This window comes from Podarcis filfolensis (genome assembly GCF_964270895.1).
Source record: "Podarcis filfolensis genome assembly, chromosome: 5".
Taxonomy (NCBI): Eukaryota; Metazoa; Chordata; class Lepidosauria; order Squamata; family Lacertidae; genus Podarcis; species Podarcis filfolensis.
In genome coordinates, this window is record NC_139608.1 from 69,132,702 (window position 1) to 69,391,454 (window position 258,753).

Below are 258,753 nucleotides of genomic sequence, written 5' to 3' on the forward strand. Positions count from 1 at the left end.
AAAATTCATGTTTCCCTGAACTATATATATGTCATGACAAACTCTTGATTTTGGAGAGGAATCAGGAAAAAAGCCAGTGTGTGTGTGTTTCTTTCTATTGGTCATAACTGAATGTAAACAGAGGTACATGAAAACTGAGAACTATGGCTCTACAGCTACCCTGAGCCAATACCTTTTGATATCAATGTATCAGACCCTAGAGATAAGATATGAAATTTGGATAATATTGGGTATTGGATCAGTTAGTTACTCTACGTATTTCAAGCTTGCAACATTTATCAGATCCTTTGGTTGATAATGGTGATCATCATGGAAGAAATGTAATTGACAAGGAACTACCATTGTTCACATCCCAGTTTGGCTTTGATCATCCCAGAGGAATATGGACAAGCTAAATTTGCATTCATTCTTTAATTCTTCATTCACTCACTCAATTCCAATTCAGTTGGTACTTGATTTTCCTGATACTTCCAGTTTTTTTTAAAAAAAAAGTCGCACTCCTCCACTTTTTATTTTGGATCCGCCCCCGCCCCCCCATTTCCCAGAAACTGCCCTAATTTGCTCACACTCAGGATCCGAGAGCTGCTCCCAATGGGAAGCTGTATCCATGGCACAACTCTTTCGTGTGGGATGGTATCACCTCTGAACAAACATGGAAGAATATTATACACCCAGGGAAAGAAGCCATGTCTCTGATGAGTTAGCTTTCAATTTGCCAGGAGATTTCGACTTGGAGGTAGTTTCAAACCATCATTCTCTCCATGCATTGTAGTCTTTGGAAAGACTATGATGTGTCAGACGTTGCTTGTAGTGGCTTGTTGAGACTAGCAAGAGTTTACCTTCCACTGTTTTAACACATGGCTCAGTTATCTTGCTTGAGTCTTCTTTGTTCAGTAGGTACCCCTCATTTGATAGCCTTGTTTTTTTGGCTGGTGAAATTCTGTAATCTAGATCAGTGACATCCAACTCCCAAGAGACTGTGATCTACTCCCAGAATAAAAAACTGGCAGTGATCTACGCGTTTTTTTGGGGGGGGACCCAAAGTGGTTGAGCTTTGGGGGGGCAAGTCAAAGTTGTTGAGCTTTGGGGGGGCAGATTGAAGTTTTAAAGCTTTTTTTTAGAGGACCTGGTGAGAGTTGTGGAGCTTTTTATATGGGGCCAGGGGAAAGTCGGTCACCGATCCATCGCTCAGGAAACAAGAAACCTCGCAGCGATAACTCCGTCTTCTGTTTTTCTGATTATGTACGAATGAAGGACAAAGTGAGGGGCAGGGCCAGAAGTTCCTTTTCCCCCCCACGAAGGGAGAAGCGTCCACGATCGACCACTAGCTCTTGGGGATCAAGTGGTCGATCGTGGTCGGCCGGTTGGACATCCCTGATCTAGATTGTGCAGGTTGAATGACTGGTGAATAGTTCTGCCTCATAGTCCCGAGTTGGGCTAACTAGCCTTTTTGGTCTGACCCACCTCTGTAATTCATTTCCGAAATAAAGCAAGGAACCAGAGGGGAAGTGGCAGAGAGGCCAGGCTGATGTATCTGTGCCTAATGCTCTTCAGTGACATTTAGAGATAGCCCAAGGTTGCCTTCTGGATTGTCTGCTCTGCATGTTTTGATTGTTTATTTGAGAAATCTGCATTGCTTGAACTTTATTTTGAATGCAACTTTTGAAAAGCTCTTCCCTCAAATGGATTCCTTCTGGAACAGAGGGACCGATTCTTATTTATAATAACGTTCATAGGGAAAAAGGCTTTATCTGCCCAGGGAATTTCACACAGCTCCGTCAAGTGACATCTTTGTAGCCGTGATTTATTATGACATGAGAATGCCGGTTTGGCATTAGAGCCCAGTAACTTTAAATGCTTTCTTTTTTTAGCCCCTCAAATCTAATTAATAGGTTTGTGTCAATGCAAAAACAGGATGAGCTCTAGAGAGACAGGAGAGAAAAAGTCCAGGGGGGGAAAGAACATCTATGAACTCCACATACACTCTCTCCTCTGCGCACAAAGGGAAATACCTGCTCATTCTGGAATTGTTGCCAATTATCATCCTGTCACTAATCCCAACTCCCTTTAGGAAAATCAGTCTGGAAGGGTGCTGGGGAACTGATGCAGCAGCTGTCCTCGCATTTCCTCAGAAAACCTCCTCCCCATCTGTCTTTAAACAATAAAACAGAACAGAACTGGTGTAGATTGAATCCTACTCTGTGGTCATGTCCACACCACAGTTTTAAAGCACACAACTTTTCCCAAAGAATCCTGGGAACTATAAGGATGCTGGGAATGGTAGCTCTGTGAGGGGAAAACTACCCTTCTGAGGAATCTATGGGGATGCCATGTATTTTAAATGTATTGTGTCGGTGTGGTTGGCTGGTCCTGGACATCCTGAATAAAAAGGTAAAGGTGAAGGACCCCTGGACGGTTAAGTCCAGTCAAAGGTGACTATGGGGTTGCAGTGCTCATCTTGCTTTCAGGGAGCTGGCGTTTGTCCACAGACAGCTTTCTGGGTCATGTGGCCAGATGACTAAACAGCTTCTAGTGAAACGGAACACCATGATGTAAGCCAGAGCACACAGAAATGCCATTTACCTTCCCGCCACAGGGGTACCTATTTATCTACTTGCACTGGCGTGCTTTCAAACTGCTAGGTTGGCAGGAGCTGGAACCGAGCAACGGGAGCTCACTCCATTGCGGGGATTCGAACCACCAACTTTCCAATCAGCAAGCCCAAGAGGCTCAGTGATTTAGACCACAGCACCACCCACATCCACTACCACTTCCAGCGATTCATCTCCTGACTGCTCTCTTGCTCTGTGCTTCGGTGGCAGAGCAGCTAAGAGTGTGAGCAAAGAGTGTGGTGCAAATATTGCCTAAGACATCAACTCACTTGGTAGCTTTCGGCAAGCTGCTATGCTCTCAGCTCCTTATGTGCAATATGGGGGCAATAATTACAGCAATATGAGGGCAGGTGGTAGGTACTCTGCAGGGAGGGTGCAACAAAATAATTTATGTGATAACTGATCGTTCTATATTGAAGTGGGATAGAAAATTTGATGGTAAAGAAGGAATAACTTAGATCAGGGATGGGTGGACTGGGTTTCCACCATGCTTAACCATTGACCATGCTTGTTCAGGTTTAAGGGAATTGAAGTCCAACAACATTTGGAGGACCCCAGGTTTCCCCACCCCTGAACTGGATGTATCTAGCTTGAGGACATGGGAATGGTGGGATGTGGCATGTTCTCCAGCTCCATTGTCAGAAGCTGTAAGAGGGAATGTGGACATCCCTATGGTGATACTTACTATCTGATACCTACTATACTGGATGCTAATAGGGTTAGTGGAGGTGGCACAATTCAGAGAGTATCGTGAAGTTTTGTCCCTCTTTTTGTTGTTGTTGATCTGGCTTCCCATCTCTGTGGTTTTGTGCTAAAGGTACAAACCAGCAGCGTAACACGATACCACCTGGACGTGCCTTTCATTGTTGTTTCCATTTTCCTAACTGCTTGAGCCCTCCCTTGCTCCTTCATATATTTCCCAGAACTTGCCAACTCCCACCTGAACCATCTGTCATACATCCTGCACTCCTGTAAAGTTTGCCATTAGATGGGCCACATAATATCTCTTCCTGATGAAGAACTCCTGCTGTGCGCCATGCATAGGACCTATCTCAGCTGCACACAATCAGTGCTGATTTACACCCAGCTGTGTGATGTATTTCATATCTGCAGACATCCTGTGCTGACATACTAGCCATCACGGTTGGCAGATGGGCTTTGCACCCGCAAAACCTCCTGGCTGCCTATCAGTGATGTCACACCTGTGGTCAAATGCGCTCCCTAGTCTGTCTGTTTTGGAAATGATCAAAAGCTGTTCGGCCGTGATTGAGTGATGATGCCCTGAACTGCAGTTCAGTGATTCTTCAAGCTGCTTGGGCCGGGGGGGGGGGGAGCGGAAAGAGAGAGGGCAATTTCTGAAATAGCAAAGGGATGCCTTGTCGCAGAGTCCAAGCGCACAGGCTGAATCAAAACCTGAGCCGAGAGTGCTTGATCCGCTGAACAAAGGCAGGGCAAGATCTGGAGGACAGAAGTCTAAGCTCGATCAGTTTAGAACGGAATCCAAACAAAGATTCAGCACACAAAGATTCGCGAGGTATGAAGGTATGGAGAATGTGAACAGAGACAGATAGCCTCAGTAGGGGGTTGCACATGTTGCCCAGTCAAGATTGTTAATCACCAAAATATGACAGAGAAAGCCAACTAAGTGATTGCAGGATACCTTTTGTACACGGACTAGTTAATATGTGTAGCTTCCAAGTCAATTTTGTACGCTACTTGGGCAATTTGCATTGCCCCTCAGTGGAGGATATGTATATTGACTGGCAACTGTATATCTCTTAATCCTGGCCTTTCATACCTGACATGTATATTTTCAGGAACCATCCTATTTTTTGTGATTGTATTTGTTAATTGTAAGATTTCCCATTGCTTTTCATGTTGTATTTTGAATTGCTGTGGTAACTCACCCAGGGACCTTAGGGTGAACAGAGAAGAAGAAGAAGAAGAAGAAGAAGAAGAAGAAGAAGAAGAAGAAGAAGAAGAAGAAGAAGAAGAATCTACTACAGAGATAAATGAATGTACCTTTTCATGCAGTGCATAGTATTTTAAATTGCTTTTGTAACCCAGGGACCTTAGGGTGAAGAGAGGAGGAGAAGGAGAAGGAGAATCTACTACACAGATAAAAGAATGTACCTTTTCATGCAGTGAAGTTAAACTATGGAACTTTCTTTCACAAGAGGTAGTGATGGCCATCAACTTGGACGGCTTTAAAAGAGGATTGGACAGAGTTATGGAGGATAAGGCTACCAATGGCTACCTGCCATCATAACTAAGCTCTGCCTCCAAAGTCGGAGGCAGTAAATACTTCTGAATACCAGCTGCTGGAAACTACAGAGAGGCGGGGTTGCCCTTGTGCTTGGATCCTGCTCATGAGTTTCCTGCAGGCATCTGGTGGGCCACTGTGAGAACAGGCTGGTAGACAAGATGGGCCATTGGTCTGATCCAGCAGGCTCTTCTTGAGTACCCAACTGCCATTGACCATTTGCACACTTCCTTCAACATCTCTTGGAGACCGTGCATGTGCCCCAGACCATGTAGAAAAACCCTGTTTATGCTGTTCCTGCCTGCGCGCCCTCCATCCCTGTTTCTAGATGGGAAGTGGTAGGTTTTAAGTCTTTCAATGTCTTTAATTCAAGGTAGAGCATTTCTGAGTTGGATGTTAGCATTGATTTAAGAATAAAGTGAGGCTGTCGGCTAACTGGAGATGTATACAGTGTCACCCTATGCATGGCTGCTCAGAAGTAAGTCCCACTATATTCAATGGGACTTGTTCCTAGTTGTGTATAGGACTGCCGCCTTAGCTAATTAATCAAATGGTTAACTGAAAAAAATAAATCTGCAGATATTACCAAAACCTTAAAACAAATAGCTTTACAGATACTAAAAGAGGTGTGCTAACTTACAAATAAACAAAACCTACCAGTTTTGTGTCTTACTAAAAGAAAAGGCTTTTTTATTCCCACTTGATAATAAAGCCCCAGAAGCAAAATTCAAGTGTGCCCTTAACGCACAGATCCACCAATTAAAATTTGTCCTCCCCAATTAGCATTGGCTCTCGGTGATTAATCAACCGCTGATTTATTTCGCTGCTCTAGAATAAAGGGATGTGCCAATGTGGAAAACGGCAAAAATGATTTAAGTGTTGGTTGTGCGAACAGCCACACAGAAAGAATGCAATGAATTTGTAAAGGGCATTTCCTGCAAAAAAACTGTAGGCACAGGCAGATTTGCCTTACTGTAGTCACACAGAGTGCTGGGCTCGGATTGTTGCCTTTCCATCTTTGGCTACAGCAGCCTTTGCCAACCTGGTGCCCTCTAGATGCTTTGGGCCACAACTCCCATCAGCCCCAGCCCACAGCTGGCATTGGCTGATGAGAGTTGTAGTCCAAAGTCTCCAGAGGGCACCAGGCTGGCAAAGGCTGGTCTGCATTGCTTCTCCTAATCCTGATGTGCCATTCTTCTCACCCAATCTTCATCTCTCTCTCTCTCTCTCTCTCTCTCTCTCTCTCTCTCACACACACACACACACACACACAAATGCATGTAGCATCTCCCTTCCACTCCACAAAGCGTGCACCCTTTTCAGGCATTTGGCATGGGCACATGAGGGGGGGCAAACATGTGTTGAAGGATAAGGACACATGCATCAAGCACCCCCCCCAGTGTATCTATTCAGTCCCTAGCCTTTGAGCATTTAGCACAAAGGTCTGGTAGGAGTTTCTGAGGTTAGCTTGAATGCATTTACAAGTTTGGATTTGGATTTGATATCCCGCCTTTCACTCCCTTTAAGGAGTCTCAAAGCGGCTAATATTCTCCTTTCCCTTCCTCCCCCACAACAAACACTCTGTGAGGTGAGTGGGGCTGAGAGACTTCAAAGAAGTGTGACTGGCCCAAGGTCACCCAGCAGCTGCATGTGGAGGAACGGGGAATCAAACCCGGTTCACCAGATTACGAGTCCACCGCTCTTAACCACTACACCACACTGGCTCTCAAGTCCACAAGTCTCCTTGTGGTCGAGAATCCTGGTAAAGCAAGGTTCCTGGTGGGGGAGAAATTTGATTCAGCTCACACTGAAAGGGGCACCTGCCAAACTCACATTGCCTGAAACCATCCACAGCCATCCCACAAAATTTGCACTTCTCTGAATTTTGCAGTGCATATTTCTAGCTACATAACGTGTGCAAAAGTGTGTCTTGGAGGGGAAATTGTGCATAAAATATATAGGGGAAAATAATCAAAAAGTGTATTGCATTAACGAAAGTGTCTTTACAAAAATCCGTATATTGCCATACAAAGTGTCTTTATTAAGAGAAATGCTCACTAAAAGGCTGGGAAGTTTTGATGAGGATGCGCTACACGCACACACACACACACCCAAAAAATCACTGCAGAAATGCAGAGAACTAGATTTAACACTGGGAAATGGGAACTTGAGAGAACCGAAATTGACAGTTCCACCCATCCTTAGCATGTGATCACAAAGATGCTTATAAGAACATTTGTTTACAAGGCCCCTTTCAGACCTATGTACTAAACATGCAAGGCTTGCAAGTAGAGGAGCTGAAACCCCACAATATTGAGCATGAGGCTAATGCCTGCACCTCTTTCCCTCTGCACATTTTACCTTTTCATGTCCACAATGAATATCTGAAGAAGGCATTGGTCTATAGCTAAAGCAGACTGAGGCAGCAGAGATAACAATAATAATTTATTATTGGTACCCCACCCATCTGACTTGATTGCCTCAGCCACTCTGGGCAGCTTCCAGCATATATAAAAACATAGTAAAACATTAAACCTTCAAAAGCTTCCCTATAGAAGGCTGCCTTCAGATGTTTCCTAAATGTTATATAATTAAAGATAAAGGGACCTCTGACCATTAGGTCCAGTCGTGGCCCACTCTGGGGTTGCGGCGCTCATCTCACTTTATTGGCCGAGGGAGCCGGCGTACAGCTTCCAGGTCATGTGGCCAGCATGACTAAGCCGCTTCTGGTGAACCAGAGCAGCGCACGGAAACGCTGTTTACCTTCCCACCAGAGCAGTACCTATTTATCTACTTGCACTTTGACGTGCTTTCGAACTGCTAGGTTGACAGGAGCAGGGACCGAGCAACGGGAGCTCACCCTGTCACGGGGATTTGAACCGCTGACCTTCTGATTGGCAAGTCCTAGGCTCTGTGGTTTAACCCACAGTGCCACCCGCGTCCCTCACCACCCGCGTCCCTACTCATCTCCTTAACATTTGATGGGAGGGCATTCCACAGGGTGGGCGCCACTACCGAAAAGGCCCTCTGCCTGGGTGGAGTGTACATGCCATGTCATGTTCATTCTACACTTGCAAGGAATCAATCCTTCAGTTTGGTATCACCTACACTTTGGAAATCCCTGCCCACTAATATTAGACAGGGCCCTAGAAACTGCATTGTTTTTGATGCCTGGGGGGGGGAGGGAGGGAGGGAGAGAGAGAATTGTTTGGCAAAGCCTACCCAGACATGTACTTTTCCACATGTACTTTTAGGACATATGCTTGTTTTAAAACTGCTTACATTTTGATCAACTTGTTTCCCAGGTTTGATTTTTATTTGTAATCTTATTGAATATTTCTTATTGCTTTACGTAAAACCATTTAGAGAGGTTCTGCTGATTTAATCAGCACGACAGTCTCATTAAACAAATAAACATAAGTAGAGGGGATCTTCTTTTTAATGTCCTTCTGCATTAAACGGAAAAGAAAGCCTACAAATTGGAAACTTCCACATTATGGGGGAAAGCTCCAGTTCAGTCCTTTATCTGCTGTGTTGTTGAGTTGTTGTCGTTTTTAATGAAGGGAGGTGTTTATTTTTTTAAGCGTCTTCTCACCCATACTCTGAAGTGCTGCAGTCGATTTTGCCACTCAGTCCTCCATTCATGAGGCCAGCCCATGAAGTGTTTGCAAAATGGCGTTGATTGTCAGATTACGTGTTAAATCTTAATGGCTCTGGAGGAGCTGCATATGTGAAGAGAGAAGACCCAGAGTGATCTTCCTTTAACTGAAGGACGGAGATAAAAACCCAATGTGCAACGAAGGTGAGGCATGGAGCATTTTCTCATTAGGGTGCTCCCTCAACTGGAGTGTGCCTCATCCGTTTGCCTGCATGTGTGCACACTGCATTTCAGGTCAAAGCTGGACATCTTTGCAGTGTTTACTGAAGTTCTAAAATTTCGGCAGACCCGGTGAAATACAATAAGGCGTCATTGTTAGAACCTTAGCCTTAGGGCACTTCCAGACTGCCACTGTTTGGGGGGCAGGATTCAGTCTCCTACTACCAAACTCAGGTTTACAATCATAGCTGATTGGGAAGCTCTTGAGCAACAAACCCACCTCCACAAAAGACGGGACTTTTGTGTTAAGGGAAGTGACGGGGGGAAATGTTCTGGAAATCCTGTTGGTAATGCCTGCTTTGACATAACGTCATCTAACATCCTTGCAAACAGGTCAGAATTAAAGACAGCCTCTCATCTTCCTGCAGAGGAGGAATGCCAAATAAAGAGGTCACATGGGAATACCGCAAGTCAGGAGGGCAGTAAATAAATGAATCGCTCCCTTCCAAGCAGTAGTTTGGTGTCACGTTTCCTACACAAAAGCAGGGCCTCAAGTCTCCATGTCGTCCTGCTTATGCCTTGTGTGTGTTTTTTGTGAAGCAAACTTTTGAGATCTGACACCCCAGGAAGGCTGCACACACTCAAAATAGCAGAACTGTCAGTTTGAGGTTGTAGAACATTATTGCCGATGAATTTTTGATAGTTATTGTACCCTCTGGACAATAAATAATTTAGGTAACATACTGACAGGGATTTGTGGCCTCTGTTTACAGCTTGCAGATCCGGGTTGTTGTTTTCTCCTCCCCACCTCCCCAGGACATGAGACTCCATTCCCAGGTCAAATGTAGATGCAGATAGGCTGCAATGATAAGTGCACTTACCTGTGTGAGTAAGCCCCACTGAGCTTGGTTCAGAGCTGGCACCTATAGGGCTGTGTTGATAGTGCCTAAAACATCACCTTTGATCGCAGTGCCTTGGTTTATGCCATTGTCCCAGGCAACCAGCTTTGAGTCTAGACAGCGTCCAACAGAATTCCAGTTCAGGGATCTGGTTATTTGTGTTATTAGTGGAAGAAGAAGGGCAAAACAACAGCCAGGAAGTGGAGAAGCTTGAGATTTTCTCCAATGCTCACAACCACGGAACGAGGCACAAAGGCTTGGATCCAAAGTAGTGCTAAGGTCACATCCACACCGTGCAAGGCTTTCCTCCCAAAGCATCCTGGGAACTGCACTCTGGCCCTCAGAGTGATACAATTCCCAGCACCCTTAACAACCTACAGTTCCCACGATTCTTTGGAGGAAGCCATGTGCCTTAAATGTGTGGTGTGGATGCAACCTTCACACTACTTAGCACTCCTTGTGCTAACTGGCAGACTACTATGTCATTCAGTTAGAGTAAGGGTTTGATTCCAGCAATGTGCTCTCCGTGGGACTGCCCTTGAAGATGAGTCAGAAACTTTTATTGGTCCAAAGCACAGCAGCCAGGTTACTGGCTGGGGTTCCAATCAGATCACACAGATCTCCTTTTCAAAACAGCTGTAGTGGCTGCCAGTTCAGTTCCAGACAAATTCACAATAGTGTTTAAAGCCTAAGCAACTCAGGCCCCAAATAAATCCATGTGGACCATTGGTCTGACTTGATTCTTATGTTCCTTAGTTCCCTTATAAATTGGCATATTCCCCTCTTTTTTAAATGACATTTCTTAAAGCCTTTTTTATTATTTCCCAGTCTTCCTCTTCTCAGTAGGGATGTCTGCATCCTGCAGTCGGCAAGAGCTTACCTTTGTTCTATGTATTTTCATTATACCTTTCCCCTCTCATGAAGCAGGGTAGGTTTTTTTTTATTCAGGATGAGTTAATCCAAAATAGTGCTTGACCAAGGCTTTGTCCATCATTGGCTGCCAGCATGTGGCCCACAACATAAAATGGTTGCCTATCCCTGGTATAAGATACCTCTTCTCAAAACAGTGGCAAGGATATTGGTCTCAATCTAGCTCAAGACATGTTTCATTGCATGTCACCAGTGACTCCAAATGGAGGTGCCAACCTCATCCTCATCAGACTCATCCATTAAATCCAGCAGGGACCATTATGAGCATTCAGTGCAGAAGGATGTTCGAATGCTCATCAGCTGTGCATGGGGACTCCCCTTGCCAGATCTGGGCCACAAGGTTCTTCAACTGCAATCAAAGCACAATCTTATTTCTATGCGGTTTTGTTCCAGCCCATTTCTTCACATCAGATTCAAAAGGGAACAGGTAACTAGTGCTGATTGCTTATTGCCCAAAGCATGGAGTTCAGCTCTCTACCCACAGTTATATAAGTCACTTTATAGTCTCTGTACTATTGTCCCTTTATGACAATGCATACAGTTTTCCACTGTCCTATGCCTCTGTTCACCTGGTCCTATACAAAAGAGGATGTTTTCCCCCACATTCTTCATTTTCTCCAAATTCTGCTTTTTTCTTTGGAGTGTGTATGTGTGTGTAATGAAATGGCTACTTAGATCTGCTGGCTCTGAAGTGAATAGTCAGCATTAAACCCTTCCCCCTGACATGTTGTTTTTGTAGGGCATTTGGGGTTTATTTGCTCTTTGCAAGGAAGCATTTAAACCTTCCATCTTGTACCTGCAGCCCGAAGTGTTACCCTGCAGCAGCAGCAGCAGCTACAGCACATCAAGCTACTGATAGGATGGCACGTCTCCCTGGACGTCAAGCCTGGATCCTTGTCATCTTAAGAGACATTTTCTGTGAAGGAGAATGCCGTTTGGCTGGGTTTCAGAAGGTTTTGCCCCAAAGGGGATCAACTGAAGGAGTCCGAGACATTGCCTTCCTGAACCCAGGCCATCTATGTCTTTCTTGGCCTACTTCCTCAGCTTCTCTCTTCAAGGCATCTGTTTTCCAAAGAAGCCCACTGAATCGGTCGACAAATTACAAGGGGGTGGGATACTATTTGTTGACAGCCCCCTTAGCTGCTGTTTTCAGAAGCCCACGGTTTCACCAAAATGGGGGGTGGCTGAGTGGGATGTCAAAGGGTGGGGAGAACAGATTTGAGCATAATAATTTGAGCATTGTGTTGAATGATCTCAGGGGTGGAGTCAAGAAGACAATCAGGCCATTACAATGACTACCATTAGGCAGAGTGAAACAGCCACTGCAGGCACTATGAAAAGGGGCAGCCATTCAAAGAAAATATATTCTCCTTCACTGTGTAGCAGTATAATTCCTGAAGTTGGTAGAGAGGACCATTTGGATTTTCCATCTCAGGTACCAATATATTTCAGGCCTGGCCTACATAGGAGAGCTGCAACTCTTCTTCTTTTTTGTGTGACTTTATCTCATTCCAGTCCTCTCCGACACACGTACCTGCGTAGAACTGCAAGTATCACAACAGAAGGATGCCTCTCCTGCCCTTATGGATGCTGAGTTACGGCTCTTCTTGTGATGCTGGGGGATCCCAGTGCCCTCTGATGTATGTTTCCCTGTCAACCGGTCACCCTTCCACGGGGTCAGCTATCTTAGGAAAGCAAAGTGCACAGATCTTGGATTTACAGGAATGATCTAGGGAGGAAGAGGCTCTGCTTCTCGCCGGCTGTTGAACTGGATTTATATCATCATCTCAAATGAAAGCCAAATAGATTTTTGGAATCAGTAGAAAGTGAAGTGCTTTCCCTAATCGAATCACACGCTAGTGTCACTTGTGAAGCTCTGCAAAGCAGAAAGAACTCTGAAGTTACTGAACCGCAAACCACTCCCTCCTACCCTTTCCTGGGTTCTTTAAAAATATATATAATTTCCCCCTTTCTTTTCTGATTTTGTTTCCCACCATGAACAAGCTTTGAGAGAAGGAAAAGCAGCCAGTCATACGCATTTGCTGCTCATTCTCTGCCTTACGTTACCCTCGCCTTGATCTCTGCAGCTCAGCTTCTTGCAATTTGGCAGCCAAATCTCATGGTAAATAGAAATCTGGAAATGTTGCACTAGCCAAAGGAATGGGGTCTCAAATCCCCAGGACAAACACACTGGGAGAATCTGGTGCGTTGACAGCCAGGAGGCAATTATAGGTGCTGCTCCTGGGAGGACTGTGGGGGCGAGGAGTCTATTCTGTTCAAAATGTTTGGGGCCACAGAACTGACACCCAGGATAGCATAGCAACCTAAGGAGAAAAGAAGGAAAACAAGAGCGTAAAGGAAATATTTGATATTTTATTTTTCTGCACAAGTTTCAATATGTTGGCATCATGGCCCCAGACTACGAATCTGTCAGTGCAAAGTCTTACAAATGAGAAGCTGGTCAACTCCCTGGCCATACCCATGTGAATCCACAGGCATCAGAGCTTGCAACTTGTCCCCTGAACCCTGAGGGATGCTTCTGAAAGCCTCTTGAAAACTGGACCACGGGTTCCTAGGAGGATCATAAAAGCCTTGAGCAGCTTTCTCTCCACAGCTTAAAACCCCACTTAAAACCCGGTGGCTGCAGAAAAAGGCTCCAAACTTTTCACTAGTCAGTCTGGGCACAGGGCTTCCATTTTTACTACCTAGTTGAAATGATAAACCTGGCTTGTCCTTCTTCCTTCAGCTGCTCAGCTACAAACCATGGTTCTGAACCAGCATTTCCACATTGGTTTGCAGTTTATTTTTTAAAAGGTTCTCATGAAAATTCACCAGCATTTCGGTTCAAATTTCTTCTAGTCTACACAGTTGTGCCTAAAATACACATTTTTGCAAAGCATTTTTGCACAACACAATGAGTTTTTAAAATATTTACCCGACTGATATATGCAAGTATGTACACACTCTAACATAATATATGCATTCTTGTCCACAAAACTCGGCTGAAGAACTGTATTGCAAAATTCGTAGAAATGCGAACTTTGAAGGATGACTGTGTTTCAGTTGGCATGTTGTGTGTGTGCAAGTTCTCAACCCTGCCTCTGAGACCAGCTCAGGGAGGAAGACTGCTGGGTAGTGAAGTGGGCAATATACCTGCAGAATCCATCCTGTGTCCCAATGCCAGGACCATTTAAGAAACATTGAAAACACATGGATTGCCCCAAAGAAACCTGAGAATGGTACCTGCCCCTACCATGGAGCTGCAATTCTCAGCATCCTTAACAAACTACAATTCCCAGGATTCTTTGGGGGAATCCGTGTGCTTTCAATGTGCACTGAATGTGCTTTAAGCAAGCACACAGATGACATTAGATGAAGGGGAAAGGAAGAATGAGGGACTTAATAAATTTACAGCCATGTTTGCAGAAGGTGAAGAATGGTTGGATGAAAGGGGAGAGATTACAGAAAGGGGTGGGGTGTCGATTTTCAAACTTTTTTTTTTTAACTCTAGTGCTCTTGCTGTCTACACAATGATAGTCTCAAGGAAGGAGAAAGTTTAGAAATTCCATTAATTCCCATGATGCTTTACTGTGCTTTTATAAACCAGTCATTTGGGTTTAACATTCTGGGGTCTCGATCTGCCAGTCAGGGGGAACCTGAAATATTAATACCCAGGTTTGCATTTAGCTGAAGATGATATAATTCATTTGAAGGAACGAACAGAGAAAAGGAAGCCAAAGTGAGTGAATAAAAACAGTGGATCGGGATGGTGAAAGACAATGACTGCACAGGTGAATGAGATAAGGAGTTTTATCTCGGAAGCATCACATTTTCTTCCAAATTAAAACTTGGGTAATTGCGTCAAATTAAATTTTGTAATGCAGAGAAGAGGAAGTCATAATGTCAGATACTGGGACGGTGGGTCTGATTTTTTCAAGAGAGTGTTTTCAAATGCGCACAAAGTATCTGTTGCTGAATCTGGTCATAGAATTTCAGCTGTGCTGAAGCTTATAAGCTCTAGATTCTCATCAAATATTGTGCCATTACAAAAAGAGAGGGGGGCTGGAAGAGATGCCTTTAGGCACAAGGCATTTGAAGGTTCCCAGAGTACTTTGGAGCGCCTCAATGGTTGAACAAAGGGAGAGTTTGACTCCGAGAATTTTCCTCCGGGTCAAGTTATGAGCCCCAGAATTTATGGTCATGCCCTTTTCCAAGGAGAAGTGTGTTAAATGCAGTCTCTACTGCATTCAGCTGGCTAAGCCACTGGCTTTTATGTCATCCAACGACAGATAAAACACAGTGAAAATTATTTCCTTGATGTTTTGTTCCTTTGGAGAGGGTTTGCCTTAGAGTTAGAATGTGATGGAACTTTGCAGATCTAATGACTTGCTTTGTGTCTGGCGGTAATCATTTACAGATGTTAAAAGTTTTTTTCCCCCTCCATCTCCTTGTAAATTTGTGGATGCAATAAAGTGAAAACTGCTAGGCTTGCAGCCTGAACCTGTGCGTGTTTACTTGGATGAAAGTCCACTGTGTTCACTAGGGCTTCATTACTAGTAATTGTGCATTGATCTGCAGTGCCTTCTGTTAAGTGGTCATGTATCCTTATCACAAAAGTTTAAAGGACTATGTTTGCCTATAAGCAACCCATGTGTTGTGATTCTCAGATAAGACCTTGCTCAGCGTCACACCGCCATCTGAAGTGCATTGGGTGGGTACATATGAAGAGTCTTTCTTGGTAGCGGCACAAAATTTTGGAACTGGTTTCTCCATAAGACACACCTGACTCCCTCCTTTCCTGTTTTTAGGCACCAGGTCAAGCCACTGTTACTTGGGTGAACATTTCCCCTGGACAGTGGTTGACTGTCCTGGGTCATTTCCCAATGGGGCATTCTGTTATTCTGTTGCAGCAAAGCCAATAAAGAGGCTTGTGGCACCTTAAAGGCTTTATTGTGACAAGTTTTCACGGACTAGAATCCATCAGTTGGCTGAAGTGTAATCCACAGTTACAGGGGATTTGGTAGATAAATAGATAGATAGATGATAGATAGATAGGTAGGTAGATAGATAGATAGATACACACACACACACACACCTTGGGAGAGGTCCAAAGGAACGGAAATGCAACAAAATGCAGATAGTGACAATTCAATTAGCACCAGAATGCTTTACAACCACAGGGATAAGGGGGGGGGGGGCGACGACAACCCGCTATGAAATGCTGAGTTAAACGTAGCTAGGTCATTACAATATTCTATTTAATTTTAGAGAATCTGCTTGTTTTATTGATATAATTTTTAATGCATATTATTTGTATTTTAAAATGTATCATGAACCCCTTGAACATCCTTGATGAAGAATGGGATAGAAATGTCTCGACCATACAAAAAGTTCCTTGGAACAACAGTCCCACACTGCAGACATGAAGTGCAGAATTCAGAACTACAGGAAATCTATGGTGGAGATGTGCACGCCCTCCCTTTTCATCCCAGTAGGTGGCACCCTCTGGCAAGAGTACAGCGTCAGCTTAGGGTTTCCTATGACTCCGAAACATTTGCATTTGCAAAGTCTGTCTTCTGACACTCACCCTGCTGGTCGCATACCTATTCTAGCAATCATGGTGTGTGCCAAGGCCTTATATGACTCCACCTCTTTCTCCTCCTCCCAGGAAGATGTGGGTTGTCCATGTGGGTTTTATGACACAGAGACAGTTTGGATGATCATCTTTCGCAGGGCAACTGCATGAAGTCATCACAAGCTGACGTTATGGGGGAGGAGTGGAATTGGGATGACTGGTGAGAATGTTCCTTAGTGATGGCTTTAGCTACACTCTGTTACCCTTTTCCTTGGGAGTGAACTACACTTGTCAACCTGCGCAGGATTGCACTGTTGGTGACCCTCTGGCCCAAACTATGCTTTGAAGCAGAGATGAGGAAACGATGGTCCTCTAGATGTGGCTGGACCACAAGTCTGTGGCTGGGTCTGTTGGGAGCTGAAGTCTGTCTGGAGAGTCACATGTCCCCGTCCACCCCATTCATGTTTTAAAGATTTCCCAAAGCTGAGGTATGATCTTGACTGGTGTCAGAACCTTCACAAGACTGCTCTCAGTTCTGTGTGATTCAACCCTTGTTTGAAGGCCCCAGCAACAGAGATGGTGGGACTGACAGACCAGCTGGTTGAACAGGACTCAATGTGACTCAAATAAGTACTTGGTAGGCTGAAGAACGGTCACGTCTGGGATTGGTATCTCTGAGGTTAACTCTACTAAGCGGTATAACAAGAACACAGGAAGCTGCGTTATACTGACTCAGACCATTGGTCCACCCAGATCAGTATTGTCTAAGCAGCATCTCTCCAGGATTTCAGGCAAGAGAAATTCTGAGTCCTACCAAGAGATGCTGGAGATCAAACCAAGGACCCCCTGCATGCAAAGCAGATGCTCTACCATTGAGCTACCGCCCTATTGGTATTCCAGTCTCCATTTATGTGAGCAGAAGGCTTTTTTAGGTTGGTAGGTCTGCCCATAAGTCAATGCCATACCTCAGTACTGATCTGGTGGGGAAGGGACAGTGAACCAAGCGACTGCTTTGTAACCAGAGTCTGTGGAGGACGTTGCTCTGGTTACAAGAGTTATGGAATTGGCTTCTTTCATTTGTATCACACCTTTCCCCTACACATACACAACCCAAGGACCTCAAAGCGATGGTCTAGCCTCACACAGCAAACTTGAGAGAGGCAGCGTGACTCGCCCTAGGCTTCAAAGCTAAGGGAGGTTTTGAAGCCAGTTTGCCTATGCCTACGTTGTACCACTTTTACACACTCTTGGGGAGTCATTTTCTTTATCCAATCCATTCCAAATGTAGCTGCCATAGAACGTATCAATATCTTTACTTAGCCTTTCCATTTTACTCTCTCAGCGCATGTTCCTTTTCTTCCTTCACCTCGCAAATTCCTAATTAGGTTGGAGTGACTGTCAGACACGATAGTGTAGTTATGCGTAATTTATGCAGATTGCCTTGAAGACCAAAGCAGCCTCGGAATAGAATGGACAAGGGCCTCTAGCTAACCTAGTGTGTCCCTACCGAAGGCTCCTTCCATGTTGACCAGGGCTGAAAATAACAGTCCAAAGTGTGCTAATCTCCCTGAGAACCATCAGTCGCATCTTGAAGTGATAAAGTGGATTAAGACAGAGGCTGCCAGGGGGGGAAAAAGCAGTGGTTGTTTGAAGAAGCAGAAAACACAGTATCAGGCTTTTAAAACGCTTTAGTCTAGTGCAACCTTCATCATTTTCAAGCAGCAGGACTCAGCTTCTCTCTTGCAACCTACCGGCCAGACTAGTTTAGCCAGGGCACTTGGTGCAATTTAGGCTGCTGTTGATTCTTGTAATTTATACTGTATTTTGATTTGCAAAGCGCTCTGCGATCTTCATTGTGCTTGCCCTGCGAGGCAGGGTCTCTATGATGTGTAGGAAACAACACCATGATCCTTTCCCCAGCCAAGATTTAGGCAGGTGAGGCTGGATTCGTTCTAACTGTCCTTGCATATAATAGGCTGGTGTGCTATATGACTATTAAATCCAACTCCAGCTCTCTCTTGTACTGCAGTTTTCAGTTGCACTACTGCTCCACTGGTCCTGGTGATGCCCATTAGTACTGTATCATTGCATTCCATGACCCCGTTGAATCAAAGGAAAACTCTGATCCGTAAGAACCGCCGATGACGAATCAAACCAACTTAGTCTGCTGAGTCCACTTCTTTCAGTCTAACAGCAGCCGGCCGCATACATTATTATAATATATATTTATTTATTTATACCCCACCTTTATACACTTGGGAAGCCCACAAACAGAGGAGTATGGCCTAGAGGTTATAGAGTTCTGGGCTAGGACCTGAGAGACCAGGGTTCAAATCGCTGCTTGGCTAAGAAACTCACTGGGTTTCACAGTCACAGTCTCTCAGCCTAACCTACTTCACAGGGTTGTTGTGAAGATAAAATGTAGAGGAAGAGAACGTGTACACACCGTCTTGAGCTCCCTGAAGGAGAGGTGGAAATATAAATTAGATAGATAGATAACTTGACCTCAGTTTCTGGTAGTCAGAAATATATTGCATGTCGTAGATTAATGCTCCATAATGTTGTCTAATTCTTTTTTAAGACATCTAAGGACCGAACCAACCGTAATAATGAAAACTAGGGGATTACGACTGAACAACCCTAAAATGACAGCCACATGTCCATTCCACAGCATTACAATACTGTCCAGTACCAGCAGCAGTAATGTCTAGTGGAACTGACTCTGTGCCCCTTCGTCCCACATTTCTGTCCCATTCACACAGCCAAAGATATGGAGCAGACAAATGCAGAATGTGGTTTTGAGACATGGGTAATTTTGGCAAGATCTTACATGGCGGGAAGGGGATCCGGGTGCATCGTTGCTGAAAACGGTAGACAGCCAACATCTACTTTGCTTTTTTAAAAGCTTTAAGTGAATTCATAAAGAATAGATCCATGCACGGTTCTGCATACTCCTGAAATGGTAGCACAAAGCTATTGCAGAGCAATGTATTTGAGGTATGGTACAGTAGACCTCAGCCTGTAGGGACTGGAAGTGGAGAAGACAGAGAAACCAAGAGGTGAAGTCAGTGACAGGTATAGTCATCCCTTTGCTCATCATAAGTAAGAAGACAGGCAGCCAGCCAAGAGCTGGTTGAGGCTGTGAGGGCCATTTGTCTCATTTGCACCCATGGACCAGCCTCTGTTGCTTAGAAAGAGGAGCGCGTTTCAGCCTCGAGCAATGCTGATCTGATGGAACTACCTTGGTGCTTACTGGAATGCAGGGAATAATGGCCAACACTGAGACAACAAGGTTGTCATTCAGCACAGTTTGGGTGGAACGTGCTGGACCAACCACACCATTCAGTTCGGAATGTTACACAGGGAGGGCTGAACTTGCCATTGCAAGTTGACAAATGGGTCACTGCACCCGAAAGTGGCTACGTGAATGGCCCTAAATTCAATGGAATTGCTTAATGAAACTGTCAGTCATAGCCTTGCGAGTCACCACGCTCACCCTAGCCTACCAGCAAAGCAGTACTGCAGCAGTGGTATCACGGCACAAGAAAACAGACTTGTCATGGACAGATTAAAATGTGCTGTGGTGCTATCATGCATGCAGATTTCAAAAAAAACACACCCCTTTTTCTGCTGCACCATTGAGAGAGGATTAGATAGGATGGGTGATTCTTCATGGCCAATGGGATTGCAGCTCTCTGACCCCCAAATGCTGCGTTTAGCTACTTGTTATAGCTTCGTTGGGAAGATGTTTTCCTCACGATTCTCTTTCGGTTAATCTCTTTGGTCACCATTCTTATTTTCAAGGATCTGAAGGGCAAAAGGTTTCATGGTTAGAAGCTGGGTGGGAGCTCTGTGCAGCCGGAGCAAGTCTGAGAGTCTTGTTGTCATATATTCGGTTGTTTCACAGACCTCCTTGCCTTGTTTACGCTTTCTAACCCTCGACATGAAACATTGCATTGCAGGCACCTTTGGCGTGGTGCCGTGTGGTGTTGCTTGTGACACAAGATATGGGTAATATGATTCAGCAGTTGAAATGTGAAGGATCGCTCTTTCCTGCTGGGGGCTGGTTTTGATATGTCTCACTCAAGCAGCCTATGATTCTACACAACTATAGCTGAAGACGATTGCTCTCCCCCCTTCCTTCACAGAGCTGGGTTGAAAGAGGAATCATTGCCAGTGGTGTCCATACTCATCCTGCTTTTGCTTCATGGGAAGCGTTTCTCTCAGAAACTATCTTCTGTCTCCAGGCTAAGTATACTTTACTTAATTCCAAAGAAGCCAAGTATTCCATTCAACAGTGATGAAGAACTCATTGCTCCAGCTTTGAATCAAACAATGGATGTCCTTGAAACCTTGCAGCTGCTTTTTACTCTCTCTTTTTTTAAAAAAAATGGATTTATTCTGGTCTGATTTTGTTGTGGATTTCAGAGCATTGTTGGTTTATGCAGCATTGCATAAAGTGGGGGGAGAGACATAAAAAGACTCATGCAGAGAATGAGCAGGCTAAGGGACGTCTAGTACAGCATGGGCTTGCACAGAAAGCAAGATGCATCTCTTGCAGAAAGAGAAATAGGCATAGTGCCATTTTCTTTTTTTTTGTAATGCTCTTAGATGCAGTGTTTCTCAGACTTGGTTCTCCAGCTGTTGCTGGACTGCAACTCTGATAATCCCTGACTACTGGTCCTGCTAGCTAGGGATGATGAGAGTTTTGGTCAATCACCTGCTAGAGACCCAAGTTTGAGAAACACTGTCTTAGGGCATCAGAAAGCAGACCAAGCAGGTGCACTAAATTGAGTTTATCACAGAAAATGAGGAAACAGCCATTTTTTAAAAGATAACCCATCGATTTAAAAGCTTCATAATGAGAAGAAGAAGAGGAGGAGTTTGGATTTGATATCCCGCCTTTCACTCCCTTTAAGGAAGCTTGGGTGAACCAAAGCATGTTACAGAAGGACCACAAGGTGCTGTGCATACCCAGTCTTGAAATAGACAATAGATTGTTGTTGTTTTCCAGAGAGTAGGTATCATTGTTTCTTAAGTGTCTGTGCACTCATTTCATTGGTCCAACTTTCATCTCTGAACTAAGATTTTGAAGCACATAAAATCCCTGAAAACTTGGGGTGGGGGGCGGAAATGGCCAAGGATCGTTTGGATGAACTGAATAGAACTGTGAACTGAACATGAATTGAACTCATTCATTTTGTAAAGGGATGAATGTGAATTGGAATTGCTTGCTGTTGAGACGTGTTGAACTTGAACTAGTTCCTTTTTTAAACTGAACTTTTCAAGTTCTGAAACATGCCAACAATAGAGATTTCTCCTGATCTGCCTTCCTATTCAGATTCACTTTAAAAAAATGAGGAGTGGAACATACCATTCCACTTAAAAGGAAAGCAATGAAACGTGACAAAATTCTTGGTTGGTGGTTTTTGGTTTTTTTAAGAAACTGGTTGAAGGTTGCTACACATGCCAAAGTATTGAGATTTACCAATGTTATATAAAGGCAATCTATGATTGCACTATGGATATTTTTGTCTGGAGTGTCCATTATTTCTCTCCCCTCCCCTCCACTTGAATGCTTATAATATCAGCTGAAACAGGCAATTGCAGAGACTTCCTGTTGAGGTGGATTTCATCACAGTTGGACTTCAGTCTCACAGCAGATTTTTAAGCTGAGTATTATTGTCAGTCATAAATTGTTCAGACTGAAGGTCATCACAACAGGAACACGGAAAGGAACAAAGCTAAAATATATCTAGACAAATACCCTGGCCGGTATCAAAGCGAATGGATCTTTTTTACTTATTGCATGTTATATGGGAGAATAACCATTACAGTTGATGATATCAGAGAATCGCCATTACAGTTTATTGCATTTAGTTTAGCAAAGCCCATCTAATTTCAAGGCAACTACAGCCTTAAAGGCCACTTTATTGACAACAAATTTATTATAGCTAAGGACATTATAACTGGGTAATTTGGGTATCATTTTATTAATTGCATTGTACTTCATCTTCGCTATTCATTATTGTAGTGTTTTATATGCATGAAACTACTTCGCTTCTTGCAATATTTTATACCAGGGCTGAGGAGCCTTCAGCCCTTCATAAGTTGTTAGACTACAACTCCCATCATTCCCAATGATAATATGAATCCTCTCAAGGTGCCTCAGGTTTCTTTAAACAGGTAACTGCTGACCAACCCCACTGCACATACAGACCAAATATTCAGTATGGGAATGAAATATAATAATATAATATAATATAATATAATATAATATAATATAATATAATATAATATAATATAATACAGTAACAAGGGAATGGCTGTGCTAATCTGTTTTATTTATCCTCTGATAGACATGTTGGGGGATCCAATCTGCATCCAACACATACAAAACGATGGAGGGGCATTAGCACAGCCATTCCCATCTTACAAAAGACAAGAAAGGACGTGTGTGTGTGTGTGTGTGTGTGTGTGAGAGAGAGAGAGAGAGAGAGAGAGAGAGAGAGAGAGAGAGAGAATTAGCCTTGAAGAAGCACTTGGAAAACTATTTCTCCCTTCCTTTTTAACACATGGCTGTTCCTGGATTGGGTTAGCTTCACCACAGTTGTCCATGCCCTGGTAATCTCAAGCTTGGATCATTACAATGCACTCTATCTAGGGCTACCCTTGAGGGTGGTTCAGAGGCTGCAGAATGCAACTGCTAGGTTGCATATAACACCTTTTTTGCAGCATTCGCCGAGGCTGCCAATCCGCTACTAGGCCAAGTTCAAGGTTTTTCTCACTAACATTTAAGGCCCTATACAGCTCAAGGTCAGGTTGCTTGGGGGACCACCTTATCCTTCACATTCCACATGAACCACTGCATTCTGCAAGTGGTTTATTCAGCAAGCACCCAAAATATCAGAAGCCCATTCCACAGTCACTCGGAACAGGGCTTTCAGTGGGGTTCTATGGAACAGCAGGTTCCCGCTATCTCTACTTTCCAGAAATAAGAGCAGCTGGAAGAAAATATCTCTGCCTTAGCTTTAAAAAAACAATACAGAATGAACATAAAGTTATTTCTGTACTGTTTTTAGAACTACTTTAGCTGTGTTTCTGATATGCTTGTAAGTTGCCTTGGCAGACATGTAAAAGGTGATGCAGAAATTACCTATAATTCATAATAGCATAATAATAGATCATTATCATCTATATATCTAATAGCATATATTATTCTATAACAAGTTGTGTGTGCGTGTGTGTGTGTGGTAAATATTCTTGCTAAATCAATAAACAAAAATATACTCCCCCTCCATTCATGATGGCTAAAGAACAAAGCCAGTCCAAGTCCTTTTGCTGCCCAAGATGAAGGACAAGATCGCATTCCCCCATCCATTTCACATATAGAAGCTGGTGACAGGGCAGCATCTCAAGGCTCACCTGAACCTGGGTGACGCAGAGCAGACCCAATGGCACACACAGCTCTGACCTTCAACACCTGTTGACACTTCCCACCCTCAACACCTGCTGCGTGAGGCAGCTGCCTTCCTCTGCCTAATAACAGGGCTGGTGTTGCTAGAGAGCAATTAAAGAACTGGCTTTTTTTCTTCAGTCTTTCAGAGAGCCATTAAAAAGAGTCTAATTCTCTGTTGGGCTTTTATGAACGCGAACAATTAATATGCTCAGAACAAATGACACAGAGCATAACTGGATTGTGAAGCCTCTCCCCATTTATATATTCATCGGGAGAGTGCAAAACTCTCGTCTTTACCAAAGGACAAGTGCATGGTTCAAGTGTGTTGAGGGTCACTAACTTCTGGAGAGTGGGCTTGAAAGCAGAATACAGATTGTGTTTATTATCCGTCGCACGTGGTTGTGAGAACGGGAGCAACCAGAGACGTTTATTCCTGGTGGCCTAAAAGGAAACCTTGAAAGAAATATTCTCTATACAGTGGTACCTCGGGTTACATATGCTTCAGGTTACATACGCTTCAGGTTACAGACTCCGCTAACCCAGAAATATTGCTTCAGGTTAAGAACTTTGCTTCAAGATGAGAACAGAAATTGTGCTCCGGCGGTGCAGCAGGAGCAGGAGGCCCCATTAGCTAAAGTGGTGCTTCAGGTTAAAACAGTTTCGGACCTCCGGAACGAATTAAGTACTTAACCCGAGGTACCACTGCGTTTATTGCATTAGAAAAAGGAGCCAGCCAGGTCTGAAGGGACTTCTCCTCTGGTGCAGGAAAAAAAGGAGCAGTAATTTGGCAGCCCTGCCCTACATTCTGTGCTACCTGGTCTCTTGGCATGAGAGATCTGTCTCAGAAAAGGCCTTGGGGTAACTGTGGAAGAGTTGCATTTGGGTGCTGTGATCGCACCCAAAAATACAAATTGTAGTCCTAGCAAACCAACTGGAGAGTTGAGTCCCAGTGAACTTGGAAGGGCTTCCTTCTGAGCAAACAGACAAACAGACTGGGCTTGCTTACATCCTCGTGCATGTGATTTGGCTCCTCTGTTTGCTTAACTGCCAGGATGTTCAAAACTTGGGAGAATTAATGGCCCGTTCCCTAATCCATTGGTGCTAACATCAACTAATGATAGGAAAGGAGGGGGAGAGAGAGAGAGAGAGAGACGGATGTGGTCTAATGTGTTAAAAAAACAAAAAACAAAACCACACCACCAGTCGCGTTTCCCCTTCATAAGCACTTTGCAAGGCATACATGAGGATGAAACAATAAATTAATGTTCTGTAGTGGGGGGAGCACCATCATTCTGCCATCTCCCCAGGGCATGTCCTAGCCAAACCGAGGCTCTTAAAAGAGGAACTTGAAGCAAACCTGTAGGGTGTTAGGAGTGCTTTTCCATGTCTCCTGCTGATGGGCCGATTCCCCGTTGCCCAAGTCCCAGGCTCTCATTCACACCCTTTGCTTCCGGGCTGCTGGTGTTCCTCGCACGTCCTAGGAGCTTGACAGCATGAGCCGCTGCTTGACCGCAGCCTCATCCCAAGCCTTGGCCTTGCTGCTGATTAAGACTTTCGTTGCTGGGCATCTGAGGGTTACGCGGCCAAGCCACCCCCTGACTTTCCTCCGAGGTCACCAGGAAGCAAGTGTGCGTTTTGTAACAAGAGATCTTAATTAGACGGTGGTCGTGGGTGCTGCTGCAGCTGCTGCTGTGTCCCTAGCCTGGCTGAGGCTAAGGTTGCACAGCGCCCCCTTGTGCTCACTTGTTGTACTGCCGCAGGACAGTTTGGGAGAAACTGGAGCTTTAAAGCGGCGTTTATTTCCTCTGTCGAATTCCCCACCCCATCCCCTTTATTTTTAACTGAGCAGTAAATTCCGTTGTTCCTGCAGTTGAGGCCGGCCTAAACTGAAGTAGCACAGTACAGAAAGCACGGTGTGTGTGTGTGTGTGTGTGTGTGTGTAACGGGGCGGGGGGGGGCGCTGGCCCTGCACGCTCCATTGATCATTCAGGTCCATCATTGTTTTCTGTGTTTCGTTAATAACTGTGTCAGGAAAGAACCCGGAGGAAAGCAAGAAGCTTAAAAGGGAGCTGGAATTCCGCCCCACCCACCCCCGTTGCAACACAGCAATGAATGAGAAACGGCGATGCCAAACTAGCCATCGACGCCGGGAGTTTCTAGGCAGTTAACTAATCTAACGACTTCCACCCCATATGCAGTCAGAACAAAACGTTATGGAGCTAGGATTTAAACAGGAGGGAAGATGTTTATTTCTAAAGCACTGGAAAATCTGTACGTTGCATAACGTTGCAGCAGCATGAAATACTGGGCAGAGGATAGAAAGAGGGTTTTGCTGTTAAGAATGCAGAAAAGGGATTTTAACAAGAAAGCAGAATCTGCAACAACATGTTGCTCTGTAGTTCCAGGAAATCTGCCATGTCTCTCCCCCCACTCCAATACTCCATTCCATTCCATCCCTCCCAGTGTTCTTCCTTGGCCTCATCACGCAACATTCTATGGCCAATGAGCATCCTCAGTCCTCGCTGGCATGTTTTGAGGTCTTCCCCTCCCCACAGGTTTTCTGAGGATCGTCCAATCCCCTGCAATGCAGGAATATGCAGGTGTCCCATACAGGGATCAAACCTGCAACCTTGCCATTATCAACATCACACTCTAACCAACTGAGCTGGTTTATTTTATTTTATTTTTACTTCTGCAAACCTTGGCATTGCACCTCCTGATACCTCCTTCTTATACATAAGTGGTGCTGTTTGGGCTACATAAAGATCCACACTTGTAGAATGAGACTGTTAATAGTATATAGGATTCAAAAAAAAAAAAAGAATCTGAGCAAGATTTGGGGAGAATCATGGGCACTCATGGGGGGGCAGGAAGCTTTTTTTTAAAAAAGGGTTTATTTCTGTCGTTTGTAGAACCTGAGATATGAGACAAAACGTACAGGCACTATTCTCATTCCCCCCCCCCCCGAGAGATTAGCCTACTCCCTATTTTCAGTGTTTTACTCCCCCCCACCCCCTAGAAAAACTCCTGTGGGTTCCCATGGCAGTAGTATCTTTCAATCTGTAAAGTGGCCAAGGGTTTTGTTTAAAAATGGGAATCGTAGAATCTTCAGCATTTGTTTCTAGCATTATGATAGCTTTCGGCATTGCAGAGTGATGTTTGTCCAGTCAGCCGCTGTCACAGAGATCAGTTACATTTTCCTGTAAAGCAGGGGCAAGAAACAGAAGTTGTTGGTTTCTAACACTCCTCAGCCCCAGTGAGAATAGCCTAGCAGTCAGGAATGTAGTCCAGCAGTGAAGTTCCTGCTTTTTAAGTCATCAGAGTTTCCCAAACTTGGGTGTCCAGCTGTTTTGGGACTACAATTCCCATCATCCCTGATCCTGCTAGCTAGGGATGATGGGAGTTGTAGTCTGACAAAAGCTAGCAACCCAAGGTTGGGAAACCCTGCTCCAGATGAACTTTCAGGAAGACCAAGATATAGGGATGAGAGGCTTCTAATTATGAAGGCCTTCTATTAAGTAGTGGCTACAACTGAACTGACCTTTTCAGTGCTGGCCCCTGAACTTCTCTATTTGCTTCTTAGCTGTGTGACAGAACCAGAAACAAGTCCATCCACCTTGCCATTCCATTCGGACAGGCTTTTGGTGGCTAATGCTTGGTCATCTTTGGTGCCAGGCTCATCATGTTGGCCTCATGTTGTCTTTCTGCTTGGAATTCTATTTGCATTATTAAAGTATTTTAGGTGAACTCCACTTTGGGAACCATGACATGATTGAAAAAGAGGGCTGAAATAATACGTACATTTAGTTTTAAAGCCTGGTCTGTTGCTCACAACAGCCTTGATCTCAGACATTAAGCAAAGAAACAAATCTGGCATACGAAGGAGATTTTGAATAAATTTGATTAAGAGGATGCTCCATTTCAGGATGATGGTGGGTGTGCTTTTTTATAGAAGCAATTTAGGTTTAGACATCACAATTATTTTTTTAAAATGGCACTTTTCATTTCATGAAAAAAAAAGCTGTGGGCCCCTGCTCCAGAATGTGCTCCTGATCTAGAATGGAGAAACTCACACCAGTTTCCTGGTGCAAATTGCCCCCTGCCTGGCTGCTACTTGCACCTCAATGTGCTGTTTGCAATAACCAGCACATTTGGGGACACGCAGAGGACTTTCTGCAGGAAACTAGTGCTGTATCAGGAGCATATTCCTGCTATGGAGCCCATGGCTGCATTTCCCCACACATAAAAGAATAAAGGTGGTCAGATTAGGTATGTACATACCATAACGTATAGTTGTTACTTCAGAGCCTGAACTATACCAGTCTCCCTCAAGCTTCAGAATGTGCTCTGCTGCCATTCTTCATATACAGTATGTGAAGGATCGGTGCTGGAGTCAAGTGGAAAGCCTTGGGGCAGTGAAAGGTGCCTTCTTTTCTCTTCCCTAGGGTATAGCTCAGAAGTTCGAGAAACAGCACCTGAGAAAAATGCAATCTGAGCCTTAGATGCTAATGTTGCTCTTTTCCTTGTATGGGCAAACATGAAGACAGTTTACATCTTTTCCAGGTGTTGTGGAAAGTTGTGGAAAGATTTAACTGGAAATTTAAAATGTTTGGGGTGTTAGGGGAGGGGTAGAACCTCTGGTGGGGAACACATCATGCTCCTCTGGGGTAGCTGGGCCACCTTTGGTCCCCGCCCTGCACTCAGCTCTCACCTGTGGCTCCTACAAGCTGTCAGCATGTAACAGCAGCCACACCATCTTGTATCTGTGAAGCGGAGTCTAGTTCATTAAAGCTTAAGCCATAATAAAATTAGTTAGTGTTTAAGGTGCCATGGGACTCTTTTGTCAGATGTTTTCTGCAGCAAACAAACATGGTTTTCCAAGTGAAAATATACCTTACAGGCTTGTTGTAAGGCTGGGTTGAGGAATCCTTCAAATGTTGCTGGACTCCAACTCCCATCAGCCCCAGCCAGCATGACCAATGGTCAGGGACACTGTAGTCCATCAACCTCTGAAGGGCCACAGGTTCCCCATCCCAGCTGTAACTTGCTATGACATTTGCGCACATAAAGGTATACAAATAATGCTAGTGATGGTGATTCAATTTCACACGGTCAGTGCAGGGTGTTGTTTTCCTGAGCAACACAATGACAGGTGTTCCCCATCCACAAAGACTGCACAGAGGAGTGGGCAGTGGAAGCGCTCTACGAATGGGACTGTCAACAAGCAACATCACCAAGTGACTGCCTGCCTGCTTCCCTTTCCACTTGCCCCATTGGCGCCAGCTCAAAAGCAGCCATAGTCAAGCCTGAAGGGATATCAAGGAAAGGCTTCAGATTGCACGTAACAAAAGAGCTGGCTGGTTGTGATCCCCTTGCCAGTTACTAAAGTCATACAGCCACCCAGGAAGAAAGGTGCCTCAGTGCAATCTTTGGTGCCCGGAGGAGGAGACCTAGGCGGTAGAGATCTGATAACTCTGCTCTCCTGGCCTGAAGCATTCCACAGCCTCTTTAATCGTCACGGGGCTATTAAAACAGAGACGTCTGGCAGGTGTGGTTGCTGCACCTGCCAGGTGATTATTATATGGTTATCTTCACTCATATGGTTGCATAGACCTTCAATGTTGCGCAGTGCTACGGTTGCCTTATTGCAGGGGTGAGAAACCTAGAGACTGAATGCAGACCTCCGGGCCTCTCTGTCTGCCCCTTAGGGCTCTCCCAGCCCATGTGCTTCCAGACTGCACCTGCTCATCTTCCTCTGCTCTTGGACTGTGTATTCTTGAACTGTGATAGTGCTTTGTTGGCTTTGGAGGAGGGTAGGGAGATGGAGGCTGGGGGCAGCAACCTCTGCCCTTTTGCATGGCTGGAATGTCCAACATGGCTCATCCAGGGCTCCGCCCATTTTTGCTTCTGACCCCGCCCACCACGTCATGTGGCTGAAGTTTGCCCTTGAAGTGTCCCTTGGGCTGAGATTCCCACCCCTGATTGGTCAACTGAAAAAAAACCCTGTGAAGTTACTCATTAGTGACTCCCTCTTTTTGGTGGGGAGGACAGACTTCTAGCTACTGCTGTTCATGGCTGAATACTAGTCCAAAACTCATTGGGCAACAAGGACTCAGCCACTGAATAACTTCTCATTGATCACATGAGAGAAATGTGCTTGTGGTGGAGTTGAGAACTTTATGGTGGAACTCATATCTGAAGACCCCCTTGCCTCCCAACGAGGTGCAAGCCTCTAGTCTAGTTGGTCACTACTAAATCTCAGGGTAGGGCAGTAAAAGAGAGTTGGTAGCTTGCATACTATATGCTGATAGGGTTGTGTGTTTCTCTCCCCCCTGCCTCCCTCCCTCCTTGGAAGTGAATTTCTGGCTAAACATTTCATTGTCAGCTATAGTCAAGCAGGGATAGGCAACACAGTGCCCCCCAGATGTTATTGGACTCAAGTTCCCATCAGCCTCAGCCAGCATGGTCAGTAGCCAGGGGTAATGGCAGCTAGATATTTCTCTGCCACAAACTCTCCCAGATCACTAAGCTCTGTTACCTCTTCAGCTTCCAACACCACCTCCTTCCAGTCTTCTCCCTCTGACCTCTCACTGTTGTCCCACCCCCAATCCCTGGGCTCTGAGCCTTCTTCCCTTGGGGGTTCCCCAGCTAGTTCCTCCCACCATTCCTCTGCATCCAACCAATCCATGCAAGGTGCATAAAGCTAATTTAAGCCTCTGGACTTGATGGTCTGAAGGACTCCACTTGTTTAGTTAGGAATATATATTGTTTCACTCTTTGCAATGGTAAGCTGTGTTTGGGGGTCCTCCTGTTCATTCTACTGCATAGGGCCACAGACTCTTGCCCCAAATGCCAACCCAGAATGCACTGGTGCATGCTGTTCTTAAGCAAATGGTGGCCATGGTCATTGCCCGAGTGAGAGACCATGGGAGCCTTGTGTGAGCCAAAGTAAGCTTCATGCAGTAAATCCATGATTGGACCTCTCAGTCTATCTTACTGAAATGCAGCTGCGAGGGCTGCCAATGTGACTGAGGTAATATGTGACCTGCAGCCCTCCCATGCAGCCTACAGAGCCAGTGTGGTGTAGTGGTTAAAGTGTCAGACTAAGACCTGGGAGACCAGGGTTCCAATCTCCAGATGGCCATGAAGCCTTGGCCTAGTCACTGCTACTCGGCCTACTTTACTTCACAAGGTTTTTGCGGAGATTAAATGAGGAGAACCATGTATACCACCATGAGCTCCTTGGAGAAAAAGGTGGACTAGAAAAGCAACAAACAAACAAACAAATAAACAGCAAGCTAACTGCAGCTTGAGGGCTGGGGAGGAGGTGTTTGAGAACGTGCCATAGGGGAAGGATAAAATCACACACACACAAACACCACTGCCATGACTATGGCCAAAATTGCTGGCACTCTCTTCCTCACATAGCTGCATTTCAAGACAGGCCATTCTTGCGGATCTTCCACATAGATTGGCCCTGAGCTTCCTGGAGGCAGAGTGGGTTATATATAGGTGAAACAAATGGACATTATGGAGCAGGCTGTATGCTTTTCTGACCCACCCACCATCAGAAGTAGGTGGGAAAAGTGTGCGCAGAGCTGTGGAGAGTGGAGTTGCCTCTTCCACTGTCCAAATCCCATTTTGTAAAAATGCAATAATTCCTTTTTTTCTAGACAGGAGGAAAGACGCATTAAAAACCGTCAGCAGAGTGCAAACAGTCCATCTTTTCTCCTTATCGCTTTGAGATTATCAGGTGCTGCTGTTTTTTTGGGGGGGGTTAACAGTGCTGTGGAGAGGTAGGAAGGGGGTTATTTCTTTATTCACCCCTCTAAGGCTAATCTTGCCTGCTTTCATCTGTCACAGACAAAACAAAAATCAGAACGACCAGCGATGCTTCCTGGACATTTGAGACCTCTGTGGTCTCTGCATCCCCCCTTAACACGCACAGTTGCTTGGGATGGAGGGGGAGGGGTGCCCAGGATCCAGGAAAGGAGCAGGGAATGGGGAGCAGCCAGCGAAGTGTACACTTTCAGCCCTGTACTCAAAATTCATCTTTGAGAAAGGAAGGGGAAGGAGGGGAATGTTTATTTAGGGATATTGAACATTAATGGGTTGAGATAGTCCTCTTGTCTCCTTTTCCACATATGACAAACAAAGAACATTTTCTGGTGCTTTTCTGCATGCAGCCGTTAAGATTACTGAAGGAAATGTGCCCTGTGTGAGGCAGCCCTGTTAGCAGTCCCCTGCAGGCAGTTAATTTTGTAGGCCTGCCCTTCTTTAATAAAAACCAGTCCTTTCATACAGAAGAGGTAGAATGGTACATCCACTTCTGCCGCTAGGAAAACCATGCAGGCTCCCAGGTTACACAGAGTTCTGTTCTGACCCTATCAGTTTCCATCAGCAAAAGGCACAAAAAAACTGCCCTTCTAAGCACAGCTAGGTCTGTTGGTGTGACTTCCTTCTTAACTTGCTTAAGATTACAACTTCATTTAAAAACAAGTCTCACTGATTTAAGGATTGTGTCATTATCACAGGGCGGATCTACATAGTACCTGATCTGTGCAGCAGCTATTTTCCCTGTGGTTCAACAGCATTCCTCACATGGCAACAACTCCCGATGACCCAGAGAAGTTTCCACACCAGTGACATACTCTTCTCGGTACACCCAGCAGTGACGTAGAAACTTCTTGCACTGTTTGTTTGTTTTTAAATGTAGGTAGTAGTTCCTATTACATGTTATAGAGATAGTCGAAAATTGCCACATGTGGAAGCAGTTGCTCAGGTTATGTATAGATCAGCCCTCAAGAAGACTGGTACAGTGAAGCCAAAGAACAATGACTAGTATTTCATGTTTATTTTAGCATCTACATACTAGATCAGGGGTGGAGGGCTGTGGTCCTCTGTTGCTGTTACAGTCCAGCTCCTATCTGCTCCAGTCAGCATGGCCAAGGGGCAGGTTCCCCATCCAGGGGCATCTTACCCCTAGAGGCTAGTGGAGCGGGGCACCAGGGCACCAAGTTCTGGAGGGCGCCAGGGAAGAGGCGGAGGCTGGACGCGGTGCTTCCCAGCATCAACTCGCTGCCCTCGCCATGCCGCATCAAAGCAGCGCCACGCCCGGAGCCTCCGTCTGCCGTGGCCACCGTGGCACGAAGTGGCCAGCTGAGCCGGGAGGTGCTGCGTCCAGCCTCTGCCTCTTCCCCGCTGGAGGAGCCGCCCTCCAGCTGCTGCCTGCCTCCTCCAGCCCTGCTGGCAGCGCCGTCCTCCCTAAAAAAACTCTGGGAAACAGGGGGCTGGGCGCCGGAGGGAGCTTTGCACCATGGTGCCGAATATACTTAAGACGGCCCTGTCCCCATCCTTGTGTTAGGTGCTGTACATAGAGCAGAAGTGACAGCAGCTGGGATAGCTCAACTGGAAGAGCACAATACTCTTAATCTCAGGGTTGTGGGTTTGAGCCTCAAGTTAGGCAAAATATTCCTGCATTGCAGAGGGTTGGACTAGAAGACCCTTGTGGTCCCTTCCCAGTGGCGTAGCATGGGTTGTCAGCACCCGGGGCAAGGCAAGTAATTTGCGCCCCCTAACCCGTGGATTTGCACCCCCTAACCCTAACCCCCAGATGTTGCGCCTGGTGCGGCCGGCCCCCCCTGCACCCCCCACACTACGCCACTGTCCCTTCCAACCCTACAATTCTATGATTCTACGACCCACCCGCTCATAAAGTGTGCAACAAATGACAATAGCACCCGTGTGCAATGAAATCCTATGTTTGCTTAGAAATAAGGATTGCTGACATCAGGGAGAGTTTTCAGTGCGTTTACCATCACAGGGTTATTGAGTTGCATCAATGAAGTTTAAGGCTGCACAGTCACTTGCACAGCTGAAGAGACAAACCACTCTATAAAGTTGGAACTGGAAAGTGGCTTGTCTCTTTAGCATGTGGTGGAAAATTCAAAGAAACATTTGTTTGCAGCATAGTTTCAAGGTCCCATTGAAACTGTACCAGACACTTGTATATCATTGAATTCATAGAATTGTAGAGTTGGAAGGGATCATGAGGGTCATCTAGTCCAACCCTCTGCAATGCAGCAATCTTTTGCCCAGTATGGGGCTCCAACCCATGATCTTTAGATTAAGAGTCCCATGCTCTACCAACTGAGCTATTTGGCCCAGGGATCACATTTTTTGGAAACCATTGCCTCATATTACACAGGACGGGCATAGCTCTGAATTATCGGCACTGCTTCCTTAATGTTTTTTTTAAAAAAATCAGTGATTTCAGTCAGGGAGGAGGAATGCAAAGGTAAAAATCATAATTCCATCTCCATGTTGTCACCTTCACAGCCCACATCTTAAATTTACCTGGGAATAAGTTCTCTTTTACCTTAGCACCAGAGCTGATAATAGGAAAAGTTAGTCAAGTGAAGGTGCAGAGGGATAGTGGCCAAACTAACAGTACCAAAATCCTCAACCTATGCTTGGAAGTGAAATTGACTTTCAATGGGATCTCTTACCTGTGAGGAGGCCACATTCAATCAAGTTAGGAAGCAGAGCATCACGCACGGAACACGGGCACGTAGGGTGAAGGGGAAGAGCCTGGCACACGGAGCCATTCCTTAGGTACCAACGGGACCTATTGCTTCCCATGCGTAGTGGAGAGGCTCGCCAATCGCCACCCTTCGGAGAACCTCTTTTGACGCGCCAAATCCAAACATTACCCGTGTCCCGAGTGACTCTGAACCGGTGGTTAAGAGCGCACGTTTATGGTCCACGGCGCCGGAGCTTTGCTGCAGAAATAACTTAAAAGTGGGGATTGCAAGAATGTCGTGCGTTAAGGTAAATGCTCTTCAACCAAGGCAGCGCGTATCCGTCCATTTCATAACATTTATGCACCTTAAAAACCCCACAGCGCTTTACAAAGAGAGAAAAAAGCAGCCTGAAACTTCTGGGTACACACATGCACGACATCGGGCTGCTGCTCTTCCGGGCTTCCGCCAACTTGTCTGGAGAGGCTCCAGCTCCGTGATTGGGGAGTCGATCCCCGCCGCCGCCGCCGTGTTTTCTGCGCGGCCTGTGGGCCGTCGCTCCTTCCCTGGCGCCCCCCTTCCTTCGCCCGGCTCCGGCTGTCGCTGCGGCTGTCGCCCGCTCCCTCCCGCGGAGCCCTCCTCCTCTCCCTCCTCCTCCCGCCAGCCCGTCCCTTTCTCGCGGCTGGGCTCCCCTGCGCGCGGGACACCTTGGCACTGTCGGAGGAGGCTGGACGCGGGGAGGATGCGAGGAGCAGCGCCGCGGCGGCAGCAGCAGCAGCAGCAGCGACGAGAGCCTCCGGCGATGAGAGCCCCGCAGCAGCAGCAGCAGCCGTGGCTGCCCCTCTGAGCGCCGCTCCTACCAACTTGGAGAGCGGGGAGGAGCTGCCCAGCCTGGCACCGCAGGAGCGGCTCGGCGGCACCGGCGACCCTCTTCCTCACGCGGCGGCGGCGGCGGCGGCGGGTCTCCCCTTTCCCCGCTGTGGGCAGAGGAAGAGTTGCGCGGACCCCCGTCCCCACAGCGTGGCTGCGAGAGGCGGCGGGAGCGGGGCAGTCTTGGGGCGCCGGGCGGGGAGGCTGGAGCTTTGGAAGGGCTGCCGAGGGAAGAAGCAGAAGAGGAGGGCGCCTCTGGAGAGGGCGAGGAGGCGGCGGCGCAGGAGGAGGCGCAGGAGAGCGGCAGACGCGGCAGCCTCGTCCGCGCCCAGCGATGGCTCCTGCCTGGAGCCGGGGAGTTTCTGGCCCCGGCGGGATCGTCCTGCTCCTGCTGCTGGGGGGCTTCTGCAACCTGAGGCTTTGCCACGCAGGTAAGACTCGGCGCGGCTCGGGGGAACGCGAGCGGGGCGGAGGGTGGTGGTGGGGGAAAGGCGGGTAGCGCTGCTTCGTCTCTTCAGGACTTTGCTGAGGTGGAGAGAGACTTGTACCCTCTCCTGGTTTCCCACCCGCTGCTTCCTAAAAGTTACCTCAGACTTTCAAACACCCCCCCCCCCCCACCTCGAGCCCGTTTCTCACTTTGCCGCTTGTGCGTATGGATTCTTCTGCCCGCGCTTATTCCGGCGGCGTCGAGAAGGGGAGCTGGATTACTTGGGGGGGGGAGTAAAGAAACGAAAATAATTGTTTTGCGCTATCGCCCTCTCTCGCTCTCCCCCACCTCTCTTTTGGTAATCGAACACCCCAAACCACGTTGCTATGAAGCGGTAGCGGGGGAGGGCGGGGGTTTGCCCCGCGCTGGTGGGACCACGGGACGGTTCCCCCCGCTGTTCTCCTCAGACGCCGCGGTTTTGAAGAGAGGGTGGTGGAGAGGCGCTGTTGCCTCGGTCTGAGGGACGGGGAAGGTCAGGGGAAAGAAGTCGTCGTGGTGCTGCCTGAGTCAGGGGGACCCAAAGAGGAGAGTTTTCCACAAGTGCATCGGGAATAGTTCCCAAACACAGCCCCCCCCCGCCCCCCAATGCTCGGAAGTAGCTGCCGTGGTGCTCAGTGCGCAGCCTTTCCTCTGAGTTCAGCCAGGAGGAGACTTTTCCAACCTTCCTTAGGAAAGATTTTTCTTTCTTCTTCTTGCCTCCCAGAAAGGTGAATATATAACCCAGCTCACCTTGCAAAAAAAGGGTTTGCTTCGGAAGGGGGACGCAGGATCCCCGCTCTCGGGGCAGGTGCATGTGAAGGATGCTCGTCCTCTGTGTACGATTAACTCGGGAATAAAGCCTACTCGTTTCACTTACTCCGAGGAAGGCAGCGTTGGGATTCACACTTCGGAGGAGTGAGCTCTGTAGGGTCGTGATGCATGTGTGCATAAGTTTGTGGCGTTAGGTTGGCAGCCAGTTCGCGCTTACCTGGGAGTAAACCCCATGGAACCTACACTTTCACCTGAGTAAATGCACTTATCTGTTATATATATGCAAGTAACTGCACACATTTCCCCTGAAATCCAGGTTCCTGGTTAATTGACAGCAATAACTCTTATACTTTTTGCCAGGTGATGGGGGTTGACTGACTCCACTCGTAATTCAAGCAGAAGTGGGTGATACTGCTCTGAATCTTTGTCATGAGTGCCCATGGTGGAAATCTGAACGTTTTAAAAAAGTAAATTGTCAGAGCCCTAAAGCAATGTGCCTGACTCCTTCAGAGACTATCTGTATTGAATAGTCACTGTGCATGAATTACCCCTTGGAAAGCAATGCTTTAAAAAAAAAAAATCTGTGCAAAAGCAATCTGGATTCTCTCCTGCGACAGGAACTAACTGACTGGGATGTAACCGCCCCTCCCTGAGTGGCATCTGAGTAAGTTGCTGGCCTGAAAGACTGCAATTCAAAGTAAATCACCTACTTCAAACCAGGCTGCTAATTTGAGGCGACTCCTGCATGAACTCTCTTCCACAGCCTTACTGTTTTAGACTCCATCTCTAATGCACCCTTTCGCTTGAGCAGGAAGTCTTTTTGAACTCAGTGGGGCTTGCTTCCAATTTAACACCATAGTGTTTGTGCTGTTAAGCTGCTATCTGAAATAGGTTATATCGGGGAGTAAGTCCTGTTGATTGTCTGTTTCCACATATCACTTTAGGATATGTTGTAGTAATCTGTTGCAGCAGGAGGAAGCCAGAGCGAGGTGTTGGTTATCTTCCTGACCAGCTTATTTGGAGACAAGTTCCACAGAGTTCAACAGGACATCTATGTAGCGCATTTAGGAAGGGGAAAAAAGTTTATGCATATTAAAGGAGCAAAGAATCAAGTGTAGAGTGATTATCGGGCTGGTTTTCTCTCTCTCTCCAGGATAAAGCTGAAAGGTCAAAGAAGAAGAATCTTTCTAATTGTCAAAATAGGCTCTAACAGGAAACTGCACGTGTGTTTGGGGCTAACTCTTGAAGTTTTAAGATATCTGAGCTGGTTTGAGGAGGGTAATGTGGGCTTCTGTCTTTCTTCAGGATTGTTAAGTATTTCTGTGGTCTGTGCAGCCGTAATCATGTGTTTATTAGGGAGAGATTTCTACTTGGAAAAACACACTCACCGCCTTCCCTGGGAAGAGTCTCCTGTTCAGTTGGTTTGGCTGGAGAGTTGTGGCCTAAATATATTCTGTTGGACTGATACTTGTTTTCATGTACTCCATCCTCTTTTAATATCCTTTTGCTTTAGGGTCTGTCATAGCAGACCCTTGCTGCATTCCAGACCTGACAGGGTGAACTGTTCCACGCACCTTTATGTTTTCCTGTTTATCTCTGGCTGTTTTGACAGAGATCTGTAATCCTTGCTTGCTGCAAGTCCTCCTGAAACTCAGCAGGGGCTGTGTAGATTTGTAAAGGACAGTGCTATTTGAACTAAGATTTTTTAAAAAAATAATAATAATAAAACCAAAGATTTATTTTGGGTGGCCCTTTCAATGCAAAACCGAAACCTTAGAACCTGGTATCCGATGATTTGGGTGAAAGCTGATGATGGATCAGAATGCTCATAATTGCTAATAGCAACTCTGTATGTTGCGCAGCTACTAATAAGTACACTGAGTGCATTGTTTTTAGGGTGCAGTATGCTCTCATTCCAAAGAGCTTGCTTGTAATTAACCAGAATCAAATTATAATTTGCTCAGAGTCTGGTGCTTTAAAGATGTATTTTGAAGTTGCAGTTAATGATAGGGGAGAAAGAGCCTATAGTGAACAGAGGACATTGTTTAAAGGGATTCTGGAATGTGAAATAGGAGCGCTGCTTGAAGGGCTTCTCAGAGAGTACATTTATAGATATGCTTTGCTACAAAATTAAAGAGGACTCAACCAAAGGAGCAGAATTTTCCAAAGCAGGGGCACTGTTTTGCATTCCTTAAGCATTCCGAACATCTGCTGGAATAAAGGAAGGTTTGAGAGTGCAATGAAAATATGTTGAGACCCTGGTTTGAAGTAGGACCTGTCATCTTGCAAAAATAATAATATTTATAGCAAATTTGTATTGCATTGAATGTGATGGTTTAGAGATAGGCAGCAGTGGGGAGGGAGGGTGGTGTGTGTGTGTGTGTGTGTGTGTGCATAGTTTGGTAGCCAGCTGAGGATAGGAGTGAAGCTGTTAGCTGGCCCCGCTGTTACTTCCAGCTTTGCGCTGCATTTGAATCTTATTGATGTTCTCTTTTGCTAGCTGAGCAAATGATAACCCTGTTGAGGATTCCATTCTTTCATTTAATAACCATGATAGCTGGAAGTGCGGCTTAAAAGTTCAGGCGCTGGGGCTCCGTACTGTGGGAATGATGGGATGAGTGAAGGTAATAATCATCTCAACTCGGAGAATTACCTTTTAATTGCAGACCTTTTGGTTCCCTGCCATTGCGTCAAACACTGACTTGAATTATATCCGCCCCATGCTGCTCTCCCTCCAAGTTTGTGAACTAATATGTAGGGACAGGCTTGTAGGTCTCCTTAGCCTTTTCCAGCAGTCTTCCTTGTGCAGCCAAGAGAAACTGTAATGGTGAGCATGTGATTTGGAAGCTTAAACCCTTTACACCAAGGGTGGGGCAGCCTTTTCCAATCCAAGAGCCATACTGTATTGCCTTCTGGACAAACTTCAGAAGGCTGCATGCATAGTGGTGGCGTAATGGTTAGAGTGTTGGACTACGACCTGCGAGTCCAGGGTTTGAATCCCCACTCAGCCATGAAGCTCACTTGGTGACCTTGGGCCAGTCACCGTCTCTTAGCCTAACCTACCTCACAGGGTTGTTGTGGGGATGAAATAAGGAGGAGGACAACCATGTACACGGCCTCTAGCTCCTTGGAAGAAAAAGGTGGTCTATAAATGAACAGTGTAGGGTGGGACCAGGAGCAAAAGTGGGCAGTGCATTATTTTCTACACACAAACACACACACCACTGTCTGTCCTCTGTCCAGGCAGGCAGGAGGCATCATCACAGTTCAAGGATACATTCCGGCCAGGCAAAGGCACTCAGGGCACAAGGAAGGACTGGTGATGGGGAGAAAAGAATTATAGACTCATAGAGCTGAAGAGTTGGAAAGGGACCATGAGACTCATCTATTCCCAATTCCCTGCACTGCAGGAATCTTTTGCCCAATGTTGGGGCTCGAACCAGTGGCCCTAAGATTAAGAGTGTCATGTTCTACAGACTGAGCTATCCCACCTCGGGAAGATTCTATAGGAGGCATCCCCAAACTTAGCCCTTCAGCTGTTTTGGAACTACAACTCCCATCATCCCTAGCTAACAGGACCAGTGGTTAGGGGTGATGGGAATTGTAGTCCCAAAACAGCTGGAGGGCCAAGTTTGGGGATGCCTGTTCTATAGAGAGGGACTTGGGGCCGCATTTGACCTCTGGGCTTGAGGTTCCACTACTCCAAACTGGTATACAATTGTTACTCCATGCTGTAACCAAAGAGTATGCCTCACCCACATAAATTCATGCATTGGGGTGGGGTGACACATACACCTTTTTTTCTAACATCACCGGCTTTGTCACTGTTGAGGAGAGGTGTTATTTCAGCCGAGACATGACCTGAGAACCTTGTTTCAGTATCACAGCTGAGCCCTGTGACTTTACCAACAGAGCTCCTGAAGCACATGCAGAATGCTCTCTCTCTCTCTCTCTTTTGCTGCTTGCACTGTGGGTTAAACCACAGAGCCTAGGACTTGCCGATCAGAAGGTTGGCGGTTCGAATCCCCGTGACAGGGTGAGCTCCCATTGCTCGGTCCCTGCTCCTGCCAACCTAGCAGTTCGAAAGCACATCAAAAGTGCAAGTAGATAAATAGGTACCGCTCTGGCGGGAAGGTAAATGGCATTTCCGTGCGCTGCTCTGGTTCGTCAGAAGCAGCTTACTCATGCTGGCCACATGACCCGGAAGCTGTACGCTGGCTCACTCGGCCAATAAAGCGAGATGAGTCGGCGAAACCCCAGAGTCGGCCACGACTGGACCTAATGGTCAGGGGTCCCTTTACCTTTATGCATGTCTGGGATTAATAAGCAGAGCACTGGAGATAAAGCACCCTTTCATGGCTTCAGACCAATTCCCTTCTTCTTATCCAGGATACTGTCCCATATATCCATTGTAAAGCTCCAGCAGGGGAGACATGGAGATGCCGGTGAGACATTCCCCCCCTTTTAAGTGCAGTTATAAAGAGATGTCTTTAGCTGCGCATCTCAGAAGTCAGGAAACCATAAAGTTTGATGGCTGCAGAGTTTGGGAAAGATCATCGCTATAAACTGTTAGGGGCTTGGAGTGCCCCGGCAGGCAGTGACAGGCAAGTCTGCTTGTAAGCTTTCCTTTTAAAAAGACTTTGAAGCCTCTTTAACTTAACTGGTCATTTTCTTTCCACCTTGTAAAGCTGGAGGGGGCCTGCGTAATGCACTAGGTGTGGGGATGTGTCACCAGGCATGCCTGTGGCGCTTGTTTGATCAATGCCAAAAGCGTCTTGCGGCAAACATGCCTTGCAAGCATGTTGAAGGGAGGCATTCATTTTTTTACAGTGCAATTAAAAGTTCAGGAAAAGCTTATAGGACATGCCTCAATCAGCAGCGTCCCCCCCCCCAGCTCCACATTCCTAGCTTCCTATCATCTGCCTTCCTGTTGTAATGGGAAGGATGGTTTTATTTTATTTTTAGCTATATATCATGCTTTGCTTAGGAAATGCTTTCAGCACAGGTATTATCCCCAAACTGGGTGTGCAGCAGAGTGTGGAAATAGTAACTGACAACTGCTGAATCTTTCCCTCCCATGTTTAATGTTCACGGCTACCAATTCAGCTCCTGTAGTTTGCAGTCCATTGCTACTGAAATGATTAATCCTAAAATTATCTTCCTTCCTGCCATTTCCTCATAAGGAAAGCAGGGGACAGTAGAGATACCAAAGAGATAATTGCTTTCTTGGCTGGTTGAACTTAAAAGAGCTAATAGGTCTGGACTGTTCACTTTTGTATGCGCCTGTAGCACTCATTGGGGGCACTATGCTGCCGGTTCTATTGTTTTTACTTTCATCTGCTTGTCAGTATAGGGATAGGTACTGTGCAGAGTACGAAAAGGATAAGGTTCGTGGTCTTGAGGCTGATTTACACATGCTGGGGAATCATGTGTATTACTTCAGTGCACAAGCTGAGCATTTAATGACTGAACACCGAAGGGATCCTAGTTTGGTCTGCCCCTCGGATGCTGTTTTTGTGTGTGCAAAGAGGTTCCTTGATTTCCTGTAGCTTTAAGCTTGCAAACATGGCGGTCCATCCAAATTGCTACCTTACTTGCTGACAACTGAATCCACTCCATAAATTGTTATTAAGGATGATACCAGAAAATTATTTTTCCATGTGAGGAGCCTGCTATTGAAGTATTGGTATCCTTCTCTCTGTGTAGGAAGAAATTGAAGAGACAAGTAACTGGAGGGGACTGTTTTAAAAGTTAATGACTTTCTTTGGGAGTACTTAAAGTTGCAAAAGTCAATGACACTTTCTTAACAACAACAACAACAACAACAACAACAACAACAACAACAACAATAGTGCTGCATAGGTTTTTTCTGATGTGAAATTTGGGTGACCACCTTTCTCCTGGCAGAGGTTATATGCCTCCAGAAATTATGAGACAAGCAAAAGTCCAACAGGTGTGTTTTCCCTGCCATGGAAATATCAGGATGGAGTAAGCTGTGCCAACTGCATTTTTACCTGTTACACAGCTATTAGAAGAGGGGGGAGATGGTAACCTTCTTTTGATTTGAGATGTGGATTTGAAAGTAATATAGGAGGAATGAGGCATCTGTTGCCTTACAGGTGCCTTACAGGACTCTAAATTCCATCATCCCTACCTATTGTCAGATGGAGGGTCATGGATTCTCCATCCCTGGTACTGTATAAGGAATAGCTAGGAGCAATATCAGCAGAGGATAGTTGGAAAGGAAAGCTAGTCTAGGAAGACTGATAACTTATCATAGCAACTTTGTAACTAGTGTAAGATACTTTGGCTCTTGGGCAACATGTAAATTTATAAAACCACAAAAAGATGAAATAAATCATGAAGACAAATCAGGCCAAACAAGAAAGCATAATAATAATTATCACCTAAGGGTCTCATTAACATCTTGACACAAGGGGTCTCAACTTCCATTAACAAACAGCTGGGCTCCTGTGTGATGTGACCCTCCCCCTTCGAGATTCATACCTACAAACTCCAGGGATGTAGTCAAGTTGTCTGATCCTGTGGACACATGTTTATGTATTATTACCCAAACACTGTGTTTAAACTTCAGATTTCCAAGCTTGGTGGCTCCTAGGCTTTGTCTTGCCTGTAGTGTGGCAGGATGCTGTTTAGAAGCAGGGAAGTCTTTGGGGTTCACCTCCTGGGATAAGATTTGTGCTTGAGTTGAGTCCCTGGCCATTCTGCCATGCTGCTGATTTGATTGCATGTTTGATTAGATTACATGTTTGTTTCTTATTAAGAGTGGCATGCGAAGCAGCCCAGTGCAAGGATCACAGCCTCTCTTGGGTATGTTTTTGCCTTCTCTCGCCTTCCCCTCCCATCACACCCTCCCCACCTTGGCAACTGCCATGTGGGCTGCTTGAGCAGCTGTGAAAATCTGGGATGGGATGCTGCTGTGAATGTGACTAGCAGTGCACATGCTCTTGCCAGAGGAAGTGTGAACCTGCGATGGCTGATTACAAAGCAGTACTCTTGTTTGTGTTTGATGAACATATGGGCTGGTGCAGTGGGCTTAAAAATAAAATGGAAAAAAAGGCTTGCTTGAGGAATTGGGTGTGTGGAGAGGGGAGCTGGGGATGAAATGGCAGCAAGAGGTAACTTGTTTTTGTGACTTCAGATACAGCTTTCTTTTTAGGAACTTGCTGTTTTTCACCCTACATCACCAGCTTGTTTTGAAAGTTGGTGCAGTGTGCTGCAACCCAGGGCAAAGAGATCACCATGTGGGCAAGTGGCTGGGGAAGGAACCTACCACGGTCTACTCCCAGCTTCATTTCTAACTAACTGGTGAGGGAATCTCCTATTAGTGCACCCTAGGTCCATCCATGTGAATCCAACAGGGATGTCTCTCCCTTCACGTTGCCGTCATGTCAGCAAAGGAAACCAGAATGACCTGCATGGTCAGAAACGGCCCAAGAAGGGAACTTCTTAGGCAAAGGCTGCAACTTTGTGCTGAAGTATATGCTTTGCCTTCAGAGAAGTCCAAGGTCTGATCACCAGTGTCTCCAGGTGGGGCTGGGAATGTCCGCTGCCTGAAACCTTTGAGAGCTGCTGCCTATCAGGGTAGACTACTGAGCTGGATGGAACAATGGGTCTGACTTAGTATAAAACAGTTTCTTATATACCATAATTGTCAGAACTTTAAAGTACTCCTTGCACACTGGTATGTGTTGCTGCTGGAGATGTGCCCACTTTCTCCTTGTTCACCACTTCTGGGAACGTGCTCTAACCACAACAACGGTAATAATAATACATTGCTACTAATTAATAATGATGCACAGATTCTGCTTGTCTTCGTGCCACCATCTATAGATTATTTTGAAAGGCGAAACTTGCATCTGGCTGGATCAGATGTGAGGAATCTTTGGCCCTCCAGATGTTGCTGAACTACAACTCATATCATCCCTGGCGTTCGCCCATGCTGGCTGGGGTTGATGGGAACTGTAGTTCAGTAACATCTTGGAGGGCCAAGAGTTCTCCACCCTTGCGCTAGGTGGCTTTGGCAGTAGGGCTGACTTGATGACTGCACACGAAACTCAACTAGTTGCTTGGGAGCTGTGACAGCAATATCCGGAACACTGGTAAAACAGGGTGGAATCAGAAATGTTTGCCCCAGGATCCTTCACTGGCATTTGAAGATGGATGGCCAACACATCCCCAGACAGCCCTGGCTTGCAGGGTTTTGTATCTGAGGCACCAAAGCCTCTTTTTACCATCCTTGAGACTTCCATGATTCATTTGTTCATGCCCTATAGTTCCATATTTGGAATCACTGGTACTAGTTTCAGTTTGGTGAGTTCTTTATACACGTTATTATGCTTTTCCCTCACCATAAACCTATGCAGGAAATCGTTATTACTCCCATTTTACAAGCTGGGAACCAAGGATGGTGGCTGATGACTCTCAAAATATGGCTGAGGTGTGACTTGAACATCAGACTCTCAAGAATCCTGGAGTATTCATTACCATACCTGCAAAGGGTGGGTAAAATCCATCATAAATCAGCCTTTTGTAAGTCTTGCTACAAGCACAGCTTAGGGGGGTTATCTATCTGCACTAAGAGCTGATCTTAATATAATGGAGACAGTGGATCTGGAATTAACCACTGATAAAAGCTATGTAGTGACATACTGGAAATCTACACAGTTCCAACACTTTCAGACTGGATCAAAAGAAATTGGGGAATGGCATCATCAAGAAAATTGACTTAACTTCTCAAAATGCTGCCCAAAGAAACAGATTAACTGTTTTGTTGAAAAGGGGCCTTGTTTATAAATTCCTGGAATTTATAATTTTCAAGACAAAATACAACCGGTTGTAGATATGGAACTCACTCTTATTTTCATAAGGTTAAAAATGTGGGGTGTTCTCATTGGAAAGCTAACTTTTGCTATCATTTTGATTGTATTTTTCCATGCTTGTATCCTTTTAGACATACAGTATGCTGTCTTAAACATTGTAACTTGGATTACCTCTGACTTAGTGAACCTTTATTAAGGGCATTCATTCCATCAACTTATACATTTTATGCATTATCTTGTGTTTTTATTCTTGTACTTTGTGCCAATATAGTTTGCTCTCCAGAGAATCTGTTGGACTTCCAACGCCCATCATCCCTGGCCATTCACAATGCTGTCTAGTAAACGATATGAGCTGGAGTCCAACAGCATCTGGAGGACCACAAGTTCCCCATCCCTGGTCAAGGGAACGAAGCAATTCATTCCTGCCACTTCACCCTGTTGACTGCAGAGACACACATTATTGTGTCCATGACATAGTTGGCAAAACTAATCAATGTAATCATTTTAAGACTAGAGAAAAGCAAGGGTGGGGAGGAGCTTCTCCAGCTCTTGAACACATACCCTGGGAATCGGTATCTCCTGACAATATTTAGGGCAGCTTGCTCATAATGAGTTTCCCTATCTCTGCTAGCAAATAATGTTGCCATGGAGCAAGGAAATTCACTGTGCTATGATAGCTCCCATATATGTAGTGATTTGTGCCAAACAATATAGCTATGTATGTGTGTGAAATGAAACACAAGGATGCTAATCCCTATGTGTATGTGGACTAGATATACTCAAGACTACTTACAGCTGATCTATATATAGATCAGCTCTTAAGTAATTTTGAGTATACCTGGTCCATCAGATGACATTGCTTCGGCAGATAAATCCTCAGAGATGGTCTTATTAATTTGTTTGTCAAGGGTTGACTGGATGGAGACCTACTCTCTTCAGTATTACAGAACAAGCAGCCAGTGGCTCACAGGAATCGTTCTGTTAGACTGTAATAGGTCAGGCATTCTTGCAGATGGTGACTCCTTTAATGGACAAACCCCAACATTCGTTTTTGATTAGAACAATGCTTTACGGAGGACACTAGCTTAGCAGTGGTTTGTCTCAGCATATCCAGAGGAGATTATTGAGATCTGATTCCATATCAGTAGGGTCCTACTAATGATGATTTTGCACTTGATTCAATGGACATGGATGAACTTGCTACTCAGTGTCAGGGCTTTATTCTGAACCTGACATTTGAGTAGGTGCTGATTCTTGGTCCCTTTTGGGGTGGGTGGGTGGGTGGTGAAGGAAAGGAATAATGCTGCTTGCTGCAAAAAGATAAATGGATTGCATGGGCTGAGTTGGTAAAAAATAATGACTGGAGGTGTTGAGAGAAGCAGATATTTGAAGGACACAGGCTCAAACATTGCAGTTCCGACTCACCTGACCACAGCAAGGATGGCTAGAAATATGGTTTAAAAATGAGAGGGGGGGAAAGTTGAGCGTTTGTTTATTTCAACCCAACAGCCGTTCCCATGTAGTCTTTAGAAACAATATGGCACAAGCACTTCTGTATTTTAATGTCTCCCTGGCTTACTGGGTGGGCTGATGCCTTTAAGCAGGAAGGTCCTTCCACACTGCTATTATTTGGGTTCCATGATTTGCTGGAAGTCTGTCTGGAGAACTGGCAGGAAGCCCTGAGCATGGAGGCACTGATGGAGAGGGCTGCACATAGTCTGCAAGGAGTTCATTAGAGCAGATGTTAGTGCCATAAAGCCACAGGTTCCTGCTGTTTCTTATTCACTTACATCCTTTAGGCTTTAGCAATGCTAATGTTAGTGAAAACATTTGCTGAAGTGGAGACATAAATCACAGTCCTCTTTCCCTCTTCTCTCCCCCCCTCCCCCACATGCCTTGTCTGCCTTCTCTTATCTATCTTTCACTTTGTTTGCCTATTTTCTTTACTCCCATAGAACAGCATTTGGGAATCACTGGCAACCCAGCACATTCCTCTCTCTCCCCCCCCCCCAACCTCCTTGAAACAAAAGAGACTTCATTAGCATCTCTTTAGCACTGTGGATTTAATTCAGTGAGGATCAGCAAACACTAGTTTGTTACACTCTGCAAGGCTTTTTCTGCCTCTTGACACTCACTGCCCCATCTTCCCAAGCAGACTCCTTTGCAGCACACAGAATTGCACGCTTGCAGACTCCTGTTCCCTCTAAGATCTGGTGGTGCAATCCTTGTAACTTTGGAGTAGTGTGGGATGATGATGATGATGATTTTTTTAAAGTAGCGAGTTACTATTTTATCCTGGTATTAATGGATGCTGGGTTAGATTAGTGGTGCTCCAGGCAACTGCAAAAATTATTGCAGAACCATTCCTGCTCTTTATTCCTGCTAGCTCTCCTGGTATGGAAACAACTACCATTTTATCTTTCACCACTTGATTTGACGCCAATCTTGCTTTCAAGAAATGTAAATCCAAAGGGAGTGGGGCGCTTACATAAACAAATTGTAAAATGTTAGTGTGAAAAGATAGTCTTGCCACCACCCCCTCCCTACATATGACCACACCTCTTTATAATCTGCTCCTCCTCACTAATTATTTAGTGTTAACAGTATGTTATGCTCTGATCTTCAATTATAAGATTACCTCGTATCATTCTCTACCACATAATCTAAAAGGCAAACGCACACACACATAAAACAGGGAGCATAAAACTGTTAAGGCCAAGTTTTTATTGGGCTGGTTTTGTGCATGTATCTGTGTGCAGGAGTATGCAAGCTTTCTAGTTCAATAGAACTCTTCATTAAACAAAGGGCCATTGAGGAACACAGCAGCATGGATGCTGCAACCGCCAACAGAAGTTAGCCCATTCAAAGATGTCACCTTCTCTGTTTCACGTATCTCATTCGCTTTGACCATTATGGCAACAACTGTTTTATTATACACAAACATAAACAAAAAATAATGAACTTGTATAGCCCCAGGGGATGGCAGCTTCTTTTTAGGTTGAGGGTTGCACTTTGAAAGTGGCATTTTTTTCAGAAATGAAGTATTGATATCGAGCAAGCAAGCAGGAGTCTCTCTCTCTCTCTCTCTCTCTGTGGGAGTCATCTCTCCCCCCCCCTTCTCCCCCACCCTCCTTGCTAGACCTTGATTTCTGTTCACTCTGCCAGTTTAAGGCCGAGCTATCGCATTGATTTGATTGCTAATGAAAACCTGTGTTTTGTGTCCCCAAAAAAGATTGTTTCCCCCAAAGGCTTTTCTAGGTTCCACCGTGATTAAACTGACACCCCTCGCAAGGGAGGAAAAAAAAACACACACACACACTCGAGTTTCTGCAAAAAGAGGAAACAGGAAATTCCCACCACAACCATAAAATAAAAACACAGGAGGAGAGCATGCAGCAGTAAAGGAAGGTAGATGGAATGGGACCAAAGGTCCCCTCTGCAGTTTTGGCTTTTAAAATTCAGTATCATTATAAAGTTTTCCAAGCAGTTCCCCACCTTTTGTGATTCTCACTGACTTCTGTAAATTCCCTCACCTGCAATGAACTCTATGAGGCCTTGCGTTTTTTACTTTGCCCTGTAGAAATTTAGGGTTTGGTTTAAGAGGGGCTCTCCTATTCATAATATGGGAAAATAAGCTTTTCAAGTGCTGTTCCCTGCTTAGGGTGCTGCCTTTACTGTATCCCCTCCCCTGCTACTGGACCTCCTATGCTTTGTAACAGCTGTTTAAATGGCAGAGGTTCAGCAGAAGCAGGCTTTTAAGGGCACTGAGATGCAGAAATCGAGAAATCAACATGCCAAAGGCACCAGAGGCCAACTAACCAAAGTTGCAGCCCTAGCTTTCACCTGCATATCTCACCTGCAATATTTTCATATGAATGATGTAATTTGCATTGACATGGCCAGAACTAGGCTTCTGCTGACTGGTGGCTTGTCTGGTCTTTAACCGAACTTGAGGGGGAAAAGAGAAAATTTAGATATTTAAAAAAGGTAAGGCAAAATACATTAATTTGGACATTTCCCCTCTAGTATTTCTCCCCCACCTTTCTCTTCGCTTTTTGGGATTAAAGATGCTCACAGCCATCAAAGATGCCTTAGGGGTAAAACATATCCATGGACCATAACTTAGAGGGGAAGGAAGTGAAGTGACCTTATATTTTAGCCTCTGGAATACGCAGAACTGCCAGGGATGCTGCTTACCTGAGATGATAAAATATAATTTGATAGTACCCATCATCACTTTGGGTGCAGGGAGTTTGGGCTTTGTAGGACTTGCTGTTTTCCCAACTGGTTCTGGTGAGGCTGGGCACAAAGCACACTTCCATTTGACCCAGGGACTGCTGCCAACCTCTGGTGCTGCTGGAACATCTGGGTTCCCATTGGCACTGCTCCTGCCTCTGCGGCTCTTGCAGGACTTGGCTAACCCAGCCACGGGGGAAGCTTGCTTGGCTGTGATATAGGTCACGGTAGCAGCCGACACACAAGTCTCCCACCTCTTCTCCCCCAGCCATATGTTGCAGCTCCTTCCCTTCCATTTGGGGATTCCGGGCATGCGTGGGCACGGGCGCTGGGCAGAGACCTGCCGCTGAAGAGGACTAGTGCGCTAGCACTTAATGTTATGGCCTAAAGATCTAGTGCGAAGCTAAAAGATTAAACTCGGGGGTGGGTGGTATAAGTGCAGTGGAGGAAGAAGCAGGGGGAGGAGGAATAAAACTAAGCCTTTAATTCTGGGTTTGTTGCAGGCTGTCCTATATTGCCCTATGTTACTGAGTCACTTTAATCCTCTGTGCTTTTTTTCGTCGTCTGCTGTGGCAAGCCTTTTAAAATTCCTTCCCTTGTTCTCTTCTGCCTTCGCTTCTCTCCTCTGGAACCCCACGCCCTGTGCTGTTAGGCCAGGCGAGTTTCCTGTGTGACAGATTGGCTTCTTGCCCCAACAGGTGTTTCAGGGTACACGCCCCCTTCTGTGAGGTCACCTCCCCTCCCTATGATTAGCATCATTCATTACAAAGGTGTCCAAAGGCATTTTTATTGCATGCTCACCTACAGCCCTTCTGCTGCCAACACTACCACCTTATACAGAGACAGTCTTAGGGGGGAAAGGTGTACAGGGAGGCCGGGTTGGGTGAGATTTTGCATCCTTAACCAAAGACATGACTTGGTATCCCGACTGCAGGGTTGAAAAAAGTGGCTGAGATCGTTAGTGGGATTCCCCCACCACCACCAGAATGGGGGGAAAGTCTGTAATCTAGGCAAAAGAGAATCAAGGTTTGGGCAAGTTCAATAACAGAGAACTAGGAAGAAAGGGCAAGTTTTATGTGAGTATTAAAATGTTTCCTTGCACAATCTCGCCCATTTTAGTATCCCATTATTTTTGACCCTTGGAAATCCACACCCTCTCATTAACTGTGACAAATGTCCTGTGAGACTGATATTATAGTCTGGGAATCCACACTATCCTATCCTGTTGGGTCACATTAGTTTCCTGGGTGTTCTTTGTTTGGGGAAGCCTATTTTATTTATCACTGGCAGTCTTTTGAAAAAACAAAAAACACTCCCTGACCCTTTTCTAAATAGAGGCCAATCTCCTTTTGCCAAATCATGTTCTGATAGGCCTGCAGTGAACCTACTTAAGCTATGGGAATTATTGTTCCTCTTCTTATGCTACCTTCTCAATATTGGAGGACCTATTAAAGTGCATTTTGGAAAGCCAGAACACAAAATACAAACATTATTGGTTTACAAAGAACATGGAAAACTACTCTGAGAACCTCATAGGTTTGAAATGGGTTTTTGTTATAAAGGAATCTGCGGGTACCTGAAGGCATGTATAATAAGACCTTTGGTTCTGAATATTGAAATCCAGATTTTTAAAATTCTCATGTTAATTCATTGAATGTTCACAGTCCTCAATCTCCAACCTGGTTGGTCCTTTCATGACATCACAGCAGTTAAGCCACTGGAAGCCAAGGAACTTGTGATGAAGCCTGTCCCCCAAGTCTTGGCCAATTGGCCAAATGTACATTGAGAAACAAGGTGAGCAGAATACTTGGAAGAGGAGGAGACCGCAAAGACAGATTGCCATATTGCTGCATCATCAGCTAATATCATGGGAAACCACTGGGGCAGCTAGTTAAATGCAGTGAGCTCAGGTGGGGTAATATATTTAACTTATGTATGCATTCGTAGAAAGACCAGAACTTTGAACCCTCTCCTTTCCTCCCTCTGACTGGCAACTGAATTTATTCCACCCACTGGAACAGTAGAGTTAAACCCTGGTTTTTTCAGTAAGGTGGGTGGGCTCAAACTTTGGATGGCAGCAGGATTTGTGGATTGAAACACATTTAAAAGTAGCACAACGAGCTGCATATTAGCTATAAAAATCTGAAATGCCTCTGGCATGTATGACTCTGTAAGCTGTGAAATAAGTTTGACAGCACATCTGCGGTGTCCCTGTCTCTTCCAGGACAAGTTCTGCTTCTTTTGTCAGCAAATATCAAACCTGCAGAGGTATAAAAGAAAGGAAGAAGTTCTTCCCCCATCTCTGCTGCTTAGAGCCTGATCTCTGATGCAGGCCAACCAAAAGAAAAACTATATATAATCAATGAAACAGGAAGCGTTTCCATTGGTTTCCCAAAGGTACAGAGTGAGACATTAATTACTTACTGGTTGGAAATGGTGGAGAACTCTGTGGCCCTCTCAGGGCAGTTCACAACATCAAAATGCAATATGAAAACCCCATTGGCCATTGGCCATGGTGGAAACTGGAATCCAACAACATCTGGAAGGTCTCAGGTTCACCACACCTGGTATCAAGCTAGGCTTGCCAGTTTTCATATAAAGTAACTGGTGGGAATGCCTTTAAGAGTGGAAAGGATGTGCAGACAAGAGTTTATCTAAAATATCCCCTTTAGTGCAGCTTTCTTTTTCAGAGTCCATCACTAGAATGCCATTCATCACCACCCGTTTCTGATCTTGCCTCTGATGCTGGAAAGGAGCCTGGCAGAGGTCAGAGACAATGGACTGTGGGGAAGGCAAGCTGTGGAGAAGGGGAGGGTTCATTCTCCTCCCCAACTAAGTATTTTTTGTTCTTAAAACTGGGCCACCGTGCTCCTGTCCTTTGTATTATCCATGATTGGGGAAGGCTTGAGTTCGACCCAACAGGCCTGCTGTTGTTGTGTGTGTGTGTTTTTTTTGGGGGGGGGGGGCAGAATGCATTGTTCTGGATGAATGGTGGCATTTCCATCCAGAGCAAAACCTGCTGTGGGAAGTGATCGGTTGTCTTCTGCAGATGGTAACACCCCACTCTATTCTCCAAAGGCTCCCTTGCAGGAAGATTCCTCTGCTGACTTTCACACTAGTTGTTCGGTTCTTAAAAGCAGAGTGTGCATGTCAATGGCAGCAAGCCCTCTGGAGGAGCTGGGAGAGAAAAATCAGCCCCCTCAGAAGGGAAGGCCATTACAAAAAAACACCCCATCCTTCCAGGAACAAAGAGCCAGGTTTCCAGGGCAGAAGGTGTTCCGGGGCGGTGAGGTGGAGAGTGTATGGTTTTTTATTTTATTTTCTTAGTGTGTTTGCATGCACGTATGTGTCAAGGATCCTTGTCTTCCCTGTTCCTCTTCTCATATGCATTTGATGAATACCAAAACTGAGGGGATTGTTTCCTTGTGAAAGAGCGTGAAAAATCTCATTTGGAGAAGTTTAATGCTTATTAGATCCATCTGCCTCCAGGGCGAGTTCTCTTTTTCTTTGGTGCTGAGGCCACGAAAAGAGGAGAAGGAGAGACCTCCGGAATCCAGCACAATAATAATCCGACACAGGCACAGGGCTGAGATGGAGACAGGGGAAATGTTCACACACACACACCACTCTTCAGTGAGAGGTAATGTGGGCAAAAGATCTCACAACGGTTTAAGTGAATTGTAGTTCCTGAGAAGTAGGCCTCTTCATTTGCCACGAGTCTTTCAAAGCATAACCCTACAGCAGTATTTAGACAAAGATATATGCCATTTATGGGTAGGAAAGTATTGTTTCATTAACTGAGGCTGCAATCCTAGTCCCACTTGCCTGAGAGTTGAATTCAGTGGAATTTACTTAGGAGTAGGCATGGTTAGGATTGTGCTATTCATCTCTCTTTAATGATGTGTGTGTGCAAGGAACAATGCATTTATATTGTAATAGATGAGTATCATAGAGTTGGAGAGTTGGAGAGGACCTTTTGCAGGAATCTTTTTGCCCAATGTGGGGCTTGAACCCACGGCCCTTAGTTTAAGAGACTCATGCTCTACCGACTGAGCTATCCCACAGGATTCCCTTAATCTGTTTTTAAGGGTTGATAACTTTCTCATACGAGAGAGATGTTGATTCAAGAACTTTCTAGTATTTACTGGTGATAATCAATTATAGTTAGTTGATTTCCTTTATTAACTTGGTTATTCATTAAAGGAAGTTAAATATTTTTTGAAATCATTTAAGGATGACATATTTTTTAAAAAATGATCCCGATCCCTCCCGTAAAGTGATATTCAGGAAAAATCTGAAGAATAGTCCACATTGGAGTTTACTATAGTGAGATGTTTTATATAATTTGATCAGAAAGTTATAAATTATAAGATTAGCAATTTGTCCAGAAAGGTAATTTTATAATCAATTGATACTTACTGCACATAAGGGGCGGGATTATACATAGGTTTTGGTCTTACTCAAGAATTGACCTATTATATTGCACCATAATTTAATGAGAAGTATGGTGAAAGGTGTGATCAAAGCACAAACATTTTCTGGTTGTTGTTGTTTTTTTTGTTTGTTAATTCAATGTTTTAGTGTCAGTGTTACGTAGTGTTTTTGTTTTTGTATTGTATTGTATTGTTTTGTTGAATTCTTTTTCTTTCTTTTATAGTCTTTAAACTGTTAATAAATATTATTATTATTATTATTATTATTATTATTATTATTATTATTATCATTTTAAAAAAACATTTTCTGGTTGTTGCCAGTTAACACATGAGCTCAAGTAGAACTCTGTATCTGAGAACAGAATCTGGCAGGTGGAATACTTAATAGATTAGGAGGTGGTTGTCACTCCAGAAGAAAGCTAGGTATACGAAAGGGGTACGTTAGACTGAATCTAAATATATATATATATTAAAAGATTGTCAGCCCACTCTTGCACTTGACAGTAAACAATCCATATGTTCAATTGGGCTTACTCCTTTGGGGGCGGGCATAGGGGCTGCAGCGTTCCATAACCAGCACCCAATGACAGGAGCTAAAGATGTTCACAAGATAATTGTTCTTGAAGTGAAAATAAATAAAGCATTTGGGCTCAGTGTTCAGGTCCCAAGCAACATGCTTTCACACCTAGGATGTCAGGTGCCAAACGTGAGTCCTGTTAATTTCTCTCACTTGGTCACCACCTACACCCCCACACCCCTTGTCATCTGAATATTTCAAGCAACATCAAACTTTGTTTTATATTCCAAACATGGTTGGTTTTTTTTGGTTGGCTGCAAGTCTCCTGGAATTATAGCAAGCTTGTTTTCTAATGCTTCAGAGGCTAAGACCCAAGCCAACGACTTCAAGTTCCTGACTAAACATCAGGAAGAACTTTCTGATAGTAAGAGCCATGGATCAGTGGATATGAGGTGACGGACTCTCTTCCATTGGAGGTTGGATGGCCCTCTGTTGAGATCCCTGCATTGTAGGGGTTGGACCCTCACAATCCCATCCAACTCTATGATTAAGCATGCTTAAACGTTGTAGCTGTATGCATTCCCTCCCTCCCTTTCTCCCCCTCTCTCGATATTGAGCTTGCCTGCCTGCCCTGTGCTGGGTTTGTGAATGACTCAGCTTTGCAACAATTGTTCACCTTTCCACTTGTCCCCAATTATCCTCTCATTTGATTTGACCTAGTTCAGTTCCATCTTTTTTCTTCCTTTCGGTCTTCCATTTGACACTTCTTGGAACCAAATGAGGTAGCGGTGGTGGTGGGATCAGGGAGAGAGCTTTTTTCTCATGATTTCACTATTCCCGACGAATAACTGAACACGACTATGTTTGGTGAACATTATTGTCTACAAACAATACAGAAAACAAAAGGCACTGATGTCATAAAAATGTTTGCCTCTCCAACCTACTGCTGACTTCAATTGTATTGTACTAAACTTAGTATTGTACTAAACTTCAGGGTGCAGGTGATTGGGATGGGTGTGCAAGTAAACACTGGGTCGAGCCAAGGATTTTTTATTTTGTTATCAAAGCGGGAGACAGAGATCCTGCGACTTTGTTCTGTACCAAGACAGTCATTCCATTGTGTTGAATGGCAGCCACCGGTGTTGGCAAGATAAGCCAAGATGTTGCAACTGCTGTGGAAAGACTAGATCAAGAAAGATGACCTGCGAATGGAATTTGGTGCCACCTTGTAAATAAGCAAACCTATGAGGCATTTGTGTTCTCACCTGATCACTCTCAGGATTTAGTCCAGGGTTTCGCAAACTTGGGTCTCCAGCTGCTGTTGGACTACAACTCCCATCATCCCTAGCTAGCAGGACCAGCGGCTAGGGATGATGGGAATTGTAGTCCAAAAACATCTGGAGACCCAAGTTTGGAATACCCTGATTCAGTCCATTCATCTGGGTATGAGGTGGAACCTGCGCATGTGCTCTTAAATTCAGTTTCAGGTGTGGGATTTTGAAACTATATGTGAGCCAGCTCTGAAGCTGAGTTACCTGCTCATCTACGAAGCTCACCAGGTGGCCTTGGGCAAGTCGCCATTGCTCGCTGTGCCTAATCCACTTCACAGGTATGGCTGCCATGTTGCAGCTTGGAGAACTAGTTCTGCCACTCACCATGCTACCTGCTCTAGGGCATTTCTGAGTGTCTCACTTGCTGGGAAGTCAAAGGAAAAAGGTGGGGAGAAGAACCAGGGAGTAAGCACTAGGTAGGAAGCACTCTCACTGCACTGTCTCCCACTGCAGTTGCAAACTGTAAAGAAGAAGAAGAAGAAGAAGAAGAAGAAGAAGAAGAAGAAGAAGAAGAAAGCTGTTTTCTCCAGGTCACAAGCTAACAGGCCCAGTGTGTGAATGCAAAGGGATAATCCCATGCGTACAACTTTGCACTCTTTGGACGCATGTAGGGTTCAAACGTAATCAAAATCCACATGGCCATTGCACTTTAAACCTGACTAGGCTACAGCATACACTGACGAAACAGGGGAGACAATATTGGCTTAGGCAGCAGATGTGGCAGTTTGTTTTCGTACAAACAGCCTTGAAGAGGTGTGCAGAGAGAATACCAGCCTGTCCGCCAACGCATACTCTGGGATGCAAGATTGCTCAAGTGTTGGCTATGGCAATCTGCTCGCTGTAAAATATTGGATACTTGGTGATGTTAATGGCAGTGACAAACCAGAATGTGTGCTTCAAGCAAACAACTGGACAGCACGTACCTTGCCCTGTGAAAGTAGCAGATTGTGTCCCTCAAGCTGTTTGGGGGAGCAGATTGTAACACAGGCAAGCCTTTGTGCAAACTTCCCAAAGAGGGACAACCTGTAGGGTTAGGAGGTGGACCACGCTTTGCTAAAGCTCCCAATTAGCGTGCTAATTAACTCCTATTTAGATGGTGGATTCACTAATGTGGGCATATGATCTGCTACTGGGAGCTGGTCTGAAGGTAGTTTCTGATTTCAACCTGTTCACCACTTGGCATTTTTGGGTTACTCTCCTCATTCACTCTTGAATAAATCATGCATCCTGTCACATTTATATCCCACCTTTCTTGCATGCCATCACACCTGAGGTTGTTTAATTTTATCCTCCCAGTAATGCTGTGGGTTGCCCAAGGCAACTTCTCAGTTAAGCAGACACTGTAATTTGCTCTATTCACTATACCACACGGTTTCTAATATACATGTAGTGCACACTAAAAATATAACCTTTCTGGGTGATCAGTTTATTTTAACCTAACTATTAATGCCATGAGACTTAGGGATATTCTTAAATGAGAGAATTTAGACAGTCAAATTCTGTAGTGACTTCAGAACAGTCTGGAACTGTAGCTATTAAGGCTAGATAAATCTGTCATGTCCAGCTTCTCATTCTTTCTCTTCATCTATTTCTCATCTTTTCACTTCAGCTTGCTGTTTGTTTGTTTGTTTGCTTGCTTTTTAAAAAAGTCCTCATGGAAATTTATAAACATTTTAGTTAGTATTCCCCCCCTTATATATACATTCTTGCAAGCAGTTTTCTCTAATGCGTTTCTGTATGCAATTTTACACACAATTCCCTCTAATACAAATTCCTCTAATACACATTTTTCGGTTGGAAAACTCCTGTCACAACATTCAGAGAAGTTTGGATTTCATAGGTCATGGGTTGCATATTTTTTGGAGCAAGTGTAAATTAGGTACCAGTTTTCTTCCCTATCCCCAGCAAGCAGCTATGGTACCCGGGTAATTCATTTACCCTGGCAGCTTTCACCTGGCAGCTCTTGGTTCCTGGGTCCTCCTCTGTGTTGGCCCCTCATGGGCTTCCAGTCCTTTTGGCATCCCAGAATTGATCTCTGTCTCATTCTAAACGATAAAGGACCAAAGCCATAGCATGGCAAAGTAGTATGGATGTTGTCCATGAGTGTTACACAGCAATGTCTGTTTGTTATGTCTTATCAAGGGACATATGCTTTAAGCTTGTCAGCGTGCCCCTCTTGCTGAAAGATTTCCAAGCTACAGTGTAAACAAAACCATGATTCCATGGGTCATGTGGCGTGACTAGCTTGAAAGGCTGGAAATTACCTCTAAGCCTTTCAAACTACTGCTTATCTGTGTGATTGTGTGTACGATTTTGAAGTTTGCAAGAAGATGAGTTTGCAGAAAGATGAAGTTTGCAAGAAGATGGCTGACGTCCCATGAGAGAAGACTAAGGGATGGCTAAGATGTTCACACACGCTTTTGAAGATACTTCTCTTAACAAGGTGCAAAAAAAAACAAAAACAAAAAAACAAAAAAATAAAAAAAAACAAGGTGCAAAAATACCACTGTGTGGGTAAAGTGAGGCAATGCAAATACTTTTCCTCTTCTTGGTCATCAGAACCAAAAGCGGGCAGCAGCAACGCAGCCAAGTTCAGAGGCAAGCAGCAAAATCCCAATAATGGAGGCAAAGGAGGCTGCTTACCCGGCCGTGCCGCAATTTAAGCGGTCATAGCCACGCCCCCAGCAAACCCGATTGGCCGGCCAGGGGGCGTGACGCAGCCGGGGTTCCTGCTGCAATACTCTGCCCACTTCAGGGTTGCTGCAAGGACCCGGATTCCTGCCCACAAAGGGGGAACTGACTTGTAGCCTTAAGTTGATGCTGTGACATGATACTCTAGTCTAACAGGACCAGAGAGCTCTTTTTTTTGCCACTCAGCCGCTGAATCAATTGACCGATACATTTCAGGTTCAAATACGATTTTAGAAAATGATTGTCAGCAGTGAAGTCCGCCTCACAGCAGCAGACCTAACCTTAACCTAATTCTGCATTTCAACCATCTTATCTTGAGCCATATCCCCGCAGTTTAGGGCCTCCCAGAATATGATGAAGAATATATTATTTTAAAGCTGCCCTGGTAGCTAAATGTATAATCATAACGCTGAATGCCTAAGAAAGTCCCAACAGCAGGACTTGGAACAGAGGACTTTCATTTGACCTACAAATAAAATAAATATATTTAATTCAGATGGGGTACCCTGGATTTGGATCTAGATGTGATTTTTAGACTTAGTTGGATAAGAGACTTGGAACTGCTGCCCTGCTTTAGCCACAGTTCCCTTCCCTAAGCTCACTTTCAATCTTCTCTTTCCTGTTTCTGTTTCTTGGGTTACAACTGATTGGTTGGTTGCATCTATATCCCACTTTTCACTGGATCCCCACAACAACCCTGTGATGTAGGCTAGGCTCAGAGGCAGCGACTAGCCCAAGGTTACTCAGGGAGTTTAATGGTCAAGTGGGAATTTGAACCATGGTCTCCCAGGTCCTGGTCCGACTCTCGAACCACTACATCTGGGAAGGAGCAGATCATTGGGAAGTGGGTTGGATATGCTTGTTTTTGGGTTTGGTCCTTTATTGTGGCCTTATGCAAGTTTTGTTGATTTTCATATGTATATCATGAATTGCTTTGGGGAATATTTGTTTAGTCTCCCCTCTCTCCAACTGCCAGATACAGTTTAGCTTAATTGACTATTTGCACCTCACTTTCGCATGTCAGCTGGCTCTCACCTGGCTTCTTCTATTTTGTAGTAAAAACATTCATGTTTGTGTGTTTTGTTGCTTGATTCTGAAAGTGCCCCTTTAAGGGTAAGTAGAATATGGGGCAGTTTTCAGCAGTAAACCAGCATTGGGCATTAAATTGCATTAGGCCGCTTTTTCACCAAAATAAAAGTAGCCAGGTTAAGCGTGTTTGTTTAAATGCTTTTAACCCAGCCTTCATCACACCCTGCTCCCCCGAGCTGGCTTGGCTGTGCTGCAGATACAACCACAGATGCTTGGGAATAGGCAGGATAGCTTAACGCCACCTGCTGTGGTCATAACTTACCGTACAGTGCTGGGCTGGCCATCCTGTCATTCCAGTGCTGGGCACTGATGATTTTTCCATGCCAGTGTTTGCTGTCTGTCAACTAGAAGTACTACCAATAGCATGAGCACAGAATGTCTCCACGCCAGATACCAGGATGGGCCAATGGCCAATGCTACATGTTAGAGCTGCAGTGGGGAGAAGCCTGGAATGGCATGGAGGTTGTTGCTAACTTCACTCTGCGTAACATCTGAGTGATGATCCAGCAGTGATGTAATTGTACAGCTTAAGGATATGCCTACTGTAATATAGGCTGTCGTTTAGTTCTACGAAAATTCTGCACGTCAAAAATCTCTGGAGGCTTCTTGGCTTTGAATTCTTCTGTTTTATTTATTTTAAAATATTTATAAAACACATTCTAAAGCAGCAGAGTGGTGCACAGAAAAAAAGTATAAAATATATAAGTATAAAAAAAAATATTAACGGTAGTGGCGCCCACCCTGTGGAATGCTCTCCCATTAGATGTTAAGCAGATGAGTCATTATATAACGTTTAGGAAACATCTGAAGGCAGCCCAGTATAGGGAAGCTTTTAAAAGGTTTAATGTTTTACTGTGTTTTTATATATGCTGGAAGCCGCCCAGAGTGATTGGGGCAATCCAGTCAGATGGGTGGGGTACAAATAAATTATTATTATTATTATTACACCAGCAATAATACAATTAAAGTAACAGGGCAACACCAGAATATGACCAGCAGGCAGTAATTAAAATAATTCAGTCAAAAAGGCTTTAGAGAAATTTAAAAAGAAGCCTTGGAGTTTTACCCAGTGCTGCATGAGCAGAGTATGTGCAACAGGACGTCTTCCTTTTGTCTTCCCAAGAGTTCTCAAAATCAGCTCTTTGGATCAGATTTTGAGGGTGCAAGGGGAGCTGCAGAAGTAAGGAGGGAGAAATTCCATTGCACAAGTGGGAGTCTGCTGCACGAGTGGAACAGCAGCGCTGGATACAGGCCTTAATCGTGCATATGAAAGCAGAGATTGTTGCAGCGACTGCACTCTGAGCAGTTGCTTCTTCCACTTTGTGAGTCTGTAAATAAATGAAAACCTACACTGCTGTATATCTTGAATGTCCAAATATTGCAAATAGCAGTCTTTATCCTTGTATCGCTATATAACTTCTACAGGTTCGGGAGATTGATCTGTGTCCTAGATTGGTATTGGTCAGGGCCTTTTATTCCCCGCCCCCAAGAACTACAAGTACACATACATTTTTTTTAAAGTAATATATTACTGAACTTGGAAATAGCTGGAGTTCAGTGTTCAGGGCAGATGTTGGCCTGTCAGGTATTTCATCTGGTATTCACTTAGCCTGTCCTTGTTTCTGTATATACAAATGACATATTGGGTCTGTTTTCATTAGTATTTATGTACTAGCTGTAAGGGAATGCAGTCTTTCCAGCTTGGCTGTTAATGACCCCTCCATGCAATAGCCAAGACCACTTAGTAGTCTCAGCTGAGGAGTTTTACTGCCAGCCTCTCCATCTAATTCTGCCTCAGTCTGTCTTATGCCTTTGGAGAGTGATATAAAGAGATGAGTGTATGATTTTCGCGGGGAAGAAATATATCGGTGTGTACATAGACTCGAAGATGGGATGCAAAGTGGGCTCCCACAAGGCTCTGCTTGCACAGTTTAAAAGAGGGAAAGAAAATGAGACACTTCCTGCTGCTTAGCTAGACTTGTGTGCCCAGGCTAACCTGCGCCATGATATATTTAGCAATGTATGCATTTTTATATTCCAACGTGTTGCAGTTGTTAAGTATGTCACGCAGAAATACTGGGATCTTTGGAGCAACTTGGGACTCTTGAGCAAACTGGGATGGCTTGTTAGGTACTGTGGAGACAGGTGCTGTGTCCAGCTGGCCACAGGACAGCTGGATGGAGCCAGGGTGGAGAGGTAGGGGCCTTCAAGCCAGCGGACGCCAGAACCTTTTGCAGCCAGAGAGCCCAGCGTTCTAAAGCAGCAGCCACCTCCCATTCTCCCTCTTTAAATGCCAGGCTTCCCTGCTGCTCTTTATTCTGAGCAATAGCTTACCAAAGGAAGCCCCTCATAGCCTGTCAGCCCTGCCTGCCTCCTTCGTTGCGTAACTGCTTATTGCATTTGCCTTGCCGTGCTGGATCCCACTAAATAGTCATGCGTTCTTGGCACAACTATTAAATTATTTTGGAACAGGGCTCCTAGTCAGAATCACTCTGATTCTCTTCCTCCTCACCCCCATCCTCTGCCATTACATACTCCAGCCCCAAATGAGGGGAGGGGGGGAATCTGTCCTAGTTTAAGAGACGTAAGTCTCTCTCGTCTCCACAACCTTTGTTGGCAACCTAGTGACCCACTGCCAAAGCTCTCATAATGGCAAGACTGAAGTCGCCACTTGAGAGCCACTGAAGCAAGGAACATGCTGTTCTGTTCAAGAAAGCTCCTCCTGTAAGCGGCAAGTGAAAGAGGCACAGGGTCAGCCATGATCTGGATAGGTGAATAAAGGATGCTTGAATAATCTTGGCAGCTTCTTTGTGAGCAGCTTCCTCCTTGCCCACCATTGGTTTTCAAGAGTGGCTGGCGCGTTTGGTGAAAACGTTCCACGTGCATCAGAGGTATTCTCTTTATTAGCAGCTCTTGATGGTAAGCTAGACCTTACTTTAAAGAAACAGCATGCTGCTGTATGCTGACCCATTGCTCCCACTTCATGCCCCTGGTATAATCAGGATAAAGAAACCAGGGCAATTTGAGTTCTGTTTCTTCCAAGCTAGGTGCCATGAATTTGTTTACCCTTAATGAAGCATGGTGGTTAGCCAACCTTGGCCATGCTTTGTTGTTGGTTTGCTGGTTGTGGCAACAACCATGATTGTTAGTTCAGATGTAAAGGGGAATCCAAGGATTCCTGGCTTGTTTCTCCTGCTTGCACCAGAGGAAGAGTGAAGCTGTAGCACTCAAGCAGCATGCACTCAAGCACACACAGTTCATTCACAGTAAACCACAGTAAGCCACAAAGTCTGGCTCATCGTTATGTGCAAAAGCAGACAGTCTCTCCATTGTTCATAATATTTTTTTAATGCACCAAGGCTGCAGTTCCCAGCATTCTTACTAGGAGCTTGCTTCTGAGTAAACCTGTTTAGAATTGCTCTGTAATGTGTAAGATACTAGGGTTGTCAACATACCTGGAAGCCACACCAGGTTTTGAAGCTTTGCTTTCTGGCTCTAGAAAGGAAACTCAGGATGAGGCGAAGGCACTCTGCTCGAAACGTTCAAAACGTTCAAAACGTTCAAATAAAACAGTAGTAATATTGAAGGAAAGAAAACGTTTGAATCATGCAAGAATTTTTTATTTTTTTAGTAAACACTGCCACTTAAGACGTGGATCATGTGGGTGTGGTGGAAAGAATCTTCCATCCTTGGAAGCTGTACAACATACACTTCTTAGACCCACTTATAGGTAAAAGATCAATGGTGCTCCATTGCTTTATGTTGGGTTATTGTAAAAGTAACCATAAATATTGATGGATGTGCTGCAGCCCCTGTCATTTCTGAAGGCATGTGCAATCAAAATATTGCCAATACTAAGTACAACAAAAAATAATGTGTTGTCGATACTAAGTGGAGGGAAACTGGAAAAAAAAATGCTGAGAAAGTTATTAGGTTAATTTTAATATAGAATAACCACTCTGCTGCATATACTGTTCCAGCTGTTAATATGAATCAGAGTACAGCCTGCATATCATACCTTTTTTAAAAAAGGAGGTAAATACATTTTTCAGCGTGCATTCACAAGTGCACCATGACTTGGATTCAAACCTGTAGTAGGAATCCCCATTGGTTATCAAGTGTTAACACATCAGTTGATGCAGGTTTTGCATTTATCAGTACAGGGGATGCAGGTAGCCAGGAGCAGAACAGTCTCAGCAGAACAGGACTGGCGCTTGGTGGGACATAATATGACCCGAGAAGTCAAGGGTGTTCAGGGGTTTGTATGAATCCCATGAAGAAGAAGTGGAGGACGTTGCCTGGAGGGGTTCTGAATTTGTCTTAGGTGAAGCAGGGTAGGTGTTGAGCTGAACCGGGGAGCCCGCACACCCTGGAGCACCTTGGTGTCATGGACTGGTTGGACGCAGAGGAATGGTGGGAGGAACCAGCTGCGGAACCCCCAAGGGAAGAAGCCTGGGGAGCGGTGGTGGACAACGATGACTGGTCACAGGGAAAAGACTGGGAAGAGGTGGTGTTGGAAGCTGAGGAGGTAATGGGGCTTCGTGAGCTAGGAGAGTCTGTGGCAGAGAGAAGTTCAGAATCAGAGGCAGAAGCTGAAGCAGGAGTAAAGAAGGAGGTAGGTCAAGAGGCAGAGATGAGTCAGGCTTCTGAAGAATCAAGGGTGTTTCCCTTTCCTGCTGTGATAAGCTCAGCTCCCCTCTGGTCTCCCAGAACCAGAAGAGGCATGAAAAGGGCAGAGGAGAGGTTCATGCATGCAGAATCTCTGATTGCTTGGAAAAAGCCCTGGGGAGGAGGGAACTTTGATGGCTGTGGAAAGGTGAGGTCTCAGCAACTGACCTACCGAGGATGAGCTGCTGCACCCATTAGGCCTTACATTCTGCCTACTCTGTGCATATTGTGTTTTTGCTAATAAAGAGTTATCTCCAGCGTGAACGGTGTGATTTACTGCTGGCTTGCTCCTGACACTCAGCAATATTCAGTGGCTTACTACCAAAGAAGGGAAAAGTAATACAATGAAATGATCTCTTTCAAGCATCTCTGTGGAAGTATGAGTGGTTAATGGATCATCAGAGTAGTGTTCTGCCAGAGGGTCTCTTGAATTAGGCTTTTGTCATGCAAACTTCCATCAGAATTATTCAGGGCCATTCATCTGATCCAGAAAATCACAGTTTGTGCTGAGAAGTTGCACCTGCTGCAGTGTGTCTCTCCTGTGGTTCAAATAAGGATGCCACCCATGTTTCAACACCAGGCATTCATAGCTTCCCCTCCATTCCCTCATGTATTTGTCACAGAAATCCATAAATGTTTTTCTAGGCTTGACTAATTTTTCACTCTGTTCTGACAATTCTAGGAAATTATTCTTTTGTCTAATTTGTCTTGCCTTTCATGATCTCATTCTATATTTAAACCAAAGCTGCCACATTTAGGCTGCAATCTTGTACACACCTACCTGGGTGTTGTCAACCTCTATAGAATTTAGTTTTCAACTATGGCATTGTCATCCAGTACTCCATTTCTCTATGTAATTTTCAGCATTTTTTCAATGGACTGGTTCCAGTCTTCTAGCTTCAGACACAAAATGCCTCTTTAATCTCTCTCTCTCTCTCTCCCTCTCTCTCTCTCTCTCTCTCTCTCTCTCTCACACACACACACACACACACACAGAAATAGGAAGGGTCATAGTTCAGGGATGTGGAGCACATCCCTGCATTCTGAAAGTTCCAGGTTTGATTCCTTCCCATTGTTAAAAGGATCCTGGATAAGGATGGATGAATCTGACCCTTTCCATTTCTGTTTTTTTTTTCCAGTCTTAAATTCAATTCTCCACATTCCCATATCAGTTGGGGGGCACAGGAATTAAAGTTAGAGTTCTCATGAAAATTCACCAGCATTTTAGTATGATTCCCCCCCCCCTCATATATATTTTTGCAAAGCAATTTCCCTATTGAAATGCATGTTTCTATGTTATTTTCACTAATATTTGCATTTTATTGACACTTTACCCTAAAATAATTCATTTTTAAAAGCATATTATTTGGCTGGAGAGCTGCATTGCAAAATTTGGAGACATGGTGTATGATGATGTCTGTGTTTTGGGGTTGTGAATTGTTTCAGAAAATGTGAATTAGGTGGGTTTGCCTTTAAATTTCTCCCCCATGACTAATCCCAATCTCTGTTGATATTGGGCTAGATGCGTCCATGGTCTGACTTGAGTATAAGGCAACCACATTTTTCAGATCCATCGCTCTTATAGGTGTGATTGAAGACACAGCTCTCAACTGACCTAATTCCCATTTTACTCTAGAAAAGTGGATGGGGACCTTGTTCCTTTTGATTTCTAGGATTACTTGTATTATAGTATTATGACAGAGCAGAGAGCACAGAAAGTACCGTATTTTTTGCACCATAACACTCACTTTTTCCTCCTAGAAAGTAAGGGGAAATGTCTGTGCATGTTATGGAGCGAATGCCTGCGGGTGGCGGGGGGGATCTACTGCAGTTGTAAGCAGAGGATCCATGGTTCCCCTTCCTTCCCTCCTCCGTGGCTCGTTTTGAAACAGCAAAGCGGGAGAAGAGCCGTGGAGTGGTGAGGAGAGAGGGACAGAGAGCCTGCTTCTTTAAAGGAGCAAAGCGGGAGAGGAGAGGAGCCTTCTCCCCTTATACCCCTCTTCTTCATTATTAGCAGCATCCTTCTCCACACACCCCATGCGTGCTCCTTGTCCCTTGAGCGCTTTACCTTCCCTCCCCACTTAAAACGTGGTTACAAAGCACGGATCCACATGGATCCTCAGGATTTTTGCATTGGGCTACTCCAAACTCACTGTCGGATCACATGTCTGTGGCCACAGCATGAACCACAAAAATCATATATCCACTCTTTCGTTTAGAATATTTTTTTTCTTGTTTTCCTCCTCTGAAAACTACGTGCGTGTTATGGTCTGGTGCGTGTTATAGAGCGAAAAATACGGTAGGTGGGCACAGGTGTCTCGGACCTTTGGCAGACCTTTCAGCACTACCAGTTTTGGAGACTGGAGAAGATCCCGAAAAACTAACCTGTCTCAAATGTACTGGAGTGTGCACTTGCAGAAAACCAGCCCTTTAAATAATGTTTATACCTAATACGTATATGAGAAAGGGGAAACAATTTAAGAGTTTGTGTGCTGAGATAGCGAAATTTCTCCTACAGAGTACTTAGTGTCCTTGCTTATAGTATAAAACCGAGTATATCAGATTCTTTTAAATTGTAAGCTTATCGTCTGGTTCAGATGACATGTTAATGGTCGTGCGCTACAACTCTTTGAGAAACTTTCTTTAAGAAGGATGCCAGGTTATGAAGTCTAAAGGAAAAAATGCTAAAATGCTATTTATTTAGTGCATGGCGTGTAGCCATGGGGAGGGGAGAGAGCCAGTAACTCTTGAGAGCCGACCTCAAGGTGTTTTAAAGCTGAGATTTCTGGCTGTGTTGATTTCTGTAAAGAGCTTGTTTTGATTCTTCCCACTTTAGGCAGTGAGAAAACCAAAAGTGAATTTGGACCCAAATTTAAAGGTGGTGGGGAACAGTTAACAAAATAGAATGGAATAATTCTGGGGTGTTGTGAGCCAGGACAAAACCTGTAGAGCTTTGAAGTAGGATAGCTAATGAACATTCATTTTTTTGTTGGTCAGTGCCTTTTGCGTAGAAGCAAGAATTGTAGTCCCCTGTTCTTCTTCCCCAGCACTACCCTTGGACAAGGAAATGGGAACAAAAACACACACACACACAAAAACCCAACTTGCAAGCTGAAAAACATTAGGTAAGGTTGGAAAGAATTATGCTTGTGTTGCCAGAAACATTTGATGTCATTTGGGGTGCAGTTAAATTTCATGGACGCCTGTTTAGAAAGAAATCAGCATGAACATAAAACCGCTGGCAAAGGAAACCAAGTTCTGTCCTATTCCCTTTTGCTTTCCACAGAGGTATGCTTTCTTTGCATTTTAAGAAGAACGGTGATAATACTGGTTGGTGGCTGTTAAATTTGTTCCGCTTGTTACTTTCCCAAAGACTTCAGGATGGGGCGAGCGAAGAAATCTTTCAGTACATAAAAAAGCTTTACTGCCTCTCTCTGCTGCTGCTGCGATTACTGCCGAAAACGGAAACATCACAAGAAACAGAATCTTGTTGTATATGACCTCTTCCTTAGAGGATCTTCCTATTGCCGCCGCAAAGTAAACAATGGTTCTTAAGGGAGAATCTGATTCAGTTAATTGTGCGCTGTTTCATATTGCACTGAATGTAATTCTTGGGCCACCCAGGGTCTAGGCTCATTGAGTGTGAGGATTTCCTTCACCCCCATCTCACTGACCTAATCGCCCCCTGAAAAACAAGAAACCAATTATGATTGGGCAACTTGCTGCACCGCTTTCAAACCAAGGGTGTATAATATCAACCACATCTTTACTTCTTCTGCCTGTTAAAGAGGAAACTAGATTACTACAGTATAAGAGCTATTTATTTTTCCCCTGGGTGTCTCACGGTCTGCTGTGTTTCTTTCAAGCGAGTTGTTCCAGCAACCCAGGTGGTAGCACAGCAACCTGGGTGTTCTCCTCCTCCAAGTGTGCTATAGCAGGCATAGGCAAACTTGGCCTTCCATATGTTTTGAGACTACAATTCCCATCATCCCTGACCACCGGTCCTGTTAGCTAGGGATGATGGGAGTTGTAGTCCCAAAACATCTGGAGGGCCGAGTTTGCCTATGCCTGGGCTAGAGTGTTAGGCTAGGACCTGGGGGACCAGGATTTGCATCCCCAGTCAGTCATTAAGCTCACTAGCTATGGCCCACTGGCTGACCTTGGGCCCAACATCATCATTTCTCAGTTAACTTGCTTCAACAGGTTGTTGTGAGGATGACATGAGAAGCTCCTTGGAGGAAATGTCGGGTATAAATGTAATTTGCTATATATTTTGGAAAGTTTGTTTGGCTGTTCAATATGCATTTGGACACCTCTTACGATATCATAGCCAAATTTTTGCATGATTGTTCCTGAGACCAAGGAGCAGGCTTTAATCAATGTTTGAACACATCTGGACGCACTTTTGAATTGCAAACCTGTCAAAGCTACCCTGGTTTTAATGACTGATTTCATAACTGCACTGATTTTCACTGCTGGTTTTATAACTGCACAGATTTTGTTGTGGGAATGTTCTCATAATTTCTGAGCAACTCGAGGTATGAAGCTGCCAGTTACAATAAATAAAACAAATAAATATTTGGTCACGCAGTCTGGAATGTGTTTGAGGGCACAACCCAGAATTGCAGTCTGGAGATTTTAGAAACCTCCACTGCAAGGTTAGGGTCTCAGCTTTCTGTTCGCCATCTCTGTTTAGCAGAGAGAGAGAGAGAGAGAGAGAGAGAGAGAGAGAGAGAGAGAGAGTGTTCCTCATGAGTTATCTTGATCCTTCTGTCTTCTCACTGCAGGTAATTTGCCCACCTTTTCTGCTGGCTCTTTAAAAATGGATTGTTTGCTCACACTGAGTCTTCTCTGAAGAGGGATACATTTCTCAGGGTTTTGTTTTTTTACTTCTAGGTTTTTTTCTGTCTTCAGGCAACAACCATGGAGACCCTGACCCCTCAACCCCCCTTTCAAGCTTCCAAAAATTCTGTCATCTGCTCTCCAGCAGTGGTTTTAGTTAGGAGATAGCTGGGACTTCTTGAGGCAGATCCTTCTCAAACATTCAAAACATCTCAAATGCAGTACCTTTTTCCAACACAAAAACTCTTACAAAGGCAGCCTTCTGCTTCCTAACCCAACTTCCATGGCTCTTCCATGGCTCTTTTGTGTTCTCTCCCTGATGGTCAATGCAGCCTCTGCACCTACACTGCAGGCAGAAACGAGGCTTCATCCTCTAGATCAGGCTTTTTCTCAACCAGGTACAGTTAAGATGCTTTGGACTCCAACTCTCACCAGCCTCCATCAGCATGGCCAACAGACAAGGCTGAAAAGTGTTGTCGTCCAAAATGTCCGGAGGGCACCAGATTGGGGAAGACTGCTCTAGACAACCACAAGTCAAGACTGTCATTTCCTCCGGTGGTTTATTTCTATGTGCTGTGGACTGGAACTGCTCTAAATGTCATGAGCACACAGCTGTTGACCTGAAGGTGCAGAAGCAAGAGCTGTCTCCAGAATCCATGGCACAAGAGAGCCTTTCATGTAGCTTCTTGGTAAAGCAGACCGTATAACAGATTCATTGGAGCTTAAACTGTGCTGTTCCATCGTCTCCCAGCACAAGGATAGCTGGAGGGATGCTCATGTGTAACTTGTGACAATCCTATTCTCTCAGCAAGGACCACGAGCCAAGTCTCCCTCCTTTCACTGTTATGGGACCAAAGGCTCTTCCCTGCTCACTATGCTAACACATTGTGCTTTCTTTGCAAAACCCTCTGGGGCACAAATTTATAAGTACAAAAGGTTGTTTGTTCTTGTGGTTGAAGATATTCTACAAAACAATAGCAGTCTCCTACCAGCAATTCCAATTTGCCCTTAACTGGCTGCAGCTTATGAAATGGCAAGTCCTGCTACCTTTCAGTTGTGATCCTTCCGACTCAGAAACAAGTGTCACTGAGCTTCCATGGAATAGTTGCTTGTATAGGCTTGTTGTAAACAACCTCTCAGTTGCTTGGGACCACTGAAAGGAAAGCGATGGAAAATTGATTCTCCCTCTCCCCCCCCTTCTTTTTTTTGGACCATTCATGACCAACACACTTTTGATTTCAGAAGCTTTGCAAGCGAGACTTGGTAAAGCATTCGTGGAACACAGTGTACAGATACTTGAGAGGAACTCAAAAGGGAAAAGAAATGGGCCCATCCAACATTGAACCTTCCTCTCTCACTTGGCTTAATACTGCAGATAAAGACATAGAAAAACCCAGCACTGTTATTTCTTAAACAACAGCGAAGAATCCGATTTGATTTGTTTAGACCAAAAATAACTCCAGAAATGAGACAGAGGAAGAAAAGCACGATATAAACCTCTCAGACTTTTGTGTGTGTGTGTGTTTAGAACAATGGTTGTTGGCTGAAATTGCATGGAAAAGGCAGAGAGGCTGGTAGGGACAGGACACAAAAGGCACCGAAACCCTGTAGCTTGCCTAGTTATGGTAAATTGAGAAGTAATGACAAAACAAAATTGTTACTTAAAGCCCAGGAAATGGTGGGGAAGAAAGGGTAGGAATGGATGTTCATTGTGGAATTACTGAGAAAATCGGTCTCCCCTTTTCACTGGCCTGATTATAGGAATGCCAGTGATAAGATAGAATTGCAATCTGAAATTGTTAATGGGAAACTAGTGCAGTAAATGAACAACAAGTGCTCTCCCAAAACACATACTCTGGGCTGAAATGGGATTTCAGAGCTTCCCAAAGCCTAAAGGTATAATTTAAAGTTTGGGGGAGATACACATAGTCCGCAAAAGTTCAGCATCATGTGCTGTCTCCTTTTCAAACTCTTTGAAGTGGCAAACAATATTGGCTTCAGCCCAAGGAGTCTGATGCACTTGGAAAACACTTCTTCTTGCAAAAGGGGGGGGGGTGTAGTGTATCCAGTTTCAGCTTCCTCCATGTTTCCTGCTGTGGATTTTTTTAAAAAAAGTTTGCTTTGTAAGTTTTAGCTATGGTGGGGAATTTGGGCTGCAATCCAAACCCCTCTTATATGCCAGGCTGTGGACAGTTTGGATTGGGCATAGGCATCCTTCCGTTCGCTTTTTCTGGCTCCGCTGGCTTGTGTTGCTCTGCCAGTGCAGAACTACCCCCTCCGCATGTGGAATGGGCAAGTGGAAAGCCTGCCATTGGTATCTCTGCTGGCAGAGTCCAATGGAAAGCTCCAAACTGGGCCTCCCAGCAAGCCTGAGTGAGCCTGGGAGCCAGTGAATCCTAGACTGTTCTCACAGCTGGTACCAACCTGATTGCTGCACCATCCTGAAATTGGTACAGGGATCAAACCAGTCAGCCTCCCCACCTTCCTTTCCACAGCTGGCGTGAGTTGCCAGGCTGCAGCAGTTTGGATCACTCTGCCTGTTGAGAATGTGCATGTGTAGCTATGCTGTGCTTCATTGACAAAATTCTTCGAGCCTAGCTAGGTGCATTCTTATTCAGGCTGATGCCAAAGTCACCTGATGTGGAATAGTGTCGAGAACCTACATTCCTTATGATGATGAAAGCTTTCATACTCTTTAGTGATGCTTGCATTGGTTTTTTCCAAATGTCCACTCAATGATTTATTAAAAACAAGGCATTTTTTTAAAAAAAATAACATTAAAAATGCAGCAGTGGAAGATGGGAAGGGCAGAGTAAAGGAGACAAGAAAGTGAGTCTTGAAATGTTCATTCAAGAAGATATGATAGAGAAAATTAAGCATATTTGGCCTATTTGTTTAACACGAAAAGCCCAAGTAAGAACACCTGTTGGTGTTATTTTAGAGGTAATAATGTGGCAACTGAAACAGTGCATCAGAGGGACTTGGCACACACACCTGACTCTCTCTCCATGGGAGACCAGAGTGATAGCTGTTGCGGTTCGTTGGGCATTGGTACAAAATAATGTTTCTGCAGAAACAAAGCAGCCTTTTATTTCATTAACTGAAGTGCCTGGAGCTCCCATTTTCAAGGCTGGTGGAAAGATAATAAATGCCGAGCAAAGAAAGTTAATCTGTAAATCGCATTTCAATAAATAAGTCAGAAACAAAATCACTGCAGGCCCATTGTGTCCTGCTGACTTGTTGTCTGTTTGTTTGGCTCCCTGCCCCCCAACCATTATTTTAGCCCACGTTAGTGCAGAGAATTGGGACAAATGGCAATTAGCAAAACGGGTTTAATTGGGGATGTTAAATGCTCTTAAGACATAGGTAAGAAGCTTCAGTGGCATCTGATGAAAAGCTAGGTCAGCATTTCCCAAACCTAGGGCACCCCCGCCCCCCCCGATTAAAACTTGGGGTTATTCCTGCACTCAGGAAAATACAATCCTATTTTCTTGATCATCTTCTAGAGAACAATGGCAATCGTTTGTGCCACCAAAGGGTAACCCAGCTAATACTGTATCCAGCATTTTGACCTCTACTTTCGCAGTAGCTGAGTGCGTCTTCCGTGCGTCTTGGCGTACCCTGGGCCACACCAAGGGCTCTTGGCTCATCCCTCTTCCATTGGGGATGTCATTGCAGGGTGCCAGTAGCATGGTGGAATCAGTTCTGCACAGGGCCTTTCCACTCCAGAGGACTTAAACTTCAACATGGGTGGCATACAATTTTAATGGTGCATTTCAGCCTCCCTAGTTACAAATACACTCCTGGGGCCCCCAGCCCACAGTTTGGGAATCTGCATGCTTGTAGTTTCTTGAGAGAGTAGACTGGACAGAATGGATAGATTCAAAGCTTCTCTCTCATAATACCTAAACCGAAGAAGCTGAACATTGGGAAATTCCAAACGGATAAAAGAGAGTACATCTTCATGCAGCGTGTGGTTAATCTGTGAAACTCGTTCCCACAGGGAACAGTGATGGGCCACCTATTTGGATGGCTTCAAAAGAGGTTTGGACAAATTCGCACAGTGTATAGGCTATCAGTGGCTGCTACCCACAATGGAGGCTATGCTCTTCCTCCATGGGCCATGAAGGTGATGTCCACAGTTGGAGACAGTGATGCTTCTGAATAGCAGCTGCTGGAAACAAGGAGGGAACCATGCTCTTGTGCTCACGTCCTGCTTGCAGGGTTTCCCACAGGCATCTTGGTTGACTGCTGTGAGAATAGGATGCTGGACTAGGTGGGCTACTGGCCTGATCCAGCGAGCTCTTCTTATGTTCTTACAAGATGCAGGGATACCATCAACCATGCTTTTCTGTAACAAGAAACGGCCCCTGCTTGTAGATTTAGATATAGGTAAAGGTAAAGGGACCCCTGACTATTAGGTCCTGTTGTGACCGACTCTGGGGTTGCGGCGCTCATCTCGCTTTATTGGCCGAGGGAGCCGGCGTACAGCTTCCGGGTCATGTAGCCAGCATGACTAAGCCGCTTCTGGCGAACCAGAGCAGCACACAGAAACGCCGTTTACCTTCCTGCCAGATTTATCTACTTGCACTTTGACGTGCTTTTGAACTGCTAGGTTGGCATGAGCAGGGACCGAGCAACGGGAGCTCACCCCGTCACAGGGATTTGAACCGCCGACTTTCTGATCGGCAAGTCCTAGGCTCTGTGGTTTAACCCACAGCGCCCCCACATCCCACCGCTTGTAGATATAACTGAGTGCAATTTGTGACTCCTGTTGTAAATCACCATTTTTGAATATGTGGTGATGAATGAATAATGATAATAATAGTAGTAGTAGTAGGCTGATGATTATGATGCTATTTATAGGATATTAACATCCTTGTCCAGAGTTCAATTTATAAGGAGTGTTCAGTGGAGTGCACTTAGCCGAGAAAGCATATTTCACTGAGGTGTGCCTAAGAACCCACTGGTCCATTTTTATCTTGTTTGTTTTCTTCTGTCTGTCTAGCACTGTGGAAAGTTGAGTATGGTCCTATATAAAGGACTTCTCAATTTGTGGCCTTCCAGCATTATACCTTTGGGCATTTAAGAAAACCTTTTATTTTCAATCCCTGGAGTTTCCTTTTATCCTGCAGTAAGATTGCATCTTCGTTTAATTCACTGGAGTTTAGTTTCAAAAAAAGGAAATGTTTTCAAAAACAGGCTACTTTCTCTCTCCCCCCCCCCTTTTCTCCAATTTATATATACATGCTGCATACCTAAAGCATTACTGAAGCACCTGCTATGCTGAGTATATCTGAAGTTGCCAAATTTCATCATCCTTCCATTATTTCAGCAAATTCCCCTTTAATTGAATGCAAAATCCCTTTGAGTCCCAAAGCGCAGATAAGAACCTTTTTTTCTTTTTAAATTATTTTTTAAAAGAATGATTTGCATGGAATCCACTAACATGTCTATTGGCTTCTTTTGTGTGTGTGTTTTTTTAAAAAAACCCCAGCAACACATAGATTTGTTGCACAGTCATTTGCTAACACAAATTGGGACTTGGCAACAGATAGTCTTGTTAACGGGAGCAGCGTATCTAAATACCTCTGCATAGCACTGGAAATGAATGAATCACCTGCATAAATACACTCTGTATGTGTTAGAGTGATGGGCTCCTGCAAAGCTGGTTAAAGGTCTCGGTTTCTAATTAAAAGTAATAATCATCGCATATTTTCCAGTTTGTTATTTAAAAAAAAAAGTGTCTCTGACTTTTCTCGCTCCATGTATAAATTGGGTTTGAATTGAGGTGCCAAAAAGGTTAAGCTGCAGAAATTGTTTAGAACTTTACACTCTCTCTGCAAAAGTGTTTGCATAGAGCATTAATATGAGATTCTGAAAGTTCCTTGCCCTCGTTTCACGTTACTTTGCATACATCCAAAAATGCCCAGTTTCCTAATTCACACCCATTGGGCATGTACAGGCATGCGAGTCTCTGAACCAGTCGATGAGGTTTTCTACCTCTGAACTTAGTCACGTACTCCTCTGCCAGAATACTTCCAGCTCTTCATTTCTGCCTCTGCCGTCTCTGCATTAAACACACCAAACCAGGGACTCAGAAGGAGCGTGGGAAGTTTCTGCAGATTGTCACACTGCTGGTCCATCTTGCCTAGCACTATGCTGGAGTGTCATAGTTTGCCTTTGAGTACTGGGATTTTCTTCAACCAAAATCTAGCACAGGGTACCCTGAATCATATGGGGACCAAGGCACAGTGGGCAGGAGAGGTTTAACCCTTTGCCACTGCCACAGTCCTGACCAGAAGGTCCCCACCTCACCTTGTGCTTACAATCTGGAATGGGAAGAAAGCCCCCAACTCTACAGCGCCACCTCCAACTCTTTGGCTTGGTCCCACTAGTCAAAGTCAACTATTATCAGTATTATCATTATTACCTGTACTATAGACTGCGACTGTATGTAGCTTACTGCCTAAACCAAGAGTCTCATCTGATGCTCCACCAGCTTTTGCCACTGTCCCCGCCCACCGCTATCATTAACCATGAAGGAAAGTGGTCCACAAGCTGAAAAAGGATGCTTTACCCTTTGGCCTACGCTGGCTGGCAGCATCTCTTCAGGGTTTCAGGCAGTCTTTTCCATCCTTATCTGGAGATGCTGGGAGACTGAACACACAACTTTCTAAAGGCAAAGCATGTGCTCTTCCATCGAGCTACTGAGTTTCCCAGATTGTTTAACTTCCCTCTCTACTCTCAGACACCTTAAACCTGTTTAATTTACTCCATCTCCAACAGGGCACCCAGGGCATGTTTATGCAGGAGCAGGGATGGCTCCACCTGTTTCTAGTCCATGCCAGTTTCACATGTGTCCGTAAGTCTGTCTGTCCCATTTCTACATCAACCTTTGATGATTTAATTTACTTACCTATTTAAAAGGAAGAAGCTTGAGTAAAGCTTGGTGCACGAAGGCGGGAGTTTGGTGTCTGAATGGTGCATCAAGGCCATGGGGAAAGGCCATAGCAAAGGAGCAGGACACCTGTTTTGCATGCAGAATGTCCCAGGTTCAATCCCCAGCATCTCCAGGTAGGACTGGGAGAGACTGCTGCCCTGGAGAGCCATTGTCTGTCCATGGAAACATTACTGAGCTAGGTGGACCAGTGAAAGGCACCTTCCTATCACAGAACTGTTGAGTTGGAAGGGACCACGAGGAGAATCTAATCTAACTCCCTGCAGTGCAAGAATCTTTTGCCCTACAGGGTCTCGAACCCATGACCTTGAGATTAAGAGTCTCATGCTCTACCAACTGGGCTCAGTACTGTAGGGACACCTTTTGACATCTGGAATGCTGGAGGGACACCTCTTCAAGGTAGCAAAATAGCTGCTCAAAGAGTCCAGGGAATTTTATACTGTGACCAGATGCATTACTTGGTATTCACGATGCTCCCTGTGCAACCTTGGATGTTTAGGCACTGGGGCTTGTGCAATGTATGTCCCTGCAAACCTTATGAAGACCGGGAGATGATGGAAATAAAGAGAAAACCCTCAGGGACAAGGCAGAAGACCTTGTGGGAGAGTGGAGTTATATATGCAGAATATATATTGCCAACAAATTGCCGTTCAGTTCAATTAAACTGGTACCACAAGCCAATTGCATTGGGATATGCCTAATTAGGAAACTGAATCCATTTGATTTGGGAGAAGTGTAGGGGAATTGTTGAGTGGAGACTACTTGGTCGTAATATGCTTCCTACAGCAGAACCCTCCATACTACGCGAGTGGAATTATGGAAGGAAGCCATGCTACTCAAAAGGGAATGGACTTGCTGCTGCAATTGCCATATTGGCCCACCTCTGGTAACTTTGCTAAGTGCCCCCCCTTGATTTCCCTATCCAGTAGCATGAACAGCTTTGGCTATGTTCACCCACTGAGAAAGCAGCTTCCCTCCTCCATCTCCTCCTCCTATTACATTTTGTTTGTTTGGAGGGTGTGTTTCTCCTTCTGAAAAAAGAGAGAGAGAGAGAGAGAGAGAGAGAGAGTTGTACTTGTTGCCTTGATCCAATTCCTCTTTACAGGGAGATAAAGATCCTGTCTGGCGCCTGGGTTTCAAATCTGCTCCTTGATTATCTGCAGACGCCCTGGTAGAAGAGCCCAAGGCAACAGATAAAGAGAGAAGGAAGGCATTCTTCAGGCCCACAGCCACAGCCAGTCTCCCCCCCACCATGTCCTGTCTGCTCTGCTCGCTGGGGCAGGACAAAACCCTACTGGGATGTATTAATGCCGCTACTGTGGTGAGGGGCGGGGAGTTCACCTCTGTTAGAAGGAGCAGTTTTAACCGGCTTCACCAGCGGTGATCGAAACAGGGGGTGGAATGAGAGGGCAGCAATCCTGGGGAAGGCCTAGGTGGGATGAATGCCTTTATTAAGCACAAAAGACGTCCCTTAAAGCATTCCCCCTCCCTCATCAAATTAAGTTGTGGAATGAAGGCAGAAGAAAAGTGTAACACTGTCCAGTTTAGTCCTGCTGAACCGTTTCTTCCATGATGGAACTGAGGAAACCAACGTGCTAATGAGAGACAGCTGCTGGACTGCTTGCCGTCAGTGCAGGGACTTCAGATCTGTCGGGCCGAGAGGGGCCTTTTGGGTACCCCCACCCCCACCCCCACCCCATCGCTTGGTGTAAATCTCAGAGAGGAAAGCCAGGTGAGCGAATGCAAGGTTGTTGCAGCGGGGAAGTCGAGAGGGAGAGAGGATTGTACAGGCAATAGTTGCTCACTTGCTCATGGGGCTTCCAAATGGCGAATCTCAACAATGTGGTGAAAGCTGCTCAAACCAGTTTGCAGTTTTGTGGGTTTGGTTTGCTTCCCTTGAAGTCGGACCAAAATAAACGAAGCCAGCAATGTAATATTTAGGCTTTCTCTGAGGCTTTTCTTTCTCTCTTTGTGTGCGAGAGAGACTAGTGTGAACACAGGAGTCTTTTGTTGAGTCAGACTGTTGGTCAGTCCAGCCCGATACTGTCTGTTCTCTGCCTTGTTCATGGTTCTTTCGAAGTCAGAGTTGCAGAAACTATTACTCTCCAAGTGAGGTTGAGCTCTGGCTCTCATCAGCCACAACCAGTGGCTCAGGATGATGGGTGCTAGAGTCCGGCAGCAGCCAGAGGAGCCCAGCACCCCTGAGATTTCCCTCTCAAAGACCACATAAAACATGCATCTTTCCCAACCCCTGTTCCCCCGAAATTCAGGGCTAACACTGCAGGCAAGGAAGAGAGTGCCATTCTAACCAAAGCCAAGGTGGAGCTGGTTTTTAAATACATTGTAATTCAGCTTCCAGGAGTTGTAAAACGCAATCGCATCTTCATGCTGGGTAAATAAACACCAGGCACAGAGGCTGCAAGTCCAGGCCAGTCTGTATATATTTTCACTGCATCATCTGCTGTAGGGCAAAGTGCTGAGCCAGGCTGGCAGGCCCTTCCCTGGCCTTGCCCTGGCTGTGCGCAGAGTCCTGACCCATTAACTGTGCTGTGCTATTTAAAGCCCATACTGTTCTGTTCCCTGCAGCAAAGGGAGCCTTTCTCTCTCTCCCCCCCCCAACCCACTGCTCACCGCTGCTCATTTGCATATTAATAACCAGAATGCTTTTCCAGCTCCAAGTACTTCATTGCAATGGTAAATATTGGAGCTTGCAAGGAATGATCTGAACCTTGTTGTCACAGCCCCATCTCTACCCCCCTCCTGCCCCATGCATAGCTTCAGATATAGTGTCAAATTATTTATTGTTAAGTCTCTCTCTGCATGTCAATGTCTTGATGAAAAGGTGGGAATGGGTGGCATGAATCCTTAAAAGCTCCAGTAGAAATATTTTCCCCACACCTCTCTTTTTCAGATTTTAGCTCTCGGCCATCAAGCTGCGCTCTAAACTCTATGCAGTCCCCCCCTTCAACTGTGGGTTGGTGTGCTCTCCCCCTCTTCTAGTGAAGGCTAGGTGTGCTGTACTGTCTTTCCCCTGAAAGAGCCTTTGTGGGTTGGGTATCGTGTGTTGTCCCTTTTCAGCCTTGCCCCTTCTTGATGTGGCAGATGGACAAAATCCAGCTCAGATTTCCAAATCCTTGTGGGCGGGTAAGAGGACCAATGGAAGCACTTTGTAGGCACACTGGATCTTGGGAAGCGTGGGTGTTTGAAGACCATCTGTCTTCATCTCCTGCACCCGGACTACCGACAACGCAAGCTAAGGGAGAGGAGGATATTTTCCCTTTGCCCACCCCACCCCTAATGGTTGCAATTTGCTTCCCAGAGAAAACCTCTGTGACATTTGGGGAATTGTCTCGGAGCCACGTTGTTGTTGTCGTAGTAAAGAAATGCTGGGCATGCCTTTTTAATGTTTGTTCATTTTTGATTCTTAAGCGTTCTTTGCTTTAAATGAATATTTATGTAACCCTTGATAAAAAGAATGCCTTGAGCTTCTTTCAGTTTCTTATTCCACCTGCAATACAGCTCCATCCAGCGAAGCCTTGAAGCAGTTTTGCGAAGTACCTGTGTAGCAAAGATGAATATATATTTTTGCTTAAATTGCCACCGTTCCGCTGGTGCACAAAAGAACCTGCTAGCAAAAGTGTGTGGCAGTAGCCTAAGTTTGGAGGGGGCAGCAGGTTTCGAGGGTATCCCTGTTGTTTACTGTTTGCCACACTCACCTGTACCTCTGGGCTTCTCAGACAATGGGGGTGACACACCTCCTCAAGCCCCCCGTACTAACAGGGATGAGGATCTGGTGACCCTACAAATGTCTGCACTCTAGCTCCCCATTGGCCCCAGCTAGTATAGCCAGTGGTCAGGGATGATGGAAGCTAGAACCCAGCAACACCCAGAAGGCTGTAAGTGTGCCATCCCTGCTATACTGACTCTCACATATTCCTCTTCAAGCAACAGAAAGCCCTTTTGGCCATTCAGTTCAAAGCTTTTCATGTCATATCTTTGCCCCATGACCGTTGCTCCCCACTCACCCTTCCACCGTCAGCTACAAATCTCTGGTGGTCTTAAATGGTTGGACACGTTCTCCCTCCCTGTCCTTTAGGCCTAGAACACCTGCTTCCAGTACACAGTCATGGTGCCAGCTCTTTCTCTTTCCCTTTGATCCCCAAAGCCTACTTCTTTGACCACTCTCCATCCTTTTAGTCATCTTCATCCACAACTTGGTCACATTCACACCAAGCATTTAATAAAGCACATTTACATCCATGGCTTTCCTCGAAGAGTCCTAGGAGCTGGGAATTGTCTTCTGGGAACTGTAGCTTTGTGAGGTATCTCCTTCCAGTTGTCAGCACCTCTTAACAAACGACAGTTCCCAAGATTCTTTGTGGGAGCCCATAACCGTTGAAGTTCTTAAATAAGTGATGTGGTCTGCACACAATTGTTCTTTTTCATCCCTTCTTTATCCTCGTCTCCTCTTCCTCTCTCCTGTTGTTGTCTGTATTGTTTAACTCGAGGCTGTAAGCTCCTTTGGGATAGGGTTTTCCCTTCTCTTTTGCTTATGTTGAGGTATTTTTAATCCATTTTTAGTTATTTTAACTTTTGTATGTTTTCAAGTGCGGCTGTGAATTTTTCATCAATTTTATTGTTTTATCCTTTTGTAAACCCACTTTGAGTTTGTCTGTGTGTTTGTTTTTACAACCAAGTGGCGTGTATATATATATATATATTTGAAATAAAGAAACAATGTTACTTTGTGCATTGATATAAATCAATCATAATTATAATATAATGTCCTACTGTGAAATAAACTTTTTCCTATCTGAAGCATTTATGAAGACTGGACATTGCATTTATGGAGTTTGAGGGTTTGTTGCACATGGTGCCTGTTTCACACAGATATCCCAACATGTGAATATTTTAAATAAAATGTTATTTGACGAGCATCCATAGAATGAGACTCTGAAACCAACCACCTCAAAAAAAAATCCCCCAAGTTATTAAGTTCACTCATTTAGGGGGCTAAGGTTTTTTATATATATAGAAAGCTTAAATCCTATTGATTTGCCCACCGTGTTGTTGCTTGTTGCCCAGAAAGAATGTTTCTTTATAGCACCAAAGTCACCAATGAGGCCTTCAAGTTAACCCTAGGCTGCAGAGCATTGTTGCAGGCCCATCTTGCATCCCTTGTCAAAGACTACTCCTTTTATCCCTCTTGAAAACAACTTACGTTCTGTCCAAATAGGAGGGAAAAACTTATGTGTTATGGCAGGACATCTTCCTCTGAGACAGACTGCAAACATACATGGTCTCTGGTTTCCGGTGTGCTTTCTTGTGACGCTTCCTGGCATTAATATTTGATAGTTTCCTGGGATGAATATTCAAGATATACAGTCCCTCTGTCCTCCCCATCTCCTCCTGCCCCCTCCCCCCAAAAAATAAGTTGGAAACAAAATCGTTTTTTATGACTTCCTGGAGCTGCTGTTGGATGCAGTTGGACAGCAGTGGGTCAGGAGCAAAGGGCTGATGGCCTTCTGATTGCCTGCCTCCACATATCTCTCCCCTTTTAGGTCGTAAATATAAAACCACTGCTTGAAAAACAAAATGGTCATTAAGCTGTCAGCAGGCTCCGGCTCAGAAGATCGTAAATGTTTCTCCTTAGCAGCAGTTTTCCCTTGGCCCTGGGATTTAGGTGCCTCTGCATCCTGGAAAAAACCGTAGCATCTTCCTTCAAGGCCGAGTGCATGGAGAGAGGTACTGGTACTTGGACCTAGCAGGTGCTGGGGTTGAGCTCCACCACTGCCATGGATGGGATGCTGCTTGTCTAAAGCCCCACAAAATATCTCTCTCGACTAGTGATGACCCCGTCATCATTAGCAACTTCTTTGTCAAGTTACAAGTCCAACCAGGACAAAAAGTTCATTCCCTTTTTTTACTAATTTCAAACTAACTCTGCATTTGAGCATCACCAAAGTGCATGTTAAGAATATTTTGGCAGTCATAATACAATCATTGCGCATCCTTTTTCACATGTGCTTTATTTACAGTAGTTGATACTCATGGAGCAGGAGCAAGGGGTGGAGGCAGTGGTTACTGAAGCAGACCAAACGCCAGCAACAAAAATGCCTGTTTATTCATTGCAGGAACCTGCATGTTGCTGATGCTGTTGAGAAGGCTAAAAGGTTAAAGTAAAACCATTCCACGTGCCTTGCAAATGGTACATTTTGAATTTCGTTCAGACAGCAGAAAACAGGCAAGCATGCAGAAAGGTGGTAGAATTTGGCCGCTGAGTCCTGCCCACCATACACATCACACAACTACAGGAAATATAACTCACAATTAATCTCGGTTTGAATTGCAAAAAATAAAAAATAAAAAGTTTATTGCACCAAAAGTCAGGGCTAGTCGTATATTTGAGAATTATGTACCTACTTAGATCCATGTTCTTCAACCTTGGGTCCCCATATCTTGCTGGACTACAGTTCCCCCCAGACCCAGCTGGTTTAGCCAGTGGTCATGGATGATGGGAGTTGTAGTTGAACAACATCTGGGAACCCAAAGCTGGGCAACAGTGTAGTAGATTAATTTTATGAACTAATTTTGAGTTACATCAGTGTCTGAATCCTTAATCTTCAGTTCCCCATCTGAAAAATGGAAAGCAACACTGACCTGGCTCTTGGGAATGTTGTGGGGGATGGACAAGGCATTGAACCTAGGAGAGCTTGCAGATGAATGTTACTAACTTTACAGATAAGTAGGGCAAGTGGGCTGTTCAAAGGCCCAGCTCTTCCCAATGGAGAAAGGGAAAATGGATATTTGTTACTGGCTGTATCTATCAATAAAGACCCAACCACCCCCTTCCAGTTTACATTTCCACTTCCATCTGTATGAAGGGCCACAACTGCTTTGCCTGTAACATGTAATGACTCTGTGATGCAGCTTCTAGCACTGACACTTTTAGTCACAATGATCTGAAGCTTCACTGAGTACTGAAATCCAGATAGGCTTGAAGCATTGCTAAGGGATAGTACTTAATGTTTCTCTCTGCAGGAGCAAGGTCTGAGGTTTCTTTGCAGAGAACAACTAGCTCAAGGGACAGGCTGTCCTTGAGGTTAAGCAACCGAGTGGCACTTGTTTCCAGGATGCTTTTCTCTGTGAGATTGAGGCCTCTTGTATAAGGAGCAATTGTTGATTTCCTCCCCCTGCACAACTTGGGATTCTTTCCTGCCTTGCAGGCAGGAAAACCCTCCTGGTTTGTGGTTGTTCCATGTTCTCCTACCAAACATGTCTGCACATAAAATTATCATGTTTGCAAATATAGAGGGGAATAATAGATCTATCATTCACTTTCCCTCCCTCTCCTTTCTCTTTTTATTAAAACACAAAAAACAGCAGTGTCATAGCAGCCAGACCCCATTTTAGATTGGGTTGCAGCCCTACAGCGGGTCACGATTCCTTAGTTGTCTATGTAATCAATATGGTTTCAACCATGCAGCTCAATGCTGAGCATGTTTCTGTGGACTTTACTCACAAGTAACGATTGCAGCCGCAGTGAGTGTTGTGCTTGCACGCTGAATTAAAAGAGAATGCCTATCGAAACATCCCCTTCCTATCGCCGTTCCTTTCCTCCTTGTGATTGGTTCAGAATTTTCTATGGCTGCTGTTGCCTCCCTACACTCTGTAATGATGGCTTTGGCTTTCTTAATAAAGTTTTTAGTGCCTGTGTTAGAGTGATAAAGGATACTAGAAACTGAAATTAGATTAGTTCTTCCTAATTACAGTGAGTTTGGAGCTCTGAGTTATATGTATGCAAGCGAGCAGGGGGAGAAGCTGGGGGATGAAGAGGCTGAGAAGATGGAACATTTAATGGGAACTTGATTTCCGAATCTGTTTAGGGTTTTTACAGTCTTGTAAGTAATTACGACAGGCAGCCTTCACTTACTTATTCTGTGCAAGGAGAGGTGGGAACCAAAAGCAAGGGCACAGAATCCTGGCATCATGGCGCTTTATTAAGTTTATTACTAATAACTTGGCCCTGCCGCTCATAACTTTCTGACATATGGAAATTAGGGAACCATTCGGATAAATAAGGAAGACCGATAAAGTGTTTGCGTCGAAGGAAAACTTCCCATGGGGCTCTGTCTTGTCGCCTGTCTGTACGTTTTGCCAAAGCAGTATTATCTTCCTGTCTACTTAATGGTTAATTATTTACATGTATCTTGCACTGACGCGGGACGCGGGTGGCGCTGTGGGTAAAACCTCAGCGCCTAGGACTTGCCGATCGCATGGTCGGCGGTTCGAATCCCCGCAGCGGGGTGAGCTCCCGTCGTTTGGTCCCAGCTCCTGCCCACCTAGCAGTTCGAAAGCACCCTTAAGTGCAAGTAGATAAATAGGTACCGCTTTATAGCGGGAAGGTAAACGGCGTTTCCGTGTGCTGCTCTGGTGCCGGTTCGCCAGAGCAGCTTCGTCATGCTGGCCACGTGACCTGGAAGTGTCTGCAGACAGCGCTGGCTCCCGGCCTCTAGAGTGAGATGAGCGCACAACCCTAGAGTCTGTCAAGATTGGCCCGTACGGGCAGGGGTACCTTTACCTATCTTGCACTGAAGTTCCTCTGCTTCCCGTGGAGAGATTTTAAGGCTCCTCCCATGCTATAGTCATTGGATCCTGGATCGGCTCACGATGGAGTGGCTACAACTCAAAATTATGTGACCGAAGTGTAACTAATTAGCCACGCGACATGTGGCCAGATGGTGATTTGGGTAGACTTTGGGCGTAGGCAAGGCCAAGTGTTCAAGAGACATTGAAAGCAATCTGCCCTATGCTAGAAATGCAAAACAAGATGGATGAATATAGACAGCTGTGTGCCAAGGGATAAAAATGCCAAGTGACAAGGAGAATTTTTACCAGACTTCCACTCCAGAGCAGAAATGCTGAGGACCAGTGGAGTGTTAAAATTCTTCTCGCCCCTTGGCAAGCAGTTGTGTGTGCAATGCAGGGTGTGATAAATGTGCAGCTGGAGGGACAGGTGTAGATGATCACTCCAGGTTTTGCTGAGTAATTGCCCACAAAATTACGATTTGCCAACTGTGTTCTGATAAATCCTGGGCAGCCTTGGAGGTTTATAGCAGGGGTAGCTGAATGAGAATAGCTGGCATGATGGACACGTTTTCCTGGGAAGAGAGCTTGCCAAGCACTCCCATTCTTCCTAAGCCACACTCTTTTGAGTTCGAGCAAGACAGAGGCAAGGCTCAACAAGGCCCAAGGAGTGCTCTATCTGAACTGAGTGTGCACCTCAGAATATATAAGAGCCTGCTGGATCAAGCCCAAGGATCCATCTAGCCTAGCATCCTGCTCCCTCGCAGTGGCCAACCAGATGCCTAGAGGAAGCCTGAACATTGGACCTGAGTGCAACAACACTCTTCTCCATCTGTGATTTCCTGCAACTGGTGTTCAGGGGCATGCTGGCTCCAGCAGTAGAGGTACAACAGTGCCATCATGGCTGGTAGCCATTGATAGCCTTGATTCCTATGAAATTGTCTAGCCCTCTGTTAAAGTTGGTGTCCATCACTACTTCTTGTGGAACTGAATTCTGTGATTTAGATATGCACTGTGTGAAGAAGTAGATCTTTTTTGTCTGTGCCACATCTTCTACTGTTCATCGGACATCTCCAAGTCCTAGTGCTATGGAAGAGAGAATCCATAATCATCTGTAACATGTCTAGGCTTCATGGAATGGAAAAAAAATGTCTAGGTGGCAACCGATTTGACTTGCAGATAGTGAACAGGGCTAGATGAGCAACCACAGGGCCATTCATAGCCAGATCCTAGGCCAATTTGGGCTTTAGAAAATTTTGAAAGAATGATGTGAAGGAAGCCAGGGTGACTCCTTGGATGTAATGGTATTCCTGAGGTGGCAAGACAGAAGTGCTGCAGCAGGAAGCTCAGGTACCCACAATTAAGTCCTCTGCCTCACTTAAGAAAATAATGGCCATCCTGTGCATCACATTAAAATAACTAACTAAAGAAGTTGAAGCTTCTCTTGTTTTATTAACCCGAAAGAGGAGGGGGAGAGGAGACAGATTTTATGCACGGCAATGGAAAGGTAAAATGACTTAATTAAGGATGATGTGCTCTGAGATGGGGTTTCTGCTGTGTGGTTCCCTCCCAGGTGTATGCATGCACACTTTTCCCCAGGAAGGCAAGCAGTGATTGCTTCGCACAGCTGTTCTGGTGCTTCCTCTCTCTGCTGTTACCTGCAAAAAGAAGCAGGTTTAAAAAAGCCAAAGACAACAGCTCAGGAGTGGTCCACAGAAGGGGACATTGGAGTACAAGCAGAAGGCAACTGTAAAAGAGGAGCCAATTTCTTAACTGCACAGAGTTCAGGACTTTAGTTTGTTCTCTTTCTGCAATGGCAACAGGTGTGCAGTGACAAGAAATAGAGAGGTATTGCTTCTTTAATATTTCTGACACGTGCAGAAACGAGCCTCTGGAAGTCTTAAGTTTTTCCCTGGTGATCAAAAATGATCATAAGGACTTGGTCTGTAGGCTTCTGTATAAAGTTGGGATTTTGTAGTTGCAGCAGCTTCCCATGCAATCTTGCAACCACAGGGAAAGAACACTTTACAGTGGTACCTCGGGTTAAGTACTTAATTCATTCCGGAGGTCCGTTCTTAACCTGAAACTGTTCTTAACCTGAAGCACCACTTTAGCTAATGGGGCCTCCTGCTGCCGCTGCGCCGCTGGAGCACGATTTCTGTTCTTATCCTGAAGCAAAGTTCTTAACCCGAGGTAATATTTCTGGGTTAGTGGAGTCTGTAACCTGAAGCGTATTTAACCCGAGGTACCACTGTATTCAACTTTAAATTATTCTCATCGCCCCAATCCATGTGGATTTTCAGTTTGCAACATGATGTTATTTTTCCCAAAAGAATCAACCCAGAAATACTCCCATCGTTTTGTCAGAACCGGTTTCTAACTAAGCTTCCAACTTGTCAATCGAGTCAAACTTTTTCCTTCAGTGACTTTGTAGGGACTGCTGACCACAAGCTTGTATTTTAAAAAGGGTGGCAAAGTGTGGATCAGAAAAGACCTGTTAGAGAGTCTCCATTACCTCTGGTGGGATTATACATTTGTTCTAGCGCTTTGTCCCAGCTAGCTTTACATGTCCCAGGAGCTTGCACCACTTCCTGTGGAGGCCGTTTTCATTGTGCGTTGACAGACATGTGTGACCTAATAAATTGAAAGGTTCTCTACAATGGAGCTAAAAAGAAACAGCCTCCGTCTCCTGGCTTGCATTGTTCTTTATAATCAGCTTGGCATTTCATTTTAGAGAGAAAAAAATAAAATGCATATATTTAGGCAGGGATTTGCAAAGTGCCTGCAGACTTTAGACATTGAAATCCCATTCACATGGTGCTCTATCCACTCCCTTCAGTTTCTCCTGGAAAATTCTGATCTTTAAGTCTTTAAAAGCATCAGTAATCCATCTGTTCTCTCGGTAGCGTGTTAGCAGTCACTGTTTCAATTTGTTGTGTTTTGCTAAACCTCCTTCTCCTCTGGTTTGTAGCCTGGTGGAGCTCTTTTCTTCATTCTGCCCCTCCCCCCCCAAAAAATCCTTTCTTGTGTACATACACACTAACTCATTTGTAGTGAAAATGTGTGGTTTTTCTAAAGTTAAAATTTAAAGCTAGAAACAGCTTCGGTCCAGTATACCTGAAGGAGCATCTCCACCCCCATTGTTCTGCCTGGACACTGAGGTCCAGCGCTGAGGGCCTTCTGGTGGTTCCCTCACTGCAAGAAGCCAAGTTACAGGGAACCAGGCAGAGGGCCTTCTCGGTAGTGGCACCCGCCCTGTGGAACGCCCTCCCACCAGATGTCAAAGCGAAAAACAACTACCAGACTTTTAGAAGATATCTGAAGGCAGCCCTGTTTAGGGAAGCTTTTAACGTTTAATAGATTATTGTTTTTTAATATTCTGTTGGAAGCTGCCCAGAGTGGCTGGGGAAGCCCAGTCAGATGGGCGGGGTATAAATAAATAAATTATTATTATTATTATTATTATTATTATTATTATCATTATCATTATCATTATCATTATCATTATCATTATTATTTCATGCTCATCCTCAACATTCCTCTTTCAGTCTAGGTTCTGCCACCCCAAATAGTGCATGGGGTTACTGTATATGCATATGAAAATGCTCCCCTTAATTAGGTTGTCCATGCCTTTTTGTCCCATTACATGGCCCAGGTGAATGAAGAACAAAGTGGTACTTGTAGCATACACACAACGTTATGGGTCAGGTGTGGGATATACCCTTCTCCCATTGTGTACAGAATCAATCTGCAGTGAACTTTTCTTAAAGCACCCCCCCCCCCCAAAAAAAAAACCACACCCATGGATTTGTAGTTTCTTAAGAAAGCTGGGAATGGTAGCTCTGTGAGGGGACAAACTACAGTTCCCAGGGTTCTTTTGAGAGGGGTGCTTTTAATGTATGGAGTGTATACAGCCAGAGAGTCTGATGATGTGCATTTTTTCCCAGATTTGCCAGCTGCTAAGATTTGGAGAGAGCCCGTGTCAAGGGCTATAAAACCTCTTTTGTCTTAGAAGAGCTTGCCAGCTAGCCTGCAGTGCTAATACTCTGAGTATTGTAAACAGAAGCCTAAAGTAGCCATTGCCCTCACACATATGCAAGGCATTAACAAATGAACAGCAGGACACCAGATGTTCCGTTGTCCCAGCGAGCTGCTATCAGTTTGACACCTGTTGGGTGCAGCAGAGCTGTGGCTGAAGGAGCTGGAGAGAGAGAACCCCTTCACTGTTAGGGAATGCAGAGCCCTAATCTCCAGATTTAAGAGGGAGTGGAAAACCTCTCCCACTTCAGAAAATAGATATGGGGGTGGGTGGTTCATTTCTAAAATGCTTTTAGGGAATTGATCCAACAAGGCTGATTTGAAATAATCTCGTCCTTTGTTCGATCTGCTGAATTGTTTGTAATTTGGTTTCCAATTTAAACGAAGCAAAGAGTGCATTACAAACCCCCCACTTTCTCCTTTGCCTCAGATTGTATAATTGGGATGTGCTCATAAGCCACAAGCAGTGATCATGCACCACACACATTTAGAAACAACACACATGGGTAGGACTGTTAGAGCGTCAGTGGCAGTTCAGCCCATCACTTTCTTTGGCCCGTTGTTCACTTTCAGAATTGTCAGAAACTTGCTCCTGCACTCATTGCAAACAGGCTTAGGTTTGTTTCAGTGCCATTCTCCTCTGTGCTGCTCTGCTGCACTCACTGTCCTTGGCCTCAGTTGTCTGTACGCTGCTTGCTTATACCGGAAACTGTTGTCCACCTGTTCAGGCTCTTTGACCACCTGGGCTTTGGCCACATCCACACCATGCATTTAAAGTGCATAGCTCCCCCCCCAAAGAATCGTGGGAACTGTAGTTTTTTTAAGGGTATTGGGAATGGTAGCTCTATGAATAGTAAACCACAACTCCCAGGGTTCTTTGGGGGGAGCCATATGCTTTAAACATATGATGTGGATGTCATGTTCTGACTGAAAGTAGCTCTCCAGGGTCTTTCCTATTACTTTCTACTGGATAGATTGTGTGTGTGTGTGTGTGTGTGTGTGTGTGTGTGTGTGTAATTTTGTCAGTGACATCATGGACATAATAACATACATTTCCATAGTCAATAGGACTACGCAGCAGGAATGAATTGCCTGGTTCTCTAGATTAGGGATGGGGAACCTGTGGCCTTCCGGATGTTGTTGGACTCAAACTCCCATCAGCCCCTGTCAGCATGGGCAAAGGCCAAGGATGATGGTAGTTGTAGTCCAACAACTTTGAGAGGATGCCATGTCAGCTATCCCCATTCTAGATTTTGGCCCCAGTTGATTTCAGTTGCTGCTAATCCCCAGGCCCTTAGAACTACTTCAGACCTGTGACTTGACTTGATTAAATGGGTTATGTCTTCCTGTAGGAAATCAAGTGTATTTGTGAGGCTTCACACGAGGCAAGCCTGGCTTTATGTCATGGTTCGAATTGTGAGACAACTCAGTAGACTTTGTCTCGGAACCTGACTCTTGAGGAGAACAGATTGGCCCCAGTTTTGAAGGCAACTTGTCCATCTTGGCTCTCGCTTTCTGTGGAGCAGCTCGTATGTTCTGAACGCTGACAGTAAGCTGGCTGGCTGCCACCTGGGGATTCCCCTTAGTGAAAGGGAATCCTCTGCGAGCCGGATAAACCAGCTTGCTGGATGCTTTGTCCGCTGGGAACAGGCCCAAGAATCAGGTCCGTAATCTCCACAGCAGCCAGAGATTTCTGATGGTGTGTCTAAATGTTAAGAGCTAATGGAGATTAGCAAAACAAACAAAACCCTAAAGCTCTGCCCCCGGACCTTCTGGTCAGGATGTTCTCCTCCAAAGAAGGAAGTCGGGGGCAGGCAAAGTAGAGGGGACATCAAGCCAACTCTTGACTTCCCCTTGCTGGCTGTTCTGACAGTCTGGGAGAGAGCTTTCCAAGCGGCCATCGCCTGCCCTGGGCTAAGGACTTTTATGGAGGGGAACCTGATCGCACAGTGTCTGACAATTCAAGATTTTGAAAGCACAACAAAGGTGTGAAATATGGAAGTTTTATACTATGAGGCATGAAGTGAGTGCAGTCAAACCTTCCAAGTGTCCCTATTTTCCAGGGACAGCCCCACATTTATAGAAGCTGTCTCGGTTTCTGATTTGATCCCAGAATGTCCCACTTTTCCTTAGGACGTCCCTATTTTCATCAGAGAAATGTTGGAGGATGTGCAATCGTACATGTTGCCTTTCAAAAGTTATTGGCAGGGCTTTTTTTCAGCAGGAACTCACTTGAACTCAGTTCCAGCACATCTCAGGTGGGCACTATTGCCATTCTAAGAGAACGAGGGGCGTGTTCACGGTGAGTTCCAGCACCTCTTTTTCTAGAAAAATAGCACTGGAGACCCCTATTTCCATCGGAGAAATGTTGGAGGGTATGTGCAGTTTCTCTGCCGTGTTGGCTAATGTCCATTGGGAATGGTAGGATAGAAAGCAGGAGGACCAGCAGTAGGTGGAGCCAGAGCCAAACAGCAGGAAGAGGCAATTAATTCTCGTTCTCTCCACAATCTGGCAATCATTTGTAGTGATGTCTATGCAATTTCACACGCAACCCTCATTTTTTGGAACTGGAGTGTTGAAAAATCCAATACGCCCTACTAGGGTGTGGAGGGTAAACAATGTCAGAGCTCCAAAGTGGAGTCACTGCGGTGTCACAGAATGAAAGATGGCCAATGCTGAGCTTAAGTTGTTCCACTGGGTGACTAAACGTGCCTGGTACTGGATCCTTCCCATCTCCCCACCGCAGTGCTACAGGTGCCCTTTGATTCCCTCCTCTCTGCCTTTTCCAGGCTGCTCCCTTCCCTGGATCTCTGTGGGGAGAACAGTTGGCTGGAGACCACTTTGCTACTGGTTTGGCAGGCCGCACAATCATCTCAATTAGCCATTAGTCACAGCTGCAGGCAAACCGGCTGCTCATCAGGGAGAATACGGGATTCTGTGAGGATAATACTGAGGGACAGCTTAAGAAATTAAGGTCATATGGGGGACAGTTTTGAAAGAGAAATTCCAGGAGAGTAGCTGCGTGGGAAGGGAGGATTTCTGAGGCAACTTAAGAGACTTAAGGCCTGTCCAAATTAGGCTTACTCTGGAGAGGAATCCTACTCTGGTGGGAGTTTGGGGGTATGCAGGCCCGATTTCCCATCCCTTCTTGTTCCCTAAAAAGTTGGTGCTCCCCTTGTGGCGCTTCCTCTCCCGTCCAACAGCAATTTCCCTGTGTTTTCAGGGTCTGGTGTCTGAGATGTTTTCGAGGAGGGTGGTAGCTCTGCCCATATCTGAGAGCAGCTTCAGGCATTCTGTTGGCATCTTCAGGGAAAGCATGGTGGGGAGTTGCAGGGATCGGTGCACTAGCTCTGCTCCCCAGTCCAGACACCTTCCAACCAATGAAGGGGACCTGGTGAAGTGTGAGACACCTCTGTGATTACAGGGCAGTCCCCTCTTGAATGTGGTCATCCTCCACACGATGGGAGACAACCAGAACAGTGATGTGTGAGTGGAGCCAGCACACCTGTCCCTGGGTGTTTACCTAACATGCTAACTGAAGTTTGTTCCTCCTTCAGACACAAACACACACAGAGGCTCTGCCTTCCCTGTTGTATGGGTCCGCAGCGTTGTAGAGTGTGTGTGAACATTGGGACCATGCTGGTGGGAACCAATTGTTTGCATCTCTCTCCCCTCAGTTGTTACTCTTCCTCCTGACTGAATGATGATCAAGCAGGCAAAGCCGTAGCTAGGTGATCTTGCGCCCCTGGCAGAACCATCCAGATTGCGCCCCCTAGCCATGGACAAATTAGCTCTTCCTTCTGCCTATCCTCCAACACCCCACCCCTGTCCACCCATTCAGTTTGTGTCTGCACCCCTGGCAGGGGCCCACCTCGCCATCCCCTAGCTATGGCCCTGCAAGCAGGGAAGATTCTGGCAATTCATTCCAGCCACAGCTGCTGTAGTATTGCTTTGCTTTGTTGGTAGAGCCTGAGACTCGGGGTCGTGGGTTTGAGCCCCACACTGGGCAAAAGATTCCTGCATTGCAGGGAGTTGGACTGGATAACCCTCATGGTCCCTTCCAACTCTACAACTCTATGATTCTGTGACACCCCAGGGAAAACCAATCCCACACAACTGCAGTTGCATGTGAACAGAAGAACCATGGTGGGAATTAATGAAAGTGGGGATACAAAATGCATCCTGGCCCTTCTTTCTCTTCCTTCCTGTTTCCTCAGTTCCTTGTATGCCTCACATTAGAGAATGTTGGAAACAGAATACTGAGGTGCTTTGCCCAGCGTTCATGGGTGCGCACGAATTGTGCTAATACAAAGGCCATGTGCGAACCTTGCGTTCTTCAGAAGCCATAGTTAGAGCCATCTTGGTTTATCGCAGAGGCACATATGTTTCTTGTATCCCATTACCTGCACCATTGCAATGATTTTAAGGCTGCTTGTCAAGGCGATGCATGTGGCTTGCCTCTCTCAGCTGGGCCACCGCAGAGCTGTCGCAATTGCCTGAAGTGTCCTGAGGGGTCCCTCTGGTTGCTACAGATATACCCTGTGCCTTTCATTCTCGTCTCCTGTGGGCTGTTGCTGGGATGAGTTATTTTAGAGGTGGGGGAAATGGATCCATTGTCATTGGCTCCCGCAGCAATATGGCGGGGAGGGGGGAGTGATGTTGCCATTCACCTCTGCTGTTGTTTTGTGCATGAAAATGTTTCTGCAGGTGCAGGCAAGTGTGTGTTTATAGCCCAGTAGGCTTTCCAGTTTAGTGCAGCAAAATGAGAGCCTTTTTTGGGGGGGGAGTATGGGAAGGGAAGCCTTGTACACTTCCAGGGCTCTCCTGGAAATTCCTCTGCTCTTTAGCTTAGGATATGGATAGTCCCTGTTGAAAAAGAAAAAGGGAAATTAGCCACAAGCCCTGTGCAAAGCAGCATTTTCAGAGAAAGTAAAGTAAGGAGGGGGGAATAATGGGGGTGAGGGCGGGGAGGAACACCAAACATTTGACAATACTGTTTCCCTGCCTAATTTGTAGAGACAACAGCAGGTATCTCAAGAACTACTGCTCTTGTATGTCTTGCAGCAAAGCAGCGCCAGATGTTTCCCATATGGTTTTCGCTTCCTGTCTGGCTCCTCCACATTTAGCCTTTTTAGAATATAAAAATGAACATGTTTGCTTTGGACTACAAATAAAGAAAAAATAACAACAAAAACAAAAAGCAAGGGGGGTGTCTTTTATAATCCTTTCCCCAAGAGAGATCGTTCAGGATGCAATCTGAACTCTATTCACTATTGTATGCTATTGAAGAACTATTGTTTCTCTCCCCCCTGCTTTTGTTAAATTTCTTCTGTTCTCTTTGTCTCCCCCCCCCCCCGCCACAACACCATTACATGTTTTCTTATTGTGTCACCAGGCCTTTGCTGTGATCTCTTCCAGCCATCGGCGAAAGGCTGTGAATGGCGTAGTGCAGCGTTTCTCAAACGAAAAACCCACAGCAGAGTTTGCAGAAACTTTAGCAACTTTGCTACATCCTACCACTGCCACCCCCCAATGGCACATGCCTGTGCATTATTATTAGTAAGCATTAACTAGTTAGTTAGTCAACAAAAGCTTTAGTTGTTGTTTACTGGGAAAATACCATTCGTAGTGACAGGCAAGGGGTGTGTGCGTGCCTGTGTCTGTCTATAGCAGGGGTCAGCAAACTTTTTCAGCAGGGGGCTGGTCCACTGTCCCTCAGACCTTGTGGGGGCCCAGACTATTTTTTTGCGGGGGGGGGGGCGAAATGAACGAATTCCTATACCCCACAAATAACCCAGAGATGTATTTTAAATAAAATGGCACATTCTATTCATGTAAAAACATGCTGATTCCCGGACTGTCCACAGGCCGGAATGAGAAGGCGATTGGGCCGGATCTGGCCCACGGGCCTTAGTTTGCCTACCCATGGTCCATAGCTAGGTAGGTAGCAAAGACACGTCTATTGCAGCGATCTGTGTTTGTGTGCAGGTGCATATGAAATGCACGAAGAGACACATTGCCTTGTTGTCCACTCAGTGTCAGGGTAACACAGGGCTTCTTTTTGTCCTTTTGTGGGTGTCCCGGGGTTTTAAGAGCACTCCCAATGCTGTATCTTTGGGAACAAATTTTGAAATTATGGCAGCATCATAGAGACAGGTTTAGTTTTAGAAAGTACGTGACCAGCCCATGTGTATGTGTGTGCAAAGCGAATGCACATTCACCAAAACTTCCTCCCTTTAAAGAGCACTCTGAGGTCTGTGGATTGACATTATACGAACACCTCCCCCCCCCACACACTCATAATTTATAATTATGTAGTTGTGCAGTTATGAGCATGTACAATATCTAGCACTGCCTTATGTATACAAAAATGTGCCCAGGACATCAGAATATTCTGAATGAATGAATGGCTTGGTTAACAGTGTTCAAAACAGACTGCTGTATGCTCATAGCATGGTAGTGAATGTGTGTGTTTTTGTGTGTGGTGAACAGAAGGGGGGAGGGAATGATACAGAAAATGGGTCGCAAATCATAGTAGCACTTTGAATATGATCTGCCGCCTATTTATTTTGATTTAGATGCAGAATACAGGGAGGTGGGGGGAATTATAATAAAAAGGAGCAAACAAATATGAGAAATGTGTTCTGCTAACAGAGCTGCAGTAAGTATATGTATAATGAGGACTGGATCCATCCCAGAAAATGTTAAAGACCTTCCTACGTAAGCAGGAAGAGGGAGGTTAATGCCACAGGTGAATCTTCTCATGGCATCCTGCTGCTGTTGTGAGGAAAGTTGCACCTGCCAAACTTCTCTCTGTATGCAGGATGGAATCTTTACTATTATTCAGAGGTAGCTGAATATTATTCACAAGAGAAACAAACCCCCACTATCTGGTTGTGTACGCTTCTAAAACTCTGCTCCTGGTGCCTGGGAAAAGCATACAGTTTTATTTTCAGTGTGGTGTCACTGAATAGCTCCTAAATATTTTTATTTTATTTTATTTTTTAAAATTCCAACCCTGGTGCAAGATGCTTTTTCCAGAACTGGCAATCAGCATGCCAACAGACAGGATCAGTTCAAGAAATGCGACAGCTGTTTTTCTCTCCTCCGACCCCAAGACAGCATCTCCTACTTATGGAGTTAAAGATTCTCTTTCTCCCTTGTTCCTGCCCTCCCCTCTCTTAATTGCCCATTAAATTATTTAAATATTTAGGACTAAAGGGCTTCAATTATCCATTAATTTACATTAGTAATTTATATATCAGACTGAATGGACACGCTGTTAGTATAATGGGCCCCAGTGGACTGGCAGAAGCCACACTGCTGTGCATTTTCCTGGAATATGATCCATTTCCTTACACCTTCATAGCTTTTTAAAGCACACACAGAGAGAGCGAGACAGATAGGCACTCGGCTGCATGCACATGCACACCAGCGTGTGCATCGAAAAGCATGTGCAGGGCTGCGTGTCCTCAGTGCCACGCAAATGCACAGTTGCATTCTTATTGCTTCCATGGATGGGTGCATGGAGAATAATGAAACACAGAAGAGCCCTCGACTCTCTCACACTCATATTCTCAAGTTCTGTGTCGTACCGTCAGTCGCCTGCTCTTTCAACTGTGCTGCACAGAAAAGGCCGCTTCTCAACATTTCCTTTAGAAAGCCTGCAGCCCATCTTTCTCACCTCACAGAGTGTTTGTTGTGGGGGAGGAAGGGAAAGGAGAATGTTAGCCGCTTTGAGACTCCTGAAGGGGAGTGAAAGGCGGGATATCAAATCCAAACTCCACTTCTTCTTCTTCTTCTTCTTCTTCTTCTTCTTCTTCTTCTTCTTCTTCTTCTCGACCTGCCTATTTCGTGTGCAAATTCTGGCAACTGCATCCTGTTAATCAGCACACTGCAGGCCTTGAGATCATTCTCTTGGCAGTAGGGGCAGCAAAGAAGAGGATATTTATTGCCTCTTCAGTATTTTTTTTTTTAAAGGAATCCAGATTGAGGTGAGTGTGGAGGCTTCAGTGGTCTGCTAGGCCCATCCAATCTAGCTTTGCTTGAACTACAGGTAAGGCTGGTCAGGTGAAAAAGAGAACAAGGCTCCTGTACCTTTAATGGTTGTGTGGAAGAGGGGATTTCAGCAGGTGTGGCTTGCCCCAGCCATCATGGCCCATAGCCAGGAATGATAGATGGACCAACATTTGGAGGGCCAAAGGTTCCCCGGCCCCTGCTTTATGGAAGAACTCCTCCACGTTCCTTTTCTCGCAGGACAGCCCAACAAGGACAGCTGAAGTTTCATGTGGCAAGCTTTTTCTTGGTGCTTAAATTTTCACAGTAAGTAGTTCTGGGGCTGGGTATGTTTTTCAGGGGAAAGTGTCTACTTTCAGATTGAAGGTGGATACCATGGCCTTTGTGTGTAGAGATGAGGGGGTTTTCTGCCATAATGCTATAGTGTCCCTTCAACAATAGCTATCAGATGTTGTAGGCCACCTTGGATAAAATCTTGGATTTTGAAAAGCAGGTAACAGGTTTTATTGGGAGGAAAATGAAATAAATAAAACAAGTATAGAGATGCTAAAGGTACACAAGTTCTTCAGGGTTCCACCCTCTTCCGCACTTGATTTGCCATTGTGAGAGGCCTGATTTAGGTCAGTGCCTCAGCAGGGGAGATAGGGATGTGTGAGAAATTCAATTCCATTCATCTTTAAAGGCAACCTACCTCATTCATGGGACACGGGTGGCGCTGTGGGTTAAACCACAGAGCCTAGGACTTGCCGATCAGAAGGTTGGCGATTCGAAACCCCGCGATGGGGTGAGCTCCCATTGCTCGGTTCCAGCTCCTGCCAACCTAGCAGTTCGAAAGCAAGTCAAAGTGCAGGTAGATAAATAGGTACCGCTCCGGCGGGAAGGTGAACGGCATTTCCGTGCGCTGCTTTGGTTCACCAGAAGCGGCTTAGTCATGCTGGCCACATGACCCGGAAGCTGTATGCCGGCTCCCTCGGCTAATAAAGCAAGATGAGCACCGCAACCCCAGAGTCGGTCACGACTGGACCTAATGGTCAGGGGTCCCTTTACCTCATTCATAGTTCCTTAAAAAATACACACGATACAACCAAAACACAGCCATCCTTCAAAATTTGCAGTTCTTTGAATTTTGCAATGCAGTTCTACATTGCCAAGTAATGTGTGTCAATCGGGTAAAGTGACCGTTAAAAAATAATAATCATGTTTTCACTATCATGCAAAAATACATTATTTGGGGGAAATTGCAAAAGTATGGTGAATTTTCGCAAGGACTTATTTTCTTTCTTTATTTTTAAAAACCAAATTCTCCGATTGGCATGGGAATGTGGGGAACTGAACTTCAGACTGGAAAAACGAGAAATGGGCAGAAGCTGAAATGGACTGATTCGCTGATCCCTATTGGGACTGTGGTCCTGATTCAGATCATGGGACTTGTGCTGACAATTTGAGTTTGGTTTTTTTAGTAAAGAACAACAACCACCAAACCCTGCACTTGAGGGCACAGATACTGTGCCAGTGTTATCATCCTGTCTGACCCTTAAACAGATTAGAATGAAGTTAATCTATCCAGTTAAGATACTTTAGCCTGGAAAGGTGAGATTTGAAGAAGCAGTGCCTCTCTTCTCCAGGTCCCTGGTGAGGATGCCTGCCTCTTTCACTCTGAGGATCCTAATCTTAAAGCCGCTCCTTTAAGAACTGCCTTCCAGATACTGCTTTTGCCAATGCCTTCCAGAGGCTCCTGTGCTTTTGGTAAATAGCTCTTAGGAAGCCTCATTCTGGGCAGTGTCCTTGTTTGACATCCTGTCCGCCTGTGTGTCATCTGCTATCTCTGCCACAGCGACTCTATAGCTGTAATGTTGTGGAAGCCTGCCTGCTTTTGACACTGTCTTACTTGAGATTCTTCTAATTGCCTGTAGCAGCTCTTTCTATGCAGTGGCAGCGGCAGAGGAAGAGGAGGAGTGGAAAAGTGTGTGTGTTGGGGCAGTGGGAGAGAAAACAGACTAGTAGTCTTATCTTCATCTTCACATAGAAAGATGGCAGCTTTTCAAGTACTTGGGGGAAAGGCCTGGATTGAAAGCCAACCAAATTCTCACTGGAAAACTGGATTTGATTCTCCTATACCAGCTTTCAGCACCCTAGCACCCTCCAGATGATGGGAGTTGTAGTCGAAAACATCTGAAGGGCACCAGGTTAGCAAACCTTGTCCTATACTATCCCAGTTGTATTTGGAGATTTAAAGTTGGTTAGCAATGGAAGCAAAGACATCCCTATACAGTATGTTAAGTTGTTTCTATAAGGTAGGGAAAATTGCGTTCTGTGTTGTTGACCCCAATCTTGGCCCACCCTCCTTTGCTGTGTAAATATGAGTGCCTTGCTCTCCAGTGAGCTTTACAGAAAACAATGAGTTGAATGGATGCCCTTGTGTTATCTAATCTTGGCCAAGAGCTGGGTCTTGGTCTCTACTTTTTAAGCATGGAAACAGTGGCACCCTTTCAGGGTTGGGAAGAACGCATATACAGGCCTTGTGTAAACTCAGCCTCAGAACTTTAATGTCTCCACAGGGCACATGAGGTCCTTGCTTGTTGCAGGCTCCTTGTTTCTATGCTAACAACAAGGAAACTGATTGTGCATTCTTTTGCGTATATCCTTCTGTTTATATAACAGAGATGAATTGGATGATGCTTTACCCTGATTGGACCTATCATGTGTTGGGGATCACAAGCACCCCACCCCCACCTAACCAGCACACTGGACCCACCTCCACCATCCCAGCTACCAACATGGAGGGGGGCAGCACATTCAAATGTGGCCTATGCTTGCAAAATCCAATCTGTATAGGCCAAAATGAGGGAGCTGATTACCAGATCTTTTCCTGGCCTATATGCAGTAGATTTTACATGTGGGTGGCATATTGAGGTGTTTCATCCCCACACTGACAGCTGGATGCTATAGAGGTGAGTCAGAGTTTGGAGAGGCCAGGGGTTTTTTTATGCATTAAATGTACATACTGCCCTTCAGCACTGCTGTTCCCAGGACAGCTAACGGGTCAATAAAACAGGCAAACTAATATAAGACACAATTAAAATTGAGTTGTGCAGAAGAACCAGAGAGGAAAGTGCAGAGAGGCAGCTGGAGATGGTACAGAATGGCCTACAAAGGGGCAAGGCGGCTGATGGATGTTCGTGGCAGGAGCTTGGTGAATTGCAAAAGGGATTGTGAGAGAAGCCTGCAGGAGAAGGTGACCTCAGGTGGAATGCCAATAAGGAAAAAGATGGAATGCCAATAGAACAAGAGGCATCTAGGAAGGAACATCTAATGGGGCCAACAAATGAATCCACAGAGTCTTTGACCATCTGAGAGATGTGGAAAACACCTTTACTGGGGTAAAGGTGTCCCACCTCCAAGAGTAATTATTGGGGAAGGTCTCATTAGAACTAATTACCAGGATGACGTGTATTATATCTCCAGAATGCTTGTTTGAAACCACAGTTATTGAAACTCAGCTGGAATGTATACCATTGATCAGGAAAGGTTCCTGCAGGACCAAGAAAAAGGCAGCATGGTTAACAAGCAAAGTCAAGAAAGTTATTAGAGGCAGTTGCTGGCACTGTTGCACTCAAGCTCTAATTTTGGGCTTCCCGTAGGCATCTTATAGGCCACTGTGAGAACAAGATGCAGAACTAAACAGGCCTTTGGTCTGATCTAGGAGGGATCCAGAATGTCCTTACATGAAGAGGTACACAATGCATGTTCATGGGAGATTGTAGGATGTGTGTTATGAAAATGTAAAGGGAGAAGAGGTTTGTTGAAGACAATTGGAGGACCAGCTGAAGAAGAAAAGCTGGAGATGGAATAGAACAGAAGCAGGTCAGCAGAGCAGAGGAGAAGTGCACACTGGGAAACAGAACCATAAACAGAAATGTTTTTTTGTGTGTGAGTGTGACAGGGACTTACTCGATGCAGCTTGTGACACACAGCTGATTCCGGTGCTGTGTAAACCACAGGAGGTCGGGGCTGGCTTTTTGGTTTGTTCGTTAATATAATTGCTTGCTTGTGTTATCAGCAGTGAAGTGATTTCGTTCGTGCTCATTAGATTCCAGAGTGGTTGCCAGTCTGTCTCTTCTCATCTGCAGCTGAGAACTGTTTATTTGAGGACGATGTGCGCTTCTCTTCCATGACTGTTTAATGGCCAGGCATTCAACCTCAGGCAGCTGAAGAGACTGCAAGTGACTCTCTGGGTTCTGCCACCTTCCAAAAGAGCTAGGAAGTCAGGGCACTCCTTGAACAGCTGGTTGCTCCTCCTGAGGCCTCTGAAGAGTAGCAGCGTGAGCCCAAGTTAATTAACATGGGAGGAGCATGTACATTTTGTATTGTTTTTTGTAAGTCCCTTTAAAAGCTTATTTAGCAGAAAGGTGTCTAATACTGTAACGGGGGGGGGGGGATAAACCAAACAATGGGATCACACATGCACACTGCGGACCATCTCATTCCTACTTCTTATTTGTCTGTGTGTACAGTCATCCCGAATTTCCTTTCTATAGGGAATTATGTGCCTGGAAAATTGTGGCTATGATATTTCAAAGGGGACAAAGAGTGCTATGCATGTGTGTTCTGATATATAGGTATATTCTTGCTGCAAACAGTTTTAGACGATGCAGACAGAACTGGCACTGAGTTGGCCTTTGATAGAAGCTTTGTGTGCCTGTAATAAATATATACGTATATATACAACCTATGACTTGGGCCATTTTGTCATGGTGCTGGCCCTGCTTTCAGCTCCAGCAGTAATAGTTTCATCGCCACACACACAAAATAAACCTCAGCTCCAGCCAATCAGCATTTATGCTTCCAATAAAACCCAGCATTTGGGATCAGGAGCCATCAATACGATGTCATACAGCCACAGCCAGATTATAGCATTAGCAGAGGAAATGGGGCCTCGTGTATTCCTTGAGAGGCTGCTAAAATAGGATGAGGTTTCTGTGGTGCCATTTGCGTTCCATCTCAAAACAGATCGGCAGAGTTATAGGCTTCAAAGGGTGCCATGCTGAAGAAAGCAAATATCGGCCATTGTGGGCTTTAGCAGGGGGAGGCCGTAAATGTTAGATGGCTGCTTTAAATAGAGGGTATTCTGCCTTGGGGCAGGAGTTGAACTGTCTGGCTCATAGGCTTGGTTCAGATGCTATAATGTTTTCCATACTGAGTCTTCCAACCACCCATCAGTGTGGTCATTCTGAGTCAGACATTGCTTCCTCCATGCGACCACTTCCACTCGGATGCTCAGCAGGGATAACTTTGCAGGTTCCGAACTGGACCACAAACATCCATCCCATGTGTCTGGCACAAAGTTGGGCTTTGGAAAAACCTCCACTTTTATTTTTACTTCCAAAAATATGTTTCTAGTTCTTAGGGCAGCAGGTAGTTAAAAAAAGAGAAAAAGATCAGAAGCCAGACATTGTTTGAGCAGATTAATTCTTTTGGTACTTTGTATATCCCTGCATCCATCTTGGTTGATTCGTCCCCATTTATCCACTGCTTTTTAAAAAGTGCCCAGGCTTGGAAAACTGATTTAGACCGAGGTTTGGCATGGAATAGAACATCAGAAAATTGCCCTCGGTTAGATCCTGTTGCATTGCGCGGACATGTCAGCTTGCCTGAAATTGAAGCCATTGTGAATGAAACCAAATCAAAATGTTGCTTCTCCTAAGTTCTGCGGTGCCAGGGTCAATTTTCCTTTTCCTTTGGAGATAGTTTGCTAACTTGTGTTTAAAAAATCATCTACGTTATCTAGTTCCTAACCTGACTTCTTCACTATATGAATGATTGTGAGATGAAGTCCTAGTTTGACAGGCTCCTCGCTGTCACGGACTAACACCCAATTTCATGACTTGCCAGTCACCCATTATTTCACTGCTACAGAGACTTCTGTCTCTATGGAGGCAGATTTAGCTTGGCAAATCACCTTTTATTAGATCTTAATGGCTAATGTCCACTAGAAAATGACAACCATTGCTGGCTTTTCATTATTGTCGTACTCGCAGGCACAGGCTGTAATCTGAGCAGGCAGACTGGTCCAAATTAGGTTTCCTGTTAGAGAAGGGGCACACACAGGCCTGAATTCACATGGGAGCTAAAACTGAATCCGGAGACATGAGCCTGAGAAAGTTAAATCACAGCATTCTGTATTTTAGGAGAATGAGTGTACAGTCGTACCACAGAAGTCGAATGCCTTGTGAGTCAAATGTTTTTGCTCCCAAACATTGCAAACCCAGAAGTGAGTGTTCTGGTTTGCGAATGTTTTTTGGAATCCGAATGTCCGACACGGGTTCCATGGGTTTTGATTGGCTGCAAGAGCTTCCTGCAGCCAATTGGAAGCCGCACCTTGGCTTCCGAACATTTTGGAAGTCGAACAGACTTCCAGAACAGATTCCATTCGACTTCTGAGGTACAACTGTATTACCGTTTTCAGTTCTCAACTAAACAATGTGCATAGATGCAGTTACCAAAAATGTTTGAAAATGCGTACACTCCACCATCCCTGCCCATGTTGGCTGGAACTGCTGGACATTGTAGGCTGAAGGATTTGGAAAATATCAAGTTGGGGGAAGGTTGTTTGGACCGTGTCCCAGGTATTTTAGCTCTTCAGTGATAAATACCTGAACCTATTCTACAAGCCCCATTTCTGCTCTTCCTGATACTTTACTGCAAAACTGATCACTGTCCAGTTTGTTTATAGTTCTGAAAATAAAATAAAATCATAACAAGTCGTTGATCAACTTATCATGATCACTTTGATCCAAAGGTAGTAAAAAACAAATCAGAGATGTATGCAATTTTGTTGCATTTGAAATTTATTTATTTATTAAATGTTTATACTGCCCTTCATCTGAGGATCGCGGCGTACAATATAAAACACATAAATGCATAGCATAGTAACAAACAAAACAACAGCCCCCACTATTGAATCAATAATGCTTGAGTGGCTATTAAAAATTCTGCAAAACCTTTGGCCCAAGTGTGAAATGTAAGTCACTTCAGGTGGGTGGGAGCTCACATGCTTCCCCATGCTCCTCCACATTGGGAGTGCTTGAGAAAATACTTTTCTGTGAATTCCAAGGCAAACTGGCCTGATCTCCACCTTTTATCTGCAGACTGAAGCACAATTATCCTTTGGATTTCGCATTTGTCTGAATTTCGCAATGCAGTTCTCCATTCCAAAAAAATATGCAGGCATGTGTTTAACATCCTAACACGCATATTTTAAGACAAATCAAGTTTGGAACTAATACACTGAGATAGACAAGTATTTAAATATTATTTTCTGTTTGGATTTTTTTTTAATGCAGTTTAATGCGGAACAGAACTTACGGTGCAAAATTTACATGGACTAGAAATTGCCGGAACCAGCCATCCCTGCTCCCTACCAAAAAAAATAAAACCAGTCCTCACTTTCCGAAAGCTAGTATGTCAAGGAGAAGGCTAGGTTGGAAAAACACTTTCTCATATCTAGTTTGCAGGGATGGGGAAACCGTGGACCTCCCAATGTTGTTAGACTCCAGCTCTCATCATCCTCTAGCCAAAATGGCCAGTGGTCTGGAATGATGGTACGTTGTTGTCCAGTAGCATTTGGAGAGCCACAGATTCCCTGTGCCACCCTATCAGAACAGATGGTCAAGTAATGCAGAGATGTACCCACAGACTGCAATACAAGGAAACTATTCTCTCTCTTGGACTAGGACCTACCATCCTCCCCTTTTCCTTGTTGTTTTGTTGTTGTTGTTGCTTTTGCCAAGTTATCTGGCCCAATGCATTACGGGACATCTGGCATCTCTACGTTTTGTTCTTCCCATTCTCCACCCCTTCCTCCTCCACCCCACACTTCCACCTCTGAATTATTATTATTATTATTAAGTGCTGATGGGAAGGACATCATGCGTACCGGGGGAGAGGATGCAAGCACCAGACAGGGCTTGTGTGTAAGAATGTGTCTGTCATCAGACTTGTCTTTCCTCCTCTTCATTCTGGGACACTTACCCGTTTTAATTTTGACTCGTGTAAGTGAAACTGGGTAGGCAGGCAGATAACGGGAAGCGTCAAGAGTGGCAGGCACTGAGTCACCAGCGCCTTGGATAAATGCAGACAGATGGCTTAGCAATGCTCCGAGATTCAAATGGGAAGCCTGGCCTTCTCATTTAAAAATAATAATTGCAAAGCATGGGAGAGGGGGTGTTCATTTAATCGAAGAAGTGTTCTCTAATTAGTTCATACCTGCTTCCCCCTTATCTGTATCCAAGATGAAAAAATGTTCGGCCTTGCTCTTCGCTAATGTCGCATCGTAGATGCAACCCCACCCATCATGGACAGCTGCTAACTTGCCATGTCAAATTAAGATGCCCGTGCACCCTCTGCTAGTATAGTGAATTATACTTGGAGTTGAGAGTGGATTTCATGCTCTTTATTCAGCTCACAGTGGTGAGGAGGAATGGAATTTCCCCCCAGGATGTCTGCTTTATATAAATTATTTACACAATGGGCCCCACGTGATTGGCTAATTCCAGGATTCTCCTGTAGGCCAATCAGGTTGCGGATTCACTTCCACCTGGAGCTGGATTGGGTGGCTCCTGTGGACCAATCAGACTGCTGTATTCTGGATCCTATTGTTCTAGGACCAATCAGACTGCTGTATTCTGGATCCTCTTGTTCTAGGACCAATCAGATTGCTGCATTCTGAAGCCTATTGTTCTAGGACCAATCAGACTGCTGCATTCTGAAGCCTATTGTTCTAGGACCGAGCAAACTGCTGCATTTTGGATCCTATTCAACTCAGTACATAACATATAGCATGCAGATTTCATGGAGCAGCAGTAAACTCATGCAGAACACAATTAAAATGTTGGTGTGTTTAGTGGGAAGGGCATGTGACATATACCTTGCAATTGCTCTGTGATGCTAAGAAGCTCTTGGGATGGAACCCTAGATAAAAGGTTTGGATGTTTCTTCACCAGTTTATGCCACGAGGTAGATATCCATTCTATTCCCCCACAGTTCTGACACCTCTCTCCTGTATCCTTGCAATATACAGTTGCAATATTTGAAATGGGAATCTGCACCCTTTAGTAAATCCCTTGGACCAGACTTGTGTGGTTTTGGTAGCGTGAAATGGTCCCTTCTGGGAGGTGTAGCTACTGATGCAATGTGGAGTAACGATGGGCAGAAGCCAGCCTGGCAGCCTGGTTTCCTTCCCTTGGTGCAGGCAATATCTGCAACAGTAACGTAAAAGGCTCCAAATGCAGGCATTGGCCAGTGAGACCGGTTGCAGCAAACAGGCAGCTTTGCTTCCCCTTTTACTGTGTGTATTTTATTTTATGTTACTTCAGTCCCTGCTGAAGGTATGGCTATGTATCTCCTGACCACGTAGGTTTCCAAATGCTGGCTTTATTACCATGGGCTGGAAAGCCAAATAACATTCAAACTGCCAAGGAAAAGCAAAACCTTGACTGTGCCCAAACTGTCCAGGAATCTGCTGGCTCCTCAGTCCTTGGCTTTGGAGTATGTTGTTCTGCCTTTATGAAACTGAAAGGCTGGTTCCAGGATTCTTTTTTGGGGGGTGGGGGGCATCGTGTAAGATCCATCAGTGAGTCCCTTACCCAGTGAAAGATAGTAGGGAGAGAGGACATTTATTTATCCCTTCCAGGTGTCCCAGAACCCTTCCTCACCTTTGCATCACACTCCTACAATCTCCCAGTTTTCCAGTGGGATGGGAGAAATCTCACCCCATCTCCCCTGTTCTCCGTGCACTCTTAAGGGAGTTGGAGGAAGGTTACTTTCGTGTTATGCTAGGCTCCTGAGAAGGCCAGAGCAGGTCTGCTTTTGTTTTTCCTGGTAACCTTGTGCTTAGTGTGAAAATAGCAACCTCGCCAGCTTGATGGGCCCTTCAGAAACCTCTTAACTCACGTTTCCCAAGCTGTGATTGCTGCCATTATGTTATATTACAATAGCCAGCGCTGCTTCATGTTTTATAAGCTTGGAAGCATTTAAGCATCAGAGTGTAGAAACCTGTTTGAGAACAAGGGTGGGTGGGTGGGTGTGCAGAAGAATTATTGGGCGCAAGTGCAACATGGTCATGCCATCATGTTCATTCCTTGCAATGACATGGATGAAAGCCAGAGCCTGCATTTCCTGTCCTCAGTCACTCTCTGGAGTGTCATTCCACAGAGCTGGCATAGATTTGAGCCCAGCAGGCATGGGGTTCCAAAAGCTTCATTACCTACAGTGCACCTCTAGGAAGTAAAAGGGCTCCTGCTGTTTTATGTACAGAGTGCTCTATTAAAGAACACTATTACAGCCCCCGGCGGGGTGGTGGCGATGGATGGTGGAAGATGCATTTTGCATGGCTGATCGGTACCGGCAGGAACTTGCTGCTCTTGTATTTGCACGTGGAGATTATTTGGTGCTGTGGTTCAAGGACAGGTGTGTTTAATAATTCCACAGGAGTTCGTGGCAGTGGTGATGCATGGCACTTCCATATACAGTGGTACCTCGAGTTAAGAACTTAATTTGTTCTGGAGGTCCGTTCTTAACCGAAAACTATTCTTAACCTGAGGTACCACTTTAGCTAATGGGGCCTCCCGCTGCCAGCACACGATTTCTGTTCTCATCCTGAAGCAAAGTTCTTAACCCGAGGTACTATTTCTGGGTTAGCAGAGTCTGTAACCTGAAGTGTCTGTAACCCAAGGTACCACTGTACTTGCTAGAACTCCTGCACATTGTGGTGGCGGCGGTGCCATACCTTTCAGGGCATAATTCATCTTAAATTCCTTGAAGAATGGATTGGTATGTGTGTGTGTTTCACAAGCAGTGCAAATCCATGTGGGATAGCCTTATCCTCCGTAAGCATGCATGAGAATCTTATGTGAACTGGATTATAGTTTCACATCGAGGCTACACAGTAGCTTTGCCCCATAAAATGAATAGCTGGGGGAGGGATGTTATCTGCTTCTGGTGCTGCCTCATATTGAATGACACCCCAAACACCCTGTGCTGCAATATACAAATGGAGATGACATTTTTCATGGTGCAGTGATAGGGTGTGTGTGTGTGTGTGTGTACACTCTTGTCTTGTTGGCACGTGCTTCTCTTTTGCAGCTGGGGATGCTGTCTGCAGGTTCCTGGTTCTCACTGCCTAATTTCTCCCAGGAATATCACTGTCTTCCCTCCCCTTCCCAATCCACAGTGGAGATTATTTATTATCATCATCATCATCATCATCATCATCATCATCATCACAATCCTCATTGTGGTTGCTGTCATTTCACATTCTGGCAATATCCGTTGCAGCTCTTTTTGAAAAGTCCAAGTGAAAATGTGTTTCATAAAAGCTCAGGGAAAAAGCTACTTTAAAAGAAGAAATAGTTTCATAGATACCAGAAATAGTTTAGGGAATACTGAAAAAGAATCGGCAGAGGAAAGGTATAAGGTATTTTGAAAAAGAAAAAGTGTGTGTGTGTTGTTGTTGTTTTTTTCCTGAAGGAAAACTCAAGAGAGCAATAACAGTGCAATTCTAACCATGTTTTACTCAGAAGTAAATCCTGTTTAATTCAGCTGGGTTCAACCTGAGGTAAATTGGGGTTAGGATTGCAGCCGGACCCAGGGTTATTGATACTGGTTAAAGAGGCATGTTTATTTTGCAGGCTAGGAATAGAGGCAGTCATTTGGAAAATCACCAATTAAAACACACCAGCTTCCTCTGTCAATAATAATAATAAAATGGGGCAAGCAGACAGGGGTATCCCTTTACTGCTTGGATTAGGAAGTAATCCAGTGGCACAAGCACTGCCTGGAGTCAGATCCTGTTTGTAAGTGTTAATAATACATGGTGAAAGCATAGACGCCACGTATCGCCCAGCTGCTCCCAGGGAGGGCGAGAAGGAGGGGAGGGGAGAGTCGCCTACCGCGAACGCAACCTGAACAATTTGAGGAAACTCCCAGAGGAAGCTTAGCAGGATCCAGGCAACGCAGTGTGACAGCAGTGGGAGCAGAGGGGATGGTGGGGAAAGATCTGCAAGGTTTCCCACCAAACACGGGAGAATCGGAGGATGTGACTGGCTCCTAGTGAATGGGCATGGAAGGGGAGGCAAAGGGTTAGGTTTTCAATGTCGATTTCCTTTCCTTTTGAAACGTTTGGGTTTTCTCATCCGCTTCCTCTGTCTTGCAAACAAACAGAAAACATCAATAACAGCAAGGCATGAGATTTCCAGCGGCAGGTGCAACTGGGCTCTCTCAGAAACCAGCTTTTTCGGCAGAATGTATGGGGTAGCCAAGAGAAGGGGATGAAGCCAGCCCCGGAGTCAGGGATGTGTGCGTGCGTGTGTGTGTAACTCTGAGTGCCCGGAGGGGCAAGTGGGTGAGAAGCAGGATAAGCATTCTGCTATTTAGAATATCCTGCTGTTCAGAAAATTTCTAAGGAACAATGGTATAACATGGGAAACACAGTAATTCCAGGAAAAGTAATGCACATGTTTATAGACTGCACGGTAATTCGGTCAATGTATTGGATTGGTGGACTCTTTTTCCTTGGAGGCTTTTAAGCAGAGGTTGAATGGCCACCTGTCATGTAGTTGAGATTCCTGCATTGCAGGGGGTGGACTAGAGGACCCTCGGGGTCCCTTCCAACTCTACAGTTCTTGGGACTCCCATCACCTGACACTTTTGGCCGTTGGGTATTCTGGCTGGAGCTGATGGACGTTGGAGACCAGGAGCATTGAGAAGTCCACAGATTAACCACCCCTGTTTCAGTTGGAGGGTGGTCCAGGGCACGCCGTGATTCAATGGCTTGAGGGTGGGCCTCAGGGTCATACGTTCTTCGCCCTCTCTCATATTAATCCCTCCCCAGCCTTTTCCCTGCAGCCTTAAGCGTGATTAAAGATTACATCTGCACCAATTTTAGCCGTGGTTTACATTATGTCTCCTGGAACTTATGGGATTAATGTGGCTGCCTCCTGATTCATTTTACATTTTTAAAAAATATCACATATATATATATATATATATGCGAAAGAAAATATTCTGCTAGTACATGTGATATGTGATGTAGACTAAATATTAACATTGTCAGCATATTATAACTTAACAGCTAGCTTTTAATTTCTAAATGATAGTGTGGGAGTGTTGCACCTACATCAGGAAAGATGGGGGGGGGGTCACCTTGACATTGTGGGTTTGCTTTTTAAATGCTCAGTTTTCAGAAGCCTGTATTGTCGTTTAAACTAGAACTGTGCCAACTGTGCTGAATTCTGTGTCTTTTTAATATTCGAACTCCGTGAGTCAACCTTGAACTTTGAGCTTTGAACCATTTCAATTTCAGCTGAGTTTCCCTCTTAGCTCATTTGAGGCTCGCCAACACTGAATACCAGTTAAGTCATGGGTCAGCAAACTAAGGCCCAGGGGCCAGATCCGGTCCAATTGCCTTCTGGATCTGGCTTATGGACAGTCCGAGTGGATCGGCGTGGATCTGATTCTGATCGTTCGGGCTGCGCCATTCCCCCCCCCAACATACACACACATACACCGCAGCGGCGCCTTCTCCCTCCCTCCTCCTGACTTCTCCCCACCCTGCCTAGAGGAGGAAGGGGGCTGGGCTTTGTTGGTGCCAGCCCCTCTCCGGAGCCCTTTTGCTCATCGTCCCCTGCTGCCGCCGCCAGCCCCTGCCGCTCGCAAAACACAGGAGCCACGGTTGGCTTAGCGCCCCTCTCAAGTGGCCACCATTTAAAGCAGCCCCTCTCTGGAGCCCTTTTAAAGCAGTCCCCCTCTGGAGCTCATTGTCCCTCATTCATTTCCTCCCCAAAAAGTAGTCTGGCCCCCCGCAAGATGGCCCCTGCTGAAAAAATTTGCCGACCCCTGGGTTAAGTCATTCAGCATAAGCCATCCTCAAAGATTGTTACTAAATGTTTACAGTTAGGCCTGAAAAAATGTCCACGAGGAATAGCACCTTAGAAGGTTTAGCACCTGCCAAGCAGGTTCCTTCCTTCCTTCCTTCCTTCCTTCCTTCCTTCCTTCCTTCCTTCCTTCCTTCCTTCCTTTCTTGGCATGTAAATCCATCAGAACTGATTGATCCCATTGACCAGTTATGAAGGGCTGAGAAACAAGGGAGGAGATGGGAGGTGCAGGATGAAACTCTGCAAAAGCATTTGTTACGTACTGGACAATCTTCTCTGTTTAATAATATGTAGGAAGAATGCTGCATCATCACTGCCACATTCATGCCCCTTTCGGGGCCTGTTCACACATCAGTTAGGCACATGGTAACCACAGGATAAAATCTAGAAGAGCCTGTGCAGCCTGTGGTGAGCTGGTCGTGTGCATCCACCCAGAATGAAATGAAGGCTAGAATGTTTCATCTGGCAGGGTAAACATTGATTCTTTTTTTCAAGCACTGGGTGAAATGTGCTGAAAGTCAGATCCTGTGCATGGCAGTGCATGCAAACAGATTATTCTGATACATGTCAGCATCAGGTGGGATGAAATAACTCAGTTGCTTCAGATGAGCAGACTTGCCTGTCCTCTAGGGGAGCTGCATCTCTGCATGAGTTGCTGATCTGGACTGCACACCTTCAATTCAGGAGATAGCTCCAGAACGGCAATGCGTCCATAAACATAAGGGGTTGCTTCTCTGATGGAGGATAATTTCTCTCCCCTATGTGTCCTAAAAGTAAAACCTGCAAGAGCAAAGTGTGCCTCTGTTGTTAATTTTGGAAAGGGGTGGGGAAGTACGCCTTGGCTGAAAGAGGTTTAGGAAACACTGCGTTAGAGGTAGCTGTTAAAATCAGCAGAGCTAGCTGACTGTCATGCTGCCCAGTGTCACGTGTTCCATTTATTCCACACCAGAGAGCCGGGCTGCAGAAGAGCACCTACAGGGATAAACCTTCTTTTGCTATCAGTGCAGTTGCTCATGTTATCAATAGTGGTGGTGGAGGAAATATAGAATTGCTGTGATTTATTGATGTCTTTTATTCCCCACTGGTGCCATCCAGATGTATATTTATGTTATAATGGGCAAGCTGCACAGAGCCATGAGGAGATAATTCCCATCAAGGTGTGTTGGATGACAGCAGAAAACATGAAAAGTAAAAGTGGGAGGGAGGGAGGAATGTAGCAGGGAAAGTGAAGAGGAGATGAAAAGAGACTGGGGTTCCCTTCTGCCCCCAAACACAGCAACTTTATTCTAAAACCATGAAGTCAGGATTGAATGCCAGGTTCATACACTTCCTATTATTATTATTATTATTATTATTATTATTATTATTATTATTCCGTCCATCTGACTGGGTTGCCCCAGCCACTCTGGGTGGCTTCCAACAGATAAAACCATTAAGCACAATAAAACATCAAACACTAAAAAATTCTGTATACAGGGCTGACTTCAGGTGTGTGTTTTTTTAAAACCATTTTGAGGTGTAAGCAGTATATAAATTTAATAACAACGACAAGTAACATTCCGAGTCTAACCTAGTTTGTGGAACACTTAGGCTAAAATCTGTTAACTCTCGTGAGCTCCTTGGAGGTAGGACGGGAGATGAAATGCATTCCTTTATCACATTTATTAGCTCCCAGTGTGTCAATATGGAACTATAGAGGAATATTTTCACTAGATTAACCCACAGAGTCATTCGCAGTCCTGAGAGAGGGTGCCAGGGTTCTTGCTCCTCCCTATTACACATTGACTTTGGTCCTGTGATTCTGGAGTCTAAACCACAGCTTCCCATTACATCCAAAGTGGGGAACTGCAGATTAATGTCAGTTGACTAACCAGTCTCTGAAAGCACAGTTTGATCCTGCTTTGTAAACCCAACATGAAGCTACTGTTCCCCATTTTGGGTGCTATAGGGAACTGTAGACATAAGAAGTGCTCTGTTGGATCAGACATCAGCACATCTAGTCCCATGTCCTGTTCTCACAGATGCCTGAGGGAAGTCTGCAAGCTGGACCTGAGAGCAACAGCTCTCTCCTCACTTAATATTCTCAGCAGCTGATCCTCAGAGATCTACTGTCTCAGACAGCGGAGGTAGAACATAGCCATTGTGACTAGTAGTCACTGATAACCCCACCTTCCATGAATTCATCCTTAAAACCATCCAGGTTGGTATACACTGATCCTTACAGGTGAATGGGGGACCATGCCCCCCCACCAACCACAGAGGGTGGCACTGCCTGTCAGCTTCCCCTCCTTAGTCTCAATGTCACCCTTGCAGAACTTGGCAGGGTAGAAGATGGGGACAAAATTAAATTAGTTGGTTCTGCCATTTGTTGACTCTGACCAACTGCTGTTGGTCTTCCTGACTTCTGTCCTGCAGTCCTAATGGACACTAGCCACATCTAACTATACCTCTAGTCATCCCTGACCACCAGCCATGTGGACTGGGGCTGATGGGAATTGTAGGCCACAACATATGGAGGACACAAGGTTTGCTACATCTGGTGTAGCTGATACTGAGTTACATGGATTTGCGATCTGATTCATGTTCCTAATGTGGCCAAAAAAAAAGTGCTTGTGTAATTTCAACACGTGAAGAAAGCACAAGAAAATACAAGGTATTAAACATGTATGTTATACAAGCTGGGATCAGCCAAGAAAAACGTCCTTTGGGGATTGCTCAAAACTGCTGCATCTTGTTTGCTCATCACAGGAAAGCATCTTACTTGCTTGGTAAAAAGAAATCACATGCTGAAGAAGTTTCTGGTTTCCGTTCTCCCCACCCCACCCCTGCAAATCTTTGGGGAAACATATATTTGAGTTCTTCAGTTTATTGTGTTGTCATTGTCCTTCAGTGTAGCTTGGAAGCCCTGGAACAATGAAGGTCAAAGCTGTAGGGAGGAGGAGGTGGGGGGGGATCCCCAGTTGGATATTATTTTGGCTTGGCACATAGAAGCTTAGAAGGACAAAGTTGCAAGGTGAAGTCAATTCCAGTCCAAAGAAGAGTTGGGGTGTTTTTTTTTAAGTAGCGGCAAGACCATTATATGGTCTCTCGGCTATGCAGTCATCTTCCGATTCCTGCCAAGATTCCTCTCAAGAGTCTTGCTAGGGATGCCGTTTGCCAATTCTTGTGTCTCATAGAACCCAGCATGTCACTTCAGGATGTTAAGCAGTAGGCACTGGGAATATAAGCTTAGAGGCACTTCAGTGCCTATGGATGGCAGCAAGGCTGGAGAGTTTATAAGACCAGCATATTTTATCCAGTTCCACAGCTGTCAGGGCTAGCTTGCCCATGAGGCAAGGTGAGGCGACTGCCTTGGGTGGCAGGATCCATAGAGGCAGCAGATCCAGCTTCCAAAGAATGCATTGCCTGCTGCCAGTGGCGTAGCGTGGGTTGTCAGCACCCGGGGCAAGGCAAGTAATTTGCGCCCCCTAGAGTGAGTGAGCCAGGTAGGGGCAGAGAGCTGCGAGTGCGAGCGCGCGCCCCCCAGATGTTGCGCCCGGTGCGGCCGGCCCCCCCTGCACCCCCCACGCTACGCCACTGCCTGCTGCTGCTGCCGCATGCTCCTTGAAGGTGAGATCTGCTGCCTCCTCAGAAGCCACCGCCCCACGGCCACCTCTATAGTGTTCTCTTGGTGAATAGGAGGCATTGCAAGACTCCTCCCACCCCTAGGGATGAAATGGTGGAGGCTGCCTTCTGGGCTCTGCACCCACCTGGCATGATTTAGAACAGGCTCCCCCACACACAACGGCCTTTGATTCCCACTTCAGCCATTAGGTAAGGTTGATTTCATTCCCCTCCTTGTTCATGATGTATATTTCACTCATCCCTTCCTCCCTTGCAGGGTTGTGTGGGCCATTTTGTGTTTCGCCTCAGGTGCCAAAACAGCTGGGGCTGCCCCTGACAGCTGCCATAAGATGTGGCAGCTGTAGTGTGGGCATGGGCTGCAAAAACGTCTGCAATGACAGAATGCATAATGCAAGCTGGTCAGTGGGTTCATTCCCGAGAGAGAGAAGTTGAGCATCAGAAATACCCAGAGGCTCCAAAGGCTTCAGATTTTGGTGCATATTTTGCCTTCATCTTCCCAAGTCCATCCTTAAAAACAGAACAATAATTCCAGCTTTGTAGAGTTGAGCGTTTATATCTGGTAACCTTAAAGGTAAAGGGACCCCTGACCATTAGGTCCAGTCGTGACTGACTCTGGGGTTGCGGTGCTCATCTCGCTTTATTGGCCGAGGGAGCCCGCGTACAGCTTCCAGGTCATGTGGCCAGCATGACAAAGCCGCTTCTGGCAAACCAGAGCAGTGCACGGAAACGCTGTCTACCTTCCCGCTGGAGCAGTACCTATTTATCTACTTGCACTTTGACGTGCTTTTGAACTGCTAGGTTGGCAGGAGCAGGGACTGAGCAACGGGAGCTCACCCCATCGCGGGGATTTGAACCTTCTGATCAGCAAGCCCTAGGCTCTGTGGTTTAACCCACAGCGCCACCTGCATCCCTATCTGGTAACCTTACCTGGCAGTAAATCAGGGATGGCTGACCAGATCTTAGGCTACAGTTGCTGCTCATCATTGGTCATGCTGGCTGGGGCTGCTGGAAGTTTGAGACTGGAGGGCTACAGGTTAACCACCCCTTCTCTAAAAGCACCCACTCTAGGTTTGTGGGAATTGTTCCTACTGCTGCAGGACATTCACTTAGTACAATCACAGACACAATCTTCAGGAATTCAGAGTAACTGGGTGAATGGGAGAACGGAGGTGAGGCCACTTGCACGTCTCCATACTGCTTTTCCAGGGTAATGATAGCTCAGTGAATAGATCCTCAGTCTCTTAATCTCAAGGTTGTGAGTTCGAGCCCCACATAGGGCAAAAAGATTACCACATTGCAGGGGGTTGGACTAGATGAACTTCATGGTCCCTTCCAACTCTACAATTCTGCTGAAACCCCAGAAGCCAGCAGGATAGTGGAGTAAGATTCCCCATGATTGAAGCAGGGCTTTAGTGCCAGTTCAAGTAAATAGTAAAAATTGCAAAATAAACCATGTAAATAAAACCAAGTTTGCTTCAGATTTGCACGATGATATAAAAGTCATTGCAATTCAGGTTTCTTGGAGGAATTTTAATTGCCATGGTACAGGGTTTCAATTGGGGTTTTGGTCAATGCCATTATAGAGTTTTTCTGACTCTAATAAGATGATTGCGCCAGTAATCATGCCCTGCTGTAGGATCCCTGTTTTGGTTGCCCACAGATATTCAACTCATGCTTAGTTGATCACATCAGTTGGACAGTGCTTCCTGTTGAATCAGTGCTACGGATTGGTAAATGTTTATGCCTAGACTGCTTCAAAAGCAAAGGCAAATGAAAGGAAGCGGTGCTATCATATAGGTCTGCTCGGTATTGGCAGAGTGGAATCCTTTGCTTTTTCTGTTCAGAAGTAAAACCAGTTTGAGTTCAATGGGGACTTGCCTCTGAGTAGACATGGTTAGGAGTTGCAATGTTAATCTCTCTGTCCACTTTGATTGCTTTGTAGGTGAGGATCAAGAGAGATGTATACTCTATAAAACAGAATGTCTATCCCTTACCCTCTTTGGCCATTCATGACCACGTTGCATTCTTTATTATGAGTGTGAAAGGTACGGGTGTAAGTTATTTCTGGGAGCAACCCCCTATCCCAGTATCTTTAAAGCCCCATGAGTTCATGTTGATGTTTGCAGAAGAGTGTCATGGGAAAATTGGCTAGAACTACAGCAATTGGGTTGTGGCGGGTGGGCGGGGGGGGGGATGCAGAGGTATTTCTTTGCTACTGGAGAGGTTAATAGCTAATGGCTTGCTGGGGAGGGGGAAGGTGAGATAAAAGGGCACAGTGGATGATACGTAATCAATATACCCCTTTCATTAACACAAAAGGCTCTCAGACAGCCACTGCTTATTCTTCCTGCCCAGGATGAAATCAAAACAAGGTCAGACTCTAGGCTTAAATTGGTCACATGTAGGAGAAAGACCTTCCACCGTTTGAGAGCTGGATATTGCAATCCCTTCGCTTTTGGTTCCCGAGCCAGACTTTCTTACATCTGCCTTTTTTTTCTGGACACACCTGCTCATGTGTCTTACTTGCACCAACAAGAATTGTTTATTCTCATATTAAACTTTTTTTTTTGCCCCAAGCTATCTGTATATGTACAACATTTCAAACTTCCCATGCTGAGAAACTTTTGTGGGCAAACCCTGTATGTGGGAGAAGTAAACCACAACATCACATGAAAGTTTATTTTTATGTTAGCAGACCGCCATAACAACCCAGCCGGAAAAACCAGCCTGAAGAGCATAAGATAAAATGCTGAAGAGCATAAGATAAAACGTAGAGTTAATAACAAAAAATACCAACAGTATATGTTTGCTTCCATAAAAGCATTTACAGCTATATGCTCATTGCATAACTTTCCCGCACTGGATATCAGTGATTTACTCGTACACATCACATGGGAAATAAATGAAAAAGTTAAGCAAACAAAACACACACACACACACACACACACACAAAAACCTAGTCTTTGGGCTCATAATTCCTTAATTGTGTTTACATCTTTTCCACCAGGAACTGCTTGTTGTGGGGTTGTTGTTGTTTTTTGCAAAAAGCAAAGTAGATCCTGTAAGAAAAGTCCACCTTTTCCTGGTTTATATAGTCTGGACCAGTGTTTTTCAGCCTTGGGTATCCAGATGTTGTTTTGCTACTACTCCCATCATCCCCCGCCATCTTAGCTAGTTGTCAGTGAAGACAGGAATTGTAGACCCAGCAGCTTCTGGGGATTGAAGTTGAAGAACACTGATCTAGATTTTGGGTCGAAAACCACACTTTGTAAGAGTTCGGGAGCTGTAGGTATTTCTTTGACTAGCTCTGTAGAATTCTGAAAAGAAGACTCTTCAGCTCCATCATCTCCCCAACTTCTGTATGTTTTTGACCAGGCAATCCTGGTGCCAACTTACTCCAATTTCACCTTGACCAGGGATGATGACTCATAGGGCCATCTTGAACAGCTCAGCTTATAATTTAGATAAATGACCTCTGCAAGACTTGTCTCCCTACCTTTGCACATTTCCCATTAATACTGGGTTTTGAAAGCCAGGATCAATCTCATCAACCTACCTTGTTTTTTTTTCCTGTTTCCCTATTTTTATTTTGTTTCTAAAACCTCGGACATGGATGCTTGCTAGACTGACTTATTTAGAAAAGCTGGAACGTCAAGGAGGAGAGGGAGTCAGAGAGGAGAGATCTCTGGGCAGCGTTCGTGTCTGCCTTCTTTACTGTGTACCGAGAACTGCACAAATGTTCTGTGCTGATTAATAACAGCAGTAGTATTTCTGCCATGTTTATTACTCTTGTTCCGTATGGGCATTCAAGGCAGCTGGAGAGTTTTACAACATGCTTGGAATCCAAGCTTAATCTACTGTCTTACGATGGCTACTATTACAGAGAAATATTTGGCTGCAGCCCCCACACTGTTTAATCTGGAGCAGTCCAAGTTCCTACAATTCAGCAGGACAATGCTGCAGTGAAAGGGATTAAGCCATGGTGCGTTTTATTTAACTACTGTTTGGGCTGTTCATGTAAGAAGAGGCTGTTCTTGCTCATCACATAGAAAAAGCTTTTAACTGTGTTACTGTGCATATGTAAATATGAATACTACCTCCTTTTGCAAGTCATGGTTTCCATCTCCTCTCAGCTGCCTGTAATTATTGCTCTCTCTCTCCCTCTCTCTCTCTCTCACTCCCTTGATTCTATAAGAGTGGCATCATGGGAGAAGTCTTGGCAGGAAGCAGAATTCCCTCCCCTGTGTGTTGCATTTGACTTACAATTTACCTGAAGGCACACCTGAGAAATCCAGAAAGCAGTGCAGGGAAGGATGGGAGGCAAGTGTACAAAGAGGAGAGCTGAGGAAATGGATAATATAGAAGCTGGGTGTGGGAGGAAAGCTGGTTACTGGGCTGGTTCAGACTTCAGTGAAACTTAATACACCACTTGTGGGAAAGGAGAATGACGGAGGACGACAAGGAAAGAGTTTCTAGAAAATGGAGCAGCTGGAGATTGGAAGGTGCCATTTGAATTGCTAAAGGAGGTGTTTGTTTTTAGAAAATCACAGCAGGAGGGGGACTCAAAGATATTAATGCAGAGATGTGCAATGAGTAGGCATCAGGGCTGGGAAAGGAGGAGACCTGCTAATGCCCCAGAATCAAACCTCTCTCTTTTTTACCTTTGGGATGCGGGTGGCGCTGTGGGTTAAACCACAGAGCCTAGGACTTGCCGATCAGAAGGTTGGCAGTTCGAATCCCCTCCACGGGGCGAGCTCCCGTTGCTCGGTCCCTGCTCCTGCCAACCTAGCAGTTCGAAAGCACATCAAAGAGCAAGTAGATAAATAGGTACCACTCCAGCGGGAAGGTAAGCGGTGTTTGTGTGTGCTGCTCTGCTTCGCCAGGAGCAGCTTAGTCATGCTGGCCACATGACCCGGAAGCTGTACGCCGGCTCCCTCAGCCAATAAAGCAAGTTGAGCGCCGCAACCCCAGAGTCGGTCTCAACTGGACCTAATGCTCAGGGGTCCCCTTTACCCTTTACCTTTACTTTCTATTGAGCAGGGAGTGTGTCCTTGGCAGTGAATCTTGTTATTTGGCTGTGTGTGTGTGTGTGTGTGTGTGTGTTAGCGTGTGTTAGCCTCTTTCTTGGGAGACATTTCCACCGCATTCCTTGGTTAGCACAGTGTTTACATGCACAAAAGCCTGTTGCAACTGAGGAGGGGATAAGACGAGCCCCCCCCCCCCCCGCCCAAGCTCCACTGCAATTCTTATTATCTACACTTCGCTTAGCTCAGCATTAAACTCTTAAAAGTAAGTGAGATGGGAAGAGCTCAACCCAATAAAATAACAGAGGCCACCACACAAGCCAGCATTGCTAAGCCCCAAATCCCACCCTGCTTGGCTGATGAAAGTTTCTTCCCACCCCCACCCCCACCCCCGCTTCTCCCCCTCTCTCTTTGTATAGACTTCCCTTTTCTATTTTTTTTCCTCCTCTGCATCTCAGTCCCTGTTTAATAAAGGTGCACAGCAAGGGAGTCCGTCTGCAGACTTTTAATTTTGCTTGGAGAAGAATCTGCTTATTTTAAAACTGTATAATTACTGCTGGCTCAAAGCACCCCCTCATTACCGGAGCCTGGAAGGAATGCTGTGTAATTACAGCATTTGTCTGCTGCAGGGAGGGAGAGCTGCGGGGTGGGGGGAGGCAGGCGAGGGCAAAGGGAAGGGATCTGTTGCTCTTGGGTCTCAAAAGCCAGAGGATCATCTACTGAAAAAAGGAGGTGAGTATACCCTCAGTTCTCAGCCAACTGGATCACAGAAAAAAACAAATCCTGAGCACATTTATTACTGGCAAACTATCTACACACATGCCCATGTTTTCTGCTGAGACCATATTTCAGCAGGGAACTTGCAATGTGGCAAATTTGGAACATACTATGATGGTAATAGATCCTTTTACCGTGATCTCTCAGAGTACCGTACCATAGAGTTCTTATTCCTGAGTCTTCTTTGGTAACATGGGAAGTTAAATAGCAAATATGTATCAAATAGCAAAGCCCCCAGAGTCCCCAAAGCATGGGCTAAAGGAAAGGGAAAGCCTTTCAGACATTATTGAGAACATACACTTTCCAGCTGTGAGATGACTCTCCACACTGGTGAAAATAATGTATCCCAGAGTAAGTTCTCCATCAACAGAAAGGTCACTAACAGCAACCATAATTTTCTTATAGCACAGCATGAAAGGAAAGGGAATAAAAGTAGGGTTGGCATACGTCTGGAACTTCCTGGACATATCTGGAATACTGCAGTCGGCAACGGTGTCCAGGCGGAAATCAGCAAAATATTCATGAAAATCCGGGTATATGACAGCCCATGTCGGCAGTGCCCACCCCCCAAAAAAACACCCAACAACTTTTCTGTCTGGATTTTCACTGTTTGAAATATGGCAACTCTAAATAAAGAAAAGCATGGGGTTCAGACAGGAGCTCTCTGTTTGCAGTTTCCTCAAGCTACAGCGTGGGCAAATTGTCACTAGTGCATTATCAAGGTGCCATAGTGGAATGAGTTGGTGCGAAAGGCCTCTTGCGCTATTGAGAAACCAAAGAGAGTCCAATGAGGTTTCTGCACAAGTTGGATAATGCCTGAAATGGAGATCCAGGACTGACCTTCATGTGCACTCAAATTCCAGTTTAGCCATGGAATAACAGGCTCCCTCCTGCTTTGAGGATGGGGAGGGAGCCTGTCTAACCACAACTGGAAGGGATTGCCATGAAATGGGGCCCACACATGGCTCCTGATGGGTATTTCCTTCCGTTCTTTGGAGGGAAGGTGTCCAAGGATGAAACGTCGTACTGGATGGTGCCACACAGATTCTCATGGAAGGATCAGATGTGGTGTAGTGGTTAAGAGTGGTGGACTCATAATCTGGTGAACCGGATTCGATTCCCCACTCCTCCACATGCAGCTGCTGGGTGACCTTGGGCTAGAATCTGAAGTCTCTCAGCCTCACTCACCTCACAGAGTGTTTGTTGTAGGGGAGGAAGGGAAAGGAGATTGTTAGCCACTTTGAGACTCCTTAGTGTAAAGCGGGATATCAAATCCAAACTCTTCTTCTACTACTACTAGCCATGCATCTGAGTCCCCCCTTCCTAAAGACCTCAGTGATTGGGTAAAGATACAAGGGATTAGGCAGTCCTTGAAGTTGTTAATATACCTGGGAGCTTGTCAGATAGCTAGAAGAATCAGCCATTGACAAGAAAAGAAACGCAACACAGGAGAAAGGCAACTGATGGACACAAAACCAGCCAATGTGTAGGGAATGGTGTTCTGGGGTAGTGTTTCATCCTTAAATCAAATATGGTGTTGTTTTCTTTAAAAAACAACAACACACAAAACCCTCTTGGACATTATTCAGGGTACTGAGTGAGTTAGCCTTGAAGATAAGGAAATGTGATATTTCTGGAGAGTATGTAATAGTATCTGAGGCTTATGATATCATGTATTTATCTGCAAACCCACATTTATGAACAAAGTCACTTCTGTGTGGCTCTATCTAGCTTTTACAAAATGACGAACACATGTGCTAGAGAGTGAAATTTCAGAATGTTTAATCTCAGCGAAGCTGAAACTTTTTACTTGAGTGGCTGAATTGTGCAAGATCCTACCTGCTAGTTTTGCTGTGTGACCTGGCAGTCCTATTTCCCATAACTACCACTTCTGAGTAGATACTGTTGATGCAGGAGTGCCTGCAGGAAGGGGGGAAACCTGAATAAAGAAATAGCTATTGTTGCAGAGCTGTAGAATGCCTTTTATCTAGGATCCTTAAGGTGCTCTGCAGACTTCAATTCATATGCTGTGCAAGTCTGCATCGGGCAGCTTATAAGGCCAGGCTTATGACAGTGATGGGGAACCTGTGGTTCTTCAGGAGTTGTTGGACTACAACTCCCATCATCCCTGCCCATTGGCCACAATTGCTGAGGCTTATGGGAGTTGCAATCCAACATCTGGAGGTTTCCATATTGGCCACCCCTTGGTATAGACTGTACTGAACTAGACAGACCAATGATCTAATTCAGCGTCTCCCTATTTTTGTAAGCCATTTGGGGAAATTGTTTGGATGAACCCATTATAAAAAGCTCTGCAGGTTGGTATGGAACAAGGTTGATACTCTTATCCCACTACAAATGGAAACTTAGGTTGTAAGCTTTTTAGAACCGGAGCTTTATGTTACTCTCTAAAGCAGCCATCGTCTCAACCTGATGCTCTTCGTATGTTTTTGGACTACAACTTATAATACTGGGGCTGATGTAGTCAAAACATCTGGAGGGCACCAGGTTGGGGGAAGACTGTTCTAACCCTAATGGTGTTGTGTCAATTATGTGTGCATTGATCAGGCTACATAAACAATGGCAACTGTTTTAGAAAGAAATAGCACTACCTGAAGTTTCTCATTGCTCCCACCCCTGTCTACGGGGAAGGATTGCCTGTGCATTCTTCTCTGAGACATGGAACACCTCCAGTAATATTCCCTGAAGCTCTGGAAAGCCTCGAAAGCAAAGGTATTGGAACTAATTGATGTAATGGGGTTTTTTTTTTGATTCTTTGGCTAGAAGGAAGAGGAGTCCACTAAAAATCCCCCTCTCTCTCTGCACGACTCTGCCCACAGTAGCAATTCCCACAACAAAACTGCCTGGCGAAGTTGCCATTTTATTTTATATACTTTTGCGGCTGATTCACAAGACATTTCCACCCCCTTGCTGTGCAATTTTTGCCTGCTCTCTGTGGCCTCTGGGCCAACATGTTTGAATTTAATACGGCGTTCTGATATCCAGTTTAAAAGTCTTATTACGCAGTGGAAAGAAAGCCATTTGAGCTCTTTGCAAACAACCCATTTCCATTGGATCTCACTGTAGGGCAACTGAGAAAAATTGCCGTGTGGTCATGGGAATTCACCTTCATGGCTGAGAGAAGATGAGGGCATCCAGAAAACAAAAGGTGCATCTGCCTGTCCCCCACACCAGTTGTGAAGCGAAGCTGTGACATCTTTTTATTGGATTCGTCAGATCATGCAGAGACATACAGGGCCTACTTATTAGGCCTGCTAGACGTCTGTAGATCTGTTCTGTGGCACCAGTCTCTGGCCACAGACTTTGAAGGCTAGTTTTAAATACATGTGGTTCTGCCTTGATTCATCCCTGATTCACCCCAGCGTAACTCAATTTGTTGATGCCACAGAAAACGATACAGTTCTCTTTGTGCTGCGGTCTCGAAAGTACATTCATGCAGGGCAACGTCTCGTTGGAACGTTTTTTCCCACCTTCCTTTTACGAAAGCTTGAAAGGGGTGATGGCTGCCATCAGAAATACACTCAACCCAGCTTCCAGCTTATCTCCTTCCCTGCTGCCTTCCTGTTAAATATGGAGGCCTTGTGAGCGTTGGGAATTGGTGCAACATGTGCGCACACATTTATATACACCAAGGTATTTCAGGTGCTATGGTGACAAGTGTGGTATAAATATGTATGCAGGGCGATCTAAGCACAGCTCCTTCAACACACACAAACACACCCTCTTATGCACTGTCAGCCATGACTCTGCAAGCATTTTTGCAACAATTCTCCTCTGCCCCCGTCCCCCGCACATCCTTCCCTCCTGTTAATTCTCTTCCATTGAGAACTTACCAGTTGCAGTGCACATGTGGTTCTGACTGGCAGACAAACTTGCAGTGACTCTCCTGTTCCCCACCCGCCACCCCGGTTGTCATGCAGGCCTGTCTGTTTACCCTAGTAAGACACTGTTGTCACTGCCGCGCGCGCCCCCCCTCTCCTGCCCTCCCACTCCTCACTTTAGAAAAAGAGGTTAATGTACTCCGCGCACTGAGTTAATGAGGACCAGGGATTACATCAGCAAGCTGCAAACAGCAGCTAGCAAGTAACAGCAGCCGTCCCAGGAGGCCGCTGACAGGGCCCCATTATATCCTCTGTGTCTCGGTTTCATCGACTGTTTCCAACTTGCATCAGCCTTTTGCAGCTCCTTGTCATCAATGAACGGGGTCAAGCGCCACCCCCCTCTCTCACACATACACACAGGTCCGTCCTGGGGCCTTTTGCCCATTCAGAGATTGCTGTCATGTCTTTGGCAGAACTTGATTTTTACCAGGAGGATAAGAAAGGCCCAGTGCACACCAACACACTGCCTGTTGCTGCCCTTTCCTTTACCGTGCCTCCTCAATCGCTTCTCACCCTGCTTGGCTTTCCAAATGCAAGTCTGGCAGAAAAGCGAACCCCTAGCATCTTTCGCTTCCCAAGCTTCCCGCAGAGCTGGAATCGCAGGACAGAGAGAGGAATTGGCTGCTTTGTTGCTTTGTGATTTACCATTGCGAGGCGGCTTTATAAGCATTTCAGCTCTGCTAAAGAGAGGTGTTCTCTCTTCCCAGTCCTTAGGACAACAGTTGTGCCAAGTCGTTCTTGAACTGGGATGGCTTATGTTCCGTGTGCGAGAGATGGCACATGTACTCGGGGTGTGTGTGCAAGTAGACACAGAACCATCGATGAATTCTACCAGGACTGAAGCGGGGTATATTTGCTTCGCAGCCTGCATTGGTGAAATAAACTCTGGCTGGAAATTCTATGCTAGCTTAGTCCCTAATAACTCCTGTTGAAATCCATGGGGCTGGCTTTTAGGAGTCAACACGCTCTGGGGCGGCCTGAACGATTTGAAAGGATATTCAACAAAGGCAGCAATCCTGCCTGCATTAAGGCTGCTTAAATCCATACCATAGATGGCAACAGGTTTGCAGCCAGATCGAAGTTTAAAGGTGGAGTCACCTGAGCAGGCTAGTTGGTATTAAATTGCAACGGTTGCTGATGGGGGAATATGCACAGCTTCATGTTTTTGACTTGGCAAGTGGAGGGGGAAGATGGAATCTATTTTCCCCGTGGGTGATATTCAACAATGGGTATGATCCATTGAAATTAATGGACCTAACTTAGCCATGTTCATTCATTTCATTGAGTTTACTCTGAGTAAAATCTAGTTGAATACCACCCAGTGGGGTGTGTGGAAATGCCGTAAGTAAAAGAAAGAGTAAGCCAGGTCGCTTGAGCTTTTCTTCACAACTACAACTTACGAAAAAGCAGGGAGTTTATCTCATTGTGCCTCTCTTATAGCAGGCCTAATCAGCCCTGGCCAGATTGCTTCTGGGTCATTCAAGATGGACACCAACCACAGTGGAGCTTCGTTGCTCCTTCTTCCGCTCTCGTGGTCTGTTCCTGGGGAGGACAGCACCTGCACTGTGTTCCGATGTCGGCCAGTTATGAATACTTAATAAGCATTAAATGATGGTGAATATAAGAGCATGGATTCATAGCAGATAACGCTTTCCCAGGCCAATGGGAAAACTCTCCATTGTGATGGTCATATGGCAATTTCACACTCTCCCTGCCCTCTCCCTCAGAGAAAACGACAATAAGACATGCCTCGTGATTTGTGAATGGCCACTCCTGGGTGCCTAGTTTTTGTCCAGATATATGCATTGGGAAGTGTACCAAAAAGGACAGGCTCACCATCATTCATGCATAATTGGGTACATGTTGTTTTTCCCTGGTATAACTAGTGATGCCATGCTAGGAGGAAGCAACTTGGACTCTCTTTGGCGGGGGTTCTCTCATTCTGTGCAAAGCGTTGTAAATGAAAACTCTTTCATTGTTTGTTTTAAAAACACCACCACAACTCTAAAGCCCCCCCCCGCCCCCAAATAAGATGGTTATGGACACACCTTCAGAGTACTTACATGTCTGCCTTCTATTTCCAAAATCTGCTAGGTGTTTATTTCGAAGAGGAAAATTGCCAGCGCTAAAATATATAACCGAATATCCCACTAAAATACATAACCGAATATCCCTCTTCCATAACAACAACAACAGAAGTTCTCACTTTTTACTTTTACCAGTAAACGCCAATTGCATCAGCTTGCAAAGGCAAACATAAAGGGAAAGGGCTACAGAAAATCAGGGAAATGTATGACAGGTAACGTAATTAATCCTCTGCAAGGAACATATTACTGCATTGTTTAAAACTGAATGAATAGGAAATGTGAGTGGGATTCATTGGTTTGAGAATGTTTACTTTGTGTATTTTCACAGCCAACTCTGGCTTACTCTGTTTCATTATGTATTTTCACAGTTTACCGCGGCAAGTCTCTTAACATAACATTTCTGCACCTATTGTTTAAATAGGTATTGTTTCACTCCTCGGTTGTGCATATTAAATGCTGTTAAAATTAAAACTGGCGACCGGGTGTGCTGTCATGCACATTTCTTGCAAAAAGTGAACTTGCAGAATCGAGGAAGTAAATATTCCAGCATCCTACTTCAAGAAATGATTCATTGTTCACTAGCATATTTATAGCACTTTTTAAAAAAATCTATTTTTTTATAGCACTTGTCATGTGTTCAAAGCACTTCTTATCCATTTTCTCAGATGTCCTTACCAAAGCCTTGCATAGTATGATAGTACTAAGGTTAAAAATAAAAAAGGTAAAAGACCCCTGGACGGTTAAGACCAATCAAAGGCGACTATTGTGTTGCAGTGCTCATCTCACTTTCAGGCCAAGGGAGCTGGCATTTGTCCACAGACAGCTTTCCAGGTCATGTAGCATGACTAAACCGCTACTGGCGCAATGGAACATGGTGATGGAAACCAGAGTGCACGGAAACGCCATTTACCTTCTCACTGCAGTGGTACCTATTTATCTACTTGCACTGGCATGCTTTCAAGACAGAGCAACAGGAGCTCACCCCATCGCAGGGATTCGAACTGCTGACCTTCTGATTGGCAAGCCCAAGAGGCTCAGTGGTTTAGACCACAGCACCACCTGCATCTTATAGTATGCTAGTACTATCCCCAGAGGGTTGAGAGACTTACCAATTGGTCAGTTTGTGGCTGAAGTAAGACTGAAGCAGGTACATGTCAGTCCCCACTCATCTTAACCACTACACTGTACCTGCTCTACTAAAGATGCATATTATACTTTGCATTTTTTTAATAAAAAAAATCTTATTAAAGTTAGTTGCAAAATGCCAGCTCTTTGACTTCAGGTTTTCCCTATTTTCAAAAGCATTTGCTTTTGAAAATAGAAGAGGCTTCTCGGAATTTACCCAGAAGTATGCCATTACTTATACAGCACCAAAGTTGTTAGCAGCTCCTCCTCTGGGACAGTGGCACCTTTAACAAAAGAGTGCATTTTTGCCTTTAAATACCTTAACGCTGTGCTAATGTTATAGCCCCACTTTCTGCCTATTAGGAGGGTTTAACCCAGGAGCAGCCATGCAACAGAGAGCAGAGTTACTGCAAACCGTGGTGGGCAATACTAGATAGTGCAGCCCTGCCCTGTGCTCTTTTCAGTGCATAGATGAAGTCGTATGTGAACCCTCCTGATGCATACTTGAAAGAGGTGCATTACATGATGTCACTGCATTAGCATTTTCCACCCACCTGCAAGTGGCAGCCAATGAAACAGGGCTGGGCAATGTCTGATGACATCACACCACTTGGCACCTCCTCCAGATGCCATGTTTATTGAGCACTCGTCCTGTTTTGCTTATGCAGAGGCTGTACGATATCTGGTTTTTAGGGAGCATTTGTTCTGATTTGTTTGCAGGGAGGTTATACAAAAATGAGCGTTCATCTCGATTTGCTTGTGTAGAGGTTGCACTTTTGCCTATTAATCAGTCATTTATCCCATTTTTTAAAAATGCATTTACCTGTCACTTTCCTAACTGCGAAAAGTCTGGAGGGTTTTGTTGTTGTTGCCACAGAGTGCAACAAAAGTATTTGGGGCCATTCAGGGGCTGTATTCACACATCTCCTGTCAATTGGGTCAGAATCTAAGGAAATTCAGTCCAATGCAAAACAGTTATACTTTGCATGAAAAGGCACATCTGTGGAGTTTAACTTTGCTATGAGGCTTCCTCTCCTGCATTTCAAGCCTCATGACACCTGCGTAGTTGCTATGTCTAGATGGGATCTCAGTGCTTGCCACTCCCATTCCTCCTCCTCTTCCTTGTCTACTCTCTTTCCAATCAGGGACTGAAACTCTTAGTTACACTTCAAGTTCCTCTTGACACTCAAAGCTCTTCTGAAGATCAATAAACCTTCCCCTCATTATTTATACTCCCTGGCTGTGAGAACTAAGAATAGCTCCATGAGCTCCGCTGCTAGCAACACTTCAGTGGCGCCAGACCATGTAGCAAAAGGATTCTTGCCAAACCACACCCTAACGCTGACAGAACCCTGAAGGCTACAGAGAGCATAGTTCAGAGCCTAGCCAGGCAAGGATACTTTTCGCAGGCAAAAATTCTATATGTGACCCAACCACGAAGCAGAAACAGAAGGTGGTATTCAACTTAAGTTTTATTCAGAAGAGACACAGTGAAATTAATGGACATGACTTAAGTTGAGTCCACTAATTTCAGTGTGTCTACTCTTGAGTAAACCGAGTTGACTCTCACCCAGAGGTGCATGAAAAAGTAGGCCAATAAGCGTGCGTTACAACATTTGACCAAAAGCGTTTATTCTTGTCCATTTAAATGTATGCGTTGGTCAAATCACGAGGGGCAAAGTAATTAAAAACAAACAAACAAACAAACCATTATCGTGGATGTATAATAATACGAAATCTAATGAGGCACAGGAGAGTTGCAAATACAATAAACTTTTGTGAGCGCCTCCTTTATTCTGCCAGGATGCAACTTAGATAGAGATTGATGTTAAAGCATACTCAGCTCACGTTTATGCTACCAATAACTGCAAACACTTTCTGGCTTCAAGTCTCTCGAGCCTGAGGCACGTGTTACTCATGTGTAGGGCAGGAGCAGGGCTGACAGCCTCACCCCCCAATGTCACAGCTGCTCCTCTGCAGTATTCTGTAAAAAGGCAGCTATGTGAAGGGCCCTGATTGTATGCAGCGGCTCTGTCACCCAAAGCTTATACATTGGGGTTTCCTTACAGACGACAATGTGAAGTACACAGTTGTTGCAGGAATCAGACATGATGGCAGGTAGGGTTGCCATACGTCCAGAATTTCCCGGACATTGCTGGGATTTGGCGGTCAGAAACCGTGTCCGAGTGGAAATGCTGAAATGTCCAGGAAAATCTGGATGTATGGCAACCCATGTCGGAAGTGTATATTTTGGTGAAATTCCTTTAAAAAGAGGTAAAAAAAAATGTTTGTTGAGATTTTGCAACTTTGGGCAAAACTGACGCATGGGGCTTTGCAAGTCTATGCAAGGTAGTGGTCTGCTTGCAACTCCCAAAGCTCAATTCCTTGACCAATTCTCTTCTTTCAGTTTCAACAACAGCAACTTAAGGCCTCCTGGCAAGTTGCTTTTGAGAAGCACATAAATATCTGCCTGCATCTTCTGAGTCTGAGCTGCATAGATACAGTTCGCAGTCACCCTTAAGGCAACAGCATGAGAAAGATAGAAGCTGAAAGACGCAGCCCGGCAATGGTCAAAGTTTGATGAGCCCATGCCCAGCCAAAAAGCACAAAATAGAACGCCATCATGCTGAGTTTTGATTTCCACCCTTTAGTTTACAACCAAGCCAAGTTGCCCCTTTAGTGGGGCAGGGGATGTGAATAAGTGTGCAACATTCTTGAGGCACCCTGTCTCTCTTAAAATGTTTGTAGAGCTGGCATCCTATCCTAAAAGTTCCAATTTCTTCTTAAAGAAATAATTTTTTTTATCTTCCAAATGCCTCCTTGCTTTTGCACACACACATTCTCTCTCTCTCAAACACTCATGTTGTATGGCGTGCAGGCAGCTTCACACAGCTCCGTTTTGCATTAAGAGTTTCCAAAGTATGGATACGATTAAAAAAACAACAACTTATACCGATAAACAAGGAAAAGGTCCATAAACATTTTATATATGCCGCCTATTGGCATGTATATACACACATGCGTTCTCTCTCTCTTCTCTCTGTGTGTGTTTGGAAAATAAAATCTCCCAGCAGCTGTGGGCTCAGCTTCAGAAAATTTCCCAGGAGCCACTTCACGCTGCCATGTCTCAGCAGGATGGCATCATAATAGGTGTTGCCTACGGGGCAGGGAACATTGCGGGTTAGCAGAGTCTAACAACACCACTTTGCAATTCTATAAGGCCTTTCATCTGAGGATTTCAAAGCACTGAACAAACATTAATTAAGCCTCAAAACACCCCTGTGAGGAAGGTGAGGGATGAATGGGGATGCCTGCATTAATTAGCTACTGTTTCTAACACAATCTGAAGATGATGGGAGGCAGGGGGCTTTAATGCAGAGAGGGGGTCCTAAAATCAGACCTGTAGGCAACATCAGCTTTGCTCCGCATGGAGGCTGGGAACTTGCGCTCTGGATTTCCAGCGCTGGGTGGAGTGGGTAGCACCAAAAGCAAATATGTCAAAACTGGGGACTTTTCAGCTTCCTGCTTTAGTAACTGCAACAAACAGCAGGTTTGTGCCATGGGAAAAAAAAGCTGCACTTACTAATTCCGGCACGTCAAGCTTCTATTAAAGGCACCAGGCTGTTCCTCTCCCTTCGGCGTGTGGCAACCATAGTTAGGATCACTTTGGTTTGTATTCGGTTTCTGAATCCCACACTGCACAAATGCATCTACTGGTAGCTAAATGGCCATTGTCGAAGAGGAAAAAGCCACTTCTAGCAGGGGAGATTGGAAGTGAGGAAACAGGTGCCCTGCTATTCCCATGCTCCAAATCACCCGCTTGGGTTCTCTGTGCGATTTCAAATGTTGGAGGAAACACACACATTTGAAACCCCCAAAGGATGGAAAGCTATGGGGGTAATATGGAATGGGGGAAAAATGGGGAAAGGTAGTCATAAATTCAGTTCTCTACATTTTGCAGCAATTTGCAGTTGTTCGTTTATTTGCTTGTTTTAAAATCATCATGAAAATTCCTCAGCATTTTAGCGTAACTTTTGCCTAATAAACACATTTTTGCATGCAGTTTCGTTTTTGTGCATGCTTTCCTCTGATATATTCATTTTGGTAAACACTGTGTATTTAACTATTATCTCTTTCATAAAAGTTATACACTGCTTCCCTGTGAAAAAGAAAGAAGGAAGGAAGGAAGGAAGGAAGGAAAGGAAGAAAAGGAAGGAAGAAAAGGAAGGAAGGAAGGAAGGAAGGAAGGAAGGAAGGAAGGAAGGAAGGAAGAAACCCAGAGTGGTTGCTAAATTCAGATCAGTGTGACGTTCAAAGAACAGCCATTTTCAGTTTGCATATTGCTTCAGAAACCTGCAGATTTGATAGATTTGGCTTTGAGTGCGTAAAATTTATCCTCAATCCCTAGCCTCCACAAAGCAATAGCAGACAGAGTAGTCAGCAGACAGAGTTCATGCTGGCATGAAGAAACAGGTGTACGTTGTCCCAGTGTGGAAGCAGGATGCCCTTGGAAAGTTTGCATGACAAGCCTGTGCTTTTATGCTCTTGGAAATTCTATTTTTCGATATGGCACAGTTTGCTTTAGCAATACACATGCGCTTCCCACCACACGGTTTGTTGTGTGCAACTCCATGGGGGAAAACTGGAGCCTGGAGAACACTGGCAGAGTTGTGGGTGTGGTCTGGTCCTGATTGGATTCCTTGGCTCTGTTGTCTGGAGCAACATCCCAAAACATGCATACAAAAGACTCCAGTTCCTACTTCCTTTGACTCCCTGTGGCTTCCCTTTTGGTATTGAGTCCATGCTGCCAATCTGGACCTGTAACCCAAGTCCCACTGAACAGTGTGCCTTTATTTTCCACAGCAAAGTGTCTCTTTGTGTTATGATGGTGGTGGCTCTATCTGTCTCTGTCTCCCTCGGAGACAATGGCTTAGCTTGGAGAAGGCAGGGGACATGAAATGGGTGGTTTCCCCACTATAATTTGCTCGAGCTGTGAAACGTATGGCAGCAGGCAATAATCCACAAATGAGCCTGTTTATATGTTTCTTCTAGAGGAAGCGTAGGGGAACAGGTGAGAATTGTGCTGCAGACTTTCCTTCAGCATGCACTGTGGGGAAAAATGCATTCTGAGGTGCCTGCCAACCCCAGGGTGATGCTTATGGGGCCAATTCACACAGTATACAGCAGCAAGCATGGCAGGAAGCTGCAGCCAACCCTGGCTCTTGGATGCAATGCACCTCCCTGGGACACATGTTTTCAAACATCAGTTGCATTCACACATAGCATGCCCAGGGAGCAATAGGTCTTACACTTCTGTTATTGGGCCAAATGGCAGTTTCTACTTGCTGGTTTCAAGTTCCAGTTGGAATGCCCGGCTCTGGCTTCTGCTTTCCACACCATTTCCCTGTAAAGTCAACATGGTGAGATCCCCCAAGCCTGAAACTATGTCACTTTAGATATTACCCCAGAGTACCAGCTCAGTTGGGCTCCCCTTTTGCCTGTGCCTTTATAATATCTGAGCAGGTTTCGAGTTGCTGGTATAGAGGGAATGATGTGTAGCACCATCCCTGACCCCAGCATGGCACACAAACCCAAACTTACAAGTTTGGTGCATGTAAGGCCTTAGCAGGAGACCTGCTAGATGAAATAAGGAGCTACTCTGCCAATCCTTCCCCTTTGTGAAAAGCAGCATTCTGGTGAATGTTTCTGCTGCCACTGAAAGGAGTGAGCAAATGCAAATCATAATGGCACCTGAACATGGGGTAAACAGAATTTTATGGAGAGAACAGGGACACTTGCCAGTGAAAATGACATGTGTGTGTTTATAATCTGCAATTCCATCCTACCTTGACTGCTAGGTGCATTCTCAGAACCCCAGCTCTCTCTGTGGTCACATCCACACAATACATTTCCAGCACATTTAAACACACATTTAAAGCACTTGGCTCTCCGCCCCCCAAGCCAGAAAATATGGGAACTGTTAAAGGTGTTGGGAACTATAGCTCTGCGAGAAATAGGCTGTGGTTCTCAGGATTCTTTGAGCAAAGCCTAGTGCTTTAAACGTGTGTTTAAATGTATGGTACAGATGTGACCTGTGGGTGCTTTGTACAGTATATGTAAGCTGTGTACTTAGGAATGGAGGAGTGAATGTTGTTTATTCTCCCCAGCACCCATCTTGGTCTCTAATGCTTACTAATACTCCTAGTCTTTTGGTTACTAATGCTCTGACATTCTGATGGGAAACAATTGCAGGAGAGGGGATTTTTAATGCCTCTTCTGCAGATATATGGCTTGTGGCTAGGTGACAGTTACTATAAATATAGTACCACAGATAGGCCAAGGATTTGAGTGAGGAGAAATACTTTACGTCGGTGCCTTTATTTTTAAACAGTGTTGTTGTTGTTGTTGGGTTCTTCTTTTTTAAAAAAAATAATCCATTCTATCCCATTGTTACATTCTACGTCTTCCGTCTTTTACAAGTCGAGAGAGCTAGCTGCAGACATCTGCAAATAAGTCACTGGGAAACAGATGTTGTGGGTAATCCGGATCAAGAACATCAGATTAAAATGTGTAATAATGCATCCCATCAAATATGCTGTGCACTAACCATTTTCCTGCTTCAAGTCTGAGAAAAAAAGCGACTCTCTGGAAGAGGTTGGGGTGGGGAGGAGGAAGAGTGGTTTTCCCTTCTTTTAGTTCCCTTTCTGCCCTGCCCATCCTGCTAAGGAATGGTCTTCTGACCTAGCAGCATTGTCTTCTGTAGCTGTCCTTCGTTAGCAAGACACTGTAACAAAAAGAAAAGAGCTAACAGAAAGAGAATGTAGGACACGGCCTCCCATTTAGGACAGCTTGATCATAGGAACAAAGGGGTTTGCCTTATATGCAGTCAGGCCATCAGGCCATCTGGCTCAGTATAATATACACCAAGGTTTCCCAAACTTGGGTCTCCAGCTGTTTTTTGGACTACAATTCCCATCATCCATGACCACTTGTCCTGCCAGCTAGGGATGATGGGAGTTGTAGTCCAAAGACAGCTGGAGACCCAAGTTTGGGAAAGGCTGGTCTATAGCACCTGGCAGCAACTTCCCAGAATTTTATTCAGGATGTCTTCCAGCTGTGCCTAGAGATGCTGAGGACCAAGCCTGGGCCCTTCTGCAAGCAAAGCAGATGCTCTCCCACTGAGCTGCAATCTTTCTCTGAAATTTATATTGTCTTGAGAGTCCTAGGTATTACTGGAAACCTAGGGCATCTTTCACAAACTGCTGAGAGAGTGATGGCACAGAAGTGACTAGCTCCATAACATGCTGCTTAGAGGGGACCAAGTCAAGGAGAAGTAAACTCTACAGTGGACTTGACCGCAACAAAAAAAATAAGTCGAACTTCCTTGTTATGTGACTATATTACTAACTGCTTTGTTATCTGCCGAAAGGGGGCTCATACTTGTCTATGTCTAGGGTTGCCATGTGACCCAAATCACCACATTTTGCTTGTGTTGTACCGCCTATCTGGGACGCTATCTGGCCCAGAGTCTCAGTATGCACTTAAAATAAAAGCTCTTGCAGATTTGGAGATAGGAGCAAAAATGTGAAAGCTGTGTTGTGCCCTGTCAAAACAAGCCTGCTCCTGCCTCTGAGCACACACGCATGTAACTGCTAGTTGCCCATTAATTGGGTATATACCCATGTGATACAGGAGCAACCGCATCAGAGACAATGGGACACATCATCTGGCTGCATCTCTCCCCCAAACACTTCACTGTTGTCAGAGAAGAATGCCTAAGCAGATCCTGGCAGGAGCCAATAGGCAGGTGAATGAGACGCCTCCTCTGAACCCTTCTCCAACTTTTTGAGGTGGTTGCCAAGGGCAGACACAAAGCAACTGGTAGGCAGTGAAACAATGAATGTGCCCAGTTTGCATTATTAGCAAGTGATTTGCATAATACGCAAAGCTCATTGCCCAGTTCTGGGCAAAAGCACTTGTTAGCCTTCCTCCAGCGCTCCCAGTTTCTTTCTTTCGCAAAGGGTAGGTACCTTAAGAAACTGATTCTGGGAAGACCGGAGACAGGACTATTTCTCAAGCCCGCTTCTTGCTCCATCTCAGTCTGGTATTGGTTTTGCAGTGCATTGTGTCTGGCGGCGTTGCGTTTCTCCATCCCATCCTGGAAAGCTCATGGTGGCACCAGGGTGATGGTGAAGTCGAAACCATTGCAAAAAGGGGAAAGCATGGGAGTGTGCAGAGGAGGTAATCTGGCGGAAGGGAGTGTTGCACTTTTTGTCCTTTAGAGCTGGTCGCTGAACATGTTGGTGAGGCAAGAAGGCGCTTGTCATCACAGAGAAAGCTCCCAAATCGCCAGAAGTAGAAGTGTCTTTTGATATGTGTCATGTATTGAGCTAGTTTCTCCTTCCCTCACTCCTGGCTCCCTGCTTCTCATCTGTTGCGCGCTCTCTCTCTCTCTCTCTCTCTCTCCCCCTCTTTTTCATTTCCTTTCTCCACCCCTCAGAGCAGCCCTGAAGGAGATGCCCCGCTTTCTCTATCTCTCTCTTTTCTTTTCTTTTCTATGACACCCCTTGCTGAGGGAATTGTCCCGTGTGCTGAATAGGGCCAGGCGAAAGGGGGACGGAGGCCCTGACCCATGGATGCTAGCCATGCAAAAACACAGTGTAGGGCAAAACAATCAGCACTTCACAGCTACAGAAGGCCTTTGTCATTGTTTAGCTTTCGCTCAATAGCTGTGCGTGTGATGAGAGCGAGCCAGTGTGGAAAGATTTGGTGAGTTGGGGAAGAAGAATATAACTTTCTGTTCTTTTTTATTTTTATTTTATCACCTCTCCCCTCCTAACCCTGCAAAGAAATGACGCCAAAAATTCAAGCAAAGGTTAAAAAAAAAAAGACTTCTCCCTTTTTCCGCGGCTTTTCAAAGTTGGGAGATAGGAAGCCACATGAATCCACTTTCTGGTGATGCCTGAAAACGAGCTCAATAGCGCGATCGCAGGGTGTCTGCCGAGTCGTGCATTATTAAGTCCCATACATTATTAAGCCCTAGTCATGTTAGGCAGTCATTGTTCTAGTCCTGAAGGAAGACAAGGAGAGGGAACAATTTCTTTTGACTCAGCGGAACGGTTTATTATCTTGGAAACTCAAGTTATTAACCCTAGCACATGGTGTTGCTTTATTTCGGCACAATGAGAAGAGGGGGCCCATGGCTGTGGTGTAGGGGTCTTTTTTCTGACAGTTGCTGAGAAATAGATCTGCCGTGCTTTTGCACTCGGGATTTAAGTAGGAAAATCCCACCGAGTTCAAATAGGGTAGGAACCTGGTGCCACTTGTCTTTCCTTCTAAACTCTGCATTTGCTTCGAGTCGGAGGTTGTTCAAACACGGCGCTTTCGTTTCTGCTTAGACCGCTATTCGGCATTTAGCGTTCATTAGGTAACCTTATCAGTTGTTCTCTTGCTAGGGAAGAACAGCCATTTTCAGTCTGCATATTGCTTCAGAAACCTGCAGATTTAATAGATTTGCCCTTGGTAAGTTTGCATGACAAGTCTGTGTTTTTACGCTCTTGGAAATTCCATTTTTCGATATGACACAGTTTGCTAGGGAAGTCCATTTATCTCTCCAGCAAATGGATGAGTGCCGCCAGCAGAGCTACTCGGGGGCAACTTTCTGAGGGCTGGGTGGGGCTAGAGGCTAAAAGGGGTGGGCAACAAATATAAATGTCACCTTTAGTCTCTATAAAGGTGACTATAAAGACTCATGCACTCTTCTCTCTAACTTTCATCCAGGCAAGCAGGAGGCATTGTCAGAATTCAAAGACACAGTTGGAGACCCAAGTTTGGGAAACACTGATCTAGACCAGGCATCCCCTTCAGATGTTTTGGCCTACAACTCCCATGATCCCTAGCTAAATTGACCAGTGGTCAGGGATGGTGGGAATTGTAGTCCAAAACATCTGGAGGGCCAAAGGTTGGGGATGCCTGATCTAGACCAACCCCTTGCAATGCAGGAATCTTTTGCCCAACATGGGACTCAAACCCAAGACCCAAAGAATAAGAGTCTCATGCTCTACCAACTGTCTCCAGATGCTTAGAATGTTAAGGTAATTTTAATCTGTTTTAGTATTTTAGCTTTTGCATGTTTCAAAGTATGGCTGTGATTCCCCCCCCTGATTTTATTGGGGGGGGCGTTGTAAACTGCTTTGAGGATTTTTTTTTACAATCAAGTAGTGTATACATTTTATGAAACAGGAAAAAAATAAAATATTTAGAGGCAAAGCGACTTATAAATTAAATAAACAAAACATAAAGTTAAGCCTGAGAACACAGGATTGCCCTGATAGCGGTAAGGACGTGTTTTTATTCTCCCAGAACTGCACTGTCATGAGGTGACCCACAGTCAGCTTCCCTGACTGCCACCGGCTTGTGTCCTTGCAGGACTTTGCCCTTCACTCTTGATGTCTTTGATTCGGGACATATTTTTGTGTTCATGCAGTTACACCATTTTGAGGGTGTGGGGAAACAAGAGAGAGACAGAGTTCCAAGGTCTGAACGATGACGAGGCAGACATTACTTTCTTGGTTATCTGACTGAAATTACAGAATGTTGCGGTGACTTCTTCAGATCAGGACAGAAGTGCTCTGAATGAGCGCAGCCCTCTGTGGTCTACAATACTTGATAGTGTGTGTCGCCTCAAATAGTTTTATGGTGTGCGTCTGAAAAAGCACAGGGAGTGCTTGGTGTGTGTGTGTGTGTGTGTGTGTGTGTGTATCAGAATCTCTCTCATTCTCCAGGCATGTTCTTTGCAACCTCAATTGCTATGGAATAGAGTACAAGGAGAACAACACAAGCAGGAGGCCAGCATTCTAGCCCTCTGTGTGTTTGTGTGAAAGTATATCTCAGTGCGTATATATGTGTGTGTGTGTACATTGGTCAAGGGACAAAGAGAACTTGGTGGGGGCCGGATTTATGGAAAGATTAAAAGGATGATCCTTTGGATGAATTCAGGTTGAAATTGCAGTTGATTACAGTGCAGACTACACCTCCCCCCCCCCCCCAATATATTTTCACTGTTGCTGCGTTCCTTAAAGCTTTTTCTCTTGAGAAATTTCTGCGTTTCTCCCAACACTGAACTGCGGATTCTGCTCTGTGCAGCTTCTCCTAAAGTATTTTCAGACCAGGCCTACCCAACTCACAACCCACCAGCTATGCCTTGTGCCGGACTAGGAACTTGACCACAACCTCCTTTTGTAGTTCCCAGCAGGTAGCAGGCAAGGGCTTTGTAGGGCCATGGGCAAACGTGACTAATAGGCTCACTTTGACTTCTTAGGTTGCAAGCTGTGCAGGTGTGGTCTGGGTGCCCTGCACCTGCTCTGCTTTTTGTTTTGTTTCTGTTTTGCCATTCTTTCCCCCCACTCCTTCTGACAATCTCTCTTCTCCTCCTCCGTGCTACTTCCAATGTATTTTAAAAGGCATGGGTCAATGGTATGTTCCCCGCTAAACCAGCTGAAAATAACAGGTTGTTGAATGGGACCCATAAACTATCCGCTGTTGGTGGGAGAGACGGATTCCATCTCTTCATAAGGGGTCGCCCACTGTGACAACTGCTTCCCCCCCCCAAAGAAAAACACCATCAGCTTTTGTTTGATACTGGATTTTGTTTTATTTTTTCCTTCATGCAAGGCCCCCTTAACAGAGATTGCTTCTTGTTTTGCCTCTCCCCACCCCCATGAAGAAAAGCCAAGATCATCAATCCCTTTGCCTACAATGCAACTTGTGTGAAAGAGAAAGAGGCTGTTTTGTGTGCATTGCAACCCTTCCCCCCCCAAACTCCAAAATAATAAATGGGGTTTTCCCCCCACTGAGAGCATCAGCTGAGTGGAGAAAATGCAAGAGGTTTCCCATGCAGTGGGTGGTCAGGCTGGCTGGAATGAGCAAGGGTTGGGAACGAGGGGTCTGAAAGACTGTTTTGATTACTTATGATAAATGTGCTCTGTGTGTTACTTCCCCCCACCTCTCCCCCCCAAAAAACATCCTTCGTTCTCCAGCCCAACATCTCTTTCTCTCCCCCCGCCCGTGATTCACTTGAACACCAGCTTGCATAACCTGCAAGGCAGAGGCAATTTTTCCCCTTGCCCCCGTTGTCACTTCTATTATCCATCTAGCGCTTCATCTGTTTTATACAGCATTATTGGACCAGGCAGTATTTAGTGTTTTAGTTGTTTGTTTTGTTTTTTTTGAAGAAAAAAGGCAACCATTGCTGCCTCCTCAATAACCTTTGGGCAGCTTAAGGTCCTGAGCAGCAGCCAATTATTATTTTGTTTTAACAGGGGCATGTTTTTAAACGAAAAAGCCTGGGGAGCTGATTGCCCTGTTTGACAGTGATTTTTAATAGCTTTACTATGAACTGAGCAAGGGCATGAAGGGCTAATAGCATTGGCACATGAGAAGAGCCCTCCTGAGCCAGCCCAAAGACCCATTTGGTACAGCCTCCTGTTCTCACAGATACCTATAGGAAGCCCCAAAGCACAACCTCAGTGCAACGTCGCTCTCCCCACTTGTGAGTTCCAGCAACTAGTGTAACATAGGCATGTGATTTCCAACAGTGGAGTGGAACCTAAATGCCATGGTTAGTAGACGTTGATAGCCTTGTCCTCCATAAGTGAGTCTGATCCTCTTTTATGTTCTCACTTTAGAAGACTGGTGCTCATTCCAGAGCAGAAATGATGCCTTATCTCAAGAGTCCATGCCATGCTTTCCGGGGAACCATTCTAGATTCTCATCAATCCCTATTTAGGAGCTTGCTCTCTCTTCCTGTGGTCCAAAGGGAGTTTTGAACAGATAGAAATGTTAAGAGAAGGATCCAGATCACCAAGGGGGAAGGAAAACCATAATTGGGAATGAACCCACAAGCCCACAATTTTCTCCAAATTAAGCTCTGACTCATCTGTGATTTTCTCCATTCGAGAGAGAGAGAGAGAGAGAGCACAGAACCCCAACTTCTGATGACCAGATAGCCTTAATTCTAATCAGCAAAGAAGCAGCAAGTGTCTAGTTGGCTAAAGAAAATGGCCTTGATTTCTTTTAGATTAATAGTGAGCGTTTGACATACCCCCGCAGGAGGCTGTTCTTATTGCCTTGTGCAAAAGTGGAGCAGTCTGTCACCTACTTCTTTTTTCTTTTCCTGCTAGGCGAAACAAGTGAGCAGGCTATTTCAAGTGACTTTCTGCGGCCATATTACATGGCAATGTCTGCTAGTTTTATTCCTTTTGTGGGGTAGCATCAACATGCAGGAAGCTTTCGCATTCTGAAGGCGAGTCAGGACTTGGAGATAAAATTATTTAAGGAAAATTCTACATTTTTTTCCTGATAGCTATGTGAATAAACTCTTGTTTGCAAATGGACCTCCTCTCTTCCACAGGTCTCAGGAGAGTATTCATGAGTGTCAAGGAAAAGGTGCAAGAAGGAACAGCTCACACAAACACCATAAACTATAGTCTCTAGATTACCAGTTTTCTTTCTTTCTTTCGGAAGCATTTAGCCCTTGTAGAACCCAATATATGTGGCAAAATATGGAGTCACTGTTCTGCTCATTTCTTTGTGAGAAACCAGCTTGCTCCTTCCTTTCAGTGTGTTGTTGTTGTTTAGTCATTTAGTTGTGTCCGACTCTTCGTGACCCCATGGACAAGAGCACGCCAGGCACTCCTGTCTTCTACTGCCTCCAGCAGTTTGGTCAAACTCATGTTGGTAGCTTCGAGAACACTGTCCAACCATCTTGTCCCCTGCCGTCCCCTTCTCCTTGTGCCCTCCATCTTTCCCAACATCAGGGTCTTTTCCAGGGAGTCTTCTCTTCTCATGAGGTGGCCAAAGTACTGGAGCCTCAGCTTCACGATCTGTCCTTCCAGTGACCACTCAGGGCTGATTTCCTTAGCCAATGAAAGAATTCATAGTAATTACTGACATTTAGAAAAGCCAATTAGCCAAAGAGAAGCCTAGAGTGAAACGTCCATTGTCTATAGAAGGAACTTCTTGGTTAATTTTTAAGCCTTTCATGCTGCTCTACCTAGTGTAGAAGTGATTGCTCCCTAATAAAAAAAGAATTCAGACATCCAGAAATCTAGAGTAGTTGAGTTTGTATACATTTAAAAAATTACCTTGTCAGTGCCAAAGCAGATTAAGCCTATCATTATTATACCTATAAAACAGAGAGTGTGGGCAGTTACCCAGTAGTGTTAAACTATTTTGCTGGGGGAAAGCAGGCCTTTGAGTACTGCATACTAACCTGGGGTGTTGTCCTGTGGACATTCATGATAGCATTGGCAGATCAAGTGTCCCAAAATAGTGAGGTTCTATGAAGCTGCAAGAAACCCAAACTAATTAAATGCACTCCTTTTTATGGTTCAAGACCTTGCATTTTAAACATTAGTTAGTGCAAAGGTGAGGAGTGTCTGACTTGCTCTATGTTCTTACAGTTCTGTAGCACCCTGTTGTAATAAAAGTTCAACCTTATATGTTTTATAAATAGTAGTAAATGTAGGATTCTTCTCTTTCAAACTTCATCTGTCTAGCAGTGCAGTATCAATCTTCCCCTCTTCCCCTCCCACAATCTGAGCATCTAAGTCAACCTTACCCAGGCTATCACTTCCGTCATCCCTGCCCACTGGTCCTGCTTGCTGGGGATTCTTAGTTCCACAATATCTGGAGGGCACAAAGTGTGAATTCTTTGTAACTCCAATGTTTCATGCAAACATTTTGAACGCTTTAAGTAAAATGTGCCACCTCAGGCAAGAACTAGAGATTACAGAAGTTGTGGGGGGTGCTGTCCTAACCAGCAGCCCCGCGGTTCCTTCTCCTCAGCCCCATAACATCTAGGGTCATGACATTGCAATGTTGCAAGCGTTGTCTGCGCTTCATTGATTGCCTGATACAGACTCAGGGAAATTTACAGCACAACGATGTTACAACATGCATTGAGTAACCCAGATGTTAACATGGGGTGGGGAGGTGTTGCTGCTGTTTTCGATAGCAGCCCCCAGCACCACCCTGACACATCCTGACATTCCAGGCTCTGTGAGCCTTGTTCTCTGGGACCAATACAGCAGCTAACACTGAGAAAAGCAGCAAAGAGTTTGCTCTGCGAAGTGCCACATATTGAGCAAGGCGCTTCTGAAATGCGGGGCATCCATTATGTCCGATGGAGCTGTCATGTTCAGGAATAAGGGACATCCCTTTAGCTGAGGGGCATCTTTCAGCATGAGCTCAGGTGCCCTGAGTTAGAGGCTGACAATGAAGGAATGTCAGGAGCTGGAAGATGAATTGTGCTCTCCTTCCAGATGTCTCTTCCATGGCAGAGGTGCGGGCATTTTTCCTTTGCAAAGTGCTGTGAGGTTAGTCCTCTATCCTGGGGTTTAAATCAGATGCTATGTGCGTGCACACACACACACACACACACACACATGCCAGCAACAACAGAAAAACTCCAGCAACAGAAACACATCAGCACAAGCAAACAGCAACGAGAAAACTTAATTGGTAGCTTCAGGCCTGTGTTACAACCCTGGCCAGGGATAATATATCTTTAAGTACTTGTAATCTTTTGAAATTCCCCTCAGCCCAGCCTGAGAGAGGACGTGGAGATTACCAAAGGGGCGGAGGGAGAGGAGTGACTTGGGGGAGAAGAACTTTGCCAGACGCACTTTAAGAGACTAATGGATTTCTAATGTTTACATTCTTTATATACAAACCTGCTTTATAAATGATCGTGGCATTATAGCTGTAAAACAAAGTCATAAAAACAGCCTGCAGCTCAGGCATAGAGCATAAATGCCTTTTTCCTCAGGCAGATGAAGGAGAGGCAGAGTGGAGAGCAATCAATATTTATGGGCCTTATCTGTGTTTCCGTGGTGCAGTCAGGGAGATGGCGCATAGGCTTAGGTATGTTACCAACCTCTGGGGTTGGCCCTGAGACTTTTTCCCACAACCACCATGTCCTGATAGGTGCCCGTGGCGTGTCTGGAACCACATATGCCAAGAGTCACTTATGGAGTTCTCTTGCTTTGATGACCACAACCGCTTTTTCCGCTTTTCCCCTGGGCCAGAGGACATTTATTTATTATTGTATTTTATCACAGTTATATCCTGCCTTGGTCCTGCCTTGGTGGTGTACATGTGGCTCCCATCCAGGGCCTAACCAGACCTGGACCTGCTTAGCTTCAGCAAGGTGGTAGACTCCCATGCCTTCATACCAGACCCTGGGATTTGCGTCACCATCTGGTTCCATTTTATTGCTTGAGTTCAAATTGCCAAATACAGCTATTAGATAGTTGTGGTTGCAGCATCTGCTGCTAAAAACATCTGAGGTGTTCTAGAAGGTTGTTCTGTTGATCAACCACGTGCATTATTTCTTAGCTGCCTGTTTGCTGGGTTCAAAAAAATAAGACAGTTGATTCACAAAATGGTTTTGATTTAGAAAAATCATTCAAGTTGCCCCATCTTTTTAAAAAGCATGATGCTTAATGTTGGTCCTGGCTAATGATATCCTGGGAAACATTTGAGATATGGCAGTACAGGCTGCTTTGAGCCCAAATTGTCCCAGAATATTCACAAGCAATTTTTTTTGGGGGGGGGGCACCTTATTTATAACAAAACCTTCAAATCTAACGTGTCTTCCCCATCTCCAAATGCTTGTTCTCATTGGACCAGAGAATTCTGATGATCCTGGCTTTCGTCAAACTTGAATGCTAGTTATTTTCTCTGCTAAGGGCATTCTCTTCTGTTTTGGGGGTTGTTTTTGTTTGTGTGTGTGAATGGTTTTTATTCAAAGCTCAAACAAAAGGCGGTCAGAGAGAACAATCTGTAATCACCACTCTGCTGTCTTTAAGCTATGGGACCTACACTGCAGGGCATTTTATTCCAAATGATCATCTTGGACTGGAGCCTTTTTCAATTTTAGCTCCAGAAAGGCCCATTCATCACAAAACCATCATCTTGCCTGCCCTGCAACTTCCTGCCTCCTCCGTTCCGCTCTGGGGTGCTCCTGGGTACCCAGCAAACTGCTTTGGGCTGCAGCTGTGCAAAGGCTCACAAGGGCTCGCCAGGAGGACATTGTGTGCCCTAATTACACTCTGCATCCCTGTGCAATTGGCCGGGTGCTGAGAAAATTACAGACCTGCAAATGAAATTAGGAAGGGGATGCCTGGCAGCAGCAGCAGCAGCAGCAAAGAAACCAGGGAGCATGAGAGAGAACGAGAGATTAGCCTGGAGTTTAATTCGTTGTTTCCAAAAGAGCAGTTAATGGATTATGACAAATGTCCTACTGCTTTCCCTAGTGCTGTGTTAAAATGGAAATGGAAAGTCAATTTTCCTAAATGGATTTTAAATGGCCAGCCTTGTGTGTGTTTGTGTGTGTGTATTTTCACAGGCTGATTTTCCCCCCCCTCAGGATACATATCTGGCTTCCTTGGGCCTAATCATTATTTCCCTTTGGGGTTTGTTTTCTAAAGGACTCAAAATGGCAGGCCCTGGTGGTTTGTGGGCAAACTCAAGATTGGCTGGTACTTAGTTTGGGTTGTAGGGTTGCCATGTGTCCTCTTTTCCAGGGCAGGTCCTCTTTTTCATGGGTATGTAAAACAAGAGTCGTCATAGCGATCCATAGTTAAAAGCAGAAGTTGGCAAATGTGTCCTCTTTTTTGCTCTTCAAAATATGGCAACCCTACTACTAATGCATTTCCCTTTAGTCCAATCTCACAAGTTCAATCTGTACCATGGAATCCACTTTTCAGCTATTACAATATATGCCCATCTTCCTTCTCCTTCTCTCCTGCTCTCTTTCTTCCATTCTTGCCTTTCTGACTTTCTCTTCTTTCTTTACTTAATAAATAAACCCCCCTTTTAAAAAGGTGAGTGTGTGTGTGTGTGTGTGTGTGTGTGTGTATGAATGATTGTGCAGCTCAATTGTGTGGCATGACCCAGCAGCTGAGGGCAATATATCATCCAAGACCTCATTTCTTCTGTGTAACTTGGAAGCTCATCCCCAAGACTGCCTAGATTTGCCTGGTATCTTTCAATCCTAGATTTTTGCTTTGTTGCAACTGTTTGTTTACTTTTGGTCTTTAACCTGCAGTGCCCAGGAAGACCCTTGGGAGTGCCAAGCAGGCTGGACACAAAGCATGCTTGAACCATGAAACATCATAGGAACACCATGCTTTCCTTAGCTCTGCCAGTACTCAGAGGGTTTAATAGCAGCACACAGTGCCTACCGTGTGTGTGTGTGTGTGTGTGTGTGTGTGTGTGTGTGAGAGAGAGAGAGAGAGAGAGAGAGAGAGAGAGAGAGAGAGAGAGAGAAATATGGTGCAGTTGGCAGGCAGGGTCGATCTGTGTTGTAATCCCTTTCAAAATTGCTACAGCCTAGTGGAGAATGTTCTCTGAATATGAAATGCTTATTACTTATATTCTGTCCTATATTCTATACTTAAGAGGCTTTTCCCCACTCTTCATCCTTCAGGGCTGCCCATCTCAGAGGAATATCCCCTGGAGTCTTTCCCCCAACAGAAAACACATTATGTATCTCCCCCTACATACTCTCTTCTGTGTATGCAGCTGCCCTTTCCCAAGAGTCTGAGCACATATATCTCCTCAGGGCTCAAAGCCAGGAGCAAAGCACCCAGACCTGGGTGTCCTGTGTCTCCCAGGGCCTGCCAGTCTGGCTCCAGTTTTATCATGCAACTCTCACTGTATTGCTAAGTGACTGGAGTGCAGTCAAGATTCCTGCCATGTGGCTGTAACACATGAAGGATGCAATCCTACCTCCACTTGGCAGTAATATGTTTAGCATCTGTATGATGCTTTAGGAAAGGGGCGGGCAACTTTTTCTTTGGTTGAAGATCTCATTCTCCCAGGGGTAATCTGACACGGGCCACATGCCAGCGATGGGTCGACATTTCAAGCAAGCTATCGATCTGCTCCCTTTCCTGGTCAGGCACCACAAGTTCATATCCCATAAACATATATATATGACATTGGGGTTTTATTTTAATTTTGCCCTAGTGCACACTGTGCTTCTACTGAATTGTAATTGCCATTTTAATGCACATTTACGCAGTTTTGAGAGATCGTTTTGGAGCACTTCACAGCCTGTTTTTGTTCTTACCACCCTCAACAGTTTGGTGTCATCAGCAAACTTTGCCCTATCACTGCTCACTCATAACTCTACATCATTTATGAAGAACTTAAAAAAAACCATAGGTCCCAGCACTGATCTTTGGAGGAACCCATGTCCTTTGTGAGACCTGTCCATTTACCCCTACTTTATGCTTTCTGTTCTTCAACCAGTTACCGGGGGCAGATTCAAGACGGCATAGGGGGCTATCTGAAATAAAGTTGACCCCCATAGCTCTGGATTGTCCACCTGTGCTTTAGGACATCCAAATACTTTATATCTCATTAATCCTGCAGGGTGGTATCCGCATACTGTTGGTTGGAGGAGGAAGGTGGCTGAGCAATAGTGTCTTGTCTGAAGCCATCTATATGGTCCATGGCAGAACCAGAGACGTCCAGATTCTATCTCTTTCCCACAGTGTTATAGTAGCTTTCATGACTTGCCCATGTGTAACCTATATTGAAGTCCATGGGATTTAGTTATGAGCAAGCATATGTAAATGGGTCTTCAAATAGTACGCTCTGCTGGTTCTGTAGGAATTGTCCCACTAAGAAGTATGCTTCCTTGCTTGCATCTCTGTTAACGATTGGTGTCCCAAGAGAAAGGAAGTGACAATGACCTGGTTCAGCTATGATATTCTTGACCCAATAAACCATGCAGCATTGCACTGAGAACAATAGTTGTGTTTGCACTCTCTATCCTCTCTTTCTTTTCCCTTGAGTGCCTTAATGAAAGAATCCCAAACCAGGAAACAGTAGTGACTACAGTCCATACTTGCAAACCACGGTATATATATCTGAATTGGGCCAATGACTATGCAAATATATTAAGTTACGAAGTGGGGGTAAGAATAAAGGAAGCTGCAACTGACAAGGAGTCAAAAAGTTATGAAATTCAGGTTGTTGTCCATCAGACACCATTCTTTCAAAGCCAAGAACTGATGTCAGGTTATGAGGTCTGCATAGCTGCTTGAAGCATGTGGAGCTAAATTTCTCACATTTCTCCTCTTTCCTTGCAGGGATTGAGTATGGAGAGGTGCTTCCAGATTCCTTCCCATCAGCCCCTGCAGAGTCCCTTCCCCATTTCCTACTGGAGCCACAAGATGCCTACATTGTGAAGAACAAGCCAGTGGAACTGATCTGCAGAGCCAACCCTGCCACCCAGATTTACTTCAAGTGCAACGGCGAGTGGGTGAACCAGAACGATCACATCACCACAGAGAGCTTGGACGAAATCACAGGTGAGAAGGCTTAGAGGATCGAACCATCTCTCAGGCCCACCTGGGACTAGACCTACGACTAGGTAGAGTTAGGCAGCTGCCTCAGACAGCACATTTTGGAGATCAGGGAGTGGCAGTGAGGAAGTTAGAGGACAGAACTGTATTTGCCACAGGGCCTGCCTATACCATAAGCCAGCCTAAATTAGCCCCCTAGGTTAGCCTGCTGCCTTCAGGTGCAGAGGAGAGCACTGTTCCATTGCCAGTACTGAAGAAAGATACCTTCACCTCAGACACCAAAATATTCTGGGCCGGCTCTATCTACTCTTCTAGCATGATATTTTATATCTTAGATTTTTGTTTCTCCATTGAGGCATATGCTGCAGAGCGCGTCCCCATATGTTATATAATATATTTTAAAAAAAATACTTTGACTTGCCTTCTTTGGATAGCTGAGAATTAAAACTGACAAAAGTTCTCCTAGCCTGTCTCTCATTCAGAGAAGTTCTGGGACGCTTGCTCAGAGGAAGAGCACTGGGCCAAAGCAAGTGGTTTCTCTCTCTTTCCAAACTCCTGTCTCTATGAAAGCTTAGCAGTGGTTCCTCAGTGAGGAGACCAGACACGGTGGCCAAGCCTTTCTGACAATCAGCTTGTGCACCAGTGTTGCCCCCTGAAATGAGCAGCTACCTGATAATGTTGGGTGTGTTTCAGGGTAGTGCTCTTCAGCTGGTGGGTCAAGACCTGCCATTGGGTCATAGCCTGATCTAAAGTAGAACAGCACAAAAGCAGAGCAACTCTAAAGGTAAAGGTAAAGGTAAAGGGACCCCTGACCATTAGGTCTAGTCGTGGACGACTCTAGGTTTGCGGCGCTCATCTTGCTTTATTGGCCGAGGGAGCCGGCGTACAGCTTCCGGGTCATGTGGCCAGCATGATTAAGCAGCTTCTGGCGAACCAGAGCAGCACACAGAAACTCTGTTTACCTTCCCACCGCAGCGGTACCTATTTATCTACTTGCACTTGACATGCTTTCGAACTGCTAGATTGGCAGGAGCTGGGACTGAGCAACAGGAGCTCACCCCATCTCGGGGATTTGAACCGCTGACCTTCTGATCAGCAAGCCCTAGGCTCTGTGGCGGGTGGCGTTGTGGGTTAAACCACAGAGCAACTCTACCACCTTAGAAATATATGGAGTGAGACATCGAGGTAGACATAGACACAGATGGATCTGCAATTGTTTGTTGTGGTTAAAGGAGGGTCCCAGGTCTGAAAGGATTGACAGATACTGACACACTCAGCTCATGAATTGGCCTGGCCAGCTCTTTCTCTAAAGGGAACCCCCAGAATCGTCTTCAGTTCACAGGGTTCTCTGAAAGCAGACTGATATAGAAAGGTTTTCCTGGAGGTAAAATGTCTGCAAGCCAGAGTAGTAGTAATGTACTACACCCGATTGTTTAGATAAGCCCTTGATAACACTGAATCACGGTGTAATTAATTTCAACATCCTATTAGGGCGAATTGTATCAACATGTCTGTGGTGGAAGAAACAAAGTCCCACTCTTAACGTGCAAATTCATGCTAGTATTTAATAACAACTGTTTAGGCATATTTTCATTAGATTTTCCAGTAAAGTGTTTCACAAGAGGTTCTTAAGAAAATCACATAATCTTAAAAGTGAGGGTTGGTAAAATTCTGTCATGGATCAGAAACTTGCTATGAACAAGAAAGCAAGCAGTAGGGAAGCATAGTCAATTTTTACCGTGGCAAGAGGTTAGCAGTAGGTTCCCCACAAGAATCCAGACTGAAAGTTCAGTTTTATGCTGAGATGCTGTTGGGGGATTTTCAAGGATTTTACAGCCATCCTCCAGCAGCCTTCTGTTGTGAACTTGAATGGGGCTAGCCCACCAAAGTGAATGATTTATAGATTGTTGCCTCAGGACGTTAGAAGCCTTGTTGCGATTGAACTTCATAGAACTGGGTCTCCTTGGCTTTGTGACAGACAGATCCTCAGATAACTCGCACTGGTTCAAATTCAGTTCAAGGGTATTGTGCCCACACCTGATCAGTGCCATGAGAAATTGTGTCTTAGTCTTGTTTGAAACAAGCTCATCAGGCGATGTCCCAGTACCAAGCTTCATGATTTAAGTCATGGAATCCTAGCACAACCCTGGAAATGGGCTACATGTGCATGGAATTGGCTTACCCCCAAACTAGCACTGACTGTCCCTGTAACTTGCTTGTGGGATTCCCAGAGGGACCTGACTTTCCACTGCCAGAAACATGATGGGATGAGGTGGGCCTTTGATCTGATCCAGGATTGCCAGTCTTATGTTCTGGACAAGCTGATTGTCAGAAAGGCTTGGCCACCGTGTCTGGTTTCTCTCTATATGTTCATACCAACTTTTCTGATTAATTCTAGCATACTAAAATCTAGAGAGAGATCTCTCTTTCTCTTTCTTTCTTTCTTTCTTTCTTTCTTTCTTTCTTTCTTTCTTTCTCTCTCTCTCTCTCTCTCTCTCTCTCTCTCTCTCTGTCTCTCTGTCTCTTTCTTTCTCTCTCTCTCTTCCCACACAGGCAAACTAGGCATGTGTAAAGGGAATTGGGGTTGCTCGTGCGTAAGGGGGCTGCTGCTCTAGGCAACGTTGTCTGGCTAAACCTTTCCCTGGCTGGACAGCCCTTTCTCCGTGGCTGTGTCAGTCACTGGCAGAATCCGTCAGTGGGTGTTTCCTGAACTTCTTCCAACATAAAAGCTGCTTGACGCCAAGTCTCTGCCTAGCTTCCCTGCGTGGAAGTCTTCTGCGCAGAGTGGGCATGGCCAGCGGAGGTCCTGGGCTCTCCCCGCTGGCCTCTGTGGAAGAGTCTTGGAGCCATGTCTCCGAAGTCCTTCCCTGCTCCCCTTTCTTCCTGGTGTCAGGCCGATTTCCTTCCCCAAAGGAAGTGTTCTCTCTCTCCCTGCTGGTCCCTTCTCCTGCATCGTTGGGGAGCCTTACCTCCACTCTTGGCTCCGATGGCAGTTCCCTGACAGCATGGTTAGGCAGATGTGAAAGATTCTGATAGGCCTCAGTTTAAGTACTTGTTCCATACCGATCCAGGGCTGAAGTACTATTTTTCTCTGACTTCAGGGGGTGGAGCAAATGTTAAGTAATATTTAATCTTAGCTTTCAAAAATCTCCGCCTTTTCTCTTATAATAAAAAACACTTGTCACCACTTCAGCTGATAACCCCTCAGCCATCTCATGTTTAAAAACAGATCTGAAAATATCTTAATATTCACCTGCCCCTCTCTCCCCAACCCTGTCTTACAGTTGCTTAATATGCCCCTCCCCCATTCTTGTGAAGGACAAGTGGTTCCACAAAAGAGGGGAATATTCAGCCCAGCTTGATCCTAAGTCATGTTCTGCTTAGAGCACTTCTCTAGATTTTCCTCAGTCGTGGATGAAGAGTCTTCGAGAGCCATTGTGAAAAGGGAGTCACTAGTAGAAGGGCCAGACCTGTAAACAAAATGGTCCAGATGAGGTTTTTAGGGTTTGGGTCATTTTGTTAAGTGAGGAAATATTCTAAACAACAGAGGTAGCTAAATGGGTGGCATAATCTGGGATGGATTTTAATACAGTGCCAACTACTTATAAATAGCATTATAACTTCTGCCCATTAAAACTACTCTTGTCAGTTTCACTCCAAGAACTCATTACAAGGTCGCTCATTGTATGGTTTCCACCTGAGGGCATTTTCTGCTCCTTTAGAATGTAAGAAAAGCTCCTTAGTATGCTAATTGCTTCAGCAGTGTAATAGCACATGGTAAATCTTCTGAGGTGCTTAGTGTGGGTACTGATGACACTTTGACAACCTAGGCCTGATCAGTTCGTTGTGGCCAAGCACTGAATTTACACACGTCAGAAACAGAGTCAACTTATGACCAGTTCAGAAAAGTGTGTGACCTGCACCACCATAATTCAAATCTCATGAAATCATCTCTGAGGGCTGATTTCGCAGCCTATGTTTTCTGGCCAAATGATAGTTTCTGTGAGCAATGAGCAATCCCTGCACCCTTAGAAATGCAGGACGGCTTTTGACATATCACCTACCTACACAGTCAGCTTCACATTTAGCTGCTTCCCCCCACCCCCATTACTTATCAGCAATGGAACTTGGGTGCTATGCTGAAGATGCAAATATAACTTGCCCTGTTGCCCTAGATAAGATCCATTTTGGAAATGGCAAACAAGTACCAACAGCCAACTTGCAGAGGAGACTGAGAGGGTGGCTGGTTGCACTTATTGGTAAATGTCTGATACTGCTGAGTGTGCATCCTTGCCAGGGGACAGGCTTGATTAAACAGGTGTGGCCATCTTGGTAATTTCAGAGAGGTGTTGCTAATTCCATTACATGATCCGTCATCCTTGTGGTGCCTTCTTGTTTTTCCTCACTCCTGCTCCCCAACCCTTTTGTTTGGGAGGTGCTGTAGCTCAGCAGCGGAGCCCGTACCTTGCAGGCAAACAGTCCCAGGTTCAGGCTCCGGCGTCGCCAAACAGGGCTGGGAAAGAATCCTGCCGGTCCATGTGGACATCACTGAGCTAGATGTAGCAACATTCAGACTCAGTATTGGGCAACCTCCTTCGTTGACACATCAGCTGCCATCACTTTTATTTCTAAGTTGGTGCAAGCATCAAACAAAATGGTCTTCTATGCGTGCTGTACTTTAATTGTTAGAGTTCTGCCCTCTTTGTGTATGGAAGTGGCCCCTTGCAAATGCATGTACGTACATCCACGCTGAAATTTTAAAGAAGCAGAGCAGTGGTGGCAGGTATATTAGCAGCAGTGGCCAACATGGGGGGAAGAGGTTCTGGGATAGCAGTGGGTAGTGGGACCAGAGGTTTAAAAGATTTGGTTCTCTGCAAGCAAGGACTCCTACCCTACCCCCCTGTTAACTGTGGAAACCGTTCTAGAGACCTGCAGTATGAAAGACAAAAAAGGTCACCATAAGCATGTATAATGCACTCACATGCACGAAGAATGATCGCAGGAGAAGAGTCCATGCACACACATGGAGACGTGTTTCCGTGTGCTTAATATTTGATAAGTTCCCTACATTCCACAGAAACAAAACTCTAATAGTCAATTTGAGCTGGTGCATTTGCAAGATTCCCCAATGAATCCATGCAATTTCTCCACAAGAGAATGGCCTGGTTCACATGCAACACCAAGCCAAACTATGTCATAGCATAGTAGTCCCAATCCTTTCAGAGCCAGGGCCCAAAAATGCATTTGAGAGACCCATTTGTTGATTTTCCTTTGCCATATGTTTGCATGGTGGTGATGCTGCTGTTGTGACCCACCTTAGATCAGGCCACGGTAGTGGGTCCCAACCCACCAACAACCAGTGGTTTTGCATGAATGAGCAAGCATGGGGTACCCAGCATGAGAATTTTTTTCCTCCCCCCCCCCCCATCTCAGTCCTACTGTTGCCATATTACCCAGAGCAAAAAGCCATGGTTTCGCTTAGTGTTGTGTATGAAACCAGGTTTATGGTTTGTCTCACCCCAAAAAAATCATGAGTGGTATGCCAAGAACAAACTGTAGTATTATGTATGAACTGGGCCAGTGTCTTGTAAAAACTCCCCACCTTCTTAGTCATGCTGATAGGGATCTTGCAAGAGGTTGTCTATACAGTGGTACCTCGGGTTACAGAGGCTTCAGGTTACAGATGCTTCAGGTTACAGACTCTGCTAACCCAGAAATAGTACCTCGGGTTAAGAACTTTGCTTCAGGATGAGAACAGAAATCGTCCTCCGGCGGCATGGCAGCAGTAGAAGGCCCCATTAACTAAAGTGGTACCTCAGGTTAAGAACAGTTTCAGGTTAAGAACAGACCTCCAGAACGAATTAAGTTCTTAACCCGAGGTACCACTGTATTGGGTATTTATTTGTTTGTTTGTTTTAAGAAAAAGCCATGGTATGAATTGGGCTCCCATCATCTTCTTTTTCATTAGCGAGAAATGGTTGCAATGTATATTATTAACAGGCAGAAAATATTTCTTTTCTTCCCCCTTTCTCTCTTTTTCTCTCTCTCTCCCTCTCCCATTTGCTCAGTGCAATCTCTCTTTGTAAAACAATTTTAAATGAATATATAACTGTAATTAAAGCTTCCATTAAACAAGTCCGCGCTGCACTGTTGAACTCACGCAAAAAGTCCACATTAAATGCCTTCGAGGGCTAAATTATTTAATTAGGATTGAGGTTGCCAGCATGAATAGCAAATGGATTTGCAACAGGCGGGCAAGAGGCTTTAATGTCCCAGGAGACCACTTGCCACACATTCCTGCCATCCCGCCTGCGCTACCATCACACCAGCGAAAGGAGCGAGACATGTTAGGATGTGATCCACAGGCATTGTACAGCAAAGGAGAAAGTTGGAGGAATTAATATTTCTTAAATATTTTAACTGACTACCATTCCATCCTTCTCAAAGGACATGGTGTAGGGAGCCACACACACAATCATACCATTTCTACTTTACATTCAGAATTCAAGAAGCACTTAATTGTCAAAAAAATAAGTAAGTCTTGTCCTCGGGTTGCAGGTAGGGAAGGAGGGGAATTCAAATTCCATTTGCATTTATAGGTGAAGCTGCATAACTTGCAGTTTCCCAAACATTACTCAGACTGAAATGCCGCCACCCTTCTTCGAAATGCACACTTCTCAAAATTTTGCAACACAATTCTCCAGCCAAGCAATGTGTACAGAAATGCATTTACTAGGACAAAGCATGAATAAAAACGCATGCGTTATTAGTACAAATAGCACACAAGAGTGTGTTCTTGTCAGAGATCAGCTGAAACTGACCCATTTGCCAATCTCCTGTTGCAGAGCTGGTGGCATCCCTAAGATGGTTGGACGGCACTTTGTATGCCTCCTTCCGGCAACTCCTACAGCCAAGCTGGTGCCACACGTATCGCTCTGCTTTCCTTTGGAACACATCAACAAGGTCTTGTTGTTCGGGCAGCCCAGGACCTCCATATGCACTGCCCAGGCTTGCATCCCAGAGAGGTCAAAAAACAATGTGGGAGGCATACAAGCTGCAGGACTGGCAGTGGATGGCCTAGATGAGTGACGATTGTCTGTATCTTCCCCATGCTGCTCTCATTCTCAGCTTACCCAACTATTATTTGCTTCCTCTGAGGATCCACTTCCTATCACATGCCTGCCTGCCTCTATCCCTGCCCATAAATCTGTTTCCCCCTCCATCATTCATTACATTTGTGCCCGGCTGTTCCTCCAAGATGACATACATGGTTTCCCCACTCCCATTTTATCCTCACAGCAACCCTATAGTGACTGGTGCCACATCACCCAGTGAACTTCATGACTGAATGGGGATTTAAAGCCAGGCTTCCCAAGCAAAAGGTAAAGGTAAAGGGACCCCTGACCATTAGGTCCAGTCGTGGCCGACTCTGGGGTTGCGGCGCTCATCTCGCTTTACTGGCCGAGGGAGCCGGCGTACAGCTTCCGGGTCATGTGGCCAGCATGACTAAGCCGCTTCTGGCGAACCAGAGCAGCACACAGAAACGCCGTTTACCTTCCTGCCGGAGCGGTACCTATTTATCTACTTGCACTTTGACGTGCTTTCAGATTGCTAGGTTGGCAGGAGCTAGGACTGAGCAGCGGGAGCTCACCTCGTCGCAGGGATTCGAACTGCCGATCTTCTGATTGGCAAGTCCTAGGCTCTGTGGTTTAACGCACAGCGCCACCCGCGTCCTGGCTTCCCAAGTACTTTCTTCCAAAAGCTGGGACTTGGGCTACTTGCTGAATCTAGGAAGAGAATGAGAGAACACTGTGACTATATCCTGCAGATTTAAACGGGTTTAATGAGCAATCTTGTCTTTCAAGAGAATTCTGGGAATTGTAGTTTGGTGAAGAGGGTTGAGATCTCCAGATTCTCAGTAGCAGCACCAGGCTATAACAGACATGCCCTCTTCCCGGGGAATTCAGTGAGGAGTGTTCAGTGATCTCTGAACAGACTAATGCATGCAGGCTACAATTTGCAATATTCTTTGGTGAGAAAACCAGGGAAGAGCACCAGAAAGGGTTTGTGGCAAACAAACTTTGTCTGTGGATATAACAATTGAAGCATGGTCACCCTTCAGCTTATGAACACTACAGGTAATTAAGTTTGGGTTTGAAAAACAGCTGTGATTTGAAAGTCATGGAGCAAATATACCATTTACTTATAGAACGGGTCAGTCCTGGTAGTTTGGTATTTGAGCAGATGCCTTAAAGTATAAAGAAAGAGGCTTCTGAGACCTATTCTTATTAATAAGATGGCAGCTTCCCAGACCCACAGAAAGTAGTTGGAAATGTCAGCCATAACAGGCTCAAATCCTTTATCTGTCTCTACCTACCATGTTCATTAAAGTAGCAGCCATCTTTATTGAGGGCATAAACATCTTCAGTTCACGTTGCATATCTTTAGTACCACCGTTAGCGTGTGTGTGTGTGTGTGTGTGTGTGTGTGTGTGTTTTATAAGCAAATGAAATACAATTGTCATAATGGGAAAGGCAAGAGAAACAGTTGCTTCAACTGCTGCTGAATCCACTCTGCTCTTCATTTGTAGACAATTGGCAGCGAGGTTTTACTATATTAAGGCAATAAGATTAAAGCACATGCTTATGTGCCTTGCTGAATTGAGGCTGTGATTTTTAATGCGACGGTGAAGCGATTAAGGTTGCACTAAAACAGGAGGAGTAATGGGGTATATCTTAGCCAGTAGTAATAGCGGCTCTTTCGTAAAACAGCTGAATGTTGATAATGGCTCTATCAGAGTTATCACCCTTGGGTGACTCTAGAGTTCTGCCCTCAATGGGAAGTTCATTTGACCAGAAACAGCCTCCCTTATGACTTGAGGAGCTTCTTCTTTCAAAACATATTTCATTTGCTCAACCTGTTGGTACTCAGTTCTTAATCGTCTAAATTTCTCGCCTCCTTCCACTTCTTTCTTTTTGCAACTGCCTCTTTTCACACACAGAGAGACAGACACAGACAGACAGACAGACAGACAGACAGACATGGCAACCATTATTGCCCCACTTTATCCCTAGGGTTGGTAGAAGTTTATCTTCCCTATAACATGAAAGTACCAGCTCCCCCCCCCCCCCCGCTTATGTGGCCTAGTAGGACCAAGAAAACTGTATACCAACTGTAGATAGCTTAAAAGGGGGGCAACGGCCCATCAGGATATTGGGCTTTTGTCCTGGACTGTACATGCTCGCTAGCCAATTAAAGAAGGTATGTGTGGACATTGAGATCTGCTTTATGCTGAAGTCAGACCATTGGTTCATCTCGCTCACTCTCGTCTACATGGCCTGGCAGCAGGTCTCCAGGGTTTGAGATTGAAGTCTCTTCCCCAGCCCCCTAACCAGAGATTCTGGGGATTAAAACTGGGGCCATCTTCAAGCAAAGCAGGTATTCCAAACTTAATTTTAAGAAGCACTCTGTGGGCGGTTGGGGTGGAGGTAAAAGATGAAAAAGTGAGAAAGGGCTCCTGAATCTTTGGAAGAGACAGGACCAGCTCAAGACATTTTGGTACCTGAGGCAAAAGACAAGATGGCACCCTAACCCGCATTCCATCATACTGACAGTTGAATCTTACTTCAACACTCACTCTGGGTCAGCATCCTCCACTGGAGGGCAACAGGCCATCTTAGGGGACACAGAGCCAGCCACATGGCACACACAACTCTCTTCTCCAACACCTTACATCTGCTTCCAACCCTACAACCCCAGGGAAGTGCCACATGAGGCAACCCTGCCAAATCTGCTACCTAGCCCAAAAGAGAGAAAGGGAGCTGCCTTCTACATTACAGTAAACCCTCACCTTACACATGTTTGACTTGTGTGATGGTGATTCAACCCTAATTCCAACCATATGTAATTGCACAAGTCAAGTCTCATGCGAGGTGGGGAGCTTGAAAGCAACAGGGAATAAATCTGCTTCATTTTCTGCAGGACAGCTCTTCAGATATTTGATGAGTGCTATCATGAAATCAATTGAAGCTCTTTTCGTAGGTAGTGAGGAAACCATGGATGTTATAGTCAACCATGCCTTCTTTCTGGTATGTAGGGCCACCATTTCCCCTTCTACGCTTGCTTCAGCCCTGTATATGCATTTCTCGCTTCCATGAAGGCGTTTCTTTCTATCTTCCTCCCTCCCATATCATAGAATCATAGAGTTGGAAGGGGCCCAAGGGTCATTGAGTCCAACCCTCTGCAATGCAAGAATCTCAGCTAAAGCACCCATGGCCCATGGCCATCCAAGCTCTGCTTTGAAACCTCCAAGGAAGGAGAGTCCACTATCCTAGCTTCTCATCATTAACCCTCCTCCTTGTTTTCTCTTCTTCCAGGGCTCCTTGTAAGAGAAGTCCAGATTGAAGTCTCTCGACAGCAAGTGGAAGAACTCTTTGGCTTAGAAGACTACTGGTGCCAGTGTGTGGCATGGAGCTCTGCTGGGACCACCAAAAGCCGAAGAGCTTACGTCAGGATAGCATGTAGGTCTTGAGTGTGTTTAACCCTCCTTCATACGGGTATTTTTCATACTGTGCATTTCTCCCAGGTACTTAGTCTATTTGTATGTAGGGACAGAGATGGACAGAATACCCCCCAAGAGCCACATTGTAAGCAGTTCATGTTTGCTCAAATGTGAGCCGTTCTATACATTTTGGGCACGTTGGGGTGTGAGAGTGTGTGTAAGAGAAAGAGGGAGGGATACCCTTTGTTGGAAAGGAGAATTTTATGTTACATTTTCCTTGGTGAGGGTTGTGGGGTTTTTTGTTTTAATGAGCAGAACAAGGCAAAAGAGAATTCATTTCTTCATGGTTTATTGGATTATTTGATTTAAGGATTTCAATGGGCTTTTCACATATGTTCATATATTTATTACCCCATCCTCATGGAAGAAAATGAGAGCCCTTGACGGTGGGATCAGAATGGCAAAGATTAGGCCTTACTGTGTGTTTAATAATCGAGGATGGAGGCAAGGTATTTCGATGTCAGGGGAAGTTTGTAGTCTTTATGTTCAGATGCTGCTTGGAAAAATATTGCCAAACATGACATGAGACTTCTTGAGGTGGGAGCAGTGCTCTTCACTGAGATTTGGACACTCGCTGCCATTTTTAATCAAGCTGGCAGACCGCAATGTCCCTTTGGCATGACTTCCCCTGTTTTTCAGCACAGAATAGATTTGGCTGCTTTTCAATATATCATCTCCAATTTTGGCATGGTGGCACCTGTGGTGGGAGTGGCAATTTTTGTTAATGTTCAGATGCCAGGTGTCATTTTGCATCAAGATGGTGGACTAAACATGACTTTGGGTTGACTCCACCCATTTTTTTAGTGTGGCACATCCAATCTCACAAATGGCACAATGTTATTTTTATTTCTAATAAATATGCAGTGCTTATATATCCGGGCACTCCACACTAGTTTCAAAATATGTGGCTTTATTTTCTGCATGCTCCTTTCCCATGCTACAAAAAAATAAAAATAAATGTATTCTCAAGGATTAGAAATGCAAGGATTAGAGATTTGTGCGAACAGGCACTATAAACTTGCAATATGCAGTTCTAGAAGCAGTGGTTGTTTGAGGGATGCTAGCCAGTGAACTTTCTCGTTCCAGCAGATCATGCTGTGATAAGATCTACAACGATCAAGTCTTGTTCATAAAACAAGACAGCAAATTATCATCATTGTCATCATTGTAATCATCCTCAAAAATAATTACTTTGGACAGCATTTATTTTCATTGGAACAGTTTGTCAAAACTGCTTGAGAGAAATTAGGTGGGTTTCAGTGCCACCTACTGGTTAATACTGGGGCTTGTTTACTCGTGATACAGTTTAGTTAAGCACACAAAGTTCTTTGAAACTGATGCAATATTCAAGTATTAAGAAAAGCCGCTTAATATTGCTAATATATTCCATTTCCCTGTGGCTACAAGCGATACAATCATTCTCTAATGTTGATGTACAGAATTCAGAACATTTTAGCAAAGGTTTTGATGCACGGGGAAGGAATAGTAGGAAATGGAGATATTTTGTTTGGGAGTAGAGTTAGTAGAGGCAGAGGCAGATCAAGCAATTTTGCCATCTGAAGCAAGCACAAAGTGAAGTCCTCTTCACACCGTATACTAAAGCCAGCTGGACTTGTAGTTGTCTCCTACTTCAGCATTTGGGTTAGATTAGTTAGATGTTGGAAGGCATGATGTACAGCAGACATAGCTCTGTTGTCCAACACTTCACCACTGCTACCCGCCCACCCAAATTCTACCGCTTGAAGCAGCTCATCACCACCTAATGGTAGGGCAGGCCCTGAGCAGACACACAGAAATATCATGTCATACATTTTATGGAGAACAGCTACGCAGGGCTCTGAGACCTTGTCCTCTCTCAACTGTTTCACCCATTTGATTTGTGGGATATACAGTCCATCCATTCACATGCAGCAGAGACTTCCTTTTACCTGCAAGCCCATACATCTTTGGAAGTAGAAGTGGCTTACTCCCAAGTAAATATATCTGAGTGGGGTGTAAAATACAAACTCTGCATGTCCATTCTTCCTTTAACTACCTTGATGGGATCATCTGAGTGCTTCTGAAAACCCTTATTGAGATAATCTGTGAGACCAACAGAATGGCACCACAAGGACCTTTAAACAGTGCATTTCCCCACAAATCTCCACATCTTCATTTCGGTAAGAATTGGCAGCCTTGCCAAGTAAGGAACACCATTTAGCACATTTCTCCCACCAAAGAAGCCTGGGAACCGTAGTTGGTTAAGGGCGCTTGCAGTTGTAGCTCTGTTAAAGTGTAAACTATAGTTCCTAGGGTTGTGGGCAGGGGAGAAGAATGTGCTTTAAATCTCTGGTGCGTACCCAGCCTAAGGTCATGCTGAGCTCTTGACATGCTGCCCTCTCTCAGCTGGTATGACAAGGCAACTGAGCTCTGCAAGTGACTCCTCGACTGATGCCTGGTGCTTGTTTTGTTTCCCATTCGTAGACCTGAGGAAGAATTTTGACCAGGAGCCCTTGGGGAAGGAGGTTCCTCTGGATCACGAAGTGCTTCTGCAGTGCCGCCCTCCTGAAGGAGTGCCAACAGCCGAGGTAAGCAAGGCAGGCCACCGGGGGGTGGGGGCGTTGTTGGTGGCAGCAGCCGCCAGCTGGGAGGAGCCTGCGGAACTGAATTGCGATTATTCCCACAAGACGACGCATGCTCATGTTGTGTTTCTGCGTGGTGATTAGCATCACTGTTATTAAAGCGCACATGCAGCACTTTCCCATGTGCCAAGGGATGTGCAGGGCTTATCTCAGATCACTGAGAAAGAGAACATTCTATACTTGTTTCATTCCTTCCTCAGCCCATAAATGTGAACTGTCTCCCTTCACTTTGGCTCATTGTAGGTACCTGCTTAGCAGAAAATAGACTGACACTTCAGTCCTAGGTGTAGGGCGTTGTTTACTCAAAAGAAAGTACCATTACACAAGTAAGCCTGTGTAGGATTGCACTGTCCAGGCTACGTGGCTTTTGGGGATGTTCCCCGTTTAGAGAACTGCACAATTTAGCCATTTTGACACGCACACACAAACACCCTTAGGGGGAAAACAGGTGCTTTAATTTTTCTTTGCTTTCTGTAGTTCTTTAGTTGGGCCCACGCAGGCCCTAAAAGAAGCCTAGCCTTGAGTTCTCAAACCTGTTTCAACTGCCTGGTTGTGAAAATACTAAGCTTCCATTAGTCAGCCGGTTTTTTGAGCTGCAGAAAGGAATCTTACCCTTCCGATGCACTCCTGCCATTGAGCTTGGATTTATTTGTTTTACACCACCACCACCCCCGTCGCCACCAACCTCAGTGTCGCCTTTGGCCCTATTTCTTCTATCCTGTTACTTTGGACAGTTTTATCCATGTCACATGGAGGTCAGGCAGCTGCAATTCTCTTCTCGTTTGCACTCCCTACACACAGTTTTCAAGGCTTTGGTGGCATATTTGTCTCTCCTAAGGGGAGGAAGCTTGGTGGAGTGAGGTTTATTCTGCTTTGTAAAAAATAAACCAAAACATAATAGCAACAACAACTATGGCCTGGCATTTCTGCTGCTCATCATGGCTTCTGATCAGGAATTGCCCTTGTAGACAGCTCTGATCTCTTCAGTGAGAGTTGCGGCGAGGCAGGCAAACGAATCTTGTTTCTGAAGAGGTTGCTTCAGCTTGGCACCATGTATCTCCTCGAAACTGGTGGTGCTGGCTGTGGACTGGGCACATAGCCAGAGCTGCCAAGAAATACACGGATTAGTGTGTGATGCTGCTAATACCCATTAGGATAAGGCTGCTCATGCAAAAAGCCACAGAAGATAACTCTTCTTAGCCTCATTTTATTTTACAGTACCGCTATCAGGCTAGGGCATAGACGCAGAGCTGGAAAGCACCCAAATATCATCCTGTTCCCAACCTCCCGCTGCAAGGTGGAAGCATCCATCCAGCAGATCAGGCCCTCCACTTCATCAACACGCGCAACCGGATCACAGTGCTCAACAAGCAGAGAGAAGATACGCTGCAAGCCTCTCTGAGCAGAGCAGAAAGCTGGCTGACACAATTATAGTTCAGGCCCACAGCAGAGAGAGAGAGTGTGTGTTTGTCTGTATAAGCAGTCAAACTAGGACAGGTGAGACCTGCATCCTTACACAGCCACGAACCTCAATGTGTGACCCTCGGCAACTCTCTCTGCTAACATATCTCAGAGGGTTGTTCTGAGGATGAAATATAGGGGAGAACTATGAAGGCTGACCCAGGCTCCTTGGAAGAAGGGCAGGAAAGAATGCAATAAATAAACAAACTGTAGGTGCAAACTGATGATGGGGACAAATATTCCCGCAAACAGACAAAAGGGCAACATCTAGAGATGTTGATGATCCATGGATGGTTTGGGCAGCCATGCTATCTAGAGATGCAGTGAGTTGTACTACAAAACATTGGGGGGGGGGGGAAACTATGTTGACAAAGGTTGCTGTAGACTGAGGAAGCAGCCACAACAGTGGGTACATCTTGAAATGGAGTCTAAAGTGTGAGTTCATTTATCAACACATAACCCAGGTGTTGGGAAATTTTGGCCCACCAGGTGTTGCCGAACTACAACTTCCATAATCATTGGCCATGCTTGCTGGGGCTAATGGGAGCTAGAGTTCAGCAACACCTGGAGGGTCAAATGGGTTCCCCACACCTGACATAGCCCCTCAATAAGTTATCCCTCTGTATCCTCTTAGGTGGTGGTGAGAACTTTACCACACTTCTGCACCCAATCAGACACAATCAGGGGTGTGGCAAAAATTCACCCTGCCTCTTCTTGCCACGTTTTCTTAGATGGTGGTGAAGACGCTGTGCAACTTAACATGCATAACATGCATTCACGTGGTGAATGGCCAACTGAAATCACCCAAAACCTTTAGGCAAGAAAGCAGGGAAAGTTACTTGGGGGCAGGAAGAGTGACAGGGAGCTGTCACAAATAAATACTTGTGCCCAGGAGGTCCATGGTCTGCTTGGGAAAGAGGTGGCTGCTAAGCAAGACCAGGTCTCAAAAGGACCCAGGTTTGAGATTGCACCTGGAGACTTAGAGCACTTTCCCTGACAGTGATATATATATTTTCCTACCAGGCTTGTTCTGGCAGAATGCTTTGAGATTCATGAGCTAGGGCTGTAGCATTGCCTCCAATGGTGATTGCTGCCCTCCCATTAAATGTATTACTTTCCCCTCTTCCATAAGACAGATGCTGGAATAAATGTTCAAAAGCCTCCTGAAATATCTCCTGCTTTTTTTCCTTTTTCAATTTTAGGGTGTTATTCTAACTCAGACATGCAGACTTGTTTTAAAGATTTTGGTTGCTGAGATACCTTCCCCCCACCCACCCACCAACCAACCACTCTCCAAATTTGCTGGCGGTTGGTAACCAGAAACTTCCTGCCTTCCTCCTACAGCTGGGCACATCTGCGCCTTCCCTGAAGGCACACCGTGAATGTGAATAATTGTAGGCAAGGATGCAATTTTTCCCATTGCAGCCCATTAATAAATCACGGGGAGCTGTTACTTCTTTCAGATATCTGCCCAGCCACCCTCTCCCCACTATGCACACCACAGAAGCACACACACATCTGCCTGCTTCTTCCAAGCAACTGCCATAAAATTCCAGCTGGGAGTGTTGGCACCTTAGCAGATTGCCAGTTTACAGCCAGGAGAAAAAAAGTGTGCATGAGGTAAATGAGTCGGCTCCCGGAGCCGGATCGGGGCCGTGATGGATAGCCTCGCACAGAGGCCGTCTGCTTTCATTATTCAGCAGAAGTGTTTATTTTAGGCAGCGGATCTGTTATTCTGACACCTAATAATGTACTTAACCTCAACACCTGTTCAGCCCAGCCTTCCCTCCCTCCCGCATGGGCTGATCAGCCATTAACTCCTCGCAGGATTTAGCAACGAAAACACAGAACGAATTGTTTTCCAGTGAGGGGGAGAGCAATTAGAATTAGGACGTATCAACATTCCTGGAATTCCCCTGACAGTGGCAGAGCTTCACACAGGGGTCATCTTTAGTCTTTGACACCCTGTGACCTGGTACTTCCCGTGTAAACGGCCCAACTGGTGTAACGGCTGCAACATTAGCTTGCGTTTGGGGAAACTCCAGCCCCGGCTCCCTTCCGCGAGGCTCTCAGGGTGTCGCAGCCTTGTCACAAGGCCGAGTGAGGCTGCATCTTCAGGCAGCCCATGGGGAGCAACACAGAAGTGGTGGCAAACAGCTGCCCCCAAATCTGCTGGTTCTGCAAGTGTTGTGCAGCATGCTTTCAAACAGAGGGCAATGCCACCTCCCTGCTGGCACTTTATGAACACGCATACCAGAGCAGTTGTTTGGGTGTGTGGCACCATCCCAGGGACATAAATTTTCTGCTGTTGCTGCTACCGCAGGAAGCTTCCAGCGACTTGTGACTGCAGTGGCAGGGTAACGCCGCTGCCACCGCCAACATAGCATCATATGGCTGTGCAGCTAACTTTAGGTACCTGGGGTGTAAAGATGCTCAGTCTAGATGGAGTGCAGGCAGTTAAGCACACACACGCATCTACCTGGTGACTGAGTGCCGATGGAGAGACAGGTCAATCCAAGCTAAGGGCAGGTAGACCATAGTGTCCTGTAAGGTAGCACCTGGATTCTGCCTCTAGAAGACCAAGAGGCCTGGTCCATGCATGCAGGTGAATGAGGAGGCAGAATGGATATTTCTGCTTCAGACCTCAGGTGCAAAATTTGAGTTTTGAGTACACACGTATGTTTTACAACCCTGTTTGGCAAGTTTTAGAAATGGGGATGGGGGCAGAATGCTAGCATATCCTAGTCCAGCCCCTTCAGAGCTACTTTTCTATGTGCAAGGTTTTGTGTTTTTCGCTGAAATGGCAAAACACCACTTTCAGCCCAAAATGGTGCAGTCTAGTCTATCGCTTCAGGACTCCACCATCTCGTTCCCATTTCACTTTGTCACCTGTGTGGACGAGGCCTGAAGCCTTCAGCCTCACACTCTCAGAGCGTAACTTACTTTTCAGAGTTGTTGTTGGGCTAAAACTGTTGGTCTCAGCAACTTGGGGCAGGATACAAATGTAAGAAATTAATCTGCAATTTGTCTGGCCTTGTAGTTTTTTTGCTAACAAAACAGCGAAGTGGTTGAACTGGGCCATTCCACATCCAGCTGGTGTGGCAGATGGGAACAAAATTAAAAATAGAAAGGTTATCTGTAAGAAAGTCTGTCCTTTCTCGAACAATGAGCAAAGCCCAGGTGCATTATGGTACTAGGGGCTCCTGGGGTGACAGGCAGGGTTGTTTATTATTAAAAAAATGGTTGAACATCACAAGATTCAAGATACTTCATAAATAAGGCCTGTTTATGCTTACTCAGTATTCCTTCTACGTATGATATTGCATGTACCAGTGCAAGTGGGCAAACGTATACATGCCACAGGAACCCAATGGAGCTTTCTGTCATGGGTACCTGCGGCAAATTTTGCTCTGCTTTCTTTTGGACTACATCAGTGAGGCCTAGAGTGGGGGGGGGGTGTCTTGTAATCTGGGCAGCCCGCTACCTCCATACACACTGTCCAGGCTTGCTTCCTGCAGAGGTTGCTTTGGTGCTGCTAATGCAGCAAAAACAACACAGGAGGCAGCAGTTACGAGTTAGCAGTCTCTGCGGCCACAGCAGGTGCTGTGATTCTCCTGCAGTTTGACTCCACCCCTGGAGGGTTATCCAACAGAATTCCAGGCTCTGGATGACAAAGTCCCATGGCTTGCTGGGGAAACTTACAACTTTTTTTTAAAAAAAACTTAGAGTTGTAGATCTGTCTTTGGAATGACGATCACATGTTGCATGTATTGTGTGTGTAGTTAACAGTGGCTCCCTCTTCCTCTTTCCTTCATTTTTTTTTTTACCTGTCCCAACACCTTCTTTCCCTATTCCTTTCCTCCCTGTTTTTCTCCCCCCGTGGCTCTCTCTAGGTGGAGTGGCTGAGGAATGATGATGTGGTTGACACTGCCCAAGATACCAACTTCTTGATAACCATTGACCATAATCTCATCATCAAGCAAGCCAGACTTTCTGACACTGCCAACTACACCTGTGTGGCCAAGAACATTGTCGCCAAACGGAGAAGCACCACAGCCACCGTCATTGTCTATGGTACAGACTTTTTGCTTTCGGCAGGTTAGGGGGCTTATTCACATGGTGGATAAGAAGAAGATGGGAACACAGTTTTCTGCAACATATATATGTGTGCATGTATAATTAAATATTTGGTTCATGCAGTATGTAAACATCCACATTAAATGCAAATAACAACCTGATCCTCGAAGTATGTTTGTTCAAAAGGAAGTCCCACTGAATTTAATAGCACTTGCAATTGTATTTTAATATTTTGTTGGAAGCCGCCCAGAGTGGCTGGGGAAACCCAGCTAGATAGGCGGGGTATAAATAATAAGTTGTTGTTGTTGTTGTAAGAGTCCCTACCTCTGCAGTTTCCCCATCAATTGATTGATTGTTTCTTACAAATTATAGGTTGCTTCATTGTAAGGCAATCTCGCAAATAAACTGGCCCCGAGCTGTTCAGGGCTGTAAGTACCAATAGTTAACACCTTGAGCAGTTAATTGACAACCAGTGCAGGTCTCTGATTCACAGGTGTTACAATTTTGCAGATATTCCTTAATAGATGTGTTCTTACAGAGGTTCATTTTACTATTATTGATTAGTGACGTAGAAGATGCAGCATTTGGGCTTCTCTCTTGTGGTAACTGCACATGGAGAGTGTCCAGTCTGGTGCCAGCTTCCACCAAAAATGTGCAACACTGGCATTGATTGTGACAGCCATGGTGGTGAGGACTTACTGAATGTTACAGCTGCCACAGGAATCCAACACAATGTGGGTGTTTCCCAGCATATTTCGTGCAGGCAGCTGTAAAATTAGAAGTGGCTACAGGAGAAAGAAGTCAGCTAGGTTGGTATTGAGGAGATAGCCTCACTTGTCTGCTCTTTCATGGTTTTTAACATCCTTTGCTTCTCTTCCCTGCTCATAGTGAATGGTGGCTGGTCTACCTGGTCAGAATGGTCCCCATGCAGCAACCGCTGTGGTCGAGGATGGCAAAAGCGCACCCGGACTTGCACCAATCCTGCGCCTCTCAACGGTGGCTCCGTTTGCGATGGACAGTCCTTGCAGAAGATCTCCTGCAGCACTATGTGCCCAGGTGAGGGCATCTCGGACAGCCACTCCTGGACTCTGCACAGTGAGCTGTATTCACACACAGGGCTGTTTCTGTTTGTATAGCACAGAATCTGGTGGCAAAGCTTGATGTAGCCAGTTGACTTAGACTCAGTACCCTGTACAGAGCGTTAAGAATATCTCAAGCAGCAGGAGCCAGGCAGCAGAGCATTTGGGAGCCATATCTGCTTTAGAAAACAATCCACCAGTTTCCAAATGTCATTTATTAAAACAGCTCATTCTTTATTTAGAACTACCTTTAAATATCAAGGGTTTGGGGAAAGGCATCCAATATTCCGTTTTGTACGAAAGTTCTGTGTACATTATAGTGCAATGATATTTATGTTGAGTCACAACTGAAGTGAGACTCATAATTTACAGGAAGAACTGCTAACATCACAGCATCTGCTAGCAGCAAGATGTGTTATTGCAAGGAATTGAGGAAAATAACAATGCTCTTAACACTTGCGGCCTGGAGGGACGAAACAGGATAAACAATAAAGAAGCGGGTTGTTTTGTGAGAATTCAATGTACTTTTGTGTCTGGCTGCTCTTTTTAGACTTCAAAAGAAAGCAAAAAAAGAAATAATCATACATGTGATGATGGGAGGCTGGAACCTTAAGAAAGGCAGATTTAGGAATGCATGTGCTAGTCAAATCTGTTCCGTTTAGTTTAGGTTTTTTTAAATTACATTTTATGCTTGGTTGGGATGACAACTGGCAGATGTGGCAAGAAAGCAGGCGGTGCTTTAAAAAAGAGGAAGCTGCTGTAGTAGTTAGAACCTACAGCTTTCAAGATGTCACCTAATTTTTTTGGTAGGTGACCTTTAGCAAGCCACAGTCTTTTGCCCTAGCTCACCGGCTGCATTATGGGGTTAATGACACTGATCTACATTGCAGACTTGTTCAGAGGCCTGCTAAAATGCAGCATAGAAATTCTAACTAGATGCACGCCTGAAAATAGCTGCTTGTATCAGTATGCGTCACATTAAGGCGCACTTAAAATACAACAAAATTTTGGTGTAAAAACACTTACGTGTGGGAGATAGTGCATGTTTTCAATGAGGAATAGCTTCCTGTGTTGGAAGGTTGCAGTGTTTTAAGTCTGATCTTACCTGCCTGCCAGTATTACTTTACTTTTTGGTTTGGGGCCGGTGGTGCCAGTAGGTGATTTCACAAGGGCATTGCAGCATTCTGCTTTTTTCAGGATTTAGTAAGCTTGTCCTACAAGAAATTGTTTCCTCTCCCCCCCTCCCTGCACCAACCCCTTCTGCCTGTGCGTCTCTAATTAGTTTCCTTCCTTTATGGTGGTGATTCTGGTGATGGATTAGTCCCTGACTGTCTTTTCCCTCCTGAAATGCAGTAGACGGAGCTTGGACGGAATGGAGCAAGTGGTCAGCCTGCAGCACAGAATGCACGCACTGGAGGAGCAGAGAATGCACAGCCCCTTCGCCCAGGAACGGAGGCAAAGACTGCAGCGGAGTGCTGCTTGACTCCAAAAACTGCACCGATGGGCTCTGTATGCAAAGTGAGTCGATTTGCTGTGCCTAATAAGAAGCAGAGGGGAAAGGGAAGACAGAAGGGAGGCAGGTTTTTCAGTTGTACTGAAAAAGCTCTGCAGGTGGGCATGTAAGACCCAGTGACAAACTTCTGTTGCCAAGTTATCTATCACAGAAATAAAGACACAACACGTAGGCTAATAGCTGTTAGAGCATATATAATAGAATATCATTCTATTTTATGATATTTTTGATATCATTCAAAAAGTATAAATAAATCTATTAGAGTTCATATATACAGTGTAACAGACTAGTGGCGCTTCTCGGCCTTTTGGCTAAGATCAAGTGCAGAATGTCAAGGCCATGCGTTCAAGACAGGCATCAAAGGTCAGTCTCACAATGGTTATTCAAAGGTTTCAACAGAAGACCTTCTGCGCCACTAATCTGTTACATTATATATATGAACTCTAATAGATTTATTCCTACTTTTTGAATGATATCATTATTCTATTGCATATGCTCTAACAGTTATTAGCCTACGTGTTGTGTCTTTGTTTCTGTGATTGGTTCTCATTGCAACACAGGGGTTTGTTTTTGCCAGGGGGAGAACACCGACTGCATCCTTTCAGCTCCTTACCCAAATCTGTTACCAGTCCCAATGAAGTTCTCTGGCCACCTAAATTCACAAGTTTGAAACTTAAGTTAACTTGAGGTCATTTAAGGAATGGAAGTTTCCTCTCCGCTCTGTCCCAGTGTGGTTACTTGAAACCCATAGAAAGCCTCTCTTGGGGTCCCTTTTGAACTGTGTCGGAGGGAGTACCAAGGGGGGCTGCTGAGAGGAGGAAGAGACACAAAACTTCCCTTCTGTAAACTTTATTTCTTAAATATTTATTATATACCTAAGATGTGTGGATGTGATCAAACATATTGTTGCACACATAATTACTGGGTACACTTGTCACAGAGCTGTGATTAATTTTCACTCCCTGCTGAGTGCACACTCCATAGCAAACCTGCATTTGACACTGTGTAATGTGTAGGTCATCCCATTGCCCCTGCCTCTGGTTGGCATCAGCCTTCTAGGTGAATGGTTTCAAGTCTTGGAGGTGCATGGAGATAGCACGCTAGGGCATAGTGGCAAGCAAACCCAACTGAGGTGCAAGCTACTTCTGAGTCCACCTGTTTAGGATTGGGCTACAGATCCTTGCAGCTCACCTGAATGTGTTCCAGTTGTGCTTCTGCCCAGCCAACAGTTGACTTGAGACTGCTGATTGATGTAGACACCTGTATTACTCAAACGATATGTAGGTCATTCAGAAGAGCAGAATATTTCAGTTAGAAGGATTATCTGTATGAACTGCTGGCTGCCTAGATAGATAGATAGATAGATAGATAGATAGATAGATCAAGAGAACTATTTTGAGAAGTGTATGGTAAGGTTAGTGGGTGAAATGCCAGTCTTTCCTTAATAAGGTTTGAGTCCTAATCCTGAATGTGAATCTTCTGAAGAAGGTGAAAGAACTGCCATTCAGAACCCATGATGGCAGGATCCCTCTTCCACCTGTAGAGCTCAAAGAGTGAAACTATGAGAAGTAGAACGGGGTCTCTTCTTCATACGAGAAAGGAGACCACAGGTGGGCAGGGTAAAGCAATTGTGGATAGTGTCATTTCCCATTGAAATGAGAGAGAAATCTTCTATTTCATTGACATTTCCTTCAAAAATCCATCAGTTGTCTTAGTGCGGGGGAAAGCAATCCAGTGAATTTTGTTCAACAATGTGATCCCCCAAAGAAATGGGTCCTGATGGTATCTCACTGGGATTTTTGCTTTGCATGAACACCTGGCTTAAACTTGATCCAGATCTCTCAGGCTACAGAAATTACTTTCAGTGCTAGGACTAAGCCCCAGAAGCCAAGAAGCAATAATGAAGAAAAATATATTTAGACAAGTGCAGAGTTAATTTTCCTTGGCTCTACATGACAACAATCAGCCTCTTCCCTATCCCCACGTGCACCTGCTCTCTAGTTCAATGGTCCTGCAGCCTGCAAAGGACCTTTGCCTGAGTCATTTTGCCAACAGAATACAGCTCTTGTCCTGCGACCCTTTAGGATAATTGACAGCTCAGGAAAGCATGTTGCTTTGCCAGTATTCTCTTGCCAACACCTTCAATCCAGTCTGCTTGTACATTCATGAACATTCCATGACATCACAGTAGCTCAGCCAGCATCTGAAGTGCTCATTGGGTGGTCACAGGAAGGCAGGAGGCAGAAGATGTTTGGTTTTAACCCTTCTACTCTAAATTTGAGGCAAGGCTGGGGATAATTGCTGTATTTACATCTCTCTCTAGAGCAGGCTTCCTCAAACTCAGCCCTCCAGATGTTTTTTGGCCTACAACTCCCATGATCCCTAGCTAGCAGGACCAGTGGTCAGGGATGCTGGGAATTGTAGTCTCAAAACATCTGGAGGGCCGAGGTTGAAGAAGCCTGCTTTAGAGCATCCAAATAAATTGCCTGAATGAGCAGAAAAGCAAATTTTGCTACAAGAGCAGCCCTGCTATTTTAAAAAATAAAAATAAAAATTGTGACAGTGCTGCCACCTGCTGTAGTCATGTTGATTTCCGTTGTGATACCTTCCTGGCTTGTTAGTTTGCCCGAATTTATATTGCTGCCTGAATTCTGTCCTCCCACCGCAATCTGCTCACCCCCCCTCCCAATGCTATAATTCTAACCTCATGCCGCTGCCGCATGAGAATGTATGTGTGTCATCTTAAATGGAATCACTGGATTGATCCATGTTGGCAGATAGCAGAGATGAGGGGGAGTCCTGTACAGAGACGCAATTTATTTTTTGAAAAAGGGAAAAAGCATCTCCCCCTCCCTCCAGTAGCTGCTGGCTCTGGTGAAGCTCACTGCTGGGGAAAATTAAGGCATCATGACAGCCGAGGTCGGGTGCAGTTTGCAGGCACAGTCAAACTGTGCACCATGGCAGCCTGCTGCTGGCTGTTAACACTTAAACAGGCAAATGGTACTGAGAAGAAAACCAAGCAGCAACACACCGAGAGGCAAGGAACACTGTGCTCTGTGTACCTCCCCATTGCTTAACAAGGATCAGTACCTTTCCAGTGTGTGGGAACTTTCAACATGCAGCAAGTTTGAAGAACTTTAAGATGAATTGGAGTTAGTCTGTTCTTCTTTAGCATTTTGTCTCCCTCATTCCTCTCTTCCTCCTCCTCCACCATCCCAACCATATATGTGTCCCTGCCACTTTGGGATCACCATATACTTCATCAGTGCTTTTTTCCTGGGGGGACGCAGGGGTACGTATACCCCTAAACATTTTGTGACTCTAAGTTTGACCTCATTGAGGGACAGTATTTCAATACGAGTAGGAAAATGAGAGTATCCCCTAAACATATTTTTTTTAAAAAAAGAAAAAAGCGCTGTACTTCATTCATCTGATGATGTGGACACAGGCCCATGAAAGCTTCTGCCAGTCATCATGGCACTTTTCAGGTGTTGGTGGATTACAACTCCCATAATTCCTGGCCATAGGCCATGCCAGGAATTGGAGCTGATGGGAGTTGGAGTCCATTGACCTCTGGAGTGCACCATTCAAGGCTTACGTCGTAATATATGTGCTCATCCTAAACGTCCTACAACACTGTTGGGTTTCACTGCAGCAGACCAGCATGGCTCCCCCACGGGAAAATAAATTAGATGCTACTGCTTCTTCCAGCACTTTCTTATGTTGACTGGGGGGTAGGGGGTGTTTTTGGTGGTGAATGGGGTAACTGCCGCTAACGGAGGACAGGACAACTGAGAAACATGGCAGTTCATTGCTTTTGTCCAGATGAGTTGTAGGCAGTGCTTTTTTTTCTAAAAAAAATGTTTAGGGGTACTCTCATTTTGACTCAAGAAAATCACCATTTTATAGTTCAAATTGGGAAAAATAAATACAGTAAATGGACAAAAGTATAAAGACTCCCAAAATGTTTAGGGGTATGCGTCCCCCCAGAAAAAACACTGGTTCTAGGATTATGCCCTAGAGGACTGGTGGGTCACATGTTGTGAAGAACCAATAGTAGTGCAGTTGGGTGGTTTGTACCAACTGACCACAAAGCTGGGGGGGGGGGTTCCATGGTCATGGGAAGTATGGCAATGAATACCAGTGGTTGGGGGGGAGCAACCACAAGAGACAGCTATCACCATTGTGTCCTGCTTGCAGGCTTGCTGGAGGCAGCTGGCTAGACATTCTAAGAAACAGACCGCTGGACCAGATGGACTCTTGCTCTGCTCTTAGGCACGTTAGCACAGCATCCCAGACCATGATGTCGGTTTTACATTTCGCAGGCACTCTCCTGATACTGTGGGCAGATACAGCAGTGCAGATATTTGAGAGGTGCTGCTTGTGGAGTGAATATGCCAGCCTCCTCCTCCTCCCTTCCAACTGTAGTTTACGTGGCTTTGTCTTGCATGTCACTTCAGTACAAATTGTTCCATTGTGCTTACGTTTTCACCATACCCTTAGTCCTCAGTTTGCCAGAGCTGCTAAACTGCCCTTTGTTTTCTTTTGTTACCATCTTCATTGTCGCCATTCTCATTTTTCAACCTTTGTTTTTGAACTTTGTTTTCCCCGACAGATAAAAGATTTGTAAGCGAGCCCAAAAGTCACCGTAAGTCTCCATTTCATAGCCATTTTCTTTCATTTGTTGTACATTTAAGCTTTTGGTTTGGTTCGGGTTTGTCTGCTGTACATGAACATTTGCCCTACCTCAGTATTAAAACATTCCTGGAGGACCATCTCTGTGTGACTCTAGCAGCCTCAAGGGAGCTGAAGCCAGTGGGAGGGGGAATGTAGACATTGTTAGGCCTGGTGGACCTTGAAAAGCAAACTGGGTTTGTTTTAGAAACCAGAATCAAACCAGGTTTATTTCCAATTCAGTAGGAAAGATACTGTGGTGGTTTTTAGTTCAGTGCTGGTTTAAATAATAAAGCTTTGTAGCCTCCAGAAGGAAGGAGATGCATGTGATGTTCTGGACTCCTTCCCTGAACATATCAGCTTGCTTTTTTTCTATTTTTAAAGAAAGCTCTCTAGCCTTTTTGTTTACAGAGATATAATGGAAAACGTGCTGGCCATTTTCTACCCAATTGCTCCCAGTAAAACAAACCTGCTTCTAGTGTTGTGGATAGCAGCGGCAAACGCACTGGGATGGCTGACAGCCACATGCCACTGTAAAAAAATAAATATTAGGCCATTCTTATTTTTGTTTTGCTCAGTTTTGCCTTGACCTATTATTACAGCTCTCCCAGTATACCTTAGGATATCACATACACACACAATATTTTGGGTTGTGGGAATGAATTAATAATGGTGATGATGAAGATGATGAAAATGTCAGTTCTCTGTATAAAAGTTCTTTGTATAAAATCAAAAACTATACTCCACCAACACCTGTTATTCCCTTTACTAAATTCAGTGTAAAGTTTCAATGGGAATTAAAGCTATAGTTCATCCATCTACAAGAGCGAGAAAGAGAAACGCCTTCCTTTTGTCTTTTGCTCAGTGCAAGCATTGTTCTTCCCCTCCCAGCTTTCTTTCTCTCTCACCCTCAAGTAACTTGTTGGCGTTTTTGTAACTCCTTGACATAGGGCTATAGTGGTGGCATTGTTTTGTTTCGTTTTTGTTTTCATTTTGCCAGAGATGGGGGTGTTCTTGCTGCGCATCCCTCCCCTTTCCTTGCGGCAGTGTGCCATCAGTTGCTGCACTGCGTGGCAATAAAACGTGATAACGTCTGTGAACGTGAAGCATAGAAGGCAGAGCTGTTTCTGCATGAGTAGCATCCAGTGCAGAATATTTATTAGCTTCATCGGTGATAGCTTATCTTCTGTAATGCAGACTGAAAATCAAATAAAGGGAGGATAAAGGTGGCAGAGTAATTGCTACTCTTCCAATTCTGCCGTTCTCTGCCACCTAAAAATTCTCTTGCTGTTTTAAAGGACCTTTGCTTAGTCTCCCTTGCTTCTCCTTATGCCCACAATGACCTCCCAGAATGCCCTACCCTACCCCGCCACCCCCCTTTAATTCTAAAGATATTTCAAAACTATTCTTGCAAAGCCTATGCATCTCAACACCTTAGCCTCCATGCCTTGGTCACGCAAATCCCTTGCCTGTTGCCTCCCTTCTGTTTTATTTCCATTGTCAAACTTGAGGCTGCAAGCTCCCTGGGGCTCCCTGTTGCTCCTGCTCTGAAGTGCCATGCATATTGATGGTGACACCTTAATAAATAACGTTAGCATGGGAGTCGACCCTCCCAAGCCCCGAACTATTTTAGCAGTATTCCTTGCTGTTGTATTTCACCTTCTAGTCAGAGGGAGGGAAATTACTTCTGTAGCAAGCAATGATGGAAGCTTGGCATGGAGCATTCCTCTGCCTACTCTAGCAATCCCTATAGATTGGGAAATGGCCTGATTGGATACTTCAAAGCCTGTAATTCCCCGTTATTTCTTCCTTGTGCCTTAATCCGGTAGCACCCTCAGGAAAGAAATTCCCAGGGGATCACACACAACCGTACATGTAAAGGTAAAGGGACCCCTGACCGTAGTCCAGATATAATTACATTTTTAAAACAACAACAACAACATCTTAAGAGCAAGTATAAATGTAAAATGTAATACAATATGTGTATGTGGAGTATGAAATTGAAAAACCAGTAAAGAATATTTGAGGGGGGGGGGGAAACACCTTGATTCAGTTCCACATAGTCCCCTTCAGAAAGAAGGAACCAGGGCATGGTAATGGGGGGAGCTTGGAGAAAAGGGAAACAGTTAAATCAAAGACAGGGGTGGAAGGAGGAGATCATTGTAAATGCCAGTCTCTTGGCATATCTGGAGTAATTCTCGATTTGATTGGATATATTTCTATGCCTCTTTCTGTTCAAATGAATCCCAAAGCGGCGTACAAATAATCAGTAACATGACAGAGCAGAATAGAACATCACAATTTCAACATGAATCATACAGAATAATTAACAAAGCATTAGTGAAACAATTACAATCTATAAAACACTGTTAACAAAGCAGCAAATAAAATAAAATAAAATAAAAAATAAAAAAATAAGCTAAACATAGCATGTTAAAGAAAGAAGTCATGCTTTTTTTATTAGCAAGTCCATATAGCATTTCTTTTGGAGGCAGTGATGGGATGAGGCTTCAGTTCTTTCTGTCGTCTTATATGGCCAAACCCCACTCCACCCACCCCCCAAAAAGGTCTTCCTGGGCATGTTTGAACAAATTGATCTGCAAAACTTTGGAAGCGTTGAATCCAAGGCCCAGCGTTTTTGACGTAAATAAACTTTATAAAGCCAAGGAGATCTTAAAGATTAAACTCAACATAGTTAGTAGAGGTTGGGGGCAGGGGGGAAGCACTAGGCAGCAAACATCATTTGCGAGCTCAGCCACTCAGGAGCTGATGGTGCCTTGTTGTCCAGAGCAATCTAGAAGCTGTTTGCTACCAAAACGAACCTACAGGAGAGATTGACTCAGTTCATGGACTGTTGATCATCTCTGTGCATCCAGTCTCATAGAGCAGCAGTGTTGTTGTTCTTTTTTCCTCAGGCGTGTGCACATTTATAAAAGTTCAAGGTAGATGACTTTTATCACGGTCCTCTTTTCTGCGTACCAAGGGAGACCAAGGAGTCACAGCACGCGTCATGTATAAATAGATAGCTCCAGAGGCAACGTTAATTAGGGGTCCGCGACTGTGCCAAGGTTGTCCAAGGTTTTCTGTCTAGGTCATTTAAAGCATAGGCAGGTGTACATGAAGAATATTGCATTAAGGCTTGCGGATCTTGAAACAGCAGCCTTGTGGCTGGTGATCATTTTTCTTATCACTGAGTCAAAGATCCATAGACCTTATTGCACCCCCCCCCCAATTGCCCCATCCTAATTCAGGGGCTCCTGTTTTGCTTTGTGCTAGTATGGTCTAAGGAGTAATGCAATAAAAATTATTCTCTTCATTGGCTCCTGGCTCTGGATACCATACATTTCTCTAAATTTCTTTTCTGAACAGCAGATTATAGCTTTGCGAGCCCATGGCTCTTGCTTCCTGCCATTCCCTCTTTGCTGTTAACCTTTCTTTCCTTCTGGCTTCCGCCTATCTTCTTTCTTCTCTCCAGACCACCAAAATAAGCTTGCCTTTGTCTAGGAGGGAGCCTAATTCTTCCACCACTTGCCCAACACAGCAATACAAAAAGAAAAAAAGGACTTGTGGTTATTGTAGCTGATATAGCTCAGTTGATAGAGCATGAGACTCTTAATCTCAGAGTGATGGGTTTGAGCCCCACATTGGGCAAAAGGTTCCTGCATTGCGGAGGGTTGGGCTAGATGACCCTCGAGGTCCCTTCCAACTTTACAATTCTATGATGTCATCATAACTTTTGTCCCAGTGTTGCATTCCATTTACAAATCAGTCAAGCTTCCAGCTTGATCTCCGTAACCTAAAGAGAAAGGCATTTGGTGGTTTGTGTGTGTGTCCAACCCTTGCTGTAAAGAATGGCAATAGGGAACATGCTACTAACAGATAACATTCCTGAGTGGCAGTCGCATGCAAAGTCCCTCAAAGCAAAGACTTGCCTGAGCAAACATTTCCTAACTAGACTCATTGAAGGAAAACCTGAGGGCCAGAGGGCTTCAGACATTAAGGCAATCTCTGTCTTTTGTTTCTAAGATCTCTTCAGCTGGACTTTCTATTGTTTCCTCCTTGCCTTTCCAAAAATCCTGAGACGGGGGGGGGGGGGAAGAATCAGAATAGGTGGCGGAAATGTGGTACAACGTTTTGGTTTTGAATTCCGAATGGAAGAGTCATGCCTTTGTTGTACCCATCGTGATCATATTACTGAAAGGCATCCTAACATCATTTAAATAAAGAAAGTAGCAAGCAGAAAGTGACCATTCTTTTCTCAGTTTCTGTTTTAATCTTTCTCTCTCTCCCCTCTAGTACTGGAGGCTACCGGTGACGTGGCCTTGTACGCTGGTGTTGTGGTTGCCATCTTTGTGTTCATTGTTATCCTGATGGCTGTCGGGGTGGTTGTGTACAGGCGTAGCTGCCGGGACTTCGACACTGACATAACAGACTCTTCCGCTGCCCTGACAGGAGGTTTCCACCCAGTCAATTTCAAGACCTCCAGACATGGTAAGACCCCAGCTTACTCACAAGGCTCACATCCATTTTCGTACGTCCTTGAACCTCACTAGGCAGAAGGAGAAAACAGATACAACCAAGCATTTGAACGGAAGGCTGCTAGAACCCATTGCGGAGAAAGAGGTGGACTTGGTCCAGGGCAATCCTGGCTAGCCTGGAACTCTCTGGGTGCTTTCTTTTTTCACAATTAACTAAATCATTTGTGAGACTAAACAAGATGGAAAGTGTGAAATAAACTGTAGACGTTTCAAATAAATAAATAAAAGAAAGTAGCTTAAATTCAGAAGAAAGCTACATCAGTTAGCCTGCAGACATTTGTCAAAATCTGACACATTATCCAACAGGAGGAGGTGGTAGAACTGTAAGCCGTTCAGATTGCAAGTGGAGGCCCACGCTTTGGAATAAAATCTCCCTGCATGTCTTCTGGTGTATGTTAAAGTTTGTTTTTTAACCATTCAGACAAGCTTCCAAGGAGTAGCTGTGCTGTCTGTGTCTATTTCCTTCTATGAGAAACATACCATTAAGCATTTTCCACCTTCTTTTTTGCAGACACCCCCCAATTGCTGCACCCTTCAATGCAGCCCGACCTGACAGCCAATGCCGGCGTGTACCGCGGCCCCATGTATGCCTTGCAAGATTCCTCTGATAAGATCCCCATGACCAACTCTCCCTTGCTTGACCCGCTCCCTAACCTCAAGATCAAAGTGTACAATTCCTCCACAACATCATCCTCACCCGGGATGCATGAGGGGACAGACCTGCTGGGAGTCATGCCCCCAGGCACCTTCCCAGGGGAGAACTTCGGGGATAATCACTTCATGAACCTAAGGAACAAGACCATGGGCTCTCAGCAGCTCTTGACTCTGCCTCGGGAGCCTGGGAACAGCGCCACTGGGACATTCGGCTGCCTGGGAGGAAGGCTCACCATCCCTGGCACAGGTAAATGTCAGCATGAAGGGAAATTTCTGCTGTCCTGACTTTATCTGAGAGTCTATTGAACCAAGAGGTTATGGGCAGGCTGACCTAAACATAGTCTGTAGTAGGTCAAGCTGGGGTTGCATCACCTTGGACAGCTCTGCGCTGACACCTTGCTCCAGGGAGGTCTCGGAACCCAGCTGAGCTCCTATGTACTCGCTAGTTGTGACCATCTCTTCCAGGTTTCTCCCCCTCACTGGTGAATGGAGAACCTTAAAGGGATATTAATCTGTCCTAGAGCACCACACTCTGTTGCCTCTCCAGTTGTTCATGCCAGGCACTTTAGAAAGGGGCACAACTGGTAAAAAGCATTGCCATCACCTAGAATTCCAGAAAGAGGCCCAGATCCATTCGTATCCTCTAAACACTGAACCTGCTCCTGTAAGGGTGTTTGTGTCATTCCATCCAGAGCAGAGATATTTATTGCCATCAACAGTCCACATACCACAAGCATCTACATCTTTGCCTATATTGAGTTTCAAATTATTCACCCCCATTCAGGCTGTTATTGACCTCAGGCAGTCATTCAGGAATGAGGCCTCCTATTCACTTAGATGTTCTTCCAGGATGCAATGGTTGGGAATTTTCAGTCATCGTAAATTATTACAAGGGGAAGATCCCTGACTGTGGGCCTCATCTGCTGTGGGATGGCTCATCTCTTCCTTTGCCACAGGTTTTCTTGCAGAGGGAGCGAAAAGGAGCGCATACTGCACACTGCTAGAAGCATCTTCTTGGTTTAGCTCTGGTGCTAAATAAAACCAGAGTGGGTGAGAGGGGCACCTTCCCCAGGCAACGTCTGGGCAGAAGCAGATAATGGGCACCGAAGATCAAGTGATATACTGTATTGACAGTTACTAAAACAATGTCCAGAGATGCCATCTTTTCTTTTTGGAATAATTAGGCACAGCTTTCGAGGTAATGGGTGAGAAACCAGGTGATGAGCTTGCTTGGGAGCTTTGCAGAGGGTTGCTGGTGATGCAGAGTGAGTCCACTGCATCTTCTCATTAGCTCTGTGCCTGCGGCCTAATATACTGACTTAGGGGAAGAGAGATCAGAGAGAAGGGAAGGTGTACTGCAGAGCTGAGGGTTGTATCATTTTTAAATCTAGTAAAACCCTTTATTCGTTCTCTTCTCCTCCGCCACCCGTTTCTGGTCCATAGGGGTGAGTCTCTTGGTGCCACACGGAGCAATTCCTCAAGGGAAATTCTACGAAATGTACCTGATGATCAACAAAGCAGAAAACACCCTGTAAGTAAAGCAGAAAACGTGCTGTGTTTTTCAATCTGGCCTGCATTATCAGAGGTTATCCAGGAGAGCTACTTTAGGCATGGTCAAAGGCTTGAGCATGCCCAGTGTCAGCTGTTCCCCACTCTCCACTCCACTCCCATTCATTCCACAATCTGCTTTCGTTAGTCCCCTTGATTTCAGCAAACTGTGTTTCGTTCAAGAAACACTACAAACTTGCATCCAGACTCCGCTGATTGCACCTAACGTCTGATTGAAGTCACTGTGTCATGATAGTCATGACCAACTTAAGCATTTCATTGATTTGATAGAGAGCAACGTAGACACAGTTAGGATTCTGCTGTAAGTCAGGATCCAACCCAAAGCCACCTTAGAGGTATTACTTTGGATCTTAGCCAAGGCCTTTAATTTTCTCTTCTGCCTGCACTCAACTTACCAACTTACCAACTTAGTATTTCTTCTTTTTTATTTTATTTTTTTATTTTGACAAAATAATAATAATAAATAAATAGGAATAAAAATGTGCACCCCACCCCCAAGAACATTCCATTGTTACTATCCAACCTCCCAAAATTTCAACACCTCTTGCAATGGTTTGGCCCGTTTCCGTTTTAACAGTACAAATTCTACAAACACCCTCCATATCTCCTCAAAATCATTTCTACTGCACATTCCCCATCTTACCTTAACATCACATGTTAATTTATCATTAATCGTGTATCCCACACCTCTTTGTGCCATTCTTCTATTTTATATTCACCTTGCCACTTCCACTTCCTAGCTATAATAACTCGCACAGCTGTCAATAAAATTGTGAGCAAGTCCTTCATAGCCTGCGAACCTTCCACCACATCGTAAATTGATAATAATGCTACCTCTGGACTTTCGATCAGCTTCAACTGTGTGATTTCTGTTATCTCCTTAAACACCCTTTGCCAAAAAACAAAAACAAAAAAGTACATATTTACACCCCCACCACATGTGAACCATAAGTCCCGGTTTCCTGGCATCCCCTCCAACATAACACCAAATATTCCTAGTATTTCTTCTTTATATGTGTCAAGGGCAGCAATCCAGGACACAATTTGGTTGCTTAAAACCCCATTGAAGTTAAAGGGAGGGGAGATTGTGGCAGGTGGATAATTCTAACTAATTTAATATTTAGCCAGACTGCATTCAGGGGCTTTATTCAGCAAATATTGCTCTCGTCAGGTTAGATTCAAGCCATTCCCCATTTCATTCAAGCCATCCCATTTCCTCTGAGGCGCAGATAACAGATGCCACAGCCCAGTTCTTTGACTTCCTTTGTGTCACTGGAGACAACTTAGCTTTCTTCTCCTTGCCCTCTCTAGCTTTCCATCCGAAGGTACACAGACGGTGCTGAGCCCCATGGTGACCTGTGGCCCCACCGGGCTGCTCTTATGCCGCCCTGTCATCCTCACCGTCCCCCACTGTGCAGAAGTCAGTTCCCCAGACTGGATGCTGCAACTGAAAACCCAGTCCCACCAAGGAAACTGGGAGGTAAGACATAATGATTTGGGAACAGAATCAGCTGTTCCATTGGTGAAGGCACCGCATGCAATCTGTGGGTCAAGCCAGTTACTTAAAAATGTATGGTTTGTTATCAGTTATAAAGCATTTTAAGGTAAGGAGATAGATACGTTTCTGTTGTTGTTTTTTCTTGTCCACCCCTCCCTCCCCACACAACTCTATAACATCTCCTATCAATCAATCAATCAATCAATCTCTGCTGATAAGAAACCCCATTGCTCAAAATGATGAACTTTCCCTTCAAAAATTGTATGATAGAGAAACCCCTTTTAAGCACATATTGCTAGAATCATGAGATCTAGGAAGTTTACAACGCAGAAGTGAAAAGTCAGGATAGCAGCATTTTTAAAGTCGATAAAAAGCTAATCTATGCCAGTGCAGCACCAGATTTATGCAAGGCAGGTGAGACCTTGCAGGTATTGCATTGCTGCCCTCCTGGAAGTATTATAAATCAGGGTTGTGTGTATGTGATGGCAGTTCTGTTGAAAAGCTGCAGCCTGGAATGTTGTACCAGCCACAGAATTCAACTGGCCTAGAATCACAGCTTTCACACAAAAAATAAAAATAAATGGTTGTGAAGATATACTTGAAAATGTGGGGAAAGGGCCTGATGAACTCAAATGTGCAATAGATTTCCAGTCGTCAAGAGAGCATAACTTTAGTGCCCTATGTAACTCTTCGCCTCCTTGCCATGGGTGACAATAGCAGAATAAATTGGGCAAAATGATTTCAGAAAATGTTAAATAATGTTAAAAGTTGCAGAACAGATTGTGCAAAAAAACGAAGAGCCATAAACAATCTTGCTTAATGGCATAGTTTATGCAAGCTGCAGTTTTCTTGAATTTCAGAATTTAGGTGACCATACTGTAGTTTTTCTTCTTGTTAAACAGAGCACCCTCAACCCTGGTGCTAGTAAACAGGGAGATAAATCTATTGAATAATAATTTCAGCTTGGTTCATGTGTACCAGCAGCAAGAAAGTCACTGTCTTTTGACCCAAAACAGTGTTGACTGCCCAATGGGATTTCTTTCTTTTTTATATAAATGATTTGGGGACTTTTACTATTTAAAATTTTGACAACTTGTATTTCTGGAATTTTTTTGTTTAACTTTCTCTTGGATAGTTTTTGTTTTTCTGAGTTACGTTGCAATGGACATTGAATATAGGCAATAAAAATCTGACATGCTAACCAACTGGCCTCCAGCCAGTGGAAGTAGGCACCAGGAAGAAATTTACTTCTGTTTTTTGCTCTTCCCACCCCTTTCTTCTCCTTTAGGAAGTTGTAACTCTGGATGAAGAGACTTTAAACACGCCCTGCTACTGCCAGTTGGAACCTAAGTGCTGCCATGTTCTGCTGGACCAGCTTGGGACATACGTCCTCGTGGGAGAGTCCTACTCCCGGTCGGCCATCAAGAGACTCCAGCTCGCCATCTTTGCCCCCACCCTTTGTACTTCGCTGGAATACAGTGTCAAAGTATACTGCCTGGAAGACACACCGGATGCCCTGAAGGTAACATTGCTCAGTTTGCCCCTCTTGAATTTCTTTGCACTTGACTTGCACTCCTCCTCCTTTCTGGCTACTTAATTAAACCATTCATCAGGCAGGTAAGTTTTTTTCTGATGGGAAAACTTTCCATTCTGAACAGTCTCCGTGATCCCAGTAGCTATTTGGAAGCTAACTTAAAAATTCGGCGGGATTCTTGTAGGGTTGAAATGGAATATGTCCATTTCAGTTCTCTCGGTTTCTCATTTCAGTTTTATTTATTTTAATGTGATCCTCGGACAAAGGGCAGCATAGAAATGTCATAAATAAATCAATTTTACCAATCTTAAATTCAGTTCTCCGCATTTTTCTAGCAGTGTGAATTTCTCTTTATAAGCACATTTTTATATACACCTTTTTTTTGGAAGTTATTTCCCCTAATGTAATGCATCTTTGTATGCCAATTTTCATTAATATGTTCATTTTTATGCACGCTTTCTCTTAACATGTGTATTTTTGTAAGCATCGTTTGGTTGGAGAAGTGCAGCACAGAACTCGGTTAAGTGCAAATCTTGAAGAAACCCATATTATTTTGGGAGGTGCGAATTTGATAGGTTTGAATGCAAACTGCATCTGACTTTAGATTGCACTCCGCGGTCCCAATAAGAAAATCTCCCAGCCGTTTTCCTTTATGACACTGAATGTTGATTCACTCATCCTAAGATTCACAGTGATCACTCCACTTTAGCTGAAACTTTGGCATAGACTTACTAAAAAAAAAGATTCATGTTACTTTTCTTTCTATTATTATTATTATTATTATTATTATTATTATTCCTTCTGCTAAATTTACTACCTGCCATTCACCAGCAGGTCCCAGGGTAGATTACAACAATTTAATTTTCAAAAATTAAAACCAATTACAACCAACTGCAGTCACAGGAATAGGCTACTGAGGGTCATACATGAGGCAGCGATGCAATCAGCACCATTTTTTTTATAGTCTTTGCTTCAGCAAAGACAAGGTGACCTGTGGCCAATTAAGCATCAATTGCCCTGGCTACACCCATCATGTTTCTAGTATGCTCCAGAGTTGTCAACAACAAAGGGTTCCCAGAAGCACTTTTTTCCTTTGGCACGTCTAAGGGTGAAATCACCACTCAGTGACAGTAATGCAGTTAAGTGGCACCTTGCATAAGTGAAATAGGCATCACCAAATAAGTATTGTAGACCAGGCTTCCATGCCTCTTTGAGAGCAGTATTTTTCACTGAGAGCTGTTAAGGCATCCATCTGCAAGCCATTAAGTAATATACATACACCCTTGTTTCTTGAAATTCTGGAATGATGGTAGTAGCCGTAGCTCAATGGTAGGTGCATGCTTTTCAAGCAGAAGGTCCCAGAGGTCTCCATGCAGAGCTTGGAGAGATCACTCTCTGAAACCTTAGAGATTTGCTACTAGTCAGGGCATACAGTACTGAGCTAGATTAAATCAGTGGTTTGATTCGTATACGGCAGCTTCCTATTTTATATTTTACGCCTAGATTTGCTCTGAACATCCTACGGTACCTTTAAAAAAAGCTGTCATAGGCATTAGTCTTTTCATGCATCTAACAACAGTCAGTTCTGAAACTAAGTTCACAATAAAAGTGTGCTCATCTTTAATTCTCTGTTGGAATTCTTTGCTGCAGCAGACTAAAGCCTTATTCATTTGATTTCTCTGCACTGACTATACACTTGGGGACATGCAGCTGAACATGTGAACTGTCTCCACTCAGAAGCGTTGTGTTTGAGGTGGTGTGAAAATTCTTTTCTTTGGTACTATAGTTTCATCCTTGCATTCAAGTCATCACTAGGGCATTGAGGAACCAGACCTAACATGACCTACCTTTTTGGAATCTGCACCTCTTAAGTGTCTAGGAATGAAACTTCAGCTAACAGAAATGTCAGCCTCTTTGTTTTCCTGCTCTGGGACTATGCCTGGGGCCATACCTCAGAGAGGGTAGGAAAAACTCTGTGAGCAGAAGTTGCATGTTCAGCACTACTTGTCCGACTTCCCCATTTGCTGTTACTTTGGACTGCTGCTGCCCAAAATGGCCATGCTGGCAGTCAAAGGAGCGTGCGATGCAACTTGGAAAAGAGTTGCTCTGGGGAGCAAAACTGCCTGATGCAATGCAATGAAAAGTGACCTGCAGTTTGGTTTCAGTAATAGGTTCCCTTAACCCGTTCCTCAGAGACCAGCCTCCTTGCTTTAAATGGAGGTCCCCGGAGGGAAAGGAAGGGTGTCTGAAGGAGACTGTTCTATGTCCTGTTTTGAAGATATAACGCAAGGGCTTCCCCCCACCCCCTGCTATTGCTGCTATGGCAAATTATCTCTCTGCCGTCTTAGACACTGAACACAGTGGGGCTTACTTCCAAGGAAGCCTTCATGCAATTGTGCTGTTAGCATGCTGTGCACATTCAGAGCCCTCCTCACCCACACATCCAGACAGGGGTGTGCAATATACTCACGCTCCCCAGTATGATTGGCAGGCAGTACAAAGCCTGCGGATTGGCCTGTCCGGTGTAGGTACTAGGATCTGGGCCTTTGGCCTTCACTTGCTCATCAGGACAGCATCTCTGGGTTCAGGCGTGGCATTGCCTGGCTCTGACAGTGGGTCAGAAATTGTGCAGGCCTTAGAGGCTTACGCATTGTTTTTCATATGTAAGCTTGTCTTGTAATCAGAGTTAAAATATGAGGGATTAAAGACCCACTGGAAAACTGCCTGCTTGCTCTCAATCTGAAAAATATATATTTTTCAGGTTATTTCCAAAGCCTATCAATAATAGTAGCGCTGCTTTGCATGACTAATGAAAGCGACCCATCATTCTTAATGAAGTATAAATCTCCATCTGCCCTCATCCTACAAGAGTGATTAGTTCCAGTGATCAAGCTGGTGTTTCCGATCTTGCTGCATTGTGTGTTTTTAACCTTGATGTCATGGTTGGTATTTAACTTCTCTTCATACACTGAAAGAGCCAGAAGAGGACTCTAGAAATCAGCTTTTTGAGGTTTTGATTTAGGATCTGACCAGTGAATCATAGGGAAGAAAACTCTGCGTTTCTGCTTCTCACATTGTCATGTTTATTGTCAGGGTGGTGCAGGAAGTAGAGGGTTGCTGTTTTCCCCCAAGATGTCATTGTGAGGGCTGAAAGGATTGTTGAGCTGGTTTGTCTGCTGAAATACTGGATCGCTGCAGAAAACTATACAGGGGGAAAATACTGGAATTCCAAAATGGAGATGAGTATATGACTAAAGTCAAAAGAGTATGAGTTTCCGGATGGGATTTCCCCCCCCCCCCCTGGTTTGCTGGCTTGAATTATAGCACCAATCAGACACAACCTGTTATGGTACTAGTCAAAGGAATAGGGTTCATTGGGTTGAATTAATGTTACATCTAATTCCGCATCCTTCCTACTGACAGTGTCTAGAGGGCTGCAGAGGAGATGTTCACAAGGAAAGCACAAGATGCTTCCAGGCACCCAAGCCCAGATGCTGGCAAAGTCCAGCTACCATAGCCAGAAAGATACATCTGGGGTTGTGCCACAAATGTCTGGTAAACTGCATTAGACCTATGAGTGTCAGGGAATCCAGTGCTTGAGCCACCAGCAAGCAGCCTGGAAACACAGAGAGCCTAGTAGCTTCCTTTCAGAATGAGTTGCCTGTGCTATTTAGTATTGCAGCTTAAAGTGCCTGTGGTTTTATCCCCCTCCATGACAAGCAGCCCTGGTGGCAGTGATGGTGGCAAAGGTAAATGTGATAAAGGAAGAGAGACAATGTCTGACCAGGAGCAATTCTGCTTCAGGAGCTGCTGTGCAAAATTGAGACTTATCAGTGCCCCATCTGGCAGCATATGACAATCTGGGAGCATAGGAGGTGCTCACTGGTTAAATTGCCATCATTTATCCTTGGGCCTCACATCTGTCCTTCCTCTCCTCCCCTCCCCTCTTGTCTCACAGGAAGTACTTGAATTAGAAAGGACTCTTGGTGGCTACCTGTTGGAAGAACCCAAGCCCCTGCTGTTTAAGGACAGTTATCACAACTTGCGCCTCTCCATCCATGATATCCCTCATTCACTTTGGAGGAGCAAACTCCTGGCCAAGTACCAGGTGAGTGGCTGGGTTGCCAGCATACCAACAACAGAGGGAGTGCCTCAATGGGACCACCAGGAAAACTGCTTTTGTTCATCACTGTTCTCTTCCAGAATATTTCATCCGCCATCAAAACAAGAGTGCATGCACACATACACTCATTGAAAGGCCAGCCCCAGTTTTTATTTTCTGCAGATTTATCCTTGGTGAAATGGTACCACAAGATAATTATGCCACTGGCTTTTCAGGAAGATACATTTCATATACCTTAGCAAGACTTTGTGACTTCTCTGTCTTTTCCCACATCCTTACTTCATGATTTCTACCAGAAGGTTTGGCATCCTTTCATTTCTCCAGTCTCCTGTGGTACCCAACTCACGCAGGTGTGAGACCCAAATTATCCTATGAATGGAAGACCCTAAATGGACCCATCCCTGGGTGCACTGTGCTTAGGAGTCCTACAAAAGATCTGAATAGCACCTATAGACCACAGCGCCTTCTACACCCACACACACAAAACATCTCAGCCAGACCTCTTTGCATAAACATGCACACATCATTGTAACTGAGTGATAATGCTTTCCAGAACAGGCCTGAACATCTTAAGAGAATAGGAAGACTCCTGCTGTGCTGGACCAAAGGTCATGCTTCCATGAAACCCACAAGCAGGACTTGAAGGCTGTAACTTAAGAACCATCAAGCCAAACAAATACAGCCCACCAGGAGCGCCTTAATCCATTTTCTCCCCACCAGCCTTGAACTGGTTTGTTGATACATCAGTGCTTTGTTGAGGAGCTGGCTGGTGGGCTGCGTTTGACTTGAAAGACCAAAAGGTGTGCAAACCTGTTCTGGTTGTGTAGACTTGTTCTATTGCCACAGTGACCCACTGGCACATTTCCAGTGTGATGGCATCCCAGTGTGCTGACATGTCTTGTTGTTGTTGTTGTTTATTGTTATTATTATTATTACTACCATTTGCTGCAGGAAATCCCCTTCTATCATATCTGGAGTGGCAGCCAGCGGGCACTTCACTGCACCTTCACTTTGGAGAGACACAGCCCAGCTTCCACAGAACTTACCTGCAAGATTTGTGTCCGGCAAGTGGAAGGAGAAGGGCAGATATTTCAGCTGCACATTACCCTTGGAGAGGTGAGCCAAGGGGATCCAGGCTGCAGAAGCAAGCAGGCTGTGTGGTTTGTTGGCAGAAGACAAGTGGAGCAGAATAAAATTTAACAGGAATCCCAGTGGCCTCTCTGAGCTATTGGCTAGAATTAACTGGCAAAATCTTCCCTGACGCACATTGTGAGCCATTGCTCACTCCTAGAACTTGCGAAAGAAGCCCACATTCCTTCTTGCCTGCTTTCTCTGACATGGATGTGGCACTGTAGTCTGCAGGAATATGTAGAACAGAACCTATTATCTCATACATTTAAGTTCCCTACCCAGGAAAATGCAACCTTCTTTCCACTTGTGAGGAAGCCATATGGCATCGGCTGCTTATTGAACATTCATTTTGATTTGTTTGCAGGGAGGTTATACAGTGCTGCATCAAGCAGTCGTTATTCCATTTTCCAGTGCATTTCCCCATCACTTCCCTTACTACAGAAAGTTCAGTTGTGGGGAGGGGGTCTTTTGCACAAGAGAACAAGACTGCCGAGACCATTTTAATTGCACAGTGTGATTTTGCCACTGAATCCCAGCCACAAAATAACAACAGTCTGCAAACAATCATCTTCTTTTGTCTTGGTTACATGCTCTGACTCTCCAAGACCCGCTATTGTTCAAGCATGCATGTTGATATCCGAAGCATGATTTTTCTCTGGTTTCAGTGAAGCAGGAGAATGTGATGCCACTATGCAAGTCAATGATACATATTTTAAAGGCATGGTATTTACCCTTCTCTTTCCCATTGTTTCTATTTCTGACTATCCATGCATACTGGGTTGCCTAATGCATTTCAGTACATCCTATTGGATTGTCTCTTTCTCAGAATGCTTCTTTCGACTTGCTTTTGCCAGTAGGTTTGCAAAGAAATGCAGAAATCCTATCTAAGTTATGGGACTGAAATAAACAAAAAAAGTGAATTGCATCGAAGTTTTTTTAAAAAAACACACACACAAACCCACAAAGGTGAAATTAGGGCAGGTTTTACACGTGGAGCTCAAATTGCTTTTACAACTCTCCCAGTATTTTACTGGAAGTTGGTTGCTTTGTTCAGAAATCAGGAGAGAGGCATTTGTAATGTGAATATGAGCATTAAAGAATACGAGCATTCCAACCAATGTAAGAATTATGGTTATCTTAAAGTAAAGGTAAAGGTACCCCTGCCCGTTCGGCCAGTCTTGCCAGCCTCTAGGGTTGTGCGCTCATCTCACTCTATAGGCCAGGAGCCAGCGCTGTCCGCAGACACTTCCGGGTCACGTGGCCAGCGTGACAAGCTGCGTCTGGCAAGCCAGCGCAACACACGGAACGCCGTTTACCTTCCCGCTGGTAAGCGGTCCCTATTTATCTACTTGCACCCGGGGGTGCTTTCGAACTGCTAGGTTGGCAGGCGCTGGGACCGAACGACGGGAGCGCACCCCGCCGTGGGGATTCAAACCGCCGACCATGCGATCGGCAAGTCCTAGGCGCTGAGGTTTTACCCACAGCGCCACCCGCGTCCCTATGGTTGTCTTACAACTGATCTAAAGCAAGAGCTACGTTAAGTATTGTGTGTGAAAATACTCAAGACCTGATTCAGAGGGAGAAAATCACATTTTGAGTTGTTGTTTTTATAAGCCAGCCTATTCATTTGTCATGTACTAGCTACTAGCAAAACCCACCATGTGACAGATTGGCTATGGTAAACTTTTATCCATAGATCAGATATATCAGATGGAGTTTTATCACATGCTCATATCCTCTGTATCAGGATCAGGGCCTTTTTAGGGGTGGCCCTGCCCCCCGGAACAAATCTTAAAAGTATTTTTTACTTCAATTCACATTTTGCTGATTTTCCATGGTAAGTTAATTACTACTGCTCAGTTTTAAAGGGGTGCAATGTAGTGTTAATATGATTATCTGTATGTTGTATATTTGCAATTTTGTTACAACACATTGGGGAGGGGAATTGGGCCCTAAAAGACAGCTTATAACTTGTTAACTTAATTAGTAAAAAAAAATTGCCTCTAAATCTGACAGATGCCCTTTTTTGTTTTCCAGAACTCCAACTCCTTTGATGCCTTGCGTTCCTATCCTGGCAGTGCCCTGACGACTCAGCTGGGGCCATATGCCTTCAAGATCCCTCTGTCGATACGACAGAAAATCTGCAACAGCCTTGATGCCCCCAACTCCAGAGGAAACGACTGGCGGCTCCTTGCTCAGAAACTTTCCATGGACCGGTGGGTTTTGTTTCAGCGCTTTGCCGTCAGCCATCCTTGCAGGAAACACAAGAGCCAAAGGAGCTGCTTGTTTGCACTTATTTAATTCTTTATTCTGATATCTGTGGGCTGCCTCTTGGATCAAAATCCTTGCTCAAGACAATGAATAGTGCAATACACTAGAAGACAGAGGGAAAACCTCATAAAACAGCAAACATAAATAACATTAAACATTAACTATCAGCCAAACGCTCCCTGTATCGAATATCTGTAAGAAGGGGAACATTTTTACTGCCCTACTAAAAATATAGGGCTTGCCAATCAGAAGGTCAGCGGTTCAAATCCCCGCGACGGGGTGAGCTCCCGTTGCTCTGTCCCAGCTCCTGCCAACCTAGCAGTTTGAAGGCACGTCAAAGTGCAAGTAGATAAATAGGTACCGCTCCAGCGGGAAGGTAAACAGCGTTTCCGTGCGCTGCTCTGGTTTGCCAGAAGCGGCTTAGTCATGCTGGCCACATGACCCGGAAGCTGTCTGTGGACAAACGCCAGCTCCCTCGGCCTATAATGAGCACGCAACTCCAGAGTCGTCCGCGACTGGACCTAATGGTCAGGGGTACCTTTACTTTTTACTAAAAATATAGAAGAGTTTTCCAGCAGGCAGGATGGAAGAACATAAGAAGGGCCCGCTAGATCGGGCCAATGGCCCATCTAGTCTAGCATATTGTTCTCACCTGAGAGAAAACTGCAAGCACAGGAGCAACTCCCCCCTGCTGTGGTTTCCAGCAACTGGTATTCAGAAACACTGCTGCCTCTAGCTGGGGAGGCAGAGCACAGCCACTCTCTTAGGAAAGCCACCCAGGTTGATTCACTCATTTGTATTCAGGTCCAGGTGCTCAGAGCAGAAATAAAATAAAATAGAACTTGTTGTGTGCCTTGCCAGTTCCCGAATGACTGGTGTCTGCTGGTGTTCTAAGCAGTTGCTGAAACATTGTCATGGATGTATATTTCATTCAAACAGTGAAAAGGGTGCCAGTTGGAGGTTCCCCAGAATAAGATGTAGGAGCTGGGAAGCCGCTGCCAAGCCAAGGGTTTCTATACCTTGTAGCCTAGGTAAGGCACTTGGCTTCACCCTGGTCACTGTGAGCAGTAAGTTCCATACTGCTGCAACTTAGAGAATCCATTTTCTGTTAAAGCAGCAGCCTTCATTTGCTGAGCGACTTTCCTGCGGAGACTTTGTCAGTGTCGTTGGCCTTGGTTTAAAGATATCGGGGGCCCTTGGGGTATCATCCCAGAAAAGGTCAAAGAAACTAGGTCAGCAGAAACCCTGGGCTCCTCTGTGTCAGTAAAAATTTGTAGCAGATCTATTTCCCCCCCACCCTGCTGACCCCTGGTTTCCTCGTGTATATTCCAGGCTCCTCTAAAAGTTTGTCTTCTTCTTTTTATTTAAAAAAGCGTTGTGCCTAATTTTAGAATCACAGAATCATAGAGTTGGAAGGGACCACGACCTGCGGTGCAGGGTTCCCCCCCCCCAACACGAGGCTTGAGTCCACAACCCTGACATTAAGAGTCTCATCCTCTACCAACTGAGCTATCCACTCAGAAAGAAGTACATAATATCCCTCCTTCAGCAGTGTTCTGGCCAGTGTCCTTAGGTGAATGACAATCATGCCGTGCTCTGCCTTGCTCCAAAGAGCTTTTTAAAAGTGTGAGTTTACATGTTATGTTTTAGACTTGGTAGGAGCTGCTTCACCAAAATCAGGCACTTCATCTCTGTTTCCCCCTCAAGTCCTGTTCTGAATTTGGGTCGTCGTCCTTCCACTGGTCATACGCAGTCATCACTAAAGGCCTAGCCCTTAGTTCAGGGATGGGGACCTGTGGCTCTCTAGATGCTGATGGACTGCTGGCTGGAGCTAATGGGAATCCCAACATCCCTGCCTTATGTGCTCTCATGGGATCTGTAATCTCACGGGTGGGAATACATCAACAAGTTTTATTATGAGCCCCGTGATATCAGAGATCTAATGGGAAAACACTGACGCCAACCATCTCTCTCCCTCTCTTTCCCTCTCTCATTTGTTTTCTTTCCTGCACAGGTACCTGAATTTCTTTGCCACCAAAGCCAGCCCAACAGGAGTCATCCTGGACTTATGGGAAGCCCAGCACCAAGATGATGGGGATCTTAATACTCTGGCCAGTGCCTTGGAAGAGATGGGCAAGAGCGAGATGCTGGTTGTCATGGCAACAGAGGGGGACTGCTGATGCAGCTCTCGAGAAGACTTCTGGCAATGGCCGAGCGGAAGGTGGAGTGAGAGAGGGAGAGAAAATGGCGGGAGCAGCCCTTTTGGGAACTGATGGGGAAAGGGCTGCAAGGAAGAAACAGAGCCGTAGCGTAACTCTGAAGAGATTCCTTCTCCCTTCTCGCACTCCTCCCTCCTCAAATCACAATCAGCCTTAGAGATCCATATTGTGCAGTTTACAAGCAATCCAAGTGTTAAAGACTCCTTTCCTCCTTCTCCTCAAAGCCTTTGAACCGGGGCACAAAAGCAATGTATCATTGCTCTCCGTGACCGCAGCCTGTGGCAGTTGTGGTCTCCTCAGCTTCTGCTGCCTCATGTGGCTTCTGAGGGCTGCTAAGAATCTGGGTTGGGGTTGTTGTTTTGTTTTGTTTTTCTTTTCTTGTCCTCTTCCCATTCCCTGCCTTGTTCTCCCTTTATTTCTTCTTTGCTGGCAAATTATGCTTTGAAGAGTCGAGTACAATCTAGAAAAGACTGCTTACTCCTGTCAAAAGCTTCAAACAGCTTTAAGACACATTTAAAAAATGGAAAAGGAAAAAAAAGGAAAACAGTTTCTTAGGAAACGCAAGTAATTTATTATCCAGATCTTTGGATGCATCCTTTTTAAAAATTCAGTAAGAATCTTTCATGTATGTGAGAGCAAGAGTATCATGACACTCAGAGAAAGGGAGAGGGAGAGAGAAAACGCAATGATGTTTTAGTGAAAATTAAACAATATCAATTTATGTGGTAACCTATGAAATTTGATCAGGTAGGATTGATGATTTGACCTGAGCCTCATATGTGTCTTAAAGGGAAAACTTTTTCTTCTCTTTAATATTTTGCTTGCATCTATTTCTCTGACTATAGCAGAATGAATGGGAATAAGTCTGAAAATTCACTCACAGGAGAACTAACCTGTTTCTGGAAAAGAAGCTGAGAGAAATTTCTTGGGGAGCTTTCTTGACAAACCCCTCACACTCTTTCCGGCCCACCTCAGAATCTGGTGAAGTGCCCAGATATGCCTGACCAAATGTCTACTGGTATTTGCTCCTGGTCTTGTCTCAGTTGTGTTTGGAGCCACTCTTGCTTTGCATAACCTACTTGTCTCTGTGTGGGCCATTCCAGCAGAACGAAGTCCAGTTAGTACAGGAACAAGTCTCAAGCTAGAATCAAGATAGCTCCATTGAGGAATGTGTAAAAGGTTTTCTTGTGCTCAGAATGACTTTTGGCCAAGGGGGGGTTGGGTTGAGACAAGGACTCTTGCTATGCTATGCAGCCCAGGAAGCTGGAGTTCAAAAATCCCAACTGAGATGGTGAAGGCTTAGCAATCAAGGGTGTGTTCAGTCTGTCACTAATTTTGGGTGGGATTCCACCACATAATGCCATATCCAGGTTATGAAATTATAGAATCATAGAATCGTAGAGTTGGAAGGGACCCCAAGGGTTATCTAGTCTGCAGTGCAGGAATCTCAACTAAAGCATTGATGATGGATATCCATCCAATCTCTGCTTAATAACCTCCAAGAAAGGAGAGTCCACCATCTTTTGAGGGAGTCTGCTCCACTGTCAAACAGCTCTTAGTGCGTACGGGCACTTCCTTGGGGAATGTCAGCCATTGTTCTCATATGCCCCAGAACATGCCTCAGACAACTTGTGCGCTCTGAACTTCATCCTGAGACCTGTTCCTAATAGGAGGCACTTTATTTCCAGGTTTCTTCGTAGGAAAGATAGTATCTGTTTAAGGTAGTACAGTGGTACCTCGGGTTACATACGCTTCAGGTTACATACGCTTCAGGTTACAGACTCCGCTAACCCAGAAATAGTACCTCGGGTTAAGAACTTTGCTTCAGGATAAGAACAGAAATCGTGCTCCGGCGGCACAGCAGCAGCAGGAGGCCCAATTAGCTAAAGTGGTCTTCAGGTTAAGAACAGTTTCAGGTTAAGAACAGACCTCTGGAACGAATTAAGTACGTAACCAGAGGTACCACTGTACTAACTTCCCTGCAGTGTCTGAATAGGCACCAAGCAAGTGTCTGCATCACATCCATTTTGAATTTTGGAAAGCATGAGCTAAAGTCCCACTGTTTATGAGTGATAGGACCAGGACAGGATCCAGGATCCAGGACTAAACAAAGATACCCCTAATGTGTAGTTCTTCGAGAGGAATAAGAAATGTTAATGGTGACGGTTCAAACTGGAGGAGCAGAAACTTCCCACCAGTGTTGTTTTGAGCTGTGTTTCGAGTGACATTAAAAAAAATAAAAATCTGAGAAAAATGTTTCAGCCGCTACACAGGAGTATCTCAAAGACCTGGTTTGCATGCTGCATTCAGCCACAGTTGAATGTGAACAAGCCTACAGTGCTGAAATGGTGGGCACTTGGTTCTACCACTGCTGCTGCTGCTGCTACCACCACACAGCCAAGAAACAAGCCACAGTCTGAATTTTGACATAGGAACCCAGGATCATTGTTTGCTTGCCCCCAAACAAGCCACAACAGGTACACCAAGAACAAATCTTGGTTTCTGCCTGTGATTTGCTAGGAGGAAAACAAACCGTGGTCCCAGCTTTGGATGATATGACAAGTCAGACAGTGGTTGGCTTGCTGGCAGTACAGCCAGAGCAAAGTGCCAGCAATTTCAGCAGCATGAGCACACTTTGACTCATTTACATTAAACCATAGTTTATTTTAACTATGGTTTGATGTGACGTGCACACCAGGCCACTCGAGTTTTAAATTCTTCACACTTTTCTCTTTTGTTCCTAGACCTCATGATCGAAGGAGGGAACATTTGCTTGAAGATTAGAAGCCACAGTGTCATATTATCATGTTAGAATAATGTTTGTGGTTAGCCCATCTGTGTCTGAGGGAGGGAGGGAGATTTGGAATCTCTGAGCTTGTTATAGGTGACTCTCATTCCAGACAGTTTAGCTACAGAATTCCACAAGGACTCAAAGCTAATAATGGGTGGCGTTGTGATAATTTTTGTTTCTTTCGGTAATGCTTTGCAGTGCCTTACCTTTTTCTCTATATTGCAGGCGTTCTATTAGAAGAAAAGTAAATTACACAACTACAAAAATGTTAAATGAGTATTCGTGAGCAATGCAAATGGCTCCCTTGTATGTGATAGCTTACTGAAAAGAGGAAAGGATATTGTTTGAATAGCCCCAGATTGAAGCAAGTTATTAATAAACTCAGCCACCAGGCGTAATGATTAAAAAAAACCCTTGTATGCCAACAAGATCTTAGGTGGAAATGCAGCAGAAGCTCATTTCCTCTTAGCAGGAAATATTTTTAAAGATTTGCAGCTGCTGCACACACACTGCCCAGTTCAGGTAGTTCTTCATACTTTCCTTTCAATGAGGTTTCTAGCCCTCATTATCACAGGAGAAAGCAGCTGGCAGTGTTTGCTAGACGTCTGTAGTGTACTCGGATATGAATTACAACTAATAGGGAGCAGATTTTTGAGTTGGCAGTAGGAATGTAGGTCTCAGTTTTGCCATTGCTGCCTATTCTGTTTTGCCAGATCTTTCCACCATGAGAAAATTAGATTTGGTACAGAACCGAGATTAAGCGATACAAACCTTGCAATATAAGGGTAGTTCCAGCAGTAAAATTCTAATGCAAATGCACCCGTATTACCTTACTTTCGTATATATTTATATATGTATATATTTCTATTTGCATTGGCCTTTGGTTATCCGTTATTCTTCAGGTTGTTGCAAGCACTGTGTAGTTGCAGGGTATTTTTCTTATAGTCACTACCTCTTAAAAAGGTTGTCTTCTTCCATAAAGCATAGCATGGCACCAAGAGCAGTGCTGCCTCATCATGCTGATCCTTTCATTCCTAACTCTTCTCCCTTCCCACGAGGACACGTTCGTAGGCAATAACTTTAAAGACACGGCACGACATAGCAAGTCTTGCACCAGAAGACCCTCGCAATTACCTCATTCTCCTTAAATGGTACCATGCTCTTGGGGAAAGACAGGTGCTGAAGACAAACAAAAAATTGAATGGCACACCTACTCAGGGAGCGGGAACGTGATTGGAACGTTATGTCTTTATGTGGCAGCTTGACAACCAGTAGTTCAAGGAAGGGGGAGCTGTGACCCTCCAGATGTGGCTGGACTCTCATGGTCCCTGACCTTTGCCTATCCTGGTGCAGAGAGCCAACCAACATCTGGAATGCGCAGCTTCCCCATCGCTGCAGTCGTTTCTCAGGATGCAATTTTTTATCTACGTGCCCAAGGAAGGCGCCGAAAGCTAGTTGCTGCCTCGTGACAGTAAACATTACATACAGGAACCCAGAGACTGCAAATAGTTTGCAGGCAATGCCTGCTTAACCAGGATATATAGCCCCATTGTTTAGAGGTCGCTTACAGTGAGAAAACAAATAGAATGCTAAACGTGGACTCTTAATTCAAGAAGACATTTTTGTTGCATGGAGCCTGGACATTTACACAGAAGGCAAATCCATGGAGGAGGATGGTGTGTGTGTGTTTTGTTAAGCACTGCAAACGCAGGGCCTGTTTTCAAGGTGTGAAGTTTTCTTCACTCGTTCTCTTCCTCAGGCAAAAAGTCATTTTCGCTAGCTCTGCAGCCCTGTTCTCTAACCTTTTGGGATGTTTTGTGTCATTTGTAGGGTTCAGGTGCACAGAATCTCCTAGTCCAAACTATACGCTTCTTCAAATTCTTTTACACCAAAGCAACGTTCTTGTTGCAGCTCAGGTCTCTCAAGAGTATGGTGCAATCTATACAAGATAGAACATGTCAGTATTTGGGGGTTTTGGTGGCGCTTCTAGTGAGCATGGATTTGGAGACCTTGGGTATCTTTATCCGTACCTGACAAACATTTTTAAAGGACTAGACCTGCTTGATGCAGGGTCCGTAACTCTCTCGTCTGTATATATACCCATTGGTAGGGCATACTTTCTTCTTTCTCACATCGTAGTTGTCAGGGATCTCATATGCAATATACAAATCTGGAAAAATATCCAGATTTTTGGAACCAAATGATGAACTTTCTGAGAATTGCATCTGGGTTTTTTTTGTTTTGTGTTTTTTTTAGAGTGAAGTTATTAGTGCTTGTTTCCTGTGTGGCAGTAAAAGAAAAGAAAATCAATCCTCAATCAAAAATAGATACTGTAATCATTTAACCACAAGGTATTTGGGGAGAGCTGCAGGCATTGCTTTCCTTCAACATGGCATCAGATGAGAGCACGATAGGTTTTTTTGTAACATTTTCAGCTAGCTGGAATATTATATATTATATGACTGAACTGCTTGCTGATAAATTGAATAGAAGAAATTCATCTATACATTCCACTTACAACGGTGAGGCCGTAAGGGAGATTGTATTAGGAGTTTGTGAGAAATTTAAAAAGAAGGCTCCAGTCTTTAACCTGATCTCTTGGTGTATGTCAGGGTGATTTGTTTAAGAATTGCATTTAGTCAATTAAGTTAAAGGTTCAGGCTGGAAACACAATTAGACACTTAGGCTTTGAATTGTTTAGCTAAGTAAGTGAACGTTACTACTTTCTGTAGAAATAGGCTGATCAGTTTTAAAATTCCAGGAGCAGAGCGTGTTAAAAGTGCGTGCATCTCTCTCTGTGCATCTCCACCCCCCACCCAATATTGCTTCTCATGTTCTGTTGCTGTCCCTGTTTTGCTTTGGTCACATGGCCACATGGAATCTGTGAAGGTTTCCGCCCATTCACAATTTTCTCAGTTGGATGAGCATATCACTTCAGTAATCCAGAGACCAGTTCATGCAAGCAGGCCACTGCCTCTATATGTCTGAATGTACCTTAAGACCTTTAACGCAAATCTGGGGTGAATGTGGTTAGCTCCTGCTTACTGTGTATCTTCTGCAAGCTGATGCGATTGTGTGGCTGTGGGATGGGTGGGTGGAGAAGTGGAAGATATATGAAACTCAGTTGTACACATAGTGATGTAAATTCATATTGGCACTGACAGGCCTAAGACATTCCGGCACCTGAGATGAACCACAAAAAGGCACCCCCCCCCCTCCTTGCCAGGGAAGAAGGAGTGAATGAAGATCTACATCAGGAACGGGGGGGGGGGAGGAATAAAGATCTACATCAGGATCTTTTGCCCCTGTGGGTCTTACCTGCTGAGGCAGTCACCTCACATTGTCTCATGGGTGGGCCTGCCATATAAATTGAGGGAGCTGGTGGGGAGAGAGTGTTCTGTTAAGAGGCCAACCTGCTTTAGTCTTTACTCACTGCTTTTGTGTGAATTGGATACTGGGTGTACAGATATGTGCATTCAGGTGTGAAAGAGAGAGAGAATTCAGAAGTAGAAATCTGGTATGGGTGACAGAGAGAGATCAGTACTATATAACAGATTAGGGATCCGTGGGTGTGCAATAGGGAGCAGCGTCAGGAAGTGTGCAGAGTTCACCCTCTTTCTCTTTGCTTCTTGTTCAGAAGAGTGTATGTTGACCAAGTAGGGAGCACTTTTGCCTGGAAAGCACCCTCTGCTCACACAAGTGAGGGCTGTGCGTGTCTTTCTCCCTCCCCCACTGTCTCTTAAGGTACTCTCTGTGGTCACACTGAGCTTTGTGACATGGGCAGCCTATGCCATCGTTTGGGTGAAAGCAAACCACGGTTTCCTTTCTCCCCTTAAGAGTGTCCTTCATTCTCTTGCTCTCCATTCTGTTTTCATATTTATACATCCAGGTGGGGTTTTTTTTGGTGGGGGGGGGGGTGTTCGGAAGCATCCTCAAAACACGTGTCTGTTTATTCTGTAAACTAAGAACTGTAAATAAGGTTTAGCATTCCTATTGTAACAAATTAATTTTTATGCAATAAATTATATTTCCTAGTCTAATAAAAAGTTTAAAATTAAAACCAACTGTGTGTGACTCGTTAGTTTAGCTCCCAGGGGACAGAAAGCTCCCTGATAAATTAACATGTGTGATTAAGGTAAAATGGGGAATATGCAGGAGAAATGATTTTGAGGAGATATGGAAGGTGTCTGTAGAATTTGTTCTGCTAAAATGGAAAGGGGTCAAAAACATCGCAAGAGGTGTTGAAATTTTGGGAGGCTGGATAGTTACAATGGAATGGTCTCAGGGGTGGGATGCACATTTTTATTCTTATTTATTTATAGTTATCCAGAAGCCAACATTCTCACAGGTAGTTTCCAATGAAGTCACCTCTGGATTGCAGTGGTACTTCCTCAAGGCTGCAGTTTTTTAATAGCATTATTAGAACTATTATGAGTACTTTTAAATTTTGATTTTCCGGGAGGCAGGGAAAGACAAACTATGAATTCTGATAGTGTGCAAGTCCTCTCCCTCCCCTGAAATCAGCTAGACTTTGCAAATAGGGAACTTCCTAATAAACTCTGCTTGTACACATTGTTTTTCAGCACTGGTGAAATTGTTTGCTTAAAAAACCCGAGCAATTTCAGCTTAGCTCTAAATAAATAAAACCGGCTTAACTATTGAAATCCAACTAACTTTCCTTCTATTCTCTCCTTTGGCATTCTTACTTATGCTTCAATCAAGGCAATTTAAAATTTCCTTTACTGTTTTCTCATAAGTATTTGTTGTTGGACACGAATACTGGACTATATCATCTTCAGCTCCTATGGTGTTTCCCTTCTAATTCATAAAACAGGGAGGATCCAGTTGAAACACTTTGCAGTTTGCCATTATGCAAGTAGTCCATAAGGTGGCAGCATTGCTCTTCCGCCACTGATCAGTTGCAGTGAGTTTATTATGCTGGGATAGGGTGAAAGGGGCTAACTCCATCGCTCCTGCTTGATCAGAAGTCACAGCCATAGATCTATTAAACATTTATTATATTACTCAGCTGCTTAATACTTTGGCTAACATTAGGTGTGGCCTGACATTTCTTAACAGAGGCTGAGAAGCATGTTTGCTTCCTTAATGTATCAGTTGTTGTTGTTGTTGTTTAGTCGTTTAGTCGTGTCCGACTCTTTGTGACCCCATGGACCAGAGCACGCCAGGCACTTCTGTCTTCCACTGCCTCCCGCAGTTTAGTCAGACTCATGTTTGTAGCTTCGAAGACACTATCCAACCATCTCGTCCTCTGTCGTCCCCTTCTCCTTGTGCCCTCCATCTTTCCCAACATCAGGGTCTTTTCCAGGGTAATGTATCAGAGATGGCCACAACTATTGCAATATTAAGGGCAATGATCTTGTGTTAAAGATATCACAGCAAGCTCTTGGGGAAAGCTCAAATTAGCTCCCTGGGAATGGTGGTTCAAGAAGGTTATTGTCTTCTTGAGCAACCCTGTTTTGTTTTACAGAACAATGTAAGTCTCTTTTTTTCCACTGCACCGACAGCTTAGGGGCAGCCTCTGTTACGGAGTCTGCATTTGGAGCAGGGGCTACCGGTTCACAACCTCTGAGCCACAAGTTGCTATAGGCACTGCTTTTAACTACTAGCACTAAGGGCAGGGTCCTGGGGACTATCTGAACCATTACCCAGCACCTGCCTTGCCATTCAGTAGAGTGGGGCAGCTGCCTCAGGTTGAAGATACTGGGGAGGCAGAGAGCGGCATCAAGCTGCAGCATACCGTCAGTATACCATTGCTCCATCCAGACTGGTGCTGTCTATACTGACTGGCCGCAGCTTAGGAGTCTCCTCCAGTCCTTTTTGGAGTTGCCAGAGACTGAACCTGAGGCCTTCCGCATGTAGGTGACTACAAAATTGCTAAGGCCCAGACCCTGAGCCTCCAGGGGGGTCTGGACCACGAACAATAAATTGCCAAATAAATTTTGGTATCTCAACGGACCACAGTGTGGCTAAAAATGTCAGTGGCTGAATCTTCAGCAATACCCAAATGTCCCTTAAGCACCAATACTTAATGATACGATGCAAACATGGCAAAGTGTGACAGATACCTTGAGACCAGAACTACTAAGCCGCAGATCAATATGCACAACTACTAGGCCCCAGTGCACATTTGCTCAGCGAGTATTACCTACATATTTCTCTTCAGTGAAGGATAAATCAGTGACTATAGATAAAGGGAACGCTAAGTTTGTGCCACCTCTTCTTGTTTGGTCAGTGGCTAGGCAATGTTTGAACACGTATACAGGTGCTTCAGCAATGTTTCAAGGTGAAATTTGTGGAGTACGAATACAAGTCTGGAGGACAGAAGAGAAAAGTGAGGAAAATTAGGAAAAGGGCTGCAGCAGAATGCAAAGGTGGGAGACTCTTTCACAACTTCACATTCCTTATGGCCCTCAAGATCAGCCCTATTGATTCAAATACCTCATGATCTTTGTTTTTCCTTCCCTTTACTATGAACTATATGGTGAGGACACAACATCTTATGTAGGCCTAAGATTGTCCGCTTTTGATTAATGGTACCTAATGAATTACCGTATTTTTCGCCCTATAGGGCGCACCGGCCCATAGGGCGCACCTAGTTTTTTGGGGGGGAATAAAGAAAAAAAATTATTTCCCCCCCCCCAGGCATGGGGGAAGCCTGAGCTTCCCCCTACCCCCCAGAACAGGCTGCTATCCGCAAGCCTGGGGAGCCCGGCGGGAACTCCCGCCGGGCTCCCCAGGCTTGCGGATATCTGCCCGAAGCCCGGGGCGCGCTCCGCTGCGCTCCCCGGGTTTCGGGCTGCAGGCTGCTGTCCTCAAGCCTTGGGAGCCCGGCGGGTACTCCCAAGGCTTGCGGATAGCTTCCTGAAGCCTGGAGAGCGAGAGGGGTCGGTGCACACCGACCCCTCTCGCTCTCCAGGCTTCAGCGAAGGCCTGCATTCGCCCCATAGGACGCACACACATTTCCCCTTCATTTTTGGAGGGGAAAAAGTGTGTCCTATAGGGCGAAGAATACGGTAAGCTTGATTGAGCTATTAGACCAAATAGCCAAATTCCATTTGCAATAATAGACAGCATTTGCCTGTTTTCTTCTTCTGGCAGAGAACTGGGTGTGCAATATCGGGCTTTGACAGTAAACTAAAGTCCTTGGGCAAAAGGGAAGGAAACAAGTCTCTGATGCATGCTGGGATGCCATTTTAGATTTCAGGGAGGGGGTTCAAACACCTCTTCATTGATGCATTCGACAGTGACCATGAGTGGTTTCCTTTGTATGCCTCCTAACAGGTACAGCAAGGTCATTCACACATGACACGTCCTGTTTCTGTTATTTAAGTGAAGCAACCGGTTTTGTACCACTGGTGTGCAGACCCCTACTGCATCTGTCCATTTTGCCTGCAATCCTATTAACCTGCCTATAGTATACAGTGGTACCTTGGTTTGCATACGTCTTGGATTACAAAAATGTCAAACCTGGAAGAGCATGTCCCGGTTTGCAACCTTTTTTTGGATTACAACCCATTTCTTTGGAATTACGAGCAAAAAATTTTTGGAAGCCCCATTGGTGAAAGCGCGCCTTGGGTTACAACCTGTTTTGGTTTACAAACGGACCTCCAGAACGGATTATGGTTGTAAAGCAAGGTACCACTGTATACCAGGTGGCAAACGTCAGGCCCTGGGAGACAAATGCAGACCTCCATCTGGCCCTCAGTGTTCTTCCCCAGGCCACACCCCTTCTCTCTAGGCCACGCCCCTCACTGGCCCTGCTATGTATCTCAAGAATTTTTGCCTGGCTGGAATGTGTCTTTAAGACCTGATTAACACCTCTTGCTCATCTGAATGAAAGGCAGGAAGGGTGTAGAAATGTAGAATTTGCAATGGTTGCCCTGCCCACTTTTGTCCCCGGCCTTGTTCACCACAAGGGAATGCAGATCTCAGGAGAAACACAAGTTACCTGATTTGGAGTAAGTCCCACTCATCTAAATAGGGTTTGCTTAGGCAAACATTACTCCGTGTGCAGGACCTTAGCACAGATTATCGAACCTCTGTATGGGCTTTCAGCCTTATAATGTGTGTGATCTGCTGAGAGGGAAACCAGGAAGTTTTGGGGGTTTTTTTCAAAGTAGCACAAAATGAATTAAAATCAGTAGTAAGACTGAAAAGACTCTGACACTTTGTGAACAGTGGCCATAGCTGGCTAAGGAAAAGAATGTGAGGGAAACCAAAGCAAATTATCAGTGGGAAAATACATATTACAAGTGTATGAAAGCCTGCAAAAGCTGTTACAGGCCACCAGACAAATCTGTATTACTGATTGAATACATCCAGCTTTTGGCTTTCTAAGCAGTTTTTAATGGGTAATATTTACTTGATGGACCAGAACAGCTTGGGCTAAATGCAGGTTTTCCCGGCTACCCACCCTAATTGTATTGTTTACCCTGGCAGGCTGTCACAGTCTCTTGTGCTAATCTGATCTGAGGTGCTTTTTCAACAGTACCTTTTCTGACATGATCGACCACAGCAGCTTGGAAATATCAAGCTTGTCCCTTCTGAGCTGTGGCTTACAGGCCAAGACAGGCTGAGCAATCTCTTCCTCGGGTGCTCTCGTGGCCTGGGTTGGCCATGCCGTTGAAGAAAGCCACTGTGCTCTTATGGATTTCTTCTAAATTTACGCATGTCTCCATTTGGTAACCTGCTTTAGGGGCTTGCAGAAGTTTCTCTTTTGTCTGTTTGATGGAAAACAAAAACCATTTGCAGCCTTGCTGAGTTATTTTTGTTAGCTCTGGAGGCCAATCATTCTGATATCTCTTCAACAAAGAAGGAGCCGAGTAAGGGCAAGTTATACCCTTTCTACACAGGTATTGATCCACTATGCATTTGTGTACAGCGCAGAGGATGCTGGTATTTGTGTTCACAGATGCTTTCAGTGTTAGAATCTACCAACACACACAGACTTTTAAAAAATAAGATTTAATTAAAGCTATTTCAAAATGCAGTACGTTAAAGGAAACTAATCTAAATAAAAACAAAACACAGAAAGAGAAAATGCAGAGTCCTCTCTTAAAGGTAACCCTGGTCTCACACAGAAAGTGGTGGGCCCTCACAGAATTCCTTTTTTCTCCCAGTCTCTTACCCTGGTGTCTTCCAGATAGGAAAAAAAGAAGATAAGCAGCTACCTTATACTGAGTCCATCCAATCAGTACTCGCTGTCAGGGCTAGAGAATGAACATGGAACCTTTGGCACACAGAAGATGCTCCACCACTGAGCTATGGCTCTCACTCCTTGCTTTGGGCTACAACTCCTGTTAGCTCCAGCCAGCATGTAGAATGACCAGACATGATGGGAGTTGTAGTCCACAACATCTGGAGGGGCACCATGTTGGCTACCCAACATGTATGCTCCAGATGTTAGAAGGACACTGTGACACCCTACCTAATTATCAATGAAAAACAATAATAACAGATATAATAATAATAATATAACAGATATAATAATAATAATAATAATAATAACAACAACAACAACACAGATATATCTGAACCTATTTAGATATATTTGGCTTCGGGGAATTCCAAAAGAACAATGCATTTATATACAATACATGCAGAGCATTTATATACAGTATATTGGTTTCCAAGCTGTGCCGTTTTGTATGTATAATCATCTCATACAGAAATATGCTGTCAATCGCAATCAAACTTGGTGTGTGCCTTTATCGACCTTAAGTCTGCTTTCATATCTGAAACTTAAAACGGGAAATTTTCCCCATCATTGCATCTCCATGCCATGAAATTTCACTCATTTTCAGTCCTATCTCATGGAAGATTAGGGGGCGCCCAAGCCCATTTAAACCAGTAGGTTTAAGCATATGTCAGGTTTGTAACCTTAATTTCTGTCTGTAAAGAATCTGGAGTCAGTCTCGTTACATCAGAACAACTTATTTCCAAGTGAACTGCCTAGGAGTGTTTGCAGACAAGACGCGAGTCACAATCTTCCTCTTATTGGCTGCGGCCAACACCATCAACACCCAACGATTTGAACAAAACCTCTTTTTGTACCATTAGAGAGCCTCATCAACCCACAGCTGGGCAACCCATCTAGAACAAATATTAATACCTCCTGACAGTGCTGATTCAGATCATTTGACCGGCAGAGGGGAAATTATCCTAAAGAGGAAGAGAAACAGCTATTTTTAAAAAAGTGTGGACTGAGGCCTAATTCTCACAGAGCAAACCTGTCTGGGTTGTACCATATCAGACTGCAGGCACAGTATTTTTAAGAAATCCTCTCTAGGCAGAAAATTGGATTTCAGGAAGAAAGGTTCTAGTCCAACCTTTCCCTTGAGATGCTAATTTTCTATGTGCAGTGATTAAAAAAAAATTTCAATCTGAAGTGATAATGGCCTAGATGTAGTTTTACCACCTCCAAGGGGACTAGACTGGAGAAATAGGTTTAAAACAAAATATAACAAACATTTCTTCTTAACATCTATAACCCCATTTTGGCTCAATGTAAGAGTATGTGTAAAGGATTACCCTACACAGCAGGTTGTCTAGAAATTATTAAGATCCTTAAAGATTAAAGAGGAAGGAGCTGGGGAAGGCAGGACATGTATTACCTGTATTGGAGGAGTCCATTGATTGCAGTAAATGGTGACACTAAGGCTAGCTACACATTAGTGGCCCAAAGCACGGGGCGCTTATTTCCCCCTGCTGCGTTTCAAATCACATTTTGTCTTGTAGGTCACTTAATGGCAGGGCCATCACGTCCCTCTGCCCTTTTGCCTGGCAGAAAAACAAGCCCAGCCTGCCAGTGCTGATTAAACCCCCGTCGTATACCCGGAAGTCTCACTGTAAATACATAGGATTCCTGAACTGAGTATTAGGTACAGCGAGAGCAAGAAGTAGGGAAGGGGCTTTGGAAATGAATCAGGGGTGCCAACTTGAATAAAATATTCGGGGAGGGGTAGGTATGATCACATGACACAATGCACACACGCGCGCACCCTATTTGAATGGCAATATCATGCCCACCAATTTTGGGGTGCCCTGAAATATTTTAGGGGGAACTGATCTGATATTCTTAGATCCAGATAGAGATTACTGAATCAGGGCAGCAGTCGTGACCTGTGCCCATTGCGCACAAAAGGAATGCGTATTGTTAGTAGTATTATATTATATTTTTTTAGCCTATTTCCAAGAAGGGCTAAGGAACACCTTCCGGGGGAGATGAAAGGGGGATGAAAGGGAGCAGCGCTTGCTCGACCCTCGCAGAAGCCCCCGCGCAGGAGGAGGAGGAGGGAGCAGCGGAGGAGGCGGCGCTGCGCGGCGGCGGCGGCGGCGGGCGTGGCTTTGGCGCGAGGGCCGGCGGAGCCTGTGCTTGGGGAAGGCCCGGCTCAGAGCAGATGGGGAGGCGCGCAGGGCCGGCGACAGTAAGTGGCGCCTTCTTCCGCGGGGCTCTCAGGCCACGGGGACCTTTCCGCCGGGGGTTTTGCGGCTGCGCCTCTCTTCGCCTTTGCTCTCTACCTGCGACTCCTTTTCCGCCTGCTGCTTCTCCTCCTCTTCCTCCGGCCTTTGCTCCTCCTCCCGCCGCACTTTGTTTCGGTCTCGGAAACTCGCCGTGAAATCCGAGGTTGGGGTGTTTGCCGGCGGCAGCACGGAGCATGTGCAGAGTGCATTTCCTGCCACGCACTTCTGGAATGAAGGGCCCGGGCAGCTTCCCGTTCGCAAGATGCACCTTTTCAGTCGAGACTAAGGCGCTCTCTCTTGCCACGGGGGCGGGGGGACACCAGGATTTTTCCCACGGAGAGACTTTTTTTTTAACTTTTGGCTTTCTTATTGTTGCCTGTCAGGGTTTGTGAGGCTTGAGGGGGACCCAGCATGCATTTTGTGGGTCCCCCTCAAAGCCAGGCCAAAACATTATGTTTTCTGAGAGAACAGCAAATAGCCTCTTCCTCAGCTGCCCAGTACCCAAGGCTGCTCAAGGGCGCTGAGTATCCAAAAGGTTTGGGCAGCGTATTAATGATACGAATTCCATTTCTTATCCACCCTTCACCATAAGGTCCCAAGGCAGGTGACAGCAATTTAAAAATACAGTATTTGAAACGTTTTAAAGCAAATTGCAGTCGCAAGAATAGAGTGGGGCCTAAAAAAAAAAAAGTTTCTCAAGTGTCAAAAGGCCAGTGTGAAGAATGCTGTGTTTTGCAAATCCTAAGTCCTGAGATGACCTACAGATGTTTTCCATAATTCATTTTTTTTAGGCAGTGAAGCTAGGTTTGTATTGTAGGTGGGACTTTCCGTGAGAGCCCACCTTTCTTGAAAGGAAAGGAAATTCCTGGATTGGCTCCCAGAGTTTATTTGCCCATGTGGCATATCTTATTTTTCTTTTAATCATACCGAGCATACATTAAGCATCGATTGCTTTCTGGCAAAGCGTTTTTGTGTAACTAAAAAGCTTCCACATCTTAGTGAGCGACTGATTGGCCCAATGAAAGATGTCATTTTGCCATTTCTCTTCACTGTGCGTTGGCCTCAAAATATTCCCCGGCTCCCCTAGGAATAACATGCTTCAGCCACATATTTCAAAAGGGAACCTCTTCTATTCTCTCCCCAGTCCATTAATTCTTGTTTTGATGACCTGGACAGGAGGGCTTAGAAGAATGGAGATTGCTTAAAAACTTAACAAGAGTCATTTGATCAAAAATTTAATTCTAAGGTAACTGCTTCCACATGATGCTGTCCCTTCACTTTGTTCTCTCTCTCACACACAAACTTTTAAACAAACTTTCACCCTGCCTTCCCTGAAGACTCGCGGCAGCTAGCAGTTCAACTATTTCATACAGTAAAGCAAAAGCAAACTCCATGAATACTGTTTGAAAACCATGTGAATATTTCAGAATATATTTAACATTATTTTAAGTAAGAACGTTTTGCACAGGCCCTTCTAAAAGACCTGTTTAGGCTGCAGCAGGCCTCAGTGTTCCATTATGCATAAGGACACAGTAACTGCTTCTCTTCTGGAACACCAAAGGAGTTTCTTTGAATTCAGGAACTCTTGTCCTTTTAACACAGATTTATTTGGGATGCTTGCAGCTGTTGCTGCAGCTTTCTATGGCAACCCGATGGGTTGTATTTCTTAATATTAATAAGCATTTATATAGCTCGCTTGAAATGTTCAGGTGCACCTTCTCTCAGTGTACCATATCCCTGTAAGAGAGACTGGTGGTATTATTATAGGGGTCAAAGGGCTAGTGACAATGTCATGCTATGTGACCATAACTTTCACACATCTTCAATTTATCCTAAAAGTGGCTGTTGATTTGGAGGAACAAGATGACTACCACCACAGTGCGAACTCTTTGTACAAACCGGTGGATGTCACTACCCAAGAAGAGACACCCCTGTTCGAGGAGCCAGAGGGAAACAGACACGGTTTTCACAAGCCTAAAGATCACTTCAATGGCACCTACATTATTTTCTTCCTTCTGGGGACTAGCTCTCTCTTGCCTTTGAACTTCATCATCACTGCAAAGAATTACTGGATGTACAAACTTCAGAACTGCTCAGAAGAAGTCTCTCCAGCAGAGCAGGGAACTTCAGATGTTCGTGTAAGTATTGGAAATTCAGGTTTTAACTTCTGTTTTAACCCTTCTCTTTATCTGTGAGCTTAGTGCATGAATTTGATGTCTTAATACTTATGGAGGACAATACTTTCACTTATGGAAGACAGCTCTGGTTTGTTTTTGCAAATACATTGCGCACGTGGTGTCCATAATCCAGCATTTGGGGCTTTTTTAGTTTAGAAAATATGACAGTGAAGAAAAGAGATACGGACATCTCTTTTCATCCCTCTTGCACTATATTGGTCCTGTTTGTGGGCTTCTCAGAGGCATGTTGTTGTCCAGTGTGGTAATCAGGTTGCTAAGTATTTTGGCATTTGGAGTTAAAGCACTCAGCAGAAATCAAACTTAATACTGAATTGGAAGAGCACACTTTACCCTGGATATAGTCACACTGAGATTCTGAGTTTAGGAAAATAAAAAAGCTCCGTTTATTACAGAAAAAAAGTGCTTGATAGGAAAGATCCTGGTTCTGCCTAACTTGAGAGATGCAATGAGCTATGCTTCCTGTTGTGTCTCGAGCTATGCTTGCATCTTGCATGCAGAGAGATCCAAAGTAGATGTCTCCTTTTCCAAGGTGAGGATGAAAGAGAAGGAAGTAGGAAATGAGGTCAGCAACCCTAAGGGTATTAGTCTAGTACCGGAGGGAAGGTCAGCACAGGTTAGGTCAGAAAGGGCAGTCTAGGAAACTTTAAGGGTTTTTTCTCACTCTCCTCTTCCCCATGCACATGTCAGCCTTCATTGCAACCTGAGTTGGATCCCCGTACTTCCAACCATCTGTTGGTTTGATAAGTGAAACTGATGATTTGCAGGACTCACAACAGACAAAAGAAAGTACTTCATCACACAGTGCATAAGTAATTTTTGGATTTTGCTGCCACTCTGATCTTTTATGTGTGGTTCCCCCCCCTCCGCCCCCACTCAGGCTAGGCTGGGACTGGAGGGAGATGAGACTGTTTCACATTTCTCTCACAAGGGGAGCAGCAAATGTTTTCCCACAATTTATCTCAATACCTTTGTTATCCAGGTGCTCTGATGGACTCAAAGTCTGGTTTCATAACTGGGGGCAGATTGAAAACTCTGAGAGTTTACTTGTCCGGGCTCTTAAAAAGCTAGCGCTGGAACTTAAGAGTCAAATTAGTTCAATTCAGTGCTTAAAATAAATTAGGCAGTTTAATTTATTCCTTAAATAAATTAGGCAGCCTCCTAGAAGTTTTAAATAGTTTTGTTGGAAATTTGATAAACTTTTCCATCATTGCATAGGGAATTCTAATTCATATAGTTGTAAAAGTATGAGGAATAAGGAAGGGGATGAATTGCAGAACCTCTAAATAAGAGGCTTGGCTGTGTGTGATAACACAGAATACGCCGCTTTCGAAACTTGCCAGCATCTCATGGCATTAATCTCACAGGTGTATAGGGACTTTCGCTGTAATGCGCATAGCATGACAATTGTCTAGCTGCATAATTGTTGCTGCTGTTTAGTGTCCAATGAAAGATCCACACACATCACAGTATTGCAGCTCAAGTTAGGAATTTTTCACCTTTTTGAAAAGGAACAGATGGGATTATGGTTGCAGCTCTTGGCAGCCCAGTGCATACTACTCCCAAGACTTCTGCCATGTTGTATAAACCCTAACTCAGAAATACAGTCATACCTCGGGTTAAATGTGCTTCAGGTTGAGCATTTTCAGGTTACGCTCTGCAGCAACCTGGAAGTAATGGAGCATGTTATTTCCGGGTTTTGCCGCTCGCGCATGCGCAGATGCTCATGCGTGGAAGCGGCGAATCGTGACCCGCTCGTGCAGACACGGGTTGCGTTCGCTTCAGGATGCGAACGGGGCTCCGGAACGGATCCTGTTTGCATCCAGAGGTACCACTGTAGTAGGACAAAGGAATGACATTCTGGAGGTTTGATTAACTTTCAAGTAAAAAAGGCTAGCATGGACTCAGTATTTACTTGTCTCCTATCTGGGAAAACCAGAACTGGATCTCTCTGGTACTACATGAGAAATGGATGGATGAATGGATGGAGTTTACGCTTGCCTGTGAAGTGCAAACAGTAGCAGCCCACCTCTAGGCATTGTCTTTGAACAAAAAATATTATTTTTTAATGTTTTAGCACGCTCACGGGACCCAATGAGCATTTGCTAGGGTGTTGCAGGCTAGGATGCTTCCTGCAGCTCCAGTGAATGTCAAGAGCTGTTCCCCATATACCGGTAATTATTTTTGCTACAGGGATGGCCTCCAAGATGCTTGCCTTAACTTTAGAACTGCCTGGCAAGTTTCGGCTTTAATGCCAGTTTCCATCCAAAATCACACGTGTCTTCCCCACTTTGCCTGACACTTGTCTCATTTCTCACTTTAGGGTAAGTAACATAAAAATAGGAAGCTTTCTTATTCGGTGTGAGGCCACTGATCCATCTAGCTTCTTGTCATATGCACTGAGCGGTAGAAGCTCTCCAGGGTTTCAGTCAGGGGTCCTTCCCAGCCCTAAATGGAGATCCCGGAGGTGGATCTACAGATCTTTTGCACCAAAGGAGCCTGCATAAAAGAGAAAGCATATCTTAAGAGACAAACCTCCTCAAAAATTAGCAAAATAGAACAAGATATCACAGGCCTCTCAACACACTATGGATCTTTTGCATGCACAGGGGAAAAGGCACCTGCAAATTAGCTGTGTGTTTTGGGCTTATCACTTGTTTCCCTTGTAACCTTCAAAGTTGAAAAAGTTGCCTTGCCACTGCATAGCAGCAGCTTCTCCCCCAGTCCTTTCTGAATGTCACGATGATTCCAGCATTTGCTACAGGCCCAGGTCCTGCAGAATGGGTTGCAACAGCTGTCTGGGAAAACCAATTTTCGCAAGCGCTATCAAGCTCTAACAGAGGCTTACCAGACTATCTGTCAGATTGCAAAGTACTATAGTGAGGATTAAAACAGAGTTCTGATAGGGCAGGCTGAGCGATGATGGCTGGCTGTTGGAAACACTACATTGAGAAAAGTGTAAAATAAATAAATAAACCTTGATCTCGCAAAGGGGACCCCAGAGGGAACAGAGTAAACATAGGGCCTTAAATTGCAAAAGCAGGAAGGCCTACTCCGCTTTCTGATCGAAATGTCACTTGAAAATATTAGCTATTTATAGTCTGTGTGCAGGTGTTTCTGCACGAGGGATCAGTGTGAGAAAGGGGAAGGAGGGAATGTTCATCGATAGGACATCCCAGGGGTATGTTCAATGAAGTACAGTGAGCAGCAAACCTAATACATGCTCTTTCAGCGCCAGAGATTTTTGCCTAGTGCTTTGAGAATCGATTCTAATTCTTTGTGAATTTTGCCTGTCATGCAAAACAACGACAACCCCATGCTGTCATGGAACAGTTGCATTGATTTTGTTATGAATGTGGTAACGGCGATTGCTGGGATAGCTCAGTCGGTAGAGCCTGAGACCCTTTAATCTCCGGGTTGTGGGTTCGAGCCCCACATTGGGCAAAAGATTCCTGCATTGCAGGGGGTTGGACTAGATGACCCTGGGGGTCCCTTCCAACTCAATGATTCTATGTATTGGAATGAGCCATACAAAATATAGACAAACTTCTGTTTTGTTCTCAAAGCCTAGCACCACCTTCCCAACACTTGCCTGCCTTGCTTAATTCCAGACACTGGAGATTGTTAGAAGAAGCAGTGAAAAACATTCTTGCTTCTTCTTGCCTTTGTCAACACTTTGCATAATGGGACGGGAAGCCCTGCTTGTCCCCAGTGCCTCTGCTATGGCAGAGAACTCGGGAGAAGACAGTGTGTGTGTTGCCTCAGTTTGGCTTGGGTTTTGGAGAAAGTAGGAACTACAGTGCTTGCATTTCCTCTTCACAGCCCGGCATGAAGTGAGAGACTTAACATGCCTATGTTATCCGAAAGATTAGTTTTGCTGTTGTGTGCTTAGAGGGCTCAGGAAAGGGGAGGGCACAGTGGGCAATCAACAGTAATTACTGACAAGTAATTTGAAATGTATGGCCCTCCTAGGTCTGCCTCCTTCGGGATTCCGTGCTGCCACAACGCCAATGACGCAGGTGTTTAAAAAGTGGAGACGCAGGCATGGCAGTAGAAGTCTACAGGTGCCCATTATAGTCCAGCTTTTCCAAAGTGAAAACCCTCTTAGCACCTGTTTGGAATTCTGCAAGCTGCCTGCTGTACTTTATGGCTTTTTCCAAAACACTGGCAGGTGTGAACAGGCTGCCGGCTGCAGCAGGGAGCCTCTTGTCTTGGCGTGCAAGCTTATAAGTTTGTTGCTTCTTGATTCATGGGATTGGCGTTGTGATGCGAACGCTCCAGTGGAGGAAACCTCCTAGGCATCTTGGTCCCGCACTGTTGTTTTCCTCCTTAATTCCTAGTTGCTTTCCTTCCCTTGGATTTTTTTATTTCTCTTTAGCAAAGTAGGTAGCTTCTCCCAAGAGAACATTGGCACATCTCTTACGATGGGCAAGTTCAATTTTTACTGGGCTTCCCATGTTTGTTTGTTTTTAATGCAAGGTTCTGTTTTGAAGTGTTAAGCTTCTGAAATTCCGGCACGAATAAAATTAACATGCTTGATTTTGCAGCTCCACTGAAAATCCTCACTTTCTCGACAAGGCCTAGTGCTTCGCTGGCCAAGTTTACATATAAGTGGATTGCAGAACAAAATGATTCACCGGAGTTTCCAGTATGAAGGGGCCAGTGGACCTCTGCTTATGTGGCATCTGTAGCTAGTGGATCTTGCTCTGAGATTGGACCAATGAGACTTGAGTACCAATGCTCTGTTAGTTTGTGTCTTCAAAACATTTAAGATAACTCAGTGGAGAGAGTAAAACCCTAAAAATCAGCAGCAGTGAAACCACCATTAAAAGCAGTTATAAAACCATAATAAGAAGGGTTGGAAATATAAATATTAAGTATTTTTATCTGCAATCTTTGCAACAGCCCTGTAAGGCCGGTGTTGCTATCTCCATATTTCAAATAGGGAGCTGAGACTGATTTGATTTGCCTAAGGCAATCCAGCAAACTTCATGCATGATCAGTTTGAGTTGTACTTTCTTTTCTTGCTGGTGATTCCCCTTCATAGGCTTGAATTATTGCCATCGATGCATTCACAAAAACAAACAAAGATACCATTATTCCTACAAACTCAACCATTTCCATCAGCAAAATTAGGAAATAATTTCAATTCCTCTCTTTAGAAATGCTACCACTTCTGTTTCATGGCTGCTTCTGGCATGGACTGGTTTACACAGACAGAAGAACTAAAGAGGTATACTCTAACGACCAATTTTGATTATTACATTTGATGTAGGACTTGCAGAAATGCAAGCAGCTCTTGCTTTGCAACTCTTGCTTCACCCATGTAAATTGCTGGAGCCCAGCCATGATTTTAAGAACTAGCCTCTTAGCAACAGGTGACCAGGACCTGAGTTCAGGCAAGTGCATGGAGTACCATGTACGTGAGTAAGAGGGCTGCTGGTAGCGGTGGGCCCAGCATGGAAACCCAAACAGGTTTCCAGAGAAGGGACAGAATTCTCCACCTTTCTTCTGCCCAACCAGCAGCAAGCTAGTTAAAACAGTTGCAGGCTAGTAACTTTAGTGAGCTTATTTACGAAAGCTGGTGTAGCATATGAGGCAAAAACCGAAGTGAGGGAATGAATGAATGGATCTTTATTTATGTCAGCCATCGGCCATAGCAGGAAAACAACAATACGATATACAAAGAATAAAAATTATAAAGTCAATTATATAAAATACATTTTAGGGTTTTGAATCAATAGTCAAATAGTGGGTCTTATTCTAATTGCCCCAGCTGAAATGCTTGCAACCTTAGCTGACTTCAAAGCAGCAACGCTGAGACGTCATTCTGGTGCTAGTAGTGACATGGATGTCAGAAGACAACTCGCCCCATTGAGCTGCCCACCTATTAACCCACCTCTCACCATTGCCACCACACTGACTTGGACATGTAGGAAGATGTCAACACTCTGACTTCTTTACCAATAATAGTGGAAGCATAGCTGTCAACGTTTCCCTTTTTTAAAAGGGAAATTCCCTCATTCCGAATAGGATTCCTTGCAAGGAAAGGGAAAAGTTGACAGCTATGAGTGGAAGTGATACAGAGAGTGACTCTTCTGGAAGCTCTGTACCAGTAGGCGTGAGGGGAAAGTATTCATTGTAATGTTGTTTGGGATAGAACCCTGACATATACTTGGCCACAGTTATAAATGCATCCCAATATTGGGAAGTGTTTCCCTAATTGGGAAACACCTTTTGCTCAGAAAAGGGGGCGGGGAAACCCTGCAGTGATGCTATATTGCCATTAGTCCAACAAAGTGCAGCAATGGTGGTCTAACGTCAGCTCATGCAGCCTAGAAACGCTGCTGTTTACCTACTCTAGACACTGCATCAATCTCTCCATGACATAACAGCAACTTGGGGATATTTGTTCTTTGTCGTGAAGGGTCACAAAGCACCGTGCAGATTTAACAAGCTGATGTGGGGGTATATGCAGGGATTAATGTACTGAGCCATCAAATATAGCCACTCCTGTGATATCGCGTAACACTTTAGGTGAGAAGTATTTGATCACTAGCAGGCTGTCTCCTGGTGCCCTCAAGGAAAGATCTGACACTGAAGGGTTTGGCGCTGTGAATTTTGACCTGGTTTCACTTTTCTGAACCTGTTTATCTTGACTTATTTTAATAGTGAGACTGAACATTTATTTTCCGCAGCCGCTTCATGTCTGGAAACCCTGGACACCCCTTCTCTGAGGTAAAATGCTCCCCTAGCAATGCTGTCTTTCAGAGACCTACCCCACCAGCTACCCCACCAGCTGCCTGACCTCCTCTGGTGGTCTTAGTCATGGGTAGGCAAACTAAGGCCCGGGGGCCAGATCCGGCCCAATCGCCCTCTATATCCGGCCTTCAGACGGTCCAGGAATCAGCCTGTTTTTACATGAGTAGAATGTGTGCTTTTATTTAAAATTCATCTCTGGGTTATTTGTGGGGCATAGGAATTTGTTCACACACCCCCCCCCATATAGTCCGGCCCCGCACAAGGTCTGAAGGACAGTTGACTGGCCCCCTGCTGAAAAAGTTTGCTGACCCCTGGTCTTAGTACACCACAAGCTTCACATGAGTCAACAGTCTGGAACAGCAGCTCCCCCCCAAAAAAAGGCTAATGCTGTTCTAGGTTGCATCAACAGAAGTGTGGTATGCTGATCAAGCTCTATTCTGCCTTGGTCAGACCACACCTGGAGTACTGTGTCCAGTTCTGGGCACCACAATTTAAGAATGATATCGACAAGCTGAACCTTGTGCAGAGGAGGGCAACACAGATGATAACAGGTCTGGAAGCTAAGCCTTATGAGGAATGGTTGAGGGAATTGGGTATGCTTAGCCTAGAAAAGAGGAGAGGCTGAGAGGAGACATGATAGCCATCTTCAAATATCTAAATACCTATCACATGGAAGTTGGAGCAAGCTTCTTTTCTCCTGCTCCGGAGTGCAGAACCCGAGCCAATGGCTTCAAGTTACAGGAAAGGAGATTCCGACTAAACAGGAGAAACTTTCAGGCTGTAAGAGCTGTCTGACAGTGAAATGGACTGTCAGAAGGTGGTGGACTTGCCACCATTTGAGGTTTTTAAGGAGAGGTTGGATGGCCACCTGTCATGTATTATCTAGTTGAGAATCCTGAATTTTAGGGGGTTGGACTAGACCTCAGGGTCACTTCTGACTCTCCCATTCTGTGACCTCACAGCAAGAAGACAGTCTTTCATCAGCAAAGAGAGGAGAAGAAGGTTCCCACCACATCAAAATAAACCCAAAAATTTTCATGTTTATAGGTCTTCCAAAAGACAGGTGACCTCACCACTCGTGGTTTCCTGTGTCAAGCTGACCTGATTCCCAGGTTCAGATTTATGATAAACTTATCTTTATCTGGAGTTCAGCTCAATTAATATGTAATGTTTAGTTCATTGCGCCATACCTAATTTCCAGCAGAACTCTCCACAAACAAGATTAGATTCTGATTTGGGTGTCCTAAAAGGATCTCTTGGCTAATACTTCAAATGGGCCATTAAGATAAGCTGAGGAACGACTGAGCTGTTTAGGAGAAAGATATGGTAGCCACTGAGAACAGAATGCTGGTCTCCTGGGCTTTTAGCCTGATCTAGCAGAATTCTTCTTACGCAATGTTTTTGTGTGTGAGAGGACCACATATCTGAGTCCCCAACTAAATTATATCCAAGATGAGAGGTTTCTAATTCAGTCTAATCCATGTTTGTTGCATGGAGCAAGATAGAGAAAACGCTGATTGGCTCATAGTAGATAAGGCTCCACTTCTACAAAACAGCAAACGGGGGGGGGGGGGCTTGGGGAGGGGGAGAATTAGAGAGTTAAGTGGTATCATTTTCCACAATACATTCTCAAGCAGTGACATGTAACTGAACAGTTTCTGGAAAACATTCCAGTGCTTTATTTTTTCCACGGGGGGGGGGGGTGAGGGTGGTGTCTTTCACAAGTTGATTAGTAAAAGTGAATGGATGCTGGCTGCAAATAGCTATTGAGCAAGATCAGACAGTTTCAAAGTTTGTACAGTGGTACTTCGGGTTACATACACTTCAGGTTACATACGCTTCAGGTTACAGACTCCGCTAACCTTGAGTTAAGAACTTTGCTTCAGGATGAGAACAGAAATTGCGTGGTGGCTGCGCGGCAGCAGCAGGAGGCCCCATTAGCTAAAGTGGTGCTTCAGGTTAAGAACAGTTTCAGGTTAAGAACGGACCTCCGGAATGAATTAAGTATGTAACCAGCGGTACCACTGTATCTTTGTTTATTAAATGCAAGCAAAATAAGCTTGTTGATTTAGATCACTTGCTGGGATGTCAGAAAAATTTCCCAGCGCAAACTGACAATTACTCTGTGCAGATTCCTCACATAGCGGAATGGTCCTCTTTTGTTTTCCAGTTCAGTATTTTCTAAGAAACCCACTTCATTGTTCTGAGGTCAGGAGAGCCCAGTGTCTGAAGTGGCACTGTGAGGAGGATTTAGCATGCTGCCTGAGAAGAGAGAGATGGGAATATGTTTCGCCTGGGAGTTGCGTGACGTATACCCGTGACTGTCTTGCAAGCAGAGATGTGTCTAAATGCTTTCCGTCTCAGAATGCTAAGATATGCAAATAATGAGTGAGTCAGGCTGTTAATGATTCCCCTAGAATTTGAGGTGTTAAGTTTGGAAAGTTGTTTTGTTTTTAAAGGCAACCCAGGTTGCAATGTTAACTATTCTTGCTTAGAAAGTCCCATTGAAATCAGCAGGCTAGCATGAATCAGCACGGCTGGCGTCAGGTTTGTTAGTTTATTATTGCATTTAGGGCAACTCTTACCAGTGCAGAAAAGGTCTTTAGGTTTTAGTGCAATCTTGAATATATAACGCTTGCCTTGGAGAATGAGCTAAAGTAGCACAAGTGGACTTGGTTGGTTGTTTTTAATGTTCCCAAGTGGCATCTTTGTAAAATTGACTTATTTTTGTGTGGGAGCTTTTATGGTTATACGCAGGAAGAAGTAAATATGGTCATGTATCTGAAATGCTGTTACTGAAAGTTACATATGGATCCCACCCCCGGCCTCAGGTTGACATAATACAGCCAATCTTGCAACATGGCCTACTTTAAACAAGGGCATTGAGGGGGCTGGACTGGGAGAAGTATGAGCTAAGGAAACCACTAAGTGAATTTTATTGCTTATGGAAAGTGCTGTCTTGCTAACCCTGAAAAACGGAATGCTTTATCCATGCGACATAAACAGCTAAGTCAGCAATGACACAACCCCTTATTCTCCTCTCCTGCCCTTTGACATTTGGAAGGAACAGGTTTTTAGCTGATGCAAGAGACAGGATCGCTTTGCAGAGTCAGGAAGAGGCATGTTGCCTCGTTTCCCCCTAGAGAAGTGTACTTTGGTGGGACTTGTTGGAGGTGTCGCATGTATATGTATGCCGCTGCTGGTAACACTCTTTTGAGTGCAGGTTGTGTCATTGGAGGTAGAGTTAAGCAACTCCAAAACCTTTGAGGGGTGTGTATGTGACAAAAACAAGTTTCTAAACCTTATAGGTATAAAGATAAACTTGAAAATGAAGGGCGTGGTGTCTAGTAAATCACAGAAGCTGAATTTATTCCTGAATAAGTTTTCTGCTACACTGGGGATGAGGGATTCAGTGCCCTACAAATATGGCTGACATGGCACCTTCCAAGTCTCATCATTGGGGTCCATGCTGTTTGGAGCCGGCAGACATTTGGACAGCATCCCTGGTCTAAGGAGAAGCAGAATGCACTGCATGCAACAAGCAATAAAATAAATGCAACAGTGCACAATGTGGCTTTTCTTTATGCAGAATTTGGGTTATGCCATGAACTTCTATTTTGTACTAGGGATGGGTTCCTTTCTCACCTGCACGTCATTTGAGTCTTTGCGTTTGCTTATGCTTTCTTGAGTGGAATGCACTAAGAACATTTAACGTCAAGCATTTTTTTCTGGTCTGGAAGCCTGCCCTTTCAGTAACTCCCTGTACCAGAGCCCATAGCTTTGTTCTTTGCTCTGCTTTGCATGATTTGCCTTGAAGTGGATGAATGATCAAGCCAAAGGAGTCTGCTCTTCCTAGAGAACAATGGAAAATGGAGGCTTTAAATATTTCTCGGCACTTACACTTTGAAGAATGGTTGTAGCTGAATTGCCATTGCACAGGAATTTTAATAACACCGGTGTTATTGCCAGATATGCGCAAGCAAAATGAAACGCCAGCAAAAGGGGCCTAATGTGCATATATGTCCAACATGCCAAGTTGATTGCACAGCAAGAAGCCTTCGCAGTCTGCTGGGGAGGCCTGACCTATTATTTGAGAAAGCACTGGCTTGCACTAATGGCCTAGTAAAGTCACAGAAGATTTTGTTGTTGCCTTTTAATGTATTGACATAGCAGCCCAGATTTGGTGCCACAGATAACCCGTTTTCAGGAGTCCAAGACTAGAGCCTGATCTTAATGGCTCACCAGCCATTCCACTCTCACATATGGGATCATAGAGTTGGAGAGGGCCTTGTAGGTATCTAGTCCAATCCTCTGCTGGGTGCAGGAAATACAGAGCTAGAACATGCCCAAGAGTTGACTGTCGGGCCTCTGCCAGAAGGCCTGCAGTGAGGAAGAGCCCAGCATCTCTCTAGGGAATTGGTTCCCTTGCCCAACTCCTCTTACTCTCAAGAGGTTTTTCCTAATGTTCAACCCAAGTTGAACATTACCCTACTTGAGCAGGTTAAATCTAGTTCTATCCTCTGAGGTACCTAGTGGACAAGGCTTTCCCCTCTGTTTGGCAGTCCTTCAGGGATTTTAAGAGGGCTATCACATCCCCCTCCCCCTTAGTCTTTTCTTGTCCCAGCTAAATATACCTGGGTCACATCTATGCCATATATTTAAAGCATTCTTCTACCACGTCCATGGAGAATCCTGGGGTCTGTAGTTTGTTACTAGTACTGGGAATTGTAGCTCTGTGAGGTCAGCACCCATAACAAACTACACTTCCCAGGTGTATGATGTGGAAGCGACCTCAGTTCCTTAACCTTTTCCTCAGAGGACTTGCTTTTCCATGTCTCTAACCATCCTCTGAACTGCTCGGCCCTGAAACGTGTGGCAAAAGAATAATTGAAAAGATCTCTGAGCAGGCATGGAGTAACCTCAGCACTACAGAAAGTGCAGAGAGCCCCCTCAGGCTGCGCATTGCTAGGAGGAGGGCTTCCAGATCGAAAAGTCGTGATGCTTCTGGGGAGGCTGGAGCCCTGGCATCTCTGCCTCCTCTTCTAAAAATTAAGCACCAGTTGGAACCAGGCCCTGCAAAGCAGAGCAATCTCCTGCAGTCTGCTGTTTAATTATAGTTCCTTCCATCTGGTGGTTTCTCAGGGTGCAGCACAGTCAGTAATTTCTCCTAATAACAAATGACTGTGGGGAACTGGTGCGAATGCCGCAGTTCTACAAAGAGGAAGAAATCAAGGCACAGGGAGATTAAAGGTTTGATCAGGAAACAAGGTGGGGCATCCAACCTAACCTGGTGTCAGACAAGCCCTGACCACATCACCATTGGCCTTTTGCGGAGAGTGTCATGACTTGGGTTTTGGAGTGCATCCAAACAAGGTATATGGCCTCCTTGCATAGTGTTTCCTTAACTTCCTTCAGCCTGTACAGTAAGCTAAATTAGTCACCATGGGTGATTGAGTCAGTTCTTTTTACCCTCCCTTCTTTTCACTGCCAATGGTTGCACACTGCAAGTGCTTAACAGGTGCATCTTAGGCTAATGCTGGATACACCTTGGAATCAGGAAATGCAAAGGTGATGCTGGCAGGTGCACATAGCAAGCTGGATGTTCTGTGGGTATCTGTATAGCATGGTGCATCTGATAGGAGCAGGGTCTCATAGGAAGATGCTGTTTTGCTAAACCAGGCCAGTGGCCCATCAGTATTGCCTGCACTGTCTGCTAGTGGCTTTTTAGGGTTTCCGATAGGGGGCATTTCCAGCCCTGGAGTTACTGGGTTTTGAACCTGGGGCCATCTGCATTCAGTGCATGTGTTCTTTTCACTGAGCCATGAACCTTCTCCTGCACAAGGGCCTGCTTTATCTAAGCCTGCCTTGTGATCAGGGCTGTGTGTCTTTCCCGATTCCATGCCAGAACAGAAATATATAGAACATGGTGTGCAGAAATCACCCGTCTGGGAGTTTTGGCTATATCTTAAGCTCTTTTGTTTTCAAGGATGCAAAGATAAGCTAGGAAATATGTGGGTGGTGCCCGTATAAAATATTGGAAGCCTTGGAGAATAAGATTCCCACTTTTTAATATATATATGGGTTAAACCACAGAGCCTAGGACCTGCTGATCAGAAGGTCGGCGGTTCGAATCCCCGCGACGGGGTGAGCTGCCGTTGTTCGGTCCCTGCTCCTGCCAACCTAGCAGTTCGAAAGCACAAAGTGCAAGTAGATAAATAGGGACCGCTCTCCGGTGGGAAGGTAAACGGTGTTTCCATGTGCTGCTCTGGTCCGCCAGAAGCGGCTTAGTCATGCTGGCCACGTGACCTGTCTGTGGACAAGCGCCGGCTCCCAGCCTATAGAGCGAGATGAGCGCGCAACCCCAGAGTCGGTCATGACTGGACCTGATGATCAGGGGTACCTTTACCCTTACCTTTATATATATATATATATACACAAATATTTTGTACCCCACCTTTCCACCACAAGGTCCACACAGAAGAAGGGAGATCTTATCAGTTAGGGAGGTTCATAGTATGGAAGCAGACAGACCTTTGGTTACTCTGATCCCAGGTCATTCAGTGCTCTAGAGACCCAGACCTGCTGTTTGAATTCTGCCTGGAAGCAAACTGGCAGCCAGAGAACAGGGTCTCAAGACACAGTAAGCCAAACAGTGACTTAAACCAGGAGTGGGTTGTCTCCTGGAGAGAAGCTCGCAGACATTTTGCTCCTCCCCGGCCTTTTCTACTCCCATGCCAGGTTGAGCTAAGCCAAGGTTTGACTTAACGTGCTGCCTGAACCCAGACTCATGGTTTAGCTCTTTCCTTGCTAACCACAATCTGTAGCCAATAACAAACCTTGGCGTGCATAGCTCTGCCTCTTTGACTATAATCACCTCCTAAAAAGCGCTAATGAAACAAAATAAAATAGGGATGTTCTATCATTCAAAATCCGGCCGACAGAACTGTGAATCTGGGCAACTGATGGGCGCGGTTGCCCTTTCACAGCTATTGAAATTTCCAGCAGAGCAGCTTGCTTTGGGAGTCAGCTTCTGTCCGGGCGTTTGGTGTTGGGGTGTGATGAGTGAGCAGCAAAGGGGGGGGGGAGAGAGTTCGCTGGCCCCGCACAGACTCGTTAGAAGCAGGTCTCGGCTATCTGAAGATGAGCTCACAACTGCAAGCTATTCTTGGCTCCAACCTGCTGGCTGCTGCTAATTTCATGCCCTGTGATCCAGGTAACGCTCTAGTGCCTTGCTCCGTCACCCAGGGCTTGAACTGCTTTTTTAGCCCAGCAGGAACCCAGCTGCTTCTGCTGCCGAGTTTAAGCTGAATAAAAAGCCACTTTGCAAAAGCATCTTGGCAGCACGGGGCAGACTTTTTGCTAACACCACTGGGCAATTTTTCCCCCTTTAGAAAAAAGACAAATACGTATATATTTAAGTATCCAGTATTTTTGCCTGAAATTATTGCAGTGTGCTGGAGAAGCTGTGGCTAATACTGGGCCATTCTCTCTCCACCCACCATCTCATTATGAACCTCAGTTTCATTGATTTAGAAGGCTTATTGGGCTGATACAGGAGATCAAAGAAAATACATCTTGAAAATGCAATTGAGATCAATGCACCCAGCTTGCCTGGAATTTTCCAGAGCCTATTCTGTGCACACAAGCTCATATTGAGGTGATGAGCTCTCGTCGGGATTCTCTGTTCTCCCGTATGCGGGGAGAGAAGAGAAGTTTGGGAGAATTAAGGAACAGTAAAATAGAAGACCGTCTTGATTTGCAGGGCAGCTGAATCACTTCCTATAAATAAGTCCACACAAGTTACTAGCCTATAAAAGTGTTTGCCAACCTGCCTGTATCCACACATTCCCACATTAGTAATTTGTGGGACACTGGAAGACTGAAAAAGTGAGGAGAGGTAACTTTTTCCCAGGCTGTAAAGGCTTCCTTGCCTGGTCACTTCCAAATGAGTAGACAGGGTAGTCTTTGTAAACAGCAATTCAAAGGTAAAGGGACCCCTGACCATTAGGTCCAGTCGTGACCGACTCTGGGGTTGTGGCGCTCATCTCGCTTTATTGGCCGAGGGAGCCGGCGTACAGCTTCCGGGTCATGAGGCCAGCATGACTAAGCCGCTTCTGGCGAACCAGAGCAGCGCATGGAAACGCCGTTTACCTTCCCGCCGGAGCGGTACCTATTTATCTACTTGCACTTTGACGTGCTTTCGAACTGCTAGGTTGGTAGGAGCAGGGACCAAGCAACGGGAGCTCACCCCGTCACGGGGATTTGAACCGCTGACCTTCTGATCGGCAAGCCCTAGGCTCTGTGGTTTAAATAACAGCGCCACCCGTGTCCCCTAAACAGCAATTTAGGATGCCACAAATTACTAACAGAGGCACAAGTGTGGATGCAGGGCAGGCAGGCAGGATACTATGGGATTTCTGTAGACATTTGCCCACATGGTTTAAAACCTCCCTTCCTAAGCGCTAAAACTTTGCGTCTTCTGAATGAACACAGAGATTCCAAGTAACGTTGACTCCTGTCCCCAGTGCCTCATTTCATTTCTTGTTCTCCCATGAAATCTCTTGCGTAAAAAATGCCACATTTGCCCTCACCTGGGACAGCCATTTCTTATCACAGACAAAAGGCTTCATCTTAAATTACAGGCCTTCTGTGGCGGAGAATTTAGCCCCGTTGTTCACATTGTGTATCTTGACTGCTGGCACAATTCATAGAAGAAAAAGGAGGAGCCCTTCCCCCCCCCCTTGTGTTTTTAACCTTCCTTAATGAGAACTAAGAAAAAGGTCACAATGTGATTCACACTGTGGAGTGGCCAGTAATACAGCAAGGGGTGTCTTTGAGGTTCCCAATAGCAGACATGCTCCTTGGCTAAACAAACTGAGTTGTGTGGGGTTAATCACTTTGCAAAGTCTGCAGCCCTGCAAGCTTCAGGACCCTGCGAAGCCGTGACCTTGGGCTGCTGTGCCTGCGACTTGTGACAGGGAGACTCGGGGACAAGCAATGTCACGTCTTTTTGTTCTTTCTGAGGCATAGTTTTTGCAACCCTCTTTGACACACTTTTCCTCCCTTCCTTAGGACTTCTTTGAAAGCTACATTTCCATGGCTTCCACTGTGCCTTCTGTGCTGTGCTTGATTGGGAACTTCCTGCTAGTCAACAAGTAAGTGCAACTGCATTAGTCACGACCATTTTCTCCCTCTGTGCAATCCTGGCCACGCCACCTCTCCCCCCACCCCCCACCCCCGAGGCTGCAGCGTTAGCACAGCAGTGGGCTACAAGTCAAGCTAAAAAACGCTTGATGGGCAAATCGGTTTAGGCAGAAAACCCTGAGAAGCAGAGAAGCTTCTCAGAGTGGTCACATCTTGTAATTTAGTCCCAAGACGATGGCAGGCAGTATCCGAAATTGTTCAGGCGATGCCAGTTGCGAGAGGCTAGCAGACTTCCAAGTCTGCCACTTCATCCTGAACAGATGTGCCTGTAGCCTAATGTAGGAAGAGAATGAGAGCCAGGGTAGCGGCATTCAAGGGGAAAGGAAGATAAATGTTTAGCAGCTTCACATTGTATTCAATGGGCAGATCAGCATCCAAGCAATGAGCTCGTACAGCTGACCATTGCCACGTATTACACTTTAACTACACACTGATAGGTACTGTATTTTTCGCTCTATAAGACGCACCAGACCACAAGACGCACCTAGTTTTTGGAGGAGGAAAACAAGAAAAAAAATATTCTGAATCTCAGAAGCCAGAACAGCAAGAGAGATCGCTACGCAGTGAAAGCAGCAATCCCTCTTGCTGTTTGGCTTCTGGGATAGCTGCGCAGCCTGCATTCGCTCCATAAGACGCACACACATTTCCCCTTACTTTTTAGGAGGGAAAAAGTGAGTCTTACAGAGCAAAAAATACAGTAATTAAAACCTCCCCTTCCACTAAATCAGGATATTGCAGACAGCCAAGCTATCCCAGGATGAGATAATCGCAGTACAGCAGGCATGTCCAACGTCCATTTTGGGGACCTAATCCGGCCCGCCGGTCGGTTTAATCTGGCCCCTGTGGCAGCTTTTTTCCTGGGGTAAAATCCTAAAAAAAGCTCAACAACTTCAATCCTAAGAAAAGGTTAACAACCTTGGTTGGCCCCTTGGTTTGCCCTCACAGCCCTTCGCTTCATCCCATCTGGCCCTGGCCCTCTTTGAAAAATGTTTGGACACCAATGCAGTACAGTCTATTCAGCATCTGTTCACAGGTGTGGGTGTGGAAGAGAGCTAGAGCGACAGACAGACAGAGGTTTGCACATAAAGTTTCAAGGCTTTTGCCCTTCTATTCAAACTTAAAACCTCAAATTCTCACATAGCCTAGAAGCTTGCATCTCACTCATTGCATTCCCTCGAGGAACCGCTTCCTGTGATTCCTTTTTTCTACATCAGGCCTATCTCTCTTGCATGCAGACTTTCTTGTGTCTAGTAAACAGAGGCCAGGGTTTGGTCTGGCACAGAGGGATATTCCTCTTTCATATCCACCACCCCCTGCCAAGAGAACTGGAGAAACAACACTGTGTAGTTCTTCCCACCTCCTGGGTCAAAATCTTTGCACTAGGACTCCAGTGCTGGAGCTCCTCAGCAGGAGCTGTAGTTTCTGTGTCTGTGATGTTCTAGGGATGCCGATGCTTTTTCATCTTCCTTATTCTTTGCACACTTCAGCAATGAAACTGTGGAGAGCCACCTGAAAATCCCAGGGGTGCCCACGCAATGCACCTGCTGTACGTCTGAGACTTGTTCTCCAGAAACTTCCAGTGGAGAAAGCCCTCGTTTGCCTAAATGGAGCTCTCTGAATGTTAATGCCCAAATGTTCTGCATTGCTACTGCTGTTTTATTGCAGAATACAGAAAACATGGGTGGCGACGGTGGTTGTTTTCCAAATTATGCCTTGGAAGTGGAAAGAAGCAGAAGGCAAAAAAGGAAGGGCACCCAGAGATAGGAGCGCCTGCTCCTCCTCCTCCTCTTAAATATTCTCCAGGTTGGAAAACCATTTCGCAAAAGCCATTATGTGCTTAATGCATTACATTTTAAATGTAGCATTCATTTATCTTTGGCACATTGTTGATTCTGCTGAGTGGCACATCCATAATCAATAAGTGTTTTATTATGCTAAGTTTTCGGCGTCATAAATACACATGAGGCTGGCTTGCATTTATGGAAACTCCTGAGCAAATCGGTTCCCTGTAGTTCAGTTGCCTCCAGAGAGTAACTTATGACTACTCTGTGCTCCACCCTTGTTAAGGGCATCTGCTCTTGTGGCTAAAATATGATGATGCTTTTGAAATGGATTTCCTGACTGTGTGGGTGAAGGTGACATTTTTTGGGGGGTGGGAGAAGAGAGTGAGGAAGGAACTAACATGTTCAGTGTGCAAAAAGTGGTGCTTCTGTTTACCCAATCCATTCTGCTTCCTTATTGTGTCTTTCTGGAACTGTTGCATGCCAACAGGTCGCATTTCTCAGGGAGTCCCTGATCCAGGCAGACAACATCTCTAACTTGTGCAGTGACGTGGCATGAAGCGTATCCCATCTGGAGCCTCTTAAAAGGAGGATGTATATCACAAGAGGATGTTTGAACTGTAGTCTCTTATCCCTAAAAGAGAAATAGAATGCCCATCCGCTGCTAGAATCTTGGTCATTTTCTGCCTTTTTTTTCTCCTTCCCTGCCCTCTCTGCTGAAAGGCAGCCAGTCAAGTCTTCATTGTCTATAATAAGTAACCTCCCTGTTCAGGCAGCTAATTATCTTGTAGTGATAAGCATGCGATTGCTATTCCCCAGGCTGCAGTATTCCCCAGGCAGGCTTCATTCCTGTTATTGCTGCCTGTTGCTGTTGTGATTTCTGTTGCAAATGGGCATTTCCAGCTTGGCAGGGTTTATGGAGACAGTAGATCAAGAAAAGACTGATGGGAGAAAAGTAGAATCTGTACATTTGATATAAATGGGGGGGGGATGCTTATTGTTCCAAGCCCTTCCTCACCCACCCATTTTAGCCCTAAGTTCTTTGTAAGTGATTCTGCCATCTCTGCAACTTTAGTTGAGAGCAGCAGCACATACTCTGGTTCATCTCTCTAGTTACCTGGCTTCCTTTAAGTCATTGGAGGGCTCTCGTATCAGCAGCCTTCCTTACGAACAGGAGGCATAACTAGGCAGCTCATGGACAGTGCTTGTAGCAAGGCATTGTGGGAGGCATGGAGGAAAAGCCATGTTTTCCCCCTTTTGCAACTAAACGCCGATTAAAGCGAGTATCAGATTTGGAGTCAGCCAGAGAGAAGTACAGACAACTCTTTTCAACTCGACAAAGCAGCGTGGAAAATAAGGAAGTTTCCATTTGTCGTGAGACAGAATGTTGAATTTCCTGCACAAAAAGACTGCATTCAGGCGCTGTAATAATAAGATGCTCCATAATTAAGGTAAATGCGTAAAAGCCAAAGTCTATCCCAGAAACAAAGCTACTGGTCCATTTCACCCTGCTGTGCTGCAGCCCTGCTTGAGAGGCCCTGCCTATTTTTTTTCAAAAATACTTTACACCTGGATAGCTCAGTTGGTTAGAGTATGGTGCGGATAACGCCAGGGTTGCAGGTTCAGTCCCTGTATGGGACAGCTGCAAGCTCTTGCATTGCAGGGGGTTGGACTAGATGATCCATGGGGTCCCTTCAACTCTACAATTCTATAAAGAATTCTATGAAGAATCTCAATTCTACGAAGAATTCTCTTCAGATTCACATGGGGAAAATGCAAACTGATAGGCAACAGGTAGAGTGAAGCATATCACACATTGTCTTTTTAAGGGTGAAGCTGAAGAATACTCTTTGAAATGTGAAATGCGAACCTGTGCATTGTCTAGGTATGCTCCTCATGGAATTGTGGTTGGCTGAAGCCCCCTAATGAGTGTGCATTTACGAGCAAATCTGGGCTTTTCTCTGTGTAATCTATAAAATAGCCCTTTTAAGGTGAGGGCCCCAGCACCAGAGTTCTTGCTGCATACCTGGATGGTGTGGCAATGGGGCGGGGTGAGGTTAGGGCTGTGTGGGCGCACAGAGGAGCCAGTCCTGGTCTTCTGCTGTCACTGCCTCCATTCCACCCAGGTGAGCAGCAGCAACACTGATGTAAGAATGGTAGCATCATGCCTGCTGCTTCTCTTGGCTTGGGTGCAAAGGCAAGTCACCTCTTGTGGCACTTTCAGCCGGAAAAGAGCTGGAAGGCTTAGTGTTAAACGCAGGACCCATTTGTTTATAGCAGATAGATGGGGGGCAGATTATCAGTCTTATTCGGGTATGCACTTGGCTTCGTTTTGATTTTGGATGTAGGAAAGATCTCAAAAGCCCCGTTTTCCCTTTCATTGTAAAATCTCAACGTGCCCTTTCATTGTAAAATCTCAATGCTAACTGGCATATTTGCCTCTTAATGTAGGTTTCTGCACAAATTAATGCGTTTAGGCTGAGCACTTGGCTCTTAGGGGATACGGCGCATTGCACACCCAGCCGTGAGAAGCCAGAACGGGGCTCCTCGGTTCCTGCCTCTGCCACTGGTATTCTCTCTTGATTTGTGCAACATGCCTCTCCTTCCCTCTGCCTTTCCCCACCTCCTCATTGCCTGGGACATCTCCTGTGCCTCTGTGTCCTTCCGTTTGGTGCTGCTGCGCAACACCCAGTCAGGAGGAGAAAAGGAAAAGAACAGGGGGCTCTTGCTGCACAGAAGCCACATGCTATAACCCCGCTTGCCTTTCTCCTCCAGGGTCTCCGTCAGCGTGCGCATTCTCTCCTCCTTGGTCACCATGCTGGCTGCCTTGGTGGTGATCACGGTGCTGGTGAAAGTGGACACCTCCGCCTGGACTTCGGGTTTCTTTGTCATCACCATCGTCTGCGTGGTTGTCTCCAGCAGCGCTGCCACCATCTTCAGCAGCAGCGTCTTTGGCCTGACGGGAAGCTTTCCCATGCGGAATTCCCAAGCTCTGATTTCAGGTTAAGTCTCCTCCCTGTGATCCCCCCGGCTGGAAACTGTAGTTCGTGAGACAGGGCTTCTCCAATTGCTTTTAATTTTCTTCGTGGGCAGGATGCATGTGCTGTCTCTTAGGCTTGAGGTTTTGGCAGCGCCTAGTCCCATGACGATGCATTCACTCTGAACGAAGTTAACAGAAGATGGCTTTTTGAAAATAAAGAACTGCACAGTGTTGTCGGACGGAAGTTCTGAAGGAAGCTCAGCAGATTAAGCAAGCTGACTCTCCGGTTTATGTGGATTTCCCCCCTCCACCCGTTTTCCTTGGTCCTTATTTCTTCCTCCAAGGTCCAGCCTTTCAGTATTTCAGTTTGGGAAAACGGAGTTAACTTTTTGTACAAAAAGAAAACATCTGCATTCATCTCTGTGTTTGTTTATATCTCAGGGAAAAAAATATGAAACTTTGCATTGTCTCATTTCAAATTCAGCATTAACATTCATTTCCATAACTGATGAGTTCCAAGTTTGCAGCTATGAATGATGAGGCCCCTCGAGGTTTAGCAGACGTTGATAACACTGGAAATGTGTTTTGAGAGAGACGAGGTGGGAAGAGAGATGCTAAAATCAATACAGAGGTTTTAGGTTTTCTTCTTTTTTTTCCCTAGGCTGTAGCAAAGAATGTTATTAGGGGGGTTGACCCACTGTGCAGACTTTCACCAGACCTCCTGTAGGAAACCTCCCAGTATTTGCAGAGTACTGGAGCATATCTTTATTTTTAGTGCAGCTCAAGAACGCCACACTATGCCTGCATAAAAGAAACAATTTGGCAACAAAACCAGGAGGCCAAAAGGCTTTACCCACCAGACCACAGAAACGCTATTTTGCAGAATTGCAAGGCGGGGTGGAATTGTGCCCGCACATTTTTCATCCAGTCTCAGTCAAAACAATTTAAGTTTAGCCCTTCTGGAAACTGGGGTGGTTTTTAAGCATGGCAGATGAGAGTCTCTTGGTGACATTTCCCTGTTGGTTTACTTGCTTTTTTGTGTGTGAAAAAAAAACAATTACATGAAGCCATCTTTACATAAATGTGTTGTTTTTTTTTGGTGGGGGGAAGGGAATCTGACGATTCTTGCAAGAGTGTCATTGCTCAAATGCAGAAATCCTGCAACACTTGTGTGTCTCTCTGTGTGGTTTTGCTGCGAAACAAAAGCTAACCCTTCCCAAACCTCACAATGGGATGTTACCATTGTGAATCCAAGACATGCATGTGAGAAGAGGGTCTTGGGATGAAAAAAAAAAACCCACAAGTTAACAAGAGCAAGGACACAAGTGGCCAAAGGTAAATCCGTTGTGAGCAGAACAAACCAAAATCGCAGGATCTCTGGCTAGATAACACTGCAGAGCAAATGCAGCTGAACTGCGAACTTCTCTAATTACTGCTTTTGTCGCTTTCCCCAGTTCCAGCTTGTCTGATTCAGAGCCACTCCCTCCTGCAAGTGTCTGGCTCTGGCAGACGCAGTATAGGCCAGGGCTTATTTCACAGTTCGTTGACTTTTGTTCTCCTTCCTCGCCCTCTTTCCTCGCCATGTAGGTCAGGCCATGGGAGGAACAGTGAGTGCCGTGGCATTGGTGGTGGATCTGGCAGCGGCACCTGATGTTACAGACAGTGCTTTGGCCTACTTCCTGACAGCAGACCTCTTCGTTATTCTTTGTATTGGGATGTACTTGATCCTTCCCAAGCTGGAGTATTCCAGGTAAATCCCCTTGGACCACCAGGTTGCCACGCAGCGTGTACCTTAATGGCCGAGTTCCAAAACAGCATCCTCTCGATGCTTCCTGCCTTTTAGTGGAGGTCCCCTTCTGCCCAAAGTGGAAAATGTGCTGACTCTTTTCCCCTGTTTGCTCTCTCCAGCTGAACTTCCTGATTTGATTAAAAAGAAAACCAGACAGGAACTGTGGGATTTACCACTGTGCACACACACACACACACACACACACACACACACAAACATGGTTGATTGAGAAGCTATGAACCACTTAGATAGTGCTGGTGACTGTGGCTTCTAACCCTAAAACCCTGGGGCCAGCAAGCTGTATCAGCCTTGTGGCAAAGCTGCTTCTGAATCTAGCATTCACGCTGTTGCTACGAGACTTCTTGAAATCACTGTGGTTCGTTGCTCTCGCTTAAGTGACGCAGGCCAGTCCCAGTGTGTTTTCTAACTGTAGGTTGAAAATAACAAGCTTGTGAGCCATTGCCTGCTAATTTCCTGGTACCAATTAAGGCCGCTGTTGCCTTAGAGGTAGTCTCCTATGATGCAGGATACTTGGTGAGGAGCTTTATGTGGATTCTTATCTGACCTCTGCAGAATTGCTCCTGTCTATATCGCCTCCCTGCCTCTGCTATTAACAGGGACTGGGCAGAGGAGGAATGGTGGAGACCACTTCCCCAGCCTGACTCTTCCAAAGACGAGGAAGAGGGGTTTGAGGGAGGTCACAGCCTCAGGCAGATGAGGAGGAAAGTTGGGAAATAATGGAAGAGGGGGAAGAGATAGAGGAAACACCAGGGGGGCGACAGATGACAGACACAGTGTCTTTAGAAAGCATTCCAGACCCCCTCTCCCAGAACCCGGCAAGCCTTGAATGTAGAAGAGCAAAGAGCTCAAAGGTAGAGGACGCTTGTCAGCACCCGTAGGGATGACAAATGAGGAAGTGGGAGAGATGGGGGCAGGGTGGAGATTCACTCGGGACAGCACCATTATCCAAGAGACTGGGTTCCAAAGCCTCTCTGTGAATACTGAATAAAAAGCGGGTGGTAAGAATCATTTCCTTGTCTTTGTATGATCCTGGGCAACTAGTCATGAGAGTTGCTGGCAGCCGCCTGACAGCTAGGGGGGTAGTTCTGTTGCCACCCAGAGACTCACTGTCAGCTGGTGTTGTAGTGGCTAAGAGGACAAGTTGTCAGATCTCTGGTCTTGCTTGGCAGACCACTATCTCTTGAGTCCTCACCACAGATCTGCAAGGTAGGGATAGGAATGCAGATGTGCCTTTAAAGCAGGGACAGCCAAAGTTGTGCTCTCCAGATGTTGCTCTGCTATGGGTCCCATCATCCCTGACCGTTGACCATGCTGGCAGGGGGCTGATGTAGAAGAGATGGTCTGTGGCTGTCTAGATCTCCCATACGTCCAGCCCTCCTGTCTCAGCACTCCATGCTGCTCCATAACAAGGATCATTGGAATAGGATCCACCAGCCTCCTCCTCTCTTGTCGCCTCTGCTCAGACACTCCTGACTCGTTCATACACTACAGGACCTTGAATAAATGACTCGCAACACAAGCACAGTATTAGTCTTCTCTGACTAGCAGTGGCAAACCAGAGATTTGTTGTGCCACCTGAGATCCTTCAGCTGCTTCCAAAGGATCAAACCATATACAAACCGTGGCTTCTGGCACTGTTGTCATCTTTGATGATGATCTCCTTTCTGTTTCAGTCCCTAGTTTTGCCATCTTTGTTGGGCTCCCTGACACTAGCCTTTTTTCTGTGCCTCTCTTATTTCAGGTACTATATGGAAAGGCAACAAGGCGTCACGCAGCCACCATGTGTCTTGCCTAGCGACTATTTGGAGGATGGTGATACAGCCACAGGCAACACCAGCCTGCTTCCCCCAGACAGAAACCAGAGAGGAAGAATCCCTCCCTTGGGATCCATCCTAAAGGAGATGGGCGTGCTGGGCTTCTGCGTCTTCTACGTCTACTTCATCTCTATCATCATCTTCCCTGCAATCTCATCCAGCATAGAGTCAGTCAACAAGGTCCCAGGGAGCTTGTGGACGGACAAGTACTTCACGCCCCTCACTAGTTTCCTTCTGTACAATTTTGCCGACTGGTGCGGACGGCAGATCACCGTCTGGATCCAGGCCCCTGGACCAAAGAGCAAGTTGCTGCCGGCTCTGGTTCTGCTGAGAACTTTCTTTGTGCCAGTCTTCATGCTGTGCAACTTCCAACCTCGGAAACACATTGCGAAGGTCTTCTTCACCCAGGATGCCTATCCGGTGGTCTTCACGGTGTTGCTCGGATTCAGCAACGGCTACCTGAATACATTAGCCATGATGTATGGCCCCAAAGTCACGCCAAAAGAGCTGTCAGAGGCAGCCGGAGTATTGATGATGATGTTCTTGCAGTTGGGGCTGGCTTTGGGATCCGTCTTCTCGGTTCTTGCTGTCCACCTCATGTAGAAGGAAGCAAGGGGAAGATTCAAGTCCACCCCCTGAGCTTTGGGGTACAGTTGTACCTTGGTTTTCAAACAGCTTAGTTCTCGAACATGTTGGCTCCCGAACGCCGCAAACCCGGAAGTGAGTGTTCCGGTTTTCAAATGATTTTTGGAAGCTGAATGTATGATGGGGCTTTCGCAGCTTCCGATTGGCTGCAGAAGCTTCCTGCAGCCAATCAGAAGCCGCTCTTTGGTTTTCGAACATTTTGGAAGTCAAACGGACTTCCGGAACAGATTCTGTTCGACTTCCAAGGTACAACTGTACTAGGATTTTATTTATTTTTATTTTTCAATCATGTTCAGAAAGCAACCATTTCCTTGTTTTTCAGGAGGTGATCCGAACTCACTTGACTGTAGCAGCGGGGAAGTTGCTTAGAAACATATCACAAAATACAGGGGCCAAATTCACACGCTTGCGATGCATCGCTGAGACTTTCCCCATTTCCTGTGTCATGTTTAACAGTGTGTTTGTTCATAATGTTTTTGGTACTTGTACATATTTTGCCTTACAGGATCAATGGGAAAAGGAACCACTTACATTTTGCCAAGGATACTGGGAAATTAAATGCTGGACTCTTGACTTTTTTATTGCAGGAAATCTACAAATTGTTAATAATAATAATAATAATAATAATAATAATAATAATAATAATAGCAATTGTTATGGGAAAAACTCTGCGAAGGAGCAGTTAACTTGCTGCATGTTTCTTGAGAGGCGTCTTATGCAAACCCTCGGGGGGGGCGGGAAATATGCCTTTTGAGCAGGTTCTGTTGTATTCATGCTATGGGAGCAGGTAGCAAATATACAGACCAGGTGGGAAGAGTTCTCAGCAGCTGTTTTTAATAAGGGTAAATCATGGAATGATGCCAGATGAAAACAGGGTGTCATTAAGCAACATTCAACATGTGCTTCTAGCCAAGTCCCTAGAGTGAAGGGCAAATGCCAAGGAACCTTGATTATCCAGAAACTGAGAGTGCAAGGACTCCTCATCCTGGGACCAGAACTTTAAAAAGCAAAGGAGAGTCGAAATGAGGGTAAGAATTGCTCATGTCACCGAGTATACTTGTAGAGGTGTGGTTATTAATTGCCTGGGGCCTTAGAGCCATTATGCGCTCTCAATCCCAAAATGCACCCAAATCACGGCTGCTATTGAAATCCCCATTTAAAGCAGGGAAATCAAGCTTAAAATTCATGGGTGAAGGCCACCAGCAGCTAATAGCCATGATGGTTATGTTCTAGCTGCATTGCTGAAGGCAGTAGGCTTCTGAACAACAGAAGCTGCGAGAAGGGAGAGTGCAGCTCTTGTTTGTGGGTGTGCCATCGGTTTTTCTGTTTGTCCACAGTGAGAACAGGGTACTAGACTAGATGGGCTGTTGGCCTGATCCATCAGGCTCTTCTTACATTCTAAGCACTGGCAAAAGCTTTGAAGTAAATGTATGCAGAATTAGTCCAGGACGCCTTGTTCCTTGCATCATGAGGAGGATGGAGGATGACATTGCATCATCGAGCTTTGTTTGTTGAGGGCAGAACCAGCCATTTTAATGGAAATGGAAGAGGCTTACTTTGCAAAGTAAATGCAAGGGAAGGAAACTGGTAGGGGAGAGGTGTTTTAACAGTTCTACCCACCCAGACTGGTTGGCTTATGGAAAACAATAATAATAATAATCCTTTGTTACCCAGACTGGTTGACTTTTATAAAAAAAAAAAAAAAATCCTGGTGACCTACAGGTGTTTAGGACGACAACTCCTAATGTCCCCACCTAGCAAAGCCCACTGCCATGTTTAACCCATTTTCCCCACGTGAAAGGTTTTGAAACTGGAAGAAAGCTCGAAAGGCAACAGGCAAATGGCCTCTGTAGGCATTTGTAGAGGAAGTATTTAGCAAGCAGGAGATTGTTGCAGCCTCTTTCCCACTCTCCAATTCTTCCTTTACATTATCTCGGCAAACGCTGGCTCACAGAAAGGTGTTCGTGGCATATGGTTAATAAGGAGGAAACGCCAGAAAAAAGCCTAACTAGAGTTTCCAAGTAAATGCTTTCAACAAGAAAAGGCATTCTAGCACTTGCATTGCAACTTTTCCTTTGAGATGCAGCTTGCCAAGTTTATTGCTCCAAACAAAATTTGACAGAGGGATGGCATGGCAGCTGACAAAAGTGACGTGCCGCTACAGCCCATGCTTTTTATTTCAACTGGTGAAGAAGCAAGGTCTTGGCTGTGTCATTTATTATCTGACAGCATCCCTTTACTTTGACTTGAGAGAGCAATCCTGTACCCTCTTACCTGGGAGTAAGTCCGATTGAACTCTGAGTAATTCTGTAGGATCTCTCAGTGACTGATAGGTTAATCCTGCTCCATGTAAACCAGGGATGGGGAGGGAACCTGTAGCCCTCCAGATGTCATTGGACTCCAAATACCATCAGCCACAGCTAGCATGTCCAGTGGTGAGGGATGATGGGAGTTGTAGTCCAACATCAGGAGGTTTTCCCATCTTTGATCTACACCAGGTTTCCTCAAACTCAGCCCTCCAGATGTTTTGAGACTACATTTCGCATCATCCCTGACCACTGGTCCTGCTAGCTAGGGATCATGGGAGTTGTAGGCCAAAAACATCTGGAGGGCTGAGTTTGAGGAAGCCCAATCTACACCTTTTGGAACTGAATTCAGTGCTAACTTTTACTTGTATAAAGTAGTAATGCAAATGGTTATTAAGTTTTCTTCAAAGCGCAGGGCAGGGTGCCAGTGGTTAAATACCACAATAATGTTCCCATGCTGGTGAACGTTGTTTCTTTAGCTAAGGGGACTGGATGCTTTTGAAGAGTCAGGCTTCTGAAATATGTGGAAATGTTTGGGCAAAAAAAAAGGCATTATAGAATAGAACAGACGTGGCTCAATGTCTTGAAGTTTATCTTAATCACAGTCATCATTGGTTGGTTTAGCTTCAGGCTGTGGTCCTCTAGAATGTACAGGCCTGCTGGGAGTAAGCTCTGCTGAAAATATCTGGATTTGCTTTTGAGTAGACATGTATAGGATTGAGCTGTGAGAGGGAGAAAGGAAAACTACAGTTACCAATCTATGTATAAGCCAAAAAGGAAGACTAGAAGGGGATTTTGCACAATTCAGTAGGCTTCAAAATTGTGTCTAATATCTCAACATCATGAAGTATGTACTCATTTGAACTCGGGCAATGTGCCATTGTAGAGGGTTATTTTTTCAGGCAAAGATGTAACTCGTAAGCACCCGATGAAAGCGTTAAGCATGGAAAATACTTGCTTTGGGTTTCACTGTCTTGCACCTCTTGACATCTTAGAATTTCTTGCATGCATGACATTTACATGCCCCCCCCCAAACCGTGTGTGTGTGTGTGTGTGTGTACACTGGTCCTCGTGAAGAATCCAAATACATCTGTTTCATTGCACGTGCAATGGGGGTGGGGCGAACATGTGTCTGCTCAGAAGATGTTGTGATGCCTGCAAGCGATTTCCATACAGGGAGCTGGGAAGCAAATAGAGGACTGAGGAGGGTGCCAGGCATAACTTTTAAATGTTAGGACATTGTTAATGAAGTCTGCATCCTCTTTCTATGTGTAGTTAAAGCGCTGTGAGTCCCACCCCCACCCCCAAGACCCTCCCCTGTGCAAGGTCCATAGAATTACTTTCAGCTTGCACAAGAACAACAGGGTGTCAGTCACGCCGGAGAGATTCCCGGGGGGGGGGGGTGATTCCAAGGTTTGTACAACTAACTGAACCACTGGCACAGCTTAAGATGTGGCAGATTTGTCAAATGCTAGGTCTGTCTGGGGGATGAATTAGAGAAGGACTTAAAAGCGCAGCTCTCTGTGGCTCCGTTATTTAACACTTGACAGAATGCTAATTGGAAAATAATCTGACCTCGTCACCAAAGACCATATCACGCATCATGTGTGGGAATGTGGGCTTGAGGGCATCTGTTACGAGCAGGAAAGTTGTTCTTCTTGTTGTTTTAAGAGATCTGATAGCTGTGCTTTAAAACAAAAAATCCAAAAAAGCGCACCCTCCTGCTAGTTTTTATTACTGGATCTAAGAAAGAACCGAGCCAGTAGATAGTAAACTGACATGATTGACAGCAGTAACTGAGGATGGAGCACCCTAAGTGTGCATTCGGTGTTTAGCTTGGGATCACTAGTAATGCACGCAGAGTATAGCTTTATAGGTAATTTAGAAATAAACATGAAACCAGATGTGAGCAGAAAATTTACTAGGCATGTGATGGAGGGGCTGCAGCTTTTATGGTTTGTGATATGCCATTGTGTAAACTCTGGAAATCGTAAGTGAATACTTGTTCCATTAGGAAATCCTTGGGTCTTAGCTGCATGGATTTATGACACAGGCTGACTGGCTTTGATTAGTCTCACACTTCCCGTTCGCTTTTCCACTTGGAAAATAGCACAGATAAAAGGTTCGGAGGCATCCTTACATTCATCCGTTTTGGAATGAGCTGTGTGTTAGTGTACGAGGAGAAATATATAAACAAGACCAAAGCTGTGTTTTCTCCATTAGTTTCTCTCTGCCCTTCCCAGCTCCCCCAGATTTCTGGTGTGGCTACAGTAGAATGCTAGACCATCCATTCATTCCTGGAGAGCATAGCTCAGATCTAATTGGACCATTGAAAGTGGCACCTTGGCAGATTCAGCCAGTGCTGAGGAACTTATGAGCACTTCCACACTGTCACTGTTTTCAGGTGGGGTTCGGTAACATACCAGCAAGCTGAGGTTGCAATATTTGTTGTTGATTGGGAGGTCTTGCCTACAGACCCGCTTCCCTTTGCGGTAGGGAAAATGACAGGAAAAAGCAGTGGAAAGTTTGGGATATGACATGATGTTGTGTAACCTCCCTGCAAACAAACTAGGGCGAATGCACATTAAATAGCCACTGTCAGTCTGATCTCCCTGTAAACAGATGGGGATGGACGCTCAGTGAATCACCCGATCCCTGCAGCAGTGGCATAAGGTAGCAGGTACTCTCTCTAGTACTTACTCTTAACATCAACTGTCAGTAAGGATGTTACTCTTAACATCAGCCTAGCAAATATTTACAAAGGTTCACAAGTCACAAGCTCATAAGCCTTTTATTCTTCTTAGTAGTCCACCAGTCCATGTGTAACTCTGCTAGTTATTTGTGGTCTGAAAGAGGCAAAAAAGCCAGCAACCTTAACTGTTTGGAGACAGTTTTGTTTATCACTGGCTGTCAAGTATGTGACTGTCTGCAAACCTGTTTAATGTTCTTCTTGAGCCCGCAGCAGTGGCCAAAACCACTTGCCTCTACAACCTGTTGCATTCAGACCTGTGTATGAGGACAGTGCCAGCAACAAGCATTTGTGGTTGCCCGGTCTCCTTGAAAATAGAGCTGCTTTGACTCTCCTTCTTGACTGCACTACTTTCAGGGAATTAAAACACTAGAAATATTTCCTTTCCAGATGGTGAAGACTAGATAAATGGTTGGTTGACCTACAGTTCTGTTTGACTGCGTGCAAAGTAACCATCATTTAAGCTGTTGGCTTACCCTGGAAATGTGTTGACTGTGTTCTGTGAGTGTGTATCGTTTTCTCTCCTGGATTTAACAAACTGGTCCTGTGAGTTTGCCACAGAAGGCAGCTATGTCCAACGCTGACTGCATTGGCACCTGCACACCACAGAGCCTTCTCTCAACCCTTGAAACATTTTGCAATGTTTAATTGGAACAGATATCCCAATACATGTCTCTGTGTGTTTGAAAGCGTTTGGTGGGTTTTTTAGCTCCTGCCCCCAATCCCTGGTGGGTGATGGGCACTCCCATCCCAACACAGGCCAAATCCACTAGCTCTTCCTCTTGCAGTTCCTGTCTTGAAACACCCAGGTTTTCCTTAACACTATATGCTTGTAAATCATGTCTTTTGGGTTCTACTGCAAGCCACTCTGGTCAAACCTAAATGAACAGCATTTTTTCAAAACACAACCTTGTCATTTTAGTAATACTAATAAAAGAGAATTATTATTTTTTTAAGTGCTGGTGTATTTTGGTGTCTGGTCTGCATTAAACTTAGATGGTGAGAATACTGCAGGTGGCATCGCCCGAGGGGAATCCCCGGTGACAGCCCAAGTGGTGAGGTCGAGCCATCCTTCCTGCAACATACCAGGGCAGGGAAGCAGTGAGATTGGTTTGCTGTGCAACCGTGATCTCGCACTCCCACTGATGTACCTAGGAAGCCCCACCCTTGCCTCCAGTCTTCTGCCACACCAGCAAGGTAATCTGTGCCAATACCAGTGTTGGGAGGGCAACTCCACCCCACCACAAGGGCCATTTCTGTACCCCACTACCTGTAGTCTCTACTAAGAACAGGACCTTTTCTGTAGTAGAGACTTAACCATGAAACTCCTCCTAAAGAAGGTCCATTGGCCTAATTCTGTCAAGAGGCTTTGCCCAGGGGCGATGAACCCGTGGCTTTCTAGATGTTGGGGTTCCCAACACAGCAGCAACCTTCTGGATTACTTTTGAGCACTTCCAGCCTGTCATTGTTTCCGGGTCACAAATTCAGTTTTTACAACTATACGTGAAAGAAAGAGGTCTTTTACAGCAAGCCTGGATCCCCAAAAGGTAGGATAGTTCATCTCCCCTTAGATGAAGGTCTAACAGTAATAAGGTACTTTCGTAGAAAGTGCTTGTAGCAAGGCATTGAATTCGCTTCCCAAACTAACCTTAGCAGCTGGTCTAATCTCACTCATAGGGAACTGCTCTTAATATGAAATTGAGAGGTAGACTTGAGTGTTTAGTAGCTTTTGGGGGGTAGAATCTTATATTGTAAATAAGATCAGATAATTAGAAAATTGGAAGTTGATGGCAGTGTCCACAGAAATATTCTGCATACAAAATGCAAGTGGCAGATAATGGAAAGAGAAACAAAGCAAGTTAAGTCAACCTGGTGCAAAGACAGGCAAGGCTCCTGCATCTTTTTGCAGAGATGAGGAAGTTATCTTGGTGCAGCTTTTCCCATCTCTACAGATCAAAGCAGCAGCTGCCAAAACTCTTCTGCCTCTCTGTCGAAGGTATCGGAGCTCTGCCATCCTTTCCCAACTGAACATCTTAGAAAAAGTGTTGCGTAAGAGTGAAAAGGTCTTACGGCTAAATGTCTGAGACAGGGTGGCTGGGTGGAGAAGTTAACACTTGCCTCTGAGACTCCACAGGCTGTTAGAGGAAATGAATTACTGAGTGGCAATGTACACAAACATTTGATTTGCTTGAAATATGTACTTATTTCTAGCCTTCAGAAGAGCAAGGTAAAAAGTTCAAGATGGCTTCAAGCCTGCTAACCTTTTTAAAGAAAACATTCAAGTCTCATTCCTTCCTGCACTGAGATGTGAGAGAAAATTAAATATTCTGATTTTATTTTCGCATCAGTCTTTCAGACCACATCCGTGATGCTAGAATCCTGAAACGGCAGCATAAATTTCCTTGTCAGTGCTCCCTCTTCCCTCCTTTTCATGCTGCTTAATGATGCAATATCTAACTCACATTATTCTCTTTAAGAATAGTGACTTTGAACTAAACTTTACCTACTATTGATATTGCTCACAACAAGCTGGTTTTTAGTGAGACCGACAGGCTTGTATCCCCTTCCAAGGTCTATCTGCAGTTTCAAGGTGGAAGGAAGACTATTGGTGGTCACTTTCAAACCAGTAGATAATAGCTGGTGACCCTGACCTCAAAATCACAACGTTTCAAAGCACTTTGGATATCTTAGAATGTCATAGAATCATAAAGTTAGAAGGGACCACAAGGGTCATCGAGCCCAGCCCCCTGCAATGCAGGAATCTTTTGCCCAACTTTTCCTCCTACGACCCTGATATTGAGAGTCTTGAGCTCTACCGACTGAGCTATCCGAAATATGATCCATCTATGAAAGTCCATCACTTTTCAGTTCCCACCGATTTCCGTGGAAGGAGTTTTAAGCATGTGTTTAACAGCCCCACTGAAACCAATGGAATTTAGAAGTGCTTAACATTTGTCTAGAGTGTCATGCTTAACCCTATCTTTCTTTCTCCACCTGCCTTCCGGTTTCTAAACGTTTGTGGCCTGGGATTGGCATGATGTTGCTGTTGTGCTGGCTTAATGAACATGCCTGACAATAAACGGGAAGGGGAAGCCCCTCCCATCTTGGGCAAGGCTGGACTACAGTTCCCATTGTCTCTGATGATTAGCCATGCTGGCTGGGTCTGTTGGGAGTTGGAGTCCCGCAACAACATCCAGGAGCATCCTCAGTTGCACGATTACTTTGCAGAGCCTGCCAGCATTTGTGTACTATTTGACCATTATCAAATCCACTCATTTGCAGGAGATGCAATGAACGTGATTCTTGGAAGGGTCCTTCTGTGGCTAAAGATGCTCACACTTTAGCCAGGAGATGGGAATCACATTGTGTCCACGTGATCCACAAACGTGCATCTTGAGATCCACCAAGCCAAGCCTAAACCGTCCTGTCCTGTAGTATGGTAGGGACAGTGTTTGGTGGTGTGTCCTCTCTTAGCAACCCCAGACAACCAGGGAGAACCAAAGATTTTGAGCCCTTAGTGGTCATTGTCTCTTTCTGATGGGTTCCCTTCAGCTGGGCATTCAGAGGCTTTGCAGGACCAACCTAAACAATAAGCCTTATAGCTATTAACTCTGGTAACTGTAGGGTGAGTTATTCCCACCTGTTTTAGCAGAAAACAGATACTGCAACTGCTTCCATAAGCATTAAGAGGCAGGTGGGGGGTGTCCCTGGGCATCAGGCACTTGATATGTTGTTGCTTATCTTCTCCAGCCTTGGGAATAAGGATGTGTGAAGGGAACCTGCTTTGAAATCTCGCTGGCCCAGCTGCAGAGTCACCTTCAGCCTTCCAGGTTCTGCTTTCCTTTTGTCTGCTCCACGGAATGATTTGGGCAATGTTTACACGGCGCTGGTGAACGGTTTTGAAAAGCAAAGCGAAGAAAATGCAGTCAAATGGATCGTTTCAAGGCAGCCCTGTTTACCATTCCCAAGAAGACGAAAGTCAGAGCGGATTTGGGGGGGGGGATTGCTATCCAAGGGACATTCTGCTAGTCAGCACTGGGTACTTTCCCCTTGATTTGTGTCTGTAACGTGAGGAGAAGGAGCCGCAGATGCATGCTGAATTCTGCAGGGAGCATATGCATGCACCTAAATCATTTACAGCTTTTTTACGGGTGCAATTGTAAGGCACGTTTCTTTTTTGCATCCGTAATTAGCTCCCAAACAGATGGTGAAGGAGTGTAGCACCCGATTAGGCAAGCTTTTGCTCTGCTGGACTACATTGGAAAAAGGAACAAAGCTCTTCGGAAGTTGCCTAATTTATCACACAGTTATGCGAAGGAGGATATAACTGTGTTTTCGCAAGAGTGGGCCAAGCCGGCATGCCAGGGCGTGTTAACTAATCTGCATAATGCTTAAGCAACTGACAAACATTAATGTCTCCCTTTTAATGGTGCAAAGGCCAAGGATTCTTGCGGGGGACCAGATCGTTCAGCATCCCTCTTGATTTGCTTGCACTAAGCTTTTGCAGTGGTACCGTGAGACTACTTGGGACGCGGGTGGCGCTGTGGGTTAAACCACAGAGCCTAGGACTTGCTGATCAGAAGGTCGGTGGTTTGAATCCCCGTGACAGGGTGAGCTCCCACTGCTTGGTCCCTGCTCCTGCCAACCTAACAGTTCGAAAGCACATCAAAGTGCAAGTAGATAAATAGGTACCGCTCTGGTGGGAAGGTAAACGGTGTTTCCGTGCGCTGCTCTGGTTCACCAGAAGCGGCTTAGTCATGCTGGCCACATGACCCGGAAGCTGTACGCCGGCTCCCTCGGCCAATAAAGCAAGATGAGCGCCGCAACCCCAGAGTCGGCCACGACTGGACCTGATGGTCAGGGGTCCCTTTACCCTTTACCTTTACCGTGAGACTATGGCTTCACCGACCGTTTATTCTGATTTGTTTATAGAGAGGCTACATAATAATGAACATCCATCCTGTCTGACTTGAAGAGTGGTCACACATCTACCCATCAATGCATTTCTCCACCACTTTCCAAACTGCAAAAAGTCCAGTTTTCAAAAAGCAGGTTTTTAAAAGCGAATTTGCCACACGAAGGCGACAGAGTGCTTTAATCCACTTGGTAATACTCAAACCATTAAGTTGCAACGTGCATTTGAATCCCTCCTGCAAAACACTGGCAGTCTGGGAGGCACCCCAGATGTTGTCCTTACAAATGATGATCTATCTATCGGCGGTGCGTACGTGCCCCAGGCGACATAGAATAAAAACACTGGTGTTCAGACTGTTTGCAGCCGTTGCCTTCCCTGCTTGTCACAGGCTGATTGATGGCTTAATTGTTGTGCTCTCACCTGCTCCTGTGCTGCTCTCGTCAATCAAGTTCTTGAGCTCGGAGGGAAGGGACACATGTCACTCCTGTGGAAGGGACAGAGATGAGGAGGTGTCGCTCTCCTTCCCTGAGCGGGTTGAAGCAGACGATTGGAGAGAGGGACCGAACGCTGTTGGGAAAGGAATGGGAGTGAGCAGAAAGGGTGTTTCGGAGCTGGAAAGGTTTTGGGAAAAGGCAATCAAAATGACCAAGCAGCCGGAGCAGCTCCCCTTTGAGGAGAGCTTACAACATTTCATAAAACTGTAGAGTTCAAAGGGGACCTGAGGATTGTCTAGTCCAACCCCCTGCAATGCAGGAATATGCAGCTGCCCCATTGCAACCTTAGCATTATCAGCACCATGCTCTAACCAACTGAACTATTGGGAACTTTAGAGAACAGACGAGCAAGAGGGGGAATGATAGAGGTATACATGCGCAACATGGAGAAAGTGGCTAGAGAAAGGTTTCCTCCCCCGCCCCCTCACAATGCTAGAACCCGTAGGCATTCGATGAAGCTGGATGTCGGGATATTCGGCACAGACCAAAGAAAGCACTCCTTCATGCAGCACGTAGTCACAACGATGGGGGCATTGTCACCAGATGCAGTGGTGCCGCCAAGTCAGATGGCTTTGAAAGAGGATTAGATTGATGCCTGCAGAATCAGGCAACCAATGGCTGCTGTTTGTGGTGGGGATGGGCTACTTTCTCTGCTGGGGGTAGCATGCCTCTGAGTGTCAGTTTCTGGGAACTGCATAGGAGGAGAGTGCTGTGGCTCTCAGGCCCTGCTTGCTGGACTATGAACAGGATGCTGGGTGATGAAAGGGCCATTGGCCTGATCCAGGAGTCTCTTTTTAACCTTCTCAATGGGTTGTTTCTGTGGTTAGGTTTTGTATTTATTTTTCCTAAGGGCGGAAAAAGTTTTAAGAACTGAAAACATTGTGCTGGTTTCTTTCTATCTCCCGCTCTAGAATTTGCTTTCAAATTGAAAGACACCCTGTGCCTCTGGGAGAGAGTGGGATAAAAATCTAAACCAATTAATTAACTCAAGGAGAGGTTTCTCTCTGTGTGTGGTACTTTCCCCTGGGGACTGTTCCATCTCAGTCTGCAGGTGGGCAAGCATATTTGCTAATGCTCCCAAGACAGGTGCAAACTCTTTATTTCCTAATGCATTTTCAGATTTTGCATCCAGTCTTGTTTTATTTTTATTTTTTTTTAAATAAAAGCTCCCCAAGATGGCGAACACCCAAACCATATAAGTTACATATATTATATTATGCTACCTATCAAAAAACAAACCTTGGCGCCAGCTCCTAGGGGCCAAGGCACTTTTGGCCAGGCCCCCTCAATGTTCAGAGGGTGTTTGGCTCCGCCCCCTGGCTCCTCCCAACATTGCACATGTGACGTCAAGACATCTTGCAACGTCAAGATGTCGGGTCGGGCTCCCTAAGTCATCTTGAGAAGATGGCTCCATTGAGACAAACTGACTGAATTTGGCAGCCATAGATAAAAACAATGAATGCAAAGGAGAAACTCAGCAGAGCCTGTGTCTCTTGACCCCTGTCCACCACTTGAGGAACCTCTACAAGGGAATATGGCCCCCTAAAGCAGTGCTGTTGCTGTGTTCCTCCCTGGTATTGGTACCCAATGAAGGATGCTCTGTAAGTGCTTTTATTACTAAACAAACACACAAATAAATTACTGCTGAGGTGAACCCACAATTACAAGGCCTTGAGGCGGTTGTGATGATGTTAGCTGGCATATGCTCTTGGGTGTGAATGGGATTTGGTCAAGGTATGTGCGGGAATGTGATGCATGCAAGGAAACTGGTGGTTATTCATGGATGAAATCTGTGGAACTTGGCAGGTTGAGGTTAACAAAGAAAGTTTCTGGTGAAGGTGCACATGTCCTTCAGAGGCCAGGGTTAGCCTTAAAGGCACTATGACCTCCTCATGTACTTTTTGAACATCTATGGGTGTGTGGATGTGGGTGTCACACGAACCTTTTTTGCTCTCTTGCTCTAGTTTTCTCTATGTGAGACAGGAGGAGGAGTTGAGGGAATGCTCATCCAATTTGCAGATGACACCAAACTGGGAGAAGGCAGAATCAGGACTCACGATGAGCTTAACAAACTGGAGAACTGGGCCAAAACTAGTAACATGAATTTCAATAGGGACAAATGCCAGGTTCTACACTTAGGCAAGAATAACCAGCTACAAAAATATACAATGGGTTGCCCTTATTACATGTGAAAAGAATCTAGGGGTCTTAGCAGACCACAGGCTTAACATGTCAACAGTGTGATGCAGCAGCAATACAAAAAGCTAATGTAATTCTAGGCTGCGTCAATAGAAGTCTAGTGTTCTGATCAAAAGAAGTAATAGTGGCACGATATTCTGCCTTGATCAGACCACACTTGGAGTGCCCAGAATACAACCAAAATGATCAAGGGTTCTGGGTCTGGAACAGCTGAGGGACTTGAGTATGTTTGGTCTGGAGAAGAGGAGGCTGAGAAGAGATATGACAGCCGTCTTCAGATATCTTAGGGCTGTCACAGAGGGCAGGACCCAAACCAATGGCTTCAAGTTACAAGAAAGGAGATTCCAACTCAAGAGTTGTTTGACAGGGGGTGGACTCTCCTCCACTGGAGGATTTTAATCAGAGATTGGATGGCCATCTGTCACGGAGGCTTCAGTTGATATTCCTGCATTGCAGAGGGTTGGACTAGATTACTGTTGGGGCCCCCTCCAACTCTACAATTCTATGATTCTAACTGTGGCTCTTCATCGAGGGAGAAATCTTTCAGAAAACATAATACAGTGGTACCTCAGGTTACAGACGCTTCAGGTTACAGATGCTTCAGGTTATAGACTCCGCTAACCCAGTACCTCGGGTTAAGAACTTTGCTTCAGGATGAGAACAGAAATCGCTCAGCGGCGGCAGTGGGAGGCCCCATTAGCTAAAGTGGTACCTCAGGTTAAGAACAGTTTCAGTTTAAGAACGGACCTCCAGAACGAATTAAGTTCTTAACCCGAGGTACCACTGTACGCCATAAGAGAGATTGTCTCCCTCCATACAATTTGTTATGTAAAAAGAAAAGAAAAGTAAAATTTCTTAGTGATCCACTCAAAAGTAATTATTATTGTACAGATAATGTGTGATAGATATCACTTCCCGTAATGAATAATGTGATGTTTTGTTGTGGACTTAGCCCAGCATTCCTGTGTAAATCAACAGGGCAGCAACGAGATTACGAAGGTCTGAATGAAACTGAACTGTGCTGTGTTGGGGTGCTAAAGGTTCTGTGGTTGGGGGTGGGGGTGGACAATGACAGTGAGTCCTGTGGCATCTTAAAAGACCCACACACCGATTATGGAACAAGTTTTCATAACTCCACTTTGTCAGGTGTGGAATTTGAATTAAGCCTCCAGGTGGCGCTTTTTACTGAGCCTCTTCCATCTTTTCTTCCTCATGCTCTTAACACAGTGGCTGAAAGTGAAATTTTATTATTTTAGTTTTACGTTTTACGTTTTGCATTAGGGAGAGCTAACAACACAGACCAAGAGTACATTCACATGGAACATTATAGCTGTTATAGTTCGCTCAGTAGATGGATGTGTGCATGTTTTCCCAAGGCTGAACTAACTGATCCTGAAAAATTAGGGACCACTTCCAGGTTGCACTTACTCTAGAAGAGCTGGTGGAGGCAGTTTCATGCTGGATCATGGTCCAAAGCAGAGTGTGGTATGTTTAAGCCTGCTGAAATCAGATATGTTAAGGGTTCCTAACTCTATGCAGGTTGTGGCCTTTGGGTGTAATGCATCAAGAGCAAGCCTAGGTGCCAAAACTCCATTTAATGCCATCGGAATTACTTCTGAGTAAGCATGAATAGGATTGTTCTGCAAGTGTCTTAATAACCACTATTCTGGTTGCATAGGTAGATGAATTATTTCTGTGCACATTTCACAACAACCACCACCACCACCACCACAACAACAAAAACTAGATGGCAAAAACCAGAAATATTTACAGTTCGTTCTGTCCAGATAAGCAAGGTAAATTAAGTATTTGAAGCCCTTGCACAAAAATTTGGTAAAGTGTCCTCATGTGTCATTTATTAAAATGTTTCTATGTATCCTCCAGCATCAGTCTCAAGGCTGTATACCATAATTCCAAAAGACTATAAATTATACATGTATGTTTGTGTGCACATGACTGGTCTAGCACCTGTTGGGAGGAAACCACTTTCATATCATAATTTGTGTCTGCAAAGTTGCTGAAAAAAACAACCTACCTCCATTCAGATTCTCCTCCACGCCAGGAATTGTTTTAGGCAAGTGCACAAACCATTCTCCTTCCACAACACAAACACACAATGTATAATGAGAAGAGTCACTAGCTGTCAAACTGCTGTCGCCAAATGGAAATCTTTGCAGAAATTGCTTGCCTTGATGCAAACCTTCCCGAGCTGTGCTAAACAACAGGTCTACAAGATACGGTGCAACAATTAAAGGGCATGGAAGTGTTTCCCACAATTCCACCTGCTTTTGCCGTGTTTGCTATTTAGTGGTTGAAAAGGTGTGTGTGAACCCAGCAAGCCTGCTGGGTTTTTCACTGCTAGGGTGAGAAAAGATATTCTGGGCTGAGGGTTATTTCCAGGTGAGCAGGCTGTTTCTCCATTTCTCAAAAATCAAAACGCCCTGCCATGCAGATAAGACAAATGCCTCTTCAGAAACTGAGAGTGCAAACTTTTAGGAGGTAGGTCTCCAAATCCAGTCTCCAATCTTCTTGATTTATTCCTAGTTTCCCCAAAGCTTCTGAGCTGCTGAACTGCGTATTTTGCAAAGAAGGACAGGGATGGGTTCATGGAATCAGGAAGAACTTTCTGACAGGAAGAGCGGTTCGACAGTGGAACGGACTCCCATGAAGGGTGATGGACTCTCCTTCCTTGGAGATTTTTAAGCAGAGGTTGGATGGCCATCTTTCGTGGATTCCTTAGCTGAGATTCCTGCAAGAGAAACTGGAGACTGGGACATGGTGGCCTTTTGAAATCCACTGCCAAAATCTGCTGCACCTTGATTCGTAGTAAGGCTTGTCCTTTCAAGATCTTCATGTTTGGAGTTCTGAATGACTGTCCTCAAAGAGGAGAACCATTCACCAGTGCAGAACTGTAGCCAGTGACACAGGGGCAGAGCATCTGCTTGACACCCCAGATTCAATTCCTAGCATCTGCAGGTAAAAAGATCGGGTTCCAGACAATGGGAAAGACCTCTCTGCCTGAGACTGTGAAGATTGGTTGCCAGACATAGGCAATATTGAGTTAGATGACCAAATAGTATGCCCTGGTATAAGAGAGCTTCCTGCTTAGGGGAAAGGCTTCCATGCAATTTTCAGTCCTAGTAATTTTTTAACAGCTGCTGATGCTGAGCAGCCAATAGATGTAAGCATCTCTTGCAAAGCGAAGGAATTGAAGGTGACTTGGTGCAAGTGTCTTAAGTCACAGTACTGTATGACATGATAATTGGTTAATATACCCAGCGACTGGAATAGCAAAATACCAAATGCCTTTTGACTCTCTGCATGCTATATCTTAATCTCGGGTGGAAAAATAGAAAAGGCCGTTGCCGTTCCATAATAGTTGATTTAGTGTTAATGCTTTTTAACACTGTTACTAGCAAATAAGCACACTGCTCTCCAGCACAGGCAAATAGCATAACTATTGAGGAAAAGCATGCCCCTCCATGACTGAAGAGGAATGTCTCAGTCTTGTTCAGACTTGGTCACAGCCAGTTCTAATTTCCCATATACAGAGCACAAACCCAGTATTGGTCTCCCAAATGTTGTGTGTAATAGACCTAGAAATTAATTTCACATTGGGTGAAAGGATCACTGTCAACCATAACATTCGGATATTTTTGCATGCATGAGCCAATCAATCCAGTCCAGTGCAAATTAATTTATCGAAATTGGCCTCAGTGATAGCAAAAGGTGCTGTTATCCCAGGTGTGAGAAACTGGAATTGGGGCAGGAGAAGGACGTTCATGGTTGAAACATTAGACATCTCCTCTGGAGCACTACTGCATGAAGAATGATGTTAGCTCTGGCAATTACTGGAATTCTGAGGCTGTCAGAAGGTTGAGAGCAAGAATAAAGTCCCACTGTGCATGCAGAGAAAGATATTCCCCTTGAATTTTTACATCGCCAAAAGTGAACATCTATAAAACAAAACATTTTTATTCCCACTTAGTGTAAACAGAATTCATACCAGCCATGCTTTGCCCCAAACCTTGGAATCTAGACCAGTTTAGAATGCTTGCTGCATGCTTTTTTGATAGCTCCCAATCCCAACTAATTATAAAGTGTATTACTGTCAGCTGGACAGTTGTTTACGCATATACTTAAGGTTGTGACCTGAGGGTGTTGCAGGGTACAGGGAACAGGCTAATGGGCACAACTTTACATTAAAACTGCAATTCCTAATTTATATGTATAGATGGGGAAAAAATAGATTTTAAATGACCTAGAAGGCAAGCCAACAAATTTTCTAACCAAACCCCCAGTTACATTCTTCAACTGATTTTGCACCCCACCTCGGAAGACCCCTCAAATCAGTTCCTTTTCCATTCATTTGCCCGCAGTTAATTTCCCCCAAAATCCCGCTCCAAATTAATTACTTTCAGGGCCTTTTCAGTTGTGGCTGAATGCTCTTCCTCTTGCCTGCATTATTTTTTGCTGGGAATGAAGCAGGTGGGGTAACCTCTTCCCCTTTGCTGCTGAGTCTGTCAGCATCACAGGCAACTGACAGCAAAGGACAATTTGAGCTGATCTAGTTTGTGTCTATTTCCTCCACTGAAAAGCCTGGGGATATATAGCTTTCCATGCCCTTCCAAGTAAAACTGAAACTAGTGTTGGTGAAATATTGAAGTCTGGTATTAACTTGACGTATTTTAACTTTGGCATCCCATTTGAGGAATCTGGAGAAGTGTGGTGAGCCAATGGTTCTCGTCAGTGTTTTCAAGGGATGCTTCCATGGCACATTTCTGTTCCCCATCCTTGCTTTTCATCTCCTTAAAGGAGACCGCTAAACACACACACACACACCAAATAGCTTCATCAGGATTAATGGAGGGAAAGAGTCAGAGGTGGGTGAGGGGTGGGCTGAATGAGCCAGAGAGTAATTTCAAACCTTATCATTCTTTCTCTTGTGTGTAATGAAGAGCTCTCTTGTTGCAGACAGCTGCTCTTGAGGGGATGCTTTATGGCATCACTTCCATAATTCAAGGTCTAATAAGCCTTGTAACGGAGAAGCTTAGGCAAGACTTATAGGAAGGGTGACTAGAATTAGCTCTGGAGCACCGAACAAAGCAAAAGGCTTGGTACCCAAAAGTAGACCACGTGCAAACATATCACCATCGTTTTCATTCTTCTACAGCCAAACTGGTGTTTATAAAGTAGGCAGTTTGGGTTGTTTTTATTCTACAGGGGGTGGGGGTGGGAAATGAAGGCTTTGGCTATTATAATATTTCCTATCCCATGCCTGTTTCCTTGGAAGCAGCTCCTGTTGTTTCTGTTGGAATTTTTCCCCAGGTAAGTATGTACAGGTAATACAGCTCAAGGTCCAGTAAAGAGACACAATTGGGGAGAGGACTTGGCAAAAAGAAGTGAAACCACCTCTTCAATACTGAAACCTGCCTTCCCCCTGCCAAACACACACCTAGGCCCACAAACCTGGTGTCTGAACCTTTAACAGAAAACTCTGTGAAAGTCTGTGTTTTTGTCTCTCTATGAAAGTTCATATTTTTGTCTGTTACTTGTGAGGATTACAGTGGTACCTCGGGTTACATACACTTCAGATTACATACGCTTCAGGTTACAGACTCTGCTAACCCAGAACTAGTACCTCGGGTTAAGAACTTTGCTTCAGAATGAGAACAGAAATTGTGCTCCGGCGGTGCGGCAGCAGTGGGAGTCCCCATTAGCTAAAGTGGTGCTTCAGGTTAAGAACAGTTTCAGGTTAAGAACGGACCTCCGGAACGAATTATGTACTTAACTCGAGGTACCACTGTACTCATGTAGACTAGAGACAAATTTAGCAAGTTTAAGATGCTGTGACAGAAGCACTGTTGCCTGGATTATATAAACATTCGCCCCACTACAATCTCTGTTCAGATTTTCAGGTTTTTGTTCTTTTTTGAAAATCTGCACAGCCTGTTGGACCAGAGGTGGTGCTAGGAGGACTCAACCAAATGAATGTGCACCACACAAGGGATGATGTCTCTGTCCTAATCATCTCCAACTCTCTTTAAAAACCATTGTCTTTAAATATAAAGATTATTAAAGTAGTTACATCTTAGAGCTGGTATAATGTTCTGAGTAAGTGTGTGAGCCGTGAAGCCACTGGTTCACATTTCAGCTATGAATATACTAGAAATAATCTCCCTCTCTCCCTCCTTCTCACTCACACATACACACAGAATATGAGAATACTGAACAGCAGACTTGCCATAAGGCGTACTGAGATAATGTATGGAAAGTGCTTTGAACACTAAAAAAATATATTCTTGTTAATATTTTATGATAGGATACACAAAAATAGACATCTCAAATCGAGGATAGATACCCTTAACCTAAAACCACAACCACACAGACTCCTACATATTTAAACTGCTTAATCAAAGAGCTCTCTCTAAGTGGTGTGCATGATAAAACAGCTGAAGCCCACAAAAATTATAAATATGTAATTAAAACACAGATAAAGCCAGCAAAACCTTTAAAGCCAATAGAGGCAACATCCACATCACATCTAATTGTCTAGGTACCACTCCTTCATTGGAGCCTGTCTTTATTGCTTATGCTTCCATTGCTAACAAAATGGCACCTTCCACTAATCATCACCCAGCAGGCAAGGGTGCTTTGTGTCTTCATTTCGCCCCGCATGGGCTTAACATTCCAGATGTGGGCTTGAATGCAAGAGTAAGAACGAAGGGTGTGGTGCCAGTGGCAACTTCTCCACCCCCAGCAAACAGCAGCTTGGCAGGGAGGAATTTTTTTTGAAAGGATCATGGTGCAGAGAGAAGTGTTAGACCTCTTTGCTGAGGCCCCTTGACCTTTTTACACAGACACAGAAACAGCAAGAGGAAAACCAAAAATAAAAATCAGATGCATTAAATACACCCATACATCTTGCACATCCATCTGGTTTGTTTTGGTGTTGATGCTCTCCTCTGAGCATCCACAGCTTTCAGGAAATTATTTCCATGCTCTGATCAGTTTGAGATAGATCAGATGGGATAAATGGATGGATGCTGTGCTCACATGAGGAGTAATCACTAGGAAGCAGCACCCATTATTTTGGTAATGCTGGGTTAGATCTTCTTTCTTGAATCAAGGGCAATATGGAGGGTTAAAGTATCTGACCTAGGTTACAGGTTCATATGTGGCCATTCTTATGAGCGAGATAGTAATAGTCCCTTGTTTAAGGAATGAACCTGTGCTCTAGCTATTTACTTCAGTCCCAAATCTCCTCTTGGAACGAGCCATGGCAAATATTTGGCTCGTGAAAATCAATAGGGATATCACAGTTTGATAATACAGTTGGAGCTGACAGGTGCTGTTTATGAGAATCCTACTATAATTAGTCAGTAGCTCCAGACCTCTCATTTCAATACTCAGTGCAAAGCGATCCTATTCTTTTTCATTTAAAGGAGGAAGGAGAGTAAATAGTTTTCAAAAACCCACTAGGAGGAATTCCACAGCAATCAAAAATAAATAAACAGACCTACATTTTCAAAAGTGGTTTTTCCCCCCTAAAAAGAACTGTCAATTGATAGAGGCTATAATTCTCCTAAGCATACCTATTTGGAACTAAGTCCCGCTGAAATCAGTTTACTCACAGGCAAACATAGCTAGCATGATACTTGTCAAACTGCTTGACTCCAACCTGACACATTTATCCTGATATATTAGCCTGTACACAGGACCAGCCCTACCATTAGACAAAGCAAGGCCAGTGCCTCAGGCAGCAGATGTTGTAGAGAGTCAGAGAGCAGTGGCAAGGTGTTGGAGGATGGAGGTGGGTGGGTCATGCAGCCTATACTCTGCTTTCTAAGCTAGCCTGATATTCTCAGGTGTAGTGGTCATTTTCTGCTTGCTCCCATGGCACTTTTATTAATATGAATGCAGCACTTTTTTTTTTACTGAAATAAGAATACTGGGTATTGGACATACTGCAAAGTTCTGGCACTTGGTAACATGTCTTGTTCAACACTACACAGAGGGAGAGGTGGGTCTCTGATACCTTTCAACAACCTAGGTAGGTGGAAATAAAAAGTGAGAATAGAGAGAAATTCTTCATCTGCTTCTGGTGGACAAATATTTCCCCGCCCTCAATGTTCAGAGGTTGTTCAGGCTTCCCCTTGGCTACTTGCCTAATAATAAAAATAAAAATGCACTTAACTGCATCCCTACAATTATCATTTGGTCCTGAGAAATTGGAAACCGACCGCAAACACAACTTACTCATTCGGATGTGTCAGAGGGTTGTGTTTTGAACTGTGTGCATGTTAACAACGAACTTGTGAAACTGCTTCATTCATTAAAACATGGCTTGATTCATGAAATTGCAGATACTGCTGCCAAAGTAATGTGCGAAGTCTATTTCCTGCCCAGTTCATGAGACCAGCGGTACTTTGCTTGATTTGTGCGATCGGCTATATCCTTGCCTAATTCATGAACTTCCACCGCTTAAGAGTCTCCCTTCTTAGTGAAAGCAGGAAATTAGGGTCTGAATCTTCAGAGCTGATGGGGACCACAGGGAGCTGCTTAGAGAGAAGTAGACCATTGTCTGTCTAGCTCAGTATTGTATGCCCTGTCCGGCAATGGCTCTCCGAGGATCCTTGAAAATACAAGGGACTGAAACTAAGACCTTCCATGTACATTGGCTGTACCAATGACCTGATGTACCACACCAGATTTGGGGGGGGGATTTAGACACCAGTGGGGTGTCTCTGCTGCTGTTGTAGTGACAATTGTTCTGCCCTGCCCTGGCACAGCGCAGCTGCATAAGTAAAATTATCACTTGCTATCCAGTGGCCCTGGAACTGTGATCAGTAGCGAGTCTGCACTATTTTTCTTTAGTAGAATGAGCATTGTAATGGCAAGTGGGACATTTACTATCGCCAAGTCCATGTGGTGCTGCAAACCACTGATAGTGCCAGCAAGTCAACCCAACCTGTCCAGTCATGAAACCAGCAAACGTCTCTTTAAAGTTTGAGGGCTTTTCGTGGTAAGAACTTCATTCTTCGTGGAATTTTTCTGGGGCAGGGGAGACTCTCCAAATATATAAACAGCATGGGAGGACAGGTAGATTTCTAATAGGTCTGGTGACTGAGCTTTGCCTCTGAGAAACTTGTATTCTAGGTCTGCCCTACAGTTCTTCTCAGCAGGTAGACCTGCTGTTCATTTGTGAGTAGGCCTGGCATCCTGACATCTTCCCACTCGCTGCTGAAATCTTCGATTCTTTCCTTGGCTCCTGTCATCCTCTGCAGCCCATAATTGCTTGCACCACTGCTATAATCAGCTTCACAGTCAGCTTCCCCACCCGCCACCCCGCTTTCCCCTAAAAACAACAACATGCCAGGATAATAGCATTGGACTGTACCTCAGAGTTGCCATACATTACTCCAACCCCCCACTCTCTCCAGTAAAGTGTGAACAGTATAGATACCCTGTGTTACTTTACAGGAATGGTCTTGCTCATTCTGAGACCTGCCTCCTGCAATATGGGCATTATACTGGTGGGCTCTACCTTCATTAGTAGAGTAATTCAGGGAAGTTTTATTTTCTTATATGAAATAAGACCTGAGTTAGAGCTATCACAAACTCCTGTCTTCATTGCTACCTTTTGCTTTTGAGCTGGTACACTGGGCAGCAGTCACTTATCTGCTAAGGTAGACGGGGGGGAGGGGGGAGGAGGCTTAAAACGAACCAATTCCTTGTGTAGAGAGATTTTTCACTCTAGGCACCTTTTTGTTGAATTGGCTAGCTCTGCTTTCTTAATGCTTGCCATTGCTATGACTTCATTCATTGGCTAAAATCACCGAGAGGTGGGAACAGGCTTGTTTTTCCACAAAACAAATGTGCTTCATATCTTGAGTGCTAAAGGTACTTTTTTTAAAAAAAAAGTGAAAGTGGGGGATCTGGAGGTTGCAGCTCACCTGGAGGGCAGCTATGTCTGCAGACACTGCCTTCCTTGTGGAAACGCATTAACAGCAATTCATCGTTGGAAGGATCTTCAAGAAAGAGCCACTAAGCAGAACAGAGCTGTTGTGTGAGTCACTCCTTCTGGACAGCGCCACGACCTGCTCTGATCCTACTAGTAGTCCAAACGCTGTGGTCTTCATCAGAAACCATTTTCCGTGTGCCTCACTGAAGGGAAGTGCAGAGAGTGACTGCATAAGAACAGGCTTTCTTTCAGTGATGGCTCCTCATCTGTGAAATGCCTGTCTCCATCATTGTTGCGTTTTAAGCACCAGGCTACGGCCTTTTTATCTACCCAAGATTTAAGAAGTTATGCTCTACCATGGAGTGGGATAGCACTTGTCTGGCCTATTGTACTGTTGGTTGAGCGTTTTAGGAATTTTGTGTTTTATATGGTTTTAAATTTGCTTTGAATTGATTTTATCTGTTTATATTTTATTTTGTCAATTTGAGACACACATAGTAACTAAACCAACCTCTTCATCTGGAGTATTTGGTATTGTCAGTGTGTGACTTGTGGGTGTCGGGCAAACTGAATTGGCACACCTGACTCTTGGGAAGCCCTCTATCTTGAAGCATCCTGATTAGGCAGAGGTGCTTCTAATTAGTTCGTCTTATGCACAGTTTTGAGATCAATGGATTCCGTTATCTTCTATTGAGATAAATGGGCTACTGTAACTAATCGATCTTGGCTCATAAATTAATTCCTTGATGAATTGATAAATTGATGTATCGATTCTTTCAGCTCTGTTTTGTTCACTGCATTTACTGGAGAGATTTTAAACTGCCATATTGTTAAAAATGCAGGTGACTTTGTAATCTAGATTATAGTGTCTGGAAAGCGGAGGGGTGGAATTGAAGCAACAAATCCCTATCTGAAGTCAATCATAGCATCAAAACTCTGGTTTTAGAAGACTGGTATAGTGTCAGCATTTGCATAGTGGTAACATGCAATAATTTCAGTTCATTAATGTGTCGCACTGACCATTGGCCCCCATGGTTTAAGTACAGTCCAAACAAGACGTTATGCTGCACAGATGAGTAACCCATAGCTGTTGTACTGCCATGCCCAATATTCTCAACAATTAGCCATGCTGCCTGGGGCTGGTGGGAACTGGAGTTATACTAAATATGCCACTGTTACTGAAAATAGCAACCATGCATTTCATTCCTTTCCTCAACCAACAGAACCGGTGTCCCAACATATAACAATATTCTGTGTTTTCCTGCCTCTCATTCCACTAGTGTCAGTCCATTGTGTGTGGTGGGGGAAGAAGGAGGGAATACAGTGACATTAACATGTGGTTATGTTCTGGGAGATGCTATGGGGAGTAGGGGACCTAAACATGCACTTGCCATCTTTTGTGCGTTTAGCAATGTGTCCTGTAGAACCTTGAATTGTTCCAGATAAGCTACGTGGGCATTCAGGCATGGAATAGCACGTGTGACACAGAAGGCATTTCACATGTGGAATTTGTAATCCAGAGGTGAGGAACATCTCTCCCTCTCTCCCTCCCTCCTTCATTTCTGCCCACTTGCAGAGGGTTCCCACCCCCTTCCTTCCATCACTAGGGTTGCCATAAAGTGAAAATCTGGACAAAAAATTGTTGAGCTATTTTTAAGGAAATTCAGCAAAATCTAGAACTCCAACATAGGCTGACATACATCCGGTCATTTCAGCGATTTCCACTTGGACACTGCTTCCGACTGCCATATTCCGGCTATGTCTGGGAAATTCCAGATGTTTGGCAACCCTATCCATCACTTTGCCTCCCCCCCCCCCCCGCCAGTATTTTCCTTCTTTCTCCCCCTTTGGGT

General features: G+C 45.0%; 2 protein-coding genes and 1 long non-coding RNA gene across 8 annotated transcripts; 2 read left to right on the top strand and 1 right to left on the bottom strand.

Annotated features, from left to right (window-relative positions):
- Positions 1–26,368: 26,368 nt before the first annotated feature.
- LOC310762826 lies at positions 26,369–34,571 on the bottom strand. The gene is made up of 3 exons (XR_014548211.1): positions 34,064–34,571; positions 27,837–28,030; positions 26,369–26,755 (listed from the first exon to the last, which is right to left on the bottom strand). It is a non-coding gene; the product is annotated as an uncharacterized lncRNA (long non-coding RNA).
- Positions 34,572–34,755: 184 nt separating this feature from the next.
- On the top strand, positions 34,756–199,658 carry UNC5B (unc-5 netrin receptor B). Of its 4 annotated transcripts, none has more exons than XR_014548189.1 (18): positions 34,756–35,376; positions 147,069–147,290; positions 157,661–157,804; positions 160,309–160,412; positions 165,821–166,001; positions 166,893–167,060; positions 168,437–168,601; positions 173,212–173,244; positions 177,567–177,761; positions 178,320–178,709; positions 179,906–179,993; positions 181,343–181,511; positions 182,818–183,051; positions 187,022–187,171; positions 188,138–188,302; positions 190,355–190,533; positions 192,603–195,435; positions 195,638–199,658. XR_014548189.1 is itself a non-coding variant. In XM_083614289.1 (17 exons), exons 1-17 carry the CDS (start codon positions 35,280–35,282, stop codon positions 192,766–192,768), a joined length of 2,850 nt encoding a protein of 949 aa, XP_083470415.1. In that variant the 5' UTR covers positions 34,756–35,279; the 3' UTR covers positions 192,769–199,658. The 4 variants fall into 4 exon arrangements, 2 of the variants coding, with proteins under 2 accessions (XP_083470415.1, XP_083470416.1); XR_014548190.1 differs by having other exon boundaries at positions 192,603–194,521; positions 194,765–199,658; XM_083614289.1 differs by having other exon boundaries at positions 192,603–199,658.
- Positions 199,659–206,977: 7,319 nt separating this feature from the next.
- Positions 206,978–240,284, top strand: SLC29A3 (solute carrier family 29 member 3; the record flags this gene model as incomplete). Of its 3 annotated transcripts, none has more annotated exons than XM_083614318.1 (6): positions 206,978–207,045; positions 208,922–209,220; positions 225,112–225,194; positions 229,800–230,026; positions 231,592–231,754; positions 233,556–240,284. In XM_083614318.1, coding segments are annotated over 6 exons (1,449 nt in total). In that variant the 3' UTR covers positions 234,232–240,284. The 3 variants fall into 3 exon arrangements, with proteins under 3 accessions (XP_083470444.1, XP_083470443.1, XP_083470442.1); XM_083614317.1 differs by lacking the exon at positions 206,978–207,045 and adding an exon at positions 207,398–208,328; XM_083614316.1 differs by lacking the exon at positions 206,978–207,045 and having other exon boundaries at positions 208,870–209,220.
- Positions 240,285–258,753: the final 18,469 nt, after the last annotated feature.

Bases quoted from the DNA above. Each gene is read 5' to 3' on its own strand.
- UNC5B (XM_083614289.1), top strand. From the start codon at position 35,280: ATGGCTCCTGCCTGGAGCCGGGGAGTTTCTGGCCCCGGCGGGATCGTC. The intron at 183,052-187,021 runs GTAACATTGCTC...CTTGTCTCACAG, and splicing joins ACACACCGGATGCCCTGAAG to GAAGTACTTGAATTAGAAAG. The intron at 188,303-190,354 runs GTGAGCCAAGGG...TTTGTTTTCCAG, and splicing joins TGCACATTACCCTTGGAGAG to AACTCCAACTCCTTTGATGC.